The sequence below is a fragment of the Microcaecilia unicolor genome, chromosome 2 (genome assembly GCF_901765095.1).
Source record: "Microcaecilia unicolor chromosome 2, aMicUni1.1, whole genome shotgun sequence".
Lineage (NCBI taxonomy): Eukaryota > Metazoa > Chordata > Amphibia > Gymnophiona > Siphonopidae > Microcaecilia > Microcaecilia unicolor.
The window spans coordinates 397,940,159-398,158,873 of NC_044032.1; the positions used below are offsets into that span (position 1 = coordinate 397,940,159).

The following is a 218,715-nucleotide window of genomic DNA, read 5'->3' on the forward strand; positions in this document are numbered from 1 at the left end:
GCTTGGACGTCTTGGAGAACCCTGGGTAGGTAAGTGGCCACGGAGAGGCTCGCACGCTCCTACGGCAACACCCCACCACAGGAACTGTAGCTCGCTACTTTCTGAATGTGTTTTTGAGATCGCCCGCCACAGGCTCCTCCGCAACAGCTTCCTTCTCCGGTGTCCCGCCTTCCTCTGACGTTACTTCCTGTTTCCTGCAAAGCGGGACGCCTTAGAGAGAGTGAAGTTGTGTCATAGGGGACGGGGCACCGGAGAAGGAAAGCTGCGGGACTGTTGGTGGGCGACCTCAGGTATGAGTTTGACGGGGAGAGGTGCCTGATCGCAGACAGGGAGGACAGGTTGTGACATGCTAGACCAAGGAGAGTGGGGAAGAGAGAGGTGGCAGATCACGGGGAGGGGAGACCGGTCTCCGAATTGGTGTGAGGTCGGGGTGCTCGGCTTGTTTGAAGGCAGCCGAATGCGTGTCACTGTAGCTTTGACTTTGTTTTATGCCCGTTTCTCCAGGTTGATTAGAATGGAAAGCTTATTTCCTTTTGTTGCATGGGTGACCCAGCTGCTCCCCTGTCTCTCTTGTACATGGAGGTGGCATATTGTGAAGATGTAGTGTCCAAGAGACCCAAAACTATGTCTTTTGTGCCATAGTGCCATGGCAGATCTTAGGGCTGTCTGAACTCTAGTTTACATGATTTGCATAACCAAACAGCAATAGCAAATAAGAGGGTATACAATGCTTTACGGTGCCCCTGGTCTTTTTTTTTTTTTTTCAGCGAAAGGCTAGTAAAAATGCCACCCATTGTGCAACAGTGAAGAAAACAGAGTATAACTTTGATTTTGGAAAGGTGCAGGCAGTTTGATGTTTACAGGAAGTCTTGTACTCCCTTCAGGACCCTCAGTTATTCCCCCAGGGAGCACTCTTCTCTCTTGCTCCTCCACTCACTGCACCCTGCAGGGGGGTTCCACAACCATTATAAAACTGTTCCCTTCTCTGAGCCAAGAACTCTTCTTCCCTCTTGCAGTGCTGTTCCCCATCCTACCCCCCCCCCCCCCCCATCCGTATTTACCAATGACTGTAGCCTGGTCATGGGTTACCACAGCAAGCCTGTCCTGTATGGTTTGATGACCATTCCTCCTTACAGTGGGTTACAGAAGCTGACACAGCACTATTACCCCCACTTGATCTGGTCAGCATGACTGTGGTGTATTTGTGGTTTGAGCCTGTGGCAGTGACAGTAGGAGTGAGTGAGTATGCCTAAACTTTCTAGCTGTGCAGTAAGGGCACTCTGATGTGAGTTGTCTAGTTTGTGCAGACTTGGAGACATGCCATGGCGAAAAACTGGCTGGCTATATTGAGGGAAGATAACCAGGTAATTCTGGCTAGCCTTTAGGGGTTTAAAAAGCATCTGTGAAGAAACAGGCATTGTATTTTTTTATGTATGTTTTACATTTAGTTACTAGTAGGGCTGCATTTCAATTTAAAACTTTTAATCATGATTAATTGCGCAATTAAAGGTATCTTATTTCCCACTACAGCACTTCGTGATTCTGGATAAGTCACTTAACCCTCCATTAATCCAGGTACAAAATAAGTACCTATATATAATTTGTAAACGTCTTTGATTGTAAGCTCAGCAGTGCAGTATATCAAATCCCATTTCCCTTCCCTAATGGATTGATAATCTTCCTGCCTCCCACCCCTAGATCCAGTATCTCTCCTTTTCCTTTCCTTCCCTCCCTCACCAGATCCATTACCTCCTTCACCTCCACTCCCATGAGCAGTGACACAAACTCGGTGATGAGCAGCACCAAGCTGTTCTCATGGCTGCTGGAGCTCACTGCCTCGGCCATAGCTTCTACCAGTGGCCCTTCCAGTTATGTTAATGGGTCTTCAGCTTGCTCCCCTCCCCCTACTTAGGGTTCAGCATCTGTCCCGTCCCCCCCAACCCCTCCCAGTCTACCTTTAAAGGTGGCCTTCTGTTGGTCCCTCGACAGTGGCAGCATTACACATAGACTGCATACGGTCTGCTCTGAAGCTTTCCCTTTGGCCCGTCTCGTCCCACACATGCAGAAGTAGGAAGTGATGTCAGAGGACCAACAGAAGACCACCTTTAAGGTGGATTGGCGCAGGGAGGGTGATGTTGAATGGTGGTGGTGGGGAAGATGCGAAATTGGCCGAGGACACGGGATGGAATTGGAGGAGAGCCGAAGGAATATTTGAAGGAGACGTTGCAATGCAATTAACTTTTTAAATGTCAATTAATAATTAATGCATTGCAGAATTAACTGCAATTAACTTGCAGCCCTAAGGTATAAAGAGTCTTCAGCACCCAGGAATTAGCATGAAAACTTTTATTTGAATGTGGTAATGTTTATATCTTTGATGTACTGCTCTTAACAAGGCATTAAAGTAATACTTTAGGGCTGGTGGAACTGTAGTCTGGAGCCCTTAAGTATATAGAAAAAGCAGTGCAATACGCATTTGAATGGTCTTGGTGATAGATATGGGAAGTGCTGTTAATCTGCGGGATCAAGGACTGAATGAGGCACAGTGTAAGTTCATATTAGTTGCCACCATGTTGGTTAAGAAATGTATTTTGATGTCATGGGCGGATAGAACTCCTAGTAGTGGTAACAGCAGGTGCTGGGAGGCCTAGTCTGGGGGATCACACAAAACCTCACTCTGAAAATGTATTAACAGTGCCTGGAATATGTTTGTTTATTGCATACTTGTTACTACTACTTAACATTTCTAGAGCGCTACTAGGGTTACGCAGCGCTGTATAGTTTAACAAAAAAGGACAGTCCCTGCTCGAAGGAGCTTACAATCTAAAGGACGAAATGTCAAGTTGTGGCAGTCAAGATTTCCTGAATAGAGATGTAGTGGTTAGGTGCCGAAGCAGGTGCTTTTCTGTCCCTAATGGAGAATAGTGATAAGTACATAAGTAGTGCCACACTGAGAAAAGACCAAGGGTCCATTGAGCCCAGCATCCTGTCCACGACAGCGGCCAATCCAGGCCAAGGGCACCTGGCAAGCTTCCCAAACGTACAGACATTCTATGCATGTTATTCCTGGAATTGTGGTTTATGGACTTGTCTTTTAGGAAACCGTCTAACCCAGAATTTACTTGAAATAAAAGGTCTACTAGAAGAAATTGCAAGACACAGGATAAAATAGTAGTTTAAAACTGTACTTTACAGGTCGTTCTTTGCTCACTTTTTAGTTAAAAGGAAATAACTTTGTGATTCAGCAAAAACTGATACTTGTCTGAATAAACTATTCCTTTGTGTCCCTCCGGACTGGCCCAGAATGACTGATGGGTTGTACATGCCTACCAGCAGGTGGAGACTGATTTTGAGGCAGCCAGTAAGAGCTGTGCTCAGCCCCCTGGAAACCTTAGTATTCTCAGTCTCCAGCAAGCGGTAGATGTGGTGATCCCCTTGGTCTCAAAATGTCTATTCTGTTTTCTAATTTCTGTTAGCTCGGGTAAATGTACCTATTTCTCAGTCTAATAAGTTTGAAGTTTTTTTTTCTCTTATACATCTGTGCGCTGTTTTGGTTATCTGCTGACAGAGGCTGAGGCCCGTGGGGGTTCTCTAATGCCTTGGGGGTGCTACATTCAGGTAGCTGGGTCCCTTCTCCCTCCTATCCCCAAGCTTTCCCTGCATACCTGAGGGCTCAGGGTGGACTGTGGTCTGTTGCTGGCCTGAACCCCTTAGAGGGAAGGGAGTTTTCAGAGCCGCAGGGAACAGCCAATATGAAATTTGTTTTTAAAATGTGGAGGCATGAGGACTTTCGGTTTAGCGAAGCAGTACCAGTTTTCAGTATGGCGTCAGCGGCTTTCTACACCGCTTGGGTTTTTGACGGGAAACTGCCATTTTGTTTGTAGCTGTGGCGGAGCAGCACAGACCTTTCTGACATCGGTCTGCTATTCTGGTGGCCTCTTTGGTAGTGCTATGAGGTTTCTTCTGGAGGGGGGAAGATGTCCTCTGCCTTTCGTGCTGTTAATTTGAATGATGAATAGCCATTGCAGAATGAGCGGTTTGAGCATGTGGGGACAGACTCTTTCTATTTTTTTTTCTTTCAGCTGCTTTATGGTGAAGTGAGCTACAGTGCAGACTGCCATGTTTTGTGTTTGTCTGGAGCGAGAGGCTTCAGTACTGTGTCCTGTGATTTCCCTTTCCTTGCATCGAAGCTGCCAGAATCTGATACAATATGAGTGTAAATAAAACTATCTCTGGTAAGGATTCTTTTCTGACGACCAGATTCTGTATAATGCAGGATAAAATAATTAATTTCTCTAGATTCTGAGTGTTGCAAGGACACAATATGCTATTTTCTCTGGAATCTAAATGGAGCATGGAAACTGTACTTCTCTACAGTTTGTATGGTGCATGGACAATATCTAATATTTCTTTTCTAGAATTGGACATCTGCAAGGACTTATAACCTATTGGTTTTATACTGGTATGGTTTACATGTTGACGGTGTCTTGTTTGCCTGCGGAAAGCAGACTAATGTAGACACAAGTTATTTAGTGTTTCTCTGGTCTCTATATAATTGCATGATCTAATGTTTCTCTACATGGTTCAGGTTTCTTTCCCTTTTGTATTCTCCTGGAATTTACACACTTGTTTATTTATTGAGGGTCTGGTTTTACAGTCTGTTTTATCTGCTGTGCTATGTTCTCTTTGGTATTTTAGGGTTCTAGACGTGTGCCAACCCTGATAATCTCTGGGACTGTGTTACTTTTCTCCCATCTGTTCTGCTGTTTGCTCATGCCTTTCAGGTTTGTGGCCAGCAGCTGCACTGGTACCGTCTGGCGGTTCAGCACATGCTTCTAGCCTTGCTCATGCGGAGGCTTTTCCCGGAGGGCTGTCTGACTGGTTTGGTATGACTAGCGAGTTGTGCTCTTTAATTAGAACAACTGTTTGGGCACCTGTCTTTGTGGGTTCAACTCTCTTGGAAGATCCTTACTGTTGGAAGATCTCCTTACTTTCTCTGGTCTGCTACATTAGGTACTTATCTCTCATCCCTGAGTTAGGTAGCGAAGCACTATCTGTTGAATTGTTATGTTCCCTGTAGCCCAGTGGATGGTTTGGGGATGAGTCTCCTATTCTTTCACATTCTTTAAAAAAAAATGTTTTTTCAGGGGGACCTTCTTTTAGCCTTGGGGAACCATATGTGTTTTTTTTACTCCTTCAGTATTCCAGACATCAAGGAATTTCTGTAATGATTGTTACTTGCTGTTATGTGTATTTTGCATTGACAGTTTTCTATCCAAATGATCCTACTGAGATCATAGTTTACAGTTTGTTTCTCTACATATTTGGTGTGTCAGTGGTCTTTCCTCAGCTGTTTGCAAGGGATTTATAAGTGTCATTTCGAGCCAACGCATTTTTTTGTGGGCTTATGGTTTCTACTTTGTTTCTCTCCATACTTCGTATATCAGTATCCTTTTCCCAGGTGTCCGCACAAGTTTGCTAGCTATCACAGCTTGTGTATATTGCCATTAGTGGATTTTGATTCCCTTTCTCTCGCTTGTTTATCTTTTCTCCTTTGTGATCTCATTTCTCCTTGGTGACCTCATTTCTTTCACCATTTGAAGCAACTAGCTGCCTTCTTGTTATTCTTCCTCTCTGAGATCCTTGCACTCTAAATTATTCAAAGGCTTGATGGTGCTTTTCTCAGCATGCTTCCTGCAGCCCTCACTATCTCCTATGGTGGTTATAGCGTCCCGCTATACCAGGGGTTGCTATCTTCAGCATTTCTCTTACATCCTTCCTCTGCTTTGTTTAACCTTGTCTAGCTGAGATCCTACAGTGCGGGAATGGTGCACCAAGACTAACTGTTCCATCTCTCATTCCCTCAGTCAGACACGTTTTTGGCGGCTATTCTTTTCATTTCTCTTTTTTTTATTTTCTGACTCCTGCAATTTTCCTGGTGGCTTCCTAATGAGTTGGGAACTCCCCAGCATAAGGTGTTAGGCATTTCTGCTGATTTCCTCCTGTTGGATTCGCAGAATAGTTGGCTATTTTTTCCTTTTCTATGTAGGCCGGTTGGCTTCCTGTATCTATTATTTACCATGAGTTGGGAGTCTGATGATGGCTTTGCTCCCGAGATCTCGGCTGTTTTCCCTCCGACAGCTCTATCGCTACTGATCAGTTGTCGAGATGGAGGGAGTTCCACCTAGCCCTTACACAGTCTTCCTTACTTGGTTATGCTTCTTGGTTGACAGTGGGAATTTTCTGGAGCTCATTTTTCTCGATGATGCCAGTCTCTTACCTTGGCTAGGCTGGGATGGCAGTTGTGGTTACAGGGTTGAAGTGATTCGCTTGCAACATTGAGTGGTGCCTCCTCTTCGGGAAGTTGGTGCTGGTTTGTCAGGGAGGCCCATGTGTGTCTGTTCTCCTCTGTCAGAGCGGCGAGATCGGCGGTCTCCATGAGCTCTGAGTCTTCTTGTGAGACGGAGAGATTCCTCTAGGTTTTTCTTGAGGGGTGATAAGGCACAGTTCCTGGATTTCCCCATGTTTTTGGTTTGATATCCTAGTCCATATTCAGTGGTTCTTCCTATCAATAGTTCGATAGTTCTGCGACTCCACAATTCTTTCCAGGGCCGACGACTACGTCATGTACAACCTTTTGATGACTTCTGCCTTGTCGCTGATGGACCCATTGTTCAGACACTGGGGATCTTCTTCTGTTGACTTAGTTTGGATGCTTGCTCTTGTCAAAGCTCTACTTCTGTGGCTTTTGTCTTAGTTTGGGATCCCTCGGACATCTCTCCTATACCCATGGACTGGTCCGCTGCTGTTCAGTGGTACCACGTATACGTGAGTATTTTGGGCTGGGGGGAAAAAACCTTATTTTCCCTTTCAGTCAGGTGGTCACGCTGGCTTCTTTTGGTTTGCTCCTTGAGTGACTCTTTGTGAATCTTTCTGAGACTGTGGTCTTTTTGCGACAGTGTTCGCCTCTTTTATCTCCCGGGTGACTTTCTTTATTCTTTGTGATTTCACTCGTAGTTTATTCTCGCTCTGCTTCTTCTTCCTTTGTGCTCTTTTATCTCCCCTCTTATCTTCAGAGCCATTTCATGGATAAATTAGGAGGCCTAGATGGTCTCTCTCGCCCTCTCCCTCAGGGCTCTCTTTCTTTTGGTGGCTTGGGCCCTTGAGAACATTGGGTACCAGTTTCTTTCCTTCTTCAGAAAGTCTGGGCATTCCTTAGTATTTCCAGTCTATGCTCCTTATTCTTCTAGGACCTGTCTGAGGTTTTGCAGGCACTTCATTCCTCGAGAAGGTTGGCAGGGTAGTGTACATAGTAACTGCTACTGCTTGATAGGGAGATTGCTTAGTTCCAGAGTTATCTTGCGCGGCCATTATTTGGTATTTTGACAGGTCTTTTCCTGCTGTCTTGGTGAAAGCTGAGCATTGGAGGGAACTGATCTTTCAAGGAATAGATGCCCTAGTTCTACCAATGGAGGAACTCCTCAGTATTAATCTGTGCCTTTTTAAAATATATAATAACAGCCATTGACTTAAATGGGGAATGAATACTAGCTACTTTCAAAGATGTAATCTTTAAATTAGCTGTCTGGCATGTTCTCCTTGAATAGGTAAACCTGTATTTCTGCTCTTACTCCTATTCTGAAACCTGCTAGTGTCAATTTGTCAGTAGCAGATAATTACCAATTAGTAGCTGGCATCCCGTGGGTTGCTAAACTCCTAGAACTTTTGGTTTATCAACAGTTCAGCTTGTTTGTTTTTTCTAATGATTATTTAAACTATAAATAGCATGGATTTCGTGCATTGCATAGTACAGAAACCTTATTCCTCTCCTTAACATCAGAGGTGAGGGATATACTGAGCAGAGGATGTCAGGTTGTATTGTTACAGTTTGACATCTCTACTGCATTTGATGCCACTGATCATTCCCTCTTACTTTACAGGCTTTCAGAACTGAGGATTGGAGAAACAGTGTTAGATTGTTTTTCAGAATTCTTGAATAAAATATCAAATTTGGTTCAAAGAAATGGAGTTTATTTTTTTTAATTTATGGCAACCTGGTTGTGGTGTCCCTCAGGGTAGAGAATGACACGGGAACAAAGTTTGACCCCATCCCCACCCTATTCCTGTGGGTTCTGTCTCTGGCCTCAGCCCCGCAGGCTCTGTATCCATCTCTGCCCCATCCCCGCAGATTCTGTCTCCGTCCCCACGGACGCTGTCCTCATCTGAAGAAGCCTCGAACATTTACGATTTTTTTATTTAAATTTTTTTATTAAAGTATAAAAAGGAACAATATATTATGCAACTGTTTATAAATCACAAATAAAAAAACAATAACAATGAGCAACTATAATAACCCCCACCCCCCTCTAATCTTCCAATCCCAACAAATATCTGACTTCTACTACCTGAAGGCACCCTAATCCACCCTGTTAAAATGTCCAGGGGTACAAAATACAACCTATTCTGTATGCCCTATGAAGCACTGTTATGATTTTTTTTTATATCTGTGGATGAATAATAAGTCATCAGCAATCTCAGGATTCAGTCTACTCTCCTGTCTTCCACAGTCCTTCCTGCAATAGAAAGTGTCTTCTCAGAAGATGTGCTGGGAGCAGGATGTACACGATCCCCCCCCCCCCATCAATTTTTGCTAGCTGTGGCCAGCACTTTTGCTTGTTTTTTCCAAAAAATTAAAGCATCGCCTGCTTCACTCTGTCCCCATCCCCGCAGTTACTGCTGGTCCCCGTCACCCTGTCATTCTCTACCTCAGGGGTCTTCATTATCCCCTTTGTTGTTTTATTTATAAATATGTAGAGAGAGAGAGACCGCCCGCCCGGGGCCTGGATATCTTCAGTAGGACTACAAATTTTTACTTATGCCCTGTTTTAGAAACTTTTGAACAAACAAACATTATCGATGATAGCAAAAAAAAATTCATAGATTTTTTTTTGGGGGGGGGGCAGTAAAAATTTCTTAAAATTAAATAAGCTGAAAACTAATATAGTTTGGTTTGGCGACTGATTCATTGCCTAAAAATGTTTTAAAATTGACTACTGGACAAATATTGCAGATTGTTAATCTAAAGTGGTAGGTGTTTTATTAGATTTGAAATTATCCTTTGACGCTCATATAGTAGTTAAGAAATTTAATTTTTGATTTACGTCAAGAGCTATCCGTTCAAACCTAAGTGCCAAAAGCTTTTGACGTATAGCACAGGCGGTCTTGCTGCCGTATGCTTATTATTGTAACTCATTTTATGGGGGCTTAACACCTAAATTGTTACAAAGACTGCAGTTACTTCAGAACATGGCTGCAAGACTGATTGCAAGAGTTGGTAGATTTGAAAGGGTGACTCCTCTTTTTAGAAAGTTGCACTGGCTTCCGGTTAATTTACAAATTGTTTAAAGTGATTTGTATGGGTTTTAAAGCTTTGGCTGGACAAAATTCTGTTAATCTTTCAAAATATTTGAGGTTATTATCTACCAGATGTACTTCCCGTGAGATCAATACTAATCTCTTGTTTCCTTCTTTTAAAGATGTTAACTTTAAAAGATTCTCTTTTTCCAGTATTTGGTGGTTAAAACTTGGAATGATTTTCCATATCAATTTGGATCTATATGGTCTTATTTTGTTTTTAGAAAACAACTGAAGACTTTATTGATTTACAGATTTAGAATCAATGTAGTTTGAAACAATTTGGTATTTTTGTAATTCCATCTGAATAAGATGCACTCTTCTTTGTAATTCGCAATGAATCCAATGGAGATATAGCAGAATATAAGACACGCATGGTATAGTATTTCATTCTCTTGTTTTTCTAGAAAGTTCTCCCAGCTGAGCCCTTCTGGAAAGCATTTCCACTGAGCCACCCCTGTTAATGTGGTGTGCTCTTTGTGACTTCCCACCCCCATCTTCCATGCTTTCCTCCAATCAATCAATGTCAATCAACCATGTTTCATGCACTTTCCTATCTCTCTGTCCCTCCCAGCTTCTATCTACAGTTAAATCCTTCCTTCATTCTGTTACCCATAGGATGGCTTTCATCCCTAAATTCATGCCCCATACCTGCATCCCTAATTTATGTTCCTCATCCCCACTAAACATTTGTGTAAAATCAATTAGTAGTATGTCTGTGGTTGCAATTTTTACCATAGAGTGCACTCATAGTCTGATTTACAGTTTTACAAGGGGTTTGCCTTAATTGTCTATAGCTTTCTAATATCCTTCTGTTCAGTTTTTACTCTCCACTGACATATTCCTCCTTTTATCAGGTATCATTCATACTATAAGATCTAACCTTCAATTTCCTGCGTCAAAAAGTATGTTGTTGGGGCTAGTGCTTGATATTTATAACTATTGTATCTTTTTCCCACTATTACCCCAAATCCAACCTACACCATGCAAGGTTTTTCTCTGATGTCCCAAACATGTTGTGTTCTGCTACACAAGCATTACTCCTTTCATCTCAGAAGCTCTTGTGTCCACCTTCCTCCAATCACTAGCATATCTCAATTCTTATGCCCTCAATTCGCCTTCTCAGAATATACATTTCCTTTTCTGCTTTGCAGACATTCTTGATATGGGGACTCTTGAAACTCATGTATCTTACTCCTCTCCTGCTACTACTTCTTTAATCCTCATTCAGGCCACAAATGCTCTTAAGTGTCTGAAACCGTTCCATTGCTCCCAAATGCTCTCATCAAGCTGTCTTTCTTTAGCATCTCCCTACAGACTGTGTCCCCTTCTCATTTTCCTCCCAGCTTTATAACAGCCTTACACCTATTGCTGTTGACTGAAACTTCAATTCAGTGGAAGAAAAATAACTGACACCCCCCCCCCTCCCCTCCCAATCTCCTCAACTGCTAGTCAACTCTTTGGTGGCCTCTGTACTCCTCAGCTCCTGCGCTATGGTGGCCTCATATTCCCAGATTACTGTTCCTGGATGCTTTAAGGGAGTTAGGGCACATGCCTTTGAGGATCCAATTTGGCTAGGTAAAGAGCATGTAAGCCAGATATTGTAGAGAAAATCTCACCTCCTTTCAAAATGTTGCTTGTAGTATGGGGCCATTGCTCACTATTTTGCCAGTACCTGCTGAAATCTTGAAATATCAGGGTTCTGGCGTCATTACACTTCAACTACTTTTGGCAGTACCTCTGCATAAGAAGTTTCTTGTTGGCATAGTTCAGAATCCAAGCAATAATTGGTCTCAGCAAACTCCCTCTGGTGGGCCAGCTCAACCTACATCACCAGTTCATACAGAACAAAGCCTAAGGATTTTGGCAGCCAGAACTCTGCAGCTATTTGCAGGTCAGTGTCTTTAATTGTGTCAGGGAGACCAATGATCTGTATTCTATCAAGTAGCTTCTTATTTTAATCCTATATTGTGTGTCAAGACCTTTTACTTAGTTGTCCTGGTGGGGAGGTATGTTCTTCCACTTGGCAAAAATGGTCTCCATACCCCTCCAGTCCTTCTATCTCCATAATCAAGGTTTGAATCCTTGGTAGCTTTTATTTAGTTAGGACTGTGGGGTTCTTTGTCAGCTAAGTAGTAGTAGCTCTTGAACTGAAGCCTTTTACAGCGTAAAAATCAGGGAAGCACTTTCCATTGCCATTTTGTCCTCCTGCACCTATGTCTCTTCCTTTATGTACCCTTTATTCAGTTGTTTGTTCCAGTTTCTCACCTGCCATTTCTGAAATCTGGTGTTACTCTGGAGACAACACATCACATTGTAGGATATATGACTTTAATTGTTTTGAGGCCACCCTTAGAGCTGCCCTGCAAGGCCTCAGCTCAGCATCATTGAATGACCCGTATTCTGTAGATTCAGAGGAATAACCTGTCACAGGTTATCTCATGATTGGTGAGTAGTTGTTGATGTTTCATCATATCCTGACTGGAAAGACTTGAAAATTAGAGCAGGACCTAAAATAACTATTTATTTTTATGGGCCTTTGCAAAAAAAGAAACTGAAGTGTCTCTGTATTAATTGAACTCCTTCAGCTTTGTATTTCTCTTTTCCCCATTGCAAAACCATCCTGCAGTTGGAGTTGTAAGATATTCTGCTGGTTTCAGTACTTCCTCATTTTTTCCTGCATATGTTTAGGCATAAGCAAGCATTGTAGACATGACACGGTCTGGAGCTTGCTGGGAGCTCCTGTGAAGTGACGCTTAAATTGAATTCCCTAAGCTAACTGTCTGCTCTTGGTTTAATATTGAAAGCTAAGAAAATTGTTAGCTTGTCAGCTCTGTTTCTAAAGATTCTACGTGAGAAGATGGGATATGTAGCTGTGCATTGTGATGTAATATTTCTACAGTTACATTCCATGAAAATAAAAACAAACAACCCCACCCCCACCAAATAAATCATATCTCAGTTTTTGGACTCTTGTTACTAAGTAAGAAAATGACAGACTCTGGTATATTTTCTTAGTTTTTCCTTTATTTTGGTGCATCTAAATTAATGTGGTTACAGTTGGATGCAGAGGTATCGCAGGCTGAGATGGTCCTCCTTCAGGAAGGTATCTGCTAGTGGTGATTACCTACATGCTTAAGGAATATGTTATGTTTCCTGGAATGTGGCAAGTTTGCAATATTTCTGCCTCTTTACAAAAGAACCATCGCTAGAGGAGCAGAAAGGGTGAATGTGGTGATGTTGCAGGAGACATATTTGGATGATCTTGAGTATACCAAACTCAAGCAGTGGTCTTTTGAGGAAGCAGCTTTGGGCTTCATTAGGATTGAAAACAAGTTGAGGCTCCTCTTTATTAATAATAGACTACTCAGCAGGAGTCCTATTTTGTTTGTCCTTAGTACTGTCCTGAGAATTCTGAAACACAGAATGGTTCAGCATTGCCACTCTGCTGTAAACAACATTGGATCTACATGAGATGTCATCTCAGACGACATCTACTCAGCATGTAAATTTGTGAGAAGTTTAAATTGTTTAAGCTTTCTAGAAAAGGGAAAAGATGAAGGGAGACCTAGGAGCCTTCACTCTTTCAAGCAGTGTTAATTTGTGTTTGCATATTGCAGAATATAGAGCTTTTACTTTGACCAAACTCTCATAACTATGTAGAATCCTGATTGGGCGACCTACACAGTTCATTTCTGTAACTTGCAAGATAGATTCTTCTGAATATCCATTTGCCTTTTTCTTGCCTATAATTTCCTTTTAGAGGCTTATTCTAGGTCCTTTATAAGTGAATCAAATATAATAAGAAAACATGCTAGAAATTCACTACAGATAAGAGAGAGGCCAAGGAAAGTGTGTAGCTCCTACACTAGAAAGGGTCCACACTGTGAAGATAGAGATACTTGCCTACATAAAGGGTAAAGTAAAAATAAGGGTTTAAATTGCTTTTGGATAGCCTTGGTTCTTGAACTTTCGTCCTAGTGCAGTGGTGTGCTGGAGCCGGCTCGCACCGGCTCTGCAGAGCCGGTTGTTAATTTTTGAACTATTTTGCGAGCCGGTTGTTGTGCTGTCAGCAGGGACTTGAAGGCTTTTTTTTCACAAATTGCATTGTCCCCTGCCCCCCAGAACACTTCCTGATTCTCTCTCCCCTGCTGCTGCCCTTCCCACTGCCCCATGCATTGGACTTTCACTTTCTTCCCTCCCGCATCCGCATCCACTCCCTGCCTCCCTCCTTCAACCTCTTCCCCCGCCGCAGCCGCAGTTCGTCGGACCGGACCTGCAGGCAGTGGTTAGGCCAGGATGCCGGTGTCGGGGTCCTTCTGCTGCCATGTCCCGCCTACTCTGATTCAACTTGCTGTTTCCGTGTAGGCAGGACGCGGCAGGCAAAGGACACCGTTGGGACCACGGTAAGCAAGGAAACCAATTTGTTTAATCTCTGTTTTCACTACCCCCCCACAGCTGTCATCTCCTTTAGTGTACATCATGCAAACCAAAGCAGTGCTGATGCAGCCAGCTCCAGATCAGCTCCTAAGCCATCCATAATGCCCTCCTCCTTTACTGAGATTAAGTGATGGAAACTTAGAGCTGCTACAAATTGCAGAAGTTTCTCTCTCCATGAGTTCAGATTCGTCTTTATTGACCCAAAAAGTGAGATGATCAAAAGGATCTGCAAGGTGAGACGCTTTGCTGTGCAGAAGGAGGGATTGTTGTTGGATTAGTTTACTACATTCCAATTTTTCGTTGCTTGATCTACTGTTGACACTGCTTCCCTGGAATCTCTAACCCTATTTGAGGTACTTCAAGTTATTAATATCTACATCTCTAAGTATTCATTTTTCACAAAACATTAGAAGGGCTTTCATTGTCTAGCAAAATCAAATCTAACTTCTTATACATGTGCTCACACATATATTCATATACTTCTCCAGTGATTAAGATGGGGTTCCATTATATCAGCTTTATCACATACTGTTATATTGTGCTTGGACTACTTTTGCTGATATCAGTGCAGTATACTTCATTAGTGGGTCTCAGTTCTTAACCACACTCTCTGTGGGGGGGGGGGGGGGGACTCAATCTAATCATTCACTGAGTCTTGTTGATACAGCAAACCTATGAGCAGCTGCAATGCTGCATCCACTTTGTCGTTCTTTATTATTTGTCCATCTGCAGCAAGTCTAAAGCTGTTTCAATTGGATAGGAGTAGTGCCTTAAAAGATAGAGGTCAAACGTTTTTGGTTTTGGGTTGTTTTTTTTTTACGTATTGGACAGCTTTTTAATTTATTTGAAAGCTTCCCATATGATATAAATATTTTGTTTCATGCAGATTTATTTTGTTTAAACATAAATGGGCCATAAGCCCCTAATGCAGCCCATTGGTTTTCTTATATTTTGTTCTTGTGATAAATTATACTGTGCCAAAACTGAAAACTCTTATCTCTATCTAGTTTATAATAAAAGGAGCTCATTGTGAACACTATCCACCCTAAAAGGTTGTTTTGTGGCTGTACATGAAGAATTATGATATTGGCTAAATACCTGTATGTGTGTGTCCCTAGTCCTGCATCCTAAGTTTATATAATCCTTTCAAGAAATCCAGTTAGTCTTTTAACTTATTAGTGGAGCATAACCGCAGAGTCATGGTATGGTCACATTTTCAATATGGTAATACTAGTGCCCATCTAAGGAACAGGTTATTTTGAGTTAGTCTTCACTGGACCAAACTTGCTCTCCTTGTGCCATCACTATCCAGCAGGTAGGCAGTCATAAAAGATGGAGGATAAAAGATTTTTGTTCACATTAAAAGAAGGTAAATTTGGATGTAAGGATTGTTTGATAGCACGCTCTCTCCCCAGGTATAGCCAGCTGTGCAAATTATTTTTTTTTTTTTTTGGGGGGGGGGGGGGGGTGCAGAGGTAGACATGGAGGGGGGGGGGTGGACCAGGGAGAGAGCCTGTTGTTAAAAATTTACCAGCACACCACTGTCCTAGTGCATGATATTTGCAGTCCTGGCTTCTAACATTTGAAGTCTGTGTTACAGGTACCATAATGCTTGAGGATGGTTTATCAGAGTTCCAGGAATAGCCTAAAATTCCTGGAATTGATTGACTTAACATCTTTGGTCCTTTACATGTTAAGCTATTATTTAACAATCCAAATTACTACTACTACTACTCATCATTTCTATAGCGCTACTAGACGTATGCAGCGTTGTAAATTGCACCAGGTCTGTCTCTAAGCTCACATATGAAATAATTAACTCTAAGGTGGAGAAAGTTGCCAGTTGGTTGTTATTTGACTGGCAGAACCTTTAAGCCAGTACATATGTTGGCTGCCGGCCTCTTCTGCTTTTTTTTCTTGCCTGGGTTACAGCTGTGTTTACTCATGGTGCATGAGGACAGTGAGTAGACGTGCTAACAGACCCTGCAGGACCTCTCTTCTCTCCTCTTGTGAACTTTGTTTTAAAAAGGAAGCTCATGGCAGAAGGAAGCGGGACATTACAGGGACTTTTGAGCGTGTACATTAGGTAGAAGATGGGTCTAAAGCAACCCTGCATAGGGCAATCAAGGTGAGGAGAGATGAGTGAAAGCTCAGACCTGGGGGTGATCGTAGAGCAAATTCAGATAAGTATCGGGGTTAGGCCTTTTACATTTGTATTTTAACTTTATTTTCAATTCCATATACCATAAACATATCAAAACAAATGCAATAAATAAATAAATAGTATATACTTAGATTTTTATGAGAGACTCCTGAGAAAATTAAAGATTCATGGGATAGGAGGCAATGTTCTGTTGTGGATTAGGAATTGGCTGATGGGTAGAAAACAGAGGTAGGGTTAAATGGACATTTTTCTCAATGGAGGAGAGTAAATAGTGGTGTGCCGGAGGGATCTTTACTGGGATCGGTGCTATTTGACATATTTATAAATGATCTGAAATTGGAACAACAAGTGAGTTGATTAAGGGCCCTGTTAGTAAACAGGGCGTGCAAACATTTTAGTGCGTGCTAATGATAGCGACCCCATTACGTTTGTATAGGTGTCTCTATCATTAGAGCATGCTAAAAAGTTTACGCGCCTACAGTATGGCTTAGTAAAGAGGGCCGTAAGTTTGTAGATGACACAAAAATTATTCAAAGTTTTCAAAACGCAGGCAGGCTGTGAAAAGTTGTAGGAAGGCCTTAGGAAATTGGAAGACTGGGCATCCAAATGGCAGATAAGATTTAATGTGGACAAATGCAAGGTGATGCACATTGGGAAGAATAATCCAAATCATAGTTACTTGATGCTAAGATCTATCTTAGGAACCTGCATCCGAGAAAAAGATCTAGGTGTCATCGTAGACAACACACTGGAATCTTCTGCCTAGTGTGACGTGGCGGCCAAGAAAGCAAACAGGATGCTAGGAATTATTAGGAAAGGGATAGAAAATAAGACAAAGAATATTATAATGCCTCTGTGTTGCTCCATGGTGTGACTACACCTGGAGTATTGTATGCAGTTCTGGTCACCATATCTTAAAAAATATATAGCAAAATTAGAAAAGGTTCAAAGAAGGGCAATCAAAATAATTAAGGGGATGGAATTCCTCTCATTTATTTTAAAAAATGTGTATACCACCTAATTACCTAGATGGCTTCCAAAACAGCACCTAATGTACAGGCAATCACAATTCTTCATTTAAACTCTCAATACAAACAAGTAAGCCAAACAGACCTTGCATTATTATAGCCTTAATAAAACACTGACACAAACAAGTGCGTTTAGAGAAGCTTCTTAAATTGAGTCACATTGCTACATAGGCACAAGGGTTCTGTTAGGTTATTTCACAACTGCATGCCAATGACAGTAATTGAAGAAATTCTGTTCTCTGCATAATGCGCCGGCAGTAATGAATCTCAAGGCAGCCGCATTGCATTTTCTGATCTCATATGAGGAAAGGCTTAAGAGGTTAGGTCTCTTCAGTTTGGAAAAGAGACAGCTGAGGGGCGATGTGATAAAGGTCTACAGAATACTTAGTGATGTAGAACCGGTAAACAATTGATTCTTTTTTTACTCTTTAGAAAAATACAAAGACTAGGGGACACTCAAGGAAGTTACATGGTAATACTTTTACAACACATAGGAAATATTGAGGAAATATTTTTTCACTCAACAAATAGTTAAGCTCTGGAACTCGTTGCCAGAGGACGTGGTATCAGCAGTTAGTGTATCTGGGTTTAAAGAAGGTTTTGACAAGTTTCTGGAGGAAAAGTCCATAGTGTGTGTGATAATCACAGGACATTCTCTACCCTGAGGAGGCTGCCAGTGGGTGCTCGTCTTGTGAAAAGCCTGTAAAATGCCAGGAACTGGTCACTAGAGGAAGCCCGAAAGGGGTACACTAGTGTAATGACCTGAAGGGACAGCAAGGGGATGCTCATAGGACCTGCCCTTCCATGAAGAGGCCAACAGGGGTTGCTGTCAGACTAGAAGGTTTCTATAGTGACCAGAAAGTCTCAGTAGAGGGAACCCTTGAATAGACAAACCGGCTGGGGAAGGAAGGCTATCCCTCTAGGACAGTGATGGCGAACCTATGGCACGCATGCCAGAGAGGGCACGTGGAGCCCTCTCTGTTGGCACGCACGCCGCCGATTGCCTCACCCGAAACGTAGCCCTCCCACCCACCCACCCGGCGTCAAGCGTTCCTCCCTCCCTCCCACCGGCACCAGCCCGCCATCCCTCCCTTCCTCCGAACCCCAAGAAATTTAAAAGTCTTCCCTGGTTCGAGTAGGCGGCGTCAGCATCAGCAGTAGCAGCGAAAAGCGTGCTGCTGGTTCGTCGCGTCTTCAGCCTTCCGTCTCTGAAGCTCTCTGGTCCCGCCCTCATTTCCTGTTAGGGCAGGACCAGAGAGCTTGAGAGACGGAAGGCTGAAGACGCGCCAAACCAGCAGCACGCTTTTCGCTGCTATTGCTGATGCTGACGCCACCTACTTGAACCAGGGAAGACTTTTAAATTTCTTGGGGTTCGGAGGAAGGGAGGGATGGCGGGCTGGTGCCGGTGGGAGGGAGGGAGGAATGCTTGACGCCGGGTGGGTGGGTGGGAGGGTGCCTTGGTGCATGCTGGGTGGGAGGGAGGGAGCGAGGCCTGGTGCTTGGGTGAGAGGGTGGGTGGCCTGCCTGCTTGCTGCTGCTTGGGTGGGTGGGAGCCTTGGTGCACGCTGGGTGGGAGGGAGGGAGGGAGCGAGGCCTGGTGCTTGGGTGGGAGGGTGGGTGGCCTGCCTGCATGCTGCTGCTGCTGCTTGGGTGGGAGGGAAGGAGGCTTGGGTGGCCTGGTGCTTGGGTGGGAGTCCTGGGTGAGTGCATGGCCTGGTGCTTGGGTGGGAGGGAGAGAGGCCTGCCTGGTGCTTGGGTGGGTGGGAGAGAGAGAGGCCTGCCTGGTGCTTGGGTGGGTGTCCTGGTGCTTGGGTGGGAGTGCTGGGTGGATGGATGGCCTGGTGCTTGGGTGGGAGTGCTGGGTGAGTGCATGGCCTGGTGCTGGGTGGGTGGCCTGGTGCTGGGTGGGAGTGCTGGGTAGGTGCATGGCCTGATGCTTGGGTGGGAGGGAGAGAGGCCTGCCTGGTGCTTGGGTGGGTGGGAGGCCTGGTGCTTGGGTGGGAGTGCTGGGTGGGTGGATGGCCTGGTGCTGGGTGGGTGGGAGGGAGGCAGGCCTGGGTGCTTGGGTGGAAGGCCTTGTGCTTGGGTGGGAGTGCTGGGTGGGTGCATGGCCTGGTGCTGGGTAGGAGAGAGGGAGGCTTGATGCTGGGTGGACTGGTGCTGGGTGGGAGGGAGGCCTGCCGCTGGGAGGGCAGGGTGGAGAGGAGGGTGGCTGGAGGGGAGGGCAGGGGGAGAGGAGGGTGGCTGGAGGGGAGAGTGGCTGGACATGGGCGGCTGGAGGGGAGAGGAGGGTGGCTGGAGGGGAGGGCAGGGGGAGAGGAGGGTGGCTGGACATGGGCGGCTGGAGGGGAGAGGAGGGTGACTGGACATTTGTGGCTGGAGAGGAGAGGAGGGTTGCTGGACATGGATGGAGGGCAAGAAATGAAGAAGAAAGGAGGAAAGTAAAGAAATAAATGGAAAGGAAGCCCTGGAAACAGAGTTAAGAGAACAGATAGCAGCAGAATCAGTGACTAGGACCAATATGGATAGAAAAACAAAATCACAAGACAAAGGTAGAAAAAAATCATTTTATTTTCATTTTAGTGTTTGGAATATGTCCAATTTGAGAATTTACATCTGCTGTCTTATTTTGCACTGGGTATACTGGAGCTGTAATAACTTACAGAAATGATTTATAATGAAAGAAAATCATGTTATTTTTTTCTCCTATACTAGTATAATATTTTCAATGATGTTTGTTTATTTATTTATTTATTTGTTGCATTTGTATCCCACATTTTCCCACCTATTTGCGGGCTCAGTGTGGCTTACAATAAGACTTGAATAATAGAAATACATTTGTTACGACTAGGTTATGGATTACATTGAACAGAGTTGTGCTAGACATTCGAATATCATTGGTAGTATAACAATGGGACAACAACATAGAAACATTAGAAGGAGACAATGGGAAAAAAGGGCATTATTAGGCACCTAGACATATAGTGTACATAGTTCCGTGGATGAATGTATGATTGACTGGATAAAGGGATGATGGATCAGATGTGGATGTGTATTGCATTGTGAACAGTGAGTGGTCTCTATGTGTTTTGGCTCTTTCCGTAGGTTTGTTCAAACAGGTGTGTCTTCAGTAGTTTACGGAAGGAGGCTTGTTCGTTAATCATTCTTAGGTTGCGTGGTAATGTATTCCAAGACTTGGTGCTCTTGTAGGAAAAGGTTGACGCGTGTATCGTTTTGTACTTCAAGCCCTTGCAGGTTGGGTAATGAAGGTTGAGGTGAGTTCGGGATGATCTTTTGGCGTTTCTAGGTGTTAGGTTTATTAAATCAGACATGTACGCTGGGGCTTCACCGTAAATGATCTTATGGACTAGTGTGCAAGTTTTAAAAGTAACGCGGTCCTTGAGTGGAAGCCAATGTAGTTTCTCTCGTAGTGGTTTTGCCCTTTCATATTTAGGTTTTCCGAAGATGAGCCTGGCTGCTGTGTTCTGGGCTGTTTGAAGTTTCCTCAGTATTTGTTCTTTGCAGCCTGCGTATAATGAGTTGCAGTAATCCAAGTGGCTAAGGACGAGGGATTGCACTAGGCTGCGGAAGACGAATCTTGGGAAGAATGGTCTAATCCTTTTCAATTTCCACATGCTGAAGAACATCTTCTTGCTTATGTTGTTTGCGTGAGTTTCGAGTGTTAGGTGGCGGTCGATAGTCACTCCAAGGATTTTTAGCGTTTCTGAGATTGGAAGTTTTAGGTTTGGTGTGTTTATCACGTTGAATTCAGTTGTGTTGTATTGGGAGGTGAGTATCAGGCATTGGGTTTTTTCTGCGTTTAGTTTCAGGCGGAATGCGTCTGCCCATGTGTTCATGATGTGTAGACTTTTATTGATTTCGCTGGAGATTTCTTTGATGTCTTGTTTGAATGGGATGTATATTGTCACATCATCGGCGTATATATACGGGTTGAGGTTATGGTTTGATAGGAGTTTTGCTAAAGGGATCATCATTAGGTTGAATATAGTTGGAGAGAGAGGTGATCCTTGTGGGACTCCACATTCAGGTATCCATGCTTTGGATGTGGTTGAATTTGATGTGACTTGATACGAGCGCAGGGTTAGGAACCCCTTGAACCAATTCAAGACATTTCCTCCGATGCCAAAGTATTCAAGTATGTGTAGTAGGATTTCATGGTCAACCATGTCGAAGGCGCTGGACATGTCAAATTGTAGGAGGAGTATATTGTTGCCGGTTGCAATTATTTGTTTGAATTTGGTCATAAGGGTGACTAATACTGTTTCTGTGCTGTGATTCGAACGGAATCCTGATTGGGCATCATGCAGTATTGAATGTTTGTCTAGATATTTTGTGAGTTGTTTGGTTACCATACCTTCGGTTATCTTGGTTATTAGTGGTATGGATGCAATTGGCCTGTAGTTGGTTATTTCGCTCGTGTTTTTCTTTGTGTCTTTAGGAATTGGTGTGAGTAGGATTTTTCCTTTTTCTTTTGGGAAGAGTCCATTTTGTAGCATGTAGTTTATGTGGTTTGTTAGGTTTATTATGAAATGTTGGGGAGCAGTTTGCATGAGGCTATTTGGACATATGTCTAGTTTGCAGTTGGATTTGGCATATTTTTTGAGAGTTTTAGAGATGAGTTCTTCTGGTAATTGTTCAAATTCGGTCCAGGTTCTGTCTGCTGGGTGTAAGGGGGTGTGGCTATCATGGGGTGGAGTCATATGTGGTGACCCCACCCATAATGAGTACCGGCACTTCGCGATGAGTAATTAGATTTTGAGTTGCTGTTTGGGCACTCTGTCTCTGAAAGGTTCGCCATCACTGCTCTAGGAGATGGAAAGTTAGAGAGAGTTCTGGTCGTGGACCTTTCTGGAACCAGGGGGAGGGACCCGAAAGAGGTATGGAAGATTATTAGTCACCCTTTAAAGAGCACCCTCCAAGAAGAGAAAGTAGGAGACCTCCGGGAGGAGCTGGTGGAGGCAAAGGGACCTCCAGGAAGCCACAAGGAAAAGGAGCCTGGGGAAGAAGAAAAGGAGACTTCCAAGGAGCAGGAGAAGGAAGGATGCCTAAGTGAAAAGGCGGATCAAGTCGGGCTGGAAACCCCGGGGCCTGGTCCCCGAAGGAGAAGGATCCCAATAAGACAAAGAAGGTACTCACCTTGCTATTGGAATAATGAGAAGAAGGTACTTACCTTGCTATTGTGATAACAAGGATAATACTGTTCTGGAACTTGAATGTGAAGAAACATTGTAGGAAATGAAATAAGAACTGGACTAACAGCCGTGAGGTGGAGGACAGGACGGTAGTTAAAGTGAGAGTTGGAAGTCCTGTCCAGGGGAGGGGGCTGTTCTAAACTGAGACCCAGGTCCCATATTAAGTGGGCTCAGTTGACGAGTGATTTGAGAAACTGTTTGCTGAAAGAAGAATTCCCTGCTTACATGAATAAGGAATGCTAAGGGAACTGTAATTTGCATATTCTGCTGAATCCTGATGGTAAAACGTTGTGTTCCCCAGAAAAGGTGCCAAGAGGTTGTGACACAAGTATACAGAAACTGCAACCTGTTAATAAGGGAACCTCACAAGGGCGGAGTCAAGAGCAGGAGGGCTGATAACTGAGGAGCAGTCACCCTAAGTTTAAAGAGGAGCCTAAACGTTGAGACTGAGATTACAGCCTGCTATAGAGGAGAATTGTCTCTGAACCTTTCTTAGAGGCAAAGTTCTTGTGAGTCCTGTTGGTGAACTTGTGATACAGCACAGGAGCCACAAGGGGGCCTCAGCACATAAGGGTATCCCAGGGGAAATATGCTGACATGTAAACTGGCCGCAGTCTGGACCAAGGAGAATCAGAGAACTCATAGTAAAGCCTCCATGGGATGAAAAAGGTTGTCAGCATCCTGAAAGAGTCTCCAGGAAGAGCAGATATTATATGGAGTGGGCCCTTGGCTACAAGAGAGGCTCATCACATCTGTTATTGAGATAGACATGGGGAAAGCCACTGCTTGTCCTTGGGATCAGTAGCATGAATCTTGCTAATATTTTGTGTTCTGTCAGGTACTTGTGACCTGAGTTAGCCACTGTTGGAAGCAAGATACTGGGCTACATAGACCATTGGTCAGACCCAGTATGGCTGTTCTTATGTTCACATTCTGTTCTATATCAACATTCAATGTTTCCTCATTATCGGCATTTTTTCTACTTTTTAAAGGGAAGGAAATATAAATTACCCAGAGCCAACTTAAACATTGGACCAGGTGAGGCTCCGGCCCATGGTGCTAGTAATTAGGAGCACCCTGCATCTGACCTCATTAAGCCTTACCCTTGCCCCCATTCCGGTCTGGTCTCTCCTCTTCTCATTTCCACCTCTCACCTCTTTCACTCTCTTACAGTCCTGTAAAATTTGTTGTTAAATTGGTTATGGCGACAGCAACAGCATGACAGGCTACCTTTGTCCAGCCTCTGGGTCTTCCCTAATTCACATCCTGTCTCTTCTGATGCAGTTTCCTGTGGACGGGACATGGCAGAGGGAAAACCCAAAAGTCCACATGTTTTAAGATTCTCTGAGGACAAGCAGGCTGCTTGTTCTCACTGATGGGTGACGTCCACGGCAGCCCTGAGCTCCGGAAATCTTCCTAGCAACAAACGTTTGCTAGAGCCTTCGGGCACGCGCACCACGCATGCGCGGCCACCTTCCTGCCCATCGCACAGGGACATCAGTTTCTTTTGTCTGTGATTGAGAGTGACAGTGTTTTTGATCCCTCTCAGCACGTCCTGAGAAGCCTTCGCTTTTTTTGTTGCGTTTTTCACGTTTTTTTCTCTCTTTACTTCTTCTTTGGCTCCATTGAGCCGTTCTTTAAAAAAAAAAAAAAAGTAGTTTCCTTTAAACTTTTAGTTTTGGGCTGGCTAAGTTTCGTTTTGCAGCCGTCTTAGGCCAGCCGTTCGGGTTTTTCCCCCTTTTTTTGTGCCTTTCCTTTTGGCACCATCGACAACTTTGACTTCACCGCCGCTATTTTTTCCGTCCATGACATCGAGGATTCCCAGCGGCTTCAAGAAGTGCGGTCGCTGCAACCGGGCAATTTCGGGCTCTGATCCATACGCCTGGTGTATTCAGTGCCTTGGGCCCGAATATCGCCCAGCCGCCTGTAAATTGTGTCTCAGTCTCAAGAAGCAGACACAAGTGGCGAGACAAGCTTAACGGGACCATCTGTTTGGAGCTTGGCCTGGTACTTTGACGTCGACAGAGGTACCGAGTTCGGCGGTGTCGATGTCGGCACTGGAGCAAGCATCGACCTCGGGAGTGCAGGTAATGGCTGTCCGCAGACCACTGCATGCTGGGAGTAGTGAGCTGTCGAGTGAGTCTCCACCTGTCTCGAAGGCTCCTGCTTCGCAGGCCCATCGGGACCGCCCATCTTCAGACCCGACCCCGAGGAGGTGTTTGGATTCGACGTCTTCCTCGTCGGTACCGAAGGGTACCGATGCCGTACCTCGGGCGAAGGCCAAGAAGCTTCGCACCGGTCTCCTTCTCGACATGGTACTGGGAGCTCCGGGGCATCGAGAGAATCAGCACCCGAGAAGCGTTGACGCCAGGAGAACCACTCCCCCTCTATTCAGGAGGTGTTGATGCATCGGTCGAAGGACAGCCCGGTACCGCCTCCTCGTCCTTTGCAGATTCTGTCTCTGACTCCTGCACCGGCTTCCCTGCCTTTTCTGGTAGAGACTCTGGACGAGCGCCTCTGAGCTGTTCTTCCGGGTTTCCTGCAAGGGTTGATGCGCCAGTCTGTACTGGTACCGATGGAGCTTGCGCCCTCGGTACCGTTGCCAGAAGTGCCGGCTGGCTCCCTGCTTGTGGTGAGGTCCCCGACACCGGTACCGCTTGCGGCATCAGCTTCGGCTGCCACCCAGGTCGACTCCCCGTTGACATCGTTGGAGGGGAGCTTCATTGCCGCCGCGAGGGAGTTGACTTCTTGACGACACCATCGAGAACATCGTTCTTCGGAGTCGAGACTGGCCCAGTTTTGGACTGCTGTTTGGGAGCTTTTGGCCGATACCGAGGAGGAGGCCTCGTGGGGGGGGGGGGGGGAGGAAGAGGATCCCAGGTATTTCTCATCTGAGGAGTCTTGTGGTCTTCCTTCTGACCCCACTCCCTCTCCTGAAAGAAAGCTTTCTCCACCGGAGAGTCTTTCTTTCTCCGCTGTCCGGGAACTGTCTGTGGGCATTCCCGTCCCAGTGGTTACTGAGGATGAGCCCAGGACTGAGATGCTTGAGGTCCTTGACTACCCTTCACCATCTAAAGAGTCGTCCACGGCTCCTTTGCATAAGGTTCTCAAGGAAACTTTGCTGAGGAACTGGATGAAACCCTTAACTAATCCCACCATCCCTAAGAAGATTGAGTCCCAGTATAGGGTCCATGGAGAACCTGAGTTGATGAGGACCCAGTTACCTCATGACTCTATGGTTGGGTACTTTGCCCTGAAGAGTGCTGGCAGTTCTAGAGATTTTGCCTCAGCGCCCCTGGGACGGGAATCTAGAACTCTCAACTCCTTTGGGAGGAAGGCCTACCAGTCCTCCATGCTCGTGTCCAAGATCCAGTCGTACCAGCTCTACACGAGCATCCATATGCGGAACAATGTGAAGCAACTGGCGGACCTGGTGGATAAGCTCCCTGTGGAGCAAGCCAGGCCTTTTCAGGAGATGATCAGGCAGCTGAAGGCGTGTCGTAAATTCCTGTCCAGGGGTGCTTATGACACTTTTGATGTTGCGCCCAGGTCCGCTGCTCAAGGTATAGTGATGCGCAGACTCTCATGGCTGCGTGCCTCTGACCTGGAAAGTAGGACCCAGCAGCGGCTTGCGGACATTCCTTGCCGGGGGGATAACATTTTTGGCGAGGTCGAGCAGGTTGTAGAACAGCTCAACCAGCAGGTCACCGCCCTCGACAATCTCTCCCATCGGGCGCCTTCAGTGTTTACCTCAACTGGTAGACATTTTTTCAGGGGCAGGAGGAGTAATCTCTGCATCCCAACCTTCAGTCTCTGGCTCTCACAGCCTGGATGTTGAGAGCATAGAATTCGCTTCCTTGGGTCTCTCCGAGGGTGTCTCCCGGGTTTTGCTCGCTTCCAGGAAAGATTCCACGAAGTGGTGTTATTCTTTCAAATGGAGGAGGTTTGCCTTCTGGTGTGATAGCAAGGCCCTAGATCCTCGCTGTTGTCCTACACAGACCCTGCTTGAATACCTTCTACATTTATCAGAGTCTGGTCTCAAAATCAACTCCGTAAGGGTTCATCTTAGTGCAGTTAGCGCTTACCATCAACGTGTAGAAAGTCAGCCTATCTCTGGACAGCCTTTAGTTGTTCGCTTCATGAGAGGTTTGCTTTTGTCAAAGCCCCCTGTCAAACCTCCAACAGTGTCATGGGATCTCAACGTCGTTCTCACCCAGCTGATGAAGCCTCATTTTGAGCCACTGAATTCCTGCCATCTGAAGTACTTGACCTGGAAGGTCATTTTCTTGGTGGCTGTTACTTCAGCTCGTAGAGTCAGTGAGCTTGAGTCAGTGAGCTTCAAGCCTTGGTAGCCCATGCTCCCTATACTAAATTTCATCACAACAGAGTAGTCCTCCGCACTCACCCTAAATTCTTGCTGAAGGTGGTGTCAGTTCCATCTGAACCAGTCAATTTTCTTGCCAACATTTTTCCCCCACCCCATACCCGCCCTGCTGAACGTCAGTTGCACATATTGGACTGCAAGAGAGCATTGGCAGTCTATCTAGAGCAGACAAGCCCGCTCAAATGTTTGTATCATTTGATCCCAATAGGAGGGAGTCTTTGTCGGGGAAACGCACCATTTCCAATTGGTTAGCAGATTGCATTTCCTTCACTTATGCCCAGGCTGGGCTGACTCTTGAGGGTCATGTCACGGCTCATAGTGTTAGAGCCATGGCAGCGTCAGTGGCCCACTTGAAGTCAGCCACTATTGAAGAGATTTGCAAGGCTGCGACGTGGTCTTCGGTCCACACATTCACATCTCATTACTGCCTTCAGCAGGATAGCCGACGCGACAGTCGGTTTGGGCAGTCGGTGCTGCAGAATCTGTTTGGGACTTAGGATCCAACTCCACCCCCCTAGGCCCATTTTTGTTCTGTTCCAGGCTGCACTCTCAGTTAGTTGTTTTCTTCGTAGGTCAATCCTTGTTACGTCCTCGCCGTTGCGAGGCCCAATTGACCTTTCTTTATTGTTTTGAGTGAGCCTGGGGCCTAGGGATACCCCATCAGTGAGAACAAGCAGCCTGCTTGTCCTTGGAGAAAGCGAAGATACTTACCTGTAGCAGGTATTCTCCGAGGACAGCAGGCTGATTGTTCTCACAACCCGCCCTCCTCCCCTTTGGAGTTGATCCTTCTTTTCATCTTTGCTTCTTGATCTAACTGATGACCCGCGCGATGGACGGGAAGGTGGCCGCGCATGTGCAGTGCGTGCGCCTGCGCGTTTTTCCGAAGGCTGTAGCAAACGTTTGTTGCTAGAAAGATTTCCAGACCTCAGGGCTGCCGTGGACGTCACCCATCAATGAGAACAATCAGCTTGCTATCCTCGGAGAATACCTAGGTAAGTATCTTCGCTTTATCAGATTCCAAAATATTATTAACAAGAAGATTCAGAAGTTTTTTCAAGATCTGGAATAGCTGATTGGGGCAATAATACTTAAAAGATCAGAAATAACTTTTTAAATTTTGCTAAATATGCTAACGTTCTGAATTATTTGCTATTTTTGTTTTTATTATTTGTGTTTTTTATGATGTATTATATATATTTTTTTAATTTCAAAAATTAGAAACAGAAAATAATGGCAGTTAAAGACCATATGGCCATTCTAGTCTGCCTACCAATACCATTTACTACTCCCCTTTCTCCCTTAGAGGTCCTATGATCTTGGTCCATACTTTTTTTAATTCAGATACAGTTTTCATCATCACCACCTACTCTGGGAGGCCATGCATCCACACTCAGAAGTATTTCTGTAGATTACACCTGAGTCTATCCGTTTTCACCTTCATCCTATGCCCCCCTCCTTCCAGAGCTTCTTTTCAGTTGCAAGAGACTTGCCTCCTCCTGTACATTTATGCCACAAGGATATTTTAAGGGGAGAAGTTATCAAGGTACCTTAAGATGGCCTTTTATCGCACTTTGATTTACCATGAGAGTTACCAACCTGCTTTATCTTAGTACTGCAGGTAACTAATTCCCATGCTATCAGATTAATCTTGCAAGCAGTGTTATTCTAAGGAGCACCATGCCACAAAGCTGGCTCACTGCTCTCAGGCCACATCTTAAAGGGGTTTCTCCTGAGAACCACAACCCCCAAATCATTCTCCACTTCTGATGCCCCCCTAAATTAAGTACCACCCCTAACTCAAAGCATTCTCCCACACAACAGCCCCACAACCTCTGGTAGCCCCTCTGTCCCTGCCTACTTTCAAAGTTTCCTGGTGTCTGAACTCTAGTTCTTCCTACCTTTGCCATTGCTCATTTTAGAATGACACCAGAGACCTAGCTTGGAGGGATTGGAGAAAGGATAATGGAAGCTGGTAGGAATTGAGACTGATTGGGTAAGGTTGGGGAGATTGTATATTGGGGAAGAAAGTTTTGAGGGAAATGTGGGTTGGGAGAGACGAGAGATGATGAATGACAGTGAGTCTGGAGCATCAAACTTTATTTTATTTACACACATTGCTCTAAGTATGCCTGAGCAATTGGCTTGGCTACATCATTGCCGAGCCCTACTCTCCCCTTTCACCCACACTGTTCCTGGGTCTCATGTTGAAGTCTTTTTTTTGCCGGTGTGGCCCTCGCTTCAAAAAATAGAAAAGATCAGTGGCTTATCCAGTCTGCCCATCCATACCATCTACTATTCCTTCCTGTCCCTTAGAGATCCTCTGTGCTTGTCATATATACCTGAGGGAATTGAAAGAAGCTGGGCAAGGAAAAAGGTATCAAGATATGATGGGGAAGAAGGTGATGAGATGATGAAGAGCAGAGAGGCTTGAGAAACAGAATGGTGGTAGGAGAAGAGGCAGCAAAACCCATGTGAGTGAGCAAGAGAACTTGTGAAGCATTTTCTGGTACATATGGTAATGGTAAAATGTACTGTTTAGGTGCCAGTACCTTTTTAAAATAACTGCTAGCAAGGAGATAAAGAAGAAATCAGAAATAAGTTTCATGGTATAAATAGGGCAGGTTAATTGACCTTGTTGGTGAAACCTACTCACAGATGAGGAAGATTGATGCTCGTGTAACCTTTTTTGTTGTTGTTCATATTCACCAGAAAATATTAAATAAAACAGTGCCATATATGTTTATCCCAAGGTGAGCAAGAACACAGAATCCCCAACTTTGCAAACATGCTTTGAAAGCAGACGTGCTCTGCTGCTGCTCCTTCTGTTGGATGTTTAACACAGTGCTTCTCAACCCCCTCCTGGAGGTACACCTAGCCAGTTGGGTTTTTAGGATTGCCACAGTGAATATGCATGAGGTAAATTTGCATGCTGCTGAGATTCATTATATACAAATCTATATGATGCATTTTCATGTGGTGATCCCTGAAAATCTTAATAGCATGGTGTTCCTCCAGGAGAAGGTTGAGAAGCACTGGTGTAATGGGCCAGGAAATTGTTAGATATTGAAGGGGTCTTTGATGTTCAGAGTTATAAATAAATTCAACCCCTTGTTTACTGTAGATAGGACTGATAGTTATCAGCTACTCGTAGATTACTTTACTGCGCCTGATAGTAGGAAATTAGGACATCCAAAGGCAGTATGCCATGGAGCTGCTGCTTTTATTTTTATTTTTTTAATTTTAAATTTTATATTTATATAATTTCAAAATCAACACAAAGCATAACTTTGTTCAACAAATACAGCTAAATTTTAAAAATTTTTAAAAAGAAGAAGAAATAAGAGTCTATAAGTAATAATAAAGGCTTCAGCAGTTCCCAAAGGGGCTCATGGTGTTCCATTCTATGCGAGGATTCTAATTCATTTATAACATACTACTGTACCAATTGTCTACGGATGTTAGATACACCCTGGAGAATTATGCATCAAATTTCAAAATTATGTACCTAATAAAATTATACAATGAAAAAAATCATTTTAATTTAGCAAAATTATGCAAAAGTATTTTTTTACACAATTACCACTGGAAAGGTGTGAGCTACATATAGTAACATAGTAGATGACAGCAGAAAAAGACCTGCACGGTCCATCCAGTCTGCCCAACAAGATAACTCATATGTGTTAATTTTTGTGTATACCCTACTTTGATTTGTACCTTTGTTCTTCAGGGCACAGACCGTATAAGTCTGCCCAGCACTATCCCCGCCTCCCAACCACCAGCTCTGGCACAGACCGTATAAGTCTGCCCAGCGCTATCCCCGCCTCCCAACCACCAGTCCCGCCTCTCACCACCGGCTCTGGCACAGACCATACAAGTTCCTGAGGATCCATTCCTTCTGCACAGGATTCCTTTATGCTTATCCCACGCATGTTTGAATTCCGTTACCGTTTTCATTTCCACCACCTCCCACGGGAGAGCATTCCAAGCATCCACTACTCTCTCCGTGAAAAAATACTTCCTAACAATTTTCTTGAGTCTGCCCCCCTTCAATCTCATTTCATGTCCTCTCGTTCTACCACCTTCCCATCTCCGGAAAAGGTTCGTTTGCGGATTAATACCTTTCAAATATTTGAACGTCTGTATCATATCACCCCTGCTTCTCCTTTCCTCCAGAGTATACATGTTTAGTTCAGAAAGTCTCTCCTCGTACGTCTTGTAACGCAAGACATATTTATACATATTGCATAAATAATGGTATAGAACTTCTAAATAGTTGAAAGTACTTCGTACCAATTATCAAAATGCATATGCCTGGAAATAGATGCTTCAGGACCTTTACTGACTCGAGAAGTGTGTGAAGTGGGTGCAGTGTGTTTGTAAGTGTGTGAATACATCTGTAGAGTGACTGAAGTGTGTAGGATGTGTTTTTGAGTGTTCCTGCAAGGGTATGAATGACTGATTTGATGTGTTTTGAGCCTACACTGAGTGACTGCCAGGTGCAGTGTGTTTGTGATGGGAAGCTACTGGGTTCAGTATATTTGAGTGCATTGGGGGAGGGAGCTTACCATATGGGATCCTGTGCTTAACCATGGCTGAGTGGCAGTGGGTAAAATGCATAGAACATAAGCACCGCCATACTGAGAAAAGACCAAGGGTCCATCAGGCCCAGCATCCTGTCTCCGACAGCGGCCAATCCAGGCTTCAAGAACCCGGCAAAACCCATTAAAAAAATAATAATAATTTTTAATAATGTTCAATGGACTTTTCCCTCAGGAATCTGCCCAAACCCCCTTTAAACTCCGTAAGGTCAGCTGCTGTCACTACATTTTCTGGCAACGAGTTCCAGACAACTACCTGCTGAGTAAAGAAAAACTTTCTCCTGTTTGTTTTAAATCTGCCATATTGTAGCTTCATCTTATGTCCCCTGGTTCTGTTGTTGTTTGAAAGTGTAAACAAATGCTTCACATCTGTCCGTTCTACTCCGCTCATTATCTTGTAGACTTCTATCATATCACCCCTCAGCCGCCTTTTCTCCAAGCTGAAGAGCCCTAACCTTCTCAGTCTTTCCTCAAAAGGAAGTCATTCCATCCCTTTTATCATTTTCGTTGCCCTTCTCTGCACTTTCTCCAGTTCCTTTATATCTTTTTTGAGATGCGGTGACCAGAATGGGACACTATTCGAGGTGCGGTTGCACCATGGAGCGATACAATGGCATTATAACATCCTTGTATTTGTTTTCCATCCCTTTCCTAATAATACCCAACATTCTGTGCGCTTTCTTAGCCACCGCAGCACACTGAGCAGAAGTTTTTAATGTCTTATCAACGATGACTCCCAGATCCCTTTCTAGGTCTGTGACTCCTAACGCGGAACCTTGCATGACATAGCTGTAATTTGGGTTCCTCTTACCCACATGCATCACTTTGCACTTGTCAACATTGAACTTCATCTGCCACTTGGACGCCCAATCCCCCAGTCTCGCAAGGTCCTCCTGTAATCTTTCACACTCCTCCTGTGACTTGACGACCCTGAATAATTTAGTGTCACCTGCAAATTTAATTACCTCACTAGTTACTCCCATCTCTAAGTCATTTATAAATATGTTAAAGAGCAGCGGTCCCAGCACAGACCCCTGCGGAACCCCACTAACTACCCATCTCCATTGAGAATACTGACCATTCAATCCTACTCTCTGCTTTCTAACTTTCAACCAGTTCCTAATCCATAGTAATACCTTACCTCCGAAGGTGAAGGTTTAGGAGTCAACTTTTTCAAAATGATTGGAGGTACTCAATTCAGCACAAATTACTATGTCTGTAAAAAGAAAATATGATGGGTGATGGACATAATGGCCAGGCTAAACTGTAGAGTGTAGCAGGTAGTGCATTCACTGAGAGGATTCATGGCCAAACGAAGAGCTAGAGAAGCACTGAAAGTCCCATCATTCCCTCTTCCTCCCCAACCTATCCCCACATTGTTGTTCTTTTCCTCCCAAACTCCCCACCCCGACCTATCTGTCCACGCTCAATCCCTTCAAGGTCATCCTGATTTCAATGTCTGTTTTATCTAGTCTGCTTTCTGATTATTTTGTACTGACATACATATGGCATGCCTGTTTCAAGTATGTTCAGCTTAGAAAGCAGATGACAGTTTAATGCCAATGTTTTTAATGTATACTGTTCTGAAATTGCCTCAGGTACAAACTTAGAGGCCCTTTTACTAAGGTGTGGTAAGCCCTAACTCACGCTTAGTGCACTGAAAAAGGCTTACCTGTGGTAACTTCCCTGTTTGTGTTTGCTAATCAGGCTATTTATTTTTTTGGAGTGGGTGTGGCATGGGGGGAAAATCAGCATGAAAGTTTCATCCAGATAGTACATTCATATTAGTGCACTTTAAGTGGATAATACAGAGTTAATGAGGGAGCCCTTCACACCTCCTCTATAGGAGACAATAAGTGATCCTGAGTTATTATTTTGCAAGCCCTACATACTAAGGGCCCTGTTTGCTAAGCTGCGCTAGCATTTTTAGTGCAGGCTAAACACTAGAGTTGCACATATGTTCCTATGGGTGACTTAGTGTTTAGCGCAGGCTAATATCGCTAACGTGCCCTTAGCGCTGCTTAGTAAGCAGGGCCCTAACTGAAAAATGAGTGTAAGACCTGCAAATCTGTAACTAGAAAATGCCCTATTTTATTGCTTAGGGCTCGGGAATGTCCCACATTAGGACACGCTAAGCCCATTTTTTTTTTTTTAACCATAGTGTTGTAAAAGGGCCCCTTGATTGTTAGCCCTCCATGGACAGAAATTACCCACAGTACCTGAATGTACATTGCTTTGATAGCCTTTGGGCTTGCAGACTATGAGGCATATTTTCAAAGCACTTTGGGAGGCTAAGTTCCATAGGTTTCTATGGAACTTTGGGAGGCTAAGTGCTTTGAAAATGAGCCTCAATATATAAGAAATTATAAATTAAAATATAAATTTTTGTTTTAATTTGCTTATATCCGATTCCTCTTTAAAAAAAGATGGATAATAAGTCATAATGTGCGCCAGTAGTGCTTTTAAATGATTACTGAGGTAGCTTTTTTCTTTGTTTTGTTTTAATTTTGTAGGTATACCAGCAGTCTCTGTGAAAGCATTTTTACTTTCTTCAGATTTGAAAAGGAGCCAATACACTTGAATGTGAGCGCTGGTTCAGTGATATGGATTGAGGTAAAGTAAGTTTGTTTTTCTTTATTTCTTTTTTAAATGTAATAAACATTACTTGCTCACAGTGTGAATTAGGGTGAGACAGTTCATCCAGTTTGTGTTGTGGAGCCACTTCTTCTGTAGATTATATTACTTTGTGGTACAGTGTGATAGTACCCCTTCTACATAAAAGCACTAGTTATTGGAAGAGCTGTGTATAACGGGTTTTGTGCGCTTTAACATACTGGTTCAGTTTGACTAAGTTTCTGAAGGCAAGTAGAATCACTTTGTGCATACAGGTAAATGTCACTGTCAGTTGGCGCATTTCAGGTTTATTTACAGAGCCTTCTAAAATTGTTATACACGTCTGGATATACATGGCAGTTTCCGCACTCGCATTTCTTGCAACTAGCTTTAATTACATTTTTTGTTTCACATGGATGAATGATGTTTTCCTCAAAAACGAGGCTGTTTGTAGCCTTTGGCAGTTTTATTCGCTGCTGTTTGGCTGTTTCTTTAACCGTGATGTGACTCAAAGATTTTGGTATTCTGATACTTCCTCAGTCAGGTTTTTTTTTTTTTGCATTTTAGAGTTTAATTACTTTTTCTTTGTAAAGTTAGAAGGCTCATTTAAGATCACAGCTGTAGTCAGATCTCCAAGTAGCAATTTTTCTTCATTGTGTCATCTTTTACAGTAAAAATTTCATCTTGACAATTTTCACAGTATGTCTGTGAAGGTGGCCAGCGGCTTCAGAGTTGGCTCAAATGCAGACAGAAAATTATCATCTCGGATCATCTCACTGTCTGCTTCAGGTAGCTGGGTAAGGATCATTATTTGACTCGCAATAACTAGATATGGGGTGAAAAATGTTGAAAAAGCAGGTTTTCTGTGAAGACTTCTTATGCTGTATTTCTCCTTGGAAAATTTTCCATTTCAAAATTTTGATTTTGATTTGGATTTTGTGTATTTTTATTAGTAACAACAAATATAATATTAGTCAAGCTTGGTAAGTTTTAAATTTGCATTTGTTTTTCATATGGTTATTCCTAGAAAACATGTGAGTTTTAACTTTTGAAAATGTAATAATAAAGACACCCACGTGATTATCTCAAATCACTAAGGGGGTCTTTTACAAAGGCGTAGTAGCGTTTTTAGTGCGTGTTAATGATTAGCATGTGCTAAAAGCTTACGCCCATTCAATTCTCCTCTCTCCCTGCTCTTCTCTCCATCCATGTCCAGCAATTCTCCTCTCTCCCTGCTCTCCTCTCCATCCATGTCCAGCAATTCTCCTCTCTTCCCTGCCCCCTCCTTCATCCATCCATGTCCAGCGATTCTCCTCTCTCCCCTGCTCTCCTCTCCATCCACATCCAGCAATTCTCCTCTCTCCCCTGCCATCCCCTCTTTCCATCCACGTCCAACAATTCTCCTCTCTCCTCTGCCCTCCTTTCCATCCATTTATCCATGTCTAGCAATTCTCCTCTCCTCTGCCCTCCCCTCCATCCATCCATGTCCTGCAGTTCTTCCCTCTCCCTATCCTCCCCTCCCATCCATCCATTTCTCCTCTCTCTCCTGCCCTCCTCTCCCATCCATATCCCACTAACACTCTTATCTGGTGCAATTCTATGAGAAGAAGAAACTGAGTCCTTTACTCTCCTGAGGCCTGATCCTCTACGCTGACACTGGAACGTCCCTTTGCTGTGGCCCGCCTTTGAGGAAGAAGGAAGTTATATCAGAAGGGGGTGGGCCGCGGCACAGAGAAGCTCCGGCGTCAGTGCAACGGATTAGGTGATTTCAGGTGAGTATGTAAGTGCGCTGTTTTGATTTAATGGTTACATGAGTGTTCCAGGTGGGAAGGGGGATGGATGGAAAACAAACACCAATTTGTTGCTAAACCTGGAAGTGCAGCAACAAATTGTTAACCATTTGGAAAAGTACTTAGAAGTTAACAACAATGGAGGGATGGAAGTGGGCACATTGTAGGAAACAGGTAAAGCCTATTTGAGAGGCATGTTAATCCAGACTGCAGCATGTAAAAAAACAAGAGCACTTGCAGGCACATAAGGCATTGATGGGAGCGAATTCTGTCACTTCAGAGACAACATGGGGCATCACAGTCTAAAAGGGTATGTGAACAACAACTTATTTTAAAGCACCAGTTGGACTTAGATGACATGCTTAGAATGGAGTATATGATTGAGAAAACTAAACAGAATTATTTGGAATCTGGGAACAGGGTTGGAAAACTCCTGACATTCCAACTCATGAAACAGCAAAATGCTAGATTAGTTTCCACGTTACTAGGAAAGATTGGGGGTGGGGAGTTAAGGTGGCCCATAAAGATACAGCACAGTAATTATAATTATTATTTTATCAGTGGTTGTACACCTTAGAGCTCATGCTCACATGACTGCTCAAACAATATGTAGCAGATGCTGTGCTTCCCCAGATAGGCCCCTTAGAGAAGGACATTTTGAACAGTCCAATTAACTTGGCAAGAAATACTGAAAGTTAATTCAAAATCTGCCCACAGAAAAAACACCAGGGGAGGACAGTCTTCCAGGGAAATTTTTTAAAATTTTAGACCTGAAAATATCTTATACTTTGTTAAGCTATTGAATGCATTGTTGGATGGCAACCGCTCTCCTCCTCCATTATACAGAGCGAATATAGTGGTCCTGCTAAATCCCAGGAAAGATGGGATGAAATGGAGAAATTAGATCTTACCTGCTAATTTGCTTTCCTTTAGTCCCTCCGCACCAGTCCAGGAACTGACAAATGGGTTATGCACTCTTTCCAGCAGGTGGAGACTGAGAACTACGACTCTAGAGAGCCAATAAGAGCCCTGGCCATCTAGCCCTAGATTCAGTATATAAGTAACAAAGCAGGAGAAGAAGAAAGAAACTCCTTCTGTGCCACTGGGTATCTGAGCAGCCATGAAATGAGAATCACAATGTGCAAGCTGAGACATCGACACCACCGTGTTGCTCAACCAAAGAGACATTTGACAAAGTACGCCTCACAAAGAAGCTCCATTCGCAAACCAAACCCGTAACCAACTGAACCAGGACAACTAGAACACATTCTTCCATGCTATTTACAATGAAATGAGCGGGACCTGGACCGATTGAGAGGGACCAAAGGAAAGCAAATTAGCAAGTAAGATCTAATTTCTCCTTCCTTAGTGTCCCTCCGGTCCAGGAACTGACTGATGGGAAGTAGCAAAGCAGTGCTCTTAAGGGAGGGACCCCAACAATCCTGCCGTGAGAACCCTTGCCCCAAAAATTGCATCCTGACGACACTGCACATCCAATCTGTAGTGCTTCAAGAATGAATGCAAAGAAGACTACGTTGCTGCCCAAGAGGCCGCCTGCCCCCTAGTAGAGTGGGCCTTGATTCCATCCAGAACTTGCTTGCCAGATAGAAGGTAAGCAGACACTATCATTTCCTTCAGCCCGCTAGATAAGGTTGGTTTAGAAGCTGGTAACCCCTTACGGGATCCTCCAATTAGGAGAAAGAGACGGTACGAACACCTGAATTCTTCCGTAACCTTTAGATAGTGCTTAAGGACTCTCCTGACATCAAGTCCGCAGCCTGCTTTGGTCATCAGAAACCGAGGAAGAACATAAGACCGGCAAAACCTCAGACTGAGAGACATGAAAGTGGGAGACAACCTTAGGAAGGAAGGAAGGAATGGGACGCAACACCACGCTCCTTAGAAAACTCCAAAAACGGTGACCTACAGGAAAAGGCCTGCAACTCTGACAAGTGTCTAGCCGAGGCAATGGCTACCAAAAACCCAGTCTTCAGTGTCAAGTCCTTAAGGGAACAAGATAAGGGCTCAAAAGGAGACCTAGTAAAGACTTATAGAACCATATTAAGGTCCCACACTGGAAATACAGCCCTAGAACGAGGCCGTAGGAGACCTACTCCCTTCAAAAAGCAAGAAACATCTGAAAGGCTAGCCAAGGACCTGCCCTGAATGAGTCCCCAAAAGCAAGACAAAGCCGTGACTTGAACCTTAAGGGCAGCAAGAGCCAAGCCCTTATCAAATCCATATTGCAAAAATCCAGCAACTCCGGAACGGAGGCCCGCAAAGGAGAAATGTCCCGATCAGCGCACCATGCCTCAAAAGTTCGCAAAATCCTGATATAATTCAGAGATGTTGAACGATGATGAGAACGAAGCATGGTGGAAATGATTTTCGAAGAGTAACCCCTCTTCATCAACCGTTCCCACTCGAGTGCCAGGCCATAAGACAAAACCGAGACGGGTCTGGATGAAGGATCGGCTCCTGAACGAGAAGGCCGGGATTCTACGGAAGCCGAAGGGGAGGAGCGGCTTGAAGATGCATGAGATCTGCCACGGTCTGGTAGGCCAATCTGGAGCTACCAGTACCACCAGGCCTTTATGCTCCTTGATTCACTGGATAAGCTTTCTCAGACGAGGCCATGGAGGAAATTCCTAGAGAAGTCCCGAAGGCCACTGCTGAAGAAGAGCATCCACTCCTTCCGCTTGCGGATTCTTTCTGCAACTGAAGAAGCGAGGCACCTTCACATTGAGATGAGTGGCTAACAGAGGTCCATGACTGGCAACCCCCACTGATCCACTCTCATTTGTAAGGCCTTCTGTCGGAGAGCCCATTCTCCCAGATCTAGGGTGTGACTACTGAGAAAATCTGCTTGGACGTTCACGGTCCCCGCCACATGAGACGCCGAGAGAGCGGCCAGATGAGTTTCCGTGTGTCATGAGCCTCGATGTCTCTAGATATAATAGTTGACTCCTTGTTTCTCCATTGATACAAAAAAGGACACAGAGTGGGAGAAAAGTTTAATATTCCAGCTGTTCACAATTAACATCTAAACTGTAAATATGCTAGATAGAAACATCAATTTTGTTAAAATAATAAAGGACACAAGGAACTCAAGTTAGGGGAAAATTCATTTCAATTAACCTAAAACAATAAATTGAGAAAAGGGGGGGGGGGGGTCATTCAGATAATGGTCCCAGATAGGAAATTTAATGACCTATTTCATATATGGTGAAAGGGAAAACAATGTAAACAAATTAGGGCAAACTAGGCAGTTGCCTAGAAAGGCACTGTCCTTTTTCGTGAGCAGCACAAAACGTGTTCATGCAAGGTACAGAAAAATTCTTAACTTATGAAGTTAAACATTCATCTAGATTCACTCTTCCTGGGATACAGAACACATATGCATATATTGTAAGAGTGTGCAACTTGTAGACAGAAGATACAGGCATGAGCCTTTCAATAACTCTCACAGTTAATGTAAAAGTTATCTTTGTAGAAAACCTACTATATAGGAAATAAGCTTTGAACCCAATCTAATAAAATTGAGCTGTAAAAATGTACCAATCCTAGTGAGACAAAGGTGCATCCTTGACTGACCTTTACAAGATTCACATAGATCAGGCAAGAAATACAGCACACGAGTCTCTACAATCAAGATGGGGCAAAGATAGCCTCCAGGTAAATATAATTTTTAAGGAAAAGTATACCTTTCTGAGAGACTCTAATTCTGTACTGAATGTGGAACAAAGTACACTTTAGCTGTAACAATGTACTAAAAATGGTGATGAGACAGAATCTAAGTAGCTAACATGCCTACTGGGGAATGCAGAAAAGAAATCTTTTGTTATAGTTTATACACAACTAATATGTTTTTGGGAGAGAAACATAGTAATATACATAGTAACATAGTAGATGACGGCAGAAAAAGACCTGCACGGTCCATCCAGTCTGCCCAACAAGATAACTCATATGTGCTAATTTTGTGTATACTCTACTTTGATTTGTACCTGTGTTCTTCAGGGCACAAACCGTATAAGTCTGCCCAGCACTATCCCCTCCTCCCACCACCGGCTGTGGCACAGACCGTATAAGTCTGCGCAGCACTATCCTTGCCTCCCAACCATCAGTCCCGCTTCCCACCACCGGCTCTGGCACAGACCGTATAAGTCTGCCCAGCACTAGCCCCACCTCCCGATCTCGACTAAGCTCCTGAGGATCCATTCTTTCTGCACAGGATTCCTTTATGCTTATCCCACGCATGTTTGAATTCCGTTACTGTTTTCATTTCCACCACCTCCCACGGGAGAGCATTCCAAGCATCCACTACTCTCTCCGTGAAAAAATACTTCCTAACATTTTTCTTGAGTCTGCCCCCCCTTCAATCTCATTTCATGTCCTCTTGCTCTACCACCTTCCCATCTCTGGAAAAGGTTCGTTTGCGGATTAATACCTTTCAAATATTTGAACGTCTGTATCATATCACCCCTGCTTCTCCTTTCCTCCAGAGTATACATGTTTAGTTCAGAAAGTCTCTCCTCATATGTTTTGTAACGCAAATCCCATACCATTCTCTTAGCTTTTCTTTGCACCGCTTCAATTCTTTTTACATCCTTAACAAGATACGGCCTCCAAAACTGAACACAATACTCCAGGTGGGGCCTCACCAGCGACTTATACAGGGGCATCAACACCCCCTTTCTTCTGCTGGTAAATATGCTAGGTAGATTACCAAAACTATTCCTATGTACTGATTGTACTACCCACAAAATTAAGAAATTAAAAAATGGTCACCTATAGTGATTGTATATAAGGGATAATACAAACAAACAAAAGACAAAGACCTAAGAGGCGGTAGATCAGATCAGTCTATTTGAATTCAGAATTGGACTTAACCTTATGTATGCTATCCAAGTGGATTACCAAAACAATGTCCTAGGGCAAGAAGTAATTCTTATGTGCACAAATGCACAACATTGCATAGCCATTCCAGAAGTAAAAAAGTCTCAAGCAATACTGTTTAAATGATCCGTAGAGATTTTTTTTTAATTTCTGCAGTTAATAAAAAAAGTCTCGGTGGAGTGCATATAATAAAAAATTAAAAGGGTGGCCATGTGTGAATAAAACCCTGATTCCATAAGAAGGTTTTAAACATGTGCATGTGTGTCCTAAGAATGAAATAGCCATTTCTTTCAACAATAGTATGTAAAATCCCTGTGAACAAAGACTAAAACAAGCAGTACAAGTTTGGTGACTGAGCAACAAATCATTCAATTGTTTCTCCTTAGTCTTCCCTAAAATACCTCTATCTGTTTATAGTAGAATACCAGATGCCTCTGAACAGACAGAGGAAGGTAAAATACAAATAATACTTTTTAACAAGGTATAGCTACCAGTTAAAGATACAAACCTGCCTGACAAAGAGGCAACAATAAATACAAAATGAGCTGAATGCAGCATGAACTCTTCTCAGAAAGTATACAGGTGGCGCAGTGCTTACTGTGGTTATGCCATTGGGCAGCTGACACCGCGTCCAAGCAGAGACTGGTGAAGCTGCCCTTCAGGGGCCAACTGCTATTTGGAAACGACGTGGTGCAGCTGGTTAGGGACTTGGGCGACTCCAAGTCTCGGCATCTGGAGGACAAACCTTGGTCTTCCAGGAAGTCAGGGCAGGTGAAGCCTTGTTTTCAAGATACTAGGAAATATTGTCCAGGTCAATTGAGCTTTAATCAGAGGTCTCGTTACCAGCAAAAGCAGTCCTTTCAAGTGGACAAGTGTCCCAGTGGGCAGATTGCCAGATCCACCACGGCCCCTTGAGTTTCCCAATGATGGTGTCTTGACCCACATGTTTCCCGCCATTGGGAGGAGACTATCCCTCTTTTACAAAGAGTGGACCAAAATCGCTACAGACCAGTGGGCTTGGAGCTTATTCGAGAAGGCTACTAATTAGAGTTCTCTTGTCCCGTCGCAGATCTTTTTCTTCATCTCCTCGTACGCCCAAGGCCGCAAGTGCATGGAGGTGCAACATACCCTTCAGCGGCTCCGGCAGTTGGGGGCTGTTGTTCCTGTGCCTCTCCAAGAACAGGGACAGGGCCGCTATTCCATCTATTTTGTATGTAGTTCCCAAAAAGGAAGGATCCAGCCGGCCAGTTCTGGATCTCAAAGGGATCAACCGGTGTCTCAAGGTTTGGCATTTCTGTATGGAAACTGTGCGGTCAGTGATCGCAGCGGTGTAGCCGGTGGAGTTTCTCATGGCTGTGGATCTCAAGGAGGCATACTTGCATATTCCTATCTGGCCGGCCCATCAGTGATTCTGGGGCAGCATTTTCAGTTTCAGGTGTTGCCGTTTGGCTTTGCCACAGCTCCTCGCCCCTTCTCCAAGGTCATGATAGTGGTAGCTGCGGCTACGTTGAAGGAAGGCATCAGAATGCACCCTTACCTGGATGATTGGCTCATCCAGGCGTCCTCTCTGCATGAAAGCATGGGAGTAACAGCGAGGGTGTTGCAGCTGTTGAGATCTCTGGGGTGGGTGGTCAATGCATCCAAGAGTCATCTGGCCCCTACTCAAACACTGGAGTATCGGAGTGTGTTTCGACACAGAGCAAGGCAGGGCATTCTTGCCCATGCACAGACAGTTAAAGCTGCGCTCACAGATTACTCGCTTAACGAGGGTTCCCTCTCCCAGGGTCTGGGACTGTGTTCAAGTGCTTGGATCCATGGTGGCGATGCTGGAGGTGGTACTGTGTGCTCGGGCACACATGAGTTCTCTTCAGCGCTCGATTTTGAGCCATTGGCCCTCAGTGTCTCAGGATTACGGGCGGAGGCTTCCTTGTCAGCCGATGACAAAGGCCAGTTTGGACTGCTGGCTGCGGGAGGCCAATCAAAGCTGGGGGATACCGTTAGCTTGTCTCAATTGGACAGTAGTCCTCACCGATGCCAGTCTATCAAGGTGGGGGGGGGGGGGGGCATTGTCAGGCTTGGTGCGCGCAAGGGCTATGGTCTCTGGTGGAGGCCCAGTGGCCCATCAGTTGCGTGGAGATCCAGGCAGTGCACCTGATGCTGCTGGTGTTCAGCACTCTTGTGGATGGGTGTTCTCCAACAACATGACTGCAGTGGCCTACATCAACCGCCAAGGGGGCACTCACAGTCCCGATCTAGCAAGGAAAGCGGATCTGCTGTTCCAGTGGGCGGAGTTGGATCTCAGCAGCCCACGTAGCAGGAGTGCTGAATCTTCAGGCAGACTTCCTAAGTTAACACGTGGTGGATCTGAGAGAATGGAAGTTCTCCGGCTCTGCGTTATGGCTGATAATGTGGACTTGAGGAGTACCAGTCATGGTTCTCATGGCAACAATGCAATGCCAAAGCCCTGTGGTTTGTGAGTCGGGCCTTCTTTATGTCTTTCCTGCGTGGCTGATAGTGGGGCGAGTGCTGCGGATCTTCCAGAGCCATGCTGTGGAGCATCCAGAGCCACCGAGGGGTGGTAATCTTGGTTGCACCAGATTGGCCTCAGAAGCTGTGATACGCGGATCTGGTTACACTGTTGATGGTGCAGCCACTTCAATTTCCTGCTGTGCCAGGTCTGCTATGTCGGGGTCTGCTAGTCATGGAAGATCCCTCCCCTTTTGTTCTTACAGCTTGGCCCTTGAGAGGGTGCACTTTGAGCATTTACAGAATGCCACAATTAAAAATCTTGCACTAAAGACAATGTTCCTGGTCACCCTTGCGTTGGCGTGGCAGATTTCAGAACTACAGGTTCTTTCGTGTCTGGAACCTTTTCTCTGTTTCTCGGAACTGGGGGTCAGGGTGCGGACGGTGTCCTCCTTTCTTCCTAAAGTAGTCTCGGCCTTTCATCTTAATCAGCCATTTCTGCCTCCCTTTCGGAGGGAGTAGTATCCTGCAGATTTGATCATTTGCTCCTTTTGGATGTGAGGCGTGTTCTCATGCAGTATTTGTCTGTTACAAATGAATTCAGGCGGTTGGATCATCTTTTTGTTCTGTTTGCGGGAATGCGCAAGGGGGGGGGGGGGTGACCTCCAAGGCAATGATAGCCAGATGGGTGAAGGAGGCTATTGCTTCCGCGTATGTCCTGGTGGGCTACACGCCCTCAAAGCCTCTTCACGCACATTCTACGCGGACAATGGTAAAGTCTGTGGCGGAGTTCTGACGTGTCGCTCTGGAGGAGATCTGTAGGGCGCCTGCTTGGGCTTTGTTACACTCTTTCGTTAAGCATCGACTGGATAAGGCTGCACAGGCCACATGTGGCGCGTCTGCACTGGTGGCAGGGCTTTCGTCTCCCTTCCCTATTTAGGTACTGCTCTGCTATAATCCCACAAGTCTCTGGTTTCATCTTCTGCTGTTGCTAAGAAAAATTTTATCTTACCCAATAATATTCTTTAGTCACAGCAGATGAGTCCAGAGTCCCACCCTGAGCCGGTTGATGAGTTCCGGGTGGGAGTAGTTACGGTTACAGTCATGTGTGGGTTGGGTTTCCTTATAGGGTAAATTATGTGTGGATTGTGAGGCTGTGAGGTAGGAGTTATGTGTAGGCTTCTGATGCTGCTTTGTCATGAGAAATACTGAATCTGCAGGAGCAAGCACTCCAATAAGACAGAGTTCAGTCCAGTGCTCTCTATCGCCACCTGCTGGTAGACACAACCCACAAGTCTCTGGATTCATCTGCTGCTACTAAAGGAAAGAAAATTATCGGGTAAGATAAAATTTTTCGGGGTTTTTTTTTTGTTGTTGTTGTTGGAAGGATTTATTTTTGCACTGATATGGTCTCTCTTTGAATTTGTGTATATATATAATATATATAATTTATATATTATATATAAAGAGAGAGAAGTCTAGGTAACATCTGTGTTTGATAAGAGTGAATGGATGCTTAGAGGAGAGTAAATTTATCATATTTCTCTTATATGGTTGGTCTACAGTTCTGTTAAATATGTATATTTCTGATACTGTTTGATACTGTTTCCTGTGAGCCCTATTAAGTTTTAGTTTACTATTTCCAAGTTTACCTCATTATTGTATTTATGTTTATATTTGGTCATTTTAATATTGCTATGCTGTTGACAAAAGTAGGCAGAAGGTGGTATTAATTTATGATGGTTGAGTGTTGAAAAGTTGGATGTGTTATGTGTATCTGAGTCCTTGGCTTCTGAAAACTATACTGTAGTGGTGAGACTGCATTGTCCAGTAGGATATAAATGGGATTGAGCATGTCGCTCTAGGAAGCGTGGTGGGGGTATTGTAATTTTTTTGGAGAGAAAGTTTGAAATTTCAAATTGTATGTGCTGAGGTGAATGAATTTGGGGAATGCATGGTGGTTCAGAATTATGATATTGTCTTTTGCTTGGCATATATTCCGCCGGGGGTGGTTATTGGTGACTGATCTTTTTTTATTACATGTTTATCCAGTCTTTCTATTGACTTTTCAAAATTGTGTCTGTTAGGTGATTTTAATGTCCTTTCCGTTCCAGATACGGAGGCTTTTATTACATTAGAACATTTGTATTATTTATTGGAAGCAATCTGCATCAAATTGTATATGAGGCTACTCATTCTGCAGGACATGTTCTTAATTTAGTTGTTTTTAGCAGCAGGATTGTTAGCTGGATTGTTAGGTGAGTCAGTGGTTTATTCGGTAGGATAGCTAGATCATTCTCTTATACTATATAAACTATGTTTGTATGGGAAGAAAAGGAACATTGGTGTGACTCAAGAGGAAACTTCAGATTGGGCTGCATTTTGAAGTAATGATTTATGTGCAGATTGGTCTTCTAGTTTGAAGTCTGCAGATTCTGATTCATTAGAAAAAATGACAGTCATGGGTGAATACATTGGAGCAGGCCTAGATAATGTTGCCCCAAAAAGAGAGGTGCAAGTTAAGTAATTTTGCTCTGTGATTATTGTCCATGTCTGTGGGGAAACTTCTGAGGTTTTGCAGATAAGGCGTAAGTTGCAACAAGCAGAGCGAAAATGGCAGAAATGTTGATGATTATGATGGGTATAGCATTCGGTTGCGTCAATATATGCGGTTGTGTGTGGATGTGAAGAAGCAGTACTTTCAACAGAGGATTAAATAGGCTTAAAGAATTATTTCAAATGGTACAATTTTTGTTGCAGGGTTACAAGATTAAGGAAACTGCTGTAGGGCTGGATGTCGACTTGTTTGTGAGATTTCTATTTAGTAAGATAGATAAGTTGAAGGAGACCATGGCATTACAGGTTAGACAGAAGAAGGGAATGGTGAATGGAATCAGGAGCGTAGCCAGACCTGTTGGTTTGGGTGGGCCCTTCCCACCCCACACCTGTCCATACATACAGTTTATTTGTTAAACTTTCCCTCTGCCCCTGCTATTGTCATGCTTCTCATCCCTTCCCCGCTCAGCATCTGGTCCTCTTCCCCCCCCCCTCGGCTGGCATCTGTTCCTCTCTTTCCACCCCCTACCCACACCTGTCCATACATACAGTTTATTTGTTAAACTTTCCCTCTGCCCATGCTATTGTCATGCTTCTCATCCCCTCCTCACTCAGCCTCTGTTCCTCTCCCACCCCACCCCCCCCTCCCCCGGCTGGCATCCATTCCTCTGTTCCCACCCCCTCCCCGGCATCTGCTCCTCTCTCTCTCCCCGGTCTACCTTCAATCCATCGCTGGCAGCGATTCCAGTAAGCAGCCTATGCCAGCCCTGCAGACTTCCCTCTACCGCATCCCTGCCAGTGAAGAAACAGGAAATTATGTCATTGAAGGCGAAACACGGTAGAAGGAAGCCTGCAAGGCTGGCACAGTTGCTTACAGGAATCGCTGCCGGCTATAGCTCAAAGGTAAATGGGTGTGGGGAGTTTAGAGATAGATGGGCAGCTGCCATGAGGGCGAGAAAGAGAGGTGTGAGTCACCGCCAATGAGGTGCTTTGGGGGCTACTACACTGGGTGGGCCTTAGGCAAGAATGGGGGTGGGCCTGTGCCCAGCCAGGCCCACCCGTAGCTACGCCACTGGATGGAATGTGTTTAAAATGGTGACTGATAGAGAGATTGAAACAATAGTGTGGTCAGTTACACCTACACAGTCATTGCATAACCCTTGTTCGACTGGAGTGCATGTGCCCTACCTCATGAGGTTGCGCCATCCATTTCCATCCATTTTTTGTCGGATTGTAAATAAATCTCTGTGTGAGGGTGTTTTTCTGCAATTTTGTAAACAGGTTACTGTGAAGCTACTGTTGAAGAATGCAGGGCTGGATTCTGCTGAATTGTGTAATTATTGACCGATTTTGACCATTTATTTTTTAGGAAACATTCTGAAGAAAATAGTCTTAAAACAGCTTGATGAATTTGTGGAGTAAGCTTGTGGCTTAGATCCTTTTCAATATGGGTTTAGGTGTGCATATAGTGTTGAGACATTGTTGATTTCATCAGTGGATTTTATAAAGAGAAATATAGATGGTAACATGTTATTGTTTGGTCTGTCTTGATGTATCCTGTTCTTTTGATTCTGTTAATCTGGATTTGATGCTTGAGAAGTTACAGGATTTAGGAATGGCTGGACAGGTGCTTCAATGGTTTGCTTCCTGTTTAATGGGGAGATCTATGGTTGTGCAGAGTGGTTCACAGGTGTCAGCTTCAGTGGAGGTTGATTGTGGTGTGCCACTGGGGTCAGCCCTGTTGGCACTGTTATTTAATATATATTTGGCATCCTTAGGTAAGGTGTTTCAGTCATTAGAAATCTGTTATTGTTTGTTTGTTGATGACGTGCAATTTTTCTTCCCGATATTGTCACAGGGAGATTGTTTGAATCTTCAGTTGAATGGGTTTATGGCAAGGATGAAACAATGGATGGATGAAAATGGTCTTGTTTTTAATGTGGCCAAAACAGAGGTAATGATTGTGGGGAGAGAGGAGTTGGTAGAATGGCCAGAGACTTTGTTTAGGAGATGTGTGTTACAGTTAGTACATAAGTGTTGCCATACTGGGAGAGACTGAAGGTCTATCAAGCCCAGAATCCTGTTTCCAGCAGTGGCCAAGCCAGGTTACAAGTACCTGACAAGATCCCAAAATAGTACATATAAGTACATAAGTAATGCCACACTGGGAAAAGACCAAGGGTCCATCGAGCCCAGCATCCTGTCCACGACAGCGGCCAATCCAGGCCAAGGGCACCTGGCAAGCTTCCCAAACGTACAAACATTCTATACATGTTGTGGATTTTTCCCAGGTCCATTTAGTAGCGGTTTATGGACTTGTCCTTTAGGAAACCGTCTAACCCCTTTTTAAACTCTGCCAAGCTAACCGCCTTCACCACGTTCTCCAGCAACGAATTCCAGCGTTTAATTACGCGTTGGGTGGAGAAAAATTTACTACACTGTAGTTTCATTGCATGCCCCCTAGTCCTAGTATTTTTGGAAAGCGTGAACAGACGCTTCACATCCACCTGTTCCACTCCACTCATTTTATATACCTCTCATGTCTCCCCTCAGCCGTCTCTTCTTCATAGGGAAGTCGTCCCATCCTCGCTATCATTTTAGTCGCCCCTTCGCTGCACCTTTTCCAATTCCACTATATCTTTCTTGAGATGCGGCGACCAGAATTGAACACAATACTCAAGGTGCGGTCGCACCATGGATCGATGTAACGGCATTATAACATCCTCACACCTGTTTTCCATACCTTTCCTAATAATACCCAACATTCTATTCGCTTTCCGAGCCGCAGCAGCACAATCCTGTCACGAGTTAACGACTTTGAATAACTTTGTGTCGTCAGCAAATTTAATTACCTCGCTAGTTACTCCCATCTCTAAATCATTTATAAATATATTAAAAAACAGCGGTCCTAGCACAGACCCCTGAGGAGCCCCACTAACTACCCTTCTCCATTGTGAATACTGCCCATTTAACCCCACTCTCTGTTTCCTATCCTTCAACCAGTTTTTAATCCACAATAGGCCATTTCCTCCTATCCCATGACCCTCCAATTTCCTCTGTAGCCTTTCATGAGGTACCTTGTCAAATGCCTTTTGAAAATCCAGATATACAATATCAACCGGCTCCCCTTTGTCCACATGTTTGTTTACTCCTTCAAAGAATTGAAGTAAATTGGTCAGGCAAGATTTCCCCACACAAAAGCTGTGCTGACTCGGTCTCAGTAATCCATGTCCTCGGATATGCTCTGTAATTTTGTGTAGAAGGAACTGTAATTGAATTTTCATTACTTTAGAGCCACAGCCTTGGGAAATTAAGTTCTGCTATTATTATTACAAAGCCTTTTAGGAAATTCATTGTGAAAAGTTGCTAATTGATAGCCTGTTTTTCATATTTTGTTGCAGTGCCTTGCCTGACCTGTTCCCAGAAGACTTAAGATGGAGGTAGTTTCAGCAGAGGTGAACAGCTTACTCCCGGAGGAGATAATGGATACAGAAATAGCTATGGGGGATGATGACAGCATTGAGGCAGTCACCGTGTCATCACCTGCAGCAGAATCTATTCCTATGGAAACAGACTTGGAGGAAATAGTTGAAGTAAACCAAACTAGTAATTCTCCAACTGCCGTGGAGCCAGTTGTCGTGGCTAGTAATCACTCTAACCAAGCTACAGGAATTTCTACAGGCTTTAAGCCTGAAACATCATCTACTGTAGCAACTGCCTTCCAGTGTGGCCTCCAGAAACTTGGTGCCCAGATTCCTGTGACTATATCTGCCAATCAGATCATTTTGAATAAAGTGTCTGAATCATCTGATCTTAAATCTGGCAGTCCACTTGTGAAACAGGAGGGCCAAAAGGTGATTGTAACGACTTTGGGGAAGTCTGGCCAGCCAATTGTCTTGACTCTACCACAGAACCAACTGTCCCACTCTCAAAAGACCACAGTGCTGACACAGTCAAGTGAGAATAAGTTGCCTTCGCAACAAATAAAGGTGGTTACTATTGGAGGGAGATCGGAGGTGAAGCCTGTCATTGGTGTTTCATCCCTGACACCAGGTCAGCTGATCAGTACTGCTGGCAAGTCATCTGTGCTACAGGCCCAACCACTAAAGACTGTGCAGGTAAAATGGATTGCTTGAAGGACTCCAGCTTTTGATATACTATTTTCTTGTAGCTGCTGGTGCATGTAGAATTAATTTTTGTTGACACAAGAATAGGTGTTTTGGGAACTGATGGAGAGGATGCTCATATCTGCAACTTAGAATTGTTCCAAATGGCATCAGCATAGAACAATGTTCTAGTATTCAAGTTTACATTTTGGCCCAAGAACACATGGCATTCTATCTCAACAAGTATTCTGACTGGCTTGGAGTATTGTCAGATCTTGTTTGAAATGATTAATGTTAATCAAGATTGAAATCTGAGTAACATTTAACTTCTCTAATGGATAAAGTAAAATGTGCTTTTTCTTGTAATTATTAAACATTTTTACAAATCCCTCAACCCATCCAACATATACGTAGAAATTGATGCTCCAGTGTCTGTCTGTAATCCCTACTACTGCTGTAAGACTGGCAGAAAAGTCAGAAGGAGGCTGAATGCTTATAAATAAAAAGCAATCACTCTGAAAAAGAAAAAGTACTCTTCAATCACAAATTAGTCTATTAGGAATTGGTCAGAATAAAGGAGTTTTTAAACACTATGTAGGTACTCAGGGGTGGGGCAGGGTTAAGGGTGAACTGGAGAGAATTTCCTCATAGTCCCGTTTTTCCTCTCTCCCATAACTTTGCTGGCAGGATGCTTAACACCTGCCAGCCAAAGACATTCCCTACCCATGCTGCTTGAGGAGCAAGGACACAAGCAGGTTATTCCAACCTCCAACACCAGCATTTCCACACATGCTCAGTTCAATTGCATGAACAGAGTATGCACAGAAGTGCCAGTATCTGGTTTCTGCAGCACCCCCTTCTCCCCCCGTGCCCAAAAGCCCCTCTGGTAAACCGTATTCTGACCACACTCAATTCAGCACTTGCCTCGATTGAATCCTGGTTATCTGATAGTTGACTTTGTTCTAAATCTGAAAACCATAGCCTGCTGGATAACTGGCTCCACCCCTGTACTGTCTAATTCTCTAGTAGTCTCTTCTCTCCAGCGTCTTTGGTGTTTCATTTCAGGTATCTTACTGGACCAGGAACTATTTCTTTCTCTTTCTGAATTGCCTCCTTTGCTCAAGCCTATTTTTACTCTCTACGACAATTTTAAACTGTCAGATCCTATTTAGATATCTCTTCACAGAAGACACTTCTGTATGCACTCTTAATTTCCTGTCTCAATTACTGCAACATTATTTACACAGGTCTTCCCCAGTACTCCATCCAGTGTCTTCAGACAATTGAGAATCCTGCCGCCCGGATCCTTTTACATGCTACTAGGTTTGACTAAATCACCTCCCTTCTTACTCAACTACGTTGGCTACCAATTTCTTCCCATATACACTACAAAATTCTAATTTTTGCATATAAGGTTCACTATTCAGGTCTCCCATCCTACCTCTCCTCCTCCCTTATTTATTATACTCCTCTCAGAGCTCTTCACTCTCTCAATGACACCCGCCTCCACATTCCCTCATTAAAAGAAGCCCACCTCGACTTTACCTGTTTCCCGTGCCTTTTTTTGGCTCGCCCCTTCATTAAGGAACTTCCTCTCTGCTTCTATTTGTTTAGAACGCTCCTATCCCAAATTTAAGACACTTTTTAAAGAAAAGGCCTTTTCTATCCACTTGAGCCCAGATGCTTCCCGTGGAATCCACTAGTCTTCCGGTCTCCCCTCTCTGTCTATCCTCTGTTCTTATTCTCAGTTCTTTTAGATTATGGTGTTTCTTTCCTGTTCTCATTTTTTTTTTTTTACATTGATTTGCTTTCTTTATGATGAAAGGTGATTAAGTCTTAATAAATCAAATGGCTACACCACCGACTTCACTGGTCTCTGGTCTCTGCCACCTCCCCTTCCCCTTCTTCAGACTGCATGCTAAGGTAGCCCAGATGACCTTTGCTGGCCTGAGGACTGGAGAGCTGTCAGTTTTGAAGCAGCTGTCTTTCCTCTTTCTTTGAACCAGGGTGAGCCCTTGTGTCATGCACCAAGTCATAATCAGCCCTAGTGAATGGGGATGTGAGTCTGTATTATCTGTGCTGGAGCACACAGCAATTATAACCAGAGCCATGGAGCTCCTGTGAGGCTAGTTGTGTTCATGAATGTGCTTAATTCTGTTATTCTGATAGTTCAAGAAAGAGCTGTCTAAAGAACAAGAGGCTTACTTTCTAAGGTAAGTGAAAAATGTTAATAAAAGTGTTTGCTTGAATGGTAATGTATGTTTTGAAATCTATGGTGACAAGTTGTCTTACAGAGCTTGACTAACTTTCTGGTTTCCAGTTGTTTTAACGCTGCTATGAGCTCCAAGTCTGAGTGGGGTGAGAGCTAGTAAAGGATAGTGGAAGAGGCACAGTGGTACAATTTAGCTTCTCTCTGGCTCAGAGCTGTGCAAACTGTGGATCGTAAGAGAACCTGCATTTTGGGTTGTGACCTCCATAGTACATCATCATTGTCCTGTGCCCCCTCCAAGACGATTCACAGTGTCTGCCTAGCTCCCGTCTTTTCCACATTCAGATCTGGCATTGCCTATGGCCCAGCAACTCCCCCCTCTCTCTGAACTTCCCTCTTCCCAGTATACCTCCAGCTTCTTCACGGCCGCTGCCTGCGCCGGCCCTCTGCCACATACCTCCAGAGAGGAAATGGGAAGTGACATAAGTGAGAGCAGGACACAGCAGAGGGTTGCCTAGGGGGCCAGCTCAGACAGCAGGTGTGCATTGCTGTCACCACCCCTGAAGGAGCGGAGGTACACTGGGGGGGGGGGGGGGGGGGAGTTGCCAGGCTGTGGGCAGGGAGCAAATACTAGATCCGAGGGCAGAGGAGAGGACAAGATGCAGGATGGGGGCAGGGTAGTTTTGAAAGGCCCACCCAACTTAACTGTGGGCTGACCCAAAATAACAGGTCTGGCTACGCTACTGCCCCAGGAGTTGCCTGAACACTGCCCTGGACACTCTCTCACTCCTTTTATAGATTGGATTGTGTGGCAGAGTTTAGATTTTTTTTTTCCAGATTCTCCCTATTCTCAAGTGAATTCCTCTTAATCGCTCATTTTTTTTTTTTTAGAGAGTTTTATCCTACCTGCTAATAGTTGTATATAGCCTCTTAAGAGGCTTTGTTCCTTCCATAATCTCTGAATTTAAGTTGTTTGTACCGTGATAATCTGCTATGTTTTCTAGTTTAAGAAGAAATGGTTCCTTTCTTAGCTTCAGTTCCATTGTTCTACACTGATGGATGTTGTTCCTTCCTACCAGCAGGTGGAGGTAGAGAAAACTGAATTCTTCAAGTGACCTCACCAGTATAAGCTGCAGTGTTCCCTGGAACAATACAGTATTTTTCTCTACCTTTAGTACGTGGTAGGCCGTGCTGACGGTGCTCCTATGGTCCCTGGCCTAGCTCCCTGCTCTGCTGGCAGAGGCTGCTCCCAGGGTTCAAGTCTCAGTACTGTACCTGGTTGAGCATGGAGCCTGGCTCGGCAGCCCCCAGTTGCACTTTGCAGTGCCACTGTGTGAGGCATCAGCTCGGTCCTGCAGATCTCTATACCCCCATCCTTCTTATCTCGTGTACCCTGTTTGGGTGTGCTCCTCATGGGCTCCTCTTGCAGCTCCCAGGCTTCTTAAAAAAAAAAAAAAAACCTCAATTGGTACTTAGCCTGGTTAGTTTTATCTCCTGTTAGGGAATAAAGCTTTTGAGGGAAAAAAAAAAGAATATCTTTGTGTAGCTTGAGACAAAATACCATGGGAATTTCCTCAGCACTCCCAGAGAGAGCCAGGGAAAAGTATGGGGACCTGGAGCCTCTTGATTGCCTCTTGACTGGACTTGTCAGCCAGCAGGTGCAGCGGTGTTTGCTGGAGCTGGCAGCTCAGATCAGCTGTCAGTTCTGAGTATTTTTTTCTTGGGCCTTGCTAGGCAGCCTTTATGACCTGCTTTGCGAGGTGAATTATGGCAACTATTTAGTCTGCCTATTATCTGCATGAGTCTGATGCCTCAGGGCCTGAAGGGCCACTTTAGTAGGGCTAAGGCTGCTGCTTGGATAGAGGCCCGGATGGTGGCTCCTGAGGAGATCTGCAGGGAGGTGGTTTGGTCATTGCACCATTCCTTTGCCAAGCATTACAGATTGGATGTGTTGGCCAGAGTTTGCTCAGACTTTGGGAGAGCCTCATTCAGGTGGTCTTGTCTTTCCTCACCCAATAAACCTGCTTCGGTACATCCCATCAGTGCACAATAATGGAGCTGACGCTAAGCAAGGGGGAAATTGTCCTACCTAATAATTTTTTAGTCAGTTACACTGTTCTGCAATTTACCCTTGGAAGACCTCATCCCAGAGTTCTGGGTGTGCTCTGTAATTCCTTTTCAGTTCTTCACAACCCCCCCCACCCCCCCCCCCCCCCCCCCCCCCCCCCCAAAAAAAAAAAAAACCCCAAACAATTATTCTGATTGACAACAATACGGGGTTCCCGTGATATTGCAATATCCTAGTAAATGCAGGGTAGCTTGCCTATCATTGCAGCTGCAGTGGCTGATGGGGCATGAGTGTGTTACAAAAGGGACCTTCTGCTGCTTGGGCAGATGCATGCTGAATTGTTCCAGGGAGCACCCCAGTTTATACTGGTGATGTCACTGGAAGAATTCAGTTTATTCTACCTCCATCTGCTGGTAGGAAGGGATAACACCCATCAGTGCAGAACAGTGAAGCTGATTAAAGGAAAAGAAAATGATCAGGTGGGACATAATTTCTCCATTACTTACAATCAGGGTTGCCCTTAAAAGGTGTGATAACTAATCAGAATTTATAAAGAGGCAACATTGCAAATATTATACCAGTCATTAGAACACATCTCTTGATGGAAAAGAGAGCAAGCGCAGCAGCTTGCTACAAAACCGTACACAAAAAGAAACTACATAGTCAAATCACTAAACCAAAGCAAAACTTTTCTGGTGTTGTCTGGAAAACTCAGCCCATGTCTCTCACATTTTACAGGGGCTGAGCTGTTCTCTGACTGGTTTCAGCATGCGCCTTCACAGTCTTCTGTGGGAATTGGCTGAAGATACTGCTGATTCCATAGGCAGCACTCTCTATATGTGTGTTTGGGGTATGCAGAATCTGGGGTCATTAATACTTGAGGACCATGGGTCAGTTTTACTGGGCAGTGGGAAAGATGCTGGTACTTGGTATTTCCAAGTACCCACTGGGGAAAAAAAGACCTGCCTGTAATCCACCTGGTTTAGTTTTGCATCGCTTGTTTTGTTTGTATGATTTGTCAGTCTTTCTTGACATAGCGTGTAAGCTCCAAGGAACAAGGGAGTATCTATTATGTGTCTTGAAAGTGATCTGTACATCTGCTAGCACTGTCAAAATGAAAATAATGGTGAATGCTTCCATATCGTTCATATGAAGCTGTATGTAGCATGGAGTACTGTAATGCTGCTCTTCCCAAGGCTGATTAATTTTTCTGAAACGTGATTGTTTGCTGAATCCTTTCAGTTCTAGTTAATTTTAATTCTTTCATTTAGCTGGTGGTTTTTGCTCAGTGTCCCCTGTTCCTTCATTCAGATCTAATTTTCATGGGGAGCAATATTCAGCTAGTGGTGCATAGCATTTCTTTAGTTTTAATGTGTTTTTTATTGATGACAAAATATAAGAAAACTCATCCAACACAATTGCTGTACAGTGAATAAAGTATAAAAGCTTACACAAAAATATTAATGGAAAATTCCATAATCAGTTGCTTTTACAGTTTTATACCCCCTATTCCTACCTGTATTCCTCCCCTACCCTCTATATATTTTATAATTAACAATCCATCCCTCCCAATTCAGCCAAGCCAAAACATTCAAATAAAGATCTGGCTTCTCCCTGATGCAGCAGCGGATGGCTGGCAGCCCTGAAATCTAGCTGTGTCCAATGTTGCCAGGTAGTCGTGGAAAAATAAGCACATTTTGCTTAAAAACAAGCCCAAAAATAAGCCTAGATTTTTTTTTTACATGCTGTGAGGTTTAATCATATGCTAAAACACTCTTTTCAACGTTAAAGATGTTGATTTGTAGGAACATTCTCTTAATACAAAAAAACAGGGAACTCACCCATAGAGATAATTCAATACATAAACTACTAACGCCTTCAACTGTCTGCTGAGGATGAGTCCTTAGTGTCACCATCCCTGCATTCTCCATCCCCAGTCTTAATTTTCTTCCCTGCGTCTCCCTATAGCATTGTAAATAGGCAACTTAGGTCTATAGTTTAAAAGACACACATTTATTTATTTATTTGCTGCATTTGTATCCCACATTTTCCCACCTATTTGCAGGCTCAATATGGCTTACATTATATAGCAATGGCATCACCATTAACAGAGTAAGAAGTTCAGTATATTGTTACATTTAATGTACAAGAATAACAGGTAGGTAGGGTAAATAAAATGATAATACATAACATACAAGTGAGAGTAAGAAAAATGTAATGTTCAATAATGATAATATGATAAAATAATCAAATCAGAAGGGATCAATTTTGGTTGGTTCTGGTATAGATTAGGAAACAAGTCGTTAAGGAGGATTCTTTTTGTAAGTCTCTTTGAACAAATAACAATATTAATACTGATAGTGAAATAATAATATAATTCATTTTTTAACCCAAAGAAATAGTAAATCATTGATTTAAAAAACGATAAACAGCTGGTAGCTTGGCTTGGCTGGACTAGCTTGGCTGGGTTGGCTGGCTCACTGGCTGCATTAATTAGGGGTGCAATGTCTTGTTTTTTTTTTTTTTTACATGCAGAAAACAAAAATTGCAGATTGTTAGAACACTCAAATTCTATTAAAACAAACTGTTCTCAATTTATACACAGATTGCAGTTGTGTTATAATAGAAAGCACTGGATGGCTTGATCTTAATTGTTCTTTATTTTATTTATTTTATTTTTGTTACATTTGTACCCCACACTTTCCCACTCATGGCAGGCTCAATGCGGCAGGCAATGGAGGGTTAAGTGACTTGCCCAGAGTCACAAGGAGCTGCCTGTGCCGGGAATCGAACTCAGTTCCCCAGGACCAAAGTCCACCACCCTAACCACCAGGCCACTCCGCCAAAGGCGCTGATACTGGACTCCACAAAGAAGACAGTTTAAAGCAGAGTTATAGTGAGAGCAGCCGAGCACAATAAAACAAAGGGAGTAGGGTATAACACGACGAACAAATCAGCAAGGAAAAGTGCAATAAAAACTATAGAGAGAACAATTTCAAACCAGAATGCCACAAGAGAAAATGGAGGCGTGAATTGGAAATAAAAACTGCAAGTTAATAAAAAGCCTAAGCTCACGGGGAAATAAGCGAGGTTGGCAATGCTGGCTGTGTATGACTGGCGGAGCCTTTCCTCTGCTGTGTTCCGCCCACAGGAAGTTGCATCAGACAGGTGGGACAAAGCAGAGGAAAGACTTTGTCATTCGGAGACAGCCAGCTTTCAGGGCTGCCTCTGCCAGCCATCCGCCGCAGCACCTGGGAGAAGCCAGAGAGAAGTGTGGGGGGGGGGGGGAATGGAGGTCAGGAGAGATGCTCAGGGAGCAGGAGAGGGAGCAGATCCTGAACTGGGAGGGAAGAGAGAAAGAGACTGGACTAGGGGAGAGAAGGGTGAAGATGCTGGATCAATAGAGGGAGGTAAAGAGAGATACCACACCCTGGAGGGTAGGGGGTGCAGGAGGAATGGAAGAGGAGAGAAGCAGGGACACAGAAGAGAGATGCTGGCCATGGAGCAAGCATAGGGACAGGGATACAGAGGGACAATACTGGACACGAGGGGAGGGATATTGACACAGAAGAGAGATGCTGAACATGGGAGGAGGATAGGGACATGGACACAAATGGGAGACGCTGGACAATGTGGATAGGGACATACAGGAAAGATGGATGGTGGACATAGAGACCCTGGAGAGAGTTAACAAAATAAAAACAGAAAAAAGCAGGAGAGAGAGGTATTAGGACTACTGTTGCACAGACAAAAAAAATAGAAACAAAGTATTTTTTTCTTAATTTATTAACTAGTATCCTAGCTTTGGAAAATGTGGATTCCCCACCACATAGGGAGCGATGATGTTATAGGGGACATACCTCAGTTTTTTTACCTAGGGCCCATTCTGTCCTAGCTACACCACTGAAGCCCATTTGGGTGCCAGGCCATGCACTTGCCACTGCCACCATTTCAAAAGTGTGTAAAAATGCTTCAGGATCATCATCCTGATACATTTTAGTCAGTCCTCCCTCTGCTTGTGGCTGGCTGAAAATCACCTCAGTCTCACCAGCATCCTCATCAGCTCCTTCCACTTGATTGGTTGACACCTAATTCTTTTGGACCAGTTGCTTAGTCAGCTTGATCTGCATTTCTGCTCATTAGTGTAGCAACAACTGTTTGAGTATTTTATGGTTCAACTGATGATGTTGCTGCTGCACTGACAGCCAAGAGAAGACTTTCTGTTGATGGTGTAGTCTGCACTGCCTCTATTTTGCTGCTGTCTATCTGCAGTACCCAGAAATTATATAAGAAAGGCCAATATTTAGTACCATACCCATATAGCTAACGAGACAAAGATAGGACTTCCACTTGTGCTGCAGTGGTCAGAGGAGGGATATTCAGCAGCACTACCCGGTTAAATGCCACTGAATAATCCCCTTTTCACCTGTTCAGCACGATTTAACCAGGCAGAGCCTTTCTTGCCTGATAAATCATTTTGAATATGGGGCTCTTTCTCTCCCTCCCCCCCCCCATATATAGGATCTCCAAACAGTTCCTTGACTTCTTGTCTTAAATACTCTTACTGAATTTTTGTTTTTTTGTAGCACTTTTGAAATAAGCTCTACTCCTTTATCTCACAGAGTAGGACTCCAACTGTATACTATCCCATCAATATCTGACCCTAAGATGGTTTATATACCCTTACTTGACTCGTTCTTGGAATCAATTTGCTTTGCCAGGCTGTCTATTCTGAACTTTTATTGGACCACCGCTGCCACATTATGAAGGAACCACATTTCTTTAGAGTCTCATTTCAATCTCAAGCATGATCTGTGAGAGGAATCTCTACAAACGCAATTAGTCCTTCACTTTTCGTAACATTCCATCTACAAATAATTCTAGGGTGCTCAGTTTACACTGATGTCACCACAGTGTCCACAGTTCCAAGTGGGTCTCAGAAGCCTCTCTGCAAACAGTCTACTACGTAAAGTTCAGAGCAGTTTTCAGAATCCTATTTGCAAGAAACAAACAGCATTTGGCAACTCTCAGTTTAAAGTTTATTTCAGAATCCTCCGCACAAGAAGTGAAATTAGTTTTTTGGGGTTTTTAACCTTTGTTTAAAGCATTGTCTGCAATCGTTTCTTCAGCAGAGTGCATAACACTAACATTGTACAGTCACCAACAACAAATAAACCTATAGCAACAAGAAATGTGAAATTAGTTTTAATGATTGTTTGTAATACATTGAATAGTGTCTTGCCAGTTTACGTTGGAAGAGTTTGCAAAGGTGTTGACTCCAGAAGATCATTACAATCTGAGAACTGGGATTCGTTAGAGATTCTTACTGTGGAAGGCCTTGCGGAAGGCTAAAAAACATTCCATGCATGTTCTTGTGATGCACCTGTCTGCCTTATGAGTTGAGGGCCAAGAAGGACTTTATGAAATTTAGGAAAAGAGTAAAGGCATTTTCATTTGAGTGGGCTGAAGTGTTTATTAGCCTCATAAATGTTCAGGGCAGCACAATTTGGGGGGTGGCACTGATATGGCAGTGAAGACAACTATAGAAGATTTCATTGTGGCCAACACAGGGCCTTGAACATCCATGCAGACTTAAGGCTGCTCGGTTCCCTCCCCTTCCGAAACAGGAAGTTCAGAGAGGACAGAGACCTGGCAGGCACAGATGCTGAAGGCCCTGCACCAGCTATGTTGAATGTTCTAAAGAAACATGACTGCCACACCAGTGCAACCCTGGAGGTGGTATGGAAGGGGATGGAAGTGGCTGAACACTTGGGAGGGGGGGGGGGGGGAGAATACAGGGAAGGTGAGAGAGAGAGAGAGAGAGAGATGCTAGACAGGATGGGAGGGGAGGAGGGAGGGGCTGGACACCATACGGAGGGGAGAGTGCTTGAGCAACCCCTTGTTTGGGGAGCAGGGGAGAGACACATGGCTGAAGGTTCACCTAGAGTGTCAAATGCCCTATAAATGTTTGTGAGTTTTGCATTTTAATGTATGTTGTCTTTGTAGTTATTATATTTTGTTTGTGTTCATATGTTTGTTAGTCACTTGAAATCTTGATTTGCAATATATAAATATTTTTGAACAACAAAGGCCATGATGTAGTGAGCTGTGCTACCCTGGCTTACATTTCCCCACGCTAATCTTATTTCTGATTCAGTAAGAAATATTTGTGTGAGAAAATAAGGATATAACCACTGCGCTAAAGGGTGGCACAAACAGGGTAAAGGGTCATGGATTAGATATACTGCATATCTGTGGCAAAACACATGCAGATTGTTAATTTCTAAAAATTGCTCTCAGTTGTTTAAAAAAATACACTAAAATCTTGCATGGCTTTTACACTTTTAGCACTGCATCTTTATGCCACTCAGGACTGGTGTAAAGATGTAGCTGGGAACAGGAGGATCATCTGAGGTGAGCTGTAGCACATCACCTGAGATAACCAAAGATTCCTGGTGGCCCAAATGGGCTCCAGGACTCCCACCCACAAACAAATATTCCCCCTTTCAGATCTTTTTACTTCCCCCCTCCCCCCCCCCCCCCCAACACACATACTTCTTAACATTGGAAGGCAGGAGTGATACCTACTTACCCCTGTCTCCAGTGCAGCAGTGTTTCACAATGGCAGTGCCTGTCCACTAGTAGTATTATCATGAGGGGTCAGGCACTACTATTTTAGAAGACTGGTGACACTGGAGTTAGGAGCAAGCTGGTATTGCTTCTACCTTGCAGTGTTATGAGGTGGGTGGGGGAGTTTGGAGGGAGTCCTCTTGGCCACTAGAGAATATTGAGAGGTTGGAGGGAGTTCTTTGGGGGAACACTTGGGCCATATGGGAACCACTGGGTCACTACGGACATTTTGCAGAGTGGGGATAGGGATGGAGGATCACGGAGTCTGGGACACTTATTTTTGATAACTTCATTCCTGTAATGGTGTGAGCCAATCCTCACTCGTGCATTGACAGAAAGGAAGGAGAAGAAACGGTGGAGATGGCCAGAGAACGATAAACTATTGAACCAGTTTATTGATGTGACCTGACATGACCATGCTGTGTTTTGGCATAAGCCTATGTCTGGTGTCCTTAATGCACTGTGCATAGAACTGTATGATCTGTGTAATCTATCAGTGCATTGATGAATGTTCAGAAATCTGTATTGTCCCAAGAATAACTATCACATCTTTCCTATTTTTGCATGAAACAAAGAATCCCAATTGACAATGGTCTATGTGAAATGCCAGAAAATGTACTTTAAAATGGACAGTATTAAAACGCCTAAAACCTAATTAGACAAGTTTTTTTTTGTTTTTTTGATTTAGGAGAAGAGTATGGGGAGCATGGTAGGATCTAATGCAAGATGCTAATTCACTCCCTTTGGATGTCCATGACTGGTCAGTGAACAGAAGAAAATAGATCCCATTTTCCCAAATGGATAGAAAAAATAGCTAATGTAGTAAGTCGTGCATTTAAAATAAATTTATTTCATATATTTTAAATATTTTCTACATTAATATTTTATCATGAAAAACACTCATTGCAGGTGGCTTATAAAAGAAAAGTACACCGTTTTTTCAGTCCCACTCTGAAATATGTCAATAAAAATCTCGGTGTTTTAAGAGCTCTTCCCAGCAGCAGTGAACACTAACAACATGTTCAAATTTAAAGGATGAACTTCATTTCTATATCAGAACCAGGATATATCAGAGATGATCATAGTCTCATATTTACTGCTAATATCGTCTCAGTACCTATATTGTACCAGAGAAAGCCATCTCCTGGAATTCGGATATAAGGTACATTTATTATAGGCAACATTTCAAGGTGTGTGGGAATTTAATATTACCAGTGGTGCTCAATACAACTGGGAAAATTCCTGCCTCTTTCTACCACACTTTCTTGGTATCCCATTACATTGCTTGGTACTTGAAAATCTTTGCTTTCTCAACATGTAGTTTAGAAATAGTCTTTGGTACCAGCAGAACTAATTGAAACGTTCTTATGCCTTGTTTTACCACGCTGCCTGGTTTCTTGCATCAAATTTGTAATGCCCCAGGTGATTACAACTTCTTTCTCCACAATTTTATCAGTGTCATGATCCCAGTGTATTTCTGGCACAGCAGTGTTAATGTTTACACAGTTTCCAGAGCATGAGATTTGCTTCATTTCTTGTGCCTTTTCACATTTGCACAACATTCTTATCAATGAGCTGTGAGAGTATTTCAGGTTCATTCCTACATAATATACATTTATCTAGAAGGTTCTTTGCTTCAAATTCTGGTCCTGCAACTACTTGAAGTAACAGATATTTCAAAGTTAAGTAGGGTGATGGTTTAACTTACTTGGTACCATCACTTTATTTGCTAGTTTCTCTCCACAAATAGACCCTCTTTTCTTGGTGGTGTGTATCTCCAAACCATGAAAAGCCATACATCAAGTAAAATAGTAACATACTAAATGAACTGCCACTCTGTGCAGGTTATACCCTTCTATGCCCTATTTAAAGTGTGAAGGTCATTTGTTTCGGTTTGATTCCATCCTCTTTCTATATAGGGATCATCTGTATTTATCTTGTGTGTTTTTATCTCCGTTGGAGAATATATCAGGCATCTATCACCACCTTCAGGAAAAAATATTTTCTGAAATATTTTCTGCAGTCTCAATTCATGTCCTTTTAGTTTTACCACTTTCCCATCTCTGAGAGAGATTTGTTTGCATATTAAAACTTTTCAAGTATTTATACATAATTGCAATACGGGGTCAAACCAATGGTCCGTCTAGCCCAATATCCTTCTTCCAACAGTGACCACTCCAGGTCACAAGTATCTGGCAGAAACCCAGTTAGTAGCAACATTCCATGCTACCAATCCCAGAGTAAGCAGTGGTTTCCTCCATGTCTATCTCAATAGACAGTGCTGGCTCAAGGGACTGTGGCACCCTGAGTCACCGTTTGGTTTAGCGCCCCCCCCCCCCCCCCCATTGGCATTCCCTCCCCTCAGGCCATCCTCACCCCCCAGCCTACCTTTTAAAGGCAGATCTCCCCTCCTGAATACAGACAGCGTTTCACCTAACGCTACCTGCATCAACTCCTGTGTCTTCCTTCTGCCGTTCCCTGTGGAAACGGGAAGTAATGTCAAAGCAGGGGCCAGGGTGCAGCAGAAGGAAGAATTTGGGTCTGGTGTGGGTAGGATTAGGTGAAACACTGTCTGTGTTTGGGAGGGGAAAACTGCCTTTAAAGGTGGATGGTGGAAGGTGCCCTGAAACAGAGAGAGATGAAGGGTTTTCCAGCTCTTCCACACAATGCTGCCAGGTAAACTCTATAAGGACCAGTGACATCACAGGCTCAGGCATTTGGCACCCTTTATCTATAGTGCCGTGGGCCATAGGCTAAGCCGGCCCTGTCAATAGAAGACTATGAACTTTTCCTCCAGGAACTTACCAAATCTTTTTTAAACTGAGATACAATAACCGCTATTATCCTCCCTCAACAAGTTCCAGAGCTTAACTATTCTTTGAGTGAAAAACATTTCCTATTTGTTTTAAAATTATTTCTGTGTAATTTCATTGAGTGTCCCCTGTTCTTTGTACTTTTTAAAAGAGGGAAAAATTGATTCACGTTTACCTATTCTACATCACTCAGGATTTTGTAGACCTCAATCATATCCCCCCCTCAGTCAGCTCTTTTCCAAGCTGAAGAGCCCTAACCTCTTTAGTCTTTCTTTACATGAGAGGAGTTCCGTCCCCTTTATCATTTTGGTCACTCTTTGAACCTCTTCTAATTCTGCTATATCGTTTTTGAGATACGGTGAACAGAATTGAACACAGTACTCAAGGTGAGGTCGCACCATGGATTGATAGAGGCATTATAATAATCTTTGGTCTATTTACCATCCCTTTCCTTATAATTCCTAGCATCCTGTTTGCTTTTGTGGCTACTGCTGCCGCACACTGGGCACAAGATTTCAGTGTATTGTCTACAGTGACACCTAGATCTTTTTCTTGGTTGCCGACTCCTAAGGTGGACAGCTGTATTCTCTCTGTACTATACTCTGCATCTTCCCTTTTACGTGTAGATTTTCGTTTTGGTACACTGAGATCCAGACGTGACTACTGATGAAACCTTCTCCAAGCAAGTTTTTCTCAATGTTGCACTTTCTAATTCCTTTCAGAGGGTCTGATCAGAAACTGTAAAAGCAATAGCCCAAAAATTTAAGAATTGCTCTGTAATTCTTTACTTACTTGTTGCCACTTCACTTGATGATTGTGACAGCTGTGAAGACACGGGTTGTTCAGAGAGGCAATTGGGAGTTTCAAAAGACCACAATTATAGCTATTTTGTCAGCAAGGAAAAGTACAGTATTTGAATTAGGAAGTGGACCACATCGAAAGAAGCCTAGAAAAATAGTACCTGCGGATGTGTGTGCACCTCCTTTTTTTTTCCCATGCATACTTTTTTCAATCGGCATAATGCACGTTATGTTGAACATCACAACTCTATGTTTTTTCCCCCTAACCTAGATGCTTTGTTAATGTGCATACTTATATATCTATACATTTGACTACACAATAGGAACTTTTCAGAGAGCTGATTTTAATGAGTAAAAGGTATGCTTGTTTTATTGTTTATAACCTGTCTTTATCCAAAGCGGGTAACAAAATAACATACACATAATAATCAACTAACAAACACAAATGCAGCAAAGTAGAAATATTGATGAAACACAGGCAGATCATGACAGCTTATAAATTTGGTTCAACAAATAATTTCTTAACATTGATTTAAAAGATACAGCATACTGTTGTGACTTCAGTGCTAAAGGCAATTTGTTGCATTCTGCAGGACCAGCTACAGAGAAGGTGCCAGTACTCTAACCAGTGTTTCCTAAATCCAGTCCTGGAGTACCCCTTGTCAGTCAGGTTTTCAGGATTTCTACGATGACTATGCATGAAAGAGATTTGCATATAATGGAGGCAGTTTATGCAAATCAAGTTCATGCATATTCATTGTGGATATCCTGAAAACCTGACTGACAAGGGGGTACTCCAGGACTGGACTTGGAGAAACACTGCTCTAAAAATTGCCCAGTTGCTTCTGGTCTTTTCTCCCTAGTTGGGTTTCTTTTCTATTTTATGGTAATAACAACTGTAAGGAAACGAGAAGAACCAATCTCCACAAGTAGCACAGTCCAAGAAGAAGTGGAGATGGCCAAGGAGGTGGATAAACAGGTTCCCAGGAGTCAAACCAAACTTCTTGGACTCTAAAATAGCTATAGCAGACATGGCAGAAGAAAGGTGTTGGTGGTCCTTCCCTCCCCCCCCCCCCAACTCCACCAAGCATCTTACGGAGAATATTTATGTGCCCCAAAAAAACAAGCCCCTTCTTATCTGGACCTGCCTGCTCTGCTGGCTTCAACCTCATACAAGTTCAGCAGGACTACAGAGCCCTGCACAGAGAAGCTGGTATAGCAGACAGATATGTTTCAAAAGAGCCCATGATAAAATACTTAACAAGACAACAAACTTATAATGCTTAATGAATCTTCAGATAAATATAATAAACCAAAAATTAGTTTATAGGAAAATGGATCGATCTCATCTATAAATCCTGATTCAATTCCAAATATTCTTAATTATTCCTAAACTTGCAGTTCATTTATTAGCTTGATATACTGGTTTTACAAAAGCAAAAAAGCAATGCATATTAAAATCAAATAGCTGTAAATATATAAAACAGTAAAGCATATTCAAGAATATATTCAGTCAGCAGCCCCTCCCCAATAGACACAGCCAGCCTATTTTGCCTTCTCACTGGGTGTGATTAGCATGCAGCTTAAACCAGAGTATAGAACATCACAACGAGAAGACTCAAATCTTGAACCCAAATCTTCTTTAATGCTGTAATCCAGCGTTTCCCAAGCTGTGCGCCATGGCACCCAGGTGTGCTGTGGCAAATCCCGACCTCCCTCCCACCTGAAGCACTACTGCAGGCAGCAGGAAAAGAAAAAGCAAGCATAGGGCTGCAGCAGCCTTCAAGCATGTTCTGTCCGTTCTTCTGGTCCTCTGCCCCCACAACTGGAAGTTGACATCAATGGGGCAGGGCCGACAGCGCATGCCTGAATGCTGCTGTTGCCCCGCGGGGTTTTTTTTTTGTCACGGCCACTGGGGACAGGGAGTAGATGGCCTTTGGGACTCACAAAGGCGACTGCTAAGGAGGTTGGATGAAAACAGGAGACAGGATGAAGTCAAAAAGTTGAAGCCAATAGGTCAGTCTCTGTTTCCTTTCCCATTCAAAAGAAAGCAAGTAAACCTATGAACTGCTACATCCAAGTTGTTATTCTTTTGTTGGTAGCATTTTTTATTTAATCTTACTTATATTTTCAAACATACTGGCTCGTGCAGCATACAGATGTATAAAGAGGAAGTATAATAACAGAATAACTTTTCCTAGGTAGAGTGGTAATTTGTTATAAATCATAATCAGTGTGTCATTGGGCGGGGGGGGGGCTGGTTATATTTGTGCAGAGGAAAAGACAGAGACCTGTGTGGTTGGGGGGGGGGGGGGGGGGGGGGCTGCAAAATATTGCTCAGACACAAAGGGTGCCGTGAACTGAAAAAGTTTGGGAACCACCAATCAACCAAGTAAAAATAATGTACAGTTCAAATGTGCTGGACAAGAATTTTTCCCTTGCAAACTGTTCTCCACCAGCTCTCTCTCCATGCAAGAGAGAAGCTGTGAGTAATTCAACAACATGCTGAGTAATGATGCTGTTTATACTTTTACACTGGGAAAATCTGATAGTGTCACAGTAGCTTGAAGCTACAGCAAAATACAGCAGGCAGTTTCAGTTTACAGAGGAGATATGCTGCAGACTAACAGAACCGATGGAGAGAGAAACCGGGGGAGGCAACTAGCCCAGCATGCACGGAGAACAAGGCAAGCCAATAGAAAGAGAGTATCATAAGACATTACAGAGAACTACAGGATTACTGGGATTTGTAGTTCAAGGGCACGACCCGATTCCCTGTCTCCATTAAAATGGGGTCAGAACACAGCCTGTTCCTCTCTTTGTACCCCCACACCAAACACACACATCCAGCTAATATGTCCCTTGTAGCCACATCCCTTTCTCTTTCCCTTCCTCACTTAATACTTTTCATTTTTCTCCCCCCTCCCCTTTCTTCCACAGACAGCACTTTTTCTCTCTTCTTTCCCCATCTCTCTGGTGGCATTTTTTTTCCTAACCCTCCCAAACAGAGAACACATTTTTTTCCTCAACTTCCTCCTCACCCAACAGAGGTAGCTCTTTTTCTAACACCATTTTTTTTCTCTTGCCCCTCCATTGGCCACATCACCTTTCCTGCAGGCATAATTTTTCTCCTTTTGGCCTCCTCCTCCAGTGGCAGCACTTATCCCTCACCAACCCATCCCTCGGCAATCTTTATTTTCTCCCTCCCCCTCCACAAACAGTTTTAAAGTTGACTACTACTACTAATAGCATTTATATAGCGCTACCAGACGCACACAGCGCTGTACATTTGACATAGAGAGACAGTCCCTGCTCAAAGAGCTTACAATCTAGGTAACACAAACAGACAAGACATTACGGGCAAGGAAATTACAGGGTAAAGAGGAAAAGGGGAGGAGGGCAAATGAGTAGCGGTTAGGAGCCAAAGGCAGTAGTGAAAAGGTGAGCCTTCAGCATAGAATTGAAGACAGGTAGAGATGGAGCTAGATGTATGGGTTCGGGAAGATGGTTCCAGGCATAAGATGCCGCAAGATAAAAGGAACGAAGTCTGGAGTTAGCGGTGGAGGAGAAAGGGGATGACAAGAGAGATTTGTTCAGAGAGCAATTTGACTCTTCATTTTTACATGTCTTGCACAGTAGCTCTTCTTGAGCAAGCACCTGGGTGGGAGGTGGGTCGTTTTCAGACTCTGATAGTAGCACAGGCAGTAAGGGATAGGGGTGAGGGCACCATTGATGTCAGCCAGCTGTGGAGGAGGCTTTGTGAAAGCGGCAGCAGCAGCAAGGGGGGAGGATCCTTTTAGTCAGCTTCTGCAGTTATATTGGCAATGGGGGAAGTCAGTTGACACTTTACAGCAATGGTGGGTGAATCTTGGTGTAATGGGTTGCTTCATGATACAAAGCTTGTGCAAAGCAACCTGTTACTGAGCATGTGTTTGGGGGAGGACAGTAAAGACAGGGCAGAGGCTTATACATCACACAGATTGAGAAATTCTATCCAATAGAGCTGATGTGCCCTATCACACTAAGTTGTCTGTATTTTGCTCAACATTTCTTACGTTGTGGTGTAAGTATTTTGGCAAGGGCACTTGGACTAAGATGATTTGTGAGGGTAAGTAGGTTTCTTATTTTTGATGTGAAAATAAAACGTGTGAAAAGCACTCTCTTACTATAATGGGAATTGCTGTGCTGGGACAGTTCTCTGACCAGAAATAATATGATCTGAGACAGCAGTAAATATATTTGGGACCCAGTGCTCCAGGAAGTGAATAAAAGGCACTTAAGTATGTGAGTGAATCATCTGTTGTAGGCAGAATTCAAGGCACTAATGGCAGTTCTATGGTAGTGGGCCTCCCTCTGTGTTTTTTTAACTATCTAAATTTATGCTCATACTAAATGTCTCCTAAATATCCTGTTTTCTAATAGTTGCTCAGTGAGAGAGCCTATGTATCACCAGAGAATCTCCTTCCAAAACCCAGAAACACAGGGCATAAAGTGAGTTTTTTGGTTTTAGTATTAAGTATTCAGTTGAGTGCTATTCTTTGTAACTTCTTTTCCCGTCTTTTTCTCTGCTTGACATCTTCTGCCATTTTCGCCCTTTGTAGACAACATCTTAGGGTGGTTTAAACATGTCGGGGCAAAATGTTCTGTGGCCAGCCTTGAGTTGGGGGTCTGCCTGGTTAGACTGGCGTTTTGTATGGAGTGACTCAGATATGTAGGTTGGGACACCTGTTGTATAGAACCTGGTATATTCTGGTGACTCTACCTTTCAAGAGAACTGATTGCTCTTCAAGGATTTAAATGTGCATTCTGGGAACCCAGTGTTCCCAGCTTGCCAAAACTGTTGTGGTCCTAAGTACTATTTGTTGAATAATATTGAATTGTTTTTATTATTGATTTATAGCCCACTTATCAAGTTATTCTAGTCAGGTAACAAATGAACATTAGGAGACAACGCTGGGCTTGGGGCAAACACCCCCCCCACCCCCGCGCTCTCCCCCAACATAGGCCTGCTTACTTGCTTAATACTTGTCAACTGCTTCTGTGTGCCAGGACTTCGTTAACTCTGCTGTTCTGCACAGGTCCTTCCTGCCGCATACCCTCTATGGAAACAGGAAGTACTTCACACAGTAGGCAGGAAGAACCTGTGGCCGGCAGAGCAGAGTTAATGCGATACCCCGGAACTGTGGCGAGTGTGAGACCAAACGGCTGGGCCGGCGCTGGGTGGGCCTCCCTTGGAGGCTGGGCCCTGGGGTATCTTGGCGGTCCTGGGTAGTGCAAATGAACAAAAACATACCCACAAAGTATCAGTGTCATAGCCACCATTGAGCAAGCTACGCAAAGAACTGGGGGCAATCTGCTGATGTGACCACATGCCACTATGGTTCAGAATTCAAAGGCAAGTAGGAGTACTGGTGGTGGTGTGCTGGGAAGTTAGTAGTGCAAGTTTTGCCATGGAGCCAGGTATGATTGTATGATCTGTGAGATCTTGTTGTAACAGAAGATGATGCACTTAAGCACTTCTCCTGCTGCCTGGTCCCATTGGGGAATTGAACGGGATCAGAAGCAGTGCAGCAACAATGCTGGAGGTACCTACTGTGTCTGCTGTGCTAACCTCCTCCCAGTGCTCCAGACCGAAAGGTTTAAATTTGTCATACGGGTGGGGAAACTGTTCCTCTGAACCCTCCACTATACCCCCAATACCTTCCCTGGAACCTCTGTAGACCAGACTGCCCCCAACTCTCACACTGTGGTGCACGTAGACACCTGTTTTTATTGGTCCCTACATAAGTAATGCCACACTGGGAAAAGACCAAGGGCCCATTGAGCCCAGCATCCTGTCCACGACAGCGGCCAATCCAGGCCAAGGGCACCTGGCAAGCTTCCCAAACGTACAAACATTCTATACGTGCTATTCCTGGAATTGTGGATTTTTCCCAAGTCCATTTAGTAATGGTTTATGGACTTGTCTTTTAGGAAACCGTCTAACCCCTTTTTAAACTCTGCCAAGCTAACCGCCTTCACCACGTTCTCTGGCAACGAATTCCAGAGTTTAATTATGCATTGGGTGAAGAATATTTTCTCCGATTTGTTTTAAATTTACTACACTGTAGTTTCATCGCATGCCCCTTAGTCCTAGTATTTTTGGAAAGCGTGAACAGACGCTTCACATCCACCTGTTCCACTCAACTCATTATTTAAATGCGTCTATCATGTCTCCCCTCAGCCGTCTCTTCTCCAAGCTGAAAAGCCCTAGCCTCCTTAGTCTTTCCTGACAGGGAAGTCGTCCCATCCCCGCTATCATTTTAGTCGCCCTTCGCTGCACCTTTTCCAATTCCACTATATCTTTCTTGAGATGCGGCGACCAGAATTGAACACAATACTCAAGGTGCGGTCGCACCATGGAGCGATACAACGGCATTATAACATCCTCACACCTGTTTTCCATATCTTTCCTAATAATACCCAACATTTTATTCGCTTTCCTAGCCACAGCAGCACACTGAGCAGAAGGTTTCAGCCTGCCATGAGTGGGAAAGCGTGGGGTACAAATGTAACAAAAATAAATAAAATTATCGACGACAACACCCAGATCCCTTTCTTGGTCCATAACTCCTAATGTGGAACCTTACATGACGTAGCTATAATGCGGGTTCTTTTTTCCCCACATGCATCACCTTGCACTTGCTCACATTAAACGTCATCTGCCATTTAGCCACCCAGCCTCCCAGTCTTGTAAGGTCCTTCTGTAATTTTTCACAATCCTGCCACGAGTTAATGACTTTGAATAACTTTGTGTCATCAGCAAATTTAATTACCTCGCTAGTTACTCCCATCTCTAAATCATTTATAGATATATTAAAAAACAACGGTCCTAGCACAGACACCTGAGGAACCCCACTAACTACCCTTCTCCATTTTGAATACTGCCCATTTAACCCCACTCTCTGTTTCCTATCCTTCAACCAGTTTTTAATCCACAATAGGACATTTCCTCTTATCCCATGACCCTCCAATTTCCTCTGTAGCCTTTCATGAGGTATCTTGTCAAACGCCTTTTGAAAATCTAGATACACAATATCAACCGACTCCCTGATACACCCAAACCCATCTCGGACACCTCTGCCTGAGACACCTCATGTGTACACATTCCCATACCCTCACTAAGTCCCAGTCACTCATTAGAATCTTATCCACAGCAGGCACTCCTCCTCCCATATACCCTTATTGTCCCTCATGTACCCCACATGTACCTTCTGCTCTACACAACATATGCCCACCGCCATAGGAGCCGACTCTGTGGGTGCTTGAGCACCCCCAATATTGAAAAAATTTCTTGTATTTGTCTAGGGAGGGGTTATTTCCATTGGGCTTAGCACCCCCAATAATTTTGAAAAGTTGGCTCCTATGCCCACCGCCCACATCTACTCCTGTTCCAGATACCTACCCACATTTTATCCACACCCTCAATATCCACCTACATATTCTGTACCCTAGACACCTTCATAGTTTTCATACATATACCACCATATCCCTTCCTTCACTGTTCAGCTAGAACTCTGAGGGGAGCTCTGCTGTCCCCCACTATCTTTGGCAACATGGTTTTATTGGGTCTGTCTTAATTTCTTTGCAAAGGGCCCATTCCCTAGCTGTAAAGTATACAAGAAGAAAGTAATAAAATAAGCTAAAATGTGGTTTTTAAGTCACAACTTTAAATACATCAGTACATAGAAAAGTACTTCCTAAAATTAGATGTGACTTCAATCTCAAAAGGCAAGAGGAAGGGCATTCCATAGCTGTGGAACTATAGAAACAATGAAAGTGTAAACCAATACCTTAGACTAGCCATTCCCAACCTAGTCCTCGGATACACCTAGTCCCATCGAGTTTTCAGGATAGCCACAATGAATATTTGTGAGTTAGATGTGTATACAATTGAGGCAGTGCATACATATCTTTATCTCATGCATATTCATTGTAGGTATCCTGAAAACCCAGTGAGACTAGATGTGCCCTGAGAACTGCATTGGGAACGGCTGCCTTAGACATACCTTTTAAACAAGGGAATATCAAGAAGAGCCTGCTGGGAGGACCTTAGCAAGCATATCGGATCGCCTCTGCCATATGTCTCGTAGACCTGAGAAACCTGAAGTGCAGACGATCCAGTGTTAGCCAACAAAGTGTGATATGTTAATATGGAAGGCAACTGTGCAGCCACATGTTGGACCAGCTGAAGGATCTTAATGGAAGCAGCTGATAATCTGAAGCAAACAGAATCACAGTAATCAAAAACAGGAAGAATTATAGCTTGTACTACAAGTCTGAAAATTGAACAGCTCCAATAGATCTTTAAGCCTGCATAGTAGACTTTGAGGGGCATAATCGAAAGGAACGCCCATGTTTTGCTGGGGACGTCCTCGCAAAACGTCCCGGTGGAGGGGCGGGGAAACCCGTATTATCGAAACGAAAGATGGACGTCCATCTTTCGTTTCGATAATACGGTCGGGGACGCCCAAATCTTGACATTTAGGTCGTCCTTAGAGATGGTTGTCCTTAGACTTAGTCATTTCTGATTTTCGGCAATAATGAAAACTAAGGATGCCCATCTCAGAAACAACCAAATGCAAGCACTTTGTTCGTGGGAGGAGCCAGCATTCGTAGTGCACTGGTCCCCCTGACATGCCAGGATACCAACCGGCCACCCTAGGGGGCACTGCAGTGAACTTCAGAAATTGCTCTCAGGTACATAGCTCACTTACCTTGTGTGCTGAGCCCCCCAAAACCCACTATCCACAACTCTGTACACCACTACCATAGCCCTTACGGGTGAAGGGGGCACCTAGATATGGGTACAGTAGGTTTCTGGTGGGTTTTGGAGGGCTCACATTTACCACCACAAGTGTAACAGGTGGTTGGGGGGGGGGAATGGGCCTGGGTCCGCCCGCCTGAAGTGCACTGCACCCACTAAAACTGGTCCAGGGACCTGCATACTGCTGTGATGGACCCGAGTATGACATTTGAGGCTGGCATAGAAGCTGGCTCAAAATATTTTTAAAGATGTTTTTTGAGGGTGGGAGGGGGTTAGTGACCACTGTGCGAGTAAGGGGAGGTGATCCCCCATTCTCTCCGGTGGTCATCTGGTCAGTTCGTCCAAGTGCTTGTTAGGGACGCCCTTTTTTTTCTATTATGGGTCGAGGACGCCCATGTGTTAGGCATGCTCAAGTCCCGCCTTCGCTACGCCTCCGACATGCCCCCGTGAACATTGGTCATCCCTGCGACGGAAAGCAGTTGGGGATGCTCAAAATCGGCTTTCGATTATGCCGATTTGGGCAACCCTGTGAGAAGGACGCCCATTTTCCGATTTGTGTCAAAAGATGGGCGTCCTTCTCTTTTGGAAATGAGCCTGATAGTTTTAAAAATACATCCCCAACCGCAACTTAAATTTGTGATTTCATTGGAAGCTGGAAATCCAACAGAACACTGTCCAAAGTGGAATTAAGGTCCCCAAAATCAAATAGGATGGCAAGCCTGTCTGAGAGCCAAGGTGTGCCTGCAGACGCTCATGAAAACTGAAGACTGGGCAGAATCTGAATGGGTAGAAAACATACCATCTACACATGTATACCACACAGAGCATAGATGGATACTGAAGGGCAGAACCACAAAGCACACAAAGTATTGTGTTGAAATAATACTCAAATGTGTGCCTCATGGGAGGGAGAAAGAATCGCTGTGCATCTAAAATCTGGACTGAATGTGTGGAATGGATTAAGCCTTTTCCTAAACAGTATGTGTTTTGTGATTAAAGCCTGAATCATATATTTTTGTATAACCTGCAGTGTGTAAGTCAAGTCCTGTTTATTTTCTGGCTGATTATTGAGGTACTGTTACTGAGTAGAACACATCACTTTCAGGTCCTGAGGGCTGGAGGGATGCTTCCTCTCAACACTGTTCACTGGGCAGCAGGTAACTTAGTAGTGGCACCTTTTGTTTTACCTTCTGGCCTATATGTGTCATCTCAGGTGTACACTCAGGCCCAATTAGCCCCAAAGGATGGATACCTGCAACGTAGAGTGCTATGGACTGTGCCACAGTATTGGCCCCAGACTCTCTGTTATGTTCATGTTACAAATCAATGCATTTTTCTGGCCCCATTAATGTAATACTGTATCAGTGTATCCTTTTTCTTAACTTGGGCCTCTTGTATTGGGCAAAGTGAAATCAGGAGCTCAGACTACACAAAACCAGGCACCTTTTTATTTATTTGGCCTGCTGACAGTTTTTGTTTGCTAGCCTTTGGAAAGAAAGTAATGCTCAGAATAGAAATAGCCCTAGGACATTCCAAGACATACTTTCTTGTAGGAGAGCTCCTTAAGGAATGTATTCTGTATGCTGTCCTGCTTCCCCTTTTTACCGTTTTCCGAAAAGGCAAGGAGCCCAAGGAGAGGGGGATGCTTGCTGTTTCAATGAACTTGTTTCCTTTCTCTGTATTCCTTTACAAATGGCTTGGGTTTATTTACCCTTGATACAAAAACAAATGCATAAAATGCTGTTCATAAGCAGCAGAAACTGTGCTAACAAGCTACAGTATTCTTAGAATGTGATCTTACCGAAGTTTATTTTCAACAGGGACTGAAAGAGCTGTTGGTGAGTTTGTATAGATAATAGACCGGCAGGCCCATGTTGGCTTCCAGCCATAGGCCATTGTGTGTGTGTGTGCGCGTGTCTGGTATCTCAGTGCATTGCTTTTGTATTTAATCTTAGTCTTTTAATACTCTCGTCCCCTAGACTGTGAAATAAGAATCCTGTTTTGACTGTATCCTGTTTTGGAATACTGTAGCTATGCTAGTATTGGCTCTGTCCCAAAAGTGCATGCTGCTTTAATTTGAAATGACCCAGTGTTCTCTTCTGAGCTTTAGTCATGGCACTTTTGTAAAGCTGATGTATTACTGGGAAAGGAATTTATCATGGTTTAACTGGTTAAGGGCTCTTAGATTGAATGCAGAGGCTCCTGGAATAGTAAGTTACTGGGTATGTTCCATCTCTTTCACTCTGTAGTAATCATGAACCCTAGGAATTACTAGTTTCCAGTCTGCCTTGGTGGTGACTGATGAACTGGTATGTGGAGGATTTCTTTTGATGACTGTGGTTTATCTTTCTGCTTTCTATAAGATGACTTTAAATATTCTGGCAGGGCATACCAGAGTTGTGATTTAAATATTTGTTAGAAACATAGGGCAAACGTTTTTTTTCTGTAGTAGGTAGTATTAGTTGCTCAAGTTTGCAGGATGAGAGGGGTATGGCCCTTGCTCCTTGACTGACTGATTGTAGTCTATAGAGAAGGCAGCTGAATGTGATGTTTGTTTTTAGGCTGCGGCCTTTATACATGTTGTGCCATGGTAAAAGTACACAGAGGGGACAGTACTGGGGAGGGGGTAGTAAAAGGAAAACTAAGAAACAGAGCTGCATTCTGATTGTTCCTATGTTGCTTCTTCCTTTTGTATGTAGTCAGCTGTTCTTGTGAGCAAATGGTCCTTTTTTATCATTAGTAGTTGATCACTGTATTTTCAATAACATATGGATGCAAAAGTTGGACAGTGAAAGAAGCAAGACAGGAAGAAAATCGAGGTCTTGGAATTATGGTGCTGGCAAAGAATACTGCGTATACCATCGACTGCCCAAAGAACAAATGTATTAATATTAAAGAATTTAAGACCTAAGCTTTCTCTAGAAGCTCAAATAAGACTTTAATTTTCATACTTCAGACACATCATGCAAAGAGAGAGATTATTAGAAAGAGACATCATGCTTGGTAAGGTTGAAAGTCATGCAAAAGAGGAAGACTGACAATGCAGTGGATCAATACAATAACAGCTATGGATGCCTCTCTATCAGTAATTAGCCGCCTGACTGAACACAGCTCAGGACATCTGACTCTAGGGTCAGCATGAGCTAACATTGATTCAATGGCATGTAGCACATGCGTAGGCCTAAAAAAAATAAATAAAATATGGTTAGTTCATATAAACAGGTGATTGTAGGTGGGAGAAAGGAGGCATAGAAATGTGGTGGAGGTAAGCGGAGGCATGGAAGGTACAGGTGTCCACAGGCTGAACTCCCAACTCTGAGACAGAGAACTACTGGGCTCATATGTTCCAAGCTATATACCAATATAAAATAACTTAGAGTGCAAGGTTGTTTTTTTTGTTGTTTAAAAATGTACAGAAACTTACATTTTCTGCCTTTCCTCAACTTGGTGAATAAGTTGGCCACTCATATGTATATACTTTAATATTATCTTCATATGCACATATATAGAGAGCTATGCAAATAGAACTAAAGGTAAGTTTACATCTGTAGAGATAAATCTCTCTATATATCTTTCTATACATCTGTCTGGTCATAAATATCTATGTACTTATCTCTGTTCTACATATGTTTCTTTTTTTTTTTACTTTTTTATTTATGAATTTTACTTTTGCATTTATGCAATAAACATAAATTATGCAATACGGAAAATATATCACTAGTAAATTAAATCATAATACATAGAAATAAGATCAATTAAATTTAGTCCACAATTATATGATCCAAGAACTAGGAAATATTTATATTTAATACTTAAGTGAATATAATAATAATCAAATGAGTAGAAAGAACACAAGTTAGTGCAGCCGAAAAAATAGCGTTAGCGATTAAGGATATGCACAACTTATTCTTTACTGGAAATAAATTCTAACAATTCCCTGGATCAAAGAAAATATAATTTGAGGAGAAAAGTCCCCCCTAAAAGAAGGACTCTTGCCTTTAACATCATAAACTCTTTCTTTTCTTCTTTTCTGAGTATCACTTGAAAAATCTGTATTTTAGATCCAAGAAAGAGGGTAAGTCTAAATACATTATTTCTATCTGGTTCCAGAGCAAATGATACTAACAGTGTTGTTCTTTTTCAGTTATAACTTCCATAGAACTTTCAAGAAATTCTGTTAAATCAGGCTGGGGAATATTAGACGTTCTTCTTATTCCGATACCGGTGATATATTGAACTTTTGTTATTGGCAGAAAACCTTAATGAGGTCAGAGCTGTAGTGAGGGGAGCTGACACTCTGGGCGGGTCGCCGCTGCGCACCCCCCCCCCCCCCCAGAGCGCATACCTGCGGCGAGGGACGGGCGGGAGGGCCGATCCGCCCCGACTGCACGTTGCTGGGTTGTGTCCGCTCCGCGCTGGTTCACTGCTCTCTCTGTCCCGGAACAGGAAGTAACCTGTTCCGGGGCAGAGAGGGCAGTGCACCAGCGCGGAGCCGACACCCCCCAGCGGAGTGCACCCGGGGCGGACCGCCCCCCCCCCCTTCCTACGCCACTGAATGAGGTATACCCAAAATCTCCCCAAAGTATTTTTTTAACATTTCTAATGCAGGAATAAGGGGTGATTTGGGGAAATTCAGAAAACGTAAATTATTCCTCCTTGTCTGATTCTCCAGGTATTCAATCTTACACTTTTGGAAGTTATTGTCTTTTATTATTGCTAATGTAGAAAGTTTTAACGATTTTACCTCATTATCTAAGACCTCCATCTTAGTATTCTGCTCTTCGACCTTATCAGACAATTCATTTTGAACTTGTATCATTCCCGCCATTTCAGCCCGCAAAGGACCTGAGAATTGTTGTAGAGTTGTATTTAGTCCTTAAATCGCTTCCCATAATACTTCCATTGTAATATCAGCTGGTCTCGTTATTTCTCCAGTTCCCACGGAGGGTTCGCTCTGTTCCATCACAGGTAAGAGAGTTTGTAGTACCAAACCTGTCTGTGATGTTACTCCTACAGGTGACGACATGGCAACAGGGTCTCCACCTACAGCCACTGGGGTTCCACCACATCCGGGTGTCTCAACATGCCGTTGCACCGCTGCCTCTGTATTTCCTCCGGGTCTTGGAGGTGCTGTTGTCTGGGGGGGACTTAACGTCACTCCCTCAACGCTATGGTCTGGTACCTCTCGAAGCGTTAACCTGAGTTCCCGGTGCTCGCATTCCCGTTTCCTCCAAGGTCATCTGGCACGTGGGAGGTGGATTCACCCAGCTCGTGGAGATAAGCATACTGGGCTTCCCTTTCCTCTTCCCCATCATAGGTCCGAGGTAACTACCATTCACCAGATCCTTGATACGATTCAGGAGCTGCTGCAGCGCACATCTACTCTAGGCGCCATCTTGGATCCCACTACATGTGTTTATTATTAAGATTTCTGAATTATCTATCTAGATATCTATATCAGTTTAAATATATATCTGCTAAAAAACCCTAAAAAAAACAAAACCTTTGACTTGATTTACCTGAAATATGTCATTGAAGAGTGACTGCCTAAATTATTCTGTAGAGCAGTATTCTTTAATGCAAAGCCCGTGAGCCAATGGCAGTCCTTGGGGACCTCTTGGGCAACCCACACAGTCTTCTAACTTTTTTTTTTTTTGTTTGCCCCTGGATACGGGCTGTGGGCTTTGCATTGAAGAACACTGCCCTCTCTCTCTCTCTCCTTTTCTCAGTCTGGCATTGCTATTCTGGCTGGCTGGTGTTCCCTCCTACCCTGAGTCCGGGGTCTTACAGACTTGATCTTTTTCACAGTATCGATTCAGGCAGGCTCTCTCTGGCCAATGTCAGGGGCCTTCTCGTTGCATGTTCCTTCCATGCGGCAACAGGAAGTTGCTGCAGAGGGAACGCCCCTGGGGTTGGCCAGAGAGTGCCTGCCTGAATCGATGCTGGGAAGAAGATCAAGTTTGTAACCCATCAGTGTTGGATTATTTGTAGTAAATAATTTGCAGATTTTATACACACAGCTTCAGCTTTAGAAATGTTAATTTCTTTTCTTCATCTCTCTCACATACACCCCAGAATAATTCACTGCTGAGTCACTTTAAAGTTGAAGTAACAAAACATCTGTTTACTCACAGTTTGTAGTTAGATTATATTCAGACAGGCTTATATATACATAATACTATACATTTGGATTATCAGCTCTTTCCATGTGCTTAGATGGTAATGGATGCTCACACCATAGATCCTCAGCTTAGGAGAGACCATGAGCTCCATGTGCTGTGCCTAAACCCCCACAGGAAGTTGCATAGGTGTGACCTCTCTAGGTAATTCACATCAGAGGTCACAGAGTAATCACAGAGAAAAAATTGGTGACAGGCAATGCATGTAAAATACAATACATTATTCCAACAATCAGGTGGGTTGGAAGGATGCTGGACCCATGAAGTGGGGATGGTGCTAGGAAAGAGAAAAAGATCAGACAACAGGGCTGGGGGGGAGGAAAGTGAAGACACCGGACTCGGGGAGGAGGGCCATAATGAATGATGCCAGACCCGGGGGGGGGGAGTGCTGTTTACCGTGGAATGCAGAAGAAGGAAAGGGGGGAGAAATTGGATATGGGGGAGGGGAAAGAGATACTGGATGGGAGGAGAACATAGCGACAAGGACACAGTGGTATTGCTGCAAAAGGGGGAGAAATAGCTATGCTGGACATCTTTCTAATAATTTCTCTCTTTGCATGATGTATCTGAAGTATGAAAATTAAAGTCTTATTTGAGCTTCCAGAGAAAGCTCAACTTCTTTAATATTAATAAACTAGTGAAAAAGGCCCGTTTTGGTATGAAATGAAACGAGCGCTAGCAAGGTTATCCCTCTCTCCCTCCCTCGCTCTCTCCCTCTGTCTCCTTCAAGTCCCACGGCCCCCTTTCTTCCCTTCCGATTTCCAGGCCCACCCTCCCCCTCTCTCTCTCTCTCTCTCTCTCTCTCTCTCCCTCCCTCCCTCCCTCCCTCTTTCTCCTTCCCTCTGTCCCTCCCCCGAGTTCCAGTCCCTCTCCTCTCTGTCTCACAGACACGTCCTTGCGATGCCTCCACCCGCAGCCCTCCCCTCCCCCCACTCTTACCGGGGTCCTGGCGGCAGCAGTGAAGAGCCTTGCGAGTCTGCTGCCTTCCCTTCTCTTTGCTCTCAGCTCTGACTCTGGTCCTGCCCTTGTGGAAATAGGAAATGAGGGCGGGACCAGAGTCAGAGCTGAGAGCGAAGAGAAGGGAAGGTAGCAGACTCGTGAGGCTCTTCACTGCTGCCGCCGGGACCCCGGTAAGAGGGGGAGGAGGGGGGAGGGTAGCAGAGGGAGGTTGGCGGTTTTGCAGGGGGGGGGGGGCGACGTGCACATAGGGACGTCTGTACCCGCTCCTGCTGTTCTTCAACGCGCGTCTCTCACTGGGATCATATCCTTGGATACTTGTGACATTCTCTATCCCTATTGAGTTCTCATGTTTATAAGGTGGCTCACTGGTTTCAAATTAATAAGATACAATTAAATATTTAAAAAAAGAAAGCCTTATTGCTCTGTAGGAACTGGCAGTCTGTGAGCTTTTCATCCCTATCCATCTGTGGTGTTCAGATTCCATTTAGTAAAGATCAAGGTGCTGGGCGTACTGTTGGATTAAAGTTTATCTTTACGCTCTTATGTATCAGCAGTAGTAAGTAAATGTTTTTTCAGATTACAACAGACTTGTTTAATTCAGTGCTTATTGGAAAATGGGGCCCTCCGAATGATTATTCATGCCTTGGTACTCACTCAGATTCTGCCAAAGGGAGCAAAGCGACTTAACTAATTCAGAACACCGCCATGAAACTGCTCTCTAGGGTGAAGAAATATGAATATGTGATTTCCCCCTATTACGAGCTGAGCATTGGTTACCAGTTAAATTTTGCATAACATTTAAGGTATTGATTTTGGTGCACAAAGTTATGCATGTCAGTCAGTTCTCCCTCATTCGTGTTTCAGTTTTTGATTTCCGTACTCCCGCACAGAATCTTCAGGCTGCCAAGTTTCACTGGTCACGTTTTGAAACTCCATGTTTAGTGTGGTAGGTCCTATGCTCTGGAACTAGCCTCTAGTTTTTTTATATATGGAAACATCCCTGCCCTTTTTAAAGAAGTTACTGAAGACCCTTGTTTTTGTTTTTAGAAATCTTTTGATGTAGACTGTTAATGGATTCTACATTAGATTATATAGTTGGCCTGCTCTGCACAGGTGGGTTTATGCGTGAGAGCTTGGAGGCTTAGAGGCATGACGATTCAGCAACATCTTTCTCTTTGCTTTTATTTTATACAATTGGAATTCTTTTCAAACATATGTGTCCTGTATAGTATATTGCGTATTGTACTCCACTTTGATGGATTTCCCTAAGCTGTTAATCAAATGGAATAAACCTGAACCTGAAAAATAGATAGATTGGATTAGGAGGCAGAAAAATGGAAGAAAATGAATGTGAAAAATCGGTGCCAAAAGTGGATTTAGGGCAGAAGGTGAAGGAGAGAAAAGAAACCTCAAATGACAGAGGGAAGTACAACCAGAGACTTGAGAACAAGATGATCAAAAAATAAAATCACCAATCATCAAAGGTAGGAAAAATTATTTTATTTTCAATTTAGGTTTTGAAATATGTCACTACTGAGAATTGGCTTCTGTTGTCTTTATATTTGGCACTTTTCAAGAAGAAATGCATTTCTTTGTATTTCGCTAGTGTTGAACTGCATGCAGGGTTCAGCATCTTAGGGTTTTGTTTGTGGTCCTGTATTTGAACAGTGTTTATCTGTTTATCTGCATGTGTGACTGAGACCTGGTGTTCGGGTGGGGATGGAAGTCAATAAGTATTGGTTGCTGCTGTGGCCCCAAGTAGGAAGATTTTTGCCGGCTTAACTTCAGTCCTTTCGGACCCCAAATGGCCCCAGTTTAAAAATTAACGAAGACCACTGCTGTACAGCACATTAATATAAAAAAATTAAAATTATGTACAAGCTAAATATGTATAAATATTCCTGATTTTTTACTACTTCAGAAAGTTTTTCATGTTAAAGATGCTTTTAAAGAGACAATGCTTCTTTACCAGATGACATGAGAAAAATAAGCTGCTTTCTTCTTAAAACACTGCCACTACTGTTAGCTGGTCTGTCAGTTTCTCAGCTAATTTCTAGCCAGATTGTGCATCCCCAACTGTCTGTGACTGATTTAAATTTTTTATCAAGCACTGTGCGATTTATTGAACTGGTAGACAGTGAACTTTGTGCCCCTGGTTGATGTCATTAAGGTTAGCTGATTTCTTTTTAAAACATGACCCTTCATGAGACCATTTGTTTGACTGTTACAGTAATCTTTGGGGTAGTTGTTAGATTATTAACTGAAATCCATGGTTACTCCAGCTCCTTAAGTTTATAGTAGCTTTGGTCAGTGGCCATGGGCAAAACAGTGCTGAGGTGATTTTGGGGCAGAGGTAGGGACATAGTTTGTGGTAGGTTAGAGAGTACAACTTCATGTACTTGTAGTGGTAATAGTTGATAACAGTTATTGGGTGCAGGGAGTGGGTCAATGTGAGCAATTAATTGGTAAAGAGCAAGGGTCTGTTGATTTTCTTTTTGTTTGTTTTACCTAATTGTTGTTGAAAACCTACGTATGGTTATTTACTATTTTTTATATTGTGATAGACTAGTGTGTCAGTTTTTATATTTTATTTAATTGTGATTTTATGTGTGTTTTGTACACTGCCTAGGATTAATAGTGCAGTTTAGAAATATTTTAAATAAATGATTACTAAAACCTGATTGTTAGAAGCTAATTGTTTAGTAATTGATTAGGTCTGCCCATAGGGTTATAAAAAAACATCTACCAGTCTAGAGTAGGAAGGGTATGGGGTTATGGCTATTGTGATGGAAGATTTTGATGCCATATTTTTGGTTTTTTTTTGTTGTTGGAAGAAGATTGTGAAGGTGGTGTGTTGGAGCTTATGGGCTTTTCCTTTTTGACGTACAGGGCCCTGCTATGGATGCTTTTACATTGTTAGGGTTAATGAAGATTTTGAGTTTAGATTTAAGAAAGTTGACACTGATTATTCTAGGGGATTTTTATATCCATTTGGACTGTACCTCAGATAGTTGCTAGTAAACTTCTTGGAGCCAGGTTAGTTTTAGGGTTATTTATTATTTATTTATTTATTTATTTATTTATTTATTGCACTTGTATCCCACATTTTCCCACCTATTTGCAGGCTCAGTGTGGCTTACAAAGATCTGTTGTGGCATCGCCATAACAGGGAGAAGAATACAGTTGGTGTTACAGAGAGATAAATGAAGACAGGAGGATCTGGTCAAGCAGTTGTAGAGTAAGATATTCTGAGTCAAGGAGTATAGGGGTTGAGTTCTAGTTAATTATGGGTTCTCGTGGTAGGCTTTGTTAAAGAGAGAGGTTTTCAAAGCTTTGCGGAAGTTATTTAGTTCATTGATTGTTTTCAAGTGGATTGGTAGTGCATCCCATATCTGCATACTGATATAGGAAAAGCTGGTCGTGTGTGTTAGTTTGCATTTTACACCTTTACAGCTGGGGAAGTGTAGGTTGAGAAAGGTGCGGGAAGATCGTTTAGCATTTCTGGGTGGCAGGTCCACGAGGTCTAGCATGTAGGTCGGGGCATCTCCATAGATGATTTTATGAACAATCGTGCAGATCTTGAACGTGGTGCGTTCTTTCAGTGGGAGCCAGTGTAATTTCTTTCTTAGGGGTTTTGCACTTTCATATTTTGTTTTTCCAAATATGAGTCTGGCTGCAGTATTCTGGGCCGTTTGAAGTTTCTTGATGGTCTGTTCTTTACAACCAGCGTAGAGTACATTGTAGTAGTCCACGTGACTTAGTACCAAGGACTGCATCAGGTTGTGAAAGATGGCCCTTGAGAAGAAAGGTTTTACTCTTTTGAGTTTCCACATGGATTGAAACATCTTCTTCGTTGTATTCTTCTCGTGGTTTTCAAGTGTGAGATTTCAGTCAATGGTGACTCCCAGAAGTTTTAGATTGTTTGAGACGGGGAGGGAAAAGTTAGGGGTGGTTATGGTGGTGAATTTATTTGTGTTGTGAGGTGAGTATAAGACATTTGTGTTTTTTCTTTTTTTTTTTAATTCTTTATTTATATTTTCCAAATATTTGCATTACAAGAAAATCTTGCTTAAGAAAAGCAGACCAAATTAAACTTAGGAATATAGCATCCATAATAAACATTGTAACAAATTTAAATGTCTTCTTTAAATCACAATAAACAAATAAAAAAAAAAAAAAGGGGGGGAGGGGGCGTGTATTAAGAATAAAAGGGAAATTTAACAAGTACAATTTATAACAGAACTAGACTTTGAGCCCGTAAAAACGGGCTATTATAGGAAAGGGGGGGGGGGTTGAAAGGCCCGCCCCCACCGCCGAGTTCGCCGCTGCCCCTCCCCCTCCGAGTTCGCGCCCCCCCACCGAGCCGTCACCACCCACCTTCCTCCCGGCCGGGCCCTCGCTCCGCTATTGAAACAGCGAGGGTCCGGGAACGCAGCACTGAGCTCTGCTGAGCTGCCGACGTCGGCCTTCGTTCTTCTTCTCTGCCTGTCCCGCCCTCGTGTGACGTAACGTCGTCGAGGGCGGGACAGAGGCGCGTTAGACGGCGGTGTCCCTCCCTCAGCAATGCGCAATACAGACCCTCTGTGTTCCGCCCCCCCATCATCACGTATTGACGTGGGGGCGGGGCAGAGAAGGTCTCTACTGCGCATTTGCGAGTGAGTACGGTCACTCGCCGTTTATATGTTTGATAGACTTAACACACATTTTCGCACCTACTTTAACACCTTCTTAATCAGTTGGTAGCAACCGCAGACAATTTCCTGGAATCAAGAAAAACTCTTAACTGTTCTGGCTGAAAAAAGATATATTTCAAACCTTCATATTTCAAGACACATTTACTAGGATAGTTCAAAAAGAATGAGGCTCCCATTTCTAAAGTTTCCTTTCTCATACTCAAAAACATTTTTCTAGTTTCCTGTGTCTGCTTTGTAACATCTTGGTATATACGTACTGTTTTACCATAAAATAAATCATTTATTTTTCGAAAATATAATCTTTTTAACGCTTCTACATCCTGTTGAAAGACAAATTGGACAAATAAAGTCATTCTTTCTGAATGTTCTGATAAGGAGACTTCCAGCAATTCAGATACATTTAGTTTATCGTTTGAAATTTTTCCTTCTGAAGAGTCTTTATTTTGTATGTAATAAATCTTGTTTATCGGAGGTAAAAGTTCAGAGGAATATTTCAATACTTCAATCAGATAATTTTTAAAGGCATCCAATGGTGATATACCTATTTCTCTCGGAAAGTTTAAAATGCGCAGATTTAGTCTCCGATTATAATTTTCTATTTGTTCAATCCTTCTTTTCATAATAGTTTTATTTTTTATCATTTCAGAGGATAAGTCTTGTAATTTTCTTACATCTTGATTAAGCTTTGTTGTTTGAGTTGTAAACTCCGTTTTAATAGTTGCCAGAGAGTCAGAGAAAGTATTCATTGTACTCACTAACGTGGAGATTTCTTTCGTGGATTTCTCTACGGTTACTGCCAACTGTTGGAGAACTACCCACACGTTCTCCAACGACACCGTTCCCGGAGCAGCTCTCAATTGTTTCCATTCACTGCCCAGGCCAGTAAGGCCTTGCATTCCTTCCGAGTCCGCTTTTCCAGCACCTTCGAGTGAGGTCTCCACCGCAAACACTTCGGTTTCGGGAGATCCTCTCTGAATCTGGCGGTCGTCCGGAGGGAGCGGTGGATGAAGCGCCGGAGGAGAAAGCGTAACATCTAGGCCCAAGTCCTCAAGGATTTCCCTCTCCTGGGGGACAGCCGGGCTCCTCTCAGCGTCCTGGGTGAGAATTCGCGAGGTGAACCTTTCAATCGACACCTGATGTGGAGAAGAGGTCCGGGTTGTCGAAGGTTTTTCCCGGACCACTCCCTTCCTTTTGGTATGCGGCATCGAAGAAAATATTTTTTAAAACAGAGTGTGGATTCGGGAAAGGCTCGAACCTCGATCAACTGCGTGTCGCCATCTTGACACGCCCCCTGTGACATTTGTGTTTTTTCTGCATTGAGTTTTAGCTGAAATGCGTCCACCCAGGAGTGCATGATTTGGAAGCTTTGGTTGATTTAGTTGGCGATTTCTTTTAGGTCTTGTTTGAACAGGATATAGATCGTGACATCATCTGTATATATGTATGGGTTAAGGTTTTGGTTGTCTAGTAGTTTGGCTAGTGGTATCATCATTAGGTTAAAGAGGGTTGGTGAGAGGGGAGATCCTCGGGGGACTCCGCATTCAGGTAACCATGGGGCTGATATCGCTGCGTTAGTTGTTACTTGGTATGACCTGGTTAAGAACCAGTTAAGAACATTACCTCCAACTCCAAAGTATTCCAGGATATGTAGTAGTATTCCATGGTTGACCATGTTGAAGGCACTGGACATGTCAAATTGTAGGAGAAGTATGTTATTGCCAGTTGCAATTGTTTGTTTAAATTTATTCATTAGGGTTGCTAGTACTGTTTCTGTGCTGTTGTTCGATCGAAATCCTGATTGTGATTCGTGCAAGATTGAGTGTTTATTTAGGTGGTTAGTGAGTTGTTTCGTCACTACACCTTCCATAAGTTTGGTTGCTAGCGGGATAGATGCTACTGGTTCTCATAGCAGGGTTAGGTTTCCAGCTCATGAGAGGAGCTTTTATTTGGATCTTATTTTTGTCCTGGAAAGGGAATTGGAGACTCTTATGATGATCAATTTGGTTAGTAAATCTATGACTTGACCATTTTCTTCTTTCCTTGATGACAACATCATCATCTTTTTTTTTTTTTTTTTTTTTTAATACATTTGCAATATTACAGCAAGAACATTTTTGAAACACATCAAGCATGATTAACGAACAATCACCATTAATAAAGTAATCCAAGAAAATATGTAAGCTAATCATATATTGATAAGATCACAACAATGTGAGAAGATCCAACCCATTAATCCAGAAGAAGTTGGTTAAACTAAGAAAATGAAATAAGAATAGGCAGTGAAGTTGGCCTATCAAAATCGAAACAGTTCTATTAAGTGACTAAGAAGCCACAGGAGAAGACAACGAAACCCCTTTACTTTCTAGGAAAAATTGCAACTGGGAGGGTTCATAGAACACGTACTCATGTTGGTCCAAAAAAAATTAAGCATTTACAGGGAAATCTCAATTGAAACTGCACCCAGAGATAAAACATAAGGCTTATATGCTAAGAATGTCTTCCTACATATTTATGTCCATTTTGATGTATCAGGAAAAACAGAAAGTTTCCCTCCCAAGAGGATAATATCTGAAAGTCTAAAAAAGAGGTGCAACAAGGCCTCTTTATCTTGAAGAAAAACAAAAGTCACCAGTAATATAGATCTGGAAACCACTTCTTCGGTATTATTTTCCAAAATTTGAGTAATATTTAAACCACCTAAAGAGACATCCACCAATGAAGAAGTAGCATCTGGAGAGCTTGAATGTAGTCTAGGAACTGGAAGGTAAAATATTGTATGCAAAGGTGGAAAACCAGAATCAGAGTAATTAAGTTTCTCCTTTAGGAATCTGTAGAACAGATCCTTTGAGAGAGTGGTCACAAGTTTAGGAAAAATGAATATACGCAAATTTAAATATCTCACATAATTATCAAAAGTTTCCAACGTGTGATGAACCATCAGCTTATCCTGAGCCATACTGGATTGTAAGGCTTGGGTCTGCTGAACCTAAAACTCCAAGGCAATACCTTTTCTGAATTTAACTTCAAGCCTTCTTCACATTTGCTGATCCAGAGTGAATGTTGACTGAAAGATGTCCCAGCACATATTATGTAGAGCGATTCCAAAGCTGACCAAATGGACTCCAGTGTCAACTCCGCAGGACTTCAATAAGGGAGGAATCGATGGTAAAGAAGTGGAAATTCTCCCGGACTCCTCCCACATGCCTCTCCATCTCCAGATCTCTGAGCCAGTTCCTCTTCTACTTGCTCCAGCTGTGAACAGTCAGGCATCTGTGTCATATCCTTGGGTCCTCCACTCAGCGCTGCTTTCATCTACGGGGGACACCCCAAAGTGGCAGGATTTTGCAGCAGTTGTGGAGAGGATGGTCCTGCTGAGTTGAGTGAAATCTCACCCCTGAAGCCCAAGCTCTCCCTCACACGCAAGCCTGCCAATATGCCCAATGGAGTCAACAAGAAGTCAGTGATTTCTGCCTATCACAGCGAGGAGTCCAACGACTGCCGGGCAGCTGCAGCTATCTTCCCCTTCCTTTTAGGCATAACTAAAGATAAGTTGATACTACAGCTTACAAGGAAGCAGAAACAAGCACAGGAGCAGAACATTGCTGGCATCTCACTGCGTTGCCATCTTGGATCCTCATAAGAACATGAGTAGCCATACTGGGTCAGACCAATGGTCCATCTAGCCCAGTAATCTGCTTCTAGCAGTGGCCAATCCAGGTTACAAGTACCTGACAGAAACCCAAATAGTAGCAAAATTCCATGCTACCAATCCCAGGGCAAGCAGTTGCTTCCCTTAAGTTTATCTCAATAACAGACTATGGACTTTTCCTCCAGGAACTTGTTCAAACCTTTTTAAAACCCAGATATGGTGACCGCTGTTACCACATCCTACGGCAATGAGTTCCACAGCTTAACTATTCTTTGAGTGGAAAAATATTTCCTCCTATTTGTTTTAAAAGTATTTCCATGTAATTTCATTGAGTGTCCCTTGGTCTTTGTACTTTCTGAAACAGTGAAAAATCAATTCACTTTACCTGTGCTACACCACTCAGGATTTTGTAGACCTCCAATCATTTCTCAACTCAGCAGTCTCTTTTCCAAACTGAAGAGGTCTAACCTCTTTAGCCTTTCCTCATATGGGAGGAGTTGAATCCCCTTTATCATTTCATCACTCTTTTTTTAACCTTTTCTAATTCCGCTATATCTTTTTTGAGATTCGACTACCAGAATTGAACTCTATACTCAAGGTGAGTTTGCACCATGGAGCAATACAGAGGCATTATAATATTCTTGGTCTTATTTTGCTAATTATTCCTAGTATCATGTTTGCTTTTTTGGTCACCGCCACACACTGAGCAGAAGATTTCAGCATGTTGTCTACAATGATACCTAGATCTTTTTCTTGGGTGCTGAATCCTAAGGTGTACCCTAGCATTAGATAAGATTTGGATTATTCTTCCCAATGTACATCACTTTGCATTTGTCCACATACATTTCTTCTGCCATTTGGATGCCCAGTCTTCCAGTTTCCTACGGTCTTCCTGCAATTTATCACAATCCACATATGTTTTGACAGCTTTGAATAGTTTTGTGTCATCAGCAAATTTTATCACCTCACTTGTTCCAATTTCTAGATAATTTATAAATGTGTTAAATAGCACCAGTCCCAATACAGATCCCTATATTCTCCATTGGGGAAAATGGCCATTTATCCCTACCCTCTGTTTTCTGTCCAAGAACCAATTCCTAATCCACAGAAGGACATTGCCTGCTATCCCATGATTTTTTAATTTTCTCAGGAGTCTCTCATGAGGAACTTGTCAAAAGCTTTCTGAAAATCTAGATACACTACATCAACTGTCTCACCTTTATCCACATGTTTATTCACACCATCAAAAAAAATAAAGCAAATCGGTGAGGCAAGACTTCCCTTGGCTGAACCCATGCTAACTGTGTTCCATTAAACCATGTTTATCTACGTGTTCCATAATTTTATTCTTTATAATAGTTTCACTGTTTTACCTGGCACTGCAGTCAAGTTTACCAATCTGTAATTTCCCAGATCACCCCTGGAATTCTTTTAAAAATCAATGACATTGGCCACCCTCCAGTCTTCAGTAACTAAGGACGACTTTAATGACAGGTTACAGATCACTAAAAGCGAATCAGCAATTTCATGTTTGAGTTCTTTCAGAACCCTGGGGTGTATACCATCCAGTCCAGGTGATTTATCACTCTTTAACTTGTCAGTTTAGCTCAGGTGATTTATCACTCTTTAACTTGTCAGTTTAGCTCAGGTGATTTATCACTCTTTAACTTGTCAATTTAGCTCAGTACATCTTCCAGGTTCACTGAGATTTCTTTCAGTTCCTCTACATCGCCACCCTTGAAAACTGTCTTGCCATGGTGGTGTTATTTAGTACTGTCCCTATCTCTTGTGTCCACCTGTCTCCGAGTGTTCAACTAATTATTGTTAGATGTCCATAATTACTTTAAATTGTGTTAAATTGCTCAATACATTGTTTAAATGGAAAGCCAAGGAGGGCAGTTTCTGAAAATTAAAAAAACAAAAGCTTCAACCACCCTGAGGAAAGTCCTAGACTTTTTTAACAAACCTCAATAGGGTTTCTATCATTGGCTTTAGCCCAGCGGAAAAGAAAAAACTGGTGGAAAACAGCTGTAAGCATACTCCTCCTCCAGTTCGACATGTCGAGCGCATTTGACATGGTAAACCACAACATACTACTAAGACTACTTGGCCACTTCAGGATTGAAGGAAATGTACTTAATTGGATCAAAGGTTTTCTAACCACCAGAACTTATCAAGTAAAATCAAACTCAAACATATCACCACCGTGGAAAGCAGTCTGCAGAGTACCTCAAGGATCACCACCATCACCAATACTCTTCAACATGATGATGATTCCACTGGCACAGTCCTTATCTAATCGAGGCCTCAACCCATTCATTTACACAGATGATGTTATAATCTACATCCCCTTCAGACATGACTTGACAGAAATAATCAATAAAATCAACGATGGCCTGAACATCATGGACTCCTGGGCAAACTCATTCCAGCTGAACACTGAAAAAACACACTGCTTCATCCTCTCCTCTCAACATAACAAGTATAAACCCACAACCATAAATACCCCAGGACACACTCTCCCTACCTCAGACAGCTTGAAAATACTTGGCGTCACACTCGACAGCAACCTTATTCTTGAGAGCCAAGTAAACTCTGTAATAATAAAAAATGTTCTATTCAATGTGAAAGCTCAAACGATTAAAACCTTTCTTCCCAAGGGAAACCTTTCGAAACCTAATACAATCAATTGTCCTAAGTCATTCAGATTATTGCAACGGAATCTACGCGGGATGCAAAGAACAACTCACTAAAAAAACTCCAGACCGCCCAAAATACAGCAGCCAGGTTGATATTCAGCAAAACACGCTTCGAAAGTGCCAAACCCCTTTGAGAAAAGCTGCATTGGCTCCCAATCCAAGAAGGGATCATCTTCAAAATCTGCACTCTAGTCCACAAAATTATATATGGCATAGTCCCAGGATACATGACAGACCTTATAGATCTACCAGTAAGAAACAGAGTCGGATCATCAAGATCATACCTAAACCTACACTACCCAAACTGCAAAGGACTGAAATATAAAACAACTTGCGCATCCGGCTTCTCCTACATAAGAGCACAACTATGGAATGGACTCCCAAAAGCTGTGAAAACAATCCATGACCACCTGAACTTCAGGAAATCACTAAAAACCAACCTCTTCAAAAAGGCCTACCCCAACGACCCTACATAAATCCCTTCACCAAGCAACACAGCATGACTAATGATCGTACTGGACAACACACAACCTTCATCCCTTCCGACTCTCCACATATACCTCATTCGATCACTATACAACCTTGAATTTGTTATCAACCGACTGGGCAAACGCCTTTGACAGTACTATCTATGTAAGCCACATTGAGCCTGCAAATAGGTGGGAAAATGTGGGGTACAAATGCAATAAATAAAAAGCCACTGTTGAAAAAACCAGCATTGAACTTAACAATTTTTAGATTTATCTATAAAATTGATTTGAAAGCGCAAGACCTCTGCTCCAAAACCTACACTGGATACCTATTAAATCAGCATATCCTTCAAGATCTGTACCTTGGCCTGTAGAATAATATTTGGCCTCACACCAGCCAACATGTCTGACCTAATTACCCTTCCACTATGCAACTCAACCAAGAGCACGGGATCCTACCTAACCCTCCACTTCCGCAGATGTCAAAGCCTGAAATACAAAAACACATACACAACAAGCTTCTCTTACATCTGCTCCAAAATGTGAAACTCCTTATCGAAAAATCTTAAATCCATAAACTACTACCTACAATTCAGAAAACACCTGAAAGTACACCTCTTCAAAACACTCCTCCTAGATGACAACACTTAGCCTAACGTTAAACAGACCACCTCTCCTTACACACATACTTGAACTGATCTTACATGGACTATTCTGACTGGGCTATTTGGATCACACCACACTGCTTCTAATGTGTAACCTGTTTTCTACTAATTCAACTGTAAGCCACATTGAAACTACCAATAGATGAGAAAATGTGGGGTATAAATGCAATAAATTAAATAAGTATATATATAAATATATAGCAGGGCTAAACCCAAGCAGCATAACTTAAAAATGGATCATGCTTTAGTTGGCAACCAATAAAGATTTAAAATCAAAGGTTTGGTACATTCAAACCTGCGAACTTTATAGATCAAGCGAGCTGCTGTATTTTGTAATATTTGAACCTGCCTCTGAATGGCTACAGTACAGCCTACATAAATATTATAGTAGTCTAAATGTGCCAACAAAAGTGTCTGTACTATCAGACAAAACACTTCAGTCTTAAAATATGATCTAACATGGCTTAGTGGTTCAGTCAGTCTTGAACACATTAATCCAAACATCAAAGAAGTGTGTATTATGCTAGAAATACAAGGGGAGGGCCATGGAGGGTTATTGTGGGGGGAGCTGATGAATACAGTAAAGTTTTAGAAATTAATTAGGTTTTTAGATAGTTTTTCCAAAACTTTATACAAATAAGAGGGAGATATCTCGATTAGGGACCAGTATTTTCAAAGGCTGGGGTTTCCAAGGCTTAGCAAGGACCAATTAATAACCAGAGAGTGGCTAAAGCTAAGGCACCGAGCCCTGATGGGATGGGTTGAGTGTTTTACAAGATACTTTGGGAGGAGGTTGCAGGGATTAGAGTTTTGTTCTCCTGTGCTGTCATAGGGCAGGGGGGGGTGTTCCCACAAGAGATTAGTTTTTGTTTTTAACTTATTTCAATCTATTTTATTTTGTGAAGCACAAACCAAAGAGCTCTCTTCACTGCCGCCCCACGTGCCATTCATTCATCATTTTGAGGTCGGCATGCTGCACCTTATCCTTTGCTGTGCATGCTAGATTTGCAGACCTGGCTGCAACAGCTACAAATTGCTGGTTTCTGTAAGACTTGGAACCATTTCCCTTCCAAAAAGCATGGCCTGATTAGGTAAGAAGAGTTTGGTCTTGAGAGTTGAAAGGTTGGGACCCACAAGCAGAGTCTTCTACAGCCTTGCATCATTTGATCTTCTGGGCCCTCTTTAAAAGATTACCAGTTTCACAAAAACATGAGGCACTCTGGTGTACTGCTGACAATCAAGGCAAGAAAGGTATTGCAAAGGGCTGAAAGAAGCTGACATAACAGCAGTTGTTTGTTGCAAGAGTCGTATTTGTTATTTTTGTGTGAATATCAAAGGCTAAGAAATAAATTAAAAAGTCAGTTTTGCATTATGTACATACAAACTGCATTCAGTTAAGCAAATTATTTTATTTTCTGTTAAAGATGCAGGCAGCTATTAAGGAAAATGAGCTACTGGTCCTTCCGTTGGATTTGAACCAGTTTTGGTTGGACAAAGTTAAACATATTTAAAGGGAGAGCTTAGGTAGGTCAGAAACTTGTGATGTAACTAGTATCTGTATAACATGGCTTAGATTGGACCTGTTTTAGATGGATCATAGTGCAGGGAATATTGCAAAATATTTTTGTGAAGTGATTAATCAATTTCTTGAACAGGGCTTAGTTCTAGACATTCTTAAGCGTTCCGCCATTCAACTGATCCTAGTCACCCAGATTCTTAATCACCCTTCCTTTCTTTAGCAAAATCCTGGAAGGGTATATTGTGGCAGTTTGTAAGAGTTTTTGATAGGTTCAGATGTCCTGTACCCTTGCCAGTTTGGGTTCAGGCATGGCTACAGCATCAAGACAGTGTTTGGTGAACAAACTATGTCAAGAGTTTATTGTTTATTAAATTTTCCATACCACTTCATTTGCAATGCAAGTCTAGGCCGTTAGCAATGATAAAGTCGAGACAAAAAGAACTCCCTTTTGTAATAGGAAAGAGAGCATTTATCCCAAGAACAAACACGTAGGATACCTTATTTACCAATGGCCGCATTGTCTTCCCTGTTCTCCTCCCCCCCCCCCCCCCCCCCTCTTTCCAACCTCCATTTACTCCAACCACCAGATGGGATGAAAAAATGTAAAAGAATCTCTAATGGGGAAAAAAGAAAATGAACAGATAACAAATATCACCATGTAATAGGATATTGTGTGTATGTTTATTTCCTGTGATATGCTGGACCTATGAGCTGCTTATTTTGAAATTTAGATTTGATTATTTTTAATCTGCTGAGTAGGTGCAAAGTTTTTACCGTGGTCAAATTAAGCTTATGAATATATATTTATGTAACTGAATGTAAAGGTGAAAATATGCTCAGCAAACATTGTTTGCAACCTGTGCAACAATTTAATCTATTGTTGGTTTTACATTGCCCCTACTATTTTGAAAACTAATTTCAGGTTATTTAATGGAAGAAATGGTTATCTTTAACATTACTCATGACTTTTAAATATGTTCTTATGATGACATCTGAAGTGAAGGGATAATTTCTTTTGAAGCTGTGATGAAGTTGTTCAGAATTGGAAAGTAAATTTTGAAGTAAACCACACCCAGTTGTTTCATTGTTAAATGTTTCATGTTTCTTTCTTTTTTCTAATGTTGCTCTGTTTTAGAATCATGGGTGGAACTGATTATAATACAAGCATAATGAACTATGTGAACACACTGCCCAGTTTTCTGCAATACCACTACCAGCAAATAACTAGCTTTGAAAATAATCTGCCCAATATTCAAAGCAATTTAAGTGGCCAGGATAGCCCCCTGCATACATAAATTGCTCACAGCCGCCCAATCGCTGACATTCATCGGCGCTTAACTAGGTAGTGACGCTGAATATTGGCTCTGACCGACCATTTAAAAAAATTGGGCTGGTCAGGAGCAGTACAAGGGGCTGTGTTGAGAAAGGTGCCAGCAATATTCAAAAGCCGTCTTAATTCATCCCATTTAGCTATGCAGGTGCCATAATTGAATATTACCAGAACCCTTTCCCCCAGTCTGCAGCAGTAATGACCCCTTTCCTCTGAAATGTCCTCCCTTGGACCTACTTCAGTTCCTTTGTGATGTAGGACACTTAAACATGGATTAATGGGACAGAGTCAGCATGGATTCAGCCAAGGAAGGTCTTGCCTCACCAGTATGCTTCATTTCTTTGAAGGTGTGAATAAACATGTAGTATATCTACAATTTCAGAAAGCTTTTGGCAAAGTACCTCATGAGAGACTCCTGAGAAGGTTAAGGAGTCATGGGATAGGAGGCAGTGTTCTGTGGATTGAAAATTGGTTATTAGACAGAAAACAGAGGGTAGGGTTAAATGACCATTTTTCTCAATGGAGGAGGATGAATAGAGTGCCGCAGGGATCTGTACTGGGACTAGTGCTTTTCAACATATTTATAAATGATCTGGAAATTGGAATGATGAGTGAGGTGATTACATTTGCAGATAACACAAAACTGTTCAAGGTTGTCAAAACACATGCGAATTGTGAAAAATTGCAAGAAGACCTTAGGAAACTGGAAGATTGGATAGCCAAATGGCAGATGAAATTTAATGAAGACAAATGCAAAGTGATGCACATTGGGAAGAATAATCCGAATCATAGTTATCTGATGCTAGGGTCCACTTTATGAAGCAGCATTCAAGAAAAATACCTAGGTGTCATGGTAGACAATACGGTGAAATATTCTGCTCAGTTTGCGGTGGTAACCAAAAAAGCAAACAGGATTCTAGGAATTATTAAATGCAAAATAAGACCAAGAATATTATAATGTCTCTATATTGCTCCTTGTTGCAACCACAGCTTGAGTATTGTGTTCAGTTCTGGTCACCATATCTCAAAAAAGATATAGGAATTAGAAAAGGTTCAAAGAAGAGCAACCAAAGTGATAGAGAGGATAGAACTGTTCCCATATGGGGAAAGGCTAAAGAGATTAGGGCTCTTCAGCTTGGAAAAAAGACTGCTGGGGGGGGGGGGGTATGATTGAGGTCTACAAAATCCCAAGTAGTGTAGAATGGGTGGAGGTGAATCGATTTTTCACTCCTTCAAAAAGTAGAAAGATCAGGGGACACTCAATGAAATTGCATGGGAATACTTTTAAAACAGAGGAAATATTTTTCACTGAAAGAATAGTTAAGCTCTAGAACTCGTTGCTAGAGAATGTGGTAGTGGTGGTTAGTGTATATGAGTTTAAAATGGTTTTGACAAGTTCCTGGAGGAAAAGTCTATAGTCTGTTATTGAGATGGACATGGGGGAAGCCACTGTTTGCCCTGGGATTGGTAACATGGAATGGTTACTAACTGGGTTTCTGCCAGTTACTTATTACCTGGATTGGCCACTGCTGCTGGGCTAGATGGACCATTTGTCTGATCCAGTGTGGCTGTTCTTATGACTATGGTAGAAGATACTTTCCATAGTGACCACCTGCTTCAAGGCTGAAGAGACAGGTAGTTTTCGCTGCAGTTCCTCTACCACTGCTGCTGTGTCTAGGCAGGAGAGAGGAGACTAGGTTGAGAGAGAAACAAGATTGGGAGTAGGGGAAGAGACTAGAAGGGAGTGAGAGAAAGAAAGAGAGACCAGTTCAGATGAATGTGTTGTGCTCACTACCCAGCAGGTGGAGGCATTGAAAGTGGGCGAGCAGGGAAAAGTTCAGGCACAAAGAACCAAAGGAAGAAGTCTTCTGCCCCCTTAAAAACAGTAAGTCACACAAATGAGCAAAAAGTGAGGAAGGGAAGAGGTAATGTAGGTTATTTGATGGAGGCGTGATCTACAGCCTTGTTTCAGAGGTGCTTGTTAGGCAATCGGAACAAGGTTGAGCTTAATGAACCTTCGGTCTTCCAACCTGACCAGCTAGAGAGTACTGTAAAGTGTGTGACTGATAATAATCTTCAATATCTTTTTCAATAGGAAGGAAAAGCCTCAGATTCATACGGGTGCAAACTTGTCAAACCTGTTTCTTATCATCATAGGCTGAAAAACCTTCCACTTTCCTACTATGTTTATTACAAAATGTCATAATTTTTCAGATTTTTCTTAAAAATATAATTGAAATTTAAAAGCTACTTTTACTGATTATGTATGTATGAATCTGAGGCTTTTCCTTCCTATTTAAAAAGATATTGAAGATACTTTGCTCTAGTAAACTTTCAGATTGTTTTGAACATAAATATAGTGAAGAGTGAGTATATCACTCCTTCGTGATTTGGTTTTTTGATATGTGTTGAATGTGCTTGGAGAAAATCAAAGTCAACATCAGATCTTCTAATCTATAACGCTAAACTGAGAGACTATAATTTCCAATTACGTAAACCCAAAGCTCAGTATTTTGTGGAGCGTATAAAGAAGGCCCTTAACTTAACCAGAGAAGTATTTTCTATTTTCCATAAATTGACTGGTTTCCCCTCTGCTGACAAAGGACTTTCTTTTATGCCTAGCACTGATTCTCTTTCCCAGTTTTGTTCTACCACAGTTCAGAATTTGGTTGATTTATTTTTTCCATCTTCTCCACTCTCTCCAGTTTCACAAGCATTGCCTGCTGTGAGTAGTTCATCTTCATGGTCTTCATTTCAGCCCCAGACTTTACACTCCTTTTCAATAGCGATGTCTCAAATGAAATCTACATATTGGGGATCACGTGATGGTAACAGCCTGAGCGGACATCTTTAGCTTGGCTCCCCTCTCCCTTACTTACTTAAACTTTTTTTGGCAGTGTGAGAGCACGAGATAGCGGAGAGACGGTGTTGGTTGTTTTGTGGAGAAAAGTGCGACTTTTGGCAGGAGATGCCCGAATATTTCGGGCATGCCAACAAAATCTGTGAAGTCAGGCAGAGAAAAGGCTCTGAAAAAATGGCGTTGCCTGCCCCGCATGTTTGCTCGCAGGAAGAACTCTCAGAAGACGTAGTTCATTCCATGTGGAATTTGTCTCAACTCCTCGATGACAAGTTGGCAAAGAATGCTGGTATGGAGGAGGTTAAAGACTATGTCGCTAGTCAGGTGGTAAAAATTCAGCACATCGAGGAACGTGTATCTGGGCAAGAAGACCGGGTGGCGTCGATGGAAGGCTGACTCGGAGTGCTGGAGGAGCAGGTCCGCTCCCTGATAGATAAGATGGAGGACCAAGAAAACAGGGGACGAAGAAAGAACTTGCGAATTATTGGTATTGCAGAAGATGTCCCTGATTCTGCTTTAATGGACCTGACTGAGAAATGGCTGCCTCAAACTTTGGGTCTAACATCTGTTGTAAGCCCTGTGCAAGTGGAACGCATCCACAGAAGTGGAACGCTGTGATTGGCTCAGAGACTTCCAGGTCTCTCAGCTGAGTGAACCACGGCCATAAAGGACGTTTTTATTATTGCGGGGTTGAATGGCCAACAAAGAGCCTGCAGCATCAGAGCCTGTTTGATTTTTTTTAAAATAAAGCTTTGTGTTAAAAAAAAACAAAAACGTCCATTTTGTGCAGCCCCCCCCCCCCCCCCCCCCCCGACGCAATAATAAAAACGTCATTTTTGGCCGTGCTTCACTTAGCTGAGAGACCTGGAAGTAAGGGAGGGACATCCAAGTAAGTACAGTTGTGGCCGAGTGGTTAGGGCTATGGTCTTGTAATCCAGAGGTGGTGGGTTCAAATCCCACTAATAGTTTTGTTAAAAAAAAAAAAGACGAGCACTTGGATTTTTTTTTGGCATGCGCAGAGCAGCCAGCATAATGCTTTGCTGCTCTGCGCATGCTTCACCGGCGGATTGGCCGACAGTTTTACGATGGAATAGAGAATGCAAGTGAGCTACAACGAATAGCTCATTTGCATTCCCTTTCCTTGATGCATAGCCATTCCCTACCGATTCGCTATGGAATTCGGTACGGAATGGCTCTGATGACTTTAGTGCATCCACCCCAGGGTTATACAGGACTCTGAGGAGCGGTATGTTTTATGGTTGGGGGAGATCCAGGGGTTTTGGGTAGCTCTGTGCTCAGTATATGCTCCAAACGTGTATTCCCATAAGTTTTTTTTCTTTGCTGCTGGCGACTCTGGCCCCTCTAAATGATTATAAGTTAATGGTGGGAGGAGATTTCAATATTACAGCAGATCCGTTGATAGACTGTAAACCGCCAAAACCTAGGGCAAAGGGGGCAGATGGGAAAGGCGTTAATTTTCTGATTCGTGAATTGGGGTTGCTGGACCCGTGGATGGTACTGCATCCGGATATCCAGGACTACACTTTTTACTCTCATGTGCATAAGGTACATGCGCGATTAGATTATATTCTGATGATATCATCATTATTATCCTTGGCGCTGGCAACAAATATAGATGCAGGTGTGGTGTCAGACCATAATTTAGTATGGGTGGATTTGAGTATCCCTAGAGGACAGTGCTCAGCTGGTTGGCGAATGAACCCCACGCTATACCAGGATATGGAGTTCCGTAGGTTCCTGGGGGAGGAATGTGATTTTTTTTTTTTGAAAGATAATCAATTTAGGTAGACCCCATAATAATGTGGGAAGCGGGGAAAGCAGTGATGAGGGGGAAAATCATTGAATACACGAGTCGCGTCTGCAAGCAACGGGACGGAGAGTTACTTAAGCTACTTGATCAACTTAAAGGTGTGCGAGCTGGTGCCCTGAGGGGGGGTGCCAGAGATGAGTATTGGAAGCTCAAGCAGCATATCAATGACGTGTTAAACCAAAGGGCCCATCAGGATGCAGCATAAAAGTCAAAAATGGCCAATTGTTTACCTCAGGGGAAAGTATTCAGAAAGCTTTTTTTAACTTTTAAAAATCACTGTATGATGCTGACCTTTGTGATACACAGGAACGAGGGAGTTTCTTTAGAGATTTACAACTGCCAGCATTGATGTTGGGTCAGTTGGCAAGCGTGAATGCTCCTATACAAGGCCTGGAAATACAGCAGGCGGTAAAGAAATTAAAACTGGCAAAGGCACCGGGGCCGGATGTCTTAGGCCCTGAATTCTATAAAATTTTGGGTGCTCAGCTGGTGGGTCTATTTGGGGACCTGTGCCAAGACCTCTGTAGCCCAGATCAACACACGGGAACCCTCACTCATGCCACGATCGTTGTGTTGCCCAAGCCTGGTAGGGATGCAGAACAATTGGGGTCTTATCGGCCTATATCTTTATTAATCAGAACATTAAGGTTTTTGCAAGTATATTGGCTGCCAGATTGGGCAAAGTGCTGCCTTGCTTGGTGCATAAAGATCAGACTGGGTTTGTACCAGGTAGATATGCGTCTATAAATATATTGCGAGCGATGAAGGTTATGCAGACAAAGGGAAAGCTTCCAGGGGATGTGATTATTGCTAGTCTCAATGCTGAAAAGGCGTTCGATAGAATATTGTGGGATTATCTTTTTTGGGTGCTTCCTAAATTTGGTATTATGGGGGGAGTTCTTGGTGCAAATTTTAATCAATGGGTGTCTCACTGATAAGTTTGAATTGGAGAGAGGAACTCGCCAGGGGTGCCCACTGTCCCCTATGCTATTTGTGTTGTCTTTAGAACCATTGGCTGGTAAGATTTGTCAGGCCGGGGACCTGGTGGGAATTCGAGTGGGACCTCAAGAATTTAAAATCAATATCTTTGCGGATGACATGTTGATATTCCTAGAAAAAGCATCCGAGGGGATCCCTATTTTAGTGGGTCTTATCCAACAATTCGCCTCTTTCTCGGGGCTCAAGATTAATTTTGACAAATCAGAGGCTTTGGCCGAATCTGCAGACTGTGCTTGCAAACATTTGCTGGATTTCCCGTTTATGTGGGCCACAGGATTGCTTAAATATTTGGGAGTATATCTCTACTTGGATATGGATATCATGTATAGGAAAAATGTGAGGGAAAAATTGGAAAATATCAGAACTCTGTACGCTCGCTGGCGAGAACTCCCCCGTCTCTTTCCTGGGTTGAGTTGCGCTGGTAAAGATGGTGCTCTTCCCTACGATACTCTTATCCCCTCCAAATGATGCCACTTTGGGTACTGCAGAAAGATGTTATGTTTTATTGAGGGATTTATTTATTTATTTGCTGCATTTGTATCCCACATTTTCCCACCTTTTTGCAGGCTCCATGAGGCTTACAATGTTCCTTCATGGCATTTGCCATTACAGAGTGAACAAGGTACAATAGATTACATAGAGAGCATGGGTGATATAATAGATATGTGGATAACATAGTGGTTCGTCTTACAGAGTAAAAGAAGCAATTGGTGCTATCTAAGGACATTGATGACCTGGTAAATTAAGCAGATAGAAATAATCGAACGTCGTTTCATAGTAAGATGCACTTGGTATAGTACATGTAGTATAGCTGAACTAGAAAGAACTACACAGTAATCATAGGGAAAAAACATTTAGGATTTTACGTAATTGGTGATGAATTACAATTCCTATTTTGGGTCATTGTGGTATGCCTTGTTGAAGAGATAAGTCTTCAGTGATTTACGAAAGTTGTTTAGATTGTAAAACTTTTTTCTGGTCCCTTGGCAGTGCATTCCACAGTTGCATACTCATGTAGGAGAAGCTAGATGTATGTGTTAGTTTGTATTTTAGTCCTTTACAACTGGGGAAGTGAAGATTTAGGAATGTACGTGCTGATCCTCTAGCATTTCTGGGTGGTAAGTCAATAAGGTCCATCATGTAATCCAGAGCATCCCCGTGAATGATTTTGTGAACCAGTGTACAGACCTTAAACGTGATACGTTCTTTAAGTGGAAGCCAGTGTAACTTCTCTCTTAGGGGTTTAGCACTTTCGTAATTTGTTTTGCCAAATATGAGTCTGGCAGCTGTGTTTTGGGCGTGTTTGAAGTTTCTTGATGAGTTGCTCTTTGCAGCCAACATATAGTGCATTACAGTAGTCTAGATGACTTAGCACCATTGACTGTACCAGGTTCCGAAAAATGTTTCTTGGGAAGAAAGGTTTTACTCTTTTTAGTTTCCAAATGGAGTGGAACATCTTCTTTGTTGTATTTTTCACATGGTTTTCAAGTGTGAGATTTCGATCGAAGGTAACTCCAAGAATTTTCAGAGTGTCTGTCACGGGGAGGGAGAAGTTTGGTGTGGTTAGGGTGGTGAATTTATTTGTGTTATATTGAGATGTGAGTATGAGACATTGCGTTTTTTCTGCGGAAAGTTTTAATTGAAATGCATCTGCCCAAGAGTGCAGGATTTCTTCCTTCATTTTGGGGGGGGGGGGGGGCGAGCAGAGCCAGAATTGGTTACAACAAACTAATAAGGGATCACAATGGGGGGGGGGGGGGTCAACTTTCCAGACCTCCGGCTATTTAATGTTGCAGCAGCCCTTCGGTGGAAACATGAGCTTCATACAGGTCAATACAGATTTGCGCCCAAGGGTGTGTGGGAGTTTGCCAACCCTCTGTCTTGGTGTTCAGTGCTTTTCATTGTAGGACTAAAAAGATGCATTTGTCCCCATTGGTGCGGCCTTTGAGAGCTGCATGTGAATAGTGGAGGTCTAAGGTGGGGGGCGCAAGGGGACCTTCTCCCTTCTTGGAGATTTTGCGGAACCCAGATTTCGCTGCTAGCCAGGATGGGCCTTCTTTCGGGTTGTGAGTTAAAGGGGGGGGGTATGTGGGGCAATTGGTGGCCTTAGGTAGTGGACGTTGCCCTTCCTTCTCTCAGTACCAGTCAGCTTGGAATATACCACACAAATATTTTTTTTCCTTTTTACAGCTCCGGCACTACCTTGAGGCTCTGCGGGGGCCAGAGGGCACCTACACAACCTTTACCGCCTTGGATACGGTTTTTATGCAAACGCCATCCAACCACAATTCATTATCTATGTGGTATAAAGTTGGGAAGGAACATAGACTTTCCCTTTTTTTACGCAGCTAGCATCAGAGTGGAGTGCACGGTTGGGACTAGAGATTTCGGTTAAGGAGCTATCACAGTGCTGGTTCACCCCTAATGTGAATCTCCACGAGATAAAATTTAAAATTTTGCATAATGCCTATATCACTAGAAGTAAGGGCAGAGTCATGGGACTGTGGCAGTCTGATATGTGTGATAGATGTGGAGTGAGTCAGGGCTCTCTGGTTCACCTCTTCTTGGAGTTTGTGGTGCTTCAGAACTTCTAGCCCAAGATCATAGCGATACTGGAAGACATTTTGGATGGTTCATATGAATGGTCCTATGGGGGGGTCTTGCTAATGGGCTTGGATGTTGACCTGGTTGCTCAGGGCTTAAGCAGTTACTCTTGTAAATTTGTTCTGTTAGCATTAGTAATAGCCAACAAAGTAATTCTACAACACTGGACTAGCCATCTTGCTCCTCTCTTGGAGCAGTAGTGTACTTACATGAAGCAGATGGCTGGGTAAGGGAGGGGGTAGTCTCATGTACTTCATTTCTTACATAATGTAAAATCACAAGTGGTCCGATCTGCAGGGTTTTATAAACATGTACAATTATAGTTAATTTTGTGCCTTATTGTTATAAACAAACTGTTTCTGTCGTTTCTGTTCTGTACGGAAAAAATGTGTGCTGGATGCCTGTTCTTTGTGACACTTGTTAATAAAAAGATTTAACAAAAAATAAGAAATCTACATATTGTACCTTAGATCCTTTCCCTTCGTGGTTGCAAGTCCAGGAACGATCTTTTACCTCAAATTTTAACTCTGGTTAATTTGAGTCTTTCTACTGATTATGTTCCTCAACTATGGAAAAATGCGCCTGTCTTTCTAAAATTTTGGAGCACATAGTTTTTTTCTTACAGAGAAATTTCTGGCCCTTCACCCAAAACAATCGGGTTTTAGGTCCTATCACAGCACTGAGACTGTTCTCACTGCTGTGCTGAATGAAATTTATTCTCAGTTGGATAAACACTTGATAGTTCTTGCTGTTTCCTTAGATCTGCATTTGACCTTGTTGATCACTCTCTCTTGATTCACTGTCTCTCAACATTAGGTATTTCTGGAACTGTTCTCTCTTGGTTCTCTTCTTTCTTTGATAACCCAATAAATAAATAAACCGTTCCAGCACAGTTGTCACCTCTTCTTCCACAGCTCCAAGTCAACCTCTTAACCATGGTGTTCCTCAGGGTTCTGTTCTCTCCCCTCTCCTTTTTAACTTATTCTTAAGCCTGTTTGCCACTCTTATTCAGTCCACTGGGGTAACTTTCCACTTCTGTGCAGATGATGATCTTCTTTTTCTCACTAACCCTTTCAATCCTGCTTTTGGTTTGCTAAATGATTGTCTGAACCTTATCTCTAGCTGGCTTACTAACCATAGGGTAGTCCTTAATGAAGAGAAAATAGTTGGTTGTTGGTTTACTGGAGGATTGGCAGTCCCCACAGCTCCTTTAAATCTTCTTGGGTCACACACCCAACTATGGATTCTTTCCGGTATTTAGCAGTAATTCTAGATCCTCATCTTACTTTTACTCCTGAAATCTCTAATGTGTGCAAAATGGGGGTTTTCATTCTCCGACAACTTTGCTCAGCACTTAAGTTCACTGTTGATATTTTTCATTCTCTTATTCTCACACTACTGTGACATTATATATTTAGGTTGTACTCGTTTAAATATAAAAAGACTTCAATCTTTACAAAATATATCTATCAGATTACTTTGTCTTGCTCAACACAGGGACCATGCTTCTGACTCTCACTTTTAAAGCAAACATGGTGGGTCTTCCTCTTTACCTGGATTCACTTACTGTTCCTTAGTCTCCTGTTTGCATACTTCATTCACTTAACGATCACCGCCTTGTTCTCTCGGGTCCTAAGTTTGCTCAATTAGAACTTACCAGAAATCATGCTTTCTTTTTCGCTGCCTCCTCTTTTTGGAATTCCCTTCCCATCCATAGCCCTGCAAAACCTTCTTTTAAGGCATTCAAACCTGCGTTAAAGGCTTGGCTATTTGCTCAAGCCTTTGATGCTTCTTAGTTTGTTCCCATGGGATTGGGCTCTCTGTGGCTGTCTGCAGTTGCTCCTGAAGTTCTTTTGTAACTGATACTGTTTACTTTTAACCTTTCCCTTTCCTACATTGTACTTTTTTGTAAGAATGTTTAGTTGTTAAGATAATGTTTTTCCTGTCTAAATTGTAGTTCTTTTCTGTTTCTTTTTATTATGTTTTATTTATTGTAAACCGCTGAGACCTGCTAGTTAGCATTAGCGGTATAGCAAATTTTTAATAGACTATAAATTGAGACAATCCAGAGCAAATTTCAGGATTTCAAGGAACTGCCAAAAAACTATGTGTTAATCTGTATTTGCATAAGAAATGCTAGCATAACAGTGTTTTAAAGAGGTAGCAGGTAAAAATGAATGGAAAGTCGTATTTTAGACAGTGTAGTATTATGCAGCTCACTACAGTCACAGCTGAAATACTGTTGTTGTACACATTATATGTGTTATACGATAATTTGTTTTTCTTGCAATATTTCATTGATAAATGATAAATTTAAGAGCTTGAGAGACCCCCCCCCCCCTCTTTCATGCTCATCTTGCTGTTCAGAAACAATAGAAAAATACCACCTAGCCCTTTCTCACAGAGCAGGGTGAGGTAACATTGTTGTCTTGTGACACAGAAGTTAACTGCCTTTCATGTCTTCCTCCTGCCCACACTAGGGCTTTTTCATTGCCTGTCCGGGTTCTGTTTGTGGGTGCCATTAGAAATAGCTTGGGTTTTTTGGGTTTTTTTTAATATATGGGTAGAAAACAAACTTTTTTTAATTTGCAAAAATACGCATACCGTATATGCTCTGGCTAAAAATGTTTTATGGTTGTAGTAAGTGGAAACCTGCAGTTGGGTGTTTTTCATGTTCTTCTACAGTACAAGGCCAGAAACCTGGACCACCTGAGAATCTGGATCCTTTAACAGTGCGACATCCGGACCACCCAAGAATCCGAACTACAAGTGATGCACACTTTTTTTTTTGTCTCTTAACCCCTCTTTCCCCCCCCCCTCCCTCCCAGTCCGTCATCTCTCCCTCCGCTCCTGGCCCTGCCCGCGACTCTCCCTCATATCCCCAGTGTACCTTTTAAGAAGTGTAAGCAAGAGTTTCATGCTGCAGCCTGCATTGGGCCTTTCTATGTGACACATTCGCCAGTCCAAAAACAGGAAGTTGCATCAGAGGGGGTGGGATGGGTCAGATGGAAAGGCCTGGTGCAGACCGGAGGTAGCCTGTGAGTAAGGCCTGCCGCTGCAGCACAGAGGACTTGCTTAGACTTCTGAAAAGGTACACTGGGAGTGAGAGAACACCAGAACAGATGCAGGGGGGAGAGAGGGAGAGGGTGTAGCCTTGGGGGCCTGGGCCCCCTCCTTTGGTCTCAGGCTCTTTGGCCGCCACCTTTGGGCTCTGGCAGTTTGTTAAGCTGCACAGACAGAGATGAGGTGACGCTTGATGGGGGAAAGAGACGGTGTTACAACCAGAAAAAAAAGAACATTCAAAAACAAATTTTACAGGAACATACCTATGTTTTTGAATGATATAATAAAATATTTAAGGTTCCTTGTATGTTTTTTCTGTTCTCTATTTTTTAGTGAATAAATAAACAAAATTTACCTGTTCATCTCTTTATTCTTTCTTAAATTTCAATTTTAAAAGTACTGCCTGAGAATCCTGAAAATCCGACAATCCGGACTGACCCAATCCACTAGCAGTCCAGATTTTTAGATTTGCAGTGCCGTATCTACCTTTGTTGCCACCCGAGTAGGCGCACACCCCTCCTCCAAGCAAGGGGGTATGTTGAGCAGTCACGCAGCTGTCAGCTCTGCCGGCCCCTTGCCCCAGAACAGGAAGTTGACATCAGAGGGGGCAAGGTACCGGCCAAGTGCGGCAGACCCGCACCCAGGAAAGACTGCCCCACCCCGCCCTTGGTACGCTAGAGTGGACTTGTACTGTATTTGTTTGCTCTTGTAACAGTGCTTAAGTTCTGCTGCCTCTATTCACATCCTCTACGATGTCTGCTTATTGCTCATTTGGTTGTTAATGACCAGGCTTCACTTTATTTAGTCAGTAACCAAACTTTGGGTAGTCCTATCTTACCATTTAATTTAATGAAGTATTTATAAACAGCTTCATATCCAAAAAGGAATCTGAGCGGTGAACAAGTCAGCCATAAAAGTGCAAGCGATCGCATATCAAAATGCTAAGTAATAACATCAACATAAATAATAGACCAGACAATTTTTTAAACTGAGATTTTTCAATTCTAGTTATCTTGGCAACCTAGCATTTGCAGGGGGAACTATTTATATGCAATAGGGATTTGAGCAGATGAATGCTGAAATGGGAGTATCTTTATTGACTTCCAACCAAAACATGCTGTTTTATAAATACAGCTGTGCTATCTGACAGAGCATTAGGATTTGGATTTAAGATCGTTACTGCCTTTCCAAACATGAGCACAGGGAGAGTTACATTTCAGGTACAATAGGTAGTAACTCACCAATCTAGAGCTTTATTTACTAAACTGTGGATTTAATACGCATTATTTAATGAAGCATATAAACTTGCATTAAAGCACATTTATTTACATTAACACAGGTTAGTAAGTAGTTTGTACCTCAACCAGTGCAAGGTTAAACAACTTGACCAAGGTCACAAGAAGCATTTGTAGAGAAAGTGATTTTGAACCCTAGCTAGCCTGGGTTGCAGCCAGCTGCTCCTCCACATCCTACTGGGCTACCACAGATTTGATTGTAATTAAAGTTCTACGGTAAGGCTGCCAGCTGGATTCAGATTTGCAGTACAGGATTAATTCAGTCTTGGGTTTACCCCATTGCATGCAGGGACTTGTAGTTCTGATTTCCCCATTATATTCCTTAAGAAAAGCAAGACTACAAGTTCCCGAATGCACTGGGGTAAACCCAAGACTTGATCAACCCTGTCCTGTGAATCTAGATCCAGTTGGCAGCTTTGTTTTGTTTTTGTTTTTTTGACCTTAGAATAATTGCATTTAAAATGTAGTTTGTAGGCTAGGAGAGTAGCCAGTGTTCATCTTCACCCTTTCCTTTGTTTCCTTGTGGTATACATATGCTTTTGCCTTTTTAAAAAGTGAATTTGTATTCTTCTGTACATCTACTTGTTTAGCCATAGCTCATATTTGGTAGCGGATTGGGAAGTGACATTTCAGGACACTGAGGGGGAAGTAGGGCTGAACTGGAGATCGTAGAGGGCGTTTCTATTGCCTCTTTTGCAGCCTGTACTTCTGGTGGAACATGGTCATGTCGGGCACTCGTTTGTAAGTCCTGGGAGCTTTGAAACAAGTCATTAAAGTCTGCAATAAGGTCAGATCTGTGCCAGGACTTAGCAAAGTTTTGGTTTTTATGAATGTCAATTCTTGTGCTTTCAGATTGCTAAGAAGACTCCTGCATCGTCATCTGGCCCAATGATCACCAAACTGTTCATTGCAAAACCAATAAACAGCAAAGCAGTAACTACGGGGCAGACAACTGCAGTGTCATCAGTTCTCACAGGTAGTATTTCTGGAAATGTACTTCAACTGTCTATTTAAAATACTCATAGTGAAGTTACTTGCAGATGTGCTTTGTACTTTGTGTTCAGAAATGCTATAATTAGTTGTTGACATAAATAGGGTCTGTCCTTGTGGTTAGTATGGAGATGTGCCTGTTAGTTATAGATTTGCAAGTTGCCTTGTTATAATGAGACCAAAAGATCTGCCTGTGCACATGACTGAAACAGCTCTCTGATGTTCCATGTGAACCTTTTGCTGTGCCTTTGTTTGTTTCCCAAAAGCCCAGGTTCTCTTTCTAGTATTTCAGAAAGATGGGCTTTTGGGAAACAAACAAAGCAAAGTATCAAAACAACAGTTTGGAATTCAAGATGATCTTGCAGCAGTGTCCGGAAATATATGTCTCACTCATTTCATGCAAAAATTGCATATGCAACACTTTTGCATTCAGGTGATGTAGAAAAAAATCTTCCTGACACTCTTTTTTTCAGTTAGAATCTCATTCTGTCAGTATACCTAGTATTATGGTTAAACTCTGAAAACTCGTTCATCATAATTTTATAAAATGATTGCTTAAGAAGCGAAAACTTTACTGAGTGATGCAGGAGAACTGATAAGGGTACCTCTGCAAATATTTATTTTATTTATTTTTGTTACATTTGTACCCCGCGCTTTCCCACTCATGGCAGGCTCAATGCGGCTTACATGGGGCAATGGAGGGTTAAGTGACTTGCCCAGAGTCACAAGGAGCTGCCTGTGCCTGAAGTGGGAATTGAACTCAGTTCCTCAGTTCCCCAGGACCAAAGTCCACCACCCTAACCACTAGGCCACTCCTCCACTGAAAAAAAGATTCTTTTACCTCCATCTTCAAAACATGAACGCTTAAAACACAAAACACTTTCTTTTCCTTCCTTGTCACTGTGTTCACCACATCTCAATATTTTTAGTCTTTTCTGCATCCCTTATATGTCATCAATCCCTACCAAGAACAACAAGTATCTGTGCTGCTATGAAGGCTCTCATCTGTAGGGAAGACCTCAGAACAGCAATAGGCATGCAAGGTCCACAGATTAATCCTCCACTGAATGGGCACACCATCTGGTGAAGATTAAATAGGGTCTTCTACCTCTAGTGGATGCCTTCCCTTTGAATTGAGCCCTCTGGTGCTTGCAGCTGCCAGGCCTTATCTGACCGAAACCCAGAGCACAGAATGGAGTTCTAGATATCAGGAAAACCTGCAAAGAAGATGGGGATCATAAGCATACAAGAACTCACCAAGAGTACTTGAAATAGGATCAAGACTGGTACCCAGCAGGGCCTTGCTATTAGGTTGAGGAGGAGGAGGCTTCCATGGAGAAGACTCTAAGGAAGCCAAAGCACTAGGTAATGCAGAAAAGGTGCAGACCAAGCTCTGGCAAAGAGGCCCAAACCAAGACTAGGTTCATATATAAAAGGCACAGGAAGAAAATTAACTCCAGTGGGAAGTGGCAGAATGAATGGATCAAAGCAGCCTCCTGGCCTCAAGGAATCTACTGCCACCTGGCAGGAGATCACAGGTTCATCCAAGTAAGTCTCTCCCTGGGATTGAGCCACCTGCAGGCTGGTGACAGAACCATGCATCTAAACCCTCTGAACCCCTGATATAGCCCTGCTATGAAGCGCCTTTTCTGAGTCTGCAGATTCTCCATGATGCGAGCTGTTGCTGCTTCCATCACAGTATGCATGCACTTGGCAACACTACTCTTGAGTATGTGCTTCAGCTGCTCCTTCTGCAGCTCTGTTCTGGGATCTAAACAGTATTTCAGCAGATCATATTACAGAGCTGTCTGTTAATGTTACAGTTTAAGCATCTAACTACTTTACTTCCTGGATTATAATTTATAAACATTTATTTATTTATAGCATTTATATCCCACATTTCCCCACCCAAGGGCAGGCCCAATGTGGCTTACAGAAATTTACAAAAATCATACATCAATTCTACAACAAACAGTCAACGGCATTGTAGGAATGTTCCAGTAAACCAGCTCAAACAGTGTGTGCATCTAAAGCTGCTGTGTTTATCCATTTTTTATCTGGCAACAAGATCAGTTGATATTGGCTTGCCTTTAAATTCCATTGAAAGGGGCAGTTGAGTTTAAAGCAGACTCAGATTACTAGCAGCAGAGTGGCAGTTTTGTTCTGAGTAGGAACTGAGGAGACCCAGTGGTAAGCAAGTAAATGTAAGTAGATGAATCAACTTCATTGCATTTACTGCTGGGCAAATGTTGGTTTCTGAAGCTGGCTAACCACTTGCAACTTTCTTGGCCAAAGGTATTTTGCATTCTACGGAGTAGAGGGAGGAGCTTTCAATTTAAAAAATAGATATATTGAAACTGCAAAAATAGAGACATCATTTGTGTTTACCCAGAAAATTCTGCATGGCTTTCCAGAGGGACCAAACAATGAGGCATCAATCTACATGTGATATTTTGTGCAACTAGACAAAATGACATGTTTGGCAATATATGAGAAATAATGAAAATAAGATCAAATATTAAATTGGGAACAGTTTATTAAATACATTTAAATCATAAAACCTGACATGGTCATGGTTCGACTCACACCTGCATTGGGGGAATGAAAAGTCAGATATATCTAAAATATAAATTCCCCAAATAATGTTACTAATAATATAAGGGACAGTATTAAATATAAATATTTCACACAAAACATATACAAATTTTTAACATTTAAAAATCACGAACACTTTAAATAACACAACATGTCAACATAAATGTGCATAAATTGTTTTAGAAAAACTTAAATCAGCACTACAAGGACAATATAATGACCAATTACTTTTAGAACAGATAGATCAAATGTGGATAGAGTTTAGCAGTTCTTGTCTCTCCAAGTCAAAATGCTCTCCTTACTTGTTGACACAGAGTTCTTCTAATGGCACACCTCACAGGAAAATTCAGATAAAGTTATCAAAATGAGAAGTGAGATGCACACTCGAGGAACAAATGAAAAATGTACTGAAACAAAAAAATGACTGAAGGAGCACCCATATCTTCATTGTAGAAAAAAAATCTTAGAAAGTTTTGTCAAAAATGGTAGTATCCATAGGGCATGAACTTGATGTTAAGATAAAACTCAAAATTTTTTCCCCCAATTTGTCAAGGCTGATACAAATGCAGCAGAAGGCATTCCTTGCTTTGAGACAGAAGACTCTTGCTGTACGCTGTGGAACAGGGTGGGTTACATGGGCCATGGCCCTACCAGTTGTTGGCCTCATAAAATATCAGAAACCAAGGATATGGGAGACAAGCAGAGCTTGTTTTATTTGACCCTCCCAAGCAGGCCATGTCAGTTCCTGTGTAGAGGACTGTTCCTGTAATAGGCCTCAAGAACACTGCTGACAAATCAAGGCTAACAGAGGCAAAATAACTGTTCACAACAACTTTTGTTTACCATCCCGGGGACATTCATGGACAAGAAGAAAACATCTACAGCATCAGGAGCCAGGTCCTTGGGCCCCCAAAGCCACAACACTTGAAAACACCAGACTTATTCTAGTCAGCATGGCACCAAAACCGGAGGAAAGGGTATAAGACCCCCTTCCATGAGCTAATAGCTAGCTAGCTATTACCTTGGGCAGTTTACATGAGAGCTGCTATCGGCTGGCTCCAAGCTGGCCACATGATGAAGGCTCATTAAAAGATATGTGGCCCCGTCCTGCCTGCATGCTCATCTACCTGGGAAGAGCTACCATCTGCTGACCTGCCTGAGGTTCCTGCCACTGCCGTCCCGAGGGGAGAAACACACTAGCCATATCAGCTGTGGTGCCTCTGTCTACAGCAGCTCCCCGATTACTCCTAGATCCTGTGTTCGTGATTGGGAGAATGTGTTACCATCTGTCAGGTTGAACTGCTTCCTTCTTAGTGCTTGGGGTGTCAGGTGTCCTAGAAGTTTTAGGGGTAGTGTGTATTCTCTTTATTCTACCTTGACCAGTCCTTAAAACTCACTGCTTTATCATCATTTTGGGTATTTCTGCAGAAGTGCAGTATCTCTGATTACATTTGCTATTTGCTGTCATTATCTTTAATAATAGTCCTCAATGCACTACTCTATATTCACCAACATGAAGGGGGCCAGTAAATCACTCACATATACGCCCAACTTCTTTATGTACATTGTAAGGAATATGCCGAAAGGAAGAGGGACCCCAGCTACCCACCGGAGAAAAGAGAGCCGGAGGGTAGGAGGGAAGACCCTAGGGATGCTCAGGTTATGCCCAAAAGGGACATAAAGATGGGAAACTACAACTCCCAGAAGGCCACAGGAGAGCTCTGGGGGAGGAGAAGTAGGGTGCAGAACCAAGGAGCTCCAGAAGAGGGCCGCCAGGGAAAAGGAAAAGCTGATTCTCCCACCTGGTGGAGGAGGTGGTGGAACCGGTGGCAGGAGAAGGAAAAGCAGCCTAGCAGAGTTAATGAGGAAAAGTGTAATCAGCTGGAAAAGGGGTGGGGGGAGGAGAAAATGGACTGGGCTACTGAAGGAGAAGGGGAGAATGAACCAGAGGCGATGGAGCAAGAGGAGGCTGAGCTGGTCTTAGACGAACCCATGGAGCTCTTGGCTATGGCTCAGCCAGCACTGGAGGTATAGGGGAGAGGCCTGGGTCAAAGCGGGAGGAGGTCAGGAGAATAGAGACTGACCCAGAGGGTGGGACCCAAGGCTTTGAGCCCACGCAAAGCCTAGCTCCATTGAACTGTGCTGAGAGAAGCCTGGCTGTAATTGGACTGTGTTAGAAACAGCCTGACTTTATTGAGCTGTGCTGAGAGAAGCCTGGCTGTACTTGGACTGTGTTTGAAACAGCCTAGCTCCATTGAACTGTGCTGAGAGAAGCCTGGCTGTAATTGGACTGTGTTAGAAACAGCCTGACTTTATTGAGCTGTGCTGAGAGAACCCTGGCTGTAAGTGGACTGGGTTTAAAACAGCCGAGGAGCTGTTGAAGAAAAGGGGGCTGGGTTGCAAATCCCAAAAACAGGCCCCAGAAAGAAGAAGAAACACATAAAGAGGAAAACAGAGAGCTCGGTGCTGGTGGTGAGGAGGCTTCACGGACTTAGCCAGTAGGAGCATAGTTTACAACATATATATAAATGTACCCATTAGCAGTCAGTAAGATCAGAAAAATGTTTGTTGGATCATCAGAACCACGTGCACAAATCCATTTGGCTATAAACTTTGAGCCAGGCATTCAATAAGAGAGGCATGTACTAGTCATCAATCCATTTTTATAAACTTAACTTTGTGTTTTTCCATAGGCCTCAGAATGGCTATGTAGCCTCTAAGGCCTCCATTGCGAGGAAGAAGCTATCGAGTCCACCTACAAAAACCATCTGGTGCCTCGGGCTGAAGGCCCACTCTACTTGGGATCAGGCTGCTTCCTGGGTGGAGGCCTGGGTAGTAGGTCCTAAGGAGATTGCAGTGCTGGGACTTGGTCGTCGCTCCATTCTTTCGTTAAACGCTACAGTTTAGATATGTTGGCACAGTCTGCTCTAATTTTGGCATAGCATCACTCGGGAGTCTTGTCTTTCCCTGCCCAATACATCTGCTTTGGTAAATCCCATCAGTGCAGAAGGGATCAACCAATGTCTTTGTTTCCCTGGTTCACATGAAGAACTTAAGTTCCCTGATTGTTGTGATAATCAGAAAGGGGGATGTTCCTATCTTATCTACATCTCTTGAAGGCTTACTTTCAAATTTCACTGAGATCACCATCAGGCATGTGGTTTTCTGCTTTGGGAAATCATTTCCAGATCAGAGCCTTTCCTGTAGATATTTAGTGGTCTTCTTCCTTAGAAGAGGATACCAGTGTTCAACCATACCTTGAAGATGGCTGATTCTAGCCAAGTCTGAACAGGATAATTGGAGAACCATGATTAGGTTGATCAAGAGTTTAGGCTCGATGTCAAAGAGCTAGCTGGCTCCCTCTTAATCCCTAAATTATCTAGGAGCCTTGATTGATACCACAACAGGCAATATTTTTATGACTCAATTTTCCAGCTTGCCACTCGTATCAACTGTTTTTGCTTTCAGCAGGCCTCCAGAGTGTGGAATTATTTTCAATTTCTAGGTTCAATGACTGTGGCTCTGCATCTCGTACTCTGGGCAAGAGCACATATGATAGTTCTACAGAGTTCTGCATTTCTTTCCCATGCTTGGCCATGGACAGTCTATCTTGGTGGCATGCCACCCAAATTTCTAATCTTTTATTTTTTAATTTTAGAATTTTCATTTATTACAAATGAAATTTAAAAAGGGCAACAAAAGTAGTAGCAAAAACAATTTGTTTGCAAAGGTCAAAATTTCAAGGAAAAAGAAACTAATTCATATTCAAGTTTATATCTAGGTATATAAGGTCCGATGCTCAAATGTCCGGCGCTAAAGCCAATAGCACAATAACAGCGCAGAAACTTAGCTCTCCAATGCTGAAGGCAAATGGTATTCAAATTATATGGGCACTGTGAAACTGAAAACAAGGGGATGGAATGTGGCGCGTGAGCACAAGAGTTTCACAGTAAGCACAGTTCTTGTGTGCATGCCCAGGCAAGACCGGAACTGCAACCATACATCAGCACTTCTGTGCCTTTAAATATATGTTTTCCAAAGTTGTTTTCACTTGAAAGGCTTATATTTAAACACAGAAGAACAGTGCCAATGTGTACTTGAACTTTATTTTGCTCAGACTCGCACACATTTGTTCCTCAGTTTTAACATTTATAGACTGCATAGGCTTCCTTACGTTTCTTAAAAAAAAAAAAACAACAACAAAACACTGGCAATTTAAAGCGAGTAATTGTGAAGAAATCCTCTTTTGAAAACCTTCAATGCCATCCCTGAGCTAATGGTAAGTTTCCAGTGTTACGAGCAGCATTTGTTTCTGTGCTGTTCTCTGAGCATTGGAAGGGAATACCAAATGACTTCATTAACATCCTTTTAAATACAATTTGTGGCCATCTTTGGTATGCAGCACACGTTGATTTCTGCGCTAGAGCACTATGAAATATTTGCGTACATTATCAAGCATGCTAGTCTGGCGCTGATAGCTTCTAATGTCGGTGTTAGGTTTTGAACGTTGGCTCCCTAGAGAGGGAAATTAGAGGCCAATATTACATTGAGGCAGCCATGGAAATAATTATATATATATAAGAAATGATATTAAAAGCTTGAAGTTTGAATTCTCTTCAGTCCTGCAAATGAAGGAATGCAAGCTGGAGTTAATTAGACTCTAGCTGCCGGGCTGGGTTAGGAAAGGTCAGTGAGAAATGAAACTCTGTCCCTTGTGAATTGCCAATGCTAGCTGGCTCAACATCTGTACATTATTAGGCTTACTGAATAGTTTTGTAAGCAGGCAGTTGTTTAGGATTAAATTGAACACTGCTTAGAAGGAAATAGTTAGAGTCTAAATAATTCTAGATATAAATGAGTTAGAATTTAGAAGTTCTTGATAGGTAGAATATGTTTTATAAGAATGCTTACTTTAGAATATGTTGTATTCTGTGTAAATTAATAATTCTGTGTGGAATGTTTGTTCAACTCTCTGTCTGACGTTCTGAGTAGGGCTACAGTGAAGGGGGGCCAACATGTGTTTTGAGTTATTCTGCAGTCCTAGCTGGTTCAATGTATAAGCTGAAGGTGAAAAAGGTCAGAACTAGTCAGCTCTCTTCTCCTTGATTAATTATAGGTAACTGTAGGAATAGTCCTGAAAGTATAGCAGTATGCCATTAAGTAAGACTAGCCTTTGACCCCTTTAATGAATGCCAGAGTTCAGTTAGCAGTTAGTATGAATCAGACTAGGAATATGAGAATAATTAATGTTAGATGGGGCCTCTTAGTCTCTAAGGGAATCCAGTTTAAGCCATAGATGAGAAATCAATCATAATGAGAAATGTAAGAGTTCTGGAGACCAAATGTCTGGCTTGAGGGGCCCCAGGTCACAGGTCAGTTTAGGATGTCTGGAACCTATGTAACTGATATTTTTAAAGTAATGATTGGTTGAGGCAAAGTGACCAATCTATTCCTTAACCAATTGGAGAGTAAGGGGGCTGGGCTAGGCTAGGCTGGATAGAACAGTATTTAAGTAGGAGCAGAAGCAGTTTACGTCAGAAGGAGCTCAGAAGAAAGAGAAGGACAGAAGGAACAGACAGAAGAAGGAGAAGACAGCATAAGAAGAGAGCTGAGAGAGCTGACACAGAGAGCTGAGACAAAGACACAGAGAGCTGAGACAGAGGAGAAGAGAGCTAGAACTGATGTCCTGCTTTGTTTGCTGGCAAATAAAGAAGATTACTCTCTCATTCTGGTGTGTGCTGTCTGACTCCTGAAGTATCACAAATTCCTATCTCAATTCCTGCAACAATTCTTGGTGGCAGCGGTGGGATAAATCCTGCATTAATCCCAGCACCCAACTGACTGGAGAACATTCGCCGGGTATGTATCCTGTATTTTGTATTGTAATCCTAGCTAGGAAGTTGTAAAACCAGCCCCTCAAGAAGGAGGGAAGGAGAATCTGATCAATTCTCAGCGAAGGCCCTAGTACCTTCTAGTCGTGGGGACTAGAAGCGAAAACGCTTGAGCTTATCTGTATCTGAGAAATTTGAAATTGTTGGGTGGGATTTTCTGTATGGAATGTGTGATGCGTGAATGATTAACTGAGTGCGGACTTCTTATAGCTGCATTTCCAATTAACGCGAGTTCAATTGGTCAGCAACGGAAGGAAGCGATTGTTGTCTGTCTACCTAGTGTCTCGAGAGTGCAGACCCCTTACTGCATTCTCAAAAATTCCCCCCCTCTTTGTGTGTTGTAACTGTAAGCATTATGGGTGGGACATCATCTAGACAAATTGCTACCCCCCTAGATTGTATGCTTAGAAATTTTAAAAAAGGTTTTTTAATTAATGACTATGGACAGACTTTAAGCTCAAGTACTTTAAGAACCTTGTGTGAAGTTGAGTGGCCATCTATGGGAGTGGGGTGGCCCCCTAGTGGCAGCTTAGATATTGAAGTAATCCGGAAGGTCTACAGCATAGTAGTAGGAGGACCAGAATATTCTGAACAACTCCCTTATATAGATTCCTGGGACAGCCTTGTGACTGACCCTCCCTCGTGGTTGAAAACTTATATGGGATCCCCAGTAAAATTCATGTTAGGCCGTGTTCAAAGAAAGATTAGAAAATCTAGACTAGAAGAGGGAAAGAGCCCTAGGAAGCCTACCACCCAATCGGTGGCTTCCGCCCCTACCCTGTCCGAGAAACCCATACTCTCTGATGACCCCTCAGACCTTGAGCCACCACCTTATGGCCCATTGTTGGGGTTCCGTGCCACCCCCAGAGATCCACGCCGTCCAGCCCAAGCTTCTCCAGCACAGGCTTCTCCGGATAGTTCTTCCCCTCCTGTGCCAAACCTGCCACACCCTAGGTTGGACTTTTCACCCGGCCTCTACCCTTCTGTGCCAAATCCTCTCCTGTTAACCTCTGAAGACCCGTTTTGGGTTCCACTCCCTGACTCCTCAACTCCCGACAGCCCAGCCTCTCCCTCTAATACCCCTACCCACTCATCAGGGGCCCGGCATCCCTTTCAATGGACTGACTCACCTGTGACCACCTCTCAGTCTATGAGTACCCCTCCCCATCCCTCAGGATTTCAACCTACCTCTACTGAATGGGTTAGACCCGCTGCAATTACCTTTGAGCATGATAGGAGGGTAGCTCCTAGCTCTACCTCAGGTTCCATTCCCACCTCCTCGAGAGTTCTGCCCCTTCGTCAGGTAACTACCACTCGACCGGATCCTAATAATCAGGGTCAGGTTATACAGGCACAGGCCTATCAGTATGTACCCTTCACAACCACCGATCTCCTGAATTGGAAGACGCATTATCCCTCTTATACTGAAAAGCCTCAGGCAGTGGTGGACCTAGTGACTAGCATTATGGCCACCCATAACCCAACCTGGACTGATTGTCAACAACTTCTCCTGACCCTCTTCACAACTGAGGAGAGGCGGAAGATTTTGCAAAATGCTGAGGCCATCACGCGAGAGCGTGTCCCCGGGGGGATACAGGACCCAGAGGGATGGGTTAGAGCTCGGTTTCCTCGCGCAGCTCCAGATTGGGATCCAAATGATGGGCAGCACTATGAACTGTTGTCTGGCTATTGCCGGGACTTACTGGAAGGTATGAGGAAAGGCATAAAGAGGCCCATTAATCTGGCAAAGGTCTCTGAAATTCTCCAAGGGGCAACTGAATCCCCTGGGGCCTTTCTAGAGCGACTAATTGAAGCCTACAGAACATACACCCCATTTGACCCTGAAGCCCAAGAAAACCAGAGAATGGTGAATAGCGCATTGGTGGCCCAGAGTATGCCAGATATCCGGAAGAAGTTGCAGCGTCAGGAGGGATTCGCAGGGATGAATACCACCCAGCTAATTGAGATCGCAACCAAGGTTTTCATTAATAGAGATCAGGAGGTGCGCCGAGAGGCTGACCGGAAGATGCAGAAGAAGGCCGACCTTTTAGCGGCAGCCATTACTAATTCCACCCTTAACCGAGGTCGACCTCTAGCTAATGGGAAGCCAAAGTGGGACCCCGGACCACCAGCCAGGCCCCGAGATTCCTTCAATCAATCCCGGCCAAGGGGGGAGAATCCCAGACCAAGATTGGAGAGGGATCAGTGTGCCTATTGTAAGGAAAGAGGGCACTGGAAAGATGAATGCCCCCAGAGGCGCCAGGGACTGAGAAGGGGACCAGGAGATCGAGGAAGCCGAGGCCGAGTTCGAGAGGGAAGATATGAGCCTGCTGAATCTGACATCATCGGGATAGCCGAGATGGCAGAATGGGACGAATAGGACAGACCGGGTTCCTACAAACTGGGCTCCCAGGAACCTATGGTCAAGTTAACTATAGGGAGCCGCTCAATTCCATTCATGATTGATACAGGAGCTGAACATTCTGTTGTGACGGAGCGATTAGCGCCTGTGTCTGGAAAAACTGTCCGAGTGGTGGGAGCCACGGGGGTGCAGAACCGGAGGCCCTTTCTGACAACCCGTAGATGCCAATTAGGCTCACACATAGTCACTCATGAATTCCTGTATATGCCAGACTGTCCAATCCCTTTGTTAGGTCGAGACCTGCTGTCCAAGCTTAGGGCCCAAATTTCCTTTGACTCTGATGGCCAGACTTCAGTCTCCTTTCGGCCCCCGACCTCCAGCCCTAAGGGTATATTGAGTTTCTGCTGCCCTCTTGAAGAAGAATGGCGGCTGCATCAGTCGCAGGGCCAAGTTGACCTACCCCTGGCAGACAGCTTTCAGGTCAGTGGGGTATGGGCAGAAGATAATCCCCCAGGGTTGGCCCGAAATATTCCTCCTGTACATGTAGATTTACTTCCAAGTGCCCGGCCAATCCATCTTCGCCAATACCCAATTCCCCGAAAGGCTCTGGAAGGGATTCAAGCACATCTGAATCGTCTGTTATCCCATGGAATTATTCGTCCTTGCCAGTCTCCATGGAATACGCCACTATTGCCAGTTCAGAAGCCAGGGACTGAGGACTACCGGCCAGTCCAAGACTTACGAGTGGTCAATAAATCCACTATCTCATTACACCCTGTAGTGCCTAATCCATATGTCCTGCTAGGATTGATACCTTCTGGAGCTACTCATTTCACGACACTAGATCTAAAAGATGCCTTCTTTTGTATTCGGGTGGCCCCCGCCAGTCAACTGCTTTTTGCCTTTCAATGGGAAAACCCAGTAACAGGAAGGAAGCTTCAGTATACATGGACTCGCCTGCCACAGGGGTTCAAGAATTCCCCCACTATTTTTGGGACAGCCCTAGGGCAAGACCTTAAGACTTTTAAATCTGAGCCTTCCAGGCGAGTTTTACTCCAGTATGTAGATGACCTCCTGATTGCAGCAGTGACTCAGGAAGAGTGTTTTGAGGCTACTAGAGAATTGCTGGAGCTACTCTTGGATGCAGGCTATAAGGTCTCACGCTCAAAGGCCCAACTCTGTCAGTCAGAAGTGAAGTATCTGGGCTTTTGCATTTCCCAGGGAAGTCGGAGACTGGATGTTAGTAGGAAGCAAGCAGTTGCTGCAATTCCCCAACCCAAGTCCAGAAGGGAAGTTAGGGAGTTTCTGGGAGCAGCTGGATTCTGCAGAATTTGGATTCCAAATTTTGCATTGATGGCGAAACCCCTTTACCAGGCCACAAAGGGGGGTGAAAAGGAACCATTTGAATGGGGACCTACTGCTCAACAATCCTTCATTGCCATAAAGAAAGCCCTACTTCAAGCCCCTGCGTTAGGCCTTCCTGATGTGGAGAAACCTTTCTCATTGTATGTCCATGAGCGACAGGGGGTTGCTCTGGGTGTGCTGACCCAGATGATGGGATCCTGGCAGAGGCCTGTTGCATACCTGTCTAAACAGCTGGATGGAGTGGCTAAAGGATGGCCAGCCTGCATGAGGGCCATTGCAGCAACAGCCTTACTGGTCCAGGAAGCTGATAAGTTGACCTTGGGGCAAGAACTGGTTGTTAAAGTCCCCCATGCAGTTCTCACCCTCATGGAGTATAAGGGCAACCACTGGTTTACAAATAACCGCATGGTTAAGTACCAAGCTAGCTTGTGTGAGAATCCACGGATACACCTGGAAACAGTGGCTACATTCAATCCTGCTACTCTTTTGCCAGCATCTGAGGGACCACCGGATCATGACTGTATCCAAACCATGGATGAAGTGTACTCCAGTCGACCAGATCTTAAAGATGTTCCATGGAGGGACCCAGATGTAATTTATTTCACAGATGGAAGCAGTTATGTGGAGAACTCCAAGCGATTGGCAGGCTATGCTGTGGTGACAGAGGACAAGGTGATAGAAGCAAGAGCCCTGCCCCAAGGAACTTCAGCCCAGAAAGCAGAACTTGTGGCCCTCATACGAGCTCTGGAGTTAGCAGCAGGACTGGTAACCAACATTTATACTGATTCCAAATATGCCTTCACAACTCTACATGCTCATGGAGCTTTGTATAAGGAAAAGGGACTCATAAATGCTGCAGGCCAACCTGTTAAGTATGGACCTGAAATACTTCAGCTGCTAGAGGCTGTGTGGGCCCCCAAGAAGGTAGCTGTCATTCACTGTAGGGGACACCAAAGGGTAGATACTCCAGTGGCCCGAGGGAACCGCCATGCTGATCGGGTGGCCAAGGAAGCTGCTCGAGGACCCCCAGCAAGTACTGTGACCCCCCTGTTCCAAATCCGACTGCAAGAATGGACACCTATGTATACCCAAATGGAAGAGAAATGGGCTCAAGAGGAAGGTGCAGTAAGGAGACCTGATGGCTGGTTACATCTCCCTGATACCAGAGTTCTGGTGCCACGCCACCTAGCTTGGCCTGTAGTGTCTCAAGCTCATGACCTATCACACTTAGGGAAAACAGCACTAGCCCGCCTACTCAATCGAGTAGTGGTGCTGGAAGGATTGGATAGTCTGGTTGCCACTGCCTCTGCCCGATGTACTCTCTGTGCCCAGAATAATGCCCGTCAGGGACCCCGTATTCCACCAGGAGTTCAGTCTAGAGGACTAACACCCTTTGAGTCCCTAGTTATAGACTTCACAGAAATGCCCAGGAGTGGTAGGCTCCGATACCTCTTAGTCATGGTTTGTACCTTTTCTGGGTGGGTGGAAGCATATCCTACAGTCACTGAGAAAGCCACAGAAGTAGCTCGAGCCCTCCTTAGGGATGTCATCCCCAGGTATGGATTGCCCCTTGCCATAGGTTCAGATAATGGTCCCGCCTTTGTTGAAGCTACACTTCAGGCCCTGTCCCGCGCATTGCGCATTACCTGGAAATTGCATTGTGCCTATCGTCCCCAGAGTTCAGGGCAGGTTGAGCGGGCAAACAGAACCTTGAAAAATAGCCTAGCAAAGATTTGTCAGGAAACCCAATTGAAATGGCCACAGGCATTGCCACTAGCCCTCTTTCGCCTCCGATGCACTCCAACTAAAGGAACAGCCCTCTCTCCCTTTGAAATTGTGTATGGGAAGCCCCCAGCCATTTTACAGGGAATTAAGGGAGACATAGGGATTTTAGGGTCTGCCCAGGTGCAGGAGCAGGTAGCCCTCCTGGGTAAGATAATTTCTGAGCTTCAGTCTTATGTGAGAGAAATAAACCCTGTCCCCTTCCAGGCTCAGGTACATTCCTTCCTGCCAGGGGATAGAGTTTGGGTAAAAGACTGGAAGCTCCAGCCTTTGGGGCCCCGATGGAAAGGACCTTTTACTGTTTTGCTTTCTACCCCTGCAGCTGTGAAGGTCGCAGGGATAACTCCATGGGTCCATTGGTCTCGAATTAAGTCTGCTGACCAGACTGAGCCCAGCACGGATCAGACGGAGCCTAGACAGTGGAGAGCAGAAAGAGATCCAGCGGAGCCATTGAAGTTGCGCTTGACCCGAACCAAAGAATCTACTAGCTGAAAAGAAGGGTCAACTGCATACTGCAGGAGCGGCTGAACTTCGGCTTCACACTGAGACTCTTTCTTGCCTGATTCTGGCTTTCCTGGAATTTGAAAGCTTGATCCTTGTCAGTTGAGGGTCTATCCCAACTGGTATAAGAACTCAAAGACTGAGAACACTATATGAGAGTAATCTGTGATTAGCACAGACTGTTGAAATATTATTGCTTAATTAGTTTGCTGTATTTGTTTTAGATTAGGAGGAAAGAAAATGTTAGTAGTTTGGATGCTTTTGTTGTTTTCTACTCCTTGCCTCCTTGTTCCTAATACCCCAACTCGCTCCAACCTTTGGTTACACTCAGTCCAGGAACTAATTAGCCAGGCAAAGATTACTTCCCCTTGTATTGTGTGTTCCCGATTTTCTCCTTATACCACAGATGTCCCAGCTGTACCTGTCCCTGTGCAACTCCCAGCTCTTATACCTCCCTACTTTTCGAGTTCAGGTCCTTGGAGCCAGGATTATACTTGGTGGTCCTTTTATAATGCTACTTCCTCCTCTGACTCTTCTCTAAGGCCAGTTTTTACGTCTCCCTATCCAGCCTCTGGAGTGTTTTGTTTAACAAGAAGCATCTCAACTGTTCTTCCCATTCCCTGTAACTATACTAATGTTCTCCCAGAAAAAGGAGAATCCGTGTGGGTAGTTTCTCCAGGTACTCCTATGTGCCCTGCTACCATACCTGTAGATTATGACCCAGGTGATTATCTGGCTCCTAAGCGTACCACTGAGAAGACTATAGTGTCCAAGCTTATTTTCTACTTTCATAAGTCCCCGGGGTATGAAGAGTTACTAACAAATGAGCAGCCTGTCACAATTGGGGATTGGCGCTTATGGTGTGCAAAGTCTCCATTTCGTCTTCGTTCCCCCTGGGATAGGGGCTCGCATTATGGGCACCCTAAGTACCCTGTCCAGCCTGAGCCAACATTTATTGGGAACTTTCCTCACCCTCTCCTTGGTCATTACTGGCTCTGTGATAATGTCCTCCACATGATTCTTCCCTCCACATATGATTTTTGTGTATTGGTAACCTTGAATTATTTTCCTAAAGTTATTCCTCTTAAGCCACTATCCCCGCACCGCTCTAAGCGAGAGGCTTTGTCCTTACCCTCCTCCGTTGCCACAGAGGATGAGGCGATTGAATTAGCCCTCCAGTATATTAATTCTACTTATCCTCTGACTAAAAAGAGACTTGTAGCCCTTTCTGCCACGGCCTGGATTCCAATTGGAGGCCCGGTAGCGGGTATTACTGAACTAGGTATGGCTACTCGGAGACTTCAGTCCCTACTCCATGTTTTAGTTCATGAGCTGAACGTGGTAGTCAATGCATTGCAGGATCAAATTAATGAATTAAGTATAGTTTCTAGGTATAATCGTATGGGCCTTGACTATCTCTTTGCAGCTCAGGGTGGCCTCTGCACAGTGCTAAATTCTTCAGAGTGCTGTACTATTGTCATAAATAGGACGCATGTAGTTAGGCATGCTATGGATAAAGTCCTACAGTTGGCCAGCCTTAATGTGGAGGATTACCGAGGAGGATTAGACCTTACCTCCTGGTGGTGGTCATTGACCTCCTGGATACGTCCCTTGTTCATTTCCCTAATAGTCTTAGTTTTAGCAGGGTTGTTGTTTTGTTTCCTGGCCTCATGTGCTTCGGCAGTATGCCGTCGGACCTTAACAAGTAGGGTAATGGTGGTTCATAAGTCTATTCCTAGTTAGGATCACTATAATCTCCAGAGTCTGAGTTGTGAGACTTATCTCTGCATAAGCTGATTTTAGTCTCAAAGGGGGGAATGAGGCAGCCATGGAAATAATTATATATATATAAGAAATGATATTAAAAGCTTGAAGTTTGAATTCTCTTCAGTCCTGCAAATGAAGGAATGCAAGCTGGAGTTAATTAGACTCTAGCTGCCGGGCTGGGTTAGGAAAGGTCAGTGAGAAATGAAACTCTGTCCCTTGTGAATTGCCAATGCTAGCTGGCTCAACATCTGTACATTATTAGGCTTACTGAATAGTTTTGTAAGCAGGCAGTTGTTTAGGATTAAATTGAACACTGCTTAGAAGGAAATAGTTAGAGTCTAAATAATTCTAGATATAAATGAGTTAGAATTTAGAAGTTCTTGATAGGTAGAATATGTTTTATAAGAATGCTTACTTTAGAATATGTTGTATTCTGTGTAAATTAATAATTCTGTGTGGAATGTTTGTTCAACTCTCTGTCTGACGTTCTGAGTAGGGCTACAGTGAAGGGGGGCCAACATGTGTTTTGAGTTATTCTGCAGTCCTAGCTGGTTCAATGTATAAGCTGAAGGTGAAAAAGGTCAGAACTAGTCAGCTCTCTTCTCCTTGATTAATTATAGGTAACTGTAGGAATAGTCCTGAAAGTATAGCAGTATGCCATTAAGTAAGACTAGCCTTTGACCCCTTTAATGAATGCCAGAGTTCAGTTAGCAGTTAGTATGAATCAGACTAGGAATATGAGAATAATTAATGTTAGATGGGGCCTCTTAGTCTCTAAGGGAATCCAGTTTAAGCCATAGATGAGAAATCAATCATAATGAGAAATGTAAGAGTTCTGGAGACCAAATGTCTGGCTTGAGGGGCCCCAGGTCACAGGTCAGTTTAGGATGTCTGGAACCTATGTAACTGATATTTTTAAAGTAATGATTGGTTGAGGCAAAGTGACCAATCTATTCCTTAACCAATTGGAGAGTAAGGGGGCTGGGCTAGGCTAGGCTGGATAGAACAGTATTTAAGTAGGAGCAGAAGCAGTTTACGTCAGAAGGAGCTCAGAAGAAAGAGAAGGACAGAAGGAACAGACAGAAGAAGGAGAAGACAGCATAAGAAGAGAGCTGAGAGAGCTGACACAGAGAGCTGAGACAAAGACACAGAGAGCTGAGACAGAGGAGAAGAGAGCTAGAACTGATGTCCTGCTTTGTTTGCTGGCAAATAAAGAAGATTACTCTCTCATTCTGGTGTGTGCTGTCTGACTCCTGAAGTATCACAAATTCCTATCTCAATTCCTGCAACAACATAACTCTTCTACAATCCCACCCTGCTGGTGGGTTGTGAATTTATGCTATTGATGTAGTTTTTATGAAGGCTTCATATTTGTTTTTAATTATGTATGTTATTGATTGTAACCTGCCTAGGTTATAAGCAAGCTATAACTGTGGAAAATAAATAAAAATATATAGTCTCCTTCTTACCCTGAAGAAAAAACTCCAGTTATCCTGGTAAAAGGAAACAAAAATTTAGTCCTGAATAAGTGACTAAACATTTAAAAGGAAGGAAGAAGATTCTGTCTAAAACCAAATCCTGAGGACACAGCTATAGGAATGACATTTTCCTAAGGTGGATAGCTTTGCTAATATTTGGAAAGGTATCTACAGACTGAGCACAAAAACACTGATCCCCCTTTTTTTTTTGAGGAGGGGGGGGGGGTAAAAAAAATTTCAGAACTGTTAGGCACAAAGTGGTGCAAGGCTTTGATCTTGGAAAAAGAAGCCTCATGGTCTTAAAAAAAGCAAACAAACAAAAAAAGAGATTATTGACCAGAGCTATCAGATTAGCTGTGGTACACATTCAGCCTGTAGTGCAGAAAGCAGCAGTCTGCATTTTCTGAGACAGTGCAACTGCAGGTGGCATATGTTAACAAGCAGGGGGGACCCAGGAGTATGGTCGTAGCTCAGAAAATGCAGCTCACATTCTTTTGGGTGGAATGGAGTGCATAAGTACATAAGTATTGCCACACTGGGACAGACCAAAGGTCCATCAAGCCCAGCATCCTGTTTCCAACAGTGGCCAATCCAGGTCACAAATACCTGGCAAGATCCCGAAAAAGTTCAATACATTTTATGCTGCTTATCCCAGAAATAGCAGTGGATTTTCCCCAAGTCAATTTAATAATGGTCTATGGACTTTTCCTTTAGGAAGCCATCCAGACCTTTTTAAAACCCTGCTAAGCTAACCGCCTTATCACATTCTCTGGCAAGAGATTTCTGAGAAAATTAGAGTAATGGGATAGGAGGCAATATCCTGTTGTGGATTAGGAATTGTTTATTGGACAGAAAACAGAGGATAGGGTTAAATGGCCATTTTTCTCAATGGAGGAGGGTGAATAGCGGAGTGCCACAGGGATCTGTACTGGGACCGGTGCTATTTAACATAGTTATAAATTATCTGGAAATTGGAATAACGAGTGAGGTGATTAAATTTGCATATGAAACAAAACTATTCAAAGTTGTCAAAACACATGCGAATTGTGAAAAATTGCTGGAAGACTGGGCATCCAATGGAAGATGAAATATAATGTGGACAAATGCAAAGTGATGCACATTGGGAAGAATAATCCGAATCGTAGTTACCTGATGCTAGGGTTCACCTTGGGAGTCAGGAAAAAGATCTATGTGTCATTGTAGACAATACGCTGAAATCTTCTGCCTAGTGTGTGGTGGCGGCCAAAAAAGCAAACAGGATGCTAGGAATTATTAGGAAAGGGATGCAAAATAAGACTAAGTATATTATAATGCCTCTGTATCGCTGCATGGTGTGACCTCACCTTGAGTATTGCATTCAGTTCTGATCGCCATATCTCAAAAAAGATAATACGGGATTAGAAAAGGTTCAAAGAAGAGCAACCAAAATGATAAAGGGGATGGAACTTCTTCCCGTATGAGGAAAGGCTAAGGAGGTTAGGGTTTTTCAGCTTAGAGAAAAGACGACTGAGGGGGTATATGAATTAGGTCTACAAAATCCTGGGGTGGTGTCAAATAGGTAAAAAATGAATTGATTTTTCATTCTTTCAAAAAATTCAAAGACCAGGGGCCTCTCAATGAAATTATGTGGAAATACTTTTAAAACAATTAGAAGGAAATATTTTTTCAGTGAAAGAATAGTTAAGCTCTGGAACTCGTTGCCAGAGGATTTGGTAATAGCAGTTAGCATACTGGGTTTTAAAATGGTTTGGACACGTTCTTCGAGGAAAAGTTCATAGTCTGTTATTGAGATGGGCATTACCCCAGGATTGGTAGCATGGAATGTTGCTACTAATTGGATTTCTGGCAGGTACTTGAGACCTGGATTGACCACAGTTGGAAGCAGGATACTGGGCTAGATGAACCATTGGTCTGATCCATATGGCTATTCTTATGTTCTTATAACAGATGTGTCTCTTGAGGCACAACTTGTGGAGCCCTGCTCTTTAGCTTATCCTTTGCCAGCAATGCCAGTGAGTAAACTGGTTTGGAAGGAGTTGAGCATGTTGATGAGATAGGTTTGGATGTGAGGAAGGAGGAAACTGGAACAGGGAACATCTGTAATAGCCTATCTACTGATTTTTGATAAGGATGTTTTACCAGTATTTGAAGAATGGTATTGGAAGGATTTGCACCGGGTTGGGAAGTTGTTAGAGGTATAATGGAGGGTGGTTAAAAACGTTATGGTTGTTAACTAGGGATTTAGGTTGGTCAATAGAGATTTTATTTTATGAGTATGTACAGGTGCATCATTATGTGGAAGCGAGTCCGGAGAGGGTTCAGGGAAGACTTTGATCATATTTGGTTTGGGAACCCAAAAAGAGGAAAGATTTCATGGATATACAGGGGGATGGTTGAAGAATCGGTAAGCGAGCCTTTCTTCGCTACAGTACAGAGATGGAATAAAGAGCAGAATGTTGAGTTAGATCATACTGATTCCTCTGTGAATGTCCCTGGAGAGTATGGTTTGGTTGAAGGTGTAGTCTGGAGAGATTTGCATTTTTATGATGTTCTTCGCTTGTGTATTCATCCGAAATGGGCCTTCATGGCGAAAGTTGTTGATCTAGGGATTTGCCCTAAGTGTGGTTCTGGTGAAGGTATGTATGTGCATTGTACTTGGTTGTGTCTCTGGGTGTCAATCTTATGGTAGGCATTAGTGAGATGTTTGTCAAGAATGCCAGGGGTGCACATGAGCAAGACTGGTAAAATGTGCTTGTTTGGGATGATGGATGATCTTTCTTTGTGGGTGGGGGCAGAGGTGGGGTTTGTTCAGAAAGTGTGTCTGGTGGCAAAAAAGTGTATTCTGCAGAAGTGGGTTGGGGGAGATCCTCAAGTATTGGACAGATGGCGGCTGTAGATGCATCTAGTACTGCAAATGGAAAGACTAATAGCTATGTGCTTAGGTGTGGTAAGAAAGTGAAGATTTTGAAGGTTTGGAATCCATTTATTGTGACTCGTATCACAGTTGAAAGAAAAGATTTTAAGTGTATTGGAAGTCTGATTATACTACCTTTGGGGGGGGGGGGGGAGATGGTATAGAGATGAAAGGGTGAGGTAGGGGTTGTTCAGCAATGTTATATGTTAAACTTAGATTTGTAATGTTCGATGATGGTGGATGTTATGCTATTCAAAAAAAATTATTATATATAAATGTGATAACATAATAGGTGAGGACAGATAAACCTGCACGATCCATCCAATCTGCCCAACAAAATAAACTCATAGCGTAACGTATGATTGCCTACTACATATGTTTAGATCTGCCAGTTAGGTAAACTATGTATACCTGATCTTGATTTGTCCTTGCCATTTTTAGGGCATAGACTGTAGACGTCTGCCTGGCACTGTCTTTGTTCTCCAACTTATGTTGTCATCAATAAAAGGTCTAGCTGGCAGCTCTGTTGTGTTACAGGGCCTCTGAGTCCAGGATAGCCCCTTGACTTGCCAACCCAGATGTGGCCTATTTTCTGCCATGAAGTTTAAACATATTTATCCACCTTTTCAAACTATAGTTTCCAGTTTCAACCCCCATCTCTGGTATTTTTTTTTTTAATATATTTTATTTATTCAGTAGTAAGCCAGAACAGTTTTAATATAGAACAAAGTAACATCTTATATTCTATAAACATTTACCAAAGTCTAACAATTTTATCCCACCCCCCACCCACCCACCCACCCATATGCTAGATAGTTCCCAGAAGAGAACTGCAGTCATGGGTTTGGAAGTTCATAAAGGTGCTTAGCCATGTCGTATGAAGATCCCATATCTTGTGGTATGATATAACTCAGTTATATTTGTAAGCTGTGAGTTCGGACATCAAACAGTAATAGTTCACCTTTTTGAAAACGGCCTTGAGGTGGTAAAGCAGATTGTTTCCAGAGCTGTGCTAAAACTTTCTTAGCTGCTATATATTACTAAGGTATGTATTTCCTTTGGAATAGCCACAATCCTATGATGCAACAAATGGTCAGCATTCAGTGGATAGGTAACTGGCAAGAATGTATTAAATTCCTGAAGCAATGTCCAACAAATGTGAAAAAATGAGCCTTGCTGCACACAGTTATCCCAACATAGTGGTGAGCCAGTTTTATAGATCTTAAACAATTGCTCTGGAGTATAATACCAATGATAAAAAAAAAAATCTTATAGCCATTTTCAGTCATAAGAGTGGCAATGGGAACCTTAAATAGATACTGAAAGATTTTGTCCTATTGTTTGGGTTCATAGGTACAAGCTAATAATGCTTCCCATTTAGCAATATATTTCATTACAGGCCTATCATCTTTTAATAATGCTTTGTATAGTCTAGAGACACCTCCTTTCCCCGTTCCTGAATTCAGGGCTAGTTCTAGGGTAGTTTTCTGCTAGGTGTAATTCCTCTTTAGCCCAATGAAGTAGGAAGTGTCTCAGTTGTCTATATTGAAAAGAACTCACCGTTGGACAACCCATACTTGTCTTGCAATTTGGGAAAGGAAAGAAGTTCACTTTCAGTCCAGACCTGTCCCAAGGTGCGCAAGGACCTATCTGCCCAATAAATATATATGTTTTATTGGTCACCCCAGGAATAAAACAAAATGCATACTGAATTGGTGTATTAAGGTGGTGATGCCATTTCCAGAAATATCTGAGATATAAGTTTAACCCAAGTCAGTAAGGGGGCTCGTATCATACAATCAACACTGGCCACTAGAGTTTTCAGTCATTGTAAGGGAAGCTTGGGAAGAACCCACAAGGGAACCTTTCCCAAGGAATATTGATCTAGTTTAGTCTAAGGGGTGTGAGTACCCTGTTGCTAGATTGCTACAATTTGCAACAATGCTGCTTGATGATATAACTCAAAGTGGGGCACCCCAGTTCCTTCATGTATCTAAAGCTGGTACAACGTTTGGCTTTTTTCCTTACTGTTGAAAAAAAGGATTTCAGAATAGATAATGGGATATCTGAAAATAAATACAACAGTTTAGGGAGCATGATCATTTTAAGGGCTGAGATTTGTCCCACCCAGGATATCTGAAGGCCTGCCCAATTCTGTGAACAATTTGGGAGGAAAGTTTTTCTCATAAATCTGCCCAATAGTTTGTCAGTTGGACCCCTAAGTATCGTATACAGCCCGAGGCCCAGCGCAAGGGAAAGGATTTTTGCAGACTGTATAACCACCTCCTTCATAGTAAGGTTTAGGATTTTGGACCTTTGCAGCTTGAGTTTAAACCCTAACACTACTTCATATGTTTCTAATATATCAACTACAGCCTGTAAGGAGGTGGAGGGACGAGTTAAGGTCAGAAATATGTTGTCTGCAAACAGCATAATCTTATGGAGTCCCTCCGCTACTAATCCCAGTGACATCAGGAGAGGCACAAATTAAATGTGCCAAGGGTTCAGTGGATAAAGCAAAGAGCAGGAGAGAATGCGTACCCCTGCCGAGTATCCTGAAAGAGTTCAAAAGGCGTGGTAAAGGAGCCATTCAAGTTTAAGCATAGCTAATGAATGTTTACATAATGCCTGTATCTGATGCTGAGAAGGGCCAATTTCATTCATTCGAGTATTTATATTCCAACAGATAAACATATCTTCTGTAAAACCACTAACATATAGGGCCAAGAGACCCTATCAAAGGCCTACTCCGCATCTAAGGACACTAATGTAGAGGGCATCACTATGCTCTGCACTAGCAATAAGGTGTAAGGCTCTCTGGGTATTATCAAAGCTTTAACTGCCATGTATAAATCCCACCTGATCGCCATGTATTAAAGAGGGCAATACCTTTTGTAATCTATGAGTAAAGATTTTATAATCTGTGCCAAATAAAAATACAGGTCTACAGGAACCGAAAAAGTATGAGTTCTTATCAGGTTTAAGTAAAATCATCACTGCTGCCAATCACAAGGAGTAAGGCAGAACTGTATCTGCATCAATAGAGTTATAAACCTTAATCGGTAACGGAGTTAATAGGCCTTTGAAGTTTTTGTTAAATTTTGTTAGAGTAGCCATCAGAACCCAGAGCTTTACCAGTAGGGAGGTGTTCAATAACACCTCCTCAACCATAAAAGAGGCCAAGAGAGCAGCAACCTCTGAGGGTGCCAAAACTGGGAATGGGAGTTATGTGAGAAAAGCATCAATCATTGCCATTGTTGGTGTGCTTTCCGGAGTATAAAGCTGTTTATGAAATGCCAGAAAGGCCTGCTGATTATCCACCTCTTGTGTGCACCATTGCCTCTTTCATCTGAAATTTTATAATTATAGGTATGAGTATTCTCTCGCTTTAATTTATGGGCCAAAAGCCTGGTCGCCTTAATAAATTCAGAATACTCCTATCTATCTACTTATTTCTATAGCGCCACAAGGCATATGAAGCGCTGTACACCATACATAGAAGACAGTCCCTGCTCAAAGAGCTTACAATCTCCTGTTTAGAATACTTCAATTGTTCATTGATGGTATGGAGTTCTAAGTCATAAAGACCCAATCTAGCCTTATGTGGTGCTGCATGATGACCCAGAGAACCCTGCCCTTCTTTACAGAGTTGTTCCAGCAAAGGAATCTCAGCCCTAAGCACCTTCTCTTTCTGTCTAGTATCTTTATGAATATGGGCCTGTAGAGAGATTAATTTTCCACACATTACTACTTTTTAAGCATTCCCAGGTGGTCAAAAGGGTCATATCTGGGGTATCATTAAAATGCAAAAATTACAGGCTGTTGTATGTTCAATGGGTCATCTAAGAGTGCATCATTCAAGCGCCAGGGAATAGACGTTTTCCCTTTTCCATCCACAACTAGATGGACTATGATAGGAGCATGATCAGCAGGTACAGGACAAATATATTCCGCGTATTAGAAAAAGGGGAAAAAAGACCAAACATCAGCCAGCGTGCCTAAACAGTAAGGTAAAGGAACTCATTAGAACCAAAAAACAATCCTTCAGAAAGTGGAGAAGAGAACCGACTGAGAGTAACATGATGAAACATAAGGAATGCCAAGCCAAATGCAAAGCGGAGATAAGGAGGGCAAAGAAGGACTTTGAAAAAAAGTTAGCGTTAGAAGCGAAAATACATAGTAAAAATTTTTTTAGATACATTAAAAGCAGGAAGCTGGCTAAAGAATCGGTTGGGCCGCTGGACGAAAATGGTGTTAAAGGGGCGATCAGGGAAGACCAAGCCTTATCGGAGGAGGATTTGGGAGGGACACCGGTGCCGGAAAGCTTATTTGAAGCAGGCGAGTCGGAGAAACTAAATGAATTCTCTGTAAACATGGAGGATGTAATGGGTCAGTTCTGCAAACTGAAGAGTAGTAAATCACCAGGACCTGATGGTATTCATCCCAGAGCATTAATAGAACTGAAAAATGAACTTGTAGAGCTACTGTTAGTAATATGCAATCTATCCCTAAAATCGAGTGTGGTACCGGAAGACTGGAGGGTAGCCAATGTTACGCCGATTTTTTTAAAAAGGTTCCAGAGGAGATCCGGGAAATTATAGACCGATGAGTCTGACGTCGGTACCGGGCAAAATGGTAGAGGCTATTATTAAGAATAAAATTACAGAGCACATACAAAAACATGGGCTGATGAGACGAAGTCAGCACGGATTTAGTGAAGGGAAGTCTTGCCTCACCAATCTACTGCATTTTTTTGAGGGGGTGAACAAACATGTGGACAATGGGGAGCCAGTGGATATTGTGTATCTGGATTTTTAAAAGGCGTTTGACAAAGTGCCTCATGAAAGACTCCTGAGGAAACTGGAGAGTCATGGGATCGGAGGTAGGGTATTACTATGGATTAAGAACTGGTTGAAAGATAGCAAGCAGAGAGTAGGGTTGAATGGTCAGTATTCTCAGTGGAGAAGGGTAGTTAGTGGGGTCTGTAGGGATATTTCCCTGTGATCTAGCCTAAGCTGGTCTTGGCCTATACAAGCTTATGACATCTTGGTATAATAAGATGGCTGCTGCAACATCTCTGTGTCAGCAAGATCCAGCTTCAGCTTGTGGAAAATCACTGACAGGCTTGCTGAAGACAAGGACATTCTGTGTTCCAACCATCCCCCTTCTATCTCTGAGACGCTGGGAAGGGAGTCATACTCATGGCACCAGAAGTTACCATCTTCAAGGTCACAAAACAAAGAACTCTTCTTACCCATGCACTGTACTGTATGAGAAGAGAATGGGTCCAGGCTATCACAGAGAGAGGTCTGGAAAGAACGTGGGGAGAGTGGGAGAAGAAAGTTGTCGGAAACCCTTGGAGGGGTACCTGTGAAGGAACTGAGAAATCCAGCAAGGCTCGGGGTGAGCTAGAGACTGTATGACACCAACCTTGTGACCTGCATAACTGGTGCAAATACCTGTGGCAGAGTTATTGGCTCTGAGAACCAAAGGAGAGACTGGAACCTGTGTTGTTTGCTGAGAAAGACCTGCACTACATAAGACACAGACAGCTAAGATAACGTCTGGGGAGATTCTGCTCTGGTCTTATCTGAAGCCGTCATCAGGACAGCATGGTAAGATCACAGTGATATATTTCCTGGTCTGGGGTTAGGCAGTGGTTTTATCTAAGTACGACTGGTTTATGTCAGCTCTTGGTCAGGGAAAGCTGCTAATGTGTATTTTGCATAAGAGGTGATAAGTTTCATAAGGATCATTAGGATATCATTTGTACTGTTCTAATCATTACTGTATGTAGTCTCAGGATTATCAGAGTGTAGTTAGACAATATATTTTGTTTGTGCATATCAGTAAGAGATATTTTTGCATATAAGCTATTGCAGAGTGTCTATTTTTCTACCTGTAATAAATAATATATAATTCTCATCTGTGACGTGGCTTTGGTTTGTTTTTTTTTGGCGAAGAACAAAACACTGGCAGGGTACCAGCACAAGGTTTCTTTATAATATTTCCCCTAGACTGAGCAGAAACCTTGTAATAAGTTTTATCAGGGAATAATTATTGCCCTAATTACTGTCTGTGCTGGGACCGCTGCTTTTTAACATATTTATAAATGACCTAGAGATGGGAGTAACTAGTGAGGTAATTAAATTCGCAGATGACACAAAGTTATTCAGGGTCGTCAAGTCGCAGGAGGAGTGTGAAAGATTACAGGAGGACCTCGCGAGACTGGGGGATTGGGCGTGCAAGTGGCAGATGAAGTTCATTGTTGACAAGTGCAAAGTGATATATGTGGGTAAGTGGAACCCGAATTACAGCTATGTCATGCAAGGTTCCGCGTTAGGAGTCATGGACCTAGAAAGGGATCTGGGAGTCATCATTGATAAGACATTAAAAACTTCTGCTCAGTGTGCTCAGCGGCTAAGAAAGCGCACAGAATGTTGAGTATTATTAGGAAAGGGATGGAAAACAAACACGAGGATGTTATAATGCCGTTGTATCGCTCCTTGGTGCAACCGCACCTCGAGTATTGTGTCCAATTCTGGTCACCGCATCTCAAAAAAGATATAAAGGAATTAGAGAAGGTGCAGAGAAGGGCGACGAAAATGATAAAGGGAATGGAACGACTTCCCTATGAGGAAAGGCTGAGAAGGTTAGGGCTCTTCAGCTTGGAGAAAAGGCGGCTGAGGGGTGATATGATAGAAGCCTACAAGATAATGAGCGGATTAGAGCGGACAGATGTAAAGCGTTTGTTTACTCTTTCAAATAACAACAAAACCAGGGGACACAAGATGAAGCTAGAATGTGGCAGATTTAAAACAAATACGAGAGAGTTTTTCTTTACTCAGTGTGTAGTTGGACTCTGGAACTCGTTGCCAGAGAATGTAGTGACAGCAGCTGGCCTTACGGAATTTAAAGGGGGTTTGGACAGATTCCTGAGGGGCAAGTCCATTGAACATTATTAACTTTTTTTTTTTTTTTGGGGGGGGGGGGGATGCCGGGTTCTTGAAGCCTGGATTGGCCGCTGTCAGAGACAGGATGCTGGGCTTGATGGACCCTTGTTCTTTTCCCAGTATGGCGGTGCTTATGTACTTATGTCTTGGGGTGGATATCAACTGCATGAATATATTTACGAATCAATGAGTCCCCTAGCCAGATATCTAATCTAGAATAAGTGTCATGTTTAGGAGAATAAAAGGTATAATCCCTCTCATCTCCTTGTACCTCCTTCCACAGATCATGCAAACCCCATTGAGAAATAAAATACAGCAAGCAAGCGTGATCTTTCCTGGCATAGGTGAACCCTATAGCTGAATTATCTAGGGTTGGATTAAGAGTGATTGATTTTAAAGTCTCCTCCTATTAGCAGTGTTCCCTCTATATGTTTTGCCAGAATTTCAGAGACATGATCAAAGAAATTCCCCTGGCTTTCTCTAGGAGCATATATGCCAAGAAGGGTAATAACAAGCCTTGTGACCTTCCAATATCAGTAGAATGAACCTGCCCTCTTTGTCCAGAACTCTTTTACGGATAGTCCATTGGTGTGCCTTACCTAATAAAATACCAACCCTTGCAGTTTTAGGATGGACACAGTTGGAGGCCATGTGCACCTGCATATTTTGTTGTGCAAGTCAATACATGTCATGTTTTACCAGAAGATATGTTTCTTGAATAAAAAGCATATCTGCACCCAAGTGCATTGCTTCTTTAAACATTAGATGATGTTTGTATGGGATATTCAGTCCTTTGAATAAAATCCCAGGTCCCTGTAGGAGACGATATTGCTAAATGCCACCCATCTCCCTCCCTCCCCAAACCCCCTTTCCACCAGCTAAACCCCCTTTCCACCAGCTAAACCCCCTTTCCCATCCCTAGAAGCCTGCCAGTGAAGACAGAAATGCATGCCCATTCAGGCATGAACATATTAGGAAGAATGAACAGCATATCTGGAGCCCCACGATAAGAGTTGTTGTTACACAGGTTATCCCAAATATTTAGGAAACAACATCAAAAACAGAACTTGAGAAATATTATAACCAGCATTAAAGGAGGCCTCTAAGTACCCCCCAGCACAAGTAGTGGGGGCAGTAGAGCTTCCTTAGCAAGACAGAACAAAAAGAGACCAAGAGAAATCTCTTGCAGATCTTTGTTCTTTGTTCAAAGAGGAGGTGCAACCCTGATTCCTGTCAAGTCAACCTTCCCCTGCCCCAAGTGACCTGCTGCCACTTAGGATGCGCAAAGCAGGACCGCACACCGCCACCTTGCGGATCATTTCTCGGTGGAGATGGTGGAGGCAGGGGTGCAGCATCGCGAAACAATAGCCACGTGTCCCTCAAGTTTTCAACATATGCAGTTTCCCCTCCATATAGAATGCAAGTGCAAACGGGTGCTGCCAGTGATATTTGAGATCTTTTTTTCTTGCAGAAATTTAGTTAAAAGTTTCTGTTCATTTCTGCGTCGTAAAGTTAATGCTGCCAGATCTTGATACACTTCAATAGAGTTTGTATCCCAGATTATAGGTGCTCGAGAGTGGGCCTTTCCTAACACAGCCTCTTTAGTTTTATAATCAGAAAAAACAAGCAATGATATGTCGAGGAAAGTTTGCTCTTGGGCAATTAGTGACTCGGTGCACTCTGTCCAGTTTTATTTGATCAGGCGGGATAACCCGGTCATCTTCCTTGAGAAGTATACAGACGATTTGCTGAACAATCAATTCACAATTATTGTAATCTGCAGTTTCGGCTACCTCCCTAATCCTGATATTAGAGTAGTGGCTCCAGTTTTCTAAGTCCTCAACTTTGTCCATTATGTGAGGCTGATCCATCTGGTGAGTAGCCAAAGAGGCCTCCAGCGCTGAAATGGCCTTCTGTTGTTCAACATGCTTTGTTTCGGAGTCCTCCACTCTCCGGCCCAATTCACTGATCTCTCCCTGGAGATCCGCGGCTAGAGCTCCTCCTGAACTACTTCTGATCTGTTTTAATTTCATGGAGGAGTTCACAAAATTCGTACAGGGGCTCCAGTGGTGCTTCCACCACAACTCGTTGCACTGAGTCTATGCCCAGTTGCTAGTGGGAGTGTGAAAGCCGTCCGCTAACACCATCTTTGCTACCACTGAAGAGGAGGGTTGTGCTTGTGGCTGATAGGCAAATTCCTTGAGAGATGTTTTTTGTGGCTGTGATATTTTAGCCGAAAGACATTCTGTGCTAGTTGCACTTCCCAGGTGTGCTGTCAAATGCACTAAAATCAGCAAGATGTCAGGGATAACCCGTTGTTTTGTAACAGGGCATGCGAAGCTAAGATCTCAGCTATCCATCTTGACTCGTGACATCATCTGCGTCCCGTTCCGCCCTCCCCCCCGCGCCAATCTCTATTACTTATTGAACTTATGAATTCTCCTTTCATCCTATTGAAACATACCATTTTGAAGGATCTTTCCCTTAAGACAGTTTATCAGGTAGCTGTTTTTTCAGCTTGTTGCAAGCCTTGTTTTGCAGGAATTCCTATGGTTTCTCCTGTGAATCGGTTGTTTTTTTTTGTCTCATCCCTCCCTTTTTACCTCCTTTTCTCTTGAACATGGGGAAGATGTCCCAAATAGGTGTTACTTATGGACCTCATTTGTTGTATGTTTAAATCTTACTCAGATATTTAAGTGACTAATTCATTCTGGAAAACAAGCACACTTTAATATATTTAAAAGGCCTTAAGATTCCAGAAGGTCTTTGGGCATGTTAGACAAGAGCCCAGCTTCCTGGACTGAAATCAAGGCATTCGTTAGAGTGGCTACCTGGTCATCCTTACCACAAATTGGATTTGCAAGTCAGGGGAGATTCCACTTTTGAGGAAACTGTCAGTTAGCTTTGGGGCTGTCCAATTTTAAGTGTCCTAGATACTTGCCTTACATTTCAACTGGCCTAGCAAGTTAAGGAAGAAGAAATATATTCTGTAAGGTCTCCACCACTCGGAGACTCTTGGAAAAGTCTCACTCACTGGGAGACTCTTGAGTCCCTCGGCCCTTTAGCTGAGCTGTGTGCTGTAATCCACTGCTAAAGAGCACACTGCAATCCACAAGGTCAGATCATTATACTTTATTGTAATCCCTTTGTGTCAACTGCTCCTCCAAAGGTGGTTCCCACCACAGCATTTCTCAAGAAGTTTAGCAATTCAACAGCATAGTATTCAAAACAAAACAAAAAAACCCCAAAAGGTTCCAAAATCTCAGCAGTTCATATAAAGCAGTTATGCAAAGCAATTCTTCAAACAAAGTAGCTCAAAAAGGGCAGTTCATGTCAGCAGTTATGCAAAACAATTCCCCAAGCGCAGCAGTTCAGAAAGGGTTCAAACTCTCAGTAGTTCATGTATAGCAGTTATGCCCAAAACCACCACTCCTCCTCTCTCCCTTTCAAAAGAAATCAACCTAGGGAGAGTGGCAAGGGTCCCTCCCCAACCAGGCCAGCATTATACCCTGACCATCACCCACATGACCCTTCCATGGTAAACCTGTTCTCTCAGCTCCCCTCGTGGGATAGCCACCTTTTCCCTTCTTCTTCCCAGCTCTCCTCCCAAGCAGCCCTCTCCTGTTTCACCTCCTTTCCTTCCAGTTTAGTCAGAGCAGCAATCTCCATTGGCTCCCCTTGCTCTAGTTCCTCCCCCTTTTCTTCCCCTTGCCAGTCCATAGGTTCCTTCCCACACCCATTGCTCAGCTGCTCTCCATTTGCTTGATTGGGCAGGTTCAGAACTCCTTCCCTCATCCTGGCTCTCTGGGACCGGTTTTTCCAACTTGCTTTTCTCCTGACCTCCTCTGGGGGCTGTTGGGGATTAAAGTCCCTGTTTCTACCATGGGACCTACTGAGGGCTGCTGGGAATTGTAGTCTTTTCCTTTTCTCCAATCCCCCAGGGGAAAAGACTACTTCCTTTCTCTACCCAGTCTCCCTCCCTCTCGAGCCTCCTCATTACTCCATGTGCCTTCATTTTCCCTTTCACCCTCATATTCCTCACAATTCTTACCCGATAATTTTCTTTCTTTGAATCTTGCTAAACTACTCCAGATTATTCCTGAGAAGATCACGACTCTGGTGGATGAGGTTTGGGGGAATCTCCCTTGTATTCAGAATTATTTTTGTAAGAGATTGTGTTTTCCAAAGTCCTTCTGCTCTGAATGGAAGACTAGGGGTTGACAGTGTTCAAATTATGAACATTGGGGCCAATATCCAATGGATCTATGTTCACCAGTGGCTGGTGAATATATAATTTCACTCTGAATTTTCAGTGGTTCCAACACTAAAGTAGAGAGAGGGGGGCACCTTTGCCTTGTCTTTTTTACAGCAGTTTCTATTTTCAGAATCTTCTGATGTCCCTATGATATTTTGTCTTTCTGTATCAGTACATCTATTTTTTTTTAACTGCACTACGTTAGCATGCCTTCAAGATCACTGATTTGTACCTCCATGCCTTTAGCCACTCCTAATGCTCTTATGGAGGAAACAAGTTACCTTCTCAACCATTGTGCATAAGTAATGCCACACTGGGAAAAGACCAAGGGTCCATCGAGCCCAGCATTCTGTCCACGACAGCGGCTAATCCAGGCCAAGGGCACCTGGCGAGCTTCCCAAACGTACAAACATTCTCTATACATGTTATTCCTGGAATTGTGGATTTTTCCCAAGTCCATTTAGTAGCAGTTTATGGACTTGTTCTTTAGGAAACCGTCTAACCCCTTTTAAAACTATGCTAAGCTAACCGCCTTCACCACGGTCTCCGACAACGAATTCCAGAGTTTAATTATGCGTTGGGTGAAGAAACATTTTCTCTGATTTGTTTTAAATTTACTACAATGTAGTTTCATCGCATGCCCCCTAGTCCTAGTATTTTTGGAAAGCGTGAACAGACGCTTCACATCCACCTGTTCCACTCCACTCATTATTTTATATACCTCTATCATGTCTCCTCTCAGCTGTCTCTTCTCCAAGCTGAAAAGCCCTAGCCTCCTTAGTCTTTCTTCATAGGGAAGTCATCCCATCCCTGCTATCATTTTAGTCGCCCTTCGCTGCACCTTTTCTAATTCTACTATATCTTTTTTGAGATGCGGCGACCAGAATTGAACACAATCCTCAAGGTTCGGTCGCACCATGGAGCGATACAACAGCATTATAACATCCTCACACCCGTTTTCCATACCTTTCCTAATAATACCCAACATTCTATTCGCTTTCATAGCCGCAGCAGCACACTGAGCAGAAGGTTTCAGTGTATTATCGACGACTACGACACCCAGATCCCTTTCTTGGTCCGTAACGCCTAACGTGGAACCTTGCATGACGTAGCTAGAATTAGAGTTCTTTTTTCCCACATGCATCACCTTGCACTTGCTCACATTAAACGTCAACTGCCATTTAGCCGCCCAGTCTCCCAGTCTCGTAAGGTCCTTCTGAAATTTTTCACAATCCTGTCGCGAGTTAACGACTTTGAATAACTTTGTGTCATCAGCAAATTTAATTACCTCGCTAGTTACTCCCATCTCTAAATCATTTATAAATATATTAAAAAGCAGCGGTCCTAGCACAGACCCCTGAGGAACCTCATTAACTACCCTTCTCCATTGTGAATACTGCCCATTTAACCCCACTCTCTGTTTCCTATCCTTCAAACCAGTTTTTAATCCACAATAGGACTTTTTCCTCCTATCCCATGACCCTCCAGTTTCCTCTGTAGCCTTTCATGAGGTACCTTGTCAAACGCCTTTTGAAAATCCAGATAAACAGTATCAACCGGCTCCCCTTTGTCCACATGTTTGTTTACTCCTTCAAAGAATTGAAGTAAATGAGCAGAAGATGAGCTGCCAAATATCTTCCCATTTAGGGCCGTGACACTGCTGGCCAATGTGTGTTGGACCTCTATCCTTTCCAGCCCACCTTCAAACTTTTTGTCAGGAATATCTTCAAGGAAGAGGATGTTTCCAAATGCATTCTCTTGTTCTGTTGAGAAATTCTTTGTCTTTGAAGCAGGTGGTTCTCTGCCCGCCAAGAATGCTTTGAAGGTGAGAGTTAAGACTTTGTGAATAGTTCTTTGGCCAATAGGAAGGCACTGGTATTTCTGGAACAGAGGAGAGATATGATTTGATTTGAGGTGGCGGTAAGGGCTCCCATGCTAACCCTGCAGTAACCGGGCATCACACAGCACTGCCTGATTACTGCTGGCTATTCACCAGCACTACAAAAATTGAGGAGCTAGCCTGGCGGTACTACCGTTTTAGCGAGCGGTAAGCCCTTTTTAGGCTTACTGCCACTTCATAAAAGGGCCCCTAAATGCACTATTCTGAAGTGACTGAAGGCGTTTGAGCACGTAACCTGGTACTCCAAGGTAGATAATGTTACAGTAATCCATTCTCGAGATTAGTAAGGACAGGATAAGTGAGTGGAATGCATTATGATCAAAGTATTTTCTAACAGAGTGTAGTTGCCTAAGGATAAAGAAACTAGATTTGCATATATTAGATATCTGTGGTGTAAATGTCAAATGGAAGTCAAGGATGACACCTAAATAGCGGAAGGACGGAACCAGAAAGATAGACGTTCCAAACAAACTCAGATCTCATGTTGAGCTGTGGTTACCTCCAGAGAACCGACAGAGCACTGTTTTTTTTCCTTACTTAGCACAATTCTGTGATGAAAAAGCCATTTCTGAATTGCCAAGAGGCAATCTTTCAAAGGTTGAATGAAAATAGTATGTGGATTAGTAGGGAAAAGCAATAAACTATCTAGCGTAAAATTGAAAAGATATGCCATATGATTGAATGAGGGCAGCGAGAGGGCTCAGAAAAATGTTAAAAAGAAGAGGTGAACCTTGAGGAACTCTGCAGGTTAGTGGTCGAGGAGTAGCTTTAGAAGAAGATATGACCACCTGATAAGTATGGTCTGAGAGAAAAGAAGTGAACCAGGAAATAACAGAGCCCACCAATCCAAGTGTTGCAAGCTGTGATAGAAGTGAGTGATTTACTAAATCGAACACAGACGATAGATCTAACGAAATGGCCAAAACTATATTGTGTTTGTCAAGATGTGAATGTATTTCACTTAGGACAGTGAAAACAGTTTCAGTACTGGCGTAGGGCTTGTTTGGGATGCAGTACTAAAGTTTTATCGATAAATGTTGATAGTTGAGTGTAGAATATCTTTTCTAAAATCTTGGAGAAAAAGTAGAGATTTGAAACTGGGCAATAATGGGCTGGAATCTGTAGGTCAAGAGAAGGTTTTTGCTGCCTAATAGGGTTGCTCAGGAATCTAACCCCCCTTTTCCCCCTATAGGATCAGTGGTTCCATATTCGCATGTTCGGTATTCATGGAGTTTTCTAGGAACCTAACCCCAGTAAATAGCATGTAAAGACTCATCTCCATTTTATTTCTGGTGTCATATTCCTCAGTCTGGGTACCCAAGCATCCTTCTGGCTTTTGCCATTGTCTTATCTACCTGTTTGGTCATCTTAAGATCATCAGATGTGATCCTCTTGATTGTTTTTATTGAGCACAGAAAAAGTTCATTCCGGATATTGTACTGTTCCCTTGAGTTTTGTAGCCCAAATTCATGATCCTGCATGTTTTAGCATTAAATCTTAGCTGCCACATTCTAGACCATTCCTCAAGCTTCACTAGATGATAGCTTGAGCAGGTGTGGGCCCTGTACATACCCAGATAAACAGCAATGTGCGAGTGTTTAAAAAAAAAAAACCCAAAAAACCTTTTTTATTAGGTTACTCATCAAATATACTCTCAGGCTTGGTAACTCAGGAGTGAACAAAATCCTCTTGTAACTCAGTTCAAATGCAAAGGGTGTGATTCCTATCGGGCTTTTCTTAGTCAGAGCATGCACAGCAATATCAGCTTATTCCAGATCTTGAAAACTTCCACCATACAAGTCTCCCTTGTTAGCATTCCAAGGGGTCTGGCCTTAGTTGCAACCCTCTCTTTAGCTCTAAAGTCTTGACAGATATAACACTGATTACAGTCACACCTTATAACGCTTTATATCCATTTTATTCACCTAATGTCCTACTTATAATATTGTAACTGTTGTTTCCAATAACGATGTAAACCACACAGAACCCTAAACAGGGGATATTAGCAGTATATATGACCTAAATTGAATTGAATGCTGTAATAGTGCATGGTCTGTTGTTGCATTGTGGGCTGAGAGCTCTGTGTACTCAATCTATTTTTATTTCCTGTCTTTCCATTGACTCACCCGCAGCTTCCAGTACCATCACTGAGAGTTTTTGTACTATCTCGTGACAGTCTATGAAATCAGTGGTATGCCTCTAAATCTCAAGATTTGCCACCAAGACCTATTCACCAGGTCTTCTATCATGTCCCCTTAATCCACCTTTGCTCCAGGCATGTCGCCCTCTCTTCAGTATTCACCAGCGTCTTATTCTGCTCTTCTGCCTTTTCCACTCACTTGCCTATTTCATTTATATCAGTTCATAGCTCTTGAGTTTCTGTATATTCTAATTTTAGCTCTGATAAATCACGCTTTAGCTCCTGAAATCATTTGCGCTTGTCTATTTGCATATCCAGCTACTCCATCCTGCTGCTCCAAGTCTGTCCTAGCTGCTGCCTCTCATGGTTACCGTTCGAGGCGCTGCCACCTTTGGTGCCATTCTGCCACGTGTTCACTCACCAGTGTCAGGCTAAACTCTGCAGGCCTGCCCGTACTCCTGGTACATGCATTCTTTAAGATCCGCTATTTTCATCTTTCCACTCTTGTTGACTGATACCTCGTACCTCTATTTTGTGTTATTCTTTTGTGTGTGCTTAGGCTTGGGAGCTCTTCAGGACTAAGCAGTATGGTGATGTCATTTCCTCTTATCTTCCAGAAGGTTTTCTATGTGGGCTCCATTCAGTGACTTGTATCCTGCTGTCCATAACAGAACATCTGTTAGATTAAAAAGAACCCCCCCTCCACACACACACACACACACACACACACACACACATACACTATCCATATGTATTCATTTTTTGCTGTACTTTGATTTATTTATTTGCCTTGTACCTTGGCAGAGACATTCGCTAAATAATCTTTGTATTAAAAATAAAATTCTTCACCCTTTGTGTTAGTTTTTCTTTTTCTTTTTTAAATACAGTGCCTAAAAACCCTACCTGGTTTCTGATTTTGACTGAATTCCATTTTTTTTTGCAAGTAACAAAATGATGACATTAATGTTGCCATCTCATTTTATAGCGGCCAAAAACTGCTATATTCATTACAAGTAGCATCACAATGCTTAGAATTAGAAGGAACATGTGAGTGTGCGACACAGAGAGAGTAGGAGAACAAGCAAAAGTGGCATTGTTTTGTTGCAGTAATGATCTAGAAAGGTTGAAATCACAGAAATGTGTAACTAGAGCTGCCTGTGTGGAACATAAGAAAAGCTCTGTTGATTCAGACCAAGGTCCATCAAACCCAGCATCCTGTCTCTGACAGTGGCCAATTCAGGTCACAGGTACCCATTAGATTCCAAGAAGTAGATCTGTTTCTTAAAGCTAATTTCCAGAGATAAGAGATGGCTTTCTAGAGTCTACCTGGCTAATGATTTTATGGACTTTTCCTCTAGGAGCGTATCAAAGTGTTTTGAACTCTTCCATATTGGTTGCCTTGCTCAACACAATCTGCAAAAGTCAAAAGTAATGTAACGTTCTACCTTACTTTCTAATTTTTCCTGCTTTCTTACCCATCTATATGTTACAACTTTGCCTTACCCTTTACTATCAATTATAATGTTCTATTATGTATTGTGTTGGCATTGTAAGTATACTACATACAAAGTATGGCATGGTATACTACTTACACCATGCCATACTTTATATTGTTATTTGAATATTTTTACTGCTGTAATTGCTTATTGCTCATGTTTGATCTAGTCTTACTATACACCGCCTTAAGTGATTTCCTTCAAAAAGAGGCGGTAAATAAATCCTAATAAATAAAAATAAATACAATATTTCTTTGTCAGTACTCTTGTATAATAGCAGCTTAGTCATGGTTTTATTAAATCTTATACCAGTTAGTATGTTTCTCTTTTTATAGAGGAAGAATTGTCAAAACAAAGGCACATTTTGTAGTCCAAAGGGTCGCCCAAGGACATCTTTCTAGAATATCTCATCATTTTTATGTCAGACCTTCAGAGGTGTCACTCGGGAACAAAACTGTATTTTACATCAGGGCACATCAATGTAGAAGCAACATATTTTTCTGATTTTCCTTTTAAATTTTTGGTCTTTTGTGTTGGAGGGTGCCTGAGGTGCCATTGGATGGTAGTGTCATCATTGCTATATGGTCTATGTATAGTAACATTTGCACATAAAGGAACTGATTGTGCATTGCAGTGTATAACAAGGATGACATTGTGTATGTATTGTTTGCAGGTAGGGTCCTTTCACATTGTACTCCTGGAACACCACCCAAGGCTATAACCATCTCTGAAAGTGGAGTGATTGGAACATCAGTACAACAGACAGGCAATAAAATAGCTATTTCACCAATGAATCTCCCAATAAGGTAACTAATGGGTGTTCTGTAGTCCTTAAGTTGGCTTCATGTTAATCAAGTGCTTTAGCATTGTATTCTTAGCAGCATCATTTCACTTAGCAATATACTTATCACTGTTTTCCATGTGCAGCCTTGTATAATGGCCTTTCAGAGTTCTCTACATTTCAGCATTCACAGTCTCAAATGTTCAGTGGGCACATGTGCATAATAATAATCCCTGTATCAAGAGCTTGTTTTGACATGAGTCTGCTCTTGCAGTGTGATACTTTCAAATTGCCTTTTATTGATTTTTTTTTTTTGTAAACCTTAATAGTGCGGTCTCTTTCTTCTGGTAGGTAGGTGTGACTATTGACATATTTAGTTTTTTGGCCCCTTTACTCACTATGTGATAATGTGAGGGTTAAATGAAAAGTAAATTCCTCCACTTCCATAATTCATCAACAATGACATAACTAACAGTGCCACAATTGTTCACTTGTTCTTTCAATCACTTACCTTTTGTCTCAGTGGTGAGAAGGAGCGGTTGAAGAGGCTTTTTGCTATTGCTTGTGAAATGGAAGCACGTAGTGAACACTCAGTGTGATTTAAGCAACATGCTGTGATAGAATTTCTGACTGTTGAAGGAGTCCCTCCAATTGAAATTCACTGCCACATGCAGGTTCCCCACAGGAGGCTCTTAAATAAACTAGATGGGCTGAAGATAGGTCCCGAAGTGGTGAACTGGATTAGGAACTGGTTGACGGACAGACGACAGAGGGTGGTGGTAAATGGAGTTCGCTCGTAGGAGGGAAAGGTGAGTAGTGGAGTGCCTCAGGGATCGGTGCTGGGTCCGATTCTGTTCAATATATTTGTGAGTGACATTGCCGAAGGGTTAGAAGGTAAAGTTTGCCTATTTGCAGATGATACTAAGATTTGCAACAAAGTGGACACCTGGGAGGGAGTGGAAAGCATGAAAAAGGATCTGAGGAAGCTAGAAGAATGGTCTAAGGTTTGGCAATTAAAATTCAATGCGAAGAAATGCAAAGTGATGCATTTAGGGAGTAGAAACCCACGAGAGACTTATGTGTTAGGCGGTGAGAGTCTGATAGGTACTGAGGGGGAGAGGGATCTTGGGGTGATAGTATCCGAGGATCTGAAGGCGACGAAACAATGTGACAAGGCGGTGGCCGTAGCGAGAAGGTTGCTAGGCTGTATAGAGAGAGGTGTGATCAGCAGAAGAAAGGAAGTGTTGATGCCCCTGTACAAGTCGTTGGTGAGGCCCCACCTGGAGTATTGTGTTCAGTTTTGGAGGCCGTACCTTGCGAAGGATGTTAAAAAAATGGAAGCAGTGCAAAGAAAAGCTACGAGAATGGTATGGGATTTGCGTTCCAGGACGTATGAGCAGAGACTTGCTGACCTGAACATGTATACCCTGGAGGAAAGGAGGAACAGGGGTGATATGATACAGACGTTCAAATACTTGAAAGGTATTAATCCGCAAACAAATCTTTTCTGGAGATGGGAAGGCGGTAGAACGAGAGGACATGAAATGAGATTGAAGGGGGGCAGACTCAGGAAAGATGTCAGGAAGTATTTTTTCACAGAGAGGGTGTTGGATGCTTGCAATGCCCTCCCGCGGGAGGTGGTGGAGATGAAAACGGTAACGGAATTCAAACATGCGTGGGATATGCATAAAGGAATCCTGTGCAGTAGGAATGGATCCTCAGAAGCTTAGCCAAAATTGAGTGGCAGAGCAGGTGGGGGAAGAGGGGTTGGTGGTTGGGAGGCGAGGATAGTGGAGGGCGGACTTATACGGTCTGTGCCAGAGCTGGTGATGGGAGGCGGGACTGGTGGTTGGGAGGCGGGAATTACTGCTGGGCAGACTTGTACGGTCTGTGCCCTGAAAAAGGCAGGTACAAATCAAGGTAAGGTATACACATATGAGTTTATCTTGTTGGGTAGACTGGATGGACCATGCAGGTCTTTTTCTGCCGTCATCTACTATGTTAGGTTGTGTATGGTGATGAGTGTGTTGGTAAGAGTACTTTTTGTCACTGGGCCAAAAAATGTAAAGATTGTGGACCAGGAATAGCTGACTTGTGTGAGAGAAAGATTGACAAGTTTGTAAAGGATAATTGAAGGCTCACTCAAAGCATTACATTGCAACCCTGAAAACTTTGAAAGAATGATTGAGAAGAGTTCGGAAGTACAAGAAGGAAATTTTGTTGCAACATAACACTAAAAGAGCAAATTTCATTAATTATTGATGTCTTTTATTCATTACAATATCTTCTTTCAGATAAGTTATGGAGGTGGAGGCATTACTTTTCATTTAACCTCATAGGTTTGTTTTTTTTCTTATTTTTTTTCCTTCCATTTTTTGGGGGCCTAAACTTTAATAAGCCCAACATATATTGTCTTTTGTCTTGCTTAGCAGCTTGCAGTGTTGTCAGTTGCTTCATATTCCAAACTCCTCTAGAAGTCAGTGAGTGTTTCAGACTCTGCTGTACTCAGTATACTCTTGGGCTAGCAGATCTTCACTATAGGACAGTTATCAATGTCCTCTTCAACCAAAATCATAACTAAGCATAGATTAAGCACGACCTCAACTTAATGTAGGAGTGTGCACAACCAAAAGGATGATCAGTTAGTCTGTTTTAAACAAACATTTTTGTGATTTCTATCAGGGGCATTTTCGAAAGAGAAGGGCGCTCATCTTTTGACACAAATTGGGAGATGGGCGTCCTTCTCTCAGGGTCGCCCAAATCGGCATAATCGAAAGCCGATTTTGGGCGTCCTCAACTGCAGTCCGTCGTGGGGACGACCAAACTTCACGGGGGCGTATCGGAGGCGTAGCGAAGGCGGGCTGGGGCATGCTTAAGAGATGGGCGTCCTCGGCCGATAATGGAAAAAAGAAGGGCGTCGCTGACGAGCATTTGGTCGACTTTACTTTGTCCATTTTTTTTCCACAACCAAGCCTCAAAAAGGTGCCCAAACTGACCAGATGACCACCGGAGGTAATCGGGGATCACCTCCCCTTACTCCGCCAGTGGTCACCAACCTCCTCCCACCCTAAAAAAAAAAATTAATATTTTTTTTTTTGCCAGCCTCAAATGTCATACCCAGCTCCCTGACAGCAGTATGCAGGTCCCTGGAGCAGTTTTAGTGGGTGCAGTGCACTTCAGGTAGGCGGACCCAGGCCCATCCCCCCTACCTGTTACACTTGTGGTGGTAAATGTGAGCCCTTCAAAACCCACTGTGTACCCACATGTAGGTGCCCCCCTTCACTCCTTAGGGCTATGGTTGTGAGGAGTGGGTTTTGGGGGGGGGGGGGTTGGGGGGCTCAGCACCGAAGGTAAGGGAGCTATGCACCTGGGAGCAATTTCTGAAGTCCACTGCAGTGCCCCCTAGGGTGCCCGGTTGGTGTCCTGGCATGTGAGGGGGACCAGTGCACTACGAATGCTGGCTCCTCCCAAGACCAAATGGCTTGGATTTGGACGTTTTTGAGATGGTCATCCTCGGTTTCCATTATTGGCGAAAACCGAGGTCAGCCATCTCTAAGGTCGACCTAAATGTCGAGATTTGGGCATCCCCGACCGTATTATCGAAACGAAAGATGGACGCCCATCTTGTTTCGATAATACGAGTTTCCCCGCCCCTTCGCCGGGATGTCCTTAGAGAGAGATGGGCACCCTTAGAGATGGGTGTCCCTGTTCGATTATGCTCCTCCACGTGTGTTTTTCATGTTTTTACACATCCATGTTTTTGTTAATCTTTTATGCATTCAGCTTTTTTTGTGTGCTCAAATCAATTGTACAATATACATGTGTTAATTTATAGGTGTATGTACAAACAATTTGCCCATACTGTACTTTACATTTTTAGGCACTCATGTCAACCAAATCCACAAATACATATCTCTATCTTGATGCATATTGCCTCCATAATAGTTTATTTGTTAAAATTTATGAGCTGTTTACCCCACCCCAGAAAAGCTCCATTCATAATCACTTACGCTATTCTCCTCTTTTATCTCATTTGACCCCAACAAAGTTGGTGTGAAGTGACAAAAAAGTCAATTTCAAATTGGATAGCAGACTAACTATATTCATTTTGCATACAAGCAAGCAGGCTTTATTCTTAAACAAAAGCCAAGACGTACCAAGTCACAGCATTGGAATTGTTAATGGCTAATCTTCACTTAGCTTCCATAGAAGATAAATATGCATTGATGTCTCATTTTACTGCTTGGACAGTGCATGATGAAAGGACAGAAATTTTGATTAAGCATTGCTAAAGGATATGTTTGCATAGTGTATTGGCTCTCTTATTAAACTTACAAAGTTGTCTCAGGTTGAGCTAAAGATCTCTGCATAACAAATCAAAATTTTATGGTAATGTCTAGAAAGCAGCCCTGCCATTAAAAGCTTTAATCCTCACTAAGCCATAGGGCATTTAGCATCTACAGTGGGGGAAATAAGTATTTGATCCCTTGCTGATTTTGTAAGTTTGCCCACTGACAAAGACATGAGCAGCCCATAATTGAAGGGTAGGTTATTGGTAACAGTGAGAGATAGCACATCACAAATTAAATCCGGAAAATCACATTGTGGAAAGTATATGAATTTATTTGCATTCTGCAGAGGGAAATAAGTATTTGATCCCCTACCAACCAGTAAGAGATCTGGCCCCTACAGACCAGGTAGATGCTCCAAATCAACTCGTTACCTGCATGACAGACAGCTGTCGGCAATGGTCACCTGTATGAAAGACACCTGTCCACAGACTCAGTGAATCAGTCAGACTCTAACCTCTACAAAATGGCCAAGAGCAAGGAGCTGTCTAAGGATGTCAGGGACAAGATCATACACCTGCACAAGGCTGGAATGGGCTACAAAACCATCAGTAAGACGCTGGGCGAGAAGGAGACAACTGTTGGTGCCATAGTAAGAAAATGGAAGAAGTACAAAATGACTGTCAATCGACAAAGATCTGGGGCTCCACGCAAAATCTCACCTCGTGGGGTATCCTTGATCATGAGGAAGGTTAGAAATCAGCCTACAACTACAAGGGGGGAACTTGTCAATGATCTCAAGGCAGCTGGGACCACTGTCACCACGAAAACCATTGGTAACACATTACGACATAACGGATTGCAATCCTGCAGTGCCCGCAAGGTCCCCCTGCTCCGGAAGGCACATGTGACGGCCCGTCTGAAGTTTGCCAGTGAACACCTGGATGATGCCGAGAGTGATTGGGAGAAGGTGCTGTGGTCAGATGAGACAAAAATTGAGCTCTTTGGCATGAACTCAACTCGCCGTGTTTGGAGGAAGAGAAATGCTGCCTATGACCCAAAGAACACCGTCCCCACTGTCAAGCATGGAGGTGGAAATGTTATGTTTTGGGGGTGTTTCTCTGCTAAGGGCACAGGACTACTTCACCGCATCAATGGGAGAATGGATGGGGCCATGTACCGTACAATTCTGAGTGACAACCTCCTTCCCTCCGCCAGGGCCTTAAAAATGGGTCGTGGCTGGGTCTTCCAGCACGACAATGACCCAAAACATACAGCCAAGGCAACAAAGGAGTAGCTCAGGAAGAAGCACATTAGGGTCATGGAGTGGCCTAGCCAGTCACCAGACCTTAATCCCATTGAAAACTTATGGAGGGAGCTGAAGCTGCGAGTTGCCAAGCGACAGCCCAGAACTCTTAATGATTTAGAGATGATCTGCAAAGAGGAGTGGACCAAAATTCCTCCTGACATGTGGTGCAAACCTCATCATCAACTACAGAAGACGTCTGACCGCTGTGCTTGCCAACAAGGGTTTTGCCACCAAGTATTAGGTCTTGTTTGCCAGAGGGATTAAATACTTATTTCCCTCTGCAGAATGCAAATAAATTCATATACTTTCCACAATGTGATTTTCCGGATTTAATTTGTGATGTGCTATCTCTCACTGTTACCAATAACCTACCCTTCAATATATGGGCTGCTCATGTCTTTGTCAGTGGGCAAACTTACAAAATCAGCAAGGGTCAAATACTTATTTCCCCCACTGTACGTATTCTCAGCTTGGAAATCCCCTTTAGTGTATCCATATTGCATTTCAAGGGAATCAATGCCTTCCTTTGGCTTCCACAAGGCGACGTTGCAGTCAGTAATTGCCTCGGTTCTTACCTCTCTAGATTTCTGAGGCTTACCATTCACAGATGCTATCTGTAGTTCTACATGCTCGGGCAGCATTTTCAGTTCAGAGATCTTAAGAATATACTCTAGTCGGAAGAAGCAGGTGTAAAATATAATCCACAAGCAAACCCTGCTAAACTTCACAATGCACAAAGTAATTGTACAAGCACCAGATCACACCATTAATACACAACACTTGTAACCTCAGTGTTATACACCCCATCCCGGAAGAAAACTTCCAAACGGTAGGGCTACTCAAATCTAATCATAAGCTAAACTCCTGGCAAACAGAGAAGAAAGCACTATGAGGCATTAGAAGGCATTTAAAAACTCCACCTAATACTGGTGGAAACAATCAAGGGCTATAAAATAAGATAGAGGCAAAACTGAGGATGTCTGTTAATTTTCAGCTTTAACTTGTCTGTAACTTTACAGTTGATTGGTAGATTTTCCTCAAACATGGGTTGGGCAACTTTATACAAAGAGCCGTATAACTGTACTTACCCTTGGTGGGCCGCCACTTCACATAATGTCAGAATCAGAAATGCACAACCTTCTGTGATAGATAAATAAAAATGTAACTAAAATGATGGAAGCAAACTGTTAGAGTAGCTATTCTGAAAATATTTGCAAAATACAATATTTAAAATTGCCAAAAGTCTGATTAATGACGTTTTTCTGTGTATACTTCCCATGGTCTTGGAGGCTGCATAAAGTTCAATGCAGCTGCCTGCTATAAGAGGTAGATTTCAGGGTCTTGTGGCAGTGGTGCTGCTAGAATTTGAAATCTGTATGCTTACAGGCTGCTTTCACATTTAACGGGACCTATATGCATGTTTGGTAGGATTTCACAGTATCTGCAAAGATTGCACCAAATTCCTTGACCCAAACAGTGACACAGCCTACTAACTACTGCTGATGCCCGTTTTCTAACTTAACATATTGTATACTACTATTTATCATTTCTGTATCTCCCACCTCACTCCCCCTCTCCATTGACTATTTCTACCTATTCATCTTGCCTTTTATTCTGATATATTTTACTTTTACCCTCTAATAATATTCTGTATTCCTTTTACTATGTAAGCCGCATTGAACCTGTTTTAAGTGGGAAAGCGTGGGATACAAATGTAATAATAATAATAGTGCTAGTTATGAAATATGAACCATGGTTAAGACCTGTAAAAGCAGGCCTTGAGTGTCTCTTTTAGTTGACCCCTTTACTGAATCAGAGCTCATGGTCTGCTAGCACCTAAGTAAACACTATAAACGTAGTTGTGCACCCTAGAAAAAGGGGCAAAGGCCATAAATCGTGAGGCCCAAGAACTTATGATCTGATAAGACATTCATATGTGCAAACTGGCCTGAGAAAGGTGCAATTAGGGATGAACAGAAGAATGTGTGATTTAGTGACATGGAGATAGATGGTGAGATCAGAAAACAGAATGATTTCTCAGGAAGATAAGTGCTAAGGCCTTGCTTAACAGAAAGGGTATATAAACCGCTGTATCAGAGCATTACGTTGGGGGGATACAGAGTTAGACCACATGTTTGGGTCTCTTGCACACACCCCCCCCCCCCCCCCCCCCATGAGAAACTAGCATTTGTAATTGTAAATTACTCTTGGTAAAAAATAAAAAAAGAAAGCTTGGCATTAGTAGACATTTCTAATTGAAGTACCATATGTATAGTGTGGTCATATTGTGTTGTTTAATAAAATTTATAAATTAAAAAAAAAAAGAATAATAAAGAATTGCCTTTCTCATTATCTTGTAGTTTTGGTTTCTCTTACTCCTTCCAGTAGAGAATGGCTGGTTTATGCTAATTTGAGGAGGAGATACAAGCAGCCTAAAAACAATATGGATGCTTTTGTTTGGTAACATGTAAACAGAAGCTTTATGCAAAGCACAACATGCCTAGATGTACAGAAACATGAGATACTGTCCAGGCAGGTTCATTCTGTGCCAGCAGTCCTCATGTCCCAGTAACTGTTGCTTTTTCTCGACAGGCAGTGAAATCCACTGTACAGACCCTCACAGTTGGAGGAGTGAGTGCCCCTCAATTTAAGACCATCATTCCTCTGGCCACAGCACCCAATGTTCAGCAGATTCAGGTACCTGGCAGTAAATTCCATTATGTCCGACTTGTCACTGCCACAACCGCGAACACCTCCAGTCAGTCTGCCAGCCACAGTTCCAGCACAAACACCCAGCCTCTTCAGCAAGGTCAGTCCTCTTGTTGTTGTTAGTTAAAATGCTGGTTATATGGGTGTTCCTCTAAACCTCTATTGAAAATCAGGGTGTCTTAGCAAATACGTTTGAACTGAGGTTTTCAGAAATGATGGTTAAAAAAGTAACTGCTAAGAGATGAGCATTCAAAAGGTATATAGGATCTTAGAACGGGAAGGACAGGGAAAAATATTTTGAAGGCTGAAAAATACAGGGACCATAGTCAGGGCAGCAGAGGTACATGGAAAGAAGAGAAAAATGGCCAAAATAGTACAGCAGAGACTTCTTTTTCAAAAGATGTTAGAGGCAAAAATACAGAGAGAGAACCAGTGTTTTCTCTGATTGGCCTGGTGTGTGCAAATCTTTTTTCTTATGAGCAACAAGTTTTAACCAACAATTTTGAGCACCAGTATTAGCAATGCATTTCTTTATATAGCACCAAAAAACAGTTTGTGAGCAACGCTCCTAAAATGTAGGAGCAATTTCTCATGCGCTCCACTTAGAAGGGAGCATTGGAGTGGACTAAGACTAACCTAATCTATTCTGTCTATATTCCACCAAATCCCTACAACAGACCCAAAGCAGATTAGAAATCATAAAATTCCCAAAGGGATCGCAGACTAATTTAAAAATAAATTATACATCTAAATACAACTATTACTAACAATACGCTTATAATCAAGACAAGATCTTTCCAAACAATGGCATAGCCACAAGTGAACCTATGCCTACTCAAAATTATGACACCCTAATTGCTGCAGGGATCCCCAAGCCTCGCCAGCTGAAGATGTCCTCTGGTGGCCAGAACAAGTGATTCCCTACTTGCTACAATCGATGGTTTCAACCTGTTGACACCGCACCAACCCCCCACCCTGTGCGCATTCTCAGTTTTCATGCAGGCGTGAAAACAGTGTGTGTTCAGGAGGGCAGAGGCTGGGGCAGTGGAAACGGGTGGAAAGCGCCAGTGGCTGTAGCAAGTAGGGCAATCACTTGTTCTGGCCACCAGAGGCCATTCAACAGGCAGGGCTTGAGGATCCCCGCCAGCTCAGGTATTTATTTTATTTTTTGTGGTTGCTGGTGCAGGGTTGAAAAGTGCAGAGTGAGGGGGGATTGTGTGCCCTCCCAGTTCGGGCTCAGGCCCACCCAAAATACTATGTCTAACTGCTACGCCACTGTTTCCAAATAAGAACGTTTTAAGTTTTCTCCAAAAAGCAAAGTAACGAGAAGTAAAGATTATTTCATAATAAAGCCTCTAGGTAACCCAAAGTAGTGTATAAGACAACTTTAAAATGAAAAGCCCGTATAGCTGGACAGTTAAATATTGAATTATTAATACAGTGGGGTCTAGGGGCAGGACTTAAAAGTTGATGCGTGAGATATTTGAGCACAGAACCCTCAAAAGCTTTATAACTTAAACATACCATCTTAAAACCTGTTCTTGTCTCAACTGGTAGCCAGTGTAGTTTAATCAAAGGAAGTGTTGCACTGTCTAATTAAAGACAAAGCTGATGAAAAGAATGTGTGAATGGTGATGTGGAAAGTGCTGAAGAAATAATGGATATATATTTTAGTTCATTGTTCCGTGAAGAAGGACCAGAGATAGATGGCAAAATATCTCCTAATTAGAGAGAAAAGGGTTCTCATGGACATTGCAAAACTAAAAGTAGATGAGACATCCTAGGAGATGGAGCTCACAGGTTTTGATAGGTCCATTGGGTAGTTCTGTTCAATCAGATTTTAGAGACAGGAGTTCTCCTATAGGTCACAAAAGTGGAAGTAGATGAGTCAGGTGACTAGATTTTATTTAATCTGATCTTGGTGTTGAGTAAATACATGAACTAATTAAATTAAAAAAAAAAAAAAAAAGACAAGTTGAGCATTTTTAGTTCAGCAGGTTACTGGCTGCAAGATAGCATGATTTTATAAGAGAGAACTTTCGATTTGACATATCCATCTCTATGATGAGATGACAAAAAAGTAAGATTAGGTTGGGGAGGGATCATTATTTATTTGTTCTGTGCCTTTCTAACTAGCACTCAAAGCGTGTTGGTCAATGTTCATCATTCTTAGTATCTGAACATAAATTAAGATGAGCATAGTGAAGTCACAAGGAAATAAACAATTCAAGAGGAATCTATGACTTGATGTATTCCTAAGACCTCAAAGGCATAAGATGAACATCCAGTTATCACAATATATAGCGTAAGTGCACCAACAGTAACTTGAAAGAGGCCTTTCAGAGTATGACCATGAGCTTAATTAAGATGATCTGTCTGTCAAGCCATGCCCATTAGTTACTGAATTACTCAGGAAAATTGTATCTTTTAAAATATTCTGCAGGACTCAAGAGCAAAATCCTAATATATTCAAACAGTGGACCCACTGTTTTCCTGGTTGCCTTACCTCTTAGCCTAAATCAAATGCAGGGAATGCTCATTTGCTCAATAGAGTTTTGAAACTACTGAAAGGAATTGACTAGATTTCATTGCTCAATATTTGAAATTTTGACAATTTAAATTTGAGTTTTCCCATTATGGTAATATTATATGCCCCTGAAGCACTCACAAGCCAAAACATGGCCGCATTGGGCAGGTGACTTTTATACCAGCAAATGAATTATACATTATTAAAGTTTTTTACCATACTACTTTGTTTTCATAATTTTTTTCCAGTTCTGTTTTCTGCCTGTGGACTGTCTGTTGTTTTTTCCGCCTCTCTTTGATGTTCTTGCATATTTTCCTAGGCCAGCTGAATGATGTAATTTGAGGCTCTTTCTGATTATATAAGTACATAAGTACATAAGTAGTGCCATACTGGGAAAGACCAAAGGTCCATCTAGCCCAGCATCCTGTCACCGACAGTGGCCAATCCAGGTCAAGGGCACCTGGCACGCTCCCCAAACGTAAAAACATTCCAGACAAGTTATACCTAAAAATGCGGAATTTTTCCAAGTCCATTTAATAGCGGTCTATGGACTTGTCCTTTAGGAATCTATCTAACCCCTTTTTAAACTCCATCAAGCTAACCGCCCGTACCACGTTCTCCGGCAACGAATTCCAGAGTCTAATTACACGTTGGGTGAAGAAAAATTTTCTCCGATTCGTTTTAAATTTACCACACTGTAGCTTCAACTCATGCCCTCTAGTCCTAGTATTTTTGGATAGCGTGAACAGTCGCTTCACATCCACCCGATCCATTCCACTCATTATTTATACACTTCTATCATATCTCCCCTCAGCCGTCTCTTCTCCAAGCTGAGAAGGCCCTAGCCTTCTCAGCCTCTCTTCATAGGAAAGTCGTCCCATCCCCACTATCATTTTCGTCGCCCTTCGCTGTACCTTTTCCAATTCTACTATATCTTTTTTGAGATACGGAGACCAGTACTGAACACAATACTCCAGGTGCGGTCGCACCATGGAGCGATACAACGGCATTATAACATCCGCACACCTGGACTCCATACCCTTCCTAATAACACCCAACATTCTATTCGCTTTCCTAGCCGCAGCAGCACACTGAGCAGAAGGTTTCAGCGTATCATCGACGACGACACCCAGATCCCTTTCTTGATCCGTAACTCCTAACGCGGAACCTTGCAAGACGTAGCTATAATTCGGGTTCCTCTTACCCACATGCATCACTTTGCACTTGTCAACATTGAACTTCATCTGCCACTTGCACGCCCATTCTCCCAGTCTCGCAAGGTCCTCCTGTAATCGTTCACATTCCTCCTGCGACTTGACGACCCTGAATAATTTTGTGTCATCGGCGAATTAATTACCTCACTAGTTATTCCCATCTCTAGGTCATTTATAAATACATTAAAAAGCAACGGACCCAGCACAGACCCCTGCGGGACCCCACTAACTACCCTCCTCCACTGAGAATACTGGCCACGCAATCTACTCTCTGCTTCCTATCTTTCAACCAGTTCTTAATCCATAATAATACCCTACCTCCGATTCCATGGCTCTGCAATTTCTTCAGGAGTCTTTCGTGCGGCACTTTGTCAAACGCCTTCTGAAAATCCAGATATACAATATCAACGGCTCCCCATGTCCACATGTTTGCTTACCCCCCTCAAAAAATGCATTAGATTGGTGAGGCAAGACTTCCCTTCACTAAATCCGTGCTGACTTTGTCTCATCAGTCCATGTTTTTGTATATGCTCTGCAATTTTATTCTTAATAATAGCCTCCACCATCTTGCCCGGCACCGACGTCAGACTCACCGGTCTATAATTTCCCGGATCTCCTCTGGAACCCTTCTTAAAAATCGGAGTAACATTGGCTACCCTCCAGTCTTCCGGTACTACACTCGATTTTAGGGACAGATTGCATATTTCTAACAGTAGCTCCGCAAGTTCATTTTTTAGTTCTATTAATACTCTGGGATGAATACCATCAGGTCCCGGTGATTTACTACTCTTCAGCTTGCTGAACTGACCCATTACATCCTCCAAGGTTACAGAGGAATTGTTTAGTTTCTCCGACTCCCCCGCTTCAAATATTCTTTCCGGCACCGGTGTCCCCCCCAAATCCTCCTCGGTGAAGACCGAAGCAAAGAATTCATTTAATTTCTCCGCTACGGCTTTGTCCTCCTTGATCGCCCCTTTAACACCATTTTCGTCCAGCGGCCCCAACCGACTCTTTGGCCGGTTTCCTGCTTTTAATGTATCTAAAAAAATTTTTACTATGTATTTTGCTTCCAACGCTAATTTCTTCTCAAAGTCCTTTTTTGCCCTCCTTATCTCCACTTTGCATTTTGGCTTGGCATTCCTTATGATATCCTTTTACTTTCAGTGGTTCTCTTCTCCACTTTCTGAAGGATGTTTTTTGGCTCTAATGATTTTCCTTTATCTTACTGTTTAGCACGCCGGCTGACGTTTAGTCTTTTTTCCCTTTTTTTCTAATACGTGGAATATATTGTCCTGAACCTCAGGATGGTGTTTTTTAAACAGCATCCACGCCTGATGCAAGTTTTTTACTCTGCGAGCTGCTCCTTTCAGTCTTTTTTTTCACCATTTTTCTCATTTTGTCGTAATCACCTTTCTATAGTTAAACGCTAGCGTACTTGATTTCCTAGTTTCACTTCCTTCAATGCCAATATCAAAACCGATCATATTATGATCACTGTTATCAACGCGGCCCTCGTACCGTTACCCCCTGCACTAGATCATGAGCACCACTAAGGACTAAGTCTAGTATTTTTTCCTTCTCTGTCGGCTCCTGAACTAGCTGTTCCATGAAGCTGTCCTTGATTTCATCAAGAAATCTATGTCCCTTGCGTGTAAGATGTTACATTAACCAAGTCTATATGCGGGTAATTGAAATCCCCATTATTATTGTGTTGCCCAGTTTGTTTGCGTCCCTGATTTCCTTTACATTTCCGCATCCCTCTGTTCGTCCTGGCCAGGCGGACGGTAGTACACTCCTATCACTATCCTTTTCCCTTTTGCACATGGAATTTCAATCCACAGTGATTCCAAGGAGTGTTTTGTTTCCTGCAGAATTTCAATCTATTTGATTCAAGGCTCTCGTTAATATACAATGCTACCCCTCCACCAATCCGATTCACCCTATCACTACGATATAATTTGTACCCTCTCCTAGTTGCTGTCTAATGAAACAATGTTTAGTCAGATTGAAGTTCCCCATTCAGCATACTGAATCAGATTAAATATCTCTTTCGACCAGATGCAGTGTCTGGGCCATAATTAGGTATACCTGACCCAAAGAAGAGGAAGGAGAGGTGGTTAACCTTTCAATGTTTTATAAGAAAGTAAAGATTACTATTTCTTTTAGATTAATTGCATTAGAAACAGAAAGACATTGAAAAAGATGGCAAATAAAGACCGTATGGCCTATCTAGTTCTGTTCTTGGCACATCAACTGCTTAGGTCTACAGTCTCTTCCTGTCTCTTGGAGATCCTCTGTGTTTATCCCATACTTTCTTGATTTCAGATACTGTTTTTGTCTCCTTCACCTTTATTGGGTGGCTGTTTCATGCATCCATGATTCTGTCAGTAAAGAAATATTTCCTAGGGAAAGGTTATATGGAAAGGTATCTGGTAATAGAGCACATGGAATCAGGATTTATATGGTATGTTGCTAATGTTTAAGTGAGAATTACATTTTCAGGTTTTAAATATTTAAAATTTAATTTTAATTTTTTAAATTTGCATTTATAAAATATATCAAGCAAAAAAAAAAAAACCTTTAAAAAGAAAAATGTAATCTAATACAGTAGAGTCTCGATTATTCGACATAAACATGACCGGCCCGGTGTCGGTTAAGTGAAAAGTCGGATAATACGGAAAACAATGAGAACCCCTTAAAAAATGCATCAACAAAAGCAGAGTTCCCGATTTTCAAAAATTCTTTATTAAAAGCACTATAGCACATTCTGCAGTATGATTGGAGCACTAAAACATACTGTACTCTAATCACTATTATACTGTATAATAAGACCTACAAAACTGTAAAAAACAGAATTGGAAAGAGTACGTACTGTACTGTATACCTAGTAGCAATGCAACTGGTAAACAAACTATAAAATTGTTTTGTAAAATTTTCTGATTAACGTTTGTTTTCTCATTTTACTTCTCTTCCTCACTGCAAGGTCACGCCAGTGTCTCAATAACATTACATCAGTAGCTTATCACTTCCTCTTTTTGTTCCACATATGCCAGTGCAACCTCAATTCCCTTGACACCTTCACTATGACGGATTTTTACAATTCTAGGTTCAGCCTCATTCGAGGTGTCTTCATCACCCTCATCTCCATTCCTGTTCACCAGAGCAATCACATCATTGTCAGTTAGTTGTGCTTGCTCGTCTGCCTGCATCCATTCTTGTATGTCTTCCTCACAAGCATTCTCACAGCCCTGTATTTCCTGTAACAGAGGACGGAGATCTTCCTCGGCTGCTTCGTGTTCAGTATCATGTTGTTGTTAATTTTCATTATCAAGAATTAACTTTCACTATGATTTTTCTAGGTTTGGAGGCTCAGTTTCATCCCATGACTGAGCAATCCAGTAGATAACATCTGTGATGTTCACTTTCTTTAAAACTTCAATCATTCTTTTCCCTTCATCCAGTTCACAAACAAGCGTTGTAAGAAGCTTACTGCAATGTTTTTTTTAAGGTTTCCAGTATGCCCTGGTCCATTGACTGATACAATGATGTGACATTGGGAGGCAGGAAAAGCACTCTGTCAGCACTTCTCAGTTTGTAGGCAGGTTTATCATTTTCAAGAAGTTTTCTAATGATGGGACAAATTCCTCAAAAAAGCAGTTATGGAAAATGTCTTTGTCCATCTAGGCATACCTCTGGTTCCCATAGGTCACCAGGAGTGCAGAGGGAGCCATGTTTTTAAAGGCCCTAGGATTTTTCGATTTTCCATTGAAAGTCAGTGGTAATTTGTTTACCAGTTGCATTGCTACAGCCAGAATAGTCACTCTTTCTTTACCGTTTATAACCTGGAACTTAGGCCTCAAGCCATGATGCAAGAGTTCTTGATGGCAACATTTTAAAATTTAACACGGTTTCATCACAGTTGTATATCTGGTCCCTTGATACACCTTCCTTTTCAAGGCGATACTGACATTTCATTTTGAATGTGACAAAATTGCTTGGAGTTTGCCGACAGCTTTTTCCCAGCAATGTAGATCTGCCTTATTCCATATCTTTTCTTCCAACAATCAAGCCACCCGATACTAGCAGTGAAATCAGAGTCACCTTCATTGAATTCCTTTTGAAAAAACAGGACTTCCTCTTGCAATATAGGCCTTTTTTGATGCTGCCTTTATCCTCACCCTTACAAAAAGGGCTGAACTTAGGACCGAACATGGTGAACTGGATAGAAAACTGGTTCGACAGTTGGCAGAGGGTGATGGTAAATGGAATCCGCTCAGAGGAAAGGATGGTGAGCAGTGAGGTTCCTCAGGGGTCGGTGCTGGGGCCCATTTTGTTTAATATATTTGTGAGAGATATTTCTGAGAGGTTGGAAGGAAAGGTTTGCCTTTTTGCGGATGGCACGAAGATAGCCAATAGAGTGGATATCCTGGAGGGAGTAGAAACGATGAGAAGGGATCTCCAAAAGTTAGAAGAATGGTCGAGGGTCTGGCAGTTAAAATTTAGTCTATCAAATACTCTGGGATATACACAATCGTTCAATTTCTCAGTAGATTAATTCAGTAATACAGTCCAGAAACCTAAATTCTTTCTTACTTTTTAAATATTTTTTTAAATATGCAAATAGTGCTCAGTGACTGGGCCACCACTCGAACCGACTGGCAGTTCTAACATGTGCCAAGTAACTACAAAAGAATGAAAAAAAATTAAGGCACTTTTCACTACACCTTTTTTCACGGATCACACAAGGCAGCCACCGAACATTGAGACCTATGGCCATCTCCATATAAGATAAGTGATTGATGACAGTTTATACTGTAATTTTAGACATTTGAAAGCTTGTCATAAAGCATTGCTTCAATAAATCTCATGAGGTAAGGGAGGAGGTTTCTGGTGCGATGATGGCTTGATGGGCTTGGCCCATGTTAGAACTCCAATCGGTTTGAGTGGTGGCCCAATCACTGAGCACTATTTGCTTATTTAAAAATATATTAAAGTAAGAAAGAATTTAGGTTTTTGGACTGTATTACTGTGTTAAAATTTAGTGCCAAGAAGTGCAGAGTGAAGCATTTGGGGTGTAGAAACCCAAAAGAGAGATACCGAATAGGAGGGGAGAGATTAGTAAGCTGGACTCAGGAGAGAGACCTTGGGGTTGTTGTGTGTCGGAGGATATGAAAGTGAAGAAACAATGGGGCAAGGCGACTGCCGTGGCCAGAAGGATTCTAAGCTGCATAGAGGGGGGTATAACCAGCAGAAGAAAGGAGGTGTTGATGCCCCTGTACAAGTCGTTGGTGAGGCCCCACTTGGAGTATTGTGTTCAGTTTTGGAGGCCGTATCTTGCTAAAGATGTAAAAAGACTGGAAGCGGTGCAAAGAAAAGCTGCGAAAATGGTATGGGATTTGCATTGCAAACCATACGAGGAGAGACTTGCTGACCTGAGCATGTATACCTTGGAGGAAAGGAGAAACAGGGTTGACATGATACAGACGTTCAAATATTTGAAAGGTATTAATCCGCAAATGAACCTTTTCCGGAGATGGGAAGGCGGTAGAACTAGAGGACATGAATTGAGGTTGAAGGGGGGCAGACTAAGGAGTAGTGTCAGGAAGTACTTTTTCACGGAGAGGGTGGTAGATACGTGGAATGCCCTCCCGCGGGAGGTGGTGGAGATGAAAACGGTAATGGAATTCAAACATGCATGGGATAAACACAAAGGAATTCTGTTTAGAAGGAATGGATCTACAGAATTTTAGCGGAGATTGGGTGGCGACACCGGTATTTAGAGAGGAAAACCAGTGCAGGGTGGACTTCTGTGGTCTGTGCCCTGATGGTGACTGAATAATTATGGATGGGCTGAAGTGTAAATTTTAAGGGGCTTCGACATTAGCTTCAGATCTTTTAGTACAGGAAAGTCTTTATGGTCTGTGCCCTGAGAAAGGCAGTGACAAATCAAACTCTGGTATACATAAGTATTACATACCATGTAAGATGAGTTTATCTTGTTGGGCAGACTGGATGCACCATTCAGGTCTTTATCTGCCATCATTTACTATGTTACTCGTTCAGGACCTGTATTTTATCACTCCCACCTTAGTAATTCCCTTATCTCTTATTTTTCCTATTTGTCTTATTTGTCTGTCCTAATTAGATTGTAAGCTCTGTTGAGCAGGGACTGGCTCTTCATGTTCAAGTGTACAGTGCTGCATACGTCTTGTAGCGCTATAGAAATGATAAGTAGTAGGTATGCCCTTGTCTCTGCTGTGTGAACCACAGGAATAAGGCTTCACTCACCTTCTCATATTTGCATTTTTTAAAATAGTTTTGTAGTGTCCAGTGAAAACATAGAGGCCCATTTCTCCAGCTCACTTCGTTACCTTTTCCATTCAAGTACTGTTACTCTCCTGACTCCTAGTTCTGTTGCAATTTTTTGGGAGGATTCACACTTGTAAATCCTTTTTAAAGCTTCAAGTTTCTGCTCTATAGACAAAATGACTTTTCTTTTGTTCATTCTTTGGTGAAACCTTAGAGTTTACGTCTTTGGACCTGTTTGGGCCGATAGGTGTTGGATCTCAGAACCAGCAACCCGACACCTTTCCCAGACAAATTCCTCAACTGATTTCTTAGACCCCCGGCTGGGTAAAGTACCAAACACAACCATAAACAAGAGAAGCTTCTCACATTTACCAACATTTTATTCTTACTCAGGATCATGAAAAATAAGAAATAATAAAATTAGGGGCAGCCAGTACATAAGAAACAGGGTATTGAGGAAACATGGAAAAGGGAGCCATGGAGATGGTCGCATATTCCTTAATCTATTGAGCTAGACTGAGGAAGATTTTCATCAACCCCCTTTGTCTTCCAGACCAGGCAGTTATATAGGCTGTAGTACAAAGAACTGGTTCTCAGGAGCACATCATACGTCATGCAGGATATGCCATTTGTTTCTTACAATTGCTCACATAAAAATATATATTGCATTTCCTTAAAAGTTACATCTCCATCCTCCATAAAAGCAATCTGTGTCTCACTTCAAAGGATTCAGGACTCAGTTCCCATGACCCCCCTGCAATAGCATTTTTTTTATCCCATCCTGACTGCAGGATTTCTGTCCCTTCTCCTCTGTCAGCCCTGCCCTCTTGTCACCTGGAACTTTGCTTTGATCTGCATCTTAAATGTCTCTCAAAGGCTAATAAACACACTCATGTAAACAGCTCATTGTCTTTCAATTGTCTGCCAGAGGAAGGTAGGGAGGGGTGAGAGGCCTTTGCTTGCCACCTGGCCTTGCTTGCTAAATAATCCACAGAAAACAAAAAGTCTTCACCTCTTATTGTCTATAGACTACCTAGATATTAGATATTTAGCAACACTGGGACTGCATAGTATAGGCCTTTATAAGTACAAAGTACACCTCCACCAACAGACCCATTCAAACTATTCCTGGACAATCATCAATAAGCAAAGATACTTCCTGTAGCAGGTATTCTCCGAGGACAGCAGGCCATTAATTCTCACATATAGATGATGTCGTCCATGGTACCCGTTGCGGAACGCATTTACAGCATAGTACTCTTTAAGAGCACACAGCAGTGCTCCCACTGCGCCTGCGTGATTGACTTCCCACCTGCTGCAAGAGCTCGGGACCATCAGTACAGTAAAATAGCTCTATAATACTACTCCAAGAGGAGGTGGGAGGGTATGTGAGCATTTATGGCCTTGCTGTCCTCAGAGAATACCTGCTAAAGATAAATATCATCGCTTTCTCTGAGGACAGATAAGTTGTACGTCATACTGAATATACCGTTTTTGTCTCTCTTTACAGTATATAAGAATTTAAATTAATAAGGTATACACTTTCAAATAATGAACAAGAAGCAAGTATTTTCAGCACAAATGATAGTTTTAGAATAAAGGAGTTACAACATCATTCTTCCAGGGGGCATGGGGATAAGCCTATAGAGCAGTATAAGGGCATTTCTTCACAAAACAAGTGGTAGATGAATGGAACAGCCTTCCTGGGAGAGGTGGCAGAAGGCAAAAGCTATATTGCCATATAAGAAAACATGTGTTAAGACCCTTATTTGTGAAGAAGTAATGATAAAGCCAGACATAGGGTGACTTCTGCAGTATTACATCTGAAATGGTTAAAGTACTTTGAACAGGCATCTAGGTCTTAATGTTACTGTGCAGTAATCATGGGACACAAAAACAGAATAAAGATTGTACAACATTCAGCTCAGTAGCATAGGTAAAGCACCTAAAAGAACTAAAAAAGTGAGGTAAGTAGTTTATACAAAAGTACTTTAACTAGGTCTATATAGTAATCTGCCTTTCTGTGGGGTTAGACCAAAGTGATCCATATGCACCTGTGGGTCCCTCTATCCATGTGGGTTCCAGTGAAACTCTTCCTTTAAATTGTCTTTTATCTCATTTTATTTTATTATCATATGCTTTTTATTGTCTGTAGCTTACCTGTTTTTTTTTATTGATCTACCTATATTATATTCATATTTGTCTCATCCTTATATAGACACACCTTTTTAGCCATTTAAAAGAATATATTTTATGTGAATTATGTTTACTATATGCTCATTTTATATATTTATATTTTTATTAATTTTTCTCTGCTAACTGTGTCAACATTAATGTTTTATATCTTTTTATGTATGTGATTCTGTTTAGATGCTAGTTTTTTTTTATATATGTATTTTTTTGTATTATTTAGAGGCCTTTGGGGGCTGAAACATAATTTTGTGTTGAGACCATGTTATTGTGAATAAAACTTCTGTTGTGAACTTTTTTAGTCCATTGGACATTTCTGCTCTGCATTATCCTTTGTGTCATCCCTACTGTGCTTGTTTACCTGGGTCATCTGTGCGGAGGACTCCTGTTTTTCTGTGTTTGTCGAACCAGTGAAAAGGCCAGCAAATAATGTGGTCATATGATCAAATCTACTTTTCCTAAAAATCAACCTTAGCTTCTTTGGTAAATTTCTGTGAAATGCCTAGATATAGTGAATTACAATAGTCCAGAGATGAGAAAATAACAGCCTAAACCAATACTCTGAAATGTTGAGGAAAAAATAAATATCAAATTAAACGTAATTGCTTCAATTTAAACCTAGATGTTTTGAAGTGCAGCATTAATCTGAGGTTCCATCATTAAAGATGAGTCTAAAATCACCCCCAAGACCCTGGACTTACTATCCACTGAAAGACATGACCAATCCAGCAATATAATCTGATCCGGTATAGAACGCTGATTAATAGCAAACCACAGCAGCATTCAAACCTGCATATATGAGTGTATGTACTATAGACCTTTTTAAAACAGGCATGTTTGGGGATTTTGGCATCAATTTCCTCTTTTAAAATTATTCTCTCCATGTTCTTTAGGTAAGGTAGAGGATAACTGGCAGTTGCTGGCACTTTCACCAAGAGCTAAATATATTTAAAAAAAAATGTTTTGACCCACAAGTCTAAATGTGAAAGATCTGTCTTTTCTAGATTGTATGTGATTGGGTGGTGGGGGGCACAAGTGCTAGAGGAAAAAAAAGGGGGAGGTTAAAATGGGTGAGAAATTTTTGTTTACTTACTCCTGCTTTATAAATTTAGCTTTTTTTGCAATTTAACTGTAAATGTATACATGTGTAATTTGGGTAACTTGGTTTCTATTGCATAGCTAAGCCAGTGGTGGTTAATGCAGCACCAGTCCGGATGTCAGTTCCTATTGTCCCAGCTCAGACTGTCAAGCAGGTAAGTTTGCTATGTAAAAGATGTGGCTTTGATAGCATTTCCATTTTCAAGTCCTGTAACACTTAAATTTCAGTGAAGTTCACAGTTTTGCAGAGTAATTATTCCACACCTCAGAGGATGATTGGAGTAATATTATGATGCTTGATATGAGAATTTCATGTTCATAATTTTCCTTTCAGGTGGCTCCAAAATCAGTCGGCACAAGCTCTCAGATCGTGACTACAAGCCAGCCACAACAGCGACTTATTATGCCAGCCACTCCCTTGCCACAGATTCAGCCAAATCTCAGTAACTTTCCTCCTGGAACAGTTCTGGCACCAGCACCTGGGGCAGGAAGTTTAGGATATGCAGTCCTTCCGGCTCAATATGTTACTCAGGTACCTGGAGTATAAATGCATGGCTTTATAGCAGAGAGTGTGATTAGAAAAGTAACACAGCACATTATGACCCTGCCCAGCTCTTGCCACTCAGGAGTCCCAAATTTTACAAAAAGTGTGAGAGGCTTAGTGCAGGCTCTGTGCAGTTTTCTGTGTTATGGCCAGCCTGTGCAGAGGAGTTTAATGCATACGAAAACTTGCACAATGAGTTGCTTAGACAGTGCACTATTCATTTAAATCTAATAGTAATGAAGGCATTAGCTATTAAGCCCAGTTTTTCTATTGCTGAGTGTTTATTGCATGGTCTGAGGAGTAAAACATTAGCTCACTGTTTTGTGCCAGTTTCTTTTCTTTTGCCAGCATGAGCTAGCCTTAACTGTTTTTCTTGCTTTATTAAAGAGGGTGGGTGAACAATATAGTGAACAAAGTGAGAAAAGAAAAGCAAAACAGCTGGAGAGTGAGGAGCTGAGTTGATAGCTTCACCAAATGCAAGGTTTAGGGGAAGGTGCCACAGCTGTGAAATGATGGACAATGCACTTGACTGCAGCAATGTATGTGATGTCATATCAATCATATTTTTGCATAGAATATACATTTGGCATTCCAAATACACACATTTAATGTGTGCATAATAAGGTGTATACATGCAATGCTTCTTCAGGCCCTAGTATGATCTATGATCAAAATATTCATTCTTAAGCTAATGCATTCTGGAATGTAGGCGTGCTTCTTTCGTAATCTGTGTGCTCTCTCATGTTTGTGTATGTCATTTGCATACAATTTATTTACCGCATCAGGTATAAAATATTTTTTTATACGTGCTGGACTCGGCACATAGTTCTCTTCTGTAGCTTATTACATCAGTCCCTCAGAGTGTATGCATCCTGGGTACCAGAGAGAACTGAGGTCTGTGGTCCCTGACTCAGGATGGGTTTTGTGATGAATGGACTAGCTGAGAGGAGGTGAAAATACTGAAGAGATGAGGAGGAACCACAGCTTGTGATAGAATGCTGATAGCAGAGTCCAGTCCAAATGGATCTGGAAACCCAAAAGAGCCAGGAGAGAACAGGCCACTGTTCCCCCAGCCAAATCTTTAAGGTTTTGTCACATCTATCTGTGTTGTTGAGATTTGGGAATACTGTGGAAATGATGCCCTTGGATGCCAGGGAGAAGGCTCTTTTGCAAGCTACAGTTAATAAGAGGACACTAACTCCTTCACTTCTAGCCCTTTGCCCTGCAAGGAGACCAGAAACATCTGGTATGATAGTATTGAGGGGTAAGGGGAGAAGATCTAGCAAGGCGAGAAAAAGAAGCTTTTCTCTGTTTAAACGTTTCCCTTATCTTGTGAGCTAAAGGGCTTATGTCATTTAGCTGTTTTGCTGAGGTTTATTTAATATTAGCTGTTCCCGATCCACTGTCATTGCTGTCACTAAGAAAACAAAGAAGAGTTTTCTGGTGCCAAATACTAGTTCATTGGTATGCAGGCCTTCTTGATGTGTTAAGATACTTTTGTATCTTAGCCTTTGATGATAGTATACATAAATAGCATTTGCTGATACCTTTGACAGAATAACTGATCAGTTATTACCTGGTTCTGACTGATCCTCACTTATCTGTCCAGGAAGGATAAAAGGCCAAACCAGTCATGCTAAGGTGAAAAACTGGAGCTTCTAAGTTTACCAAGATGTCATTATCTTTTAAACATAATTATTCATCAGTCCTACATATTATTTGTAGAGTACAGATATTACAGAGGAGTAGCGGTGTAATAATTACAACATTAAGCTGCGACTTGTGTACCAGGCTAAGACTCTAATTCCAGATTCTAGTCTGACACCAGTCTTTACCTTCTTGTGCCTCATTTTTCTTTAATTGCAATTGGAAATAACTTTCCTTCTTCCCTTTACCCCTTGAAACCTATTAGATCTGCTGCCAGAAATAATTTCAGGCCATCTATTGTTGCATGTAGTTTTGAAAGAGATTAACCTTCTCCCCAAATGCCCATACCTGTTTTGGCCTAACTAGATGGAGCTAACTCTCAACATTGTTTTCTATACAGCATTCAACATATATTGTAATACTGTATAAACAGTAGATTAGGGAAGTCTGTCTAGAGTATGAAGGGCTTAAGAGTTGTTGCCATGTTGGGTGTTCTCATGACAATGTGGTTTCTTAGATTATGGATTGGATTTGTGCAAGAGGAAAGACTTATATGATAGTAGAGTACAGGGTCGGTTGCAACAGACGGTAGAAAATAAAACCAGGGACTATATTGTAGCAAAGAGCAAGTAGCTAAGGCTTGTAGGTTTGGTGCCTCTCTGCTTCTCTTTATTAGATTGGATCTGGTAATGCTATATGAATGATGCTGATAATTCAAATTAAATCATGATTAAGCACTGGTAGATTTAATTTTATGAGACTTAGTGAAAGAAAGCTGTGCTGGTAAGACTATGCACTGAACACCAGTATCTTACTCACACCATCTTTGAAGGAGTACCTTGTGTGAATTTTCTTGGACTGGGGCCATGCAATAAGGCCCTTTCTGGAACTTTAATCATGGGCCCTGGACTCGGCCACTAAGTGTGACCCTAGAGCACTGACTGCTAAGTCTGTCGTAAACATAAACATTCCTCCACCTCCTACCCCCTTCCCCACACATACCAAAAGAAGGCTGTGAACTCTGCCTCTGCAGCAACCCCAGCTTACCCATGGAGTAGAAGACCAACTTGTGGATTGAAACAGGGACCTTCTAAATGGCGGAGTACAGCAGTGCCAATGAGCTACCAGGCTGGCCAAGTAGAAGGAATTCTTGCATTTGAAATTGGGAACATTTTGTCAACAGCCATAGTCACAGCTACGTTACTAAACTGAAAAGGTTTTCAGTGAAAAAAGGGTGGAAGGTTAGACTCCAAAGCAGTGAGAAATACTCAGATTTTGTATAGTATAAAAAGTTTTCCATTGTTTCCCTTTTATTTCTTTACATCCCAGTTCTGTTTTCTCTGTTTATTATTTTGCTTTAAAATCCCATCTTTGTTTCTCTTTGCTTTACTCTTTCTCATTATCTCTTACTAAAATCCTATCTACTCCTGCTGACTTTAATTTTCTTCCTTTTTATTCTCTCTATTTCTTTCACTTTTTTACTTCTCAATTTTTCCCTTTCCAGTGCACAGCTGAGTGGCTTCAGGCTGGAAATGATTTCCCCCCTGTTGCTTGGTCTTGTTTTCTCCCAGTGCCATTTGCTGACAGATCCTGCTTACACTTGAAATGTGAGGTGGAGATAAAAGGTTATATTACAACTAATGAGAATCTTATCCAGTAGTGATTAATTAAAAAAAAAAAAAAAAGAAAATTGTTCTGCTTTTGTTTTGTGTCTGCAGTGCAATCTTGGATAGTAATTAAAAGGTTGATATTTGCTTAGTGGTGATGTATGATCCCTTATTTTTATATTTTTCCCTCTGTTTTTGAATGGAATGGGACATTTTTCAGAGGTGTAGCAGGGCCAGAAGGTGGAACTATTTATTTGCAAGACATTTGTTTCATGCACTAAATTCTCATAATTAAAGTGTGCTGTGATTTGTTTTTTCTTTATATTTTGTTAGCTGCCGCAGTCAACGTATGTGCCTATAGCAAGCAGCGCTGGCTTCACTGGAACATCTAGTATCCAGACCCAAGCCAGGATACCATTCAATGGGTGAGTATTGGAACAGAAATAAAAGCAGGGCCTGTGCTTGATCCTGAAGGAAGTTTTAAAGCAAGAGGTCAGAAGATGGTACCTCAAGGAGCTGAACTTTGGAGCAATACCACAAAATATTATTTACTGAGAAAAGGCACCAAATGGCAGTGGAAGTGGTGCAGGCAAAAGTAGTGCTACAATTCTAGAAAGTCTGGGATAAGCACAGAGAATCCCTAGAACTGAAACGTGAAGGAAAACCCAGAGATTGGCTGGATTCTGATATTGTCCTAGGAAGTAAAATGTCCCCACTTGTTGTCATATTCTATTTCTCTGTTATAGTTCTTTGAACTTTCTTATTACATGGCCTTGATACTGATGAAAGCACAGTGATGTGGCCCTATTTTTAATATGTAAAACTGAAAAAGCTTGGGGATATATTTGTGTGGCAGCTTTGATTTCTAGCTCATAGCTATTTTCCCTCTGGCTTACTGTTTCCACGTCACCCGGTGCGGAGCGTTTTCACAACATATACAACTTTAAGAGCACACACCATCATCTCCACTGCACATGTGTGAATGTCTTCCTGCCCCACCGCAAGAGCATGGGACCAGCAGTCTGTCTTCATTTCCATGAAGCGAGTTTGTGCCTTCCTTTAGGGTAGTTTTTGCTTATTTTTGTATTTTGTTTTTCTTTTTTGGGAGGTTTTCTTCTACTCCTCTTACAGTTTTAGATTTTGTTCCCCACTTTTAAGTTTCTTATTTTTTCTGTGCTGCAGAGGCCTACTTAGGCCTGAGCTGTGGTCGGGATTTTTCCCCATTATTTTTTCTGCTGATTTGCCCCTTTTTGATATTACCATCAAGTCGTTTGATTTAGCCACGACAGTTTTTCCTTCCATGTCATTGAAGGTTCCCAGTGGCTTCAAGCGCTATGCTTGGTGCAATCGGATCATCTTTGGAAAGGACACCCATTCTTGGTGTCTCCAGTGTTTGGGGCCTGAACATACCCTTCCAGCTATCTTCTTTGCCTGTGTATGCAGAAAAGAACCTGGCTGTTCAGAGAGGCTCAGAGAGAAAAATTTTGGATCCTGGTCCATATTAACGGCATTGGAGTTGACGCTTGCTCTGGCATTGGGTGCATCGGTCCTCTTGGCTGCTAGACCTGTGTCTGACACTGAGAGTTGGTATGTATCGAGCAGGTCTCCACCTGCCTCGACAGCAGCCATTGTGCAGGGCCCCCGACACCATTCAGCATTGGACCCAACACCGACGGCACATGGGGATTCAATGACGTCCTTGTCGGCACGGAGGAGTGTCGATGCTCTGCATTGGACAAAGGCCAAGAAGCACAAGCATTGATCCCCCTTGATGCATGGTGCCGGGAGCACCGGGCGCTTAAAGTTCCGGTCCCCGAGAAGCATCAGCGCTGGGAGGCATGCTCTCCCTCTATCAAGGAGGTGCCAACTTGGGGGTCTCCATGCAGCCAGAACCAGGAACCCGCACCGACCCCGACGGTTCAGCAGGCTGTCTCTGGCCCGAATCCCCAGCCTTTCCCAATATCGGCCCTTTATGAGTGCATCCGGGCCATGCTTCAGGAGCATCTGGCCAGGGCTTCTCCAACAGAGTGGGTTGGAATCTGGGGTGCTTGTACCAACCTTCCCTTTGCTTGCTGCCCTGCAAGTCCCTCAGCCTGTGGTGAGGTCTCCGACGCTGGTGCTGCATGTTGTGCCAGTGTCTACAGCTCCCTCTACTGGTACACCCTCGACGTCAACAGAGGGAGCTTCGCAGGAGTCTAGGGTGAAGCCTACACCTCAACGCCCTTCCAGTCAAGAACATGGTTTCTCTCTGTCGAGGCAGGCTCGGTCTCAACCCTCCCATCAGGAGTTCTTTGCTGATACTGACATGAAGTACTCCTGGGCATCTAAGGAGTATCCATGGTACTTCTTGGAGGAAGAGTCCTAGATGGTATCCTTTCTGACCCCTCTTCACCTGAGGAAAAGAGAGAGTCTCCACCTGAGAGCCTTTCCTTCCCAGCTTTTGTCAAGGAGAGGTGGCGGCTGCTATCTCTATACATTTGGAGATGGAGGATGAGCTCAGGGCAGAGATATTCAAGGTCCTGGGCTATGACTCTCCTCCTAGAGAGGCTGCGATTGTCCTGCTTCACAAGATCTTGTGAGACATTCAACTGAAGAACAGGGAGTCCCCTCTGTCAGTCCCTGTCCTCCACAAGAAAATCAACACCATGCATTGGATCCAGAGTTCCCCTGGGTCATGATGAGGCCTCAGTTGCCTCATTCCCTGGTGGTGGTGGAATCCATGCTCAAAAGAGCCAGGAGTTCTAGGGACTCTGATTTGGTGCCCCCCAGGCAGAGAAGCTCAAACCCTGGTCTCTTTTGGGTGGAAGATGTATCAGGCCTCTATGTTCATCTCCCGAATACAGTCTTACCAGCTCTATATGAGCCTTTATTTGCAGAACTTGGTGCACAGTATGACTGATTTGGCAGAGTCTGAATCTCTTCGCCAGCCAAGCAGCAGAAGGTATGTCATAAGGTTTTGGCCAGGGGTGCTTACAATGCTTTTGATGTGGCATCCAGGATGTCTGTCCAGAGTATAGTGATGCGCAGACTCTCATGGCTGTGTGTCTCTGACTTAGACCCACAGTCCAGCAGAGATTGGCGGATGCCATTTGCTGGGAGGATAGCTTTCTTTTTGGAGAGAAGGTGGAGGAGATTGCTGACCTTCTAAAAAAAAGTATACTGATACTGTCGATACTTTTTCCTGCCGGACACCTTCTTGCACTTTCCTCATGCAGGAAGTTTTAGGGCAAGAGCTCCTTACTACTCTCAAAAGCACAGGTACGCGCCTTCCTCTCACCAGTCTCTACAGGCTCAGCCCCAGCGTGCTCATTCTTGTCAACAGTGTGAGCTAAAGCTCAACTAGCCCCCAGTCAAAACTGGATGTTTTTTGACTGCCTTATAAAAAAAAAAGTATACTGATGATATCAATACACTCTCCTGCTGGATGCCTTCTGCACCCTCCTCATCCAGGAGTTTTTCAGGTAAGACGAAGAGAGCTCCCTACCACTCTCAAAAGCACAGGTAAGCTCCTTCCTCACCAGCCTCAACAGGCTCAGCCCCAGCGTGCTCGTTCTCGTCAACAGCATGAGCTAAGTCCCAGCTGGCTCCCCATTCAAAACATTGCCTCCAGCAGAGCATAGCCACCATAACAGTGACGATTCCAGATGACCTACCAGTGGGAGGGAGGCTGAGTTTTTTTTCCAAGATAGGTGTCCCTTTGTAACCTCAGACTGGTGGGTCAGATTGTCAGTCTCGGTTATGCCCTTCATTAGCATCAGCGACCACCAAATTGCCCTCTGAGAACATATTCCTTCAGGTCTTAGCACAAGGAAGTACTTGCAAAGGAACTCTCTCCGCCCTTCTAAAGGCCCACGTGGTCAAGCCTGTTCACCATGGGAAGAAGGGAAGGGATTCTATTCCAGGTACTTTCTTGTCCCAAAGAGAAAAAAAGGGGGGGATGCATCTCATCCTACACCTAAGGGCCCTGAACAAATACTTGGTCAAAGAAAAGTTCAGAATGGTTTCTCTGGCACCCTTCTCTCAATGATTCAGACTCAATATTGGCTATGCTCTCTAGACTTAAAGGATGCCTACACTCACATCCCGATACTTCCAGGCTACAGGAGGTATCTCATGTTTCGGGTGGGAATGCGTTGCTTCCAGTATTGCGTGCTCCTGTCAACTCCCAGGGTTTTCACCAAGTGTCTAGAGATAGTCACAAGTCAAAGGACTGCTCAGGAGTCCATGCGGAGAACTGTTTGGGTGCCGGAACTGTAAGGGTTTGTTTTAAACCACCTCAAGTCTCATCTGCTCCCGGTTCAGCAATTGGAATTCATTGAACCCTGTTCAAGACTCAACAAGTGTGAGCCTTTCTCCCTGTGCCGAGAGCGGACGCTCTAGTTGCACTCACCACTCAGGTTCGAGCCAGCTGGTGGGTCACAGCTCGGCAGATGTTGAGTTTGCTAGGTCTCATTGCCTCCACAGTGCGTGTCACTCCCTTGAAACATCTGCATATGAGAACCTCCCAGTGCACTGTAGCTTCCCAGTGGTGTCAGGCCTCTGGGAACCTAATGAGTGTCATCCGAGTAACACCAAAGTTGGTTCAATCCCTCCTCTGGTGGACAATTTGATCCAATTTGACCGTGGGACTTCCATTCCAAATTACCCCAGAAGGTGCTGATGATGGATGCATCCCACCTGGGATGGGGAGCTCTATTTATTGGAATTTATTAATCGCCTTTATGAAGAGAATTGGATGGGCTTCACACCCAGGGTGCTTGGTCAGCTGAGGAAGCAAATCTTCAGATCAATCTCCTGAAGCTACAAGCAATCTGGAACACTCTAAAGGCCTACAACCTGTTCAACCAAATTGTACTCATAAAAGTAGGCTCTATGAGGATCTTTTTTTTTTTTTTTTTAACAGGGCATCTAGTTACCAGGCCAGGAAGGTACCTGTTTTTCCCCTATTTTATATAAAGACATATACCACCTAATTCTATAAGCTTGCATGCACAACTTTACACTTAGCGTGCAAAGTTGCACATACAAGTTATAGAATGTCAGTTATGCACTTAAATTGATTAATGAGCTGCTAATTGATATTAGTGAATTGACTATAATTGGTGTTAATGGGTACTAATTGGCGCTAATGAGCAGTTAAATGCATAACTGCCTTAAATTCATATTCTATAAAGTGTGCACTTAAAATCCAAAGTGAGTAAGGGCAAGGGGGATGTGGACCTGGGAGGGGCATGGTCAGGTTGGGGCATGCCCAGCATTTGTGCACACAGGTTATAGGATACTAGCAATTAATACATCTGACAGCCGGCAGTTAGTCACAAGAATTTACACCAGCCATTGAGCTAGCATAAGTGCTCATGCCTAAAGTTAGGCACGTAAGTGCAGACTTACTCTAGTATTCTTTAATGACAATTGTGCGTGCAATTGCCGATATAGAATTCACGCTTAATGTGCATCATCCTGTTGACTAACTAAGAAATCTACAAAGAATTATCCCCATAGTGTTTTTTTAATAAAATACTAACTCAGATCCTGCAGAAATCAAGCCTAGATTAAATGCATGGCCATTATGCTCATAAATAGTGACTGCCCATGCTCTGCTAGTGAGCATACCTACTGTACCAGCACACGCAGGATTACACTACATGTACTTGTAGGCATGACCTAAGAGCCCATTTACATTCATATTTTTATGCATGCATCTGGGGCAATTTTATAAGCACCTACTCTAGTGCATAAAATGTTGTTTTATACACTGAATTCACTTCTAAAACTTTCCCTGTTTTCAGAATTGAATTAGATTTAGCTAATAAGCTGCTGTTCATGGTGATTGTGATTAGTTGATTTATATCATTTTTTTTTTTTATTTCCATTTTGCTCACACCTTTTTCAGTAGTAGCTCAAGGTGAGTTACATTCAAGTACATTTGATATTTCTCTGTCTCAGGAGGGCTCACAATCTAAGTTTGTACCTGAGGCAATGGAGGGTTAAGTGACTTGCCCAAGATCACAAGGAGCAGCAGTGGGATTTGAACCGGCCACCTCTGGATTGCAGGACTGGTGCTCTAGCCACTAGGCCACTTCTCATGTAAATACAACTAGAAAATGTCCTTCATGGTTACTCACGTGGTCTGCTAAGGAATGCCAGATGCCTGAAAATGTTGCTCCAAACAGTGCCATTGTATGTCTTCAAGGGCACAGCATTTCGGAGCCATCTTTGTCATTAAACCTGTTAGCGTCACTAGTTATCTGGATCCTCCTAAATAGTCTCTAAACCAGAAGGGAAGAGAGGAGATCTTCCTACAGTTGGGGGTTCACAGCTTAGACCTTTTGCATCAGAAGACAACACAAAAAATCTGCTGTCCTGTTTTAAAAGGACAAGTGACAATATCAGCTCCCTTTTTGCCTATTTCCTGGGTCTATTAATACATAAGACTTTTTAAAATATGGGACAAAGCCTCCATAATCTTGCCCAATTCTAGTCTCACCAAGTGTGGTTGCCTTGTTTGTCAACTATTGGTAAAGACCTCACATTGTTTAGCAGTGTCTACTTTCATTGGTTTTGCATTATAAGTAAAGACTTCCACTTGAATATCCACTAGCTCTGACAGCATGGATATTGATGCTTATTAGTAGCATCTCTCCAGCTTTCTCAAGAACTTGAAAATAGAAAGTAGCCTTAAAACAGTCCAGTAAGAAAAATAGCTTCAAGTAAAAAAATGTTCTGTGTGTTGTATTCGTGAAGAACTTGACCCATTTGCCAGTCCATCAAGGGACCTGCTTCAGTAGGTGTTCCATTTTTCATTATCTGGTCTAAATGCTTTCTTAATAAAGAGAGATGTATGTATTATTGCTGCTTACCACACACAGATTGGGACAGTTTCCGTTGAAAAAAAAAAAAGACCATTCTCATGGGACTATAATTTGGTTTTGAAACTGTTGATGAAATCACCCTGTGAACCTTTGGAAGCAGTGGAACTGAAATACCTGACTTTTCTTGGATTGGACTGGATTTAATAATTTGATATGCTGCTAAATACATTAGTGCCTAAGCGGTTTACAATAATTAAAATAAAGTACAAATATCAATTTTACATACAAAACTAAAATAATTCCAGATTAACAATCCAGCCAAGTAGGTTAATTAAGCCTTGAGCTCTCATCTCCTGTTGTCCATATCTATAATCCTATAACAGGGTAGCCTTTTGCAGTTACCCTAAAATATGAGGTGCATTCCTCTGCTCCTGCCTTTGCTGTGGTTTTTATTTTTAAAAAATTTGTTAGGTTTATTTAATTTCATTGTTTTTATGTACTTTAAAGGAATTTATATATTATGGGAATTTATGGATTTAATGACGGTTTAAAATCCACCCACATAAATAAACTTTTCAATTCTCTGCTTTGAACATCAACTTCCTTGGAAAACAAGCTATAAATGCCAAGTTTGATTAAATTTTTACCCAAAGTGGTATCTGTTTTTAATATTGATCAATTCATAGTGCTTATCACTTTCTTCCAAGACCTCATGCTGAGAAAGATGCACAAATTCTGCACACAACAAACCATAAAACATTTCTCCTGCTGGAATTCTGCATGACTGCAGAGTGCAGAATTTGCACAGAATTCCACATTTTTGAACAATCTGCGCTCTGAAGCTGGCTGGCCTCCCCACTGCCCCCCAAACCCCCCACCGAGCCTCGGTGGGCCTTCCCGGGCCTACCTGAGTACACCCTGGTGGTCTAGTGGCCTCTTCCGGGGCAGGAAAGAGCCCAACTCTTTCCTGCCTGCTGCTGCCACTTGCAATATGGCTACCAAGATTTCAAGCGGTAATCTTGTGAGACTGCTGCAGGAAGTCTCGGCCATTTGGAAAAAATGGTGGCAATGACTCAGAGCAGCGGCAGCAGACAGGAAAGAGTGGGGTTCTTTCCTGTCCTAATGAGGTACTCCCATGCAGCTCCTCTGCTCCTACCTCACGGGTGAGTTCAGGGGCAGGCTGAAAAAAAATATTGATGGCATGTGGGTGTAGGCAGGGAGAGAGCTGTAATTTAAAAAAAATGTGGATGCTGTATGTGGGTGGGAGGGGGCTGTAAAAAAAAGGTGGATACTGTGGGTGAGTGGAGGGAGGGAGGGGGAGCTGTAAAAAAAAAAAATAAAAGTGGATGCTATATGTGTGTTTGTGTCTTTATGAGAGAGAGAGACAGAGGGAGTGAGGGGCTTTTAAAGAAAAAGTGGATGCTATATGTGTGTGGGGGGGGGGTGTGGAGGGAGGGGGCTGCAAAAAAAAGTAGAAGCAATGCATGGGTGCAGGGAGGAGGCTAGAAAAAAAACATGGATGCTATGGGTGCTGGGAGGGGGCTAGGAAAAATATGGATGATATCTGTACAGAGGGGCTGTAATATTGGTTAAATTATGACAAACTTGCAGAATTTGCAAATTTTGTGCATAGAATTTTAAAGAGGTTGCAAACTTTTTGCACAGAATTTTGTTGGGGGGGGGGGGGGGGGGGGGGGGGGGGGGTTGGCGCAGAATTCTGACAGACCACCCAACTTTTCATATTTCTTGATTCTGATAAGCTGGGAACTGCAATACTGAAAATATCTTCATCTCATTGGCTAGTTAATGGCATAGTCCACTGTTACAAAATTGTGAGATCACAACTAACTGACGCAGTCATTTATTGTTTATTAAACATTTGCTATACCACTCATGCTGTGCACAAATCAGAGCAGGTAACATGAAAAAAAAAGAACTCCCGATCATAATGACAGGAAAGTAAAGTCCACTTATATACATCAATCGTACAGTGACTGAAAAAGGAGAGGAGCAGGAGATGGTGAGGAGGAGCTACCACGGGAAGAATTAAAATTGGGGGAACAAATAGGGATTAAAAGAATGCATTATTCCTAGTTTTCTCCCATCTGGCTTGGGAAGGGGGTGGGAGAACAAGTTGGTGATCATTTAAAGAGCATAGACAACAAGCTGTAGTTTAAGGGGTGGTGTGGGAGGCAAGGTTATTCAGCTTTTAACTAGATCCGGAACAGAATTGGCAGCCAATTTAAGCAGAGGGGTAACATGGTCCCTACAAGAGGCTCAACAAAGTATCCTGGAAGCTATATTTTGTAACATTTAAAGACATTTTAAATTTGTTTTTTCTGAGACCTGCATATACGGCATTGCAACAGTCGTATCACAAATTTATGGAAACGAAGAAGAGTTCATAAGGCTGGGAGGTAAAAATAGCTCCTAACTGCCCTACGTTTACGTAAAAAGTAGAAACCAATTTTCAGGACGGATGAGGTTTGTTGGTTAATTGCTTAATTGTCTCATCAATTCCATTCAAGGAATATTCCAGTCACATGTTTACATCTCATTACTGTCTAGACCAGTAATTCTCAACCATTTTTCAGTTGGGACACACTTGACAGTGTTCACACACGTGACACTACATACATGACCCTCATGGATCTTTGGTCTAACAGTGTGTGGCAGATCTTATTTTAATTGTAAACATGCTCTTCATCTACAGAAACCTCATGTCCCCCTTCCCCCAGCAACAGGTACAGATCAAAGCTAGCACATTCTCCATGGAAGTTACCACACACATACACTGTGAAATACAAACCCTGAAAAAATCCTAACTCAACATATAGTTCTATAGCTTCCTTAACTCTGCCTTCCTCATTGTTCTCGCTTTCCTATCATGGCTATGGGGTTCCTTTCTTGTTTCTTTGACTTGTTTTTGTAAACTGCTTTGCTGCAGTAACTAAAAGGTGGTATATTAAAATCCAAATAAATATACATTTGTAGCAAACCTGCCATACAGCGGTTGCACTAATTCCTATGATTTGAACAACATGAACCCTACCTAAGAATAGACAACACTACAGATATTAACACAGAGCTCTGAAACGCCAGTACAGACAAACCCTCACCAAATACAGAACAAGGGATCACAAATTAGAAATAGAAATATGAAGATAAAAATTGAACTGGAAACCCTAAAACGTCAAACAAGGCATATACCACAAAATGGGGAAAATAAAAACAAATGCATTTCCTCTTTTACTGAACAAAATACAGAAGACATCAGTGATCCACTTTTTACAAAGCTAAGATATTCCACTTAATAAATTCTAAATAAAACACTTTTTTTTTTAATCTTTGTTGCCTGGCAATTTAATTTTTCTAAGTATGTTGGTCCTAGTTTCTCTTTTCTGCTTTCATGGCTATCCTCTGCTCTCTTTCGAATGGGTGCTGTCCTTTGTTATTTCTCCATTTTCCTCTTATCTTCTTCCATTCCCTCACTACGTCTGCTCTGACAAATTTCTTCTTTCTTTTTTTTTTTGTTTGCCCATTCAAATTTCAACCTCTTACTCTTTAGCCTTCCATCTATATTTCACTAACCTATCAACTTTCCTTCTCCTCCTCCTACCCGCTAGCTCTCTTTCATCCTGTCTCACCCTTTCCTTGGTCTCCTATTCCCTTCTTTTTCACTCACTCCTCATTATAACATTTCTACCCTCTGTACTCACCATCCTCCTCTTGCTCATCTCCTTGAGAGTCTCCATGCCCAGATTCCCCTTGCAGACCAGCATCTCCTCTCTCGCTCTCCCCCACACACTTGTAGCTTACTGTACCCCCCCCCCCCAAAAAAAAAAAGTGCAGCTTCACTGTTCAGCAGCTCAGAGGAGAGAGTGGCAGCAGGAAACACAGCCCAGCTGCAAGACATGCAGCTACCCTAACTCGAATGCTGTACTCCTTCCCTGGGTCACTACTAGCTGCAAACTGCACTTACCAAGTTTTCATTTCTGGTGTGCAGGGCCACTGGAAGTGAAGGCCTGGCAAACACAATTTCTTGCCTACACTGTGCAGCAGGATGAATCTGCCACAAGTGAGAGTCTCAAAGCTGAGAGTTGCCCTTTTTTCAGTTGGGAGGAAAGGGGATTTGGTCATCAGGGTACTTCATTGCCAGCAGATAAGAATGTTTAACCATTCAAATGTATAAAATTTCTGAATGTCCTGGCCATTATGTTTCAAACTGATGGTGCAGGTTCTGTATACTTATAGAGAAAATAATTTATTATTTATTTGGATTTTGCTCATACCTTTTTCAGTAATAGCTCAAAGTGAGTTGCATTCAGGCACACTAGGTAAGACCATCATTTAATGCCAGTGATGGCTTCTTTAACATGTCAATGAAATTAATAAAAGGAATTATGAGGCTGATAATGATAAGCATTTTATATTGATCTTTACTTTATTAAAGAGATGCTCTTAATACATTTATTTTATTGATCCACAGTAGGAATAGTGGGTAGTGAAATTTAGAGGCCATCTATTAATAGGTGCTTGGTGGGGTGACCATATAACATTCTAAATTAAAATTTACTGTAGAAATGTTGAGCTCCCAGTCTGATACTCAAGGTAATTATGCTAGGTTCAAAGGACTGGTGAGATCCTTGCAGAAGCATAAAGATGACTATAGAATAGGTTTCCAGATTATTAAAGCAAGAAAAAGGTTACAGAGAAGAAGACATGATGTGTTTTTTCTGTTTCCAGAATAATTTCATCAGAGTCTACAAGCAGACCCAGAAAACCATGCAACTGTACAAAGTCTCTGTGTTTGAAATTGTAAGTTAGTATTATGTATTGATATGTACTATTTATTTTGACTCATGTTTGGTGGGGAAGGGTGACAGCTTACTCTAGTATACACAGATAATATATTATAATAGGTGCCTACACTGGAAAGTAAGATACATTTATTAGAATTGCTGTAACAGAGTTCTTTTTTTAATTCATGCAGTGTCTTTGTTCAGATACTATAAAGAAAACCAACCTACAATAAAAGAATCTATATAACAAAGAACCTTCAACCAACCACAGTGGGGCACTTGCTCAGTGCTAATGTTTTGTAGTCAAATGACATTCTGCTGTGACTGTACTCCCTTCTGCATACTGAACACTTAACTGACCCTGAGCAATAGCAATTGTACATTATTTAGAGTATTTTATCTCCTACCAAATCATCACAGATCAAGGCAAGTAACAATCATGTGTCCATATTGTGAGAGTACAACATACAGGTTATGTAGGTTATACTTAGTACACAAATCAGCAATCATACATCAGAAAATGCTGAATGCAATAAGCAACCCCCCCCCCCCCCCCCCCGAGACGGTCAGGGGTATGCCTGCCAAATGCTTGTTTGAAAATCTTAAGGTTACAGTGAAAATCCTGAAGATTTTGGAAGTCTCAAGTCATTGGTAATGTATTCCACAGTGGGGGCCCAAAGCAAGAAGAAGCCCTCATCCAAGTAAATTGGTGGCATCCTACTAACAGCAATGTTACGTGTTTAATGAGATTGCCCTAAGCAGTTACAAGGAAACACAGAGTTGCAGATGGGAAACAAACACCACAAATAAAGAATAGGCAATCTTAAAAATCATTGATAGTGTCTTATATCACATTCTACTGGTAACCAGTGTAACTGTATCAGCTCTGTGGTAATTTGTTTGAACTGGGATTTCCCTAGCATAAACTAGTTTAGAGTAGTGACCTGGCCTTTGTTGGCAAAACATTGGAAACAAACGACAGTACCATCAGTGGCTCAGGTCCTCGACAAGGTGGATTATTGTTGCCTTATGTCTAAGCTCACAGGTAAAAAAAACGGGGACACCTTTTGCAGTTCTGAAAATATGGACACCCTACAGTATATGCGGTGGCGAGATATCTCAATATGAAAGATTTTGTTGTTATAACAGTTTACTTTTTTGGTTAGTCACCACAACTGAAGTCCTTGCATTGTTATTCAATTTGGGCTAGGGAAGGGGAGGGTTTCTTACTGGGGGGGGGGGGGGATTGGAACTGTGACGACATAAAAACAGCAAACAATTGTATCATTGCTTTAATTGTATAACATGCTTATTGCTGGTATTCTAAATAAAAATTGGAAAAAAAAGAAAAAACAACAGTGACCTGGCCAGGTCACAAATGTCAGGCAGATTCCAAAAAGTAGATCATTTCCAAGGGTAAGCTTATAATAGCCCCTTGAAAGTAAAGAATGGGATCTCCACCTTAAACTGTATAATTTCTATTGTAGTTTACTAGGTACCTTTTACTGGCCCAATATAACAATGTAAACATATGATAATACATAAGGTTTTAAGAGCATGTTAACTCCTATAGCTTAGTCAAACATACAGTTGTGTGTAAAACTGTAGGCATCCCTCGTCACTTTATGCAATCTGTTAAAATCAGCAAATAGTAATTAAGTGTTAGTGTTAAATATCACAGAAAGATGCTGCTTTTAACTTAGTACCATATAGAGATTAAGCCATCTTCTGTTCACTAAGGGGGTCTTTTACTAAAGCTTAGCTCGAGTTATCTGCAGCAGAGCCCATTTTATTCCTATGGGCCCTGCTGCAGATAACATGCTAAGCTTTAGTAAAAGACCCCCATAGGGATTCACAGCTGCATTTCCATGAAATATAGACAAATCTGTGAAACAATAAAGGTGGGTCTAAAAAAATAAGAGATTGCTTTAAGCCATGAACTTTACTTTAGAAATAGAAATATGTTTACTTGTTTAAATTATAAGTTACTTGTTTACATATGCTGTCTGTTATATTCAATGTTAACCCACTGTCATTTGTGTGTGGGGGGGGGGGGGGTTAATTCTTATGTTTGCGTTTTCTAATTCAAAATTATAAATAAAGATATAAAAAAAGAAATAGAAATACAGTTAAGTCACTTTGTAAGTTCTGCTGTGACCCTAATATTTCAGATACTGTGATTGTTTTGCGAATGGGGAGTTCTGCAACAACTGTAACTGCACAAACTGTTATAACAACTTGGAGCATGAAAACGAGAGACAAAAGGCGATAAAGGTAAATAACTGGTTTCTAAAATATACTTGTTGATCTCGAAGTTAGCCCATAGTTAATGGTTATGATGAAACAAGAAATGTTCATGGAGTTGTCTTTGGTGCTGAAGGTGAGCAAAAATGGAAGGCAAGTTCTCTAAGAACAACGTGTCTAGTAGTTAAACTAAGAATCAATGACCTGTTATGTGGTTTGCTGACACCTGAAATTCTCAAGACAGGGATCGGTATTAAGGCTGCTGTGATCACTGTCCTTTCAAAGAAGTTCTAGCAACAGTTCCAGTGCTTTCCTGCTTATTCTAGGTTTTTCTCCAGGCTTTTATGTTTTTCTTGTTTTAGACCTTTAAAATGTTTGTTCTGGTTTTGCTCTTCTGCAGGCTGTAATAGCTTTTATTGGAGGTAGCTTTAAAACAAAGGAAAAAGCAGTTATATAAAGAGGGAAGTGACTCACACTCTCTAACATTTAAAATCATGTGTTCCTCAGATACTTTTTATGAGTGTTCAGCTGCATGTAGAAATGAAATGAGTGTATGATTTTCTTAGTGTGTACTTTTATATAGGTTTCCACCAACAGCTGGTGAACAAACAATCAAAGCTTACTTAACATTAGTATTTAAATCAAATACGTGGAATTAACAAATCAAGAATAATGTCGAAGAGGAATATAGACATTCGTCAACTTCAGAATGTCAGTGATCTGGCTTTAACAAGTTTTCTTGTGTCAAGGTGCATGTAAGAACGTAAGAAAAGCCATGCTGAATCACATCAAGGTCCATGTAGCCCAACATTCTGTTTCGAGGAGTAGCCGGTCCTGGTCACAAGTATCCGGCAGATTCCAAAAATAAAAAGAGATCATTTCCAAGGATCAACAATGACTTTCCCAAATCTACCTGGCTAATTTTTAATGGACTTTAGCTCTAGGGACTTGTCCAAACCTCTTTTGAACTCTACTGTGTTAGTCGCCGTGTCAATATCTTCTTGCTCCATAGCTTAATTAAGTGCTATATGAAAAAATACTTTCTCTGATTTTTTCAATCTGATCATTAGTTTCAAGTGTCCTCTTTTTTCCCCCCTGTTTACAAACATTAAACTACCATTCTTTATTTAATTGTTCATCCCACTCAGGATATTATAGAAAATTATAAAATCGTATCTCAGCTGTCTCTTTTCCAAACTGAAGAGCCCTAAACTGTTTAGCATTTCTTTATAATAGAGATGCTCCATCCCTTTTATTGTTTTTGTTACCCTTCTATTAACCTTTTCTAGTTATGCTACAGTGTGTCATTTCTGAGATGGGGTGACCAAAACTGCACACAATAGTCAAGATATGGTTGTACTGTTGACCTGTACTGAGGCATAAAGATATTCTTAGTTTTGTTCTCCATTTCTTTTTTTTTTAATAATCCCTAACATTGTTTGCTGCCTTTTATTTTTTCTATTGGTAGCTACAGTACACTGGGTTGAATATTTCATCATATTTGTCCACAATGACTCCAAGATAGAACCCAGCATTGCATATCTTTTACTGGAGTTATGTTTTTCCTATGTGTATCACTTTAGACATCTTTGCAGTATCTATTATTCAGATTTATTTTAGGCCACACTAAATTTTATTTCTGCCTATTAGATGTCCCATCTCCTGTCTCACAAGTTCCTTTCAATCCTCCACTATTTTAGCAGCTTTGAATAATTCTATATCATCTGCAGATTTGATCACCTTACTTTGTTGGTCCTTTCTCCAGTTTTTTTTATAAATGTTAAACAGCACAGGACCCAGTTTGGATCCTTGGGAAACTTTGCAATAGTCTTTTTATATTTGGGAAAACTGAACATTCAGTTTGACTGTTTCCTATCTTTTAACCAGTTATCAATCCATAATAGGGCAGTTCTCCATTTTCTGATTTTGCATTTTCTGATGAGTCTGTCATGAAGGACTTGGTCTAATAATGCCTTTTGAAAATCCAAATACACTACATCAACTGACCCACCTTTATCTACATGTTTACCACTTTGAAATCTAATAAATTGGTAAGGTGAGAATTCCTTAACTAAACTCGTGCTGGTTCATTCCAGCTAAGCAGTGTCTGTGTGGCTGTAAATTTGTTCTTTACCACTTTGCCCAAAACTAGTCAGGTTCACCAGTCAGTATTTTCCTGGATCATCTTAGAAATCCTTTTTAAAAATTGGTGTTATATTGGCCACTTTCTACTCGGTTGTTGTAGCTGTTTTATATCATTTGTGACAGAAAATCCTTAACTTGTGAATGATGCTATTGCATGTTGTTGGAACAGAAGAGCTCAGAACTTAATGTAAAACTCTGATCAAGCTCTGATCCTCAGGAGCTTAACCGAGATTGGATAGCAGAGCCGGTAGTGGGAGGCGGGGCTGGAGGTTGGGAGGCAGGGATAGTGCGGGGCAGACCTATACGGTCTGTGCCAGAGCCAGTGGTGGGAGGCGGGACTGGAGGTTGGGAGGCAGGGATAGCGCTGGGCAGACTTATACGGTCTGTGCCAGAGCCGGTGGGCAGACTTATACGGTCTGTGCCAGAGCCAGTGGTGGGAGGCGGGGATAGTGCTGGGCAGACTTATACGGTCTATGCCAGAGCCGGTGGTTGGGAGGCGGGGCTAGTGCTGGGCAGACTTATACGGTCTGTGCCCTGAAGAGCATAGGTACAAATCAAAGTAGGGTATACACAAAAGTAGCACACATGAGTTGTCTTGTTGGGCAGACTGGATGGACTGTTCAGGTCTTTTTCTGCCGTCATCTACTATGTTACTATGTTCAGCCTTTCCTGCACGCTACAATCTCTTCAGCTACTTAATTTTATCTTTTCCACTCTGCTGGTCAGACACCAAACAAAGCTCTCCTAAGAAATTTTTTGTATTTAGTTTAAAACCTTTTACACTGTTGTTTTCTGTTGAATTGTTTATTATTTTCTCTTATTTCTACAAGTTTGATATGGCTCCAGAATCTATACTGTGGCCTTGCTAAAAATAACAGCTTAAAAATCCAGAACTTCGACACTCACTCCAAGTCCTTAATCTACTTAGTTACTAAGATAAGGAATGAGAATGCAAACTTTGTGCTCTTTTGTCTCTTGAGTATGGAAAGACTGACTTAATCATCTTTATGATCACTCTGAAGCTGAAAAGAGGCTGCTTCAAACAAAAGATGATGATACGGGTCTCCTGTGCTCAGAAGCAGGGCTGCTGAGGGGAGGGATGGGGGACAAGGTTCCCCGGGCTCGGACTCCAAGGGGGGCCCGGCACCGGCAAGGCTTCCGTAGGTAGGCAGTTGCCTCTGTGTATCGGGACCCGGGTGATTGCATTAACACTATAACCCAGCTCTCTGCACATAGGAACAGAAGAGTGACAGACCGAGGGAGGTAAGGGGGTGGGGACAGCGGTGGCCCAAGTGGGGGAAAGTCTGTGGCAGCTGCTGTCCAAGGGTGGGAGGGTGGCTCTGTCTCTCAGCGGCCCTGCTGAGAAGTCTGCCAGCGCTTCGCATTTGCGTAGAGAATCTTTTATGGAACAACATTCAACTTCCCAGTGAAGTGGCTTTAAAAGTCTAGTTGCCCTGACAGACAGTTTGAGCCTGCAAATTGGTGGGAAAATGTGGGATACAAATACAACAAACAAATATCGTTAATACTGGCATTGGCTTCCTTGGAAGTTCTGAAACCTTCAGCACAACTTCCCTCTGAATGCCTGCACAGGCCTGAAGAGAAGGTGGCCTCATCGATCCTTTCCAAGGTGGCTGGATTCCTCTTCTGTGCAGCAACTCCCAACGCACATGCCGCGCAGAGTGCATAGACATGACAGACACAACACAAAAGCTTTATAGCACTATAGCACTATAAAGCAAATAGTGCTGTCCTAGCGTAGAGTTTACCTGGCTTACAGGATGCCTCTGTGCAACAGTCAGGGTTCAAGGTTATGTTTATTTGATTGCCTTCTTAGTGTCAGACCATCAAAGCGGATTACATACAATAATAATATATGGAAAAGAAAAAGTTACAATCTAATAGAAGTAATATAAAACATAAAACACCACTAAATTGAAGCAATTCATTAACCTAGGTAGGCCTTGATAATATAATAAAAGCTGAGTGAAATAGATAGGTCAACGTAGCTTTAAACCTAGAAAGAATACCCTCTGTAGGCCCTGCTACACTTTAATCAAACCAAAAATAAGGGACTCATCCACAAAAATAACTATATGTCAATAACAAACAACAAAATGTGGATGGTGGATTTCAGCATAAAGTACTGTAAAGTGCCCTGCTACACTGAACATCAATGTTCAATATGTACTTAAAGACACATCTGGAAGAGCAGGTATAGTTAGCAGGTGGTGTTGGCTGGAGCGCAAGACCCTTGGTAGAACATAGGGTAACAGATTTTTAAAAAAAAAGCAAAAATGAAGGAGAACCCAAATACAGGATCTTATGAATCAGCAACAAGATATTATACACAGTTTGATTTTCCACCAGAAGCCAATGTTCAAGTTGCAACAATGGATTCACATCATCAAACGTTTTGGTGTTTTAAAGCAGTTTAACAGCAATGTTTTGTATCAGCTGCAGCTGTCTGATCGCTCTCTGACAGACACCCTTCAGAACCACTTACAGTAATCTATGTGTGTGATGACAAATGCATGGATGAGAATGTGTAATGTGGCTTGGCTAAATAGATGTCGAACTGACCTAATTCATCTTAAATGAAAAAAGCATATCTTAACAGTAGATGACGTATGTTTTGAAGGAGAGATTAGAGTTCAATATGATTCCTAATACCTTAATGAAACAGTCTGTTTCCTTGACTCCAGTGTTAGTCACAGTAGCTGATGACTGTAGCTGCCAGTTACATTTCCTCTCCAAGACCAGCTGTATTTCTTCTAGCAATATATTTAATGAATTTGTGAAAGGCTACTGCAAAGACCTTCCAAATGTGCAGTACCGACAACCTAGTGCAACACCTTCTTACTCAGCAGGTGTAACTTCAGCCCAGAAGGATACACAATTTTCTCCTCATCTATCAATTGCTGACTCAGAGCCTGAACCTGCACATTTGCTAATTTCCTTATCTCCATCTCCTAGATCAAATATATCTCAAACAGAGAAATTCTTGAATCATCTAGATGTTCACCCAGGCTTTCTTGAGGAGGCAGAAGAATATTCTATAGTGAATTCTGTCTGATTCCTCTCTTCTCCAGTGAAGAGTGAATCTTGGTATGAGGATATATCTTATCACAGATTTGTCCAGTGGATGGCACAAAAAGAACCGGTCCCAATACAGGAAATATACAGAGCCGCAAGTGATGTTTTTAGCCTCCTAAAGTACATAGAGGCACCAAAAGCTACAGTTGCAGTTCCTATTCATGGCCTGCTTAAGGGTCAACAGTTCTGTATGTGGCAAACCTCACTTAATGTGCAACCTACATCCAAGAAAGTCCAGTTTTTTCACTCCTCCATTGTGGTTGAAGTTGTGAGTTTTCTAGGACTCTGGGAAAAGTGAGGCCCTAGGAGGAGAGAAGCCAATCTGTAGTGTAAGCTACCAGAATCTGGCTGAGTTTTTATAAAAGGACAATCTGGGTTATTTCCAATTTATATTTATAAAACATTTTTATTGATGACTGAAAAGAAGAACTTGTCATCAAAAGTTTTTAAGTTTCTCCCCCCCATCCCCCCTTTCATGTATGTGGTAATATAGCAAAGACGAGAATAATTCCAACCCCAATATCAATCTAACCTATGTTGTAAAGCAGACAAACCCAACATAGGAGAGGCCTAACTCCTCTGACACTCCCCTTCTGCATAAACAACAAAAATCTCCCAAACCATTCCCTCCCCCCTTCCCATCCTCCCTCCCCACCCTAAGGTATGCAGTCTAATAATACAGGAATATAGAACCCAAAGGCAGATTTCCACAGTAATACCTATAAAGGTAGAGTATTAAGAAGTAGGCTCCGCGCCCGATGGGAAAGGCATCGTATATAAGGCTCCCAAACCATTTTCTCCACTTTGCTGTGAGACAGGCGGAACGAGCCTCCCAAGTTAATAGCAATTGAAGCACATTACGCCAATGCCACTGATTAGGAAAATTTCATAGATACCACTTCTGCAAGATACACGTCACACTCACCACACATGCTTTTTATAGAAAATATTGATGTCCTTTGGACAGAGGGCCCCTATATTGTTCTGTCCCTGATAAAAAAAAAAAAAACTCAGGGGGGCAAAATCTACAGGCAAAGGAAACAAAGTGTTTATATATGAAAACAGCTGATGCCAATAGTCTCATATGCTTGGACATGTCCAGAGTGCATGAGAGAGGGTATTCTCTAATATCCCGCAGGCCTTACACTCCAATGAAGCGATACACCGAGCATGGAATGCCTGCCTTGGAGAAACATATGCTCTTGTTAAAATCCGAAACAAGCATTCCCTGTATCTAGCATTATAGACGATCTTTGGGATAAGCCGCAACATAGCACGCAGTGCCCCCTCCTCTACCTGATGACCCAGCTCCACCATCCACCTCGTCACAATGGGCACCTAAGTCTTCCCAGGCATCAACAGAGTAAGAGCTTTATGAAAATAAGCCACAGACATGTGTCACCTGAGTTGATGTAAAAAAAAAGACTGTAGTCGAGTTACCACATTCAACTCATAGCCTTTACTCAGAAGGCAAGACTCATAGTGGGTGACCTGTATATATGCATATAAATTCCCTGGGTGTGGAAGTATTGTGTTCACAACACTACCAAGTGGTTTAAGAGTGCCCATTGTGTTCAACATGTCCGCAATACAAAGATAGCCCTGCACGCCCCAATTTTGAATTACTGGAGAGTCTATCCCAGGGGTGAAGGCCAAATTCCCCATAAGGGGTAAGAAATCCGTGTAATTAGGTGAGCAATGCCAGTAGTGAAGCAAAATATGCCAGGCAGCCCTCATAGGCTTTAACAAAACACTGTTGAGGACAAATCTGCTCCTTGTGCATGCAAAGATAAAGGTAATGACTGCCATATCCGCAATTGCTGTTCGGTAGAATGCAGCAGACGCTTGATATTTAAAGAGTATAACGCCCCTAGATCAACCGGCAGCTGTATACCCAAGTAAGTAAAGTGGCCATCCGCCCATGACAAGGGGAAGGAATCTCCCCAGCCCTCGCAAACCAAGGGCGTAGTTGGCAACGCCTCCAATTTATCCATATTTAAGTGAAACCCTGAGAATTCCCCATATTCCTGAAAACGTTCCAACAAAGTTGGAAGTGAAGTTAAGGGAGAAGTCAAGTGTACCAGGAGGTCATCCGCAAAAACTGAAATTTTAAATACCTTTCTTCCCACCCGTACCCCTCTAATGTCTGGGTTGGCTAAAGTCTCTTTAATCAGGGGGTCAAGAGTCAAAACAAATAGCAGTGGGGGACAGTGGGCAACCCTGTCTTGTCCCTCTACCAATGGAAAAAGGTTGTGATACAGAGCCATTAACCAACATGACTGCCCTCGGGTCATGATACAAAGCACATATCGCATCAAAAAAGCTACCCTGAATGCCATACATCTCAAGAACCTTAAACATAAACAGCCAGGCTACTCTATCAAAAGCTTTTTCTGCATCAAAGCTAAGAAGCGTGTTATCATGTTGCATCCTCGCCGTTTCCAAAGAGGCCAGGATCTGCCGAATATTTTTAACTGCATGTCTATCCCGTAGAAATTCCACCTGAGGAGAAGCAATGATGGATGGTAATACCCTAGCTAATCTGAAACACAAAAGTGAGATAGGTCTATATGAACCTGGTAAAGTGGGATCCCGACCAGGTTTAGGGAGCACTATGATATGAGCCAATGTCAAAAATTGAGCAAGTCGTTTAGACGCAATAAACTCATTGAACATAGCCATAAGAGGTTCGGCAATATCTGCTACTTAAAGCTTATAAGATTCTGCTCTGTATCCGTCTGGCCCAGGTGCCTTAAACTGAGAGCTACGCTTTATGGCCCACACCACCTCATCTTCCTCAGTAGGTTGATTTAGAGAGTCTGTTTGGGCCTGCGTAAGGGTTGGTAAGTCAAGACTAGACAAATAAGTTTCCGGGTCTAAGCCCCCATCTTGTTCTCCTCGGTATAAAGCTTTATAAAACCCTAAGAAGGTATCAGTAATACCTGGAGTATCATGTATCACACGACCATCCTCCCCCTTCAAATCCCAAATGGTAGATGCTGGTGGGCGCGCCAAGTGTGCCAATAATCTCCCACTCTTATCTCCATGCTTATACAAATGATATTGATAGTATACCGCAGATTTTTTAGCCCTCTGATGTAAAAGTTCATTAAGCGCTGCTTGAGTAGCCAAGAATTGTTCATGGTAATCCTGGGTTTGAGAACATCTCGCAAATCTACGGAGACCCACTAATTTCCTCTCGAGTTGGACAATGGCTCCATCTCGGGCCCTCCTCCTGACGCCACAATATGCTATAATACCACCTCTTAGGACTGCCTTAGTCGTATCCCAGAACAAAACAGCCCTTTTGCTGCTTTGTTTTGTGTACTTTTGGACCCTCTCTTTTTTGCTGTCATGAATTTGCATGGTAATACTTTTAAAACGAACAGGAAGCCACGTGTTGAACAAGTTTCATGATGCAACTGGAGAGTATGTGGTGGTTGAAGTTCTCCGGGGATAGGGTTGGGAAAGTAGGGGTTTTATACCAGTGGGTTGGTGTCATAAGAGACCAGGCCTCCACCTATGTTTTGTTTGGGCATGGACTTGGTGTCAGGAGGAGAAAGGAAGGGTGGGAGTTCTTCTCTTTCTTTTTCTTTAGAGTTGGGGAGTACCCTACAAAAAGGTGGTTTTTGTTTTGGTTTTTTGGAGTTTTTTGGTGATTTCAAATCAGTGTACACATGTAATATCTGTTGTGATTTCCCCATTGTTGTGTATGTTAATGGTTACTTTTGCCACAAATAGATTTTCAAATTAAATGAACAGGAGAAAATATTTTTTCACTGAATGAATAGTTAAGATTTGGAACTTGTTGCCAGATGAGGTGGTAACAGCAGTTAGTATTGCTGGATTTAAAAAAATGTTTGGACAAGTTCCTGGAGAAAAAGTCCATAATCTGCAATTAAGAAAGACATGGAGAACACCACTACTTGTCACGGCTCTGCCTTGCCTTTTTCCTCTGACCCACTTTTTCCTGGCAGAGCCCACGTCAGGTGATGCGGCTGCCTCCGGTGTCCGATGGCGAGAGGCTTCCAGGTTGCCAGCTCTCCTAGGGCTCACGTGCACATGGAAGAACTGTTCTTAAAGGGGCAACGTGCCGCCTTTCTGGGAGGTGACTGAGGACCTACTTCCATCCTCTGGGGTACTTAAAGGCGGCCCCTGCTCCCCTCAGACACCTTCGCAGTGAGGTCTCTAGCCTTGTTTCAGCTCCAGTTTTGGCCTTGTTCCTGTGAGTCCTGTTCCTATGAAGCCTTGTTCCTGATCCTTGTTCCTGCTCCGGCCAAGCTCTATTCTTGGTTCCTGCCGAGTTCCTGCCAAGCTCTAGGCCCTGCCTTATTTCCAGACTTTGCCTTGCCTTGGACTCTTGTTCCTGCCCTGTTTAGTCCTGTGTGTCTGGTCCTTGTTTCCTTCCAACCTTGTTGTGCCCTTAGTACTGTTTTTCTGTGTAGTCTGTTTTACTTTTTGCCTTGCCTGGTCCTGTCTGGATCCAGTTTTAACCTAGTTTCCGTGTCTTGCCTTGTTCTGCCTGGGTTCCAGTACTAGCCCCACTGCCTTGCTTTCGTTGCCCTGTCCAGATCCAGTCCTTGTCTTCTCTAGCCTTGCCTTGTCTTGTGTTGCTCCTTGTTGTGTCCTGATTAGAGAGTTGCATGGGGACAGAAATCTTACCCATCCCCGCCCATCTCTGCTAGAATCTCACCCATCCCCGCAAAATTTTAACCCATCACAACCCGTCCCCACAACAATTTAACCCATCCCCACCCACCCCCGCAAGAATTTAATGGCACATAAAATAAAATTCTGGTCAACTCCCTCAGTCTCTCTCTGGATTTGAGCCACATCACTGTAGGCAAGGAAGGAATAGAAGCTGAAACTTAGAACACTCTGGTGTGCACATGTAAGATTTGTCTCTGATTTCTGGCACTGTGTGCTGAGAGGTCACCACATGCACGCGCCAGTAGGTCAGGTGTCAGACCTGAGGTCTGTGCATCAGCCCAGGAGCAAAGAGGATTAATTGTAACATAGTAAGTGACAGCAAATAAAGACCTGAACGGTCCATCCAGTCTGCCCAATAGTCACACTCATTATCAATTCATGATTAAATCAACGAGTGTGATATTATATACTTTCTTTTGTGTTTCTGGAACATAGACCATAGAAGTCTATCTGGCCCTATACTTATATTCCAACTGCTGGAGTTCTCGTTGAAGCCCACTCCAGTCTATTCGTCTTCTCATTTGTGGGATACAGACCGTAAAAATCTGACCAGCACTGTCCTTATGTTCCAGCCACTGAAGTTGCTGTTTAAGCCCTGTCGAGCCCATCCTAAACCAGACTGCCATATATTAGAGACAGATCATACAAGTCTGCCCAGTATCGGCCCTAGTTAATCACAGCCAGAGTCGCCATCTAAGCGTCACTTGACACATCCACACCCATGCAGCCATTTAAGGTTAGGATTTTTATAACTTCCATTTTCTAATTAGAGATCCTCTGTGTTCATCCCAAGTCTTTTTGAATTCCATCATCATTTGTGTCTCTATCACCTCCTTAACGGAAGACTTTCCACATTTGTGCTGTTAAAGCAAGGAGGAGGAGGAGACAGCACTCAAGGTACTCGGTAGATGAGAGGCTGATGCAGTGCAGCTTACACTTCCACAGGAACCCCGCAGGACCTGCTTCCGTCCCCGCGGGAATCCTGTGGGTTCCGCGGGATTCCCGCAAACTCCATGCCTGTGCAGCTCTCTAGTCCTGATCCTGTTCTCGCCCTGCCTGACTTTGCCTTGTCTGGACCCAGTTGTAACCTAGTTTCCGTGTCTTGCCTTGTTTTGCCTGGGTTCCAGTTCTAGCCCTGTTGCTCTGATTTTTCTTTCCTCATCTGGATCTGGTTCCTGTCTTGTCTGCCTTGCTCAGTCTAGTCCCATCTTGCCTTGTCCAGCCTAGTCCTGTTTGCCCTTGTTCTAGTCTTGCCTTAGTTCCTGCCTTTTGCCAGCCCAAGGGACTTGTCTGCCGCTGCCCCATCCCTGTGGTTGTGACTCTACTTAACCATGAGATCAGTTGCATGGAACCTTGCTACTCTTTGGGATTCTGCCAGGTACTTGTTACCTGGATTGGCCACTGTTGGAAGCAGGATACTAGGTTAGATGGACCATTGGTCCGACCCAGTATGGCTATTATGTAGCTGTTACCTCTGATAGATGAGTGAGATTGAAGCACTGGTAACCTGTGAACCATCCACACAATTTTATCATAACTGGTAGTTCTATGAACGCACCCTGTTTTTATCTTTGGTAATAACTCGTTTCTACATCAGTGAGGAAATGGTGCTTCCAGCATTCTCTCCAGACTTGCCTGGATAGCTGTATGTGTACTGATACTGAATATTGGCTGAACCAGGATAACTTCTGACAGCTTCCAGTATACTGGTAATTTAGCACCAGTGTCAGATTTGGCCCTGTACTGAAAGTCCAGTCCAAAATCTGCCCGCAGAATTTGGCATTTCAAAAAACACATACACACACAAGGGTCAATATTCAGCCTGTGGTGCTCGAAGTACACACTAACTTGTTGACTATGTATTTAGCAGATATATACCACCACACAATTTTATAGAAGGTCTTTTCTTTGTGTAAAACATGCTTTACGTGTACCAGACCTGTATTAAATTATCCCCCACATGCTTTTTGGCAGGAATTGACTTTACTGCTTAGGTTGGGGAAAGGTGGAAGATTGAGGTCATTTTAATAATTTCAGAAGAAAAGGAAAAGGAGGCATCTACTGAGTGGTTTTAGCATTTTTGAATAAAAGAAAATATTTTTAAGTGCTGGTGTCGCCACAAGTGTGACAGAGGAAATGGTTGTCTCTCTGTATTGTGCAGTTTGCTGTTGCTTCATAATGCAGTGAGGTATTCATTTACTTCATCTGTACATTTCTTTGTATATGTGGGCTTATAGTTTATATTTTATTTTTATTTTAAATAACAATCTGAGCCGATGGGGAATTATATGGCTTCGTCTCATTTTAGTTTTCTAAACCACATTCCCATAAAGGTTCAAGCCATTTATAAATGACTTGGTAAGTTCAAGTATTCATTAAGAATCATAATGAAATTGATTTCTAGTAGAACTGATGAGTTGATAAGATGCTAGAAGGAAAACTATGACTACCTGATACGTGAAAGCTTGTGAAACAACTTGATGCCAAACATTTCTCTGTGGGAAAGAAGTGATCTCGTCTGTCATTTAATTTACATCTTGGATTTGTTTTGGTAGGCATGCCTTGACAGAAACCCAGAAGCCTTTAAACCAAAAATAGGCAAAGGAAAAGAAGGAGAATCAGATCGACGTCACAGCAAGGGCTGTAATTGTAAGCGATCAGGATGTCTTAAAAATTACTGTGAATGCTACGAGGTAAGCCGATTTGAAAGCAGTCTTTATTTCTTTTGCCTAAATGTAGGAGTAGGCAAATTCCTGTCCATATTCCCGTAACCCCTGTTGGCCCTAGAGTTTGTCCCCCTAGATCACTGAACCTTGAATCCAATGATTGTCCCAATCATTTCCTGCATCCCATATCCCATATTCCCTCTTTCTCTTCTCCTTGCCAGCTCTCCCTCTCATCCCCCCCAACCCTTTTCCTTTAGTCCACTACCTTTTTCACCAAGAACAAGCAGGACTGTAAATCCTCACCTGTGAGTGACATCACCCACGGAGCCTGGTATGGAAGCAGTGCCCTAGCTACTTTACTAGAAGCCTTTAGGTAGGCTTACCATGTAGGCATGCCTGTTCTTGCCTGCTGTTGTCATGCAGGACCTCCTGAGTTACACTTTTCTGTTGAGCCAATTGGACTTGTTTTCTGTTGTGGTTGCCTCAACAGCTGTCGCATTATCTTTTTCACAAGTACCTGATAGTTCTCCTGTCAGGTTTTCAGTGATCGTTTTTTGTCAGCTCATTGTGAGCCACTTTTAAGCCTCAGTCTCCTGACCAGGATATTTTTGTCACAACCAAGTCTTTTGATTTTGCTGCAACTTCAAAAGATGATCCTGGTACAAATGCCTAGGACCCGACCTGATTGTATTCTTTGCTCACAGATGTCAGGGAGAAACCCATGATACAGAAAAGTTGCTTGGTGGTAAAGACCATAGATTGATATTGGCAACATTGGTCTCGGAGCTGCACTGGACTCTGGGGATTCATCAACATCGAGTGTCTCAATCACCCTCAACACTGAGCATTCTCATCTTTGTTGATGCCAAGGAAGCTTGATGCAGGACATCAGGTGGAGCTGAGACATCTTGACATCACTCCCCATCAAAGCAAGGCACCTAGCTTGTCATCTTTGAATCACCTTCAGCATGAGGACCTTTTATCCTCAGTGTCACCAGAGAGGGTGCGAAAGCCTCTATGGATTTGAGACCCGCGTTCCAATACTCCTCGTGATTCAAGATAACATGGTCTCACCTATTGTAATGCTTATGCCTTTGTCAATGACAGTCTTCGAGAAACAGCTCATGCAGAAGTTCAAGAAGTGAATGGAGCGCTTTATCGCCCGATGTAATCCTGCAGCTTGAATATTATCGAGGGCAGAGGCAATCTAGCTGATACTCGAGACCCATGCTATGCCTGAAAGAGATACCTTGATACTAAGGCTCAGGAAGGGATTTCCGATTTGAGATCAGCTGCACCAACATCCATTTCTAGTTCTTTGGAAGAGGAGGTTTTACTGAGACACTGGGAAACATCGGTGACTCTATACCATGGGAGGCTTGCCATACAGTCGGTAATCTGAATCAGACAGAAACTCAGACAATCAACTGACAACTTCTATGAGTCTAAAGCAGAGGAAGAGTCCAGTAACCTCCCTTCAGATCCAGGTGTAAATCCACACCAGAGGAACTCTTGTCACTGAAATTGTATGGCAGATCGCTCAAGCAGCCCCGTTCAATTAGAGACAGAGGAGCAGCCCAGGGCAAAATCCTCAAATCCTCCCCCCCCTTCCCGGAGGCTATGACAACATCCATTCCCAGAATCCTCAAGAATGTGGGAGACTCCCCCTATCTGTATGTCCTACTAATTAGAAGGTTGACTTTATACAGAGTCCCCAAGGCTCTGGCATTTGAGAAGCAGCAGCTTCCTCACCATTACAGGGTAGTTGAATCCACTTTCAAAAGGGCCAAGAAATCAAGGAGTCACTCCTCAGTGCCCACTGAGAGGGAGACTTGGACTTTGGAGTCTTTGGGGAAGAGACTGTTTCAGAATGTCATGCTCTCCTTCCCACATAGTATCCTATCAGCTCTTCATGAGCATGTACTTGTGGAACATTATGTGAAGTGTGGTGAAGTTCACAGGCTCTCTTCCTTGAGACAAAGATGAAGAACTCTGCTTGCTAGTAGCCAAAGGGAAGGAGTGCACAAAATACATAGTTTGTGCAGCTTATATTTTTGGCACAGCATTGAGAGCTTCTGCCATGGGGATTGGCACCCACAGACTAGCTCATTGATGTGCCCTAGCATGGAGAGAATCAAGCAGCAATAAGGGACACACTATGGACCCTCTCCAGGCCCACTTCTGACCCGACCTTCTCTTCAGAAGGTATCAGAGTAGAGGGCATCTGAGGTTCTGTTACTTTCAGAGGTGTAGGTATCCTCCTTCTCCTCTCATTCTAGACAGAGTTCTTGTGCTTCTTTCAGATAACAGAAGGTTCAAAAGTCCCAAACTTCATCAGAGCCAAAGCCCAGGGATGGGGTTTTGACTGCCTCCATGAAAAGGGTGAGGTGGGGAAGTTTCCAAATTTTGTTTGAATTGACATGGAATGACCTGGGGCAGAGCTTGGGATGGAGTAAGGGAGTGGCAGGTGGCGAGTTTTTGTTTTTGAACAAGTTGACAACCTTAGGCAATCAAGTCCCATGGTATCAGCAGGAGGAAGCATTTTTCTTTCAACTTTATATCTCCCCTATTAACTCCCATTCCCACTACCGCAGCCCCTTCTCAGTTCATCAAAGGAATAAAGAGAGGTTGGGTTATCGCCATGCAGGTAGGAGAAAAAAAGCACCTATTAAATCCAATGCCTTATTTGGCCTGGGCAGGAGGCAGAGAGAGGGGACTTTAAGGAGCAAAAGGGGGAGAAATGAGAGGGATAGGAGCAGTGGTGCACAAATTGGTGAGTGCAGACTGAATTTGGGTAGGAGAGAAGAAATGGGGCAAAAGGAGAGTGCAGAGGAAAGAGTTTAGGGTGATGAAAGGGGAATGGGATTTGTTATACCAACTTTCTGCAGTTACAATCAAAATAGTTTACAGATTATATAAGGTACTTACACAGAGCTGCAGTGGGAATCAAGCCTGGTTCCCGTGGTTCTCATGCCATTGCACTAACCATTAGACTACTTCTCCACTCCAAGAAGAAGACAAGCTGAATTAGTGTTGAAGCAGGATGGAAAGAGAGGAAACTGTGGGGTAAAAGGAGGGGAATGAGGGAGTTTTAGAGCATTAGAAGGGAAGAGTGAAGTGAGAGGGGAGTGTATGGTGGGTTCAAAATGGGAAGAGAGGGAATATGGCAGGGTATGGAAGAGTGGGGCACAAGGAGGTAAATGGAAGCAAGATAAGGGACAAGAGTGGTGGTGAAGGGATAGGTGATAAAAGTGAAGGGTAGTGCAAAGGATAAGAGGGAAGGAGAAGAAGAAGCTGTTGAGTACAATTTATAGGGGGAAAGAGGATTGGGAAGGGATACAGGTGGTGTTTCGTTGGGTCAGTGAGACCCACTGCCTCCGCTGGTGGTGGGAACTGTTATGTTGAGGCCACCAAGCCCCTCTTGTTTATCATTGGAGTGGGAGGCCTATGTTGGTGTTCTTACTGGAGTGGGAGGTTTGATATTGGGTTTGCTGAGCCCCCCTTATTGTTTTTGGGAGGTGGAAGATTCTCTGTAGGTGCTGTCGAGCCTCTCTTAGGCACATTTACTGAATCTCCTGTTGTAAATGTCATTGCACACCACTGAAGTCCACCCAACTATTCCCCTTTACCCAATTCACCCAGCTGTTTTATTCCACCTTAATGCCAGTGTTGAGTCCCAATTTACCTGAGGAACAAGATGAATTTTGACTGAGGAGGTTTTCTCTTGAAGGGAGATAGTGTGGTGGTGGTTTTTATAGATCGATGTAAAAGAAACAAATCTCGTCAAGAATATACTGTATATAGCAAAACAACGAAGATGACTCAAGAATCAGTGGCCGACACTCCAGATGATTAAAACTGTTTATTAAATGATGAACAAGACTCGATACAGGTGTGTTTCGGCTGACTAGGCCTGCATCAGGAGTCTATTCCAAAAGATCATAGAAGAGATGATGAATAATACATATCAAAATTACTTAAAAACATAAAAATAAATAAAAGTAACGAGCTTTGACACAGTTTTACAAATTGTGATAAAAAGATCATAAATATGCAAATCAACTACTAACATAAAATTCCTTGACCCTTCTTCCTCTCTTCTCTCCGTTCCTGAGATGTTCTTTTCCGTTCTCCTTCAAACTAATATTTAAAATTCCCCACCCACAATTCCCTTGAAAAAATAAAATAAATTGAACGGAAACACAACAAGGTTGAAAAACTTTTCTTTGTATTATGCAGAATAAATTTTCACTAATAAGCAAAATCATTAAAATATCTAAATGAGAGAGAGAATTTTAGAAATTTTGCCACAGAATGTTCTTTTTCTGCAAAATCAACACCTGGCTTGGGCTGTATGAATAAGATCATGGCAAAGCTACATTTGGTGTCTTGCATAGGCGCCGACTCCATGGGTGCTGTGGGTGCTCGAGCACCCCCAATATTTTCCCCGCCGTCAGAAGTTCCGGTTCTAGCCCGACCTGCCCGCCCTCTTCTCCCTCAATAGTCCTCTGTCCTCGCTTCCTGCCGCCCAGAATTTAAAACTCATCTTACCTCTGGTCCCGGCAGCAGTAAAGGCAAGCAGGCTCGGCTTCAGCCTTCCCTTCTATCTCAGCTCTGGTCCCGCCCTCATTTCCTGTTTCCGCGAGGGCAAGACCAGAGCTGAGAGAGAAGGGAAGGCTGAAGCCGAGCCTGCTTGCCTTTCACTGCTGCCGGGACCGAGCGAGGTAAGATGAGTTTTGAATTCTGAGCGGCAGGAAGGTGAGGACGGAGGACTGTTGTGGGAGAAGAGGTCGGGCTGGGGTAGGGACTGGAACTCTGAGGAGGGGGGGGCCCTGGAACTTGGAGGAGAGGAGATGGGGGGGACCTGGAACTCGGAGGAGAGGGGGGGGGCCTGGAACTCTGAGGAGAGGGGAGGGCTGAAAAGGGGCAGGTGGTGGTTGGGGTGAGTTACTGGACATGGATGGGAGGGCAGGGGGAGATGAGACTTGTTGGACATGGATGGAGGGAGGGGAGGGCATGGGAGAGTGGAGAATTTGCTGGAAATGGATGAGAGGGGAGAGAGGAGAATTGCTGGATATGAATGGAGGGGGAAGGGGGGGGGAATGCACCACCTGTTAAAAAAAAAAATTCAGCACCCCCAATCATTTTGATAAGTTGGCTCCTATGGTGTGTTGGATTGTGTGTTAAACACTAATCTTCAAAACAGTTATCTAAATATCAGTTTGAACATTTAAAAATTTTAATCACGATTAATAATTAACCTTCTGCCTCCTTCCCACACCTCCCCCTGCTGTGTGGTCTGGCATCTCTCCTTCCCGTCCTGGAGCGCCAGCTCCCTTCCTTTCTCCACCCAATTTACCTTTTCAGTTTTCAATAAGTTTTTGGCCCTGAAAAGCTGCCTGCAGCCTGCACCAGCCTTCCCTCTGACCCGCCCTAAACAGAAAGTTGTTTCAGAGGGGGGCAGGGTGGATCAGAGGGAAGGTCTGGTGCAGGCCGCAGGCAGCTTTAAAGTACGGCTGCTGCTGCACAACTGAAGACTTACTGAAAAGGTAAACTGGATGGGATGGGATGGGAAGGGGAGGGGAGAGAGAGCCACTGATGGTCCATGGGAGGGAGGGAATTGAGAGAGAAACTTGGCCAGATGCAGGTGGCCGGTGACAGGGGGTGGGGGTTTGAGAGAGAGTCTTGGGTGTCCCGGGGGAGGGGGAGTGAGAGAGAATCTCGGTGGGAGGGAGAGAGAACCACAGGCAGGGCTAAAAGGGGAGGGAGAGATGCTGGACAGTGCATAGGGGAAGCAGGAAATAGGGAGAGATGCGAAATGGAGGGAGAAGAGAGAGGATGAGATGTTGGGCTCAGAGAGAGGGAGAGAGAGATAATGGACCTGGGGTGGAGGGAAGGAAGAAAAAGAGGTTTTGGACTCGGGGGGGGGGGGGGGGAGAAGTAGGGAGAGAAGGAGGGAAGTGGAGGGAGTAAAGAGACAGAGGGATGTTGGGCTCAGACAGAGGGAGAGAGATAATGGACCTGGGATGGAGAGGGTGGAGGGAAGGAACAAAAAGAGAGGTGTTGGACTTGGAGGGGGGTTTGGAGAGAGGGAAGAGAGAGAGAGAATGGACCTCTAGGGGTAGAGAGGGGAGGAAGGAAGAGAGAGTTGGACCTGGAGGTGAAAGAAAGGAATATGCTGGGCCTTTAATCAGTGGCGTATCCACAGGGGAGGTAGAGGCTTTGGAGACCTGGGCCCCCTCCTTTGGGCTCAGGCCCCCTCCAAAGCTGCAGTACCTGTTCAATGGCTGGTGAGGTAGCTCAAGCCTCGCCAGCCGAAGAAATCCACTGCCCAAGTCATCCCCTTCCTCCTCATACTGTCTCAGGAGTGAGGAAGTCAGCAGGGTGCCTCCAGCCACCAATGCTTGCATTCCCCAAACATGCTCAGTTTGTGCATGAACTGAGCATGTTCCGGGAATGCTAGTATTGGCAGCTGGAGGCATCCTTCTGACTTCCTTTCTCCTGAGGCAGCACAAGGAGGAAGGGGGGGCCACTCTTGCAGTGGATTTCTTTGACTGGCAGGGCTTCAGCATCCCCACCAGCAAATGTATGATATCTAGTGTGGGGGGGGGGGAGCGGGGAAAGAGGAAATGCGTGTCCCCCCAGTCCATCCTTGTATCCCCAGCCCCAATGAACTGCTGGAAATGCCCTGTCTTTAATCACACAATTACTTTTGAGATAAATAATTTTTAATCACACGATTAATCACAATTAATCATTTACATCAAAATGCAGCCTTAGTGTTTAAGGTTGATATGTTAAAATGTAAAATTCCAGTTTTCATGAACACTTCTTCCGAGTTACACTTTTCTAGTAAAAGTACTTTGTTGATAAAATTATATCTGAGTGTCAGATTGCATTATGTGTTACTGTATTGTGATATGCTGTTTTGAAGAAATAATTTAAAACAAAGGACAAGGGGTGTTAGGAAAATTTTAAACTCAGTTCTGAAATTATAGAAAAAGAGACATGGTGACTGTAATGCTAAAAACTTTCCATCAAAACTTGGACAATGTTTGTTATAAGACATGGATAGGTGTGAAGATGTCGTTACACTTTTGGGAACTCTCCAGGTTCAATAACTTAAGCTAATTGTCATGTTTTGGTTTTTGTTGGTTTGGAGATTGCTAAAGATGTACAGTATTTTCTGCTTTGAATAACAAGAGTGAGCTCCATATAGTCTAGCTGTTATGCTTCTTCTGAACGCATATGAACTGATTTCTTGAAATTTCCAAATCCTTACCATCTCAACAAGCCATTAGTGTTGGCATATATTTAACATGTTAATACAAACAACAACAAAAATAAAAGTGTGACCAAATAGTGCAAAACTGTTCCTTTAACTAAATTGTAACTTGTATTTCCAGGCAAAAATCATGTGTTCTTCTATATGCAAATGCATTGGATGTAAAAACTTTGAAGAAAGTCCTGAAAGGAAGACATTAATGCACTTGGCAGATGCAGCAGAAGTCAGAGTGCAGCAACAGACTGCTGCAAAGACAAAGCTATCGTCACAAATTTCAGACTTGCTAACAAGGCCCACACCAACGCTAACTAGTGGAGGTGGCAAGTAAGTTAATAAAACAGTAAAAGTTGCTTTACTTCACACCCAGTACCATCCTTTCTTTTGGACATTCTAAGATACTGTACATATTGCTCTGCTTTGAGCAGCTGTATCGGGGTCTGGCATTATTATCCAACAACTAACAGTTATGTCATCCCGTTCCCCCCTCACCCATCCTCTCCTCCCACTCCCCACATCCCCGTTTACCCCCCCCCCCAGTACTCTCTACCCCCTTTCCCCGATCCCCTTTGCCCCCCTTTTCCTGTTTGCACATCGGGGTCTGGCATTAAAATGTAGCATGGAAGGCAGATCTGATTTGAAGCATGCTCTGTTCAGAGGTGCAAGACACTATGGTTAGAGAAGGGTTTCTCAAACCAGTGCTTGGGACACATCAAGCCAATCTGTTTTTCAAGATGTCTACAATAAGAGATTTGCATATAATGAGGGCAGTGCAAGCAGTTTTATCTCATGCATATTCATTGTGAATATCCTGAAAACCTGATTGGCTTGGTGTGCCCTGAGGACTGGGTTGAGAACCCTTGAGTTAGACTCTTGTCCTTCAGAGTGAGATGGAGTTGGACTTTCTACAAAGACATTATGTTTGATCCCAAAGAGAAAAGTAAGTCTGCCGTCACTAATGCAGCAGCCATTGCCAGCTAAAAAGTGGTGAAGAAAATATCCTTCATGGTGACTTCCGTCCAGCCTGCAAGGGATCCAGTACATTACCTGAACATGCAATGGATTATCAGTGGGTTGCCTTATGGATCAGCACCTGCTGAACATTTATTTTTCAGTTTCTGTTAAGTAGTACCAAAATGACATTTTCCTGTAACACTAGACTAGAGGAAAAGAATACCCATCCAAGCATTTTGATTGCTCTATAGTTAGGTGTATCTACTTAGTTATCAGCATGAGGCATTCCTTATTTGTCCTCCCAGACCAGTCCAGATGCTTGAGTCATGCTGTCCTGCCAGCAGGTAGAGACTGAAAAGTACTGAACTATGATATCAGGTAAGAACCTTATGCAGGTCCTTAGCCAGGCAGTATTTCTCAGTCTCCAGCAGGTGATAGGTCAGATAACTGGTTCAGCCTCTTCACAAGTCTTGTAGGAAAGTTCATTTTTCCTGGCATTTAAAACAACAACAAAATAAAAAGACAAAAGCTTGTGAGTGAGGCTCAGGTTTGAGGAGCTTGGCTATTCTGGGAGCCTTGAGATGTTATACCTGGAGGTTCCAGGTCCTCCCCTATCCTCCCTAAGCACCCCCTTTTTTCCATTGGCATTTAAGGGGTAGCAGTTGTGTACTTTAGCCCTTTCCTTACAAAAAGGGAACCTTGAGTGTCTGAGCTAAGTATTTGTACAACAAACAAATGCACAGAAGAAAAACAGCTTTTAGCTAGTGTATGGTATAATTTTTTTTCCTAATTTCTTTTTCTATGAAAACAAGACTGTTTTAGTTTTTTGGTTGGAGACAGAGTGAAATTTTTTTTTGTTCTGTTGTGTAATTCTTTTGTATTATCTACTTCCCCACCCCACCCCAATATGGTGTTCATTCAGCTCTGTTTCTTTTTCGGCACAGTCAGTAAGCTAATATGGCAACTCAGCCGGAACCGCTGAAGCATTGTGCAGTTTGTGAGGGAAGATTTGCGTCAGAACGAGGTCGGAGGTGTGAGGAGAGGGCAGAAAAACTTACCAGCCAGTGGGGAAACCTCGGTACTTTTTCCATATGGCATTCCTGCTGCGGCTCAGAATCTTCTGGATGATTTTCTCAGTCTGTTTATAGAGCCAGTTTTGGTGGGAACCACATTTTTGATGCAGTTATAGTAGTTTCTGTGCAGATTGAATCACCTGTGCAAATCATCCTCGGATGCAGCTTCTTTTGAAGTTGATAAGTTAAACAAACACAGGAATTCTGAAGCTGAACAGGGGTTTTCTCCTGAATTTGTCTCGTTAATGCATGAAACTTTTTGTATGAGAAGAGAGGTTGCAACAGGAGGTCTTTGAAAATCTCCTTTGCCTGGGGTCCACTGAATTCTTGTCTACGTATCCTATTCTCTGGAGGATGGTAACTTTGTTGATGTTCCAGAGCAAGCTCATAATTTACAGGAGGTTCTCTCTGAGGTAGAGGAGGTTCCTCCTAGGGAGGATCCTTCTGTAGTGCAAATTTTCTCAGGTGTTATCAGTGATTAAGATTTCAACAGATCACTCAGACAAGAGCGTGGCTTCAAATGATCCTCTTTTAATTGGTATTAGGAAATTTACTAAACCTTTTCCTATATATAGAGTTGTTGACGACATAGTATATGAGGAATGGGAAGTTCTGGATGCAGTGATTCATGTCAAGAGGTCCTAGGTTATATCCAGTTTTGTTTCCAGATAAGGAAAGTTTCAGCGGTGACCAAGAAGACTACTATCCCAATAGAAGGGGATGGAGTATTGAAGGAACCCCAGGATCATAGAATGGAGTCTTGTTGAAGCAAGTCTTTGAGATTTCAGCCTTGGCAGTACAGATGACACTTGGATATGGGAACAGCTTACTTGGCAAATACCTTGTATGATTTGTTTAGAACTTTGGCTAAGACTATGGCACTTTGGTGATGTCAGCTTTCCATGTTTGTGGCTTAGAAATTGGTCTGCTGATGATCCTTCTAAAACGTGTCTCAGCAAGTTACCCATCAAATGGGGTGAGAGGGAGGTCTCTTGTTTGGAGATGAGTTGGAGAAGCTTGTCAAGTCTAAAGTGCTTAAATTACTAGAAAATCATTGTAGGTCCTCAGCTAGGGGGTCATCTAACAAAGGTCACTTCAAAGATTTTAGGAGACTTAGAGGAAACAGAGCAGCTTTTAAACTAGAATTGGGGAGGGGGAAGCCAACAGTAGCTCATGAATTAATGATTTGGAGTGAGATATCCTTGAAGGAGACTTATCAAAACAGGATATTTAGGAAATCCCAATAAAGAGGTTTCAGCAAGTGTGAAAGAAAGCCTAGTGTGTTTAAGGGGCGAGCAGAGTAAAAGTTGCAAATTATCCCTGACAACTTCCAAGTAGTTTTTAGATGCAAGGAGAAACCACAGTTTAAAGTTTGTGTGTACAAATGTCAGAAGCCTAAAAAATAAGATGGGACAGTTAAAGTAAATAGCACTAACCCCCCAGATTCTATATATGGTGTAAAAATTTGGGCATGCACCCAGTTTCCACGCAGAATTGCATAACAAGTCTATTAGCACCAACTGGACACTAACAATCAATTATTGGTGCTAATTAACATATCTTGCACACATATCTTGCTATGTTCTATTCTATAAAGATGCACGCATACATCTCTTAGCGTGCAACTGGAAAAGGGGCGTGGACATGGGAGAAGCGTTTACTAAAGAAATGCTTGGTATTATAGAATTGGGGGGGGGGGGGGGGATCTACGCCTAATTTAGGCATGAACATTTACACCAGATTTGAATTGCTGTAAATCCTTGTGCCTAAAAGTTTGGCACAGATCTCAGCACTACACACTATTTTATAAATGGTGTCGAACTTGGAGCATTGCTTATAGAGTAGCATTCTGCGCCGATTCCTGCGTCTGTTGTGAACAGTGCTCAAGTTTTGCTACATTTTATCATTTAGGACTTAGAGAGAGTGTTAGTATGTTCTACAGTAGGTTCCTTTTCCTGGACACAGCACATCTTTGGTGCTTCACAGAGATGTGTCATACTATGCAGTGCTTTTGGGTTCTTTCAATGAAAAACTTGGAGCTCAAACTGCCATTGTAGCCTAATGGTTAGCACAGCAGCCTCAGAAGCTACAGAACCGGGTTCAGGTCCCATTGCAACAGCTGTAAAAACTTCTATCAATAAATATATTTTTTTATGTTCCACAGACCCATCCCATAGATCATACAGTGATGGTCCCTCTGTGGGAGCTGAACTGTGAGATGCCTCTGTGAGAACCTTCTGTAGCAAAGTTTGGCACAGGCATCAGACAGGGCATAGTAGCAGCACTTCTTATCCCTCCCTCTCCTCCCCCCTTCTGCTCTTGTGGGCAGGAAAATAATGTATTAGCCTCAGAACCTGGATATTACATAGGGTGACTGTGGGCATTGACATGGAAACACAGGACACCGATGTCAAAATTAAACCTTTTATATACGATTAAATCTTTTCAAACATGCAATTAAACAATCTTTATAAAAGATATAGCTGCTCACAGGTTATGAAATCTAACTGTTCACAAGAGAACCTTCTCTTTCCAGTCCCTTATCTGCAACAAAAAAAAATTACTTCCCAGCTTTTGGCAGGAAGAAGAAAAGGTGGTTCTTTGATCTATTCCTTCCTTTCTGCATAAAGTGGGTTCATCCTTTGAATATAGAAAGTTAGACAGGCTGTTTGTACTTTTGGGGGGAGCGCACAATAGTGACGTTCCATCTAAAGTTACAATAGCTTGTTGAATTAAAGAAGCAGTATCTTCAATGCATATTCTGAAAGATTCTATAAATAGCGAGCAACTTTATGCACACAAAATTGCACAATATTCTGAGATGTGCCTGCAAGTAGCTTTGATTGTAACCACAGAAAGGCAGTATATAAAGTACCATCCCCCCATTCCCCATTTCTATAAACAGCATACAACTCAAATTGCCATTTATAGAATAGCATTCCACCTGGATTTTTTTCAGTGCCCAAATTTGGGTGCCATTTACTGAATTTAGTTCATTCTGAAAGGTCACCCAGTACTAAGTGTTGACAGCTCATTTTACCAGGGAACAGCTGGAATCTTGGTGCCCCCAGTTGGCATTTGTAAGGCAGCCACTTGGGCATCCTTGCATTCCTTAGGTTGGCATTATTGATTGGATGTTCAAGCTAGAAAGAATGCGGTCTTGGGAGCCAGAGTTTTGGCTAGGAGGCTGGCATCTTCATTCATTGTTTTAGTAAGTCCCAAGTGTCTGTATTTGGATTGAGAGGACAATAAGGAAGGATACATTAGATCTTGCCTGCTAATTTTCTTTTTTCTTCGAGTCCCATCGGACCAGTCTGTTGCTGAGAGTTCTGATGGGAGTTCCTACTTTTCAAGTATACCTACTGCTTTAAATACTGACTGGCCAAGGGACTGCACACAGTTCTTAACTGATGACATCATAGTTAGTGCTTCTCAGACTCTACCTGCTGGCAGGATAACATGATCCGAGAATCTGCTCTGGTGGGCCTCAAGGAAAGAAAATTAGCAGATAAGATCTAATTTATCCTTTTTGCCCTACTCCTAGATTTCTCCAAGCCTTACTTCACTACACCAGTATTCTAGTGCTTCTAAGGTTACAATAGAAGAACCAAACAAGAAACCTCTAAGGAGACCTGGAGCCTCTCCTTATTAATTTATGAACTGATTTTATTTTTGCTGTTTTATTTCAGGCTGCCATTTACGTTCGTCACCAAGGAAGTTGCTGAAGCTACGTGTGACTGCCTCCTGGCGCAGGCAGAGCAAGCTGAGAAAGCCGGAAAATCAAAGGCAGCTGCAGAGCGCATGATACTGGAGGAATTTGGACGGTGTCTTATGAGAGTTATTAATTCGGCAGGGAAAGCCAAAAGCGACCCGTGCCCCCTAACCTGCTAACTCTTGCACATTAAGTGATGCTAAACCTGGAACTCAAAGCACAGGGACACTTCAGGACAGGAGTCTATGAGGACTGAAGCTCCATTTTTAACAGAAGATCTGATGATATTTCACCGTGTTAACTTAGCGCTTGTTTTAGATGGACTTGCTACATAATACTGAAGCAAGAAGAGATTTTATGAAGCAATCAGTTCTTTTAAATTTTGCAGTTAAATCTACGTATGACGATACCCAGTGGTGAATTTCTTTTTCTTTTTTGATGTTGTATGAGTTTTAACTTTCTGTACAAGACATATGGTCACTCTTCCCCACTTTTCCTTTTTCCTCTACAGAAATAAAACTGGCTGAAAGGTAATATGTATATGATGATGCACTGCAAGCATCATTCAGTTCCCATAAAACAAAGAGAGCAAGAGAGAAAACAGTTTTTAAGAACTAGCATTTTTTTTTTAAGGAAATTGATTTAATGGTAATATGTTAGTCATAGGAAGCTAGATTCCAAAGGGGAAGAAAAGAGCTATTCATTATGAGTCTCTCATAGTTACAGAAAAGAAAATAGCAGTAGAGAGTGACAGCTTTTCCTGTCCTGGTGATCATGAACTGGGAAAATATATGATCCACTATGTGCTGCCTTTGCCTCTCTATCCTGAGAATGTATTAACTTGAAGGAAATAGTGAACAGTTATGTTATGGCAGGACACTTCCTGAAGAGGGCATTGTGGAATGTAGCATGCTTCTGGTAGGATAAAGTCCATGTGTTTGTAGGAGGAAGAAATGTGAGCACATCAAAAGCCGAAGCCCACAGATTCCGAGTAATAGAATGACTGAATGAGATTGTTTGGCATAGAGATGGAAAGGCTACATTGCAACCCACATTAGCACATGCCCTAATTATACTTATCTGTCCCCTTTATGTGTCTTTCTTTCCCCTCTGGGTTGAAGTGTTATACCTTGAGCTATGTTGAAGATCTGTACAATGCTACCTCTGGGGTCTTCTTGATAATCCCATTAAGAACAGAGGGATATACCCTATTATAGGAGTACGGTAAGTGATATACTTAAATAAATCCACTACTAATTTCTAATTATTTATTGTTCCACATTTAAATCATCCCACCAATATGAGGCTACCGTGCAACTCACTTACACATGCCATTCACATCTTCAACCACTCTATCCAAGTATAATTATGTGTAATACACCTATTCTGCAATATACGTTGTATGAAATGAATACAATGGTGTTAATACTTTAGCTTATACAAGGAGATATTTCTCGCATATCTTTAGTCCATCATTGTCTCAAATGATCAGCTCCAACCACTGTTATTAATCCAATCAGATTGTGTGATCACGACACCCAACAATCTGATTCAGTGTATCCATCGCTTCAAAGACGTTACAAGGCTTTACATGTGGCAAAATGATGAATCTCAAAGATAAATATTATATCCAATGGCATCCACCGTCAACAGCTTTTTAGCTGTATAGTGGGTCCGTTGCGCAGCATGGGAAAGGCTTGCATAGGTAGCCGCAACTGAAAAGTCACACTTGTGTCCTAACTTTAATTCCACCTGAATTCCCCTAAAGTTAGAAATCAGAAACTTTAAACCAGTGTGTCTTAGCCTAACCTATTTAATAATTCCACAAACTATCGTAACACCCCACCTTAAGTCATGGTGGCCCATACAGGGGTCAGACTCATGACCTTGTCACATAGATGCCAAAGATTCACTGCATCTTTGGCATCTATGTAACAAACTCACTCCTAATTTATACTATTTTGCCCGGTGCCTGTTCACTTCTGCATTTGAAGTGCTCGTATTTCTTGCTCCCATAGACACACAGATCTCATCCCACCAGATGCTTCCTAATTCCCCATGATAATAATTTCAAACAATTTGGGAAAAAAGAAATTGAATCTAATCAGGTGCAATAGTTTAGTCTATTCTTTAGACCTGTTTTCTGCCTGAGCTTTTTTTGTGCGAGTCTGACAGTACTGAAAGGTGCTGTAGCTCTCTAGTTTTTCCATGCAAACACAAAACTGCAGTGCAAGGTGTACGACATGGCGAGCAGCTGTGTAGACATAAGAGTTTTCATACTACAATATCATCTACTCTAGAATTTAGGTCATCTTCAGAAAATTATGTCTAAAGATTTCCACCTTGGTCGAGGTATATAAAACCAACATATAAAATACCTTTGCTAGAGCAACAAATTAGATATGCTGGGAGTCATTACATACATGCTTTAAATTCTGGAAGTGAAATTCATTGGTTTAGCAGGCCAGCCAGATGTGATCAATGTCTGTCATCCAGTGTCAGTGACTTCACAAAAGCATTTCTGACAGTTGCAGTCAGACCCAAAGAGCAGGAAACATCCACAGGAGCCTATATGGACATATAACTCTCTTCTACCCAGCTGGAGTTGTACCAGGCAGTTAGAAAGAAATCAGAGGCCCATGTGCAGGCTAGTGAGAACACTAATTAGTTGATCTCTGATGCATGATTAATGTAAATTGAACACTTATCTGAATAGCACAGAAAAGATGAAGTCTTACTTAGATATGACCGATTAGAGGGCTTTCTTTAATTCAGGCTTGACAAAGCCATGAATTAGTTCTGGAAATCTCTTCCCTGTCTCAGCTTACCAGTCCAGAGAAGCTAGAGCTTTACATGAGCCATTAGGCCCTTCTTATCTCTGTCAGCTGGATTCTCCAATTTGTGAAGAAAGGCTACAGAATATACTAATTGGAAATCCACCAAATCAACCACTGAAGGGTTATTTACATTTCCAACCACACTGGGACATGCTGCAAATAACTGTCTTCTCCCTTTTGTAGACCGATGCAATTTAATCAGTCACACTATAGAAGACAGTAAAATGGATTTTCCTCCAAGTATTGTTTTCTCCCAAGATGAATAAGCAGTGAAAAGAAAGCTTTTATTTTTTACTCATCACAGCTTATACTATATTTAACAGGCAATTTGTTTTAAAAAATGTGAAACTCAGTCCTAGCATACCCATTTCAAGCTCTTGATTTGACTGTAACGGCTAGTGGAGGTGGGACATGAAGCGGGGGGGGGGGGGGGGGGGGGGGGGGGGAGAGGAGGGAGGTTTGTGGTGTCACCAACCATTGTGAAAGCATCTGCTTGAAACTTGAGCTATACCTGATTGGCCACAGATATGTTGCATCACTGGATTCCAATTCCATAATGCAGTGTTCTGAAACAATAAAGGAATTTGTATCATTCTTCTTTTAAGAGTTCCGATAAAGGGCTTTCTCCGAGGACAAGCAGGCTGCTTGTTCTCACATGTGGGTTGGCGGCCCAGGAAATGGCAAATTTTTCTACAGCAAAATTTTAAAAGTTTTGCCAGAGCCTTCTGGTGCGCGAACCGTGCATGTGCGGAAGACTTCCCGCCCGTCGCGTGAGCGTTCCCGCTCAGTTTTTTCTTGTCCGTGGTGAGGTGAAGAGGGTTTTTCTTGTTCGCTTCACTGGCCCAGGAAAGAGAGTCTTGACGATTCTTTTTATATTTTTTGTTTTATTTCTATCGTTATTCGTTCCTCTTTAAAAAAAACGGTATTTTTTCTTAGTTTTTGACACTTTCTATGTTTTCTTTCTTTTCAGCGTGGCCAAGTTTTTCCCCTTTTGTGCCCTTTACTTTTTGGCACGATCGCGTCATTTAATTTCGCCGAAGCCGTTTTTCCTTCCATGTCATCGAAGACACCCAGCGGCTTCAAACGTTGTACTTGGTGCAACCGGACCATCTCGGGTACTGATACCCACGCTTGGTGTATCCAGTACCTTGGGCCCGACCATAGCCCTGCTTTGCAGTCTGTTTCTTCACATGAAGAAACTGACCCAAGCGTCTCGAGAAGCCCAAAGAGAGAAGCTTTTTGGGGCTTGGTCCGGTCCATCGACATTGGTACTGAGGTCGGCGGCGTTGACATCGAGGGACGCATCGACGTCGGGAGCGAAGGTAATGGCTGCAGAACGACCAACTCGTGCTGGGAGCAGTGAGACGTCGAGCGGGTCTCCACATGTCTCGAGGCCTCCTGTTATGCGGACCCGGTCCCGAGGAGACGTGAGGATTCCACGTCTTCCTCATCGGTACCGAGGAGTCTTGATGACGGGCATCGAGCGAAGGCGAAGAAGCACCGTCATCGTTCTCCTTCGACACACTGTGCCGGGAGCTCCGGGGCGTTGAGGGAATCAGCACCCGAGAAGCGTCGGCGCCAAGATGATTGCTCCCCCTCTGTTCAGGGGGTGCCGATACATCGGTCTTCTGGAAGCCTAGTACCTGTTCCCGAGCCTCAACAGATTCTGCCACCGGCTCCTGTACCAACCCCGCAGCCTTGTTCGACGGCGGCTCTTGATGAGCGCATCGGGGCCCTGCTTCCAGAGCTTCTGGAAGGATTGGTGTGCCAGTCTGCTTCAGTGTCGGGGGTGCTTGCGCCTTCTGTACCATCTGCTGCAGCGGCATCTGGCCCTGCACCTGTGGTGAGGTCCCCGACCTCGGTGCCGCCTGCCACCCAGGTCAACTCCCCTTCGACGTCGGTGGAGGAAGCTTCGCCGGAGTCCAAGCGGGCATCGACTTCTCGGCATCGCCATCGAGGATGTCGTTCCTCGGTGTTGAGGCAGGCTCAGCATTGGCCTTTTACGTGGAGCAGATGAAGCCCTTTAGACAGTCCGCCCAGTTGTTTGTTTCTTTTGATCCCAACAGGAGGGGAGTCGCCATCGGAAAATGCACAGTCTCCAGTTGGCTAGCAGATTGCATTTCCTTCACTTGCGCCCAAGCTGGGCTGACTCTGGAGGGCAATGTCACGGCTCACAATGTTAGAGCCATGGCTGCGTCAGTGGCTCACTTAAAGTCAGCCTCCATTGAGGAGATTTGCAAGGCTGCAACGTGGTCTTCAGTCCACACATTCACATCTCACCACTGCCTTCAGCAGGATACCCGACGCGACAGTATGTTTGGGCAGTCTGTGCTGCAGAATCTTTATGCTGATGACACCCAGCTATATCTCTCCACACCAGACATCACCGCGGAGACCCAGGTCAAGGTATCGGCCTGCTTATCCGACATTGCTGCCTGGATGTCCAACCGCCACCTGAAGCTGAACATGTCCAAAACCGAGTTCCTCGTCTTTCCACCTAAACCCACCTCTCCTCTTCCTCCACTCTCCATCTCAGTTGATAACACCCTCATCCTCCCCGTCCCATCTGCACGCTACCTCGGAGTCATCTTCGACTCCTCCCTCTCCTTCTCTGCGCATATCCAACAGACTTCCAAGACCTGTCGCTTCTTCCTCTTCAACATCAGCAAAATTCGCCCTTTCCTATCTGAGCACACCACACGAACTCTCGTCCACGCTCTCATTACCTCTCGCCTTGACTACTGCAACTTACTTCTCACCGGCCTCCCACTTAGCCATCTATCCCCCCTTCAATCCTTCAGAACGCTGCCGCACATCTAATATTCCGCCAGAACCGATACACTTACATCACCCCTCTCCTCAAGTCACTTCACTGGCTTCCGATCAGATACCACATACAATTCAAGATTCTCCTCACCTACAAATGCACCCGGTCTGCGGCTCCTCACTACCTCTCTTCCCTCATCTCCCCCTGATGTTCCCACCTGTAACCTCCGCTCACAGGACAAATCCCTCCTCTCAGTTCCCTTCTCCACCACTGCCAACTCCAGGCTCCGCTCATTCTGCCTTGCCTCATCCTTTGCCTGGAACAATCTTCCTCAACCCCTATGCCAAGCCCCCTCCCTACCCATTTTCAAATCTCTGCTTAAAACTCACCTCTTCAATGCTGCTTTCGGCACCTAACCTTTGTGAATTATAGTATTCCTATCAGACGGACTCTATACTCTATACTTGTTTTTAGATTGTACACCTGTCTTTTAGATTGTCTTTTAGATTGTAAGCTCCTTGAGCAGGGACTGTCCTTCTATGTTAAATTGTACAGCGCTGCGTAACCCTGGTAGCGCTTTAGAAATGTCAAGTAGTAGTAGTTAGTAGTAGTGTTCGGGGTTTAGAATCCAACTCCACCCCCCTAAACCCATTTTTGTTATGTTCCAGGCTGCACTCTGTTAGTTGTTTATGGTTTCAGGAGAATCTATGTTATGTTCTCGCTGTTGCGAGGTCCAATTGACCAATGTTCATTGTTTTGAGTGAGCCTGGTTGCTAGAGATGCCCCACATATGAGAGCAAGCAGCCTGCTTGTCCTCGGAGAAAGCGAAGATACTTACCTGTAGCAGGTATTCTCCGAGGACAGCAGGCTGATTGTTCTCACAAACCCACCTACCTCCCCTTTGGAGGAGTTGTTTATTATTTGCTTTTTGATTAAACTGAGCGGGAACGCTCATACGACGGGCAAGAAGTTGTCTGCGCATGTGCGGTTCGCGCACCGGAAGGCTCTGGTAAAACTTTTTAAATTTTGCTATAGAAAAATTTGCCGTTTCCTGGGCCACCGTGGACGCCGACCCACATGTGAGAACAATCAGCCTGCTTTCCTCAGAGAATACCTGCTACAGGTATGTATCTTCGCTTTATATAATGGTTGTTGATCCCATTGGGATATAGGATTTAATAACCATAGGTAAGT

The 218,715-nt window shown here is 42.9% G+C and overlaps 1 protein-coding gene across 1 annotated transcript; it reads left to right on the top strand.

Moving 5' to 3' along the window:
- Positions 1 to 208: 208 nt before the first annotated feature.
- On the top strand, positions 209 to 213,510 carry LOC115461066 (protein lin-54 homolog). Its single transcript, XM_030190614.1, is given in 16 exon segments — positions 209 to 290; positions 33,755 to 33,859; positions 34,555 to 34,651; positions 48,964 to 49,680; positions 108,661 to 108,784; positions 146,871 to 146,987; positions 146,990 to 147,003; positions 155,169 to 155,385; positions 168,705 to 168,778; positions 168,958 to 169,155; positions 172,755 to 172,846; positions 183,980 to 184,051; positions 186,207 to 186,309; positions 198,786 to 198,923; positions 206,303 to 206,505; positions 211,895 to 213,510. Coding segments are annotated over 13 exon segments (2,238 nt in total). The 5' UTR covers positions 209 to 290; positions 33,755 to 33,859; positions 34,555 to 34,651; positions 48,964 to 48,996; the 3' UTR covers positions 212,097 to 213,510.
- The last annotated feature ends 5,205 nt before the right edge of the window (positions 213,511 to 218,715 follow it).